General features: G+C 40.5%; 3 protein-coding genes and 1 non-coding gene across 4 annotated transcripts; 2 read left to right on the forward strand and 2 right to left on the reverse strand.

Moving 5' to 3' along the window:
• Nucleotides 1–13,585: 13,585 nt before the first annotated feature.
• Nucleotides 13,586–26,274, reverse strand: mboat1 (membrane bound O-acyltransferase domain containing 1). The gene is made up of 13 exons (XM_047599341.1): nucleotides 25,930–26,274; nucleotides 25,381–25,526; nucleotides 25,008–25,085; nucleotides 23,486–23,581; nucleotides 21,005–21,060; nucleotides 20,665–20,719; nucleotides 19,326–19,518; nucleotides 18,329–18,521; nucleotides 18,111–18,214; nucleotides 17,962–18,026; nucleotides 17,740–17,872; nucleotides 17,411–17,562; nucleotides 13,586–15,971 (listed from the first exon to the last, which is right to left on the reverse strand). The coding sequence occupies exons 1-13, from the start codon at nucleotides 26,017–26,019 to the stop codon at nucleotides 15,785–15,787; spliced, it is 1,548 nt and encodes a 515-aa protein (XP_047455297.1). The 5' UTR covers nucleotides 26,020–26,274; the 3' UTR covers nucleotides 13,586–15,784.
• Nucleotides 26,275–28,977: 2,703 nt separating this feature from the next.
• LOC125016968 (transcription factor E2F3-like) lies at nucleotides 28,978–41,129 on the forward strand. The gene is made up of 8 exons (XM_047599773.1): nucleotides 28,978–29,498; nucleotides 31,567–31,690; nucleotides 33,361–33,491; nucleotides 33,621–33,709; nucleotides 33,897–34,055; nucleotides 35,576–35,690; nucleotides 36,087–36,228; nucleotides 37,549–41,129. The coding sequence occupies exons 1-8, from the start codon at nucleotides 29,217–29,219 to the stop codon at nucleotides 37,842–37,844; spliced, it is 1,338 nt and encodes a 445-aa protein (XP_047455729.1). The 5' UTR covers nucleotides 28,978–29,216; the 3' UTR covers nucleotides 37,845–41,129.
• A 3,260-nt stretch (nucleotides 41,130–44,389) lies between these two features.
• cdkal1 (CDK5 regulatory subunit associated protein 1-like 1) lies at nucleotides 44,390–238,571 on the forward strand. Its single transcript, XM_047598519.1, has 15 exons — nucleotides 44,390–44,550; nucleotides 46,185–46,348; nucleotides 47,011–47,123; nucleotides 78,479–78,563; nucleotides 107,968–108,064; nucleotides 111,027–111,075; nucleotides 116,809–116,929; nucleotides 132,350–132,453; nucleotides 155,789–155,955; nucleotides 166,017–166,162; nucleotides 184,750–184,930; nucleotides 193,149–193,211; nucleotides 221,967–222,050; nucleotides 225,151–225,315; nucleotides 237,339–238,571. The coding sequence occupies exons 2-15, from the start codon at nucleotides 46,191–46,193 to the stop codon at nucleotides 237,489–237,491; spliced, it is 1,686 nt and encodes a 561-aa protein (XP_047454475.1). The 5' UTR covers nucleotides 44,390–44,550; nucleotides 46,185–46,190; the 3' UTR covers nucleotides 237,492–238,571.
• On the reverse strand, nucleotides 162,049–162,155 carry LOC125017113. The gene has a single exon (XR_007113815.1). It is a non-coding gene; the product is annotated as a U6 spliceosomal RNA (small nuclear RNA).
• Nucleotides 238,572–288,358: the final 49,787 nt, after the last annotated feature.

Here is a 288,358-nt window from a genome sequence, read left to right on the forward strand (position 1 = left end):
TATTTTCTCTCTTATCTGTGCTAGGTTGCTGTTATCCAGGATCAAAACACGACTCACGCATGCAGACACATGGAGCCACTTGGGAGAACATCATCGGAGGTTTAACAGCTTGAGAGAGATCTCGCCAAGCGAGATTTTCACTTGATGCTGGTAATTGATGCTAAAGAACGGCCCAGGTGACAAATACACGGTGAAATGTATGAGCAAATACAGCGAGACTGGGGAAGATGTGGATTATCCAATCAAATTAAGGACAATTGCACTCGACAATGATCCATACGAACTAGTACGGATTTGGAAAAGAGGATTAGCCTCAGTTTCAGTTAGTTTAAGGTCATTTCAGTTATGATAAATATAGCTAAATTTAAGATGCGAACACTAAAAGCTTTAGTAACGTTAGTCATACAATGTTGTGACATTAAAAGGATGACGATAACAAATATTCCATTTATTGTTTTATTGTTATTTATTGTTGGAACTGAAAACTTAAGAAGTAACTTAAGGTATAACTTCATCAAAAATTACAATATGCTTAAAGAGCGTGTCTTTGGAAGTGGGAGGAAACCGGAGTACCCGGGAAAACCCACACAGACACAGGGAGAGCTTTAGCAAGTTAGCTTTGCTATCCTTCAAGAAAAAAAAGAAAAAAAGAAAAATCAGAAGGAGGACTGGATGCACTTAACTTTGTGAATTACATCCTGGCAAATCAGCTGCAATACATCACTAAATGGAGAAACCCAGAGGCAGATTACAACTTGTCGCTTGAACTTGGCGGACTGCCACAACATATGCATCTCGGACCTGCCCTTCATTACAATCATCTTCAAGCGTCATATCTACTGCTATCTATCTAACAATATCTAAAAACCCCATTATTGCCTCCACCCTTTCTGCTTGGTGGAAAAGTCTAGAGCCTACAGGTTTCCAACTGGAAGCCTGTAGGCTCTCCCCAATCTGGCACAACCCTGACTTGGTAAATAACGTCCTCTTCATCTTAGCACTTGGGAGCGTAAAAGAATCACCCACCTCCATTCCCTCTTCCATGAAATCCTACTTATGAAACACATGGATTTATTTGAGACATTTGAAATAACAAATTGAAACTTCCTAACAAGCTAACCCAACAAGCATGTCTTTGGATGGTGGGAGCAAACCGGAGTACCCGGAGAAAACCCACACAGACACAGGAGAAACATGCAAACTCCACACTGAAAGACCCCGGTTGGCCAATGTGAGGCATCAGTGCTAACCACTACACCATTTGCTATTCACACTGCATATAAAAACCATTCTAATGCAGTGAAGTGACCCTTGACTGCTTATGAAGCCTTTCCAGTGACAACACAAGCTGAACCCAAAATTGCACAAACTGACCCTACTGTAACCCAGAACCACTTATTTGATACACATTGCTTCACACTATCCATGAATGTTCTGGGCTTTGGATGAAGCAGGTAAGTCCTGATAATCTTGACCATTTCCTTGTACTCTGCAGGGGAGTCAAGTATGAAATGAGCCAGTACCAAGTCCGAAGTGCCAATTTTTCGTGCCAGATCCTTCAAAAGAACTCCTTCCACATGAATAAACATGCCTGTTGAAATTTCAAAATCAATATCCTTTACCTCAGCCCACATTCTCTGGGTTCTTTTCTCCACTATTTCCTCTAGTTCCTGTAGTTGTGCTCTGGTAAACTTTCTACTACATTTAGCCACCATCACAGAAACCAACTTTTTAACTAGTACTTTGAAAGCAATGTGCCTTTTTCTTTCAGTGTCATCCATGGTTTCCTGAACTTGGCTAGCTGTTGCCACATTCGTCTCTAAACCATCCATTGTCTTGATAGAATTAAATGCTATGGAAATTAATAAAATGTAAATAAATCAGATGATCTGTTGATCCGTCCTGTCTATTCGTCTATGCTGCAAATCTTTCTCTAATTTGAAATATACCTGTTCAAAAACGAGTCGTGTTTGAGAGCATTTAGAGGTCTTTAAAGGCATTGATGACAGGATTTGCCTTTGAAGTTGTTGCTTAGCAACTGGGTCAACTTAGGCTCCACCCACAACAAGGAAAGGACATCAATCGGTTGCTAGGCAACGACTTCAAGAGTAGTCACGTGGTCAGAGAATTTTTCAGCGGCGTCTCCATGGTTACAACAACGGTAATTAAGCTAAACGTGGGAGACTTATTGGATGGTTATTTGTGTCCAGTTTCTCCTGAGTGACAGGAGCAGACACGCTGCACGCAAAATGAATTATCTCGTTATCACGAGAAAACGGAGGAAATAATATGTATGTATGACCCTTTAGGGCTTCCGTAGAAGTCATAACATACCTTAAGTTTCTTTTAAAATTAGGTTCTGTGGGGCTGTCCGATAAGTCTGTCGATGTTGTTGTTTTGGCATAGTTACGGTCGACAGTAACTATTTCAGTTCGAACAATAAAAAACAATAAAACAATAAACGGAATATTCGTGATCACTTTATTCACTTTATTAATATTCGTGTTAGCATCTTTTTAATTACATTTATCATAACTGAAATGACCTAAAACTAACTTTAACTGAAACTAAGGCTAATCCACTTTTCCAAAACCATACTAGTCCGTATTGATCTTATAATCCATTTTTTTCCCCAGGTCTTACCATATTTACTGGTCCATTTCACCATGTTTTGCTACTCAGGGAGACGTGGCCCCATGCGACAGTGATTATGATTCATGATTAATTATTACATACCGTCAGCAGTGTATGTGCAAATAGAATTTATTGAAATGTGAGCCATAACTTGTAGCAGTTGTTTAAGTAATTACATGAAACACTAAATGCTGACTATATTAAAAGACGTAATAATAATTTAATGTAAAAATAAACGTGTGGTCAAACAAGGCTTGTAACGTGAGGCAGGACAAGTAGCATCAAACCGGGAGCAGGCTACTCTGTGTCAGAGTTTACATACACAAAGTTGAGCATCTGATCATCACATTTATTCAGCTTTAATTCTGCATTTAATTCTGTCAGGGCAACAGCCTTTGTAGCTGTTATGCAGCCTGATTCAACTACGAGTGATGATCAAAAATATATCTACTAATATATCTACTACGGTGTCAGAATTGGGTCAAAAGAATTAATCAGCGATATGCAGGCTCAGCTCAATGAACAATGCACCAGTGATCTCAGACCAGGCAGGATATCTAGTGTACCAGCAGTACCTTGAATGAGGCAGATAATGACCAGCTGGTGACAGTGTAAAGTGTGCATGTTAATTGGGCTCATGTGTGTGTTTTGTGCTGCGGATGTTGATAACTCTCTAAATAATAGGGATATACAGTGGAATCACCTACCTTTTTATTTTCTCTTATCTGTGCTAGGTTGCTGTTATCCAGGATCAAAACACGACTCACGCATGCAGACACATGGAGCCACTTGGGAGAACATCATCGGAGGTTTAACAGCTTGAGAGAGATCTCGCCAAGCGAGATTTTCACTTGATGCTGGTAATTGATGCTAAAGAACGGCCCAGGTGACAAAAACACGGTGAAATGTATGAGCAAATACAGCGAGACTGGGGAAGATGTGGATTATCCAATCAAATTAAGGACAATTGCACTCGACAATGATCCATACGAACTAGTACGGATTTGGAAAAGAGGATTACCCTCAGTTTCAGTTAGTTTAAGGTCATTTCAGTTATGATAAATATAGCTAAATTCAAGATGCGAACACTAAAAGCTTTAGTAACGTTAGTCATACAATGTTGTGACATTAAAAGGATGACGATAACAAATATTCCATTTATTGTTTTATTGTTATTTATTGTTGGAACTGAAAACTTAAGAAGTAACTTAAGGTATAACTTCATCAAAAATTACAATATGCTTAAAGAGCGTGTCTTTGGAAGTGGGAGGAAACCGAGTACCCGGGGAAAACCCACACAGACACAGGGAGAGCTTTAGCAAGTTAGCTTTGCTATCCTTCAAGAAAAAAAAGAAAAAAAGAAAAATCAGAAGGAGGACTGGATGCACTTAACTTTGTGAATTACATCCTGGCAAATCAGCTGCAATACATCACTAAATGGAGAAACCCAGAGGCAGATTACAACTTGTCGCTTGAACTTGGCGGACTGCCACAACATATGCATCTCGGACCTGCCCTTCATTACAATCATCCTCAAGCGTCATATCTACTTCTATCTATCTAACAATATCTAAAAACCCCATTATTGCCTCCACCCTTTCTGCTTGGTGGAAAAGTCTAGAGCCTACAGGTTTCCAACTGGAACCCTGTAGGCTCTCCCTAATCTGGCACAACCCTGACTTGGTAAATAACGTCCTCTTCATCTTAGCACTTGGGAGCGTAAAAGAATCACCCACCTCCATTCCCTCTTCCATGAAATCCTACTTATGAAACACATGGATTTATTTGAGACATTTGAAATAACAAATTGAAACTTCCTAACAAGCTAACCCAACAAGCATGTCTTTGGATGGTGGGAGCAAACCGGAGTACCCGGAGAAAACCCACACAGACACAGGAGAAACATGCAAACTCCGCACTGAAAGACCCCGGTTGGCCAATGTGAGGCATCAGTGCTAACCACTACACCATTTGCTATTCACACTGCAATAAAAACCATTCTAATGCAGTGAAGTGACCCTTGACTGCTTATGAAGCCTTTCCAGTGACAACACAAGCTGAACCCAAAATTGCACAAACTGACCCTACTGTAACCCAGAACCACTTATTTGATACACATTGCTTCACACTATCCATGAATGTTCTGGGCTTTGGATGAAGCAGGTAAGTCCTGATAATCTTGACCGTTTCCTTGTACTCTGCAGGGGAGTCAAGTATGAAATGAGCCAGTACCAAGTCTGAAGTGCCAATTTTTCGTGCCAGATCCTTCAAAAGAACTCCTTCCACATGAATAAACATGCCTGTTGAAATTTCAAAATCAATATCCTTTACCTCAGCCCACATTCTCTGGGTTCTTTTCTCCACTATTTCCTCTAGTTCCTGTAGTTGTGCTCTGGTAAACTTTCTACTACATTTAGCCACCATCACAGAAACCAACTTTTTAACTAGTACTTTGAAAGCAATGTGCCTTTTTCTTTCAGTGTCATCCATGGTTTCCTGAACTTGGCTAGCTGTTGCCACATTCGTCTCTAAACCATCCATTGTCTTGATAGAATTAAATGCTATGGAAATTAATAAAATGTAAATAAATCAGATGATCTGTTGATCCGTCCTGTCTATTCGTCTATGCTGCAAATCTTTCTCTAATTTGAAATATACCTGTTCAAAAACGAGTCGTGTTTGAGAGCATTTAGAGGTCTTTAAAGGCATTGATGACAGGATTTGCCTTTGAAGTTGTTGCTTAGCAACTGGGTCAACTTAGGCTCCACCCACAACAAGGAAAGGACATCAATCGGTTGCTAGGCAACGACTTCAAGAGTAGTCACGTGGTCAGAGAATTTTTCAGCGGCGTCTCCATGGTTACAACAACGGTAATTAAGCTAAACGTGGGAGACTTATTGGATGGTTATTTGTGTCCAGTTTCTCCTGAGTGACAGGAGCAGACACGCTGCACGCAAAATGAATTATCTCGTTATCACGAGAAAACGGAGGAAATAATATGTATGTATGACCCTTTAGGGCTTCTGTAGAAGTCATAACATACCTTAAGTTTCTTTTAAAATTAGGTTCTGTGGGGCTGTCCGATAAGTCTGTCGATGTTGTTGTTTTGGCATAGTTACGGTCGACAGTAACTATTTCAGTTCGAACAATAAAAAACAATAAAACAATAAACGGAATATTCGTGATCACTTTATTCACTTTATTAATATTCGTGTTAGCATCTTTTTAATTACATTTATCATAACTGAAATGACCTAAAACTAACTTTAACTGAAACTAAGGCTAATCCACTTTTCCAAAACCATACTAGTCCGTATTGATCTTATAATCCATTTTTTCCCCAGGTCTTACTATATTTACTGGTCCATTTCACCATGTTTTGCTACTCAGGGAGACGTGGCCCCATGCGACAGTGATTATGATTCATGATTAATTATTACATACCGTCAGCAGTGTATGTGCAAATAGAATTTATTGAAATGTGAGCCATAACTTGTAGCAGTTGTTTAAGTAATTACATGAAACACTAAATGCTGACTATATTAAAAGACGTAATAATAATTTAATGTAAAAATAAACGTGTGGTCAAACAAGGCTTGTAACGTGAGGCAGGACAAGTAGCATCAAGCCGGGAGCAGGCTACTCTGTGTCAGAGTTTACATACACAAAGTTGAGCATCTGATCATCACATTTATTCAGCTTTAATTCTGCATTTAATTCTGTCAGGGCAACAGCCTTTGTAGCTGTTATGCAGCCTGATTCAACTACGAGTGATGATCAAAAATATATCTACTAATATATCTACTACGGTGTCAGAATTGGGTCAAAAGAATTAATCAGCGATATGCAGGCTCAGCTCAATGAACAATGCACCAGTGATCTCAGACCAGGCAGGATATCTAGTGTACCAGCAGTACCTTGAATGAGGCAGATAATGACCAGCTGGTGACAGTGTAAAGTGTGCATGTTAATTGGGCTCATGTGTGTGTTTTGTGCTGCGGATGTTGATAACTCTCTAAATAATAGGGATATACAGTGGAATCACCTACCTTTTTATTTTCTCTCTTATCTGTGCTAGGTTGCTGTTATCCAGGATCAAAACACGACTCACGCATGCAGACACATGGAGCCACTTGGGAGAACATCATCGGAGGTTTAACAGCTTGAGAGAGATCTCGCCAAGCGAGATTTTCACTTGATGCTGGTAATTGATGCTAAAGAACGGCCCAGGTGACAAATACACGGTGAAATGTATGAGCAAATACAGCGAGACTGGGGAAGATGTGGATTATCCAATCAAATTAAGGACAATTGCACTCGACAATGATCCATACGAACTAGTACGGATTTGGAAAAGAGGATTAGCCTCAGTTTCAGTTAGTTTAAGGTCATTTCAGTTATGATAAATATAGCTAAATTTAAGATGCGAACACTAAAAGCTTTAGTAACGTTAGTCATACAATGTTGTGACATTAAAAGGATGACGATAACAAATATTCCATTTATTGTTTTATTGTTATTTATTGTTGGAACTGAAAACTTAAGAAGTAACTTAAGGTATAACTTCATCAAAAATTACAATATGCTTAAAGAGCGTGTCTTTGGAAGTGGGAGGAAACCGGAGTACCCGGGGAAAACCCACACAGACACAGGGAGAGCTTTAGCAAGTTAGCTTTGCTATCCTTCAAGAAAAAAAAGAAAAAAAGAAAAATCAGAAGGAGGACTGGATGCACTTAACTTTGTGAATTACATCCTGGCAAATCAGCTGCAATACATCACTAAATGGAGAAACCCAGAGGCAGATTACAACTTGTCGCTTGAACTTGGCGGACTGCCACAACATATGCATCTCGGACCTGCCCTTCATTACAATCATCTTCAAGCGTCATATCTACTGCTATCTATCTAACAATATCTAAAAACCCCATTATTGCCTCCACCCTTTCTGCTTGGTGGAAAAGTCTAGAGCCTACAGGTTTCCAACTGGAAGCCTGTAGGCTCTCCCTAATCTGGCACAACCCTGACTTGGTAAATAACGTCCTCTTCATCTTAGCACTTGGGAGTGTAAAAGAATCACCCACCTCCATTCCCTCTTCCATGAAATCCTACTTATGAAACACACGGATTTATTTGAGACATTTGAAATAACAAATTGAAACTTCCTAACAAGCTAACCCAACAAGCATGTCTTTGGATGGTGGGAGCAAACCGGAGTACCCGGAGGAAACCCACACAGACACAGGAGAAACATGCAAACTCCGCACTGAAAGACCCCGGTTGGCCAATGTGAGGCATCAGTGCTAACCACTACACCATTTGCTATTCACACTGCAATAAAAACCATTCTAATGCAGTGAAGTGACCCTTGACTGGTTATGAAGCCTTTCCAGTGACAACACAAGCTGAATCCAAAATTGCACAAACTGACCCTACTGTAACCCAGAACCACTTATTTGATACACATTGCTTCACACTATCCATGAATGTTCTGGGCTTTGGATGAAGCAGGTAAGTCCTGATAATCTTGACCGTTTCCTTGTACTCAGCAGGGGAGTCAAGTATGAAATGAGCCAGTACCAAGTCCGAAGTGCCAATTTTTCGTGCCAGATCCTTCAAAAGAACTCCTTCCACATGAATAAACATGCCTGTTGAAATTTCAAAATCAATATCCTTTACCTCAGCCCACATTCTCTGGGTTCTTTTCTCCACTATTTCCTCTAGTTCCTGTAGTTGTGCTCTGGTAAACTTTCTACTACATTTAGCCACCATCACAGAAACCAACTTTTTAACTAGTACTTTGAAAGCAATGTGCCTTCTTCTTTCAGTGTCATCCATGGTTTCCTGAACTTGGCTAGCTGTTGCCACATTCGTCTCTAAACCATCCATTGTCTTGATAGAATTAAATGCTATGGCAATTAATAAAATGTAAATAAATCAGATGATCCGTTGATCCGTCCTGTCTATTCGTCTATGCTGCAAATCTTTCTCTAATTTGAAATATACCTGTTCAAAAACGAGTCGTGTTTGAGAGCGTTTAGAGGTCTTTAAAGGCATTGATGACAGGATTTGCCTTTGAAGTTGTTGCTTAGCAACTGGGTCAACTTAGGCTCCACCCACAACAAGGAAAGGACATCAATCGGTTGCTAGGCAACGACTTCAAGAGTAGTCACGTGGTCAGAGAATTTTTCAGCGGCGTCTCCATGGTTACAACAACGATAATTAAGCTAAACGTGGGAGACTTATAGGATGGTTATTTGTGTCCAGTTTCTCCTGAGTGACAGGAGCAGACACGCTGCACGCAAAATGAATTAACTCGTTATCACGAGAAAACGGAGGAAATAAAATGTATGTATGTATGTATGTATGACCCTTTAGGGCTTCCGTAGAAGTCATAACATACCTTAAGTTACTTTTAAAATTACGTTCTGTGGGGCTGTCCGATAAGTCTGTCGATGTTGTTGTTTTGGCATAGTTACGGTCGCAGTAACTATTTCAGTTCGAACAATAAATAACAATAAAACAATAAACGGAATATTCGTGATCACTTTATTCACTTTATTAATATTCGTGTTAGCATCTTTTTAATTACATTTATCATAACTGAAATGACCTAAAACTAACTTTAACTGAAACTAAGGCTAATCCACTTTTCCAAAACCATACTAGTCCGTATTGATCTTATAATCCATTTTTTCCCCAGGTCTTACTATATTTACTGGTCCATTTCACCATGTTTTGCTACTCAGGGAGGCGTGGCCCCATGCGACAGTGATTATGATTCATGATTAATTATTACATACCGTCAGCAGTGTATGTGCAAATAGAATTTATTGAAATGTGATTCATAACTTGTAGCAGTTGTTTAAGTAATTACATGAAACACTAAATGCTGACTATATTAAAAGACGTAATAATAATTTAATGTAAAAATAAACGTGTGGTCAAACAAGGCTTGTAACGTGAGGCAGGACAAGTAGCATCAAACCGGGAGCAGGCTACTCTGTGTCAGAGTTTACATACACAAAGTTGAGCAGCTGATCATCACATTTATTCAGCTTTAATTCAGCACTTTATTCTGTCAGGGCAACAGCCTTTGTAGCTGTTATGCAGCCTGATTCAACTACGAGTGATGATCAAAAATATATCTACTAATATATCTACTACGGTGTCAGAATTGGGTCAAAAGAATTAATCAGCGATATGCAGGCTCAGCTCAATGAACAATGCACCAATGATCTCAGACCAGGCAGGATATCTAGTATACCAGCAGTACCTTGAATGAGGCAGATAATGACCAGCTGGTGACAGTGTAAAGTGTGCATGTTAATTGGGCTCATGTGTGTGTTTTGTGCTGCGGATGTTGATAACTCTCTAAATAATAGGGATATACAGTGGAATCACCTACCTTTTTATTTTCTCTCTTATCTGTGCTAGGTTGCTGTTATCCAGGATCAAAACACGACTCACGCATGCAGACACATGGAGCCACTTGGGAGAACATCATCGGAGGTTTAACAGCTTGAGAGAGATCTCGCCAAGCGAGATTTTCACTTGATGCTGGTAATTGATGCTAAAGAACGGCCCAGGTGACAAATACACGGTGAAATGTATGAGTAAATACAGCGAGACTGGGGAAGATGTGGATTATCCAATCAAATTAAGGACAATTGCACTCGACAATGATCCATACGAACTAGTACGGATTTGGAAAAGAGGATTAGCCTCAGTTTCAGTTAGTTTAAGGTCATTTCAGTTATGATAAATATAGCTAAATTTAAGATGCGAACACTAAAAGCTTTAGTAACGTTAGTCATACAATGTTGTGACATTAAAAGGATGACGATAACAAATATTCCATTATTGTTTTATTGTTATTTATTGTTGGAACTGAAAACTTAAGAAGTAACTTAAGGTATAACTTCATCAAAAATTACAATATGCCTAAAGAGCGTGTCTTTGGAAGTGGAGGAAACCGGAGTACCCGGGGAAAACCCACACAGACACAGGGAGAGCTTTAGCAAGTTAGCTTTGCTATCCTTCAAGAAAAAAAAGAAAAAAAGAAAAATCAGAAGGAGGACTGGATGCACTTAACTTTGTGAATTACATCCTGGCAAATCAGCTGCAATACATCACTAAATGGAGAAACCCAGAGGCAGATTACAACTGTCGCTTGAACTTGGCGGACTGCCACAACATATGCATCTCGGACCTGCCCTTCATTACAATCATCCTCAAGCGTCATATCTACTTCTATCTATCTAACAATATCTAAAAACCCCATTATTGCCTCCACCCTTTCTGCTTGGTGGAAAAGTCTAGAGCCTACAGGTTTCCAACTGGAAGCCTGTAGGCTCTCCCCAATCTGGCACAACCCTGACTTGGTAAATAACGTCCTCTTCATCTTAGCACTTGGGAGCGTAAAAGAATCACCCACCTCCATTCCCTCTTCCATGAAATCCTACTTATGAAACACACGGATTTATTTGAGACATTTGAAATAACAAATTGAAACTTCCTAACAAGCTAACCCAACAAGCATGTCTTTGGATGGTGGGAGCAAACCGGAGTACCCGAGAGAAACCCACACAGACACAGGAGAAACATGCAAACTCCGCACTGAAAGACCCCGGTTGGCCAATGTGAGGCATCAGTGCTAACCACTACACCATTTGCTATTCACACTGCAATAAAAAACATTCTAATACAGTGAAGTGACCCTTGACTGGTTATGAAGCCTTTCCAGTGACAACACAAGCTGAACCCAAAATTGCACAAACTGACCCTACTGTAACCCAGAACCACTTATTTGATACACATTGCTTCACACTATCCATGAATGTTCTGGGCTTTGGATGAAGCAGGTAAGTCCTGATAATCTTGACCGTTTCCTTGTACTCTGCAGGGAGTCAAGTATGAAATGAGCCAGTACCAAGTCCGAAGTGCCAATTTTTCGTGCCAGATCCTTCAAAAGAACTCCTTCCACATGAATAAACATGCCTGTTGAAATTTCAAAATCAATATCCTTTACCTCAGCCCACATTCTCTGGGTTCTTTTCTCCACTATTTCCTCTAGTTCCTGTAGTTGTGCTCTGGTAAACTTTCTACTACATTTAGCCACCATCACAGAAACCAACTTTTTAACTAGTACTTTGAAAGCAATGCGCCTTCTTCTTTCAGTGTCATCCATGGTTTCCTGAACTTGGCTAGCTGTTGCCACATTCGTCTCTAAACCATCCATTGTCTTGATAGAATTAAATGCTATGGCAATTAATAAAATGTAAATAAATCAGATGATCTGTTGATCCGTCCTGTCTATTCGTCTATGCTGCAAATCTTTCTCTAATTTGAAATATACCTGTTCAAAAACGAGTCGTGTTTGAGAGCATTTAGAGGTCTTTAAAGGCATTGATGACAGGATTTGCCTTTGAAGTTGTTGCTTAGCAACTGGGTCAACTTAGGCTCCACCCACAACAAGGAAAGGACATCAATCGGTTGCTAGGCAACGACTTCAAGAGTAGTCACGTGGTCAGAGAATTTTTCAGCGGCGTCTCCATGGTTACAACAACGGTAATTAAGCTAAACGTGGGAGACTTATAGGATGGTTATTTGTGTCCAGTTTCTCCTGAGTGACAGGAGCAGACACGCTGCACGCAAAATGAATTATCTCGTTATCACGAGAAAACGGAGGAAATAATATGTATGTATGACCCTTTAGGGCTTCCGTAGAAGTCATAACATACCTTAAGTTTCTTTTAAAATTAGGTTCTGTGGGGCTGTCCGATAAGTCTGTCGATGTTGTTCTTTTGGCATAGTTACGGTCGACAGTAACTATTTCAGTTCGAACAAAAAAAAAACAATAAAACAATAACGATTATTCCTTTCACTTATTACTTTATTAGATTTTTTACATCTACATTAATCTAACTAATGTACTAAATGACTAAACTAACTTAAGAAACTAAGGCTAATCCACTTTTCCAAAACCATACTAGTCCGTATTGATCTTATAATCCATTTTTTTTCCCCAGGTCTTACTATATTTACTGGTCCATTTCACCATGTTTTGCTACTCAGGGAGACGTGGCCCCATGCGACAGTGATTATGATTCATGATTAATTATTACATACCGTCAGCAGTGTATGTGCAAATAGAATTTATTGAAATGTGAGCCATAACTTGTAGCAGTTGTTTAAGTAATTACATGAAACACTAAATGCTGACTATATTAAAAGACGTAATAATAATTTAATGTAAAAATAAACGTGCGGTCAAACAAGGCTTGTAACGTGAGGCAGGACAAGTAGCATCAAGCCGGGAGCAGGCTACTCTGTGTCAGAGTTTACATACACAAAGTTGAGCATCTGATCATCACATTTATTCAGCTTTAATTCTGCATTTAATTCTGTCGGGGCAACAGCCTTTGTAGCTGTTATGCAGCCTGATTCAACTACGAGTGATGATCAAAAATATATCTAGGCAGATAATGACCAGCTGGTGACAGCGTAAAGTGTGCATGTTAATTGGGCTCATGTGTGTGTTTTGTGCTGAAGATGTTGATAACTCTCTAAATAATATGGATATACAGTGGAATCACCTACCTTTTTATTTTCTCTTGTTTGTGCTAGGTTGTAATTAGTCAGCCTACCCTTCGTGAAGGATCAAAACACGGCTCACACATGCAGACATTGTGGTACCTGAGGGGAAAAGACGTGGCACGAGGGACGGAGATGGAGCCACTTGGGAGAACATCATCGGAGGTTTAACAGCTTGAGAGAGGTCTTGCCGAGGGCGGATTTGACTTAATGCTGAAGCTGAAGGTGAGAGTATGTTATGAACACGCAGAGACGAAAAACAAATATGACTTGTTGCATTATTAAAATGAATATTAGTTCTTACAACCGATTTCATATTTAAATCACCAGAATAAAAAAAACAACAGGCTTGTCTTCATAATGATGTACAATTAGTCTTTATTATTAATTATAAACTATAAAAAATGAACAAGCTTTTGCAAAAGTACATCTGACATATTGGTTTTACTTTTATTTGTAACTATATATACACACACACACACACGCCACTCACTCTTTCATCCACACATACACACACACACACACACACACACACACAATACTAAAATGGATCAATGGATGATATCCCTCGGGTACAAACCCATTCACACAGTCAGTTCATTAAGTCAACACGTACATTAGCAAAACACATAGAAAAATATCTTCATTATCAGTATTAGCTCATTCAAATAGCTGCTCATTCTGACCACACATTCATACTGCATATACGTGCCGTTTCCTGGTCTAAAGAACACATCGCCAACACAAAGTGAAACAGGGTACGACCAGTGACATTTCAATCAGGGAGGGTTTTGTTTCACAAATCCATTCCTACGTTTTAGAAAAGACATTCTTGGAAAGAGCATTCAGCCAGTTTCTGTCATGTTACCATGAACTCAGATCAAATACTTAGACATCAATCACTCCATTAGAGGTACTATTGTGAATTTAAACATAATCAATAAATATATTAAATGGTGGAAAGATTACTACAACTTGTATCAGAAAGAATTGTTCCAACGAGCAAACTGACAATATGTTAATTTATCACTTTCTAAGCTTGCAGATTGCACCATTAATATCCAAACCATGGTGCCATTATTAAAACTCCCAGTGCTACCAAAACAAATCATTAGTGCTAAATTCGTGGACAAAGAAATTTGGAATAATTAATATTCTAAAAGGTTTAATGTGTGTTTTTGCATTTGCTGTGATCAAAACATCAACTTCTAATTTAACTGTGCAAAAGTAAAAGCTAGAAAATGCTGCTCATGGTTGACGCAAAGTTTCGTTGGGAGTTGCTGAAAACTCTGCAATTTCAGCGCAGACCGCACAAATGGCCACCAGATGTCTCTGTTAAAACAACCTCTCAGTCCTACAATGAACCACAGAACAAACAAGGCACCACCGTGCTCCCGCTGAGACCAAAATACGTTTGACTTCAAAATTCTTTCTGTGTCATATTTTCCAGTCTTTGCTGTGTGAAACTTCATAAGTATTTCCGGTCAGTTTCACCACAGCTTTTTTGTTCAGTTACTCTGTATCACAATGGCAGGTATCCAGCACCGTGCACGTGGTAAGTCATAAAACATCAAAAACTATTTCCTTAGGTTTACACGGATACAGAGGGATCCCAGGATTAGTCATAGAAATAAAGTCCTAGAAAATGATCAAGCCTCCTCACCTGTAGGAGCTGCCATCTTGCCTAAAAACCTATAATAGCAATGAATAATAATAACAGTAATGGTTCGACTGGCCTAATGAGTGTTTCATGAGGTTTTCATAAGGCAGTTAATGGTGGAAGAAATACTGACAGTCTTTCATGGCAAAGTCCACATACACGGGGTCACTGATAGACAATGGTGGGATGTAACAGTGAGCAAATTATCACACACACAAACGCACATCACCATCATCCACTGGCACACACTTTTGTGGACTCACAAAGACGACCTTTGTGTTCCGTCAGCGTGTGACCGAGCGAGCATGTCTGAGAGAGAGTATGTGCATATTTGTTTCCTGGTGCATGTTTATGCACGGGTTTGTATGCGTCCCGGTATTTGTGACCCGTTTCTCTGCTGCTCTCCCCCACTGTGCTGACTAAGGTCCCAGCAGTGAGCAGGGCAGTGCAGATGGAGGAGAGGAAAGAAAGTGAGCCACATCTATCTCTTCACACTGCAGCATTGTTGTCGGAGCGGGCAGGACTGGTGCTGAGATGAGCACGGGGGGTGGGGGCGAAAATTGCGAGGATGGGGGTGCAGTTGGAGGGGAAAGTGGAGGGAGCCCAGCATTCAGATGGTAGTGGTACCAGAGACATTTCCTCAGCTTCTGTGTCTTTTGACAGTGTCTTCGCTGAGCTGATGTTTAATTTATTGTCTTGATCTCCCAACCTGGCAAACGGCTCTCTTCTTGTTGTACTGTACCATCAAAGTTTTCATCCCCCCCATCAGTTCACAAAAAAAATAAATAGTAAAACATTTTCCCATTTTAAGTTGGCCGAACGCCCTGTGGCGACACTTGTCTTTGAGAGAGTAACAAGTACTGAGAGCCTGGTAAAAGCACACGAAGAGGGGGATTTTCAGTCTATTTTGTCGTTGTTGTTGGAGTGAACAGGCTGGCACTGGGCAGAGCACGAAGCTGCGCAGGAGGTGGAGGAGAAGGCTGAAAAAGTTTTGGTGGTGGCAGAGGGTTTCCTGGGTTTGTGTTTCCAATGAAAGCCGATTGCAGCCAGAATGCTGATGATGTGCACATAGAAGAACATAGACCTTGAGGAAGGGGAAAAAGAGGAAAAAAAAAAGGAAGGTAAATATTCTAACACCAGTGTACCGTGAGCGGACAAGTTGATCGGCCGGAAAATGTGACAAGACAAATTAGAGCCGGCCACAAAATTACATATTAAAAACCCCAAAGTGGATTTTTTTAAGATGTCATAATGTGGCAAGTGGCAGGAGATTTGCTGATACAGTGGTTCTTTACATGCCATTTAGATAATTACTGTAAGGTATAATAATGGAACTATCTTGGTATGGTTTCTTGAAAAACAGCCCAAAGACTCTTCAAGGATCTTCACATGGTTTCAGTGACCGTCAAGTGGCATGATCTGGCCCTTTGAAGGTACTGTCAAACCATGGTTACCCAACCATGCAGAAACACACAGCTCTACAAGTTGTGGATTTTAAAACATGAGCTTCACCTCCTGACTCATACCAAAGGTCTCAAGGCCTTCTCAGAAAGTGAAGCCACTTCTGTAACCTGATCCTCCACATGGATCTTCCACACCAGCTTGTTATCCGTGCAGAGATACCTCTAGGAGACCACCTGTACTGTGGTATCGTCATGGATGACAACTGGTGAGTGGTCACCCACAAGCTTGGGGTCAAACCCCATCTCATCTATTTTTAATATGTTCATTATGAGATGCTGTTTGTCAGATGACTGTAGAAAGTTCTGATATGTAGATGTGTTCACCTGAACATCAGAGTCAGCAAACACAAGCTTCAAGATTTTCTATTATGGCTGGAGCTTTCATTAGTGCTGAGAGTGAACTGGGTGCGGTTGCTAGGGAATGATTGGCGGCACATAATAAATCGATTGACACTTAAATTATTCATTGTGTTAAGCAATATGTAGTACAATGTGAAAATAAAACCATCACCACTGTTTTTTTTATAGTTAATACTTAAACTCTAAAATTCTAAATATGACACTTTCAGAATTTATGGTGTGGCCCCTGAGAAATAATTCCTTAAACCAGAGGCTGCAGACAAATTGGTGCCAACAGACTATGTGCACTAACTCAATTACAAATTACTGTATATCACCGTTCCCAATCACTTCCCCGTTGTTATAATGCCACTTGACAGGTGACTGGAATATTTAGTACAGAGGAAATTTCACGACTGGACTTGTTGGACAGGTGGCATCCTATGACACTACCACGCTGGAATTCACTGAGCTCCTGAGAGCCACCCATTCTTTCACAAATGTTTGTAAAAAGCAATCTGCATGTCTAGGTGTTTCATGTTATACACCTGTGACCATGGAAATGATTAGAACACCTGAATTCAGTTATTTGGATGGGTGAGCGAATACGTTTGGCAGTATAGCGTACACGGCAAAATTTATACAACATGGACCACTGGATAAGGGAACCCCCATGTAACTTAAAGAGGATAAGAAATGTTTAAAGGGTAGTAGTCCGTACCTGTAATAAACCATAGTTTCGTCTACTGAAAGAAGTAGAAAGGGCATGACAGTGTAGCAGATGGCGAGCTGGGTGGCAGCCCACGTTAAGATGTCGTAGCCCAGTTTCAGGGCTATGGAGCCCAGGAAGAAGTGGCGGACAGACTTTCGTACCTGGTACAGAGAGAGAGCGGGATAAGTTATTGGTTATTTGGTTCCGATAAGTTATTCGGTTTTGGCAGAGAGACAACATTTTGAAAATGACAGCCTGAAGCTTCCCTCTGTTTTGCCTCCAGTTAATATCGTGACATCACAGTGTATAGTATTCATTTGTATTTACAGTATACTCACAGCTCGTGCTGCCATGGTGATTGGGATGGCGGTGATGAAAGTGAAATAGTAGCCTGGATAAACACCGTGCCACAAGGCAGACAGAATAAAGGTCAACGGCAGCCTGTGCTTTGGGGCTCGCTCATAACACACCCTGAATAGAGGAAGAAGAGACCAATTCAATTTAAATCAAATTCAAAGAAGTGAGAAAACAAAAATCTGAGGAATATTCCCAGCACTTACGTTTTCAGCCAAGTTCCTGTTTGAATATTCCAGTTGTCTATGAAGGTCTTGAAGCTTGTTGCTGTCTGAAAAAAAAAGACGAGCAACTACAGTCACAATGCGTTCTGGCGCTTAATTCACTGACAGTGCCGTATAGCTATGCTATGTACCTCAATCCCGATAATGTTGATGTTGCAGTTGAGGTCCCAGGACGGCTTTCCGTTCTTATCTATCCCCAGGAAACCATAACCTGCAGCGTTGTTGATTGCGTCAGCTGAAAAGACAGGGCAAAACCATCGTATGAATTCAGTGATAATAAAAATAAAAACCTCAATCATGCATAAGTTACAATTACATTAAAAAAAAAACACGCATGCAGAGGACTCACCAAGTGTCCAGGCAAAATAGAATTTGGGCCTGGCAGCTTGTATGGAGAAGAAAGCATAAGTGAGTCTGGTGAGGAAGGGGGCACGGCTGACGAAGTCCTGGTCAACGTTGTACTTTATCGGCAGGGACCGTGTCACTGTGAGGAAGAACAGCATACAGCCGCTGCAGACCACCAGCTTTCGACAGACAGCATTCTGCAGAGAGGAGGGATAAACTCCTGAGCACTGAGGGAAATGTACATTACAGATGCACAAAGACTGACTACTGAATGACCACTGGACAACCAAGTCCCAAGACCCATGCAATGTCATTTACTCAAGTTATACATATTAAAATATAATATTTATAATGTGGTTTCTTACACAGTGTATCCTCTATACACTTTATACTCGCCACCGCAGTCCATTGCTTGGCATCTGTGCCAGTACTCGTGTCTGCTTCCCCAAAACCGACCGGGTGCTGACCACCATCTGAATTACTATAGGAAAAACGCAGACTATGGAAAAGCGCCTCATACGACACCACTTCAAAGACCGTAGCCTCCCATTAAACTGGAGACTGTTACTATTGGCTTGGACAGATCTGAACCCTTAGTGCCCTGATTCTTTAAGACCCATTTAAATGAGCCACATGTCAGTGACCGATTAACTCCAGTTGTTAAGGGGACACTGACGAGACCTCTACTTTTCACGCATGGACAACTGTTACTTTGTGTGGATATGTAATTTGAAAAACTTCATCTTACACTAGACCTCCTGATAAGGGCTGCAACAACAACTTATTGAGCCATGTTAATTGGCTCATTGAAGCAGTATCCTGTTTAATCATGTTTAAATAAATTCAATTATTATTTTAATTAACTAAAAAAAGGGTTAGGATAGACAATGTTCATTGGAAGCTGGCCTACTCATACCCAACAAAAATCATCCCTGTGAATATAAAATTAAAAGTAAAAATGACTTCAAGAGCAGGGACCAGTCATGTACTGACGAACTTACCAATGGCGATGGGTCCGGTGATTTATCGTAGCCATTCTGCCCGTTACATGTCCCAGCGTGCTGCCTGAGCCTCCTGCTGATGTGTCTTCCTTCTATGAAGTCTATGTAGTCTTGAAAGTTATTGCACGGCCCCACCAACACACTCAGGAAGTTCAGGTTGTAACTCAGGTACTCGATGAGAGACGGCCTCACACTGCAGAGAGAACAGGAGAAACCGCTAAAAAACAAAACTGAGAAACCCCTTTTTTAGGCATTCAGTTGTAGCAACTGTGATCACCGCAGGTGAAATGCAACAGTGTTACTAGACATTTTCTTCTAACGTGGGTGGAAACATGAGAGAAGCATGCCATTTATCTCTGAACATGGAACTATCGAAAGCAGTCCTTTGAACAGTATATTAGTGCATGACCAGTGATTGCAGTGAAGGACGTATAGTACGTTATGGCATTTTCGAATTTAAATTGTTTTAGTGTTTGATTGAAGTCCTCTGACTCTCCGTGAGGTCAACAGTTGCTGCTGCTGGTTATGAACTGGCAAAAAGGACGAACCAGGGAGTCATCATTTGTGGTGCTTCACAGATTATTAGGTTGTGTGTGTGTATGGATGTGTGTCAGTGTTGGGGGAGGCGTCAGGGGTTTGCAGGGTTGGGGTGTCAGGCGTTACATTTTCTATGTGTGCTTTATAAAGACTGACCGACTGATCGATTGGTTGATAAAACAATCTGCTCTTCATCATGCTTACTTTTTGCCTAAAAGCAAAGTTATGACCAACAGAGCTTCTGTCTGTTTGACATAGAAATGGTGTGGCAAAAGATGTGAGTACTGGAGGATCAGGATCAGTAAAAATCACGTGGAAGAGGTAGCGCGGAGATTTACAACTGCAACATTGGCTCTTGGATACATTTTTGAATTTGTTTTAAAATTACATGCATAGCACGCTCATGAATGTGATTTAATCTATTTACATGCAAAAAAAAAAGAAAAAAAAGTAAGGTTTCCCATGCAAAATGATGCCTCGTTTCTAAGTTTTCAGCATGCTTTTTTTTTCCATGAACAAGCAATTCACCATGATTTCATCTCCTTGTCACTGTCCTTCGTGGCTAAAGGAAAAGAAAGAGGCATTTATTCTTTAAATAAGGTGTTAATTAAGAGGCATATGAGAATGTCTGTGACTTCATTCCTTTGCTATGAATAATACATACCACAACGGGTGAGCTTTTCAGTATAATGTTATATTCAGTTAGAGAGAAATGAAGAGGATGTCAAATCTCTTAAAGTCTAATTCATATACAATCACCACTGTACAAAAAACTGAAACTGGTTTCATAGTAAAAACTTACTTTATAGCCACTAGCTTCTGCTCCGATGTCAGGTGCTCAGCTTTCTTACACATACCTTAAAAAAAAGTTGAGAAGAAAGTGTGAATATGCTACGTTGACTTGAATTCCATTTATCTGGTTTCAGAGTCTGTGCAGCCTCAGTGTCGCTGCTTAATAACTTCAAACTCAAATTGAGAAGTAGTTAATTTTATTGACAAAATGTTTCCAGTTGAATCATCTGGAAAACTCTGCACCAGTTCTTCTTGGGCATTTTGTCTCATTTGTAAACGACTTTCCAACATATCTCGAGTCTGCATGTGTGTGTGTGTGTGTTTGTGTGTTTGCATGCATTCTGGCTCACCGTCGTGGAGCTGGAAAGCCAGTGTGGTGATCTTCTGGGTGACTATCATCAAAGGCCTGTACAAACAAAGCAGGACAATTATTTGATCTCATTGTGCATTTTCCATTGTAGAAGTTTGGAAACTGATTGAGCATAATACACAATAACAAAGACATTCCGGCGGTCGAAAGCTTTGTGATATTTTTAGCCTTGGTTCGACAGCAGGTGTGTTTTTGCAGAGGCAGTGGCTACATTTACGTGGACCTGATTCGACCTGACTGAAAATATTCTGATCAGCGATTCAATCTTGCCCCAAATGTTGAATCTGCAGGAAATAATATTTTTCCCCTCTAAATTAATTGGCAACACTGAATTTATTCAAGAGCAAAAGACGGCCCAAATGGATTTCGACAGATTTCAGCGATGCTTCTCACATTAATTCCGGCGTTGTTCGTTTTGCCGCCGCTGTGGTTCAGTCCCTTCAGCAGACTGAGCACACTGCCTGATGCTCACACCATGTGGGATGGAGAGAAGGCTCCACAGTGGAAAAAAGGAATTTTTATTCCCACTGTGCTACCATTCTGATTATTAGCGAAACACTAGTGTCGTCGCTCAGTTAAATGTTTGAATTTTAGCTCCGACTAAAACTGTAAATACATTTCCTCAACTTTATCACACATTGTGGTACCTCATTTGTTTATGGATACAGGCTTAACTCCCATCTATTTTAAACCCTTCTGTCATTTTAACATACTGCCAGGCATAAAAAAAAAAAAAAAAAAACTCAAAACAAAGTACTTCTCAAGCGAAATCCTCCTCAGCCTCTGTGTGAGGCAGCCTCATTTAGCCTGGTCATGGTCATTTATATTGCTTCTTTGTTCCAGTAGTGTAGAATCAAGTCACATTATTACTGTACTGAAAACCAGTACAACTTATCAAACTAGTTGTAAAAGCTTTGCTCGAAGATTTATTCCACTAAAAGAACTAAAAGAGCTAGTAGATAGTCCTGTGACTTTTCTTTTTTTCTCATTTAATTGAGCTTCTTATGTTGGCATTCAGAACAAACACACACACGAAACAATGTCCCTGTACAGTAAGATCCACACCCTCTTCTCTGCAGAAAGAACTCTCTTTTCCAAGAATGGGAATGTGCATGCACAAAGGGACATACACACTACATCTCCCATTCTCTCGCTCTTTTTTGTCACACACACACACAGATTCCTGCATGTGAGTGAGCCGCATTGTGTGCACAGCATGGAAAACTGAGGCCGAGAGGGGCCGGTCGAGCGGCTGGCAGTGCCAGCTGAAAGGGAGTTGGCAGTGGGCTTTAGAGAAACACTTTCAGTGTGCCAGGCGGTACGTGCAGCGCTCCAACACTGCCGCGTACAGACACTGTTTTTCCATGCAGCCCGCGGAGTAGACGTAACGCATTCGTTTTTGAGATAATTTCTGCTGCATAGATTTACGGGAATGCTCGCTAATACCAAATTAACTTTAGAGACAAGATCGAGATTAAGTGTGGCGTCTTTCTACCGGGACCAAAAAAAAGCAGAAAACTAGAAACCCGCCCACGTGAACATCAGCTGATACAACAGGAACAATCTCCGCTCAACTCGTTAAATCACAATACCCTCAGTAACTATTTTATGAGAGTCATTACTAATCTGGACAGATACGGCAACGTGCAACTACTCCGACGCGAAGGGTCACTAATCAGCGTATGGTATAACCGCACCAAACAGCTGACTCACAGACCTGGCCGGTCGCCCCCGACATCACATGACATAGAAAAGAGGCTGCCAAAAGAATCATCCACAATGGAAAGAGCCAAAGAAGCTGCTGATACAGGAACCAACAAAGTCAACTATCGGCTTTATAACGAGTAAACCCATAAACAAAAAGTGATTATCGGTCTTATCTGGTGGGGACGTTTCCAGTAAAAACACTGGAGCCGCCGTAGACATAGACTGGGCAAGGCACATGCACCGGGAGGCCTTGCTTTCAAATGATCTCCATATAATGAATGTAAATCTGTAAATACACGCGAGCAGAGTTTTTATTTCCAAATATTCATTTAGGAAGTAACGAGAAACGACACAACGGTCACCTCTGAGCCTTTACCCCCCCAGTTCTCCTGAAGTGTGACAGGCTAAATGTGACCATATCATGAAACTCTTCCAATAAAGAGAAACTCGCCAGCCTTCAGCCCTTTGTGAAGCAACCGCGCTTCCAACAGAATGACTGTTGCCAGGCGGTGATCTTGACTCCATCTGGCAGGGCAACATCAACTGTGAACAATCCTCGCAGCTGCTCTTTAATCAGCGCGGTTATATTTACACAAGGCTGTGGCAGAGACCACTGTGTAAGCAGGTACCACATAGTTTGGAGACGCTAACTGATAACCTAAGAGCTGCTATAAAGCTGCGAATGACTAATAAGCTGTCATCGGGAAGGTGTGGCAACGGCGCACAAAGGGAAAATGATTCAGTTTTTCCTCACCCAGAGAAGTCGGTGGAAAGAATTCCATAGTTGAAGATGAAGACACGGCTCACTTGGCACGCCGTCAGATAGCCCATAGCTATCACCATGGTATACCTGCGTGTGGAGGAATGAGCACAAGCAAAGTGAGCAGCGCCAAAAGGACGCCTGTGACAAAAAAATACACAATCGTGAAAAGAATGAGAAAATTCTTTTTGAAATATTAAGGCAGATAAATATTACTAATAATATGAAGATGGGAATAAAAATGGAATAAATAATAATCAATATTGAGAAATTAAGAAACAATTATATGTGTTTCATTTATTTTCACAGAAAACTGAGTAATATAAAAGCAAAAAGTTCATTAACATTTAAAAAACGCATCGTCAGAAATATATCCAGTCATTATAAATTATTCTGCGTTTTGTGATTGAGCACTTTGTTGTGTTGCGACTTCGTCCTGTTCCTTTCGGAGTCACCTCCTGTGACCCTGTTGCTACCTGTGATGGAGGGGTGTTTCCCATCGTACAGCGTGTAGGCTAATCCTGGGACACGTTCGCACCGTGTTGTGTTTCCAAACATACAAAACAATGGGCGCCGACCTTGCTCAACCTGCCGGTAACCCTCGCATGCACAAGTGAATACCACAGGAACCACAGACTACCACACTTCTGCTCCATTCACAAAACGAAAACAAGCACCACTTAAGTCATTCCATCTCAACACACACACACACACACAGGAAGAAAAATGTACGCACATTAACACGCTTCACGATTGAACTGTCAAAGTGGCAACAAAGAAAAAAAATGTAGCACATGTCAGTTATTATTGCAACAGGCTCGTCGGGGCTGGCGCGTCTGGCTGCCCTCCATCTGACGTCTTTTAGTTAGTCCCGTGTTTCTAACGACAGCACTTTGGCTCGAGCCACATTGTTGCAGCGCCATAATGGGGGTGGAGTGCGCCGCACTGAAGTCTTGTGGTGGAATGCGCGGGCGTGGGTGAATGAATGGGAAAGCTTGAGGGCGTGGCCCGGTGAAAATATTATTTTAAAGGATTTAAATAACCATGAAAAACCCTCATTACACCACATAAATTATCAGTGCGATTGCCGGTGATTAAAGTAAGACTTTGGACCACTCCACCAAACGCCCATCTATGATGTAAACAGTTTCTGGGCTGGGCCGAGGTAGTCTGACGAGTTTTACCTGGAAACAGCAGTAACCAGAATTGCGCCACTGCCTTGGATATTAGGTGGGTTGTGGCTGCTATGTCATCCACCTGTCAGTTGTGTGATGAGACGCAATGTTTTGAATGTGGAGCGCAACAGGAAAGGTGAGGGTTTCTTGGGTTTGTCGATAATCAGACAAAAGGAAATTGCCTACACACGGAAGACTGGGACGCATTTCCTCCCCAGTAATACTAGATGTGTTTGAGCAGCTCAAATAAAGGAAAGAAAAGAAATCCAACATCTGTTCTCCAGTACATATCCATCCTCCAGACTTTTTGGTGGCTCTCTATTTGAGGTACAAACACATACCTGTGTACATTGTCGATGTCGGCTTTGATGATGATCAGGTAGTTCACAGCCACCACGGTCAGGATATGAACCGCATACCTGCAGGTAAGAACAAACGCCTGTCAGATAACGTAACTCATTATAACCATTTGAATCATACAGTGGTGCTGATTAAAACTTGACACGACGTTGTGCAGTGTACAAATAAGTAAAAGGATGCATGTATCAATACAGTCTAGACATCCTCCTGTTAGATGTGTTTCAAATGCCGCATCTAATCTGTGCAGCTCATAATCATAGAAGAGCTCCGGACGTGTGTCAGAAAGGGAAGTCAGATGCCTCGCGCGGCCTCTCAAGAAAATGAACGGTGGAGTGGGACGCCGTCGTACGGTACCATCCAAAGCAGAAGATGAGGAAGGAAATGCCCAGGAGAGTGGCGACAGCGTGCCTGACCAGGGGGTTGGCATGGCCAGGGCCGAGGTACAGACGAAACCAGAAGGCAGCAGCCAAGGCAAAGAGCTGGCACGCCAGAAAATTCACCTGTGTGAGGGGAGACAGAAATGGTCACTGAAGCAAAACCCCTAACACCTGTATAAGAAAACATACAGACAGTTTAACATGAGTGGGCTGAACTTGCTTCATCATGCTTTATCAGTTTCAGTGATATAGAGTTGAATAGTCTTCCAGTGATTCAGCTACAGAACTTTATTTTTGTACTTTCCATATTCTGTTTGGGCTTTTTAATGTGAAGAATAACATAAACATAAAAAAAGCCCCTAATACCATCAGATGGCATATCTCTCTCTAACTGGTGACACCACGTTCACTGACTGACCGTCAATTAACGACACGGAGCGTCATTCACAAATAACGCGAGAAAACGCCGCTCAATTGTCCCCCAAATTCCTCCATTCAGTCGTCACTAATGCGCAGATAGTCGTACCTGATCAAGAGGGAAGCTAAAGTATTCGCTGACAGGCAGCAGCCACTTGGATCCAGTGGTTTTAAACGTAGAGTCCGCCGGTTCGCCCATCCCGGGTAGCTTCTCCTATCGCGATGACAGTCCTTCTGGTCTTTTAGCCTCTTATCTTTTTTTTTTTTTTTTTTTTTAAAGTTGACTGCAAGCTACTTTCTGGGGCCGGAGCACACAGTATTCCCGAGAGAGCGCATGACAAGTCAAACCAGTTCACAGATCAGATCAGAGCAGGATGATGAACCACCTCCTCTTCCACCACCGTCCTTCGTCTTCGGCTTCTCCTCCTCCGCCTCCTCTGGCTGGTCAAGGCTAACAGGCGCAGTATAAATAGCGTTTCCGGTTTCTCCCTACAACATAAAAGCCCCTCTACCAAGAATGCGATGTGAATAGTTAAATAAACCCCGAACGGAAAAAAATGCGATGCTTATAAGGAGGAAATGTATAGTCTGGATTTTAATCAGACATGCGAGGATTATTTAACTTATTAACTACACATTGAATAATAATTACAACACATTTGTTTTATTTTATTCAAGTTTATAGTGCATATTATTACTATATGTTTTGAAGACAAAAAAAAATCAACTAATAATATTTAGTGGTTTTAAGTCTAATTAAGATATATATAAAATTTATAAAAATTATAAATTTAACAATAATGTACTACTACTACTACTACTACTACTACTACTACTACTACTTCCGGTGGTGCTTAAGGTGCCTTTCAAACTTGACACAAAAATGAGAGAAGCAGTGGCTATGTCCCTCCCAGGTCTCCATGTAAGAAGAATGTTTTGTTGGATACTCTTAGTGACAATTCATTATCATAACGCAATACAAAAGGATATAAAGGGTTTGAATGAGTCATTCAGAGGCCGACTCTGCTGTGCCAAACTACATAATGTAAGGCAAACTTCTTCTTCAAAAAAATAAAGGAGTGAATTAGTATGCATGGTATGAAAGGTCATATCTGGAATGACTGGCCGCTATTTGCTGAGACACCAGTGGCTTGCACAGCTGAGTGACACGTGGGAGCACATTAATCATAACAGTGAATTACAGCTGATGCCTAAATGTCAGCGTTTTTCCCAGTGGCTGACCTTTAAAAAGCGTCAGGAGTTATGAATTCAGCTTCGAATGGTAGGTGTCCCTATTAATGAACACTAAACTTGGCATTTAATGTCTCCCTCCAGAGGGATATCCTTTCCTCTTTTCCACTGCAATAGTGAGAACGGAGGTCAGGGTCGTCTGCTGCCTGGGAGAGATTCAGTGTATGCAAGTTTTAATTTCAAGGTCCACAGTGGAGCTTTCTCCAGCTGAACATAAGTCACCTCAGCCTGTGTCAACTCCCAACACGATTTGGTGTGTTTACAAAACATTCTGACATATTAATCACATATGTCAGCAATGTGCAGTGCTATTCTACCTTTGAATCCAACAAATACACTGTACTTGATTTGAAAATATAAAATTATTCAAATGTACTACTGCACTGCTTTCACTACTTTTTTAAAGACATCATTTGGGGGCATTTGACTTGTATGAGATTGCATGGCGTTGTGCCATAAAATTACTCCACTGTCCACTGTAAAACACTGCAAATATGTTTCCTGTTCACAGTCCCATATCAGCACAGTCCAACCTCAAGATTTCATGGAGTGTTTGCGATGCTCCTGGTCCCGTTCATGGCAGGAAGTTTCACCACTCAACTTGAGTAGAGATCAAAGATTGAGATGTTAATATTCAACAGGCTTCTTTGTGTTTTTGTGGTAGTGTTGTCTTGCAGTTTTGTGCCATTATAAGAGCATTTGTTTGCCCAGTCTGAGCAGCCATAGAAATATATGCAGATACTCACTCTGCCAAGTCAGAAGTACCATCTTGATTTTGAATGCATAGTTGCTTTGCATAAATAGCTAACTGGGCCTCAGAGTCCTCTGTTCATTAAAATGCTGATGCGCACCTTTATGATCTTTCAGGTTCTGGTTTCTTGCAAGTTAAGGTCATTTCTTTCCACGTGGACCCACATTGCTTCAGACATCACACCGACGCAAACAGGGAAAGCTGTGGTGTTTGCAGATTCTTTCATAATTGTGTTCGTGTCGTTAGCTTTCATGGGAAATTAAGCGATTTGTTACTTTTATTGCAGCCCAACTATTTAGTTTGCTTTAAATAATTAATGAAATCCCAAATTAACCATCATAGAGTAACTGTGAGGTTTTCAATAACATAACACAAAAGTATTCTCTTTGTTGTTTATTAAAGTGATAAAACTGAACAAAAGAAGAAATAATAATGCAATAAAAGGCTTGTGAAAAAGATGTGCACAATATGAAACACACTTATAAATAATGCCTTGCAGTGTTAAAGATCTAATCAGTCCGTCGCTTGGTATGCACTTTGTATTTTATTTGACATTATGAGTTGTATTTTGAGAATTTTCATTACTTCCCACTCATTTACCAACTGGTTAAACACAATAGAGCAATCACACTGTACTGCAACCACAGCAACCTTTTATCCTGGAGGTTAGTATTTTGTGGTAACATAAGATCCTCTAAGAGAGCACAAAAAAAACAAGAAAATCTGTAATAAATTGTACAAGAAACTAAATATTATGAAACTCATTTCTGTATCAGTTGCAAAAAAACAAAAACAAAAAATGAATAACATATATTAAACAATTCATTATCAGTATTTTTGCAGGTATGTTGTTCTTCAGGCTGCTTTATTTACAGCTTCAGCCTTTTTTCAGCAGCACAGTGATTCACTTCCGCCACCTGGCGTCAAGTCCGCGAACACGCAAGGCGTGACTGATGACGCGCCCTGTTTACCACTGCCAATGAACACGTGGCGCACTGAATCTTGAGCTGCCATTGGTCCATAGGCCAGCAATGTGGGCGGGGACTGTTCTGTGAAGGACCAATAGTATATGGCATGTAAATTCCGTTTGAAATTTTCCCGGGAAATCTGAGTTTCGCGGGAGGGCTCTTGAGCGCGTAAACCGTATCCCTTCATTCATCAGGCCGTTTCCTGAAGCCATTTCTAGACGGGGCAAACGAGAGTTGCGCTACTTTTTAATCCGTTGCATCTGCCTAAATGCACGTTCACAAGGACAAATACTTTTCATTAGTCGATAATTCAGACATTTGTCTTTACTTTCGTCTGATTATTTTTGTGACTATCGCGGCGGATTAGCAGCCTTGTGGGCTCGAAAGTTCGGAGACGAGAAAAGGGGGTTGCCCTGTATACGCAAGATGAGAAGAGGGATCTCCTCGGCTCCGGACAAAGTGATTTTAGCGGGGGTTGGGGGCTCTCCTCTGGACAATAATATAATTTTAACAGCTCTATCGGATCGTTTAAACCCCGGTCAAGCCAATGCTACGTATATCCAAATAATAACCACACCGCCGCCTTGCAACGTTACACAGACATCAAGTGTGTGTTTATCCGAGCCTCAGATCAACAACATTTACACAACTCCACAACAAGCTGCAGCAAACGGAGCAGGACAGCGACCGGCTCTGGGAAGACCCCCGGTAATAATTTCTACAGCTCGTTGAAGCACATTTAGCACGATATAGCCGCTCATGTTAGCCTGCTAGGCTAGCCGAGCTTGTTGTTGGGGAAGCTAACGTTAGCCACTTAGCCGGAGGGTTCCTAGCGAGGTGGCTAACCAACTAACTACCGCTAGCAGAGTTGTCCAACTGATCCGGTTTAAGTGTTTTTGTTGACTCCGGGGAGGACAAATGCGACTTAAAACTATTTGTGCGACCAAAGATACGCGGAGCCGTCTCATAATAGCGTGCTAGCTAACTTCATGGTGCTTTTTGAGTGCGCTTCACCTTTTGCAGCCAGATGGAAATGTTGGTAAGAGATGAATAAGGTTAGCGACGGCCTAGTGGCTGCTGTTGGGTGTCTTAATTTGGGGGTTGGGGGTTGTTGGGCTGTCTAGTCCTTGGTTAGCTCATTTTTTAAGGCTCCTACCAAGACACGAGGGGCGAAACTTGCGAGGATGTGGGGTTAAACGTAGGTGTAGCTTCACTTCAATTTCGGAACTACTCGATAGATGTTCGCTCAAGTCGTCGCTGAAGATGCAAGCCAACTTGGACGAAGCTCGAAAGATACGTGTTGGCCTTCAAGGCCAGCAGCACTGTCGTTTATTAGAGGGCAACATAATGCGTTATCGGCCCTGACCCTTCATTATATGAGCGTTTCACGTCCTTGTTTTTGCAAATAAAGCAACGTTGTGGTGCCTTTGTGTGCCAGGCAAAGTGAAACTCGAGTTTGTTGCTTTAGTGCTGATTGTACGTTTCCTGTATTCTGCACATGCACAAACCACACAGACTAGTTTCAGCTGTATTCGGGGTGTAGGTTAGTCCTTGGCTATTCATCTTTTATGAACTAAACCAGTCTCTGTATCTCAGGCTGTAGCCATGACCAGGCATGAGGTGGGGGGTGAGGAGAGCAGCTTGCTGATATAAAATGGCTGACACTTTGCCTGTCAACAGAGGACATGTTATTTATTCTACCACAGACTTATGCCAGATCAAGGTAGATGTAGTATTAAAGGTTGGTTTAATGATTTTGTACGTTTTTTATTTCATAAGGCTACATTTTCTGTTTTGAGGAATTTGGAGGGAAATCCAGTAGACAAGCATACTGGCATTGGTGTGTTGCTGAAAGGCACTAAAACAGGGTGGACTCCTCCAGCGCGTTAGGCCATGATGACTAGAAGGTCAATTTAAATGGGGGACAAAGAAAATATTCAGTTTTCAAGGAGGTAAAATGGCAAAATGGTTCAGGATTGGTTCGCCACATCAACGGGCTTAAAGTTGGTATTAAACTGTACAGTTGAGTTAGAAAATGTTGTGATTGGTCAAATTAGAGGCAGGGAACAAATCTGACCATTATCGAGCTAAATTGGTAACTCGGTGGAAGCAAAATTTTCCTTTATTGTGCAAGATGAACGTCACCGCAGTGATCCAATAAGCTCACAATAGACCACAGCGGTTCTGTCTGGATTTCATTTGAATGTTTCAGTTTGTGTCTCGGTGTGTGTGAGCGCCAGTGATGTGGTCCTCTTGACCTGTGGTGTTTTTCGCCTACCGCCGTTCGTTTTCCTTGGCGGCGACTCTGCGGCACGTGAGCAAACCAACTTGTGTGACTCACAGTCAAGCTATTTGGGTTTGTCCTGGCCTATCGGTTTGGAGAAAGAGGAAATCAGACTCGCTGGGTTTTGTGACGCACGTGATCCTTGAACAAGTTGCCATTTTTCTGAAGAATCGGGACGGGAACATTTTTTAAGGAAATGAATGCTGTACTTATTTAAATATATCAGACTCCAGAGAACAATCTCTTTAAGACCAAATGAATAAAACGGAGCCCAACAATGGAATTGTACAGGTGCAGGTTAAACAATTAAAAAATTCTCAGTGGACCTTTATTTTATACATCGATGTTACGCTACATCATAGAGTCACTGAACAGAGAGTATTGTAGTCAATCAGGCACCAGGTTACTCCAGACATAACCAATGCCTCCTGTAAGATGACTGGATGGAAACAATAATTTCCGCTGTTAACAATCTCTTCTGTTCCCTCCCAGGCGAAAAGACGGTTAGCGCTAGATGATTCAGACCACCAGTACCAGTCAGAACCAGCCAGAACTCCAAGAGGTAGAGGAGGTGGAGCTGCAGCAGCCAATGGTGCCCGACTAAAGACGCCCAGAAGTAAGAAGCCCTCTGACATCCTGTGTGTGCGCATTCACTCGAGAGTTTTGTAACACATCCTGTGCAGAAGATCGTCCACACCAAGTCTTATATACAGGAGCTCATTTGTCATTTAATCTTCACACTGTAGAGTTAAATAATAACCTAATTTGTTTTTGTGTCAAGGTTTTAAAAATGGCACATACCATAAGTAAAATCCCACTTCTGATTATTCTTAGTGTCGTATAGCAGTATACAAAATACAGCGCTATAAAATGGTAAGTGTAAAAAGCTTGAATTCTATGTCGCCACACATTAACATGTTCAACAATATTCAGAAATCTCTGGTTATTTAAGGTGATACAATTTGGACTAAACAAAAAGTTTTCAGTTTTTTTTTTAGCTATACGTCCTATGCTATTTACAGGCATATACTTATAACTTAAGCAAAATCTGAAGAACAGATTCTTTCTGCCCAGAGACATTTATATTGAAGTACAAATTATAGCCCAGAACTTTATGAAGCCCTGGATCCTGAAGGCTAACCTCAACCCATTGTTTGACCTGTACTGTATCGCGCAAACTCGGCTGATTATAACCGATTAAGACGGTTTGCCTCCAACTTCTGTTTTCTATTCTGCTCTTCCTATGATTATAATGTCCTTCAGTGGTTAAACCTCAAGTACAAAAATGCCAGGCTAGTTTCTGGAATATCTTTGCGACACACTAACACAAAACTGAATGCAGCGTTCCTTACTTTAGTACTTCAGTTGGAACTGTACCGCTCTACCTACTGGATTCCTGATGCTTCTGGCAAACGTTGCTTTTTGTTATCTGGAGCTCTGTGACCTGGTTCACTCTCACCTGGCTTCTTGCACCTAAGGACAGATTATTACCAGGTATAAACATCCTTCAGCGTCTCAGCTGATTGGAACACACGTGTACTGTCGCCGTTCGTCCGGGCACATCACAAGCGTCTCGTATAGTTTAGGAAGCATCCTTAAATAAAATAATCATTCTATCAGGCTGTGAAATGGAAACCCCTCAGTGAAACTATTCAGTCTTGCTTCAGCACATCAGTCTTGAACATGGTAAGTAAGATAATTAGCGATACTGTGCTTCACAGCTTTCTTTAAGAGACACTCATGGATGCTGCCGTTATGTAGTACACACAGAAGAAAGATTTGACAACCAGACTGGTGTTTTACCTTCACAATTACAGAAATATTTCAACACACGGGCACACAAGTTTAAATACCAACACCAACGTATGCTCTGCGTAGATCTCTTGCAGGAGAATGAGCAATGTTTTAGTCAAATTTCGTCTCCAGACTCCAATCTGATACAGGTGTAAAGTTTCAAATGAAAGATAATGAGGCAGACCTGTTGAATAGAGGGTCCTTCAGTGGATACCAACACAGTCATGTTCACACTTTCTAGAGATTGTGGTCAAGTGCGGCCCAAACTACCTCGAGATGTGATCGGATCTGAATGCGTCTTTGGTCCGTTCGTGACTTCACGTCCAGCTGTCTTTCTTACGATAGGTTCACTCATGTTGATGCCAAGTGAAAACATGCTGCAATTGAAGCTGTGACCTGGAATGATTGAGTCTCAAGTTTTTTGCCAACTTTTACTGTTACTAAATTCCGTTTTATTTATTATTTATCTGCTCTTCTCATCGTCCGCCGTAGCGCCAAAGTCTCCAACAGAGAAGACGCGGTACGACACGTCCCTAGGCCTGTTGACAAAGAAGTTTGTGGACCTTCTTGCTCAGTCTTCTGATGGCGTTCTGGACCTCAACCTTGCTGCTGAAACCTTACAGGTGAATTCATCTCTAAGCTGAAGAATCGTGTAGCACTAAAGGGAATGACTTTGATTTAGAAATGGGTAATTTATACTTGGATCTACTATGAAATGTGCACTGAGCTCGACGATTGTTTTTCTCTTTCAGGTACAGAAAAGACGACTGTATGATATCACCAACGTACTAGAAGGTATTCATCTCATCAAGAAGAAATCAAAGAACAACATTCAGTGGATGTAAGTGATTTTTCCGTCTACATTGTCACGCAAAATATAGTTCTTGTTTCATACCGTCTCAAGTGTTGTAGTTGTAGAACTGACAGTTGCACAGAATCAACATTGCAAACATCCTTTTTTGTATCAGATATTTGAAACGGAGCGCGCTGCACTAAAATCTGTTCTAATTCACTGTGCTTCCTCACAGGGGCTGTAGTCTGTTGGAGGTAGAGGGGGCACTGAGCCAGAGACAAAGACTAACCGCCGAAGTTTCTGCACTGGCTGAAGAAGAGCAGAGGCTCGAACAACTCATCCAGAGATGCAGCCTGGACGTGCGAAACATGAGCGAGTTGACAAGCAACCAGAAATATCCTTTTGTTAGTTGATGTGTTATTTCGGAAACTGAAAAAGGCTGCTCCACCTTAATACGTTTTCAGAATTGAAAATTATTCAAAACACCTGTGGAGCTTCACATAAGTCCTGAAAGTAGACAGAGATGACCCAAACGTACTTGCACATTTATTTATTCAAGACAAAAATAAGTTGTATGCGAGTTGCAGTACTTGTTTTCAGTTTCTTGTCTGACTCCTTGCGCACCAACAAAAACAAAACATTTCCGGTAACTGTTGATCACTCGTCTACAGCAGCTTGGAAGAATTTTAGCTCATTCCTCAGATCACAAATGCTTCAGTTCTGAGATGTTGATGTGTTTCCTCACATGAGCCGCTCTTTTCAAGTCTTCCACAACATTTCTGTTGGACTAAGGTCCAGACTTGGCTGTTCCAAAACATTAATTTTGCACCTCATTAACTGCACTTTTGTAGGAATAGTTGTGCGTTTCTTGTCTTACTGCACGTTTCCATTTAAGATTGAGCTCACAGACAGAGGTTGTGACATTTTCTTTTGTATTGGTATAATTCAGAAGTTATTGGTCCATTCCCCAAGGATATTACCACCACCACGTTCCATAGACACCATGAGCTTTTTAAAGAGCCGGTTTTGTCTCCAAACTTGGCTCATTTAAACCAAACAACTTTACTTGGGTGTCATCCTTCCCCCCCAAAATAAAAAAAAAAAAAACATTTTCAGGGATTGTTGTCGTTCACAACTATACAGAAGCGTGAGATGGAACGAAATTATGCTCTCAAGTCCCGGATTGGTAACTGTAATATAAAGATACTAAGTAAACAGTATAGATGTAAATAAACATCATAAACAACATAAAGGTAAAGTGAAAATATAATGCAACATGAATTGTGCAAGTTTGTTGAAGGAAAATGTGTAAAACATTGAAATTGGTAAATGTACCGGGAGCTTGAGAAGCCGCTGCACTACTGCGCGCCGTCATCTTTGATTTTCCCAACAGTCTTCTGTCTTGTCCAGATGATGTTTAGCAAACTGCAGACAGGTAGAGATGTTCTTTATGGAGAGCAGCAGCTTTGTCCACGACAGACCAGCCAGGACAGCTAAATGCAGTTTGTCACCTAATGTTTACTCAGTGTGGGGCAAATGGGTGAAGAAATATTGTGTTCGTTCGATCCAAAAACAAATGATCAAATGTTGGCATGATTATGCACTCGCATAAAATCTCTCTCAATCTGTGTAAATTCCTTCCGACCCAGCTCGATCAGGCCGCTCTGTTTTAATTGATGCGAGTGTATTTTCTTCTGATTGTGCTGTAACTATTTTTCGGGGAATACGGGTGTCTATTTAAATGCAGCCACTGATTATAACGGCACACAGCCATTTTGATGGAAGGGTTTAACTCACTAAAATGTGATCAAACCTTTTGGTCTGTGGGACTGTTCGATGCAGAAATTTTCAGCATTCTGTTAACATGCACGCACTGATTTTAGACACGTTTTACTTCTTTAACACTGTTTCCACATATGCTTATGTAACATACCAAGACATGAAGCAGCTGGGGAACCTCAGAGACCAGACTGTTATTGTCGTCAAAGCGCCTTCTGACACCAAACTTGAAGTACCAGATCCTGATGAGGTTTGTGTACATGCACAAAGAAACAAACACACAGATGGGATCCTTGCCATCCTGATGAGACTTGTGCTACTTGCTCACCTGTTATCACACTTATGACTCCTACATCCTTTAAAGACTTCAGATCTAACCCTTTTACGTCAGCTGTTCTGGGACATATAATCATGTCTGAATACTATGTTTTATACGGCATCCAGTGTACATGTGTACCTGGCTACCTGTTTAACACTTTTCTAACTAAATCAAGGCACCAATTACTCAGCTGTTCTCATTCACACATGCAAAGTACATTTGGTGTTCAAATATACGTTGGCGGGCGCTGTTAGATTTCAGTAGAGTCCAGTTGAGCCCTGGCAGTTTTCTAATGTGTAATTTTATTTTCCACTTTCATCTCTCCAGTCTTTATCTATTCATCTGACCAGCACCAAGGGTCCTATAGAAGTCCTGCTCTGCCCGGATGAGGAGAATGACCCTAAGAGCCCAATAAAGAATGGCAACACAGACATCAATGGGAACTCACCCTTTGTCAAAGTCCTCCAAGGTTTGTTTCAGACAAATATCAATGTGCAGCATCATGTTCTGCACACAGCTTCCCCGTCAAAGTCAATATCTATATGTCAGGCAAGGTGGTGTTTCCTAAAGCATCATAGAGTAGGGAGTTACAAGGTTTCTTTTGAGTTCCCTGCTCAGAGATTAGGTCAGTTGTACGTCTCTAGAAGTACAGCTAAATCTAGTTTACGATGTACAGTACATTTCCAACACAATACACTGAAATTTACTCGATACTAGTGGTACTAGATAAAAACCTTTTGACTTTAGTTCGGCTTCAATTTCTTTACCAACTTTAATGAAGACTCTCTGTTGTCGTGAGTGTCTTGGATAGTGTGATTATTTTCCCTGTCTCCATTCCTATTTCCTCCTTTTCCCTCCCACCTATATCTTTAACATTCATACGTAACAAAGTGAATAAACACACACACTTGGTGTTTAATGGTATACACTATCTGTCAAAATCCTCCAATATTTGTCTTTTTTTTTGTGTCATTTTTACTTTGAAATGGAAGTGTAGACTAAATAAACAGCTGAAGTTAAAAAGAAATTATAATCAGGGAGTCAATGTATAACCCAAAATATATTCGAATCTTTCCACTCATCAAAGTAACTGTCCTTGGTGGATTTAACATGTGAACACACTTTCTAAAATGAAAATCAAATATTTTCCGGCGAGTTCTTCCCAATTTTCTTTTTAAAGAAGCTCACAAAAATGTGTGGCAGAGGTAGGGTGCATTACTTTCATTTCCATGTTTTTATTCTGTGGTAGCTCTGGTGTAGCTTGGGCCAAAGTTTTGGGTCATTTTCTTGTTGCTGGATGAAGCCCTGACCAACTGTACCAGAAGATGCTGCTAAAAATTTTGACCGGTAGTGTTCACAGCCAAATAACTCTAACCCAACTCTTCACCTAAAAATTAGCCAGTTAAAAAAAAAAAGGTCAATGCTCCTCATCAGCAAATCATTGGGTGACATCAAGGAGGTCTGGTCAGTGATATCAGTGTCTCGAGAGTCATCGTTATGATCCTCCTCCACTGCATTTATCTAAGGCATCATCACCCTCTCTCTAACCAAATGAAGTATTTCCAGTGTTGAGATCTCATCTGATACGGACAATCTCCTGATATGTGTGAAAACGGCCGACAAATTGCTGTGATTTCTTTTGCTTCCGGAGGTTTGGGACAAAGGACAGTGGAACAAACCAGTTATCCAAAGCCGTGTCCAGTGAACGGCTCGCTTTTTGTCCTTTCTACTTTGTGGTACCCAAGGCTACGTGGCGATAATAACTAGCATCATCGATTTCCTTTTACAGATCCCAGCTGCACAGCCACTTCTCCCAGCTCCTTCCTGGCTCCGCCGTCGTCTTCCTCAGCCGTCTCCGTCACAACGCTCTCCCCCATCTCGTCCCCTTACACCAGTCTCCTCCAGCAGACAGAAGACCAGATCCCTTCATCCTTGGGGCCTTTCTTAAACCTCGGGCCTCCTCTCCTGGACCAAGACGACTACTTGTTAGGTTTGGGAGATGATCAGGGAATTAGCGACTTGTTTGACAACTGTGACTTTGATAAAATGCCCCCACTTGTGCTGGATGATCTCCTGTGTAGCTAGCAGTTGCTAAAAGAAACGGATGGGGACGAAACACTGGGGGCTAAATACTATGATCTTCATTATGTGTGTGTGGTAAATGCCCTGGTCAGTGTGAAGCCTCTTCTGTCTTTTCTTTCTTTTCTTTTTTTTATTTTGGAAGTGGATGGTGAATTACATTTATGAACAGGAAGGAAGTAAGAGTATTCATCTCTATGTATGATGCAGTGTTACAGAGAGAACCGACAGGGACAGCCTAAAGGAACACGCCTGGGGTTAGCCTACATCCTGGGTAGTTGAGTTCAGCATAACCATAGGTAGACTCTTCAAGGGCCGTTGCTAAATCTCCACGGATCATATCTGTAAACGTGTTCTGGCAGGTACACGATGGGGCCGATTTTCTCGTCGGGTGCGCAGACTCTTCCGGGTAAACTTCAAGATTCGTCAACGCCGAGTGTAGAAGAGCGGAGTCTGGTTTCATCCTATTACTCCTGTTAATCTGAAGGCTCACACCGCCGGACCGTTAAATAGACGTGCGTTAGGTGCAACACTTCAAATCAAATCAGCTCTAAAGAGAGAACAGTTGGTGCACAGTGTTCACGACTGGAGTTCATAACTTGGGGTCGGACAGGTCGAGGCTTTGGTCGCCTCACATATTTGGCCTTCTGAATATTATCTAGTTAATACGAGGGTACAGTTAGTCACTATTCTCCATTGACAAGCTGCATGGACGACTCATTGTGGATTCTTCAGTAGCTCAATTTCAAATCTTAACTAGAACGTCAAAAAAAAAAACAATAGTGTCCATTTTAAATGTTCGTAAACAAGACCGGTGTGCATCAGTCCATCGTCTACTAATCAAGTGGGCAACTGCAGTTTATATGATATGGTAAAAATGTTCACCATATGAGAAGAAAAAGCCATCGTCTCCGCGTGATGCGGGCTTCGGCGAAACTCCTGAAACACAGATCGGGCCTGTTTGGATGCATGCTGTGTACACTTTCCGAATTCGTTCGTTCCTGTTTCCTCCATCCCACTTCCCCTAATGCCGCCTCGGTTTAGACTGTTCCTTCGCAACTATACTGTATACTGAGCTAATGAGACAAATTAGAGTTTTGAATCATTTGCCACTCAGTGCACTGTGAACCGAAGCAGTGAGCATTAGATTTTTTTTCTTTTTTTTTTTTTTTAGGTTCACTATCTTAAATTTTAATAGATTTTAATAGGCTAGAAATAACTAATGACTCCGTGGTCGCGTAAGCAACACATGACTACATAGCCACTAACTGAGACTTCAGCATGTAATGAAGGGCTTTTTTTTCCTGTTATTATTTAAAATAAATAAATAAAATAAAGGAAAAAATAAAAAAATAAAAAATACAACTGAATTTAGTGCAACCAAGCCTTAATGTCATGTTGTTTGGAGCCACTGAAGCTCTGAGTAGTGTTTCATCAAGAAAAGCTAAAGTGTGTGTGTGTGTGTGTGATGGATGTGTTTTATCTAACGGTATTAGGAACACAACGGCTTCTGATAGCTTGTGTTTTATTACATCCCTGATGTTAAAGGTAATACTGCTGCTGTTAAATTTTCCCCCCGATCTGATTGACACGTGCTCGGTTAATTGCGTGCGTTGGTCTCGTCAGATCGAAGCTCGCTCAAGAGCGAGCCGTACCGGGTGTAAATTCATGTACAGTTTTCTAATTTCTTTTTTTTTTTTCCTCTTCCAGTGCACAAGGTACCGTAGGCTACCTCTCACTTAAAGTCGGGCAGTAGCAGTAGGGCGTAGAGGTTAATGCCATAGCGTGTATGAATATTTGAATTCCCTTGTCAAGGACTTTATTACCCTTGTATTATTTAGCAGTGATGTCGCGTGTTACATCGCACTTTGGTTTTCCGATGCGTGGGAGGTTCCACTTATGCCCCAATATTATAAACATAACACATTTTGCTCAAACCGGTCACATGATAAATTTGAATAATGGGATGCACATTTGAAGAGTAGTTAACTTGAAAAATATATTGCAATATTTTATTTTATTTTGGTTGGTTCTTTGAATTCTTTTCTATAAGTTATTAAGTTCTTTTGTCATTTTTTTTTTTCCTTCCCTAAAATGCCGAGTGTCTCTCAGACTCCAAAACAAGAACGCATTCAATACCGCATGCAGTCATTCGGCCTATCTGCCACTTCACTGGTCGTTGTGAGGCGTTTCTGCGCCTGCAGACACCACTGAACCGGGATCAGCGATTTGGTGGTGCTCTGCTGAAGTGCGCATTTTTTGCTTTTGTGACACTGTGTGTCCGTTTTGTTGTAATGTTGTGAGGGAGTCTGATGTTCTTTTAAATATTTCTGCTTTTTTTTATTTTTTTTTTTTTTAACATTTCGTTAAAGCGGCAATCTCCAAGATCGTGGTTTCGTTTCCTTTTCTCCCCCTTTTAGACCTTCTGATAAGCGACGTTCGCGCCTGCAGTGTCCACTTACTGTCTCGTTGTCAAGCGTGAACCCTGCAGACTGCTTTGTAAGGCATCACTACTTGTGTGTGCAGCTTTGTCATTTTGGGTGATCTGAATATTGCACATGCAGGGTTTCTTTTTTTTTTCTCATATCATCTCATCAGTGGGCTACAGGCTCAGTCATCGCGTCGTTACGTCATCTGGTGACAGATCTTTGAGATTGCCGCTTTAAAACCGCTTGGCCGTTCAGTTGAGGAGGTGATTCAGTTTCTTAGTCAGCTTTACTTGAATTATACGTATTAAGAACTACAACCAGAGATGGATGACATTGGCCCTGATTCACAGAATACAAATTCCCTATAGGTATATTTATATCAACGTATTTACTAACCACAGTGCCACTCCTTACAGTTCCAACAGTTATATTTTTCCTCAATCTGTTCCGAGCAACCAGAATTAACTGGTTGGAATATTTTATCTCCTTTTACGTGATGGAAACATGATTGTACCTTTCCATAAGTTTCTAATGGAATGTCATTGATTTTAACGCACCGCTAAAGCTGCTGTCTGGTATAATTGGTGATTTAAATTTGCTGCTCCGTCATTTCCGATGTTTGATCCTGATGTGCTCACGGAAACATATCATTCGACATAGTGCGTTGTTAGCTACAGTCCTGATTATAACCACATTGTTTTTCTGTTTTTTTTTGTTGTTGTTTTTCCCCCTGCCGTTTTCTTATGGGTGTGCTTAAGCTGTTACCAAATACAATAAACTGATCCATAAAATATACTGTAATGGCTATTGCGAAAAGCGTTCGGGAGGAGAGGATTGACGGTAAGATTATGACATTGCTGCCTGTTTCCACTAACCACATAAAAGAGCTGTTTGCAATTTGAACGCATGGGTGAAAGTGCTATTGAATGTGTTGGTAAACTAATTTGATGTTTTTGGTGTGCGTTATTCACTTACCAGTTGTTTCTGTACATCTGTTAAAACAGGAATTTGAATTGAATTTGTGTGTGTGTTTTGGGGGGGGTGGGGGGGCGGAATAAATGGATTTGTTTTTGTACTCTGGGCATTTGTAATTGAAAATTTGAATAAAGGCAATATAAATAACGACATTTTGTTTTGTTTTTTGATTAGTTTGCACTATAAGTTAAAGAACCACTATAGGTTAAATAATACCGGTCAAAGACGGATATATATTGTCTGTTTTATTAAAATTATTTAAAAGATTTTGCTGTCCAAAAAAAAAAAAAAGCTTAAGCTACTTTGTTTTCTGACATGACCACTAACTAAAAGTGGAAGTGTTCTCATTAACAGGCTGCACATCTGGGACAAGGTTTGGGGTTTAAATCACGGCTGAACTGTGTGAAGAAGGGTTCAGTTAGAGGGTTTGGCAATTCACATGCTGTTCTTAAAGCTGCTCCCTCTGTAGAAAAACTGAATAGATATAGAACCATCTACCAAGATATCTGCAACAAAGCAGTATAAGGACAAAATAATGTATTAACAGCCCTCTGTAAATTTTAGTCTCTAAAGTGTTGTAAATGTTCACATTTTACGTGAAACGTGAAAATAGAGCTTGAACTAGGCTCTGAAACTCCCAGGGATACCCACTGACCCCACTGCTGACAATTAAAGCTTTTTAACCTCTGCGAGGAAGAACATTTACTTTGTTGGACATCTGGTAACTGCTCGCAGTTGGTCTTTCCTTTAGATCTTGTTCAACATGCAAGTTTGAATTGTTACATGCATAAGTGAGCCGGCCTATTATACTAACAGTGGTGTAGGTGGTGCTGGATGTATTCAGTTGAGGATCTGACATCACTGTAGACATCTGCAAATTCATCTGGAAATAGAAAGGCATGCTATGTAATGCTGAGGAGAACTCTTTATATTTTTTTATATATATTTTTTATGTTTAGATAATTCAACTTATCTTTGTTAGATAAAAATGAAAAAAAAGTCAACTTGTGCATGCTTTTGGTGTCAAACTGCTGCAGGAGATATATTATTTTCATAAAGGTTAAATTAGTAACTTCACGTCATTTATTTTCATTAATCTCCACAGACCCCGCGTTCTCATATGGGGACGTTTTGGGTTTGTTTATTCTGCCTCGTTTAAACTTTCATCTGCTTAACTAGATACTAGTTGGTGTAAAAACATGGTCGCGGTCATTTTAGTGGATTCATTCTACAGACAATCACGTAACAAAATTGGACAAGGTTCAAAACCATAATCAAATTTTGCAATTGCAACTTTGAAAGTTTATTTATGCTTATTAACTTTTCTAGTTCAACATGTCACTTCTCTAATTATCAAGTACTCGTTTGAGGACACTGGGACTTCATTATTTGCAATTCTGTTTTTGCACAGCAATATTCAGGCAAAAACTATTTTCTATTTTGTTACATACTGTTGACTATACCAGTATGTATATAAATATCCAAAAAAAACTTCCTATTCAAAGACGATACTTAGTATTCACTATTGAAGGAAATAATCCCTGTGTCCACACATGAGGACATAGTTCTTGGGTTCCACTAATCCCAAATAAAGACAAATGGTGAATTTAAAAATGCATACCAAACTAAAGCGCAGGTCTCAGGAGGTTAAATGTTGCCACATTTGTCCCGGACAAGCCCCCATTTTTCATGACCAAGACAAAAAGTGGAGAGACAAGTGTAAAGGTTAGGAAGGTGCTAAAATAAAGTAACCAGGCCGAAGCCAAAACAGAAACGTGATGCCAGGAGGGATCGAGGTTGAGGATCAGGGAAACTGCACAGGTGCTCGTAGTTACCAAAACTGAGACCTGCCCACTACGTACCTGCAGAAAACAAATGACAATGCAGGAGTTTTGAGCTCAGACCTTAATGAGCCTGTTAGGGCTGTGGCTTGTTCATGATCATCATTAGGAAAGGCCAGGTGACACATATTCCAAATCTTTATAAATACTCAGACTCCTCTAATCCTGTTACAACAGCAACAATGAGAAGCAGATAGACAGTTGTGTAGCGCTAAGAAAAAAAAAAAAAAAAAATCATATTTGTCCACAAAGCAGATATGAGAACTATGAATAACTAGTAAGTTCTTTACATGTAGATGTTTCTTCAGTGTTCTTAAGAAATGCCTGTCAACGGGAATGGTGGAGTTCAAGCTGTGGACCAGAAGATTGAACTATGTCAGAAAACTCCAAGGACTTCTACGACTCAAAATTCATCATTTGACGGTCAATAAGGAACATCTAACAGACTCTGGAGTGTTGGTGCTTGTGCAGATAAGACCATCAAGTAACAGTATTGGGAGGACAACATTTTCTTCTGGATTCGGCATCAAAACGTTTCAAATGAACAACTTAACAAGCTCGATACCACTTCAGAACGGTGAACGATCAAGCTAAACTCAACCTTTTTGTTTTGGTTGCAATGAGTCACGATATCTTTGAAGAGGAAAATGAACCCTGCACAATATCATGGAAAGACCACTTCTCCAGTTGTCGAGCACAGAATGGACTGATGTCCTTTGTGGCTGTGTTGCAGACAGTGGCACAAGGAACATTTCACTGGTCAAATGAGGAATTTATTCATTTAATGACCAGCAAATTCTGTTGGCGAACATCTCGCCATCTATAAAAAGAAAGTTGGATCATTAATGGACTACTCGTAAAGATGCAAGTTCAAGGTTTTTACATGGCCCTTACTATGGCTCATCAAAACCGTGTAGACCCTAAGAAAGAATTGAATGTTGAAATGTTAATGTCTGAAATAGAAGGTGCTAAGATATTTTAAGGAGTATTTCCTTTGTGTCTTTTTTTTTTTTATAAAAGTTGAACTACAAAGTTTAAACGTATCTTTCTTCCCTTTGGGAAATCGGGTCTTTTTTTTTTTTAAATGGCAACTAATAGTTTGACCACTAGGGGCGCGCAATCGCCGCTATTATTACTGTAAAAACTGTCTTTAGGTCACCTTTACGAACTGAAATGTTGTAAAACATATAAAATAAACCCACTGATATTAGTCATGTGCTCTGGTGTATGTATATCAATGTGATATTATGAGATGATTAAAGTGTTAAGCATTCAATCACCCCAATTTTGCAAAACGCGCATCTGTACAGTTTGTCCGTCTTCACCTTCCGTAACTACGCACAAGTATGGCTGTGTGAGACTTGTTTCTACTGTTTTGGTGGCGTAAATAATCATCTCCACCGCTCGGAAAGCATCCCTTTCTCGGAATTCGAGTTGATCCAAGCACGCATCTACATTTCGACTCGGGTAAGGTCCTCATGAAGAGTCTTGATGCGTTTGTCGCGCCGTGGCAGGAGGCACGTGGGTAGTAGGTAGCTAATGGGGCTAGCTCGCTCATGTTGATCTGATGTTGACCAGCTAAATGTTACTGTAGGTTGGTGATACATGTTTACAGGTGTTTCTCATTTGATATAAAAGATATAAATAGGTATTCCACTGTAAAGGAAAATTTGCAGGCATCGTTTGCCAGTTCATTAGGAACACGAGTGAACTAAACACCCCTTCATGACTGTCACGTTTAATGCAATGTACTAACCGCAGCCTCCAAAGTGAAGAGATAACTGAATCAACAACTCTTTGATATTGCAAACAAATCGTGAATACTGTAACCTTCATGGAGCTAAGGTATAGTAGCCTGAAGGCCACACCAACATCCTAACCTGTGCATTATTTGCGAGGAAATGTTGACCCCAAACCTGGTAATGCTCCTGCAAAGTGTGACTCGGTCATTCAGATCATCTGAACACTGTGGAGTTAAATCATTAACAACAAAACGGAGGTTAGTTGTAGGACTATCCAGCTAGGTGCAGAGTTATGTTTTATCTCATTATCGGGTGAAACGTGTCCCATAACGAAGTAAACATGGTGTGCTACAAGACTCATATTCTGATAAAAACTGAGTATGGCTACACCAGTGATTTACTGCAGGACTGTCATATTGGAATTCATTCTTTTTCACTAGTATAATTAATTAACCTTCAAGTCAGTGTAGTGTTATTGAAGACAAGCTCTATCTTGTGTAACATTCCACTTTTTTTTTTTTTTTAATAGTGATTTGAGAAATGAAATAGTTGTTAAAATTCATTAAATGAGTCCTGATTTGTCGTTACATAAACATTATATAAACTACATGTTCTGAAACTTACTCCTTTGGAAATTCGTAGAAATGTGGCCATCCGCGTTATTGTTAACTGTGTTGCGGCACCAGAAATGTGCACATCACTCTAAATAAAAGGGCAGTCGGTCAATGTAGGCAAATAGCCGGATGTGTGATTACAGTTGCACTAAACTAATTACCACAAAAAGCAGTTCCCCAATCATTAATAGAAACTGCTGTGGAGAATGAGTTTTACCGTGCAAGAGGCGAAGATACAAACTATTTACTTTCATCTAAAACGCTTGACAAAAAAATGAAAATAACAAGACAAAAGATTCATGATTCAAGTTCGCTTTATTGATCCCCGCAGGGAAATTGTTTTGTCCAAGAGTCTCAAGATAACAGAGAACATAAATGTGACCAGACATAGACATAAGATTACAAGTCAAGGAGAAAAAATAGAATAGACAAAAATAAAAAATCTTAAATAGTCTTAAAAGTCTTAAATCTTAAAAGCAGTGTAAGAAGATAGCTATGCTGCACCAGTGAAGTCGACTACAGAAGCCTAAAAAAAGAGCAAATGCAGTTGGTTAAAGAAATTAGGTGCAGCAGATAAAAAAACCCCAAAACTTTAAATGATGTTGGTAGTCCTCTGTGGGAATTAGTTTATTGTTCTAATTAATAAACATCATATCTCAGTATGAGGCTTCTACTTAGTGTGAAAAAAAATCCACCTTGTAATAATTTTGCAAAAGTCATTTTCTTTGTTTTCATTTTCTTTCAGATCATAATGCCGTCCGCCTGTGACTCTCTGATTGAAGACATTGAGGACATGGTGTCTTCTAGTGACCCCACGCCTCATGAAAGACTGTCTTCTAGAAAGAATATCATACCGAGGGCCAGGAGGAAAAAAGAACTTCTGAGCGATGAGGAGCTCCAGGCTGACAGGTAGGTCAAATATTTATGTTAAACTTTCATTACATATTTGGACAAGCATGAGCACGTGTGATCTTATTTAAAGCTTTGTCCACAGATAAGACTGATATAGCCTTTTAAATTGTTCAACTTAAATATTAATATGTCTACATTTTATGTGTCAAAACCTTTGGTCTCAAAATTTATATTAGTAATGCCCGATTTTAACGACTTCTTGCAGCTTTGCTAACAGTCTCTGACATTGGCTTACAGATTTTTTCAACGACCCTTTCATGCAAAATCCTTTAGTTGCAATATGGGGAGGAGAAAGGTTTTATGTATTTCATGTATTTCATGTACTGTCTGGTTAAAATTTCAAAACAAATCTTGGCTTTGATGAGGTGTTTCTTCAATCTGCTGTGAAATTCAGCAACTGGTTCTCTGTTGTTAAATTGCACTAAAAGATAAAACCCTCGAGACTGCTTGAAAGAAGCCTGAAAAACCTATTTTTCAAGAGGCCTCAATCTTGTTGCTTATATATACTGTATATATATATATGTAATATGTGTAGACATAGTCAAAGTACGTCTGTATTATATCCATTTAAATTTGGACTGCTTCTTATCTGCTCATTAATATGTATGTAATATTATGTTTAGATAAAGATTTCATCATTTCCGTATATCATTTTTCAGTTTGATCCCTGGGACACAAAAGATTTGGATGAAAACATGGGGCTGCAGTCACAACAACTCGGATGGAGAGTACATGGCCGGGCAGCTTGCTGCCAGCGGATACAAGATGACTGGTAAGAGACTGTCTTTAGTTGTGGTACTTTGTTTGACTGGAGGTTACTTAGCAAGCAACATACTACTAATAACAATACTAATAGAACAATACTAAGTTAGAGTTAAGATAAACAAACAACTGTAATGGTGCAATGTGTCATTTTATTATGTCAATATGATGATTAAACACAAGGGGGCGGTCTAACCTTGGAAGTAAGCTGCACATTGTGCATCACTCTGGTGGAAGACTTTAGTTTTTGATTCAGTTGAACTCCCCCAGGCCTCAACAAACTTGTCCAAGCAAATATATTGATAAAATACATGTTTAACATAGTAAATGGATGGGTTTTGTTTAGATGTTTATATTCTGACAGTCCTTGAACAACTTGACAGAATTTGTTCCTTCCTTTATCATGTAAGCTGTTTGTAAAATGCCATTGTTACATCAGTGGTTTTAAGTACGTTAGTCTATATAAATAGATGCTATATAAATATAATTGAATTGAATTGAATCTGACAGAGCAATACAACAGAAAACACAGGAGACCTCAAAAATGCCTGGTAAAAGGTTGTTAAAAGAACATGACTTTGCTGAATCCTATCTCTCATACTTAGATTTACACGTGTTTTACATGGACTCCAGATATATTGTTCTAGATTATCAGATACCATTTGTAAGGGATTCACTGTCAGTGTGTTTGTGTGCACAGACAAAAAGATAAAGATGATTATTTCAGAATGTTTGTGTTAGATTGTGTATGCTCCGATCAGCATATTTGCAGCCCATCACTGATGGCTGATCGTGGCCGACACTGACCAACGATCACAGCGTCTTGGACTGTTTTCATAGTTGATAGAAAGTAGAGGATTCTATCCATCTATCATGTGTCTGTCTATCCTGTGGAATAGAATAAATATTTTTATTATTAAAAAAAATGTGCACAGACCACCGAGGTTGAAATAAAATAGATTCCAATAGGCTAATAGAAAGAAAAGAGAGAGTCTTGATCAATTCTAATTGAAGAAACAAAAACCTTCTTCTCACGACTACAACACAGAGCCAGAACAGAAGAGCAGCTTTTTTTGCAATTAAAAACTGTCTGTCGGGTTGAGGGATGACTCTGATGGCTCTGATAGATGGGTGTTCATCTGTGATGATGCTTGGCTGCTGACGCCTGCATAGATGACTCGTTCCTGCTTCTTCCTCTGGTGCACAGAGCTGCAGCGTTGCACTGCTCTGGTCCAGAGGCCAGCGAAGCAGACCAGATATGTGGTCTAGGACTAGAGTGCACTTTAGGTGTGTGCTGCATTATTTCTGTCTGTCTGCCCATTACAAAGGACATCAACAAGCGATTATCCTAGAATATTGGCAAGTAATGATGCGTGGCGAATTGATCAGATCACTCTTAGGTTTGTAGTTGTCAATTAAATAAAATCTTCTGATCAGTTTTGTGTTCTGTGTGTGTGTCCGTGTGTATGACCTCATGGCCTTGTGACCACGCCTGATTAATTGTGCCCAAGGTATATGAATGCATTATAAGTATTTGTGTTGTACCATGTGTCTTTACACAGTAGCACGTATGTGTGTGTGTAGAGAGAGACCGACTGAGACAGAAGAAGAAGAAGTGAGTTAACCCCTCAGGCGTTTCTCTCTCCATGGGGTTTCCACAGCCAAAGAAGGACATTAATCACATACTTCAAAAATGCAGATGTACCCACTCAGTCAACAAACACACCCAAGACATAATTTGCTCCTGAGCAACTGTTTCCCCCCTCATCTGGTGGTTTAGACCCTTGATCTCTCCATCTTTTCCACCTTTCTTTGTTTGGGATTGTTCCTCTGTCCCATGAGCTCCTTTCCAGATACAACTGACTTTGTTGTCTCCCACGTGCATCAAGTCGGTAGCAGATTATATGACATGTTGTGTGCAAATAGTTTCTTTCTAGATCTGTTTTGACTCTTTGTCAAGTTTGTGGAATGGGTTCAATTACAAACGAGTGAAAACCTGCAAGAGTTTATATTCAGCGAGTTTGATTTTTGCACAAGAAACGTCTGTCTCTCTCAGAATCTGATTACAGCACACATCGCTCCTCTGCTTGTCTTAAGTTGCTCAGCAGATAAAGACAGAAGAGAGTGTAATGTAATATACTCTGAGGTAATAAGGTTAAAACTTGCAGTTATGGATATTGGATTTTTTTTTTTCTAATCTCTGGATTAGGTTTGTTTCCGTTTCCTCCTCTCCCTAAAAGCAGGCTGTGCAGTGACTGCACAAAAATAGTGATTCCAGAAAGTGTCACGGCTTTTTCTTGTTATTTGTTTTTGTGAATAGAATAGATTCCCTGAGTCAGCCTTTTTAAAATAAATACAAAAAAAAGGTAAACATTTTAAATAGCATCACAGAAAGAGGAATACATACTGAATACACACTATTATTACTAAAATATAAACACTTTGTGAAGTATAAATAAAATAATTGCATTTTGCTTCACTCCACGCGTCTGATCTTATAAAACAGACAGTTGTAAAGTTGGAAATGAAATTAAAAACACGTCGTTGTTTGCTGTATCCAGACATGCCGACATCGTTCATCAAGATCAGACACATCACCTGGTATGTGATGTAGATACTTGTCAAACCAAAGTTGTTTCAGTGTCTTTTGTGTTTCATTTGCACACTAGTTGGTTGCCTACATTCATTTTATTTGCTAGAGGGTGTATTCATGTTTCATGTCGAGATGTGTGTTTGTCTACCTCTGCACTGGCAGGTGTGTATATTTATCTTAACAACTCCAGGATTAGTATCTTCTCTTATTGATGCCACTGTGACGAGGAGCTTCTGCTTCATAACATTTTCTTAGAGCCTTTTCTGTCTAAATACAAGGTCTCTACATGATATTTTTTTTAAAGCCTGCTTTTTATAAATACACATGCATTCAATGAGAGCAGTGCTGAGACATTATGGACTCGGTTTTCAAAGAACCAGGTTATTAAACATGTTTTTAACAACATAACACGTTGACAATGATTTCAATTCTAGAAAAATGTACGAAGGTTTACTGTTCAGGTTCAGCTTTTGTTAATATTGTCTCTTGCAAATAATAGCACAGAAAAAGAGAAATCCTCTGTCCTTTGTGTGTCGTGGTATTTGCTCCATGATACAGACCAAATATGCTTTAATCTTTCACTGTTATAGCTTCTTAAATACTACCGCTGTCTGTCTCCTTCAGCCTTGTTGTTTTTCCTCTCATTCCCTTCTTAACAAAGTATTTTAAAGGTCACCGTCTCCCTCGCTAATGCTAAATGATTAGTTTGCTTTCTGTTGTCTACACCTCAGCTGTTTATATGTTTTCTCCATGTTTGCTTTCTTTAATCTTTTTTTCTGTCCCTGTCCTCCTCCTCCTCCTCCTCCTCCTCCTTCCCTGCGCCGTCTCCCTTTCCCTTTCTTTGACTTTACATCTTCATACAGTCTTTGTATTTACCCCGTAAGGTTGCTGAAAGGAGAAGTTGCCTGTCATGGCCGACATCTGAGGAGATTACACTGGGGTCCAGGTAGTGATTGTTTCGCGTGGTATCAGCGCGGTGCAGTTTTGTTGAATAGCGTGACATTTTACGTAGAAAGAGTCTATGGGAGACAGTGGAATCGTACCAGCACTGAAATGAGCTACCGAACGGTGCGAACATTGTCATTTGTGAGTCTGAATGTTCTGTTCTTTTCCAAACAAAATGATGTATATACCCGACTGCTGCCTCCGAAGGGGCTGTTGTTCAAATCCGCAGTGTCGTTCTGTAGAGTTTAATCAAAGAGTCCGGACAAAGACAGCTTCCACTGCTCTGAAAACATGACATCACCTTCTCTCCTTTCTCCCTCTCCCTCTCTCTCATCCTTCCTGCCTGCTGCCTCTTTCACACTCGATGCCCTCCCTTGTCGTTCTTTCATCCAGTTCTCTAACACTTTCTTTCTTTCTTTCTTAAACTATGACATCACCTGGTGTGAGTCGTAGTAGCAGTTCTCCTGTTGGCCCATAGATGGCAGCCTTGGCCCATGCAGGAGTTTTTTTTTTTTATTGAAATGAAGCACCTCTGCAGTATCAGGATGAGGTCATCCTCCTCAAAAATGCTCTGTTCCCATTCATAGTTTTAAAAGTTGTAACTTCCCCTCCTTTAAAGCTACACATGATGCTATATGAGATATAATTAGGTCAGCTCTCTGTTAATTCTGTTCGTTAGGACTAATGAAGGTGTCAGAGTGTGAGGAGATCAGCAGCTTTGTTTGGCTGGAGAGCATCTCGTTCCATACATTCACTTGCAAGTAATGGGCTTACTCACAAAGATAAATAATCAATGTGTGTGTCAATAGTAAAGATGTTTTAGCCTCTTGTTTTCAATATAAACAACCTGTGTTATTTCCCTCTGCTTTCATTGTCTCAACACTTGTTTTACTGCCTGTGCTCGTTCAGTGCGTCTTGTCCTTAGTCGTTGTTCCTGCGTACAACCAAAGAGGGCACTGTTTACCCACGATAGCAGACCGCACGAACCGCGGTTTAGCAGCAGAGCGACGCCAAATAGTGACTTCATAGAAAGGCATGTGCACTACCAGTCAAAAGTTTGGACACACTTTCTCATTGAATTGAATGAGAAGGTGTGTCCAAACTTTTGACTGGCGCTGTGTGCTCGCGCACACACACGCAAACTCACGCAGACACACAAGCACCCTTCATGGAAAGTCACACCAGGATATTTTGATTGTTTTTGGCCGGTCTCCTCCCCTCCCAATCTCTTCTCCCTGCCAGCCAGCCGCGCGCACAGCTCTTCAGTTATAATTTTACATACCGGTTAGGCAAAATTACTCCCAGGTACACAATGTCAGCCAAATGAGGCGTTCTTAGTTCCTGGTTTGGACACAGACGGTTGGAGGATATAGCTTTCAGAGAGAGGGCGTGTGCTGTTTTGATAAAATGATATGAGGACTTAATTGATCAGCAGGTTGGCGACAGAAAATGCTGGGGGCGTCGCATACAGTGTCGTCTGAGAGAAGGAGAAGGAGCTGCTTTTAAACTGTGATATTAAATGCATCATTGACTTGGAAAAACATCTTATTATATTCTAGGCATTGAATAGTGGTTGCATTACCAGATGCCTGTTTGAGCTGACACATATAATAATCAGTTTGTACTCAATGGCAGCTGAAGAAAATACTATATTTGTAAATACATATATTTTACTGATATAAAACGTAGGTAGTACTTCCTCACTTTTTCCAGTTTTACATTTTGAATTTGATGTTTGAGCTGAGAGACCTTCCTAATTGAACTCATACTGCATTCGCATTTCGAGCGCTTCTGCTGCTCTGTGTGATTGTATTACATCACTGTAGAGTATTCTCACTCTGAGTGAGTGTACCACGCATACATGCCGTCTCATTCATAAAACGGAGCGTGTGAGGGTCTTCTCATTCGCTGACTGTGTGCTACGCAACATTACACGCCGCAATATTATAGCCAATGAAAACTTACAATGTTGTGTCTGACTCCACCTCTCACATATACACACACACATTGGCACACGGAGCCGGCGCACACACACACGCACGCACACACGCATTTGCTCTTCTCACACTCAGTCGCAGACGTGGTGGGAATTGGTATTGTACAGGGAAACTGTGTGAGAGACGGTTCCGTTTTCGACAGTCATCATTCTGCAAGATTAGACGTATCGCCTAGTATCTGGGCACCCGAGAAAGACTCTGCATGATCGCTGCGCTTCCACTAGGTTGAAGCTGGGCATGTCACACAGCTTCGCAGATTTAGAAAGGGAGAATGTGGAGAAAAAAAAAAAGAAAAATGAAGGAGAGGGCAAAGTCAGGAGGACGAGAGGAAAAGGCAGCGGGGGAAGAGACGAGGGTGCCGAGATGAAGGGCACAAAATGCAAAATAAGCCGCAGTGATTAGAAACAGGAAGGTGCACAGGTGGGACGGTTCACTGCCAGAGCAGCAAACAAGAATCCTGCAAATCTTTAGAAATGGGGAACGATGAGATGGATAGTTGAAGGGTAAAGTGGGTGAAGCAACAAGGGATCTTAAAGGAAATGTGAGGAAAGACCAAAAAAGGAGGCTTAAATCCAATCTCATTTACTAATTTAATATTTTCCATGACTGAAGTGGAGCTGTTTTTATGTCATTTTTGTATCAAACTTATATGACATAAACAAAACTAGGGTAGTTGTCTCCTATTGCTTCCACACAAACGGTTTCCAAGGCTTGGAGCGAGTCTAATGTCCTCCAAAAAGACCCGAGCAGTCAGGTGTAACCATTGAGAGACCAGGAGATTAGATTGATCCTTGTGTGTGTGTGTCTGTGTGTGTGTGTGTGTGGTTTGGTGATCCTACAAGGTGACCCACATGTAGGCGGCACCCAGTAACCATTTAGAAGCCATGGGATTAAGGACCTCGGCCATTCCTGCTTTCCCTTGAGGGAACTTTGAGCAGGGGAGGAGAAGGGAAGCGACATCGGAAAGAGGGGGATCATGTGATGGCGTCACAAACTGACCTGATGATAATAACCATTGCATTGGAAAACTGTCATGGGAGTTGAAAACCACACTGTCAGTCCGGGAGATTTATGAAGCATTAGGTAATTTTAGCCAAGTTGCTAACTGAGTCTTAAACAAATGATTGAACTCTTTCTAAAGCCTGTTTTCCAAATGCCACAGTGGATATTTACTAGGGATATTAAGGAATTGCAAGAGGGAAACAAAAATTATTCTTCTCTGTTACTCATTTCTTTAAAGATACAGATTTCTTCCTTGTTATGTACCTGTTTGTAAAAAAAAAAAAAAAAAAAGGAGAGAATTCCAGTCGACTGAAGAGGAGTCTACTTCTTGCTCCTCTGAGAAATAACAAAAGACAGAACAAATTCATTCCCCAAGGGGCAGTGATATCTCATGCTTGTTTCTCAAACCTCAGAGGAAGGGGAGGAAGAAAAATGGAAGCAAGAATTCCCGCTCCAGTCTTCCCTCGGCCCAATCATTTGTTCACTTGCACTTTCATTTGTCTGATGAAGAGAGCAGGAGATAAATGATTGGAGAAGCTGGAAAGGAGTTTCCTTTGCTTCCTCCCCATAGAAGCGGGATGCGTATTCCCTATTCCCTTCAGACCCCAGCCAGCCAGTGAACCCCCCGTTATCCCAGGAATACCGCATTCAATCCGCAGGGATTGCGAATACCCTGAAGGGATATAATGGGAATATCATGGAGGGGATGTGAGTAATGGGATAAAGCAGGAGCCCAAAGGAAAGGCTTGGGGGTGGAGGGAGTAGACCCATGGAGGGACTGGGGGCAGAGCAAAGGAGATGATGAGGGGTGAAGCCAGGTTTTGCTCACATCCATAGTGTTGAGCCTTAAATCAAAGCAGGAAGATGATGCTTTCTGGCATCAAAGGTGGCCTTAATGGTATAAATAAAAGCTAATGGCCCGCATACTGACAGTTAAAAATCTCAGGCCACCAGACCACATAAGAAATTGAAGACTCCCCCCCTCGCCCCCCTCAACAAGTTGCATCAGGTGCCATTTAACAAGGCACTTTACCCCCCCTCCCCCTTTGTCTTGACTGGAGCTGTCTCCGTGGTGTACACAGCATGCCTGTAAATATGTTGGCCAACTCCCAGTTAGGTGTACGTAACCCGCTCTCTGTGCACGTGCCAGTTCATTACTTTAACATAGTCACATATAATTGCCACGAAGGTGTTCGCTCTGATGTTAAATGCGGTTTCTTATTTTTTTGTTATTTAAAATATGAGGCATAAACATAAATTGTGTGTTTTTTCTCTTCAATTAAAATATATTTAACTGATATTTGCTATCCCTTTATTCCACAAAATGTCTGTGTCTGCTGAGAAGTACAGGCAGGATATCAGCCTTCCACCAGAAGACCAGAAACATGTCTATTGCACAGCCATTTCGTTTTTTTTTCTTTTCTTTTTTCGTGTGCGTTATGGCTCGCATTCAGTTTGCTGAGAGGTGTCTGGATTTCTTTGAGCTGTGCCACATCTTTTCATTGCCTTCATGCCTTCATTGTTATATTTTTCCAGCTTCTGGGCTCCTGGAAAAAAAAAAAAAAAAAAAAAAACCCTCGTAAGCCACAAATCTTGTTGTTACTATGACAACCAGCAAACGTGAGCTATTGTAATTGTGGCAAATGCTAAACAGAATTTTTTTAACATGTTGATTTGTCTATTCATTGGATTTTCTTTGCCCATAACATACTTTAAGCAACAGTTTTAAGTTGATTGACTATTAAGTACAAATACATGACATGATTTTACTCATACAGATGCTATTTGCTCATATAACTTAGACCTTTTCTGGACAGAGTATCGTCCCAGATTTAACCAAATTGTTCCAGACAAATTGCTGATTAACCTCCCAAGACCCGGCATCCACATATGGGGACATTATGTTTTAGGTTTTTGGCAGTTTATTCTGCTACATTTAGACCTGTTGTCCTCATAAGACATGAAACACTTTTGTCTGGTGCACTTCTTTATGAATTAATTAACATTTTTAGTTTGATATGACATAAACATTTCACAAATTCACACGTACTCATTTGAGGACATTGGGATTTCATTGTTTCCATTTATACTTTTACATAAAAATAAACTGTTTTATGTTTAATTTAAATACACATTGGTGACAGTGAAATAATCCCTGTGACCACATATTTTTATTTCTTCAAAAACTGCTTCCAGTTCAAAGATGATGCCTTTCTTTAAACTTCTTATGTCCTAAAGATCTTAATCTTATCTGATGCATTCCAAACAAATACTTGGGTCTCAGGAGGTTAAAGGTCATGAAAGTTGTTGACAGTTGACAGAAATAAACCCAAAATACAGACAAATGACCTTATGGTGGAAACTGTTCAACTGATTCCTCAATTCCTAAGTAGCATTTTTAATCAGTTCTTCTTGGAATCACCTCAATAACCTCTAAACATTGATAGTTAAAACTTAAACTGAGCAACTTTTGTGTCCTTGGCCGGAGAGCTAAGATGGCCGAAGTGAAACGATCCATATGCTTGTCCACTCATTGCTGCTTTGTCTGTAGTTGAATAATTAGATTGTCTAATGTTTTACGAGCTGAAAGACACTTCTTAGTTTCTCACTTCTCATTTGTCCTTCCCCTCTTTGTTTTCGCTGTCATCTTGACTCAGCTAGGAAAACAAATGTAATTTCCCTCACGAACGGGAAGTGAAATCTTGAAAGACACTTGTAATTAATGTTCCATGCCTGGCTGTTGTTGGTGTGGCTGGACAAAAAGCAAAGAAACTGAGAGTTAGACATTCAAGGACGTGCAGTAAATGTCTTTTCAAGGCCTTCTTTGAGGGGGTTCTCCGCCGCCCCCCCCCCCCCACCCACCCCTCTTGGCTTTGGCCCCTCTGTGTTGTTTTGGAAGATAACCCCCACTTTCTGTCTGAGCGTCGAATGCTCAGCCATCAGCGCTATTACTCACTGACCACCTGCTGAAATGGAAAGCAGGGGTGACCTGCTCCGTTGTGTGTGGATGTTCGTATGAGGCCACCTGCTGAAATGAAAGCATTGGCTACCTGTGAGTGAAGAGCAAACACTGTGTTTGTGTGTCCGTTGAATTTGTGAGCTTTGTGAGGTCCCGTTAGCGTTTGGATCCAGTGAACGAGGGACTAGCTCGTTAGGTTAACGGAGTCAGATGTCCTCTCAAGTATTTTAAAGCTGCAGCACATCAAATGTGAGCACGCTTGGAAGTGTGCGCGCTCCCATCCTCGGTAACGCATTAATTCTACATGTGTCTCCATCTGATCTGCTCTTCATACATATAAATGAATCATCTCTGCGCTAGATTTCCAAGTGAGAGCACAGATATTAGATAAAGGGGATTTAAAAGCTGCGGATGATTTGAGCAACGGGTTTAATTTGAATCATCATTGGATAAAGTAACCTTGATCGCCATGCAGAAAAGATGACTTGACTGGGAGCATCAGCGGGACCTTGCTTGACCAGACAGAAACTGTGAATGAAATAAGTAAGTGTGTGTGTGTGTGTGTGTGTGGCCATCCACAGGTTATAAGTCTAATCGCTCGTCTGCCGTCCACTCTGCAAGGCAGAGCGTAGACAAATAATAATTGAGCTTGTTTCAAACGATTTGACTCCACTTCTTTGTGCTTCCTTTTCTTGGAGACTTGCAAGAAGTTTACACACCAAGCCCGTATTTATTGTCTGAAGCTGTTGCACATTAAAAAACAAGCACAACCTTTTTGTTGTTCCTCATATTATATTTATACATGACTCAGAAAATGTTGCATGACGTTAAAGGCTCTGGAACAGGATTGATGTTCTGTGTTTTTTCATTTTTGTTTTCTTGCTTCCGTCTTAAACATATATGAATATATTCTCATTTGAAAGGGGTTCTGATAAACTTTGTACATGTTGCTAGCTGCACCGAACTTCAGGACGAGTTGGGGAAGTTGGTTGCCTTGTTATTAATGTGTAGTTGCTTATAACATATGAAACTAGATCACTGACATCCTTAAGAAAACCCTGAAATAACTGGGATAACTTTGCAGCATGTTTATCGACTGGTGAAACTCTCCTTGCTCCCGAGGTTCTTCTTAATATTGGATGGACCCGATATTTAGTCTTATTTGTCCAAAGTTTCGCGGACTTTCTTTTGATTTTCTCGTGTACCAACTTTGATGGGATAACATATTAGATAAACTTGATTAGAAACTCAAAATCATTAAATGCAGACTTGATATCCAGATGCCTCCTCTTCAACCTTGCTGCCTCTTCTGTCTCATCTTGTGGTTATGTTAGTAATATAGATCTGTGTGTGGTGAAGTTAGCAGAGTAAATACAAGTACTGTTTAACCAGGAAAGAGATCGACCGGTATTGATTAAGCATCAAGTGGGACCGCAAGTAATTTCCTGGTCATCTGTGTGTGACTGTTTGTGTGCAAAGGCGAATGATTGTTTTTGCTCCCAAATGGGGGTTAGTTGGTTGTTTTTTTTTTTTTTTTTTGGGAATATACAAAAAAAATTACCAACCAACACTTTCATACTGTGTCAACGAGTACTGACATAGCACGAAAGTATCTTTTACTTTAAATGTACCATCTTTAAAGGCAGCTAAAAGGCATTAAAAAAATATTAGGTCAAGCAGAGGAAAAGTGTTATTTTTATCATTACTGGTGAATTATTTATTCTGGGCGTACAAGCTTACAAGCAAAGGGATGCATGCACACACAGAGGTGTGGGAAGTTTATTGATGATCCGATGCTTTCCACATGGCAGACAGATGTCTCTTCTAATCTTTCACACAGACACTGCCTTTTGAGATCTGATGATTGCGTGCGTCTGTGCGCGGTTGAACTCAATAAATCTGCCCTCGGAAGGCGTTGTTTGTGCGTTTGTGTGAGGCCTCTCAGACTTTTGTTGTTTAACTTATTTTGTTGTGGTTTGAATGTGCGTGTGCACATGTCATTATCCTTGGTAGCAGTTAGATGATTGACCTGGAAAACGATTATGACAGGTCTGTATAAGTCATGCATTGATACCATACGTTCATAAATAAGTATTCTGAATATTTTTTGATGTTTTCTTGGACTGTGTACATCAGAACGTGTCATTTCCATTTGGAAAGAAACTGGGTGGTTTTAAACTAGGTCAACCTCAAGATGTTACATGTGATTGGGGAGTTATTATCCCGGCACACATTTAATCTAATTTTTAGTTTTAACTAATATATTTGTATATAGCTGAAAGAACAATATAGGAGTCTACTGTGTATTAATCTGTCTCTGCTCAGAGTGGATCTGTATTATGTCGTATGTATTATGGAAACATGAAAACGAGAGGGAAAAATGACTAAAAATCCACAGGACCTTTCTGACCTAATAAGTTCACCACTTACAGTTCAATCAATCAATCAATCAAACTTTATTTATAGAGCACTTTCATACAAGATGCTGCCCAAAGTGCTTTGCATTAAACAAACCAAAAAAAACAAATTATAAACAAATGTTATTTTTTCATTCTTTGCCCTCAGCAAAGTTCATAAAAATAAACATTAAAAACCATCAATCAAGCTTTTGGTAGTGAGAGTTTTCTGGTTCTGCAGCAGCCTGTAAAGGTGGCCGCGTTCTACAATCTGCCAATCCGATCACTTCGCTTCACTTTGAAACAGATTTCCTTTGAAGCCTGATTCTTGAATTAAAAACATAAGCATTAAGCATCAATGGTAGCTACACGGAGCACAGGAGCCGAACGGAAACTGAAAACAACAGCACTCCTGCTGTGACAGTGTTGTTTGAGTGACAGAAAGACGACGGGCAAATGATAAATAAGTGACTGCTGTGGAAGTTTTTCAGGTGTGCTGCATCTATATGAGAGAATAAGAGCAGCAGAATGCATTCATCCCTTAAAGTGTTAAAGGCAGCATCACCTGTTTTCCCATCTATTTTAGCCCCGCACTTTGTCTGGTGACATTAAGTGCATTGATACATTGGTATGTGACTGTGTGTCTGAGTGCACTGTAAGACAGTAGCAGTGCCGATTGTCTCAGCTTGATTTAGTCTCTCTGACCTGATATCTGATGAAAGCGACTCAGATGTGTGTAGGAGCTGGATTAGCATATAAAAAGACGTTGACAGGACATCAGATAATTCTGATGCCATCTGTTTTCTGTGGAATCTGTTAAGAGGGAGAGGAAATATCTGTGTGTGTGTGTGTGTGTGTGTGTGTGCCGCCCCCACAGCCCCACTCTCTATCATGTCCTCACTATGGGTTTTTAGGCTTGTTATTTATATTTATACAGCAGCTTTTCCTCCTTTTCGCCCTATTATTTCCTTTTATTTATTTTATTTTTGTCCCAGTGAAGAGCAGGCTCCTTATTAAAGCAGCCTATGAACAAAAACGTAAATTATTTACAATGGAAAATTCCTTAAATTGTTCTATTTTGTCATGTTTTATTAATTAGGAGGCATATTCTCTGGGATTTGCCGTTATATCCGCCCTACCTATCTAATGTGTTTGTTCATGGGTGCAGGGAGGCACACATGAAGCGCAATCTGTAGCCGAACAAATACGCACACACGAACCTCATAGGCAGCTTTGTGGTATTAAAACGGTTCCAGTTGTTCCATAGGATTATCCATAGAGATGTCTGTTGTAATTTCTTATCAGATCAGATTTGTTTGAATGTTGCAATTGTATTGTTAAAATAAAAAGCAGTGAGATTGGATTTAACTGAGGCTTATATTAATATAATGCTATATTTTGCTTGTGAGAATGGGGTTGGGGTAATATTAGAACCAGTAAAACCAGAATAAATAACAATTAGTTGTAGTTGTGTTGTAGATTTTTATTTTATTCACATGTTTTGACACTTTGCATCCAGGTAAACTATTGCCTTATCCCTCTCTGCACCATGGGTTCCGCACACGCAACAAATTATCTGTATTAAGATCAACAAAATACAAGATGTTTTACATGCAGAATCCTGCTCAGTTAGCGCATATGTAAATACACTCAGAGCCTGTAAGCTAGACTCGCAGTATATATTAGCATGTGTGTAAAATGTTTTGGTGCATGTACTTTCAACAAACAGACCCGTCTAATAACCAGTCTACCTGCCAACATCCACAATCCTCTCACTGTTCAGTGTTAAGCACATCAGGAACAAGCCTGTGTGTGCGAACCGGAGGAGAGAAGCTGTGATTAAGAGCTTTGCACTATTCATTTTGAATGTGGTCGCATTGCAGGTAAGAGAGATCAGGTGATGTGTTCAGGGCAACACTGGGTTTCAATTAAGAGCATTATAGTGATTATGGAGCGGCTAGTGGAGACATAGCTGTGTGTGTATGTGTGTGTGTCAGTGATGCATGTAATTTGAGGAGACATTGCCAATTGAACAAGGTGGTCCACTAAGCTTATCATGTGTTTTACGTGCACACTGTGTTTCCTCCAGATTAATTTACTACACTCAGCACCCTCCCCCTTTGTATATACAAGCTCCATCAGCAAACTGTGTGTTGCTCTCAGTTTTGCTATATCGTTTATATTCTTATATCTTCTCCTGTCTCTTGTGTCTCTCTCTGGCCCTTTTCTATTATGTGTCTCTGTCAGTCTAATTATAATAATAATCATCATTATAATAATGCTTGTATCTGCCTCACAGTTCTCTCACTTCTTCCATCTCGGTTGCTGTTGTATCGTTATTTTGTATCTCTCTTTCTTTCATCATGTCCAACCTCTCTTTCTTTCCACTGACTTGTTTCTCTCTCAGATCCTAAGTCTCCCAGTCTGTGTTTTTTTTATTTATTTCCCCTCTGCACTTATTTTCACACTGATCCTCTAATCAGCTGACAACACTGTCTGGGGTTTAGTTTTGAAATTATATGCTTTTCTTCCCATTCTACTTGTCTCCCTGTCTTAGCCTTTCATTTTCCGCCTCTCGTATAATGTCTTGCTTTCTTTCTTTCCACTTTCTATCATCACCACCTCTTCTTTTATGTATGATAGCTGTAGAGCGACTAGAAAGTACAAGTGTCAGGGGGAGGCAACACGAGTTGGCTTCAAACCTACAACATCACAGGGGTATGTTATGTGCCTGTGCCATCTAAGGCACCAGGACACCCCACATGTTCTCTGTATCAGAAAAATAAAAGCTTTCCGCATCTGGACTATTTGCATACCATTTGCATATGATCCCCAAATGGCTGTTTTTGGAATGCCAAGAGGCTAAATTCAGTATTTATTACCGGGGCCGATAACTAGTTTTCACTTTTTTCGTGGCATTTGCATCTGATTTGCATGTCCCTTAACTTGGATCTGGGAATAAGGGGCCAGATGACCTAAATTGTTTCAATTTCACCCAGAAATAAAAAAAAAAAAAAAAAAAAGCAGAAGAAGGTCTAATTATTAGTATTAATCAAACTGGGACACTTTACATGCGGTGCGTAAATATGTGGAAGGGTTATTACTTGCGAATGTGAGCTGATGCAACCATTTGCTTAATACAAATGGTAGTAATAGTCCCCAAAAAATATTCTGTTATTGGACTGAATCCATTTCCACATCATTTTGGACCACCATCACCACTGGTGTGTTGAAAACCAACAGATGTTGTGTTGTTGTTTAAACCTCAATTCTCTAATCCACCGATTCACATTTGACAATGTAACAGTGTCTAGTCATAAAACTTCTGCTTGGTCTGTTGTTGGACAGGTCAGTGGGTAGAGCCACTAGCTGACTAGGTTTCTAATTTATTTATTTTTTTGCCTGTATATTTTTAGACGTCTGACTGATTTTACCTTTATAAGTAAATGTATCATGAGACTTATTTCTTTATTTATTATTTAATTGTCCTAATGCCAGCATAATACTTCACTGGAGCCTTTGTATGCAAATTAAACATGGCTAACTAATCATGGTTAGGTACGATTAATGGTGCGTTCCATTTATGTCAGAGGGTGGAATTTGGTCCTGGGAATGACGTCACACCTGAGTTATCGGCGTTTCAGTTACATCGGAAAGCTAGACGACTGTATCCATGAAAGCGCTAGCCTCATCCGAATATGACTTGGTGTGTTCAGAATTCTTGATATTATTGCTGTAATGTTCATAAATTCATAAATTCAGGCTATTTAAGCTACACAAATTGTAAATCGAACCGATAACTTGAACTAACTCATGAGTTTTTTTTACTAGGATTATTTACGATTATTATTAAAATTTTTAATGGTTCGATGTAAATGTAGAAAAAAATACACAATTAATCACGGTTTGCCACGATGGTGTTTCTTACTGTTTTGGTTTTACCACTGAGATATTATTATTGTTTTTAGCAGTTGTTAGCGTGACCTGGGCTTGTGGCTCCACCATAACACATGAAAAGCTTAAATTACACTGTAACAGCATTTCAGCATAAGTATGTCCAAAAATACTGTCTGTACGACCAATTTAATGCGACAAAAACTAATCAGAAGTGCCAATAAATTGAATATTACAGGAGCTTCTAATTACTGTTTACACACGGGGCGGCCATCTTGGTAACTAATCCTGGGAGTAGTGAGGATTCTACGACTTTCTGAGTAGAAAATCCGACTTCGTAGTTGAAAGTTCCAACTCGGAACTCGGAAAGTCCGACTTCTGAGTACAAACGGAACGCACCACGACTCCCAAACTACCCACAATGCACCACTCTCTGTGGAACACTATCTTCTTGAACACTTGTAATCTGTCTCTTCCAAAAGGACATCTGAACATGTAATTGTCCTGTCCCCAAATATAACACAGTCCTCAGTTATATTGAATCTTAAACTACATCCTTTCTATACACATGTACAAGTATTAGTATTTCAGGGAAAACCCCTGGATGAACAGACTGGTCTCATGACTCTGTCTTCAGTCTGTAAAGTCATTTACTTCAATAGTTTCCTGTTTGTTCTGTGTTTTATATATTCAAATGAGCAAACTGTTACATCCTTATCTCCCTGTTAAACACTTACAAAGTTGCACAGAAACTGGCCTTTCTTTCAGTTTCATTTAAACCGAGTTGAACGGGGTGTACATGGTGAAGCCAAAGTCATGTACAACTAAAATAGTGAAAATAATTTGGTTGTAGTTTAGTCTATAGGTTTGGGAATACTTAACATTTAATAAAATTCAGATTTAAAAATAAATATTGGGAGAATTTTTTTTTCTTTGCCTAAGTCTGAATAAGTGATTAAGAGCAAGCAGCCATCTGAGATATCTCAAGTATTCATTCCTTCACAGGGTATATTTGAACTCTGACCTGACCTGTGGGCAGGATAGGATATGATTGGTTATTGTGTATATGCGTGTACATGCGTGAATAGTGAACTGAACAACTAACACTGCTGCTTTGGTATTGTCCCTTTATTGACCACATCCCCTCTTCGCTTGCCTCTACTTTTATTAAGGCTCAGGCTCCATCTGCCACAGTTCACATTCATCTGTCTGTTTTTAAAAGGACAGGTGAGTTTTTACATACAGGTGGCTGTTACTTTTTTCTTTTTTTTTTCCCCTTTACCTTTCTGCCTGTGTCTTTGTCTCTCTTCCAGGTGACAAGCGGGAGAAACAGAATAAAAGCACACATGTACACACACGCGCGCACACACACACACACACACACGTTCCTGAATCCCTCACAGTCTTTCTAAAACATTCTTTTGTGTACAGAGCAAATTGACGTGTGTTCTTCCCATGGTCCTATTTTTTTTTTCACTTAAAATTTAACATGCACACACCCAGTCCCACACACACACGCAGGGGTACACACCCCATTGAATTTTAACTGCCATCTCCTAGGGCAAACAGCAAATATAATCACATTTGTAATGTCAGAGAAATGGCGTGTCAATATTTGCCTGGTCTGTTATTGTTGTGAAATGGGGAACTGACTGTGGTTACCATGGTGTGCATGATTTTGACAGTTGGCTCTGAGGTTCAGAAAATATCTTTCTTTCTTTCACTCTCTCCACAGACACACACATTAATACACACTATAGCATCAAAGGAAGGCTTACACTGGCTATTTTAATGTTTGAGCTATTCAGTAAAAAAAAAAAAGAGAAATCTCTGACATAGTTTAAATGTTATTTAATTCAATTATTGTGTGATTTGTCTAAGAGCAGACTTGGCTCGTGAGGGTTAAAATCAAACACAAAGTGAGTCCGTCCCCATAGACACCCACAGCTGTCCCAACTTTACCTGTCCCCAGTCATTACAATGGCTTTTATCAAGCTCCTTTGGTCAAATTATATCAAGGCTTAAAGTACTGCCAATAAGGGCACGGCCGCTCCGGGTGCCTGGCTGGCTTTCTACAAGTGTCACCAAGCTCAACCACTTTTTTGTTCACTTTTCAATTAGCCTGGAGTTACACAGATTCATGTACTGCCAAGATGAACAGTTAGGATTTTTCTGTTGTGGTGTTGTGAGTGTATTTCTACAGCGAGGGTGTTCGTGATGCAGGTCCTACAACAAGTGCAAAGATTTAATCAAGCTAACCGCTTAAGACGAATTGGTTACGGTTCATGTGATGAATCAAACACAGGAAAAGTTGAGTCAGCGAACGACTTGTGTATTGTTGTGTAAACAGTGGCCGATACGCATACACGGCAACTGTTTGCACCAGCCACAGTTTAACCTGCTGCAACGCACGATGGCTGTGATAGCCAACTTTCACTGGTATTTAGTTTGAACTTAAAATGGCCTTTGTGCATGTGTTTTAATAACGTACACAGCACATACATACTGAGAAGGTCCAAATGCAAGGCGCAGTCTCCAGACTTCCAGAATCAATACTGGATTATTCTTTCACTCGCCTCCATCTGGAAAGTGTGTTTTACTCTGAGGTGTGTGGAGTGAACCATTACTCTGTCAGTCACTAACCTTCCTGGCTCCTCTTTCTCCCAGACACACTGACTTTTGTGCCCTTGACTCTAATAATCCCTCTCTCGCTGTGCGAAATATAGTTTCATGTCTGCGCTGATGATCATAATGGTTTTCCGTCTGAGCTGCAGACTGGTGATTGGCCCCAATTACTGCATGAACCTGAGGCTTCAAATCATCCTATCTATGCAAGGTGAGAAGTGTAATGTCAAAAATCTATTTAGGACTGCGCTCCATCCCCGGCCTGCGCGCTGCTCGATAAATCACACTTATTGCACATTTAAAAATCACACGATATCGACCAGCAGGTGTTTATCGTTACTCTCTTCTCTTCTCCTCACTTTCCATATACAACCTATATTTTGACCCTTTAACTGTGCTTGCTTTGAAACTTAATCGCTCCAAATGTATTTATTCCTCCAGTCCAAATGGAAAATTGGCCTTGAAGTTGCTAAGTGTAGGCAGGCATGTGGCTGCTTCTGTGCTTTGCCAGTTTGCTGGTTTTAGTGCAGAGAGACGCCCTTGTCTGGACCCAGGTGCACCCACCGTGGCTCTGTGATCGCATGTAAGAGAGACAGATTGACTCCAGCCTCTTGCCCCGTAGAAGCAAACTTCTGCCATCCAAATTAGCGGTTGGCTTGTCTCGCAGCATTCATCATTCCTGCTCCACTTTCAGCCGTGCTCGCCTGCTATTTTTCACTGCGATACCTCACTTAATCTTCTAATGCTTCGTCTCTCCTTTGCTCATCCTTGTTATTTTGTTCTCTTTGTGTCCGTTCTCTTCACCTTTTAAAACGATTTTCTAGAGTTTTTCCTTTTTGTCTCTTAGTCTTTCTCCGTATTTCCTAACTTCTCGCTCTTGAGTTTTTTTTTTCGGCTCCCTCCCTCGCTCCCAGCCCTCCGTCCTTCTTGTTTCTGTCTCCCTGCTTATATCCGTCAAAGCCGACTCGCTCTTTCCAACAGTTATGTACTCAGAGTCGTTAAGTACAGGATAGGAATCCCGAGTGAATAGATTTTTCTAAGATGTTGTCAAACCGTTGATGTGAGTGCTATCATGGGCTCCTGCTGTGCCAACTTGGCGTACTCTCCCGACATCTTAATACACACAGACACGGAGACACTCACGCACATCCATATCTGTCTCTCGAGAAGAGACAGCAGATTATTCTCATACTACAACAACCATTGCTGTGAATTTCTGCCACATAACAAAGCCTATGTGGACAGTTAGTCTGGTATATTTGATGTGTGAGGATGGTTTAAAGAGAGAGACGGGGCAGGATCTGTTAAAAAAAAAAAAAAGGACAGCTTAGATGATGTCCTCGCTAATACGTTTGGATATATTTGAAAACACTTTCCTGTTTTGGGCTTATACTCGTATTAAGTTGGCGTTTCCAATTCTGAAAACTAAGCTTCCCAAAGTGAGCGAATTTGAATCCCTTGAAATGTAAAGAGTGCTTTTCATATGTCTTGGTGATCTCTTACTTTGTATGAGTGTTACCCAGTGCAGGTGTCGACTAACTCTATGTATATGTCTATTTTAAATAGAAATGGGATCATACATGTTAATTAATTGGAACACTTTCATTGTTGTTGCACGTGTTTCAAGTGCTATGAACATGTGTGAATGCAAGGAAAAAAAGCACTTTACATGATGGCAACCTAACAACTTCTCCTTCTACATATTATTCTTCTTCTCTTCTCTATCCTCTTGATCTCCAGTTGACTTTTATTGCTGTCTGCCTTCATGCCCAAACTCACTGTACATTTTATTGGATTTATTAATCCAAACTTGCTTTGACTGCTCCATTTTTATGTAATATTTAAATGTGTCTTAAAGGTCCTAGACTTTTTTTTCTCCGTGCTTTTTATGAACAGACACCAGTGTTGCATCATTAGCAAGCTGCATATTTACTGCAGCATATCTGACAGTTTTTTTCCCCCGGTGGCTTAAAAGACCTAAAACCCCGGCAGCAGACTACGTTCGCTGTAGGTAGTTCAACTTAACATGACAAAATGCTGTTGAACCCACAGCTAAACATCTTCCCTTTAGTGAAAAGTTGAGAAGACATTTGACAAATCTCTTCCTGTTGCTGCACCTGGATATTACTTGTAGCTTCTTACATTTTAAACCCTCACTTTTCGCCTTTAACATTTGGGTTGAAAACTGTGAAAGAGGATCTTTTAATATAAACAAAGTGAAACCTCCTGCATTCAGCCAGTCTGATGTTAATTATGCTCTCAATAACGTGATCAGAAATAGACAAATGGAGTAAAAACAGCTTTAAGGCACAAATAGGACAGAGAATTGTTGTCCCAAAGCTGTAGTAACGCTGAGGCTTTCAGACTGTACTCTGTGCTGGTGTTGCTCTGTTGTTGCATCAGAAGATTAACTACCGATGAGGATGGAAGACGTGATTGTGCTTATGTGTTTTTCCGTCTGTGTGTGGTGTTTTGTCTATTCATATGGAAAGATTTTATATATTATGTATATCTTCCTTGTTTTGTTACTGGATTTCCATTTCAAAATGTATTTTTCTGCTTTTGTTTATTTATTGTTGAAAATATGAAATCTGAAAATATTGCAAAAAAGAAAAATGTATCCATCACCTCTTCAAGTCTAAGCTACCCGTCTTGAAATGTCAAGTGTTATTTGATTTGTTATGGTCGAAAACCTTAAGAAAACGGGATAAGTACGAGGGAGAAGCTGCAGGCATAGTAAAAAATGATTCATCATTTCATAACATTGTTGTTTCTCACCACCCACATAATATGACAAACTGGTAGCCTGTGTAAACAAATATCCTTACTGCAGTTTTTTTTTTTAACTTGTGACAGGTGTCAGTGCACTGCGAGCGTACTCCGTGTATGCGTGTGTGTGTGTGCATGCACACATGTGTGCAGTAGCCAGTCAGCATCCCTCTAATGGCAGTTGATTGCATTATCATCCACGGCTGAGTGGTTGCTCACCCTGCTCGATGGATAGACCAACTGCCAAACCCCAAGGCCCCTCTGTGTGCGTCTTAGAGAATGTGACTGTGTGTGCAAGTGCTCACTTGTAAAATGTGATTGGAGGCAAAACGCGTGAGTCCTCTAAGACCCACTCAGATTTTGACACGTCAGTAAGGCAAAGGCGCACACACGCACACACACCACTAGACCTTCTCTAAGGAAATGGAACCTTTTAGGCAGAAATGTCAGCTGGGAATTAAGCATGTTGTCCCAACCAGACATGCTCACATTATCTCTCCTCACGCATATGCTTTGGCAATATGTGTGTATATGTGACAGCACCACATTTTGGCCAGTTCCTCAGTGCCCTGCGTGACTTGTCATAATAGAGACCAGGGGAAGTGGTTAATTTTCAGTTTGTAGACCTTTTACCTACACGTTTGCGAGTGCATCATTTCTAACAGTGATGATTGCATTTGACTGGTTTGAGATATATATCGCACCGGGGAGTGGGTCACTGCCCCACCCTGGCCTCCAGTCCACCTGTCCTCCCAGCTAGTTGGCCTGGCATCCAGCTGTCCAGTCAGCCTATCAGCCAGTAAGGCCATACAGGCCTTGTTAGCTCAGTCAAGTGTGGCCGTTCGCCCCAAAGCCACCCCTTGCCCCAGCATGGTTACCCTTATAAACCACCACTGCGCTGTATCCCAAGGTCAGCATGTCCTGTGTTGTGTGTGTGTGTGTGTGTGAGATGAGAGACAGGGGTTGGGGAGGGGGTGATGTGTTTGAGACGGAGGGTGGAATGGATGGAGGGTAGAAGACAGAAATAACAAGGGAGGGAAGTGTGTGATGGGGTAGAAAGTAGGTCATGGTGTGGCTTATATGTGAAGCACCAGGAGCATATCGCACTGACCTCTAGGGCTCCTATCTGCCTCTTCGCTCTCACTCAAACACACTCCCTCACCCAAATGTCTTGCCCATAACCCTCATATATCATCTACCAGGTCTGAAGACCAGAGGGGGATCAGGCACACCATAGATCTGTTTCTTTGGTCTGGAATATCTGCACATCTCAATCGCTGACATACTTTTAGTTCAAGTTGGAGCGACCTTTGCATTCAGCCATACTTTCAAGATATACAACTTTGATTTTGTACATATAGCTGTGAGGGACACTCCGAAAGTTCAGCAAATTACGTCTGTATTGAGTGGAAAATATTACTGTAGGGAAAGTTGGGCTATATGATCTATATCAAGGGAGAATAAATGAGACTATGAAAGGTTTATGTTGCTTGGAAAGCAGAGAGTCTCCTGAGCACCTATTCCTACATAAATATACACAGACTGGACTGAACCTTTATGAACTGCCTGAAAACACAGGATACTTTAATCAGTGAGAACTAAAAATGCCAAGTTTGCACCTGGCAACCACAAAACAAATCTATTTGCACAGTAATCATGGACGCTATAGCGCTTGCATGCATCAAAATTACCATTTTAGATGGCAGTCAAAATAAAAGCCTAAGCATTTATCCCACAATACTTGTAATCAAAAAGGAATGTTTTATTTTAAGGCTTTATAATTTAACTCAAATTCTTCAACATACTTTATCCCCATTCTTCTGCCCCGTCCATGTTACTCTGTTCACACCGGTTACATACCATTTGAACTAGATTTTGTGCAAGAAATAAATTCACCCACATGGGTACAACTTTAAACTGAAGCCCCAGCCAACTAATCTCACTAATGCATCTCAACACTAGTCTTCAGATATTAGTGGTAGACACTAATGCCACCAGAGCCAAAAGGCTACCAGACACTAGAAACCTTATGGAAACTGGAAGCAAGGCATCGTCTTTGCCCACATTTTCAGCCGCACTAAAGTGAACAGCATGTTAATCTCTGAAATCAGCCAGTTCAACCTACAAAATGGAGGCCTTCCAGACAAGCTGAAACGTGACTATACTCACCCAGAAGGCTTGCATGCTCACCCTCAAACAAATGAGTTCACAAAGCAAACAATGGAGACAAATTAATCTTTTCCATCACCTGTAAATCCAATAATCACTGTAAACAAGTCAAAATCCTACATGGCACCTCCAAAAATCCCCAAATCAATTTAAAGCTATACTGCAGCAACTCAGTGCATCAGTTGCTAAATATAAACTATTCTGGTCATGAACAATGCCTCCATATGGCGCACTAAGGTCACCTTTAACCTTACCAAACTGGTTTAATTATCTTGGAAGAGGACCCATTCACCAACGGACTCAAAGACGGCAAGTGAAGGGAGTCCGCTAAAAAGACAGATTTAAAACAAATTAAAGCTATTCAAACTAAACAAACAATGATGCGTGGAAATCTGCAATATTGGCAAGTAGTGCATGGATGTGTGGCATTTGTGCTGAAAATGCATTGAATACAAATACCACAGATGACTGATGGATGAGAGAAACAGAGTGAAGACATGTGGCAGCTTTTATAGCCCGGAAAGCTCAGGTGAGCTGCATTACCTGACGACCAGCCCGTGTCAGCCAGTTGGACGCCAGTTAAACGAGGTCCGCCTCCCAGACAAGGGGGAGGGCATCACATGTCTTTTTGGCTATTGGTTGAATGTTCATAGGTCAATGTTGGTGTGAAGTGGAACTTTCTTTCTTTCCGGTTTCCACTTATTTTTTTTTCATCCCATCTATCCTCACCCCTGACACACTCCCAAGATCCATCAACCTTTCATCTTTAGCTGCCACCACCTTATATTTGTGGTCTCCCTTGTGCCTCCAAAGCATTTGTGACTCATCAGAAAATGGACATGGGTCTTCTGAGGGTGTCCTGTGGTGTCTGGTAGCAGTGTGTTGCTAGTGGGGGGGCTTTGGGTCCTGTGGATTGAGGGGAGGGGCTTCTGTGGATCATCCCAAAGATAATTGATCAGTTTGGGATCTAGTGAACGTGTGTTTGTCTCTGTCAGGCTGCATCCTGCTGGGGATGGCTGCTGCCATCAAGGAGAATCATTGCTATGGGATCCGATAATGATTGTTTTAATTAGGGATGTCTCAACCATTTTTTTCCCCCTGTGATCCCAATTCAAACCTAAATAAACAAAATATCATGAGATTCATAAAGGCTTTTCTTATCTTACTTGTATTCTCCCAGATAATGTGTCCACTGTGCAACTGCATTAAGTCCATTAACAGAGCTTAATTAACGTAGTGTCGAGAGCAGCTCATTCCTTGTACCTAGAAACTGCAACAAACAGAGAAAACCTATGCTCTCTACTGAAATGGGGAGGTCATCCAATGCCATAATCTCTGTAACCATCTCCTTTTTGCTTCATGTTGTGTTGAGGAAACTTTCCTCTTCTTGTAAATGAAGCGTGCAGTGTTTGTTGTTGTTGTTTGAGTGCAGCCTTTGCCTGAGTGTCTTACACGTATTCCGTTTTGAATAGAAAGAAAGAATACAGCAAAATCTAAATTTTCCAGTTTCAGTTTTGTTAAAGTAACAAGGACAAACTCAATTATTCAACTCTAAAGCTAATTCCTTGTATATTACTTGACCTGGGTCCTTCATGCTTATCAGTTCTTGGAGTCATGGGTTGAAACCTTTGTACATTATTGAATTTGACTCAGATTAAAAAACAAGCAGTCAAACTGCAGACCTCTTAATGCGTTAAAGTACAGGCAATTCAAATAAAAAAACCCACAAAGATTATTATTAAAGGCAGAACATTTAATATCCATTCAAAAAATTAAATTGTGCAATTATTACAACTATGATCCACTTTGTGGTGTGAAGGAATATTTCACCTAGTAAGAAGGTATCGTGTTTTAACCGCGCCGTCTCACTTAAGTGAGAAAAGCAGCTGTTTGTCTGTTTACAGTAAGCTACTGAGCTGAATTTTCTGTTTACAGTTTTCAGTTGTGAATTGACACATCTGCATACAGTACATCCACAGGAGTTCAGGGAAATGGGCTTATTCCCATTCTGCCTGTTATTGTTTGTTTTCTCTGCTTCCTGACCCTGCAGCTGAGCCTCTTCTCTTTTTCTCTGCGGGATCCCTCACACACCTGTAGGCCGATCGACAAGAGTAACAGAAATCTGCGGAAACAATGCAGCGCATGGAGTATTTTCTAGGGTTTCTGAAACCAAGTGTTTGTGTAGTTATTCGCAACGGTAAAAACACACAACATTAGCTGCACGAAAACATACGATCTGTGTTAGGGAATTTTTATAAAACAAATATTTTGTTGGCAAACAGCAACCAGGTAATGGATGAATGCTATAACTTGGGAAAAGGAGTAACGGTAAAGAACACTGCTGTAAACTAACCCCGTTGTACCACCCTGGGACTCCCTCATTTCATGCACTCATCTTATCACTTGGCTTTTTGTTTATGAGTGGGTGTGTGCATATGAATGCAGCTGCACACCACATGTGCCATCACTACCTACTGATAATATTATTTTCACAAGACCCTTTGTTATAATACTACACTGAAACTGGATTACTGACCACTGTCATAATACACAGGCATTACATTCAACTCTTGCATATTATTATAGATATTACTGTGATCTTTACAGTAATCATAGTCTCCAGTGTTAGTGTTTTTAACATTCCAGTCCACGAAATCCTCCTCCCTTATTCATACGTTAATTCCTCATTTGCTTACATGTACTTTCCTCCAAACCCAGAACACGCCCACTTCACACAGCGCAGCCTTAGACACACCTCTCACCACCTCCTGTCTTAGTAGGTGTCCTGTAGCAGAAATGTTGTCCCTGACACTTTCTTGTTCCTGCCTTGTAAAAAAGAAAACAGACAAAACATTATTTGACTAATAAGTGGAGGTCTCTTTAAAAAGAGGCGATAAACAACCACAGATGAACCCGATAAATACGAGAACATTCACCTCAAAATTACCAATTCCTTATTTTTATAAATGCTTTAGAAACTTTTCATCCATTAATATTTACTTGTACGTCCAGATTTTAGATCAGTTAAATAAAAACAACAAATCTTACTAATTACTCTCTGTGATAAAATAATTAGTTGTGATGTCAGGTTTCACACAATTCATTCTCTTTTTTTTAAGCGCATCTCATTTCCTAGTCACAAAGCCGTTTATTCGCATAGGTTTTATTTATTTTTTTTGCTCATGTTTTCCATTTCATATGAATAAGTTTGGGTACTTGACCACTAAAACATCTCTTAGTGTCAGTCCGTGCTCTTCCATGTCTGCCCGTCCTAGCCCCTTCCTTCTTTACCTTTTTTCTTTTCCTTTTATGTCTAGTAGCAGCCATCTGGTCCTTGTGCTCAGTCTTGCTGTCTTTTGTCCGTCCATGCTTATTTGGTGAATGCACCTGCTCCCATAACTCTTTTCCCTCATCTCCATAGGGAATAGTGTGATTGAAATGTGTTATGTATGACCCTGTGTATATGTCCACACACACACACACACTCACACACTGACCACAGGTGCTGCATTTCCAATATCCCTGTCTCCCTCGTATGATTTGGTTGTGGGGTGAATTTAGGGTGAATATCACATAAACACACAGGTACACAACAGAGGTGCACACAGAAATAACCTCATGGATTAGATTTAGTCATTTGGGTCAGTCAGCGGGGAGGTTTTTAAAGGAATGAGCTAAGGTTCATCTCCGCACCTAAAATACCTCCATGCGCACACACACACACACACACACACACACACACACACACACACACACACACAGATGAGCGCGGTTGCAGAGGCCAATTTCTTTTTGTATATTGTGGGGTCAACCGTTTGACATTGGTGGAGTTTCCTTACATGAATCAGTTGTGGTCAAATAGAATATATGTTTTTTTTATACTGGTTAAAATATAAAGAGGTTTTTTATATAAGGGCTGAAAAGTAGTAGAGATAGTGTCATTACAACACTAAGTGTGTACGTGGCTGCTTGTGTTTGAGAGAGATGTGTAGGTGTAAAAGTATCTCAGCTTTCCTACTACTAAAAAAAAAATAGAATAAACTAACATATGAATGTTATTAAATAGTTTTAGGGATGTGCAGTTGTCATTTTTTGGGAGCTGTTCCACGCACATGCGCGTTCATTCACAAAAAAAAAAGAACGATGTTTGTCTGATACTGATGCCAAGGTTGTAATTGCGTCAATAAACCGTTGCTAGTTAGATATTGAAAGGAGTGTTACCATTTCATGCACACTATCTGCTGATAAGTTCCCCAGTGTTAGTATGTTAGTGTTTCACACAGGCGTAGTAAAAGGCTCACTTTACAGCACACACCCATCCACGTGCACACACCAGGATGCACGTCTTTCCCCCAGGGTCTTTTCTTCATCAGATAAAAGATAAGTCAACAGTTTTTAGGAACATTCTGTTCAAATAAATTCTCACCCATTCACCCGATGGCCGCGACAGGCAAAAACTAAACAAATGACTCTGCTGCCATTGGCTGCTCCTCCGCGCCTATGCAAATCTAATGCAAATAAGAGATTCCAGAGATTTTCCAATAGGAACGGTTCTTTATCTGGTGGGAATTTATGGGCACTTGAATGCTGAGTCACTGAGGGCTGCTTCAGGCTTCAGTGGAAAAAAAACAAAAAACGTATAAATAAATGAATAACACAGTTCTGACCAAACTCATTCAGTGTTATTTGTGAGATAATGTTCAGTCCGCGAGGAGTTTTCTTTAACTACAAGAATTTGTGCTTCTCTCTTGTTTGTGTTTTTGAAATCATTTCGGTTTAACTCCTTTAAGCCACATATGTTTGCACCACATATCATCATAACCACTGCAGGGCTGAAATGAATTTACTGCTTGTGCCGCGGCCGACAGCAGTTACGTATTGATAAGTTTCCAGTTAGTTAAAAGGAAGCAGAAGCAACCGTCACTGCAAATGTGACAGAGATTGCCAGTCCTGCACTAATACGCTGCTGCTTCTGTTCCTCCTCTGTCGACAGTTTGTTAGATATGGCTGCGTTTGTAGCGCAACAAACAGGTTTTCACTTCATTAAACGCCTTAGAAGAGTCTGCAGTGCATTAAAGGCGGTGAAAACACGGTGCTATGCTATGCTATCATCAAGTGTAGTTTCTTTTTTTGCAATTTTCAGCGATCTACAAAACCATCACAATATAATTTTACTTGATGCCTTCATCTATAAATAATATTCAGTTCCTGTAAAAATATGATCAGGCAAACAGCAGCTTTAAAACTAATACATCCAAACACTGCAACTCCAGCATATTTGTCTCCCAGCATTACTTTTCCGTGTAGTTTTTTTTTTCTTGCTAGAAAGTTGTGCTGAGTCTGTAGATAGAATTGTTTTGCAGATGTTTCTGTCTTGTGTGTGTGTGTGTGTTTGTGCGCGCATGTGTGTATGCATGTGTGTTAAATTGATGGAGAGCTTGTTATTGTTGGTCTGGAAAGCCTCCCTTGAGGCTGAGAGGAGAGAGCAGCCACACAGCTGAGACCACTCCCTCCACAGTCCTTTTTGCAGCTTTAGGATTACTCAGTATTTTTATATATATATATATATATATTATTATTTTTTTTTTTTCGGTCTTTCAATTTAGAGCTTTCTCCCAAAAAAAATGATCATCCCCCACATCACACGACGCCCAAACAAATAAACAAACCCAAAACATACACATGATTCACATCCTACCGGAGTGACTCATTTTGTTTTCGTTCTTCTTCGAGACGCGCAGCTGTACTTCTGTTTTTATGAGACATCATTAAGCCTTGCTCACTGTCTGATCCGGTCAGCTAACACACCTCAATCCCCAAACCGCCGTGTACTTTGAGGTTTGAGTTGTTTCCGAATTAAAAGCCGTGTTATAGATTTGCTGTCATATCGGATTTTTCCTCATCGGGCACATTTCACACATTTGGAAAGAAAATTGCCAAAACACACGTTTTAAATTGAACACATCGGCAGTTGAAGACCTTAAAATATTGATCGTTCAACCACAATATTTTCTTTATTAGTTTCTTACTATAAATATGTGTAAATACTTGGGTGTTCCCTTGTAGTTGGCCCTTAATCTGATAACAGTTTGCGTGTTCTTATTGTAAGTGATAGATTAAAAGCGTAGAGACATTTTTTTTTTATATTTTTGTCTGTGGGTTCTTTAGAGAAATGGACCATGGTTGAATATCAGATTAACTAATACAGGAACTGCAGTACTGTGTGTGTGTGTGTGTGTGTGTGTGTGTGTGTGTGTGTGTGTGTGTGTGTGTGTGTGTGTGTGTGTGTGTGTGTGTGTGTCTGCTTGACTGCAGCATGGAAGTGGATTCTAAGTGAAATATCTGGTTCAATGTGGCGTACAGGAGGCGGCTTCCGACTCCCCACGACCGCTGTGCAGTAACTCCTGGAGTACGCGCGTCTTTGTGTGTGACAGCTCTCCTGGCAGTGCCATGCTAAGCCTGCCACCGTCGTCTTGAGCAGCAGCCAAGCTTAACATCACATGTGAGGGCGTGTACGCGCTCATGCTAACTAAGCATACGTTTCAGTGATCTTCAAAGTTTGAGCAACCCGTAATGTCTTTAAGCCTTTTCTTCAAATATCCAGATTTAGTTTGACTTATAATTAATTTAATTTCTGCCCGGGTTTGTCATACGTGAAGCCTATTTAAAATGTTGTGTAGTGTACCTTTGGACAATCATAAGTGCATTTCAGAGCTCAGAAAAAGCTTTTAACTGAACCAGTATCAAAGATCGTTCAAGGTCCAAAAAGAGCTCCCATACAAATAGTTGTACAACTCTGTTGGATCATGTTGAAGCCAACACAAAATGAGTGGGAGTGTAATGGAAAATCCATTTTTTATCCATTATTTTAACCGTGACCAACTGCGTGTATAGACTGTAATCTGCTATGCCAGGTGCAAAGCTACTAAATTTTATAATCCAGCAAATGACCTTATTCTGTCATCGAAGGGCCAGAAGCTGGATGGGATCATTTCTGTGTAACTCTACCTTCACCGGTTTATTCACAAGGCACATTAAAAACAGCTGCCATTACGACATTGTTGTACATTTCCCGTATAAAAACAAAACATGTCAGGTTACAGTTAAAACCTTCTAGGAAGATGAAATCTTCAAAACAACCTCTACTCAGTGTAACCCAGTAAAATGAGGCCAGTACAAATGAACCAAGCATCCTCTTTTTTTTTTTGGGCACACAACTTCAGCATTCTTGGTAAGTTGTAGGCGCGGTGTAAAACTGCTTCTGTTTGGCTTTTAGTGTGAACCAAACAGTTACTATCAGGAGTTTTCTACAGGTACTCCAGTTTCCTACCATCTCTCATACTTGTTAGACTGATTGTTGACTCTAAATTGAGAATTGTTTGTCTATGTGTTGACCCTGCGACGGGCTGGCGACCTGTACGGCCTGTGCCCCGCCTCTCGCCCGGTGACAGCTGGGATAGGCTCCAGCAACCCCCGCGACCCTAGTGGGGATTAAGCGGTAGTAGAAGATGAGATGAGTTTGTCGATGTCCACATACAATATGGGAATAGTACAGTTCCATCTGGAGAGGTGTTTGACCACCAGTCACAACATGCTTTCAGGATTAATCAGAGATTCATCTCAGTTCCATAGAAAACTGAATGTATCTGTGACTCATATGTATTTTTGAAACTGATATTTCAGTTTCAGATGGTTTAAATGTTTAATTATAAATGAGTTGCCCTTGTTTCATTTTCATTTTGACATGAGAGTAAATGTTGTTCTGTTACTGGCAGCATTGGAGTGACTTAACTGTTCTGGTACCAGTTATGTCCATTTCAACATTACATATTGGAAGTTAATAAACTGGATCTTGCCTAAAGGGTCTTTCAGGTGTGACGTTTTGAGACCCTGCTGTTCAGGACCCGTGACAGTGAAACAGTGAACTCTGCATCATTGTCTTGCCGTGTGCTTCTAGTTTACAAAGTCGCGCTTGTATTTTTATTCTACAAAACTAAACTTTCTCTCTTTCTATAGATGACCCGACAGAAGCGGACGTGTGGTTGCTCAACAGCTGCACCGTGAAAAACCCAGCAGAGGACCACTTCAGGAACTCAATCAAGTACTGAAAAACACACACACGCGCGCGCGCACACACACACACACACACACACACACACACACACACACACACACACACACACACACACACACACACACACACACACGACACAAATGTACCTACGTCTTTTGTATCGTCTACCGTCAGCTAGATTTAAAATGCGAGACTTTGGTCTAGTTCCTGGAATGTATTTTTTAGTCATTTGAAAACCGAGTTTCCCTACTTCTGCAAAGCCAGATAGCAATTACGGAGCTTTTTTTTTTTTTTTTGGCAAATGCATTTTTTAAATAAATGCACAAAGTGTGTGTGTGTGAGGCATCTTTTCAGTTTGTTGCCCCATGTTAGATACGCACATAAACATAAAGAGAGAGAGAGGGAGAAACACGCACATATTTGCATAAACACGGAGAATTTAAGGTGGAAAGTGTTTCGCATTTTGATTCATTTATTTCCACCAGGGGCACACATACCTGGCACACGTGAGCTTTTGTTTGAGAACGAGTTTCTTTTTTGTGTACTGTATGTAATCAGGACTATGTTAGTAAATGCAGTAGTGCCAAGTCGTAAATATTAACATATTGCCTGTTAATATATTGAGAATTAGGAATTAGTAGATGCAGATTTAATCTGTGTGATGAGAGGAAGTGGATTTAATTTTCATTGCTTATCATCAGGATGACGTAAAATTCAGATAATCCAGTTTAGTGGCACCCTGATCCACTTCCACACCGACTACTGCTGTTTGAGTCCGACAGAGTGTCACAGAGTTAAATGTTATTGCTCATCACAGCAGTTAAAGATATTATGAGGGATGCACCAAAAATGATGTGGTGCTCATTTACTTTTGTTTGTAAAACAGCTCTGATACAGCTTTATGGTAACGTACTATCCTTATATTCACAGAATTTGGGGCTTGAATTATATTAACACCCTCGACTGTGCAGTTTAACTCCAGTTGACTGGCTGTTACTGTGTGTTTGGTTTAGACAGTTATAACTGATACACTGGCCAGTGGAGGAGCAGAGGGACATAACTAAAAGAAAACCACTCTACTACTTTGTAAATGTTCACCAGCAGAATTATATACAGCACATACGATATTATTCATACTAGAAAAAAAGAAGAAAGAACTGAAGCTACCGTACGTCTGTGCCCTCATCAGTCGACAAAACCAACTTTTTAGTTGTTGCACTCTTTGAGTTGATTTGCATTTGAGGCTACATGAAAAAGTGGCAATTTATCATTTGTCACTTCATCATAAGGCAATATTACAGTTTCAAGGGTGAACAGTTTCACATGGGCAACTTGATCAGTGCAATCTTCCTGTCTCTCTGCTTCAGCCGGCTCCTGATGCCACTTTTCTTTTTCTTTCACTCTTTCTGTCATGGCTTTTTTTATGCAAAGAATTTGTCAATTGAAATGCACAAAATAATAACACTCTTCAAGACTTGAGAATGTTGATGCCAGAGTTTTCTTTGACGGCAAATCACACAGCTGTAATGCTAATGTAATTAATGCTCTATTCACTAGGAAGGACCCCCCCCACCACACACACACACACACACACACACATGCACCACAGTGAGAATAAAAGTTTTCTTCCTTCATTACTTGCTGCTCAGACACTAAATGAGGGGGTACGGGATGTGCAGGGAAAATCCAAATGCCCACTTGTCATTTCTCCCATTTATTTCCATGCTTTCTTTTTTTTTGTCTTTGGCCTCTCTTCATTTGATCGACAGAGAGAAAAAAATCAGAGAGGGATGCAGGCGCACGGTCTGCCTCGTGCTCAGTCACACACTGGCCGTTCTGCCTGCACCGCCTGGTACCACAAAATCACACTAAGAATTTGCACACACTTTTGCACTCGGTGCTGCATCATGTTAGTGTTTAATAGGATCCATTTTAATTTTGATTGCCATCTCTGAATGCGTCTTGGTGACACGCTCCTACTGCTCCATCTGTTAGGACCCAGAAGCTAGCGAGAGGTCTTAACAAAAACTCAACCACAAGAGGCAGCGAGGACGGCGAAAATCAGTGCAGTTTTGGAGAAACGGTTGCAACTACAGACAAAGAAAAGCTGGTGCCCAAGTGTCTGTATCGTCTACCGTCAGATCAGCAGATAGCGATGCAACAACCACCTTGGTTCCCTCTATCGTTGTCATTGTTTCAGTGAGCTTTGGAATGATTGTTGACTTAATTGTTTAAAAGAATCCCCATTAGTGACGAGCCAGTCTTCCTAGGGTCTACACAAAAAGTCAACATGCAACACAAATCAACAATACATGAGATACATATGACACAATTCACTTAATATGATAATAAGGTCTTCAGCAGGGGGTCCGTGGAGGTACTGCAGGGGGGTAGCAAAATCAAATCAATTAAATCAACCTGGTTGATTTAATTTTCCTTCACAAGTTCAAATTTCATACACATGTTAACATGAATCCAACATATTTTAGTAAATGGAGAAATGGAGGCAGAAGACATTATCTTTTAGTCAACACTTCACTCATTCAGAGATACAGGAGCTGCCCCAACAGTCACCATTTCACACATAACGCCACACTAGCCTTGACCTGTCAATCTAAACCTCCTCTACACACTAGGCTCCGCCCCTATCGCTGCTGAGCCAATCACGAGGCCACATATTACATACTGACTGTCAGCTGCAATATTAGAAGAGAAGCTAATAGTACATTATATATATAGGTATGTTTATGTTTACAGAACTTTTACTGTTGCACGTGTTTGAAATAAAAAAAGTAATACCTGTGTATGATTTGAATAGTTTAATTGGGTGGAAAATGATAATACTAATACTACTATGTGTATTTATGAATAGCATTAGGCCGAGTTTAATATAGAACATATATAGTAGGTAGGGGGGTCCCTACTTAATCTCTCCATCAGTTTGGATGTCTTTGGCCTGAAAACATTGAAGACCCCTGATCTAAAACATTGTAGACATCATTATAAACATCAGATATTTTCAGAAAAAGTTATTACATTCATTGTTACAAATCCAATCTCATTTGAGCTTATTTAACTTATTAATAAGAGTATTAAAACATAGTTGTGAAATAAATTCCTAGAAAGGTGAATGTGAAAATTAATGGCGATAAAGCAGTGCACAGTACACAACAGTGCAAAATAATAAATTGTACCCCACAGGGGATATTCTGTACAACCGCACATAAACATATGCATCGTCACCTAATTAAAAGTGCAATAATGAGTTGAGGGCTTTAGAATACAATCCCCGGGTGCTTTCAGCAGTCTTCTGTCATGGTTTGGAGGAACTCGGTGAAAAGAAGGTTTATTACCTCTGGAGAACAGGGGCATGGCTGGCATTCATGCTGAGTGTCTGGCATATGGAGTTAAATTTGTGAGGGTTGTCAGGTGGATGGATGCCCAGGCAGTGTAGGAATGTTGTGTGAGATGTTTTCCTGTGAGAGAATGCTATCGGATGTGCACAAGGTTTCTTTGTTTGTGCGTGGGTGGCTGTGTATGTGTCCGTGCATATGTGGGTGCCTGTGTATGTGTCCGTGCATATGTGGGTGCAGTTTTTCATTATGTAAACACCCGGCAATAAGCGCACACACACATAAATCCATTTAGGTTAATTCTATAGCGAGCTCGGATATTAATTTGAGTTGCTCTGGGGGAGATTTAAGATTCATTTTGTGTTGCTGTCATGTGGGATTATTAGGATGATATCAAAGTCTGCTTCTGTAGTTGTTTATTTAATTACTTTCTGCAGTGTTGTGCCGCTGAAAACTGTTGCGCCTGTATCGTTTTGGTAGGCATGCAGGGGTTAGCTGACATGTGAAGCCGTTCTCAGTTTTTCTATTACATCAGGAACTCATTCAGTAGCGTAAACTGCTAATAGAGCAGATTCTGAATGCTAAAAAGTCAATTAGTATGGATGTTTGGGTATGCGTGTGTGTGCGTGTGCGTTTGAAATGCCAAAATCTATAGTGCGATTCGGTGTCAGAGACCTTTCAAATCAATGAATGTTGAATGCATTAAAGAAACAGTTGCTCAACAGCATGTGATTAAACCGCTCTCTGTTTATGTGTACGTGCGTTGGATTTCTCCACTTGGCCGTTCCTCCTAATTTGTATGATCAAGGGAATCTATGCTTAGCGAATTAGAACCCAACTCGGAGTTTTGTTCTCATGTTTTCCAAATACACCAATTCCCACATTATATTTAAATTCATTTCAGTATGATTTTAATATTCATGAAGCTGCCATGAGAATTAAAGAAAACCCATTAATGTTAATTGAAAAGGGACACACGCGCTCAGAATGAACTCTTGGAAGATGTCCAAGGTGTATGTACTGTGCTTATACTTCATATTTATAACAGATGTGTAGGCTGGGTGGTAAATATGTATTATACCCTCTAGCTACGAGACAATCTACCTCTGTGGAAGAAGTTTCTTTACAAATTTAAGGGCCATCGATTGTCGACCATATGCTGCCTGAAGTGTGTTAGAACACAAAAACAAAAAAATAAATAAATAAAATAGCTGCTTTACGGCTGTAGTATTGAAGAAACTGGAGCAGAAAAATAAGAAACTGTGTCTTACTTTTTCTTTGTTGTAAATTCGTAGATTGAAAATATCCATTTTTTAAATATTTTTTTATGATCTATTAATGAATGGAAAGAAAACCGATCAGGAAAATGATTCCTTGTTTTTGTGAGTACCAAATCGAATGAGGAGAACCTCAGGTTTAAAATATTTAATTTTAAATACATTAAACATTTCTTCACCAATCAGTGAAGGCTGAACATAGTATACACAGTGTATGGCTAAAATTAACACAATAATATTCACTTTAGCTCATGGGTGCATCTGTTGGTTAGCATGATATCCTTTGCCATTGGCCACATGATGTTAAGTTATTGTCTTCTGACCACATTTTTACCAGAGGCCAAATGTCACCTTTGCTAAATATAATATTACATGCGCAGATCAGCCGCAACATTAAAACCAGTGACAGGTGAAGTAAATAACATGGACCATCTTGTGACAATTCACATGTTCTGCTGGGAAACGTTTGATGGATGTTACTTAGCATGTAGCAACCACACCTAGATCAGACCAGACACCCCCACCCCACAGCAGTGATACTCCGTTATGACAGCAACCATCCCCACAGGATGCAGCCTGACGCACACACAAACACAATTTAGGAACAACTCAAAGAAACATGAAGAACAGCACAAGGTGTTGACCTGGCCTCCAGATTCACTAGATCCCAAACTAATCAAGTATCTGTGGGATGTAGCGGAACAAGCCTGAGCCACACAGTCCCCTCCCCTCAACCAAAAGGACCCAAAGGCCCCCACTAACAACATTATGTTGCCCCACACCACACCCTCAAAATGGACACCCTCAAAAGGCCTGTGTCCATTCTTCAGTCACAACTATTTTGGAGGCGCAAGGGAGACCTACACAATATCAGGAAGGTGGTCATAATGCTATGCCGGATCGGCGTACGTTGTTATTCAGCCACATTTTGAAAACCTTGAGACCTGACAGGTGGTAGTCTTCCATAAATCTTTCAAATGACAAAACCTGACCTATTGCATCAGTGAAGGATTAGAGGGAGACCGACGGGAAACCGTGGACGCCGCCCACTCACATAAACATCTGTTCATAAACATCAGTCAAAACTGACTTGACGTTGCCGTGTGGTCAAGTGAAGTGTACATTGCTTATAATATATGGAGGTGCCTTTAAGGCCTTATAGCATGCTGCTTTAAATGAACTGAAGGAAGTCATGGAAGTGACTGACATTAAGGCCAGAAATGTTTCCCTTTTATCGGGACATGACAACGAGGTAAAAACAATCTGAAATCTGCAGTGACCTTTAGAGTTGTTTACTGAGGGCAGTTGTTTTATGTCTGTGTTGAGCAGTACGGCGGACACACAGGCATAGATTTGTATTTGGCTGGACACACACACACACACACACACACACACACACACACACACACACACACACACACACACACCCATGCATACAACACATACACACACAAACAGGCAGAGACACACACACACAGAGCTTGATGCCTGGGGCTGGTTTTGGTACAACCCAGGGATTGGCATTTAATCTGTCAGTTCTACAGGGCATTAGCCTACATTTTCGGGTACACACAGACACAAAAATAGTGAGAGACAGGGAAATACAGACAAACAGACAGAGGGCCTAAAGCATAGACAAGGAGGGGAGATGTGGGGTGTGTAGCTGAGTTCAGGTGTCCTGTCTTCATCAGTTCAGAGCTCGAGAGTTTGAGAATCACAACCAGGCTGCGTACAGCATGCACAGAAATAAAGATTTTCATGTTCAAGTTGCTTCTGTTGTTGTCCTGTGCTGTCTCTTATTTTTACCCTTTACTCTATAGTGACAGTGTGAGGTGCCTTAAGGTCACTTGTGATTCAATATGAAGTGAATGGTCATAACACTGCACTGTTGTCCACTGTTGTCACATAAAGGCCTCCTGTCTACATTTCACGTCTCAGTCTACATTTGACATTTTATAGTTTACTCTTAGTGTTGTGGTAAACGGTTGCTATGTTGCATCATTTTATTTAATTCCCTCTCTTCATCCCAGCTCTACTACAACATGAACCTGTTAACTGGACTTCAAGCAATAATCAGATCATTGTCTATCGTGCCAGCCTGTACAGGCTTACCGTTTTACAAAGTAAAGTAATTACATGCTGTCTCGCTTGATTTTGGTGCTTATGTCTCAGCTCAACCTGAAACATTCAACCTCAACAACACACAGACTCAATTAAATGCAAGGAATTCTGAAAGTGAAGTAAAAAGCCTTACTTTTTTAAGCTTATTTATCAGATAAGGCGATAGACAACTTAGACATCCGAAGGAATGACTGTAATGTGATGAAAGGCTAATGATGTTAAATGTCTATTCCTAACAGACTTGACTTTCTATCAGCTTTAAAAGGCCAGGTACTATGTCTTCTCATTTCCACAGCCAGTGAAAAGTATACAGCTACTAATTGAATGTCAAATCAGAGGTCTTTCTGCTATCTGGTCAACACTGGACCATTACTGTTAATATGGACGCTGTGTATACAACAGTACTGCTTTCATTGGGAAGGATGATATTTAAAAAGCATAGAGGAAAATTAATATATGCATAACATTAGGGCTGGGCAGTATGACCAAAAATGTAAATCACAGTATTTTTTAAAATTCTGACAGTATTTATTTTTTTTCATGCATAATCACACGTTCACAACCTTTTCTACTGGTTGAGAGAGGAATCAGTGCAGTAGATTGACTAAGGATGGTCTGTTTTACTGTGATGATGAGTAAATATTGTAGAATAATATAACCACACTGGTAGTATACCCGGTTTGCACGATCTAACTGAGAGATTAAAAAAATATTATCAATTTAATGTTCTCAAGATAAATGAAGAAACAGGGACAATTGCATTTATTCAATTTAATGTTCTTCAATTAAATGAGAAGAAACAGGGACAATTGCATTTATTCATATATTAATTTTTAAACTATTAAACTAAATTAAACTTTAAACTAAAATTGGGGACAGCTTTAGCCGGGGGACAGGTTATCCAAAACGGGGACTGTCCAACTGACATGACACCTTTCTTGTATTGCTGCTTCATTTTTTCCATCTTCACCACGCCTCGCAGTGACGCAGTCGCACCATGAGTATTTAGTGTCTCGGGGTGGTATGCCAGTTTATTAAAAATTTATATCATGTCGAAAAAAAATACCGGTATTCGGTATAAACCGGTATACCGCCCAGCCCTGCATAGGATAAACATGTACAGTAAACCAGTGACATGTTGGGTTTGCTCTGACTGAATATGACTGGAGTTGAGGAGCAGTGTTAAAACAACAAATCCCTCCAGTGTAGTGCAGATGTGCTTTTGTGCGATCGTGTCAACTGTAAGTGACACACAAAATAAACAAATAAATAATATAATCGGGCATCCCATTAGTTAAGTGTAATTGCCGGACTCCACACTATTTTTAAATATGCCTGGAAGAAGTGTGCACATGTGCAAACAGGACATTTGTTGCCTTTAGATGAAGACACAGGGAGATTATTAGAGGAACAGCAAAGACCTGTGGCGATGATATTAGACAGTTTCAGCATCCAGGCCTGTCTCAGAGCAACTTTGGGCTTCTTCCGTTTATATATGTACTCATTTGCTGGATATTATTCTGTGTAATCTTGATAAACATAGTTGAGACTGTGTTTGTGTGTGTTGCTGAATTCAACTCACAAACAACCTGTCACATCTGCTCTACAAAGTGGTTTTGAATGCCAGGCTCAACTCAGTGTGGGGCTTTGGTATCTAGGCATGAGTGTGTGTGGTGTATGTGGCTACAATGCAGAGCAGCTCACAGTGTGGTGCTAGAGGCTTGAGCCAACAACCTCTCTCGCCATCCAACCGGATCTGTTAAACATGACTTTATTTTGGCTTCTGCCTTGATTCTGTGTTTGTGTGCTCTCTGTGCACGTACATGAAACTAAATTAGCTCTTGAGAATTAGGGACTTTATGGTGCTAATGCATTTCACTTATTAAGGCCTTGCTAATAATTAGTGTGTTAAATATTAGGAATTTGCATGGTAGATGTTTAGAAAATGATAAATACATTTGCTGAAGTTCAGCACTGCAGAGCGTCTTATGTGTTCTTCCCAGACCGAGCTAAAGCTGTTGGAAGTCTGTTGGAAACCTGACTGCCACTCTCCATTTTTTTGAGTTTTGTTTTGCAGCTCTAGGGATGTGTGTGTGTGCATGAGTGATCCCTTAAGTAAATTGCTGCATAATCACAGCCTGTCACATTGTTGCGGTCCTTATAAGGCCTTCCTGAACAGCACTCACAAACAACCGCCGATTTTCATCTGTTCCGATGGCTGAGCTCTTAAGGCTCCCCACTGGGCTCCTGCCTTTTTGCTGAGCCCCGATTGCAGATTTAAGCCATAAGAGGCCAAGTTAATATAGGGTTGAAGATAAAGGGACCTTTCACCCTAGTATGTTGCAAGAAACTGGGTTTCCTTAGAGGAATCCAACATTAAATTCTACATTTTGTAAAGGGATTGAGTTAGTTTGGTTGAGAGGCTTTAAATAATCTCTTATCCATATTGAGGGACTCTGCTATCATGTCAGCCATTTAAACGTCTATAGGAGTGTCACAAAGATAAGGCTGAAAAGTAGGAAATAATATATGGATAGCAATACTGGCAAAGCTGGGTCATCTCCTTTTGAAATGCACTGCAATGGTGGCTCTACTGTAGTTACTTACGAGCAAGGGCAGTGTCATGACACAACCTAGTCGATCAGATTAAAATTAAAGCTAAACCATAGGCCCATATGTTTTCTACCATGGTGTCTCATACTGCAGTATTAGATCAAGGCTTTAAACATTTGGAAGAGGATGAGTGTGCAAATGGGACCAGCCATCTGAAAGTTATAGAGGGGGGGAAATGTCCCGGATTTTTCTCACAGAAAGAAGTTTTTAAATCATTAATTCAATTCAGAGGCTATGTTGTTGCAGATCTTTTTTATTATTTTTTATTAAATTATATTCTTTGAATTGAAAGTCTTAATTTTATTGAGCAAATCTTAATGGTTCCTATTAAAAAATATTTTTAAAAATGCAAATCTTAGTTATAAACTTAATTATTTTTATTTGTTGCACATTAATTATCTTTTTTTTATTGTTACTCTTTTCTTTGGTACATCCTTTGAAAACCATTGACTAATCAGTTATAAAATGCACAAAGAACAAAATGTATGTAATATTCATGGGCTGTGTCTTTGTCATACCACATATAAGTATGTACCACAGAGTGATATTATTCCGACACTAACAGTGAAAAAAGACTGTCAAATATTTGTGTGCATTAACTCACTATGATGCGACAGGATTGCCAGCGGTTTCTGTTAACAGTTTTCTCTTCCTCTGGTGTTGGTGTCCGTGTGGTGTGAGATTTAACAGAATGAAGGGATACTAAATCCCTCTCCAGGGGTGTGGATGGACTTGTCATGCAATTCTTACACTTGTCAGGTAACACTGGGGTCTTATTAAGAGATACGGATGTCACTCAGTGTGTTTACATGCACAGCTTAATCGAGCTATGCTCAACATTCAACTTTCTGAATGTGGTCTTGTCCCAGTTTACATGTAACAGAGAAAATCGAATAACTGACGAACACATGTACTCCTCCTCCACACTAGGTGGCGATATCCCAGATCCCAGTTGACCTATCACGTCATATAATAAAAAAGAGTTGTTCATGCGGCAGACCGGCATTTCAAACAACAACCAGATGGATAATAGTACAGCTTTTTTAATTTCATATGTAATGTGTGCTCTACTTACAGTGCAAATAAGATGATGCTGTCTCTCAGCTGGTTCTTCTATCGGCTCTGTTTACTATCATCTTTTGCGACCAACTTTCTTGGATGTTTTTGTTCCAGGGTCATAGCCGGAGCAGCGGTTGTTGGGCATGTGCTGTTAAAGTTGTCCTGTTAAAGTCCAGTTAAGCATATACATGCTGGAGAAAAACTATTTGAAAATTGCATTATCTGTGTGTCTTAATCGGATAAGTAACGTGTTTACATGCACTTAAGTTGTCCAGTTAAAGTCCTATTAAGGCAATAATTTGTGGGTTTTTTTTTGTTTTGTTTTTGTTTGTTTTTTCCACGTGCATGTAAATATACTGTCTGACTGTCTGAATTTCACATCTGAGGCAGGTTGGAGGAGCTTTTACATTTCAAAAGACAATACACTATATAAAGGTTACTTCAATAATGAATCTAATTTTTTTCTTTTTACATTAACTTATGTTTGTGTAAACTGCAGTCTTATGAGTCTGCATATACATTTACAGTATTATGACATTGAAATTGATGTTCCTTACTCTGGAGTAAATTCAGGGAGTTGACACCACAGCTTACAGCCATATTCCTTAGTTGGGTTCAACATTAGTTTGTTCCCACTGGTTTTGATTCTCAGAAATTATAGTATGAGGAAATATTATATCAGTAGGACTTTAATCTCTAAATCGACAAAACAAATGGCTTCAGCCACAATATTCAGGCTGTTAATTAAAGCAGATGTCAATAGTTGTGTCGGAGCTGGGAGTGAGGCTGAGTTGCAAAGATTTGTGTTGCACCAGCAAAGTGTCTCAAGTAACAGCAACGCAATATTCCCACAGGCAGCTGGATCGCACCGCCATTTTTATACGAGGCATCAGCGACTGACTTGGACTGTCTGTGTGTGGTACACTATGTGACAAAGGATAAGGGTGGGGAATTGAAGACAAAGGTAAAAGGAAAGGATGAGGGAAGCAGCAGGGCTGAAGTGCAAGATGGAGAGACGATGTCAACTGTCAGCTGTAATAAGAAAATGGTGAAATATGTTGAGATGGGAGGTCTCGGCAGGAGGCTGACAAGGCGTTGTTATTTTTATATGGCCTGTATCTTATGTTTTCCTGTGAGAGAGCCAGCATTAGTGAGTGATGGTGGTTGTAATGCTCATTATGTTGTTTGATAAATCTGCAGTGACCCTTGGATAAGGCCATGTTGAAGAGGTCGGAGGTCCCTGAAAAGGGTTTGGAGGTCACGCCGTCCTCAGCTAGTGATGAATCACCTGGATGTGTCTGTGCGGCTTTGCACATACCATGTATACACGTATTGTGTGTGTGTGTGTGCAGTCTAGGTAATCATTGATCAGGGAGACTTAGTGTATGGTCTATATGTCATCATCCGTGTTAAAAGTCATTAGAGTGCTCAAATTGGGCTTCCCTCTTGTTTGGTTGTGTTGTGTATCTCTGGTTGATTTATTGTAATTGCTAGATTTGCTTTTGCAGTTTTTTTTTATTGCAGGTAGTTTTATCACAATAATGTCACAGTAATGCACTTAGAGGAAAACATAAATCATCTTTTTAGACAAGTTTGTTTAGAGGCAGGCTAGCATCATCTCGTAAAGTGGTATTTCCCTTCTCTCAGCTCCTTTTTTTTTTGGTGTGATACGAATCATTCAAAGCTGCATTTTACAGATTTAGCAGGTTCACAATGCCCTCATAATATAAGCTGGAGAAAAGGGGCGGTCCTGATCAATAACAAAACAAGCTTTTTGGCATGGAGCTATTTCCCTTGATAACTCCTTGGATGTGTGCCTGTTCGCCTGTGTTCAGTGTGTTTTCCCCCTCGAGCACGTTGTAGGCCAGACCTTATTCTCCCAGGACACGTCTCGCTGCTATTGTGACGGGAGTGAAATGAAGACAGATACGCACAAATGGACACACACATATGCGCACTTGATTAAATTCAGAAACCCCCCACCCACCACCCCACTGCTTTAACACCTGCTTCACTTTTTCCTTTATCATGATGATCAACTCAGGAGCTCAGCAAACTCTGAGATTTTTTCCTCTTTTATTGCACTTTTCACAGCAAATGATTGCAGAATTATGAGAAATGGGTGTTTCTGCTGGACTTACATGATAGACTCTTGGCTGGGCTCCTGGTTTTTACTACTGCATAGTTTTTGCATTAAACAGAAGCATCTAAGATCATAGACTGTATAAATGTGGACAATGTCTCGCCACTGGCTAAACTGACGCAGATATGAGCGGCGCCATCTTGTGACTTTGGAGCCAGAGTCTGAGAGTGGAACCTCACAGACCTGCAATATCACTCATGTTTCATTTATTTAATACTACACTCTCCTCTACCTCCACCACTTACAAACAAACTTTGAATTGCACATACACAGTACTTCCTGTGGGACCACTTTATGAGGCGGTTGGCATGACAACTGATGGTCACCATTATGTCACTTCCTGTTTAAAATTAAACTCATCCAAAAATTGACCGTTGCACATACAGCAACATTATATTAACTCCTTCAGTACAACAACAAAAAAATTGACGTGTATTTTAGTATTTCAGTTTGGCCCGCCTGCTAACATGGAGGGGGTGGAGCTTATGACCTATACTACAGCCAGTCACCAGGGGGAGCTCTACTTTCTTTGGCTTCACTGTAGAGCAGCTCAGCATCCAGTCTATGTATGAGGTGTATGTGTCTGGAAAAAAAAAACAGAAAAACAAGAAAGGACCAACCACCTCCGCCTACCCTACATGTTCTCAAACTTTTCAGCTTGAATTTGACTCGATGTGTAACTGAGGCTGAGCTAAACGTCGCTGTAACTGGCTGGTTTGAATAAACCCCTTGACTTCGCTTGTTGGTCTTTGCTCCCACAGCTTAATTTCCTAAACAGGGCAGAATAAACACTGATCATTGATTGGCTCGCTCACACACAGTTCAATCACAGCACTTTTCAAAATTCAGCAATTAATGTTAGCTCAGTAGCTCACTCGTTAGCTTACTTCAAAAGTGCCTTATGTTGTAATAAAAAGTCAAACATACTCATTGTCAGTATTGATATTAGTATATTTGTGTACTGTGCTGTGCTCTGCAACCTACCGAAGACACTGCCCTCAAGAACTGGCAACGTAAAACGACTCTTATTTCCAGAGGGGGGCGCTACTGAGCCAATCTACACTATAAATGAGCTGCCACATGCAAGTGGGATCTTATCCACTGTAAACACTGTTATGCGTGTATATTGCAGCATACTCTCTTTAATGCAAAACTGCTGACCTTGGCGACAGTTCTGAGATTTTCAGTAATATGGTGCTTTTAATTGAATTTGCAGCTAGAAATGATAACATGAGATGAAGACAAATTACAGCAGAGGAAGGGGTGGAAGAACTGAAGATGGATGAAATCTAGGAGTAAATGAGAGTGAGGTTACTTTGCTCCCAATTAATGGAAGCAGAGGACCCACCAGAGTCATCTCTATTCCATTTTAATTGAGTTTAGTTATTTCAAGCAAGTAAGATATTCGTCATTTGGGAGTAGTTAAAGAGGTAGTGAAGAAGCTATAGGGTAGAGAGACCTCTCTCGAATGCTGGCGCGTTGTGTACTTTGGGGATATCTCCTGCAGGTAATTTTTTTTTTCTTCCCAGCAGGTGATGACAAGCTTTCACAAGGTCACACCATTACCTCTGTCTGCCCATCATTCGTTCTCCACTTATCTTTTCTCAGCTTTTGCTCCCTCATGAGCTCTCTAGGTGACTCTGGTTTTCCCATCTTTCAACTTAATTTTTCCGTCTTTTGCCATGTCATTTCTCTCTTTTGTGTCATTGGTTTCAGAGTTCGCATTCCTGGCACAATGAGATATTGTTTTAATGCTGTTGGCGTATGTCTCCTCAAGTATACAGGCCCAGTCTCCAAGCCCACCCGTGTCTCATGTCCAGGTTGTCTAGAACACATTAATCAGTGTCACGTTGGACATTTGCGTCATATAGTCACATGTACTGTCCCTTTTGTTTTCACACGGGGGAAAAAAAAAGGATTTTAATATTTTTGATACACATGCCTGTACAACAAAACTACACAGTCACTGTGACACGAGGCCGTCATGTTGCTACATGGCTCACTCTAGTAATTTTAAAGTAGTGACTTAAAGGCTTTATACATAATTCACTGTAATCTCATTCAGAAGAGGACTCAGAATCTCATTAGTGCCTCATTAGGACTTGCACTGCAAGAGAGAGAGAGAGAAAAAAGAATGATGGAGAGGGCAAGAAAAAGACACAGGGTTGAGGGAGTCAGTCTCAGGTCAGGGCTGAATTGATGGATTTCTATCTTAAATGAGCTCATGTTGGATGAATGACTAGAATGTTTTGAATGATCAACATAGCGCTCTCTGATATGCCTTGACACTTTATTTTGTCTATGTTCTAGTCGGTAGAAAAGAAAACAAATCCTTTAAATTCCTTGTCGTTACATTGAGTTTCTCAACAAAGGCCAAAGGATGTTATGTTCTCTTTACTTTTATTCACACAAAATGATTAAAAACCATTTCAGCTCTTTTTTATTTTAAGAAAATACAGAGAGCAGCTGAACAAAAGCAACGCCGCGCTGGTAAGATGTGCCTACTGCGGGAAATACCACAAATCTCAGAAACCAATTAAAACTGAAATATCTCCAAATCAATAGAATAGCATCGGGGACTTTTGGTTTGAAACTATTCAGGCGATCGACACTTTTAACTTTTAAGTGCCAGTGTTTATTTTTAGTGGGAGTCAGTCAATTTAAATGTGCCCCATTGCTCACACTTCTTAAACGTGTCCTTTAGAGAATTCTGTGTTTCTCTAAAATTTGCCAAACACACAGTTTGACAAATTGCAAATATGAATCCGAATTAATGTCTGTGAATTACGGCATTTTTGGGAAATGACTCCCTTTCTGAAGCTGAATGAATCCAACAAAACTGAAATATCTTTTCTGACTCCACCTTCCTAAACGTTACGAGAATTCAATCCAAGGCCACCTTTGAACTTTCGAAATGTTTCGCGATTTTTCTTTTCAGCATTTCAACGTTTTAACAGGGACTTCAGAAGCAACATTAAAGCTTCAAAAGTTGGAGCTCTTGAAGAATGTTATTTCAGATTTAAAGCGTATATTCCATCTATACACAAAGAGGTAAAGTCAGCTTCCATATGTATGTATTTGTATATACCTGTATATGTGTAGATATCCGTGCGCGGTTTGTGGGTTTGACATTGTTACTGAATGCAGGGAAATGTCAGTGCAAGATGTGGCTCGTCTGACAGATGGCATATGGAGAGTAGCGCACTGACCCTCTGTTCACCTGCGCTGACACAAACACACACACACACACACATGCACGCACAGCACCTGCTGCTCCACCCCTCCTTCACCGCGTGTCTCTTCTGATTTTACTCAAACTGCCTCGGCGACGTGAACATTAATGTTAGAATATCTGTTTTTCTCTGGTTGTAGGTATTTTGTGTTTGAACTAGTGTGAGATACTTTTCCTTTGGAAAAAAAAAAAAAAAGAGGCCATAATGTCGTCTCATTGACTGTGTGTGTTCGGATGAAGGTGAGAAGGTCTGAGAGGCTGACTTACTCAGGTGGCGGCTGTGTGTGTGTGTTTTGTGTGTGTAGCAGCCAGCATAGCAGCTGCTGTGTTCCTATCAAGTATCTTTAGTTACACACAGAGGGTTCTGACACTGGACCAAAACCTGTGACACTGAAACATGATCAGCCTCCGTCTATTCACCCACAGACAAACGCACTGCGGACTCAGCAAACCGTGGCTTCAAAAATGCATCAGTGTATATTCATTATGTACTTGTGCACTTTCAGTTTGACCCACGCACAGTAGAGAGCCTTTAACGTCCTTGTCTACACGCCCTTTTCATATGCCTAATCATTTATTAATAATTCCCAACTGTATGAGAGAAAGGAGCAACGGCAGACGCGGGTGCTCTCTTTCTGTGCTCTCCCGAGGAGCACCTGTAAACTTATGAACTGTTGAACCGAGTTCTTCGTTTCTTTTTTTAGCTGACGGTTCCAGAGGCCTTTTTTGCTGGTGTTGGCAAAACGAGCGCTGACCTGGAAATTACTGAGCTACTGAGATACTTTATACTTGCTGTAAGTTATAAAAGATGACATTATTCCCCCCCCTATAAGCGAGTGCTCATTCTCCGTGCACCTTCGGGGTGATGAGTGACAGCGGAATTATTTGAGAGACTCTTCGGTGAAGCTCGCGCACTGATGAAGATACAGACACTCACTCTCTCGAGGGATGTCAAATCCAGATTCGATATGTTAAAGTATAGAGACGTGCTTGATATACATTAAGTCATGCAAGATGACAGTAAGATCTTTGACCTTTGCGTGCCTTATGCTTAAACCCCGGGGGCAAATTTTAAGAACGATGCACCCAGTGGAAGAGAAAAGATGAGAGCAGAAAGCGGACGATGGCATGAAGTGGAGGCTTTGACAGAGATGTAGAAGAAAGAGGAGGTAATAAAGAGGTCACATTTCAGATAGTTATTAAATTATATAGAAGATGAATTTTACAATTCCGTGAACCTAATGTAAAATGATGGCTGCACATCTGAGTTACCATTAGTATTGGTCCATGTGTAGCTTCATTTACGTGTCGTATATTGTATATACTGTATCTTGGTGGGTACTTACATTAAATACGTGCCTTGAAGAAGCTGTCATCAAACCGTCTTATACTTCGTTTAGGAGGGCTTGATTGTAATTTCATGTATCCAGAAGATGGACAGTGGCATACTAGCCAAGAAGCAATTTCACCACACAATATTTGGAGTGACACAAGCCCAAGGCATTCAGCTTCGCCATAGGTACGTGTGCAAAGAATGATGGATCCACGCAAATGTACACAGCTAGATGCCAACGTCTGTGAGGCACAGGGTCGGTGGGTCGGTGCCTTTGTGCGCCCGTGGCAGTCCTTAACCTCTGAGGTGCTGTAAACAGACAGATAGCTGGATATGGAAGGAAGGAATTTCGCTGTGGGGAATAAGGGCCACATGTGGAATATAGGCTGCAGTGCGTTCCCCGGTTGCTGGAATACCACCGGGGGTTTATGTAACTTCAGATTAAATTGTCATAGGTGTATGTACTGTAAGCTTAGCTCTGTGTTTGTGTCAGATAAGATACCACGTTACATCTTCACTGCGCCATTTGGGCACAGCTGGTGTAAACACTGTTGCGTAGTAAAGTTTTCTCCTGTTTATTCAGGCAACACAACTGACTGCTTTACAGCTCCGGGAGAACTTGCCTTCCACATCTTTGAGAATTTCACTAGTGCACCTACAAAGTGACAATGATAAAAATGGAAATAATGATCATTTGCACGAATTGTTTGTATGCTTTTAGTTGTTGTGTTGTGAAGACGGTAGAAAGGTGATTTTTGTTAATTACATACACATTAATAAATACTAAAATCTGTATAATAATAGTAATAAAATATTAATATGTTGCATTTCATATATGTATAACAATCAGTCTTAAAGTCAGTTGTATAAATGTGTTTGATTTCTACTGTTTTAAATGGTTATTTCACTAAATTTTCAAATGAGGAGTCAGGTCATTATAGTGACTTATACTCAAATATAATGAATCATGAAAACCACAGAACATTGCTCTTTGTTCAACAAGGTCTTTACTTACTGGACATGTGAGAAGGACAAGATGTAACAAATGTGGTTCAACAAAAGAGGTAGAGGAAGGCGCTCTATTCATCACCAACTAGAGAAATATTCACTGTCCCTCTAACAAGCCAAATGTATTTTAAAAATCACCTCTTCATACTGTAAAGCTTTTTTTCCCCTTCTTCCAACAATTCCCCTTTTCTGTTTCTTTTCTAATCTAATGAACCATGCCTCGAATCTTTCTTTTAATTGGTGTCGACTCAGATGAGAAGAGGGAAGAAGAAAAAAATGTCCATAAATTAATTTTTTTAACCAAATAAGGGGGTCCTACATAGCAGTTTAATCAGACAGTTGGCTTTGTGCACGCTGCATCCTTGGCTTTTAAAGGAATGTTATTTAGAATAAATACAGCACTGTGGTTAAATGAGGGGGTCTTTTAGAGGGACTGATGAGCCACGGTGGAGCCACTTCAGCCTGTGTGGGGGGAAAAAGGCTTCAGCCAGGGAAATTAACAGGCTGAATAGAAGCTTAGACTTTGTAGCACCATAATGAGCCTCCCACAGTCGGCATAGCCTCAGTCTCTCTGCACATGTAGCCATCCATCTGCTTTTCCATGCAAGCTCTTCTTGATTCAATAACGAGGTACCGACTCACGTTAACGTAGCTAGTTAGTTAGATATTTAACTGGACGGTCTACACACACACTCGCGCACACTCACAAAGGTATTTGGTATTTATTTTTTGGGAATCACATATTTATTTATCATTTTATCATCTTTGTCTATTTAATTATATCTTCATATGTTAAGTTTATTACCGTTTCGATCTCAAAGGAGAGTGGATTATATAACTGAAGATGCAGTCTGTTACATGAGGGGAAAAAAAAACATATTGGTGTGAAGCTAAGCTCCATACTGTGATGATTCCCACATGGTAGAGGAGCTATAAAACAAGATGATGAAAATACCAAGTCGTTCTTCATCTGCTCTGCAGTTCATTGACCACACACACACACACACACACACACACACACACACACACACACACCTATCAGGCCAGGGATTCAACCTTAACAACATACAGTAGCTTAGTGAAGTGTGCAGGCTGTCAAAGATTTGCGCTGCTCTGAGACAGAGCCATAGCATCACCATCGCCAGTGATGGTGTCTCTTATTGTGAACACACAGTGGAAATGGAGGCCAGCATGGCGACGTGTGGAGCCGTAGAACTGTACAGAATTGTAATTATACAGTTGTCAGTACCTAGAGTCTCCTGTGCATGTGTGCTCTCACATTTCTCCATAGAATCTCACACTTTCTCACTTCAGCTGCCATGTATAGTGTGATATTGCTCAGTGTTATCTTGAGCTGCACTCCAAGACACTATGCAGTAACTAGAAATGCATATCCCAGCAATAATTCTGCCTGCATTAATTCATATTATGGCTGTTAATCGATAAAAGTAGTGAATAGCGATTAATTCATGATTTCTACCTGTGATTAACACAAATTGATTGCACTTTAAGAAAAAAAAAGCAGCTACGTTAAAGCAATATTTTGAGACTATGAGATTGTTATTGATAGCAATATGCAAATATCTGTCATTATTATCGCAACAGTCCAACACAATGACAAATACCGTCTGAATTATTTTCCAGAATAACATCCAATACACTACATGTTCAAATTATATCCTGCGTCTCCTTTGCACTTATCAAGCCTGGTCTGCTTTTGGCAAAGCCTACGAGGGCCCTCCGTTCTCAGCTGTGTGCTTACCCAGCAAGCTTTGAGTTGAACTTGCCATTCAAAAGACCCATTATTTTATCCATTTATGCTTGTTAGCCTCTGCTTGCTTTTTTCTTCTTCTTGTATTGTCTGGTATTTTGTAGGGCGCATTACTGCCCTCCACAAGGTAAACTTATTTACTACAGCTGCACTTTAGATTGTGCTTGCTTTCCATAGCACCGCTGCTGCTTTGATCCTGTATTCCCTAACTACAGTGCAAGCTAATAACAAAACATGCGCAGGTTAATCACATGCAAAATTAGTAGTGTTATTAATGCATTAACTTAGACAACCTTTATTTATTTTTCACATGGAACTGTTTACCTTAGCCTTACAATTGCTGTTTTCCTTTATGGCGGGTAGGAATTATCAAAGGTTATTGTTACTGCTGTGTGTTATTGTTGTGTGAATGGTTGTATGGCTAGATGATGGACTGTAGAAACTGAATTGCCCTTTGGGGATTAATAAAGCTTTCTGTATCTGTATAACACAAGAGTTTCTGGGACAGATTAACGATGTTACGGGTTTATTTGTTACCGCTTTGAAATTGTTGCTTGTTAGAATGCTGTAATTATTGTCTATCTTTGTTAGCTGCTGGAAACAAGAATAAGAAAAAAAAATGCTGGTTTGCAAAGATTGTTGATGCGTTCTAGGTCACTGAGCATGTGCCATTCCACTTTTCCAAACCCTTGCTTGTAATAATTTATGACCTTGAAACCAATCATAATTGTTTATGCTTGGACTAATTTTCTGTGGATTCATTCATCCAAGAATGTCCTTTCACCTGTGTCATCCTAGCAATGAGTCTCCCATCATGTTCCCTTTCAAAATAATTGCACAGAAACACACAAACAAACAGACAGGCGGTACACACACACACACATACACACACACCTTCACATGTACATGCCAGTATACACACTCATAGAGAAACTCAGATGCTTATATGCCTGCACCCACATATATGTATATTTTACCCTTTAAGGATGAGACAAGAACTGCTTTGCAAACATGTCTGCCACTGTGTGACAAAGCTCAAAAATCTTCAAAAAATCTTGCTTACAACAAAGAATTTTATGGGTTGGGGGAACTTTAGGTTTGGTCTGAGGCTATTTGAGTCATGCTACTTTTAAGCCAGTAACTCTCTGGTTCCGATATATGCATGTGTTTATTTTCCCTTTCAAATGTATTAACTTGACAGTGGTCTCTCTGGATTCGGCAGGTTTGCTGCCATATTAATGGCCCATAACAGCCTCTCCTATGGAATTTTGCATAAGATAAGGGACTAATGTGGCTCTTCACGACACCCAGCTTCTGGATTCCCTTCTTCGTGATTTAGTCAAGTGCCCATCTCTAATCCAGTTACGTGCCCATTTGTTGTTTGAATGTTTGTGTGGGCCTTTCCCATTGCCCTAGCTTTTTTTTTTATTAGCATTTTCTCTATTATGAACCATTCAAGCGGTGAATACAACTCATTTACAGTAATGCAATATTTATCACACATCCAACTGATTTTTACAAGACAGATGTCGTCCATTTCACAGCACTAGGCTGTTGTGTCAGGCATTTTTTTTTTTAAAAGGCCATAATCTGAAAGCCTTGCATTTCCTCTGACTAGTCTTTACTGGACCCATGTTGACAATTGGACTGCTTCCTATCTCTGATATACCCGAAGGCCATGCGAGCTAGTCATAAACTAGCCATGTTATAGGTGTGTATTGATTGGTCAACAGATTGCCTGTATCCTGTAAAACGCAGCTTAAATGTGAATGCCTTTATAAAGCACACTGGTAATAAATGTGCAAATCTGAAAACAAGTCAATTTTTTTGTTCTGTATGGCAGGTTTAGGTGTGATGATGGTTGTTGTGGTAATGCAGATCGATCTCAATCTTTCTGATACTGTTAAAATCTTTAAAAATCAAGATTGGGGCTTCAAGAAAGGCAATGGCGCATTTGCAACTTTCCTTTGGTGCTTAGGCTGTCCAAATTTATATAGCCTCTAACATCAATTACCACAACTCATGTTTATAGTCCTGCTTTCATGTAATTATCTTTTATTGATTAAAGCAGCCATCCTTTCGCCACTTCCTGCTTTGTTTCCAGTTTCCTTAATTTCAGTTTTTCTCTCATTCATTGCCTCTTTGTGGGGATCAGTCAAGAGTTTCTGTTTGTCTGCACGTATCCGCATCTGTGTCATGGAAAAGAGGGATATCCCAGGGGATTCAGTGGTTACACCTATCAACCCTGTCTCATCCCTCAATCACAATCCTTCTTTGCAGCCCCTGACCTCTCATCCTCCATCTCCATTTCTATTTGAGTCCTGCTTCTTCTCCATCTTCCCACATCACTCCCTTGGTTCTCCTTCTCGTCTACAAAATCAAGCTTCCCCTCTCTATTTAGATATTTAAATCAAAGATGCAATGTCCATTCCTGCGTTTTACCTGGTTTCTGCTAGAATGTGCAGAAATAGGTGATGTTCTTACTTTGTCTATTATTTTAGTTGTGTTGGTTTTAATGTGCAGCCAAAAGATAATTTCTGTTCGTGGTTCCATGTAAATTAACAGTTAGAAAGGGCGGTATATATTGAGGACATAAAAGGTGACCTGATTTTAATAACCACTGAAACTGTTTTTGTTCTTTGGTATCCCATTGGGTTGGATTAGCAAAAAAAATATCAAGGACATTTTTTTTTTTACTAAGGGCATTTGTTAGTCTAATCAAAGTGTTTTCCCAATTCACCCCCTAAACTAGTGATTGCATCCTCCGTTTCTCTCAAAAGGTAGTTAACATGGGAAATTGTCCTTTGACTGAATCAAGGAAGGTTGTTGATATGCAGTGCTACTTTTTATAGAGAAATCTGAATTGCTCTGCTCATACAATTATTACTGTACTGCCTGTATGTAACAGGACGTATTGCTTGCAAGTAAGCTGCCCACCTTGTGGGGATGGGCATTTAAAACCCAGTGCACTGCTCCTTCTTTGTACATAAAGTCGTGAATGTCTTGAAATAAAACTGCTGCACTGTTCACCTACTTACTTCGTTAACTAAACATAGTGTTTTCTGCCAAAAACAACAGTTCTCACTCATCGGGCCCTGTCCTCGTGGTAACACTTAAAACATTGGCTTAGCATCTACAACGATGACAAGATCATCTATAACAGACATCACTTCATAGTTGTTATTAATTTCATGTTTCCTTTATAGCCATAGCTCCTCACTGAATAAGGAACACAGACCACGGCCACCTACTGGTATGGACAAATATTTGTTTTAGACAAGTGTGTGGGCTAATAGGTTGTTGCCTGTAGTCTTTGCGGTGTGTTCAAGTACAATGTTTGTGTCCAGACTCTGGCCACATGAACCAAAATCACAGTCAGCCTTTGGTGCCAGTATTTCTTCAGTGTGTCTGGGCTTTTAGTCAAACACACACACACAAGGTATTTGCTCTTGGCAGCTCAGTTTCTGAATGGTCCCCAGCAGCTTTTTTTCTGCATGGCTAATGCAGCTGCAGCCTTGACTTCTTTCTGTTACAGAAAATAAATACATTACCTGTATTTCCAAGTTAGCCAGTCCGCTGTAAAAAAGTAACTTCTTCCATAATGTTCTCTGCACTCACATTTAAAGATGCTCTTTCTACTGTTGGTAATGTTATGCTGAGTCCTAGAGACAAAGACAAAACAATCCTGTTGTACACACTGTTGTCTGTAATTCAGATTACTCATTAGACACTGGCTACTAAAACAACTTGCATCTTGAAATGCGTGACATGGCTCGCTCTCCCTCCTCTAATGTCCACTATTTCCTGTTAGACACTCATTGATGCCTCTCTTGTTTTTTCTCTTGTTTACGAAGATGTTCTTTTGACAGTTTCCTGTCAATCACTCTTTGCTTCTCTCTAAGCTACGTCTCCGAGAGGTCTTTGTTCTGCTGCACTAACAACTTTCATTTTGTTTAGTTTGTCTGCAGTCAGGACCCATAGGTCCAGAGTTAGCTGCTGTTTTATTTATACAGTTTGTATTTTGACACTTGTTTTTGGTAAAGTTTGCCTGTATTCACGCAGGAAAGGCTACTTTCTTTATCAGAGCAACAAAGTGTGTTTTTTTCCCCAGTCTGCCTGTGTTGTCAGTCAGAGGGGATGCATTTTCTGCAGCTCCTTAAAAACATTCAGACGGAAATAAATATAACACAGTAAATAAAACATTAAAATAAAAGAATAAAAAACACACACACACTGTAGTCCTCCCAGGTATGATGGGGTGGTGTAATAACCACTGGAATTAAAAGTAGGACAGTGACCAACCCAAACGGTGAATTATTGTATAAGCTAAAAGTTTATGGAACTGGAAATTGTATGAAGTGGAAGATTAAATGCATTTGGCCTCTCTCTCTCTCTTACTACTTATCCACATTGACACTCACTCATGCACACACCAGCTCACATCTTAATTACTGAGGCTTGATGGGTACTTAACCTTGCCCCTTGCTGCTTATGCTAATGCAGAGAGGTCAGGAGTGTGCTGAGTGGCTGGCTCGCTGTCAAATCAGCCAGAAACAACTGTCGGTGTGCAGATGAGAGACAGAGGAGCAAGGACAAGCCAAGTGTAAGAAAGAGAAGGAAGAGCAAAGAAAAGGAGAGAGAAGAAGGAGATGTAATAAATCACTTAAATGGAAAAAATTACTTTCAAACACTGAGTTTGTTTTTAAGAATTTTTCCAAACCGACTACTTCATGGGCCACTGTGTTAAGCAGCACGAAGAGTTAATTGGAATACAGATACGCGCATCGCAGTGTCACACAATTGCTTGCTACTCTTAACAGTATGACCTCATCCTTTTAAGCAACATGTTTGTTAGGGAGCATATGGCTGGCCCTGTGTGTATAATGAGCTCATCCTCTCCCCCACGATGTAACTATCTGTGTAGGGCTGAGGATGTTAAGCAGCAGGACGAGTCACTGAGAGGACACACACTCACAGCCACACACACACACACACACGGACCGCTCACTGCTGCTAACTTGTTTTGGATGTTTATGCTCCTGACACATAATTTTCATTAATGAGATTCTTGGTATTGGTGCATACGATATTTGTGGAGGTTTGAGTCTTGACAACTTCAAATGACTTATAAGATGCTTCTAAATAATAACCATAAATTCTTCCTTTAATGCTTTAACCTTTAATTTAAACATTAATAAATAAATGGTTTACACTGTATTGATCCTATATTGGAGAAATTCTTTCTCTGCATTCGTCACATCCATTTGTCCGCACAGTAGTGTGTACACTAGACGTGGTGGACTGCCACTTGTGTAGCACGCCCAGGGAGGAACTTGACCCTTTGGTTCTAATTGCTTCTCTAACCACTACTCCACAGCTTCCTAAAGGCCAATGCCCAATCAGGGACTTTAACCCTAGGATTAAAAGTCTGATGTTCTACCAACAGAGCTGTCTGGGCTTAGATTGTCATTTGTTTTGACATGAAAAAGTTGAAACCATTTCAGAAACCACCATAACAAAATTTAAATTAGCAATTTCTACATTTTGCTATTAAATGAAGTATTTTACTTATTTGAATTGGAAGGGCATCTGTATTATTTATGTGCAAAAAGGTTGCTAACACCAACTGAAAGCACAATGATAAATATTAGTCTATAATGTTCAGTTTAAAAGGTGTATATGTGCAGAAACAAGCTTCTAAATACACTGGAAAGCAGTGTTGACGCGCTCACCACTAGCATCTGCTCCAGGAAGATAAGGACACACTTTCAGGCGCTGGCCGCCAGCCGAGAATCAGGAAACGCTCACTAGAGTCCAAATACCGCCGCTGTTGTCCTGTTGTTATGAGGTCAGAAACTCCCAGGATGTACTTCGTTTAGGTGCTTGCGATGCCATTTCATTTTTAGGTGTCAATTTACCAATGCCTGCCAGTGGGAGTTTGCCATAATTGTCAATGAACGTAAACATTGCAATGCATAAATGCCTTCCAGACAAATCAACTTTCTTACACAACAACATAATTAATTGCATTTGTGGGTTGTTGAAGCCCTATGGAAGTCAGTGGACAACATTATCACTGTGTCAAAACTTATCATGACATTTGCTCGTATTAGACACCACGTGCTATTTGATACCTTATGGCAAATATTTAAGGAATGAGATAAGTCTAAATACTTCTACGGACTTGCACATTTGTTATATTTCTAAATGTTGACATAGACAAAATATTTCAGATGGGAGACCATGGTGACAGTTATGAAAACATCAGCATAGCAGCTCAGTGTATGTGATGATGTCACTACGTTTCAGCTGCACTCATATAAATGGTACGGTAGAGGATTGCAATAATCCAGAAGGGAAGATCCTCTCTTTCACTTCAGGTTTTCTTGTGAGAAAGTTGAAGAGGACCTTATATAGGTCACGCACTCTGGTCCATCTAATGCCTAGAGTTATTTTAATGTCATATTCATAGCTACGGACTTCTCCAAGTCAACCTGATCAATGCAGTTGGACATTTAGTCTGGTCTAATTTGACTGATTCCCTGTGTCCACTCAGCTGTTAAAAACCAGTATGTACAGCACAGGACGAACCTACATACATTGCACTGAGGTCATACATGTATGCATAGACTTTTGTACACTGTTGCTTTCGCCAGACGTGACCATTAGCACGTGTATGTACATTATATTCAGGGCATATGGGGCGTCTGGACCCTAGGTGAGTGCGTGCGTGTGGTCTTGAGGCTGTGGAGAGCGGTAACAAAGAGTTAACAGAGGGTCTTAGAGATTTAGGGCGAGGCGCCAAGGAAGTCAAGGAGAAACGTGTGTGCAGGCTCACACACACACACACACACACACACACACACACACATTGTCGTCTGATCTTGGGGGACATCTGCTCAGGTCCGGGTCACTGGCAACGAGCGCTCGGTTGGGCTCAAAAGTATCACCACGGCAACTGCATCTCATAATCCCATTCCATCTCATCCCACCCAAAGATCTGTGCGCGACGTGATTGGCCTGCTCCCCCTGGGGCGCTGAGGCGACGACTCAGCCGCTGTCTGCTGACTCGCTGTGTCAGTTATGGCTCCGAGTCTGTGGGCAAGGAGCGAGTAGCACATTAAAAGAACGTTTGGCGCATTTTGGCAGGAGACTGTGTGAATTATGCAGACACACCCCTACTGTGTGTGTTTGTGTGTGTGTGTGTGCAGTGATGCCAATGTGAGTTCTTCCTGACTATAAATGTGGCTACTCTAAGCAAAAACAAGCTACTTTCCTTTGTCCTGACTTCCTTGTCAAGTTTGTCTAGTCATTTACATAAATTTACTGTAGCATGGATATTATTCTTTATGATAATTTTTAAAGACAATGAATCACCTATTTCAGAAAATCAGTAGATGAATGAGGCATCATTTCTGAGATTACTGTAGTTGGCCACAAATCTCAAGATATTTTTGCACAAATCTTAACAGTTGAATAACAACGCACCTTTTTTATTTTATTATTTCCACATCACTGATGATAACTACTGACTTGTGGCTGGCTCCATGCCCTTCGCACTTCTGTGGTCGTACAAGTTATGTTGGCTTTACAGGTGTTACAAATTGAGCTGTTGTCTTGTTCACTCTGGGTGAATAACTTTCATGCTGGGAACATGTTGGCGTGCGTGTGTTTTTGGCTCTGACACCACCAACTTTGTCACTGTGCGTAGGACGTAAACCACTTACACACTCAACCACATTTTATGTAAATTTGACTGGCACAGAATCTGACATATCTGAGTGTATCCGTCAGTCACCAGTCATCGCTGTTAAATACCGTTTAAAGTTGTTGTTAAATAAATATGTACAAAACTATCAATTTCCATGTATATGCCAAGTTGCTTGGTCAATACAGCAGTAACGTTACCACCTTCATCTCTGTCCACCGCCCCTTCCTAACTTCAGCCTTCATGTTTCCCTCCATTCCTCAGCTGCCTTTGAATTGAGTCGTCTACCTTCACACTGATCTCATTCGGCCTCCTCTCTATCTCAATCACCATCTCTCTTTGTTTTGCTGAAGAATACAAACACAGTCTGAATTAAAAGCACAACTGACAGTTTGCATCCAGTCTCCCTGCTCCTCCTCTGTCCCCCCTCCCACAGTTCCCTCCCTGCCTCCCTGCCTCCCTCCCTCCCTGCCTCCCTCCATCCCTCGCTCCCTCTCTCACTCCAGCTGTCAGGAGGCTTCATTATTAAAGATTCATGGCGTAGTCTGGGCAGCTCCAAAAGCTTTTGTCAGACAGACCGAGTGTCTCAAATCCCACTGCCACTAACTGGAGGTGACAAGAAGAATTGCACCGATCCGCATGCACAGGCTCAGACAAGCGCGGGGAAAATCCTCGCGCTTTGTTCCAGTATTTTACTATTTTTCCCGGCTCTTTCTACGTCACATCATGTCGCCAAATGAGATTTGTGATTCCTATGTTCACTTGTAATAATAAGTAATTCTAAAAATACCAAGGGCAGGCACTTGTCTCTGACCTCTTCATGCTGTATGTGTCGTGAATGTTGTAAACGCTAAAAGTTTTATTTTGTTTGATACCAATAAGTATGCAACGTAAAAGTTCACCATTACAGAATTAATGGTCCAACTTTTAGACAAATTCTTATTTTTCTTTGATAATCAAAACTATTTATTTAGTAACTATTTATCTAACACAAATACAAACTGAGTAATTTGCTGTGGGTGAGCTCAGCACACATCAGAGCATTAGTTTAGTGTTTATTTTTCATCTTCCTATAGATCATAACAAATCTAGTCAGCCCCTCTTCATTAATTTATCTGTGTAAGTGTTTTTAGGGTTTGAGTTTAAAGAATGAGGATGCAAATTTTCGCAGGCAATGAATTTGTATCATTAATAGTTTGTGAGTGTGTGTGTGCATTTGAGCTCCATCAAGCCAGTATATTTGCATAATTTGCTTAGGAAAGCCAATTCATTGAATATTTTTATTGGTACAAAGTCAGAACTTTAGAATGTCGTTTTTTGTGGTGTCGCCACTTTCCATGCTCACAAATGCTGGTATTTGTGTTGCACGACCACAAACAAAGCAGCAACAACGGTCTGCTGTGCATCCAGACATGGGGGATGTGATGTACACTGTGAGATGTATGAGCTGTTCATCTATTTTGCTCACCAAAAGCACACTTTTCTAGTTATTTGTAAATCTGGTTTAGTTTTATTTGTTAGTTAAAAGTTATAGGAACAACATACTGTATTACTATTGGATGACAAACTTCTGAAAGAATACAAGGGGCCAAGGCCTCCTTCAGATGTGGTCCGAGTGATCCAATCTCACTGTGTTCACAGCTGTACTTAACCTGACCACTCGGGACGTCAATAGATGTTAATAGCAGGTCTGGACACGGCCATAAAATCCAGAAACATCCCAATTTGTTGACCTAAGCAGTAAAAAACTGCACTTGTGTCATATACTAATGTTAACACACTCATAAGGTTTCCTTTGTGTTTGCTTGTACAGAAAAGCCCAGGATCAGGAGAAAAAGGTCGTCGTAGCAGGTTGTGTTCCCCAGGCCCAGCCCCGCATGGACTACCTCAAGGGTCTCAGCATTATCGGGGTATGTATATTTATTTGGTATGTGTACATTCACAGATTCAGCTCCTCATTCATCAGGCTGCCATCGTGTTGTGTCTGGTTGTCTTGCATTTATCTAAACTACTACATATTTGTTTGTAAATGTCTGTCTCTAACTCTACATGGATGTTCTCAGTGTGGTGAAAGAAAGATTATCACCAAACCCCTAAGTTCTTTCGAGGTCTGATGTAAATACAGAGCCTGATTGACCCTCCAGCACCAACATGTTTAAAGCTTAAAAGCAAAATTCAGTTAACACACAAAGTCGTAACTCTGCAGATAAATATGTACATGCACGGACAGGAAGGAACCAAATATCCTTTTATGTAGATTTCCTCACTGTGTCTATATTGTCTTCTCAAACAAGAGAGTTTGGCCCGTGGTTTTGTTAACCTAAGCTGTCGTGTTTTCACTACAGCACAGCTCTTTGATTTTCTTCGTTTCACCTGACAGGAGAGACTTTAAAGATATCTGTCAGTGTTTGTATATGTAAATACGCGTTCTCATCGAATAATGAATGAATTGTATGTTATTTGAGTTTAATTTCCTGTCTGTTGCCACTACCCGGTGACTTAACAGTCCTCAGCCTTATAGCTCTGTGCCGTATATGACAATGAAAGTATTTAAATCATATTTGGAGGAGCTAGTTGCTATCAAAGTAGAAACCTGTGATTTTAATTTCACATAATGCTAAATTTATTTACTTGTATAAAAAAAAGCAAAAAAAACACACACTTCTGCCACTGTCTTATAAGTAATGGGTCAGGGACCGCTCACATGTTACATTAAATATTCTTTACCATAAATAATGTTATTCCATTTAAGCAAACATGCCGCTGTGTAATATAATTACATTCAAATAAAGTGGCATGTATGTATAATATAATTACATTCAGATAAACAGGCTTGTACATGTAATAGCCTTCAGGGTGAGGCAGAAACAGCTGGGAAGTTTACCACTGCCGGTCCTTTCATTGTGATGAGTCGATTGGATTATGCATTGATACACACATGCGTGCACACACAGTAATGGATGCATGCATGAACAGGCTCACATAGTAACAAACACAGACAGAAGCGTATAAGCATGCACATACTCCCCTTGTGTATCCTTGGTAGTTACAATCAACCACGTAATGACAGTGGCAGTTGGCGGGTTATGCAAATTAGATGCAAATAACAAGAATTTGTGTATAGTGATTGCAATAACGGCTAGATAAAGGGTGTAGTTAAAAGAGTGCTTCCTGTTCAAGTCATTCTTTTTAATTGACCCACGTGTGTGCGTCCTCTTTTATGCGCGCCATTGTGTTTTTGTTGTGATTTCCAGCGTGGCGCTGCAATGAATGGCAGTGTGTTATGTATAAGGTACACACAAACCTGCTGTGCTTTGCCTCTCTGAGCCAGACTTGTCGCGTCTTGTGTCTGACGCACATCGTACACACGCACACGTTGTTGTAATCAGAGGATCACATGAGATGCTGCACATCACTGTTCTCCAGACGTGGCGTGTTTGCTTTTGATTGCGTGAACTAGGTTTTATGTACTTTTTTAAAAGTTTAGCCCAATAACTCAAAATTACAGTAAGTGCACCTCACAGCGCTGCTTGTAGTAAGTTTATATTATTTGAAATACAAACTGGAAACTTATTAAAAAAAAAAAGGATATTGAGTTTTGCATTCTCTTTTATGTAATCTGTTTTTAATTGTTCATTCATAAAGCCTGAAATCTCTCTCACAGTCTAATCTTAGTTTATTTGCAACAGCCCATCCTGGTGAAACATTCCTTACTAGAAGAGCATCTTAGTTTGTAAATGATGTGTGTACTTACGCTCGCAGGAGACAATCTTACTTTAATAAAGCAAGACGGAATTTGTTTATTAAGGAATCGTCTTTTACGTATTTATGAAACCTCATTTCTGGCTAAAACAGTATAACAGTATCCCGTGAATGCAACGCAGCGTTCAACAACAGCCCGGCATCAAAAATCTAAGCTAATAGCTAAAATGTAAACGACACCGGGCCCTCACTGTAAGTAGGTAGGGACACCCGCTGCTGCTCTGAATAGAGCCAGATTGCTTGGCCATCGCGGAGAAATAGGTTTTATTTCATTGTGTAACATGCATGTAACTACTGCCTGCAAAGCACAGTGTGCCTCCGTGTGAGTGGGTTTAAAAGAAGAGTTACTTACAAGGAGTAATGGGCACTGAGAGCCGGAGCCAAGGGCTCAGAGCACAGACCTCTCACAATGGAGAAAGTGAGAGAATTAAAGGTGGAAAGGATGCTGGGAGGAATGAAAGGAGGAATAATGGCACCAGAAATTACTGGTCTGACAGGAGAGATTATAAATGTCTTCCCCCACTTCTTCGCTTCTCTATCCATGCTGCTCCGTCCCCTTTCTTCTTCACGTTATTTCCATAGGATGGTAGATTAGTAAAATCAGTTTTGTTCCCGTCTATATATTATAGCTCTTTTAATATCGGCCTCGTAATATCCAGGCTCTCGCTGAGCTGCTGCCGTCGGGGCCTAGCGTATTTTCTTTACATGAATAGGCGGTGTCTCAGAATAACTCTCTGTAGGAGTCAGTGAGGAGAATAACTCTCCTTTAACGCTGCCTGACCATAACACAATTCTGACTGTCTCTGTCAGTACATTATACACACCATGTTACACCTACACACACCCTCAGTGGCATTTAGGAAATCCATATGACTTAATCCTGACTGGAGAGGGCTCAGTGTGATTGAATCTTTTTGCACTTGTTTGTTTGTGGGCTTATTGCATATTGCCTTTGTGTATATTTACATGCCTGCCTTGTTTAAAAGTGGATCAGTGCGTGCGTGCGTGTGTGTGTCTGCGGGTTGTCGATATCTGGCTTCTGTCTGACTGCGTGGACTTGGTCTGTCAGCATCAATAAACGTTTCCCATGTGTGTCTGCCTGTATTTCAGGTCCAGCAGATTGATCGAGTGGTGGAAGTAGTGGACGAGGCTGTTAAAGGTATTTTAACGCACAAAGACACACTCACACACACACACACACACACAGAAGAACAAAGCACTTTTATGAGTGAGTGAGCATTGATCAAGTAATGAATGATTGTCCTTGTCTTTGTTAGAAGAGGGAGTCAAGTTTTTGAGCTGCAGAATTGTTTTTACTAAAGAAGTGTGTCACAGAGTTTATTCTTTTCATCTTTTTAATATTATTTTGTCATCTTTTGTGTTTTCTTATTATCTATTTGGACCTATCAGGCATAACATTATGACCACCCTCAACAGTTGACCCACTCATCAGAAAATGGACCCTTCTGAGGGTTTCCTGTGGTAGAGTGTTGTTAATGGGGGTCTTTGGGTCCTGTGGGTTGAGGGGAGGGGTCTCTGTGGATCAGGCTTGTTCCGGTGCATCCTACAAATACTTGATCCATTTGGGATCTAGTGAATTTGGAGGCCAGGTCAACACCTTGTGCTGTGTTTCAGGTTTTTTGAGTTGTTGCATCCTGCTGGGGATGACTGCTGCTGTCAATGAGTGTCATTCCTGTGGGGTGGGGGTGCCTGGTCTGGTCTAGGTGGGTGGTACATGTCTAACTAACATCCACACAAATGCCAGGTCCAAAAGTTTCCCAGCAGAACATTTAATTGTCACAAGATGGCCGATGTTATTTAAGTTTTTGTGGCCGACCAGTGTATCTTGTAATTATTTGAACTCGTCTTGATATAAATCATTATATTCTTGTTCTTTCGTAAGAGCTTGAGGCTTTTTTTTTGGTAGTCTTGCTGACCTTGCAGCATAATTTTCAAAAACAAATAGCTCTGACATTTTCAGAGTCTTGCTAATATGTGGAGTTGAACCCAAGTGCAGGTCTGCTGCTATGGAGTGGACGTGGTGCAGTATATGGATTTTGGTTCATTGCACAACGCTGACCGAATTCTCAGCAAACAGCAGAGGCGAAATCCATCAAACCACCTCTATTGTTGCCCTGCAAGAAGTTGTCGTGCGAACATATTTTAAACGTCACACAATCAAAGTTATTTCAAAGGCAAATATTTATTAATTCGTCTTATTTCCCACCACTCTGTCGGGTAAAGTCTTTCGTAAACTCCAAGTCAAGGCCTAAGAACAACTTGTAGTGTGAAATAAGAGCCAGTATATATATATCACATTCCTTAAGTACTAAGTCCACCATGTTACCTTAGGATCCTTCTTTGTCTTGCTGTCCGAGTTTCTCGTCACATGGTCTCGTCTGTCCGAAAGGCTCACTGACAGCCTCACATGGCAGTGATTAGATCATCCATTCAAACTGCTAGTGAACTGCTGCACTAAACTGTTTAATGAAGGTCAGAGAGAGTTTACAGTGTGAGAGTGTCCAGTCAAGCTGTCATACACCCCCAGCTGTTCTCTAATAAAGAACAGATTGAGTTTACAGTGTGTGTGTGTGCGTGTGTGTGTGACTCATTTGCACTGCAGGCCTCACTCTAATGAAGGACAGCTGAATTGAGGCTTAATTTTACAATGTGTCATCAACCCTAAATCGTCTGGCTACATACATGCACACGTTCACACATACACACTGTGACTTTTATCCCTCCTTTCTTCTCTGTGATTTGCTCATTCTTTCCTTTTATTCCATTTCCTGCTTCCACCCTTTCCTCCGCATCTTTTGATCTCTTTCCCTCCTTTTTTTTCCCTCCTGCCTTTGCTTTCTCACTGCTCTGATCTGGCCCTTCAGCCCTCCCTACCTTCTTTTTTTTTTTTCCCCCTTCCACCATCACCCCCTCCTTAGAAACTAATTTCCCCGGTATCATTACAGTTCTTTATGACCTCGTATAAACTGAGAGCTGTTATTTCGTCTCGGAGGCCTGGGCATAAACCTTTAAGCTAGGGGATTTGACTTTCGTTATGGCTACTAAAATACTTACTTCAATGAACTACTAATAGATGCAGGTCTTTGCTTTCCCAAAATTGCTTGCAGGTTTTTCTTTTTCTTTCTGTGGACGGCATAGTGGGGTGGCGGTTAGCGTTGATGCCTCACCAGGTTCTAGTCCAACTGGGGCGTTCTCTGTGGAGTTCGTATGTTTTCCCTGCGTCTGCATCGGTTTTCTCCGGGTACTCCAGCTTCCTCCCACCGTCCAAAGACGTGCTCGTTAGGCTAATTGTTGATTCTAAACTGGCCGTAGGTGTGAGTGTGAATGGTTGTCTGTCTCTGTCTGCGTTGGCCCTGCTTTAAAGCGCTTTTCCATTTGGACCCCGGCTTAAAAACAACTTACCGTCAGATACCTCGCTACGGTAAAACTGCTTTTAATCACGACGAGTCAATGTGACATGAAGCTCGAGTTACAGCCTGCTGTAAAAGACACGCCGTGTTTTTATCCTTTCGTGTTATCTCACGTTAGCCCAGCGAGTCTTAATTTGTAGACACTGCAGTCTTGTGTCACTTGCCTTTGTGCAGCGTCAGTGATTTGCTGGTGGTGTTGTAACCGTCCTCATCTAATTATTTCGCTGTGCCAGATGTTTATTTTCAATATCAATCACACATTTGAGTTTATCTTGGCAGATCCATAAAAATGATTAATAACACCCATAGATACACATTTTTAGGGGAGCACCTATACACATCTTAGTGTTGCTCATGACAATAAGTACTTCTTTCTTTCTTACGGGGCTTGTTTCTTTATTTGTCTCTGAATATTCACCATCTCTTACTTAAAAGACAGTCTCGGATGAAATCACCTGATATTCTTCTGTTGCTCAAACAGTTTAGACAGTTCAGATTCGTGGTATGCGTATGACATGGAACCCAGGCTGAAAAAGGTTAGAAAAGCTAATAGTCTTTATGGCATCGGCATAACCCCGTGATCCTTATTTCAGCAGTACACACAAACTGTTTGCCTGCATCAGCGCCAAAAGATTGAAGCTGAAATAAAAAGACGTGAGGCGGAACTTGAGGAAGAGGCTATGAAGAGCAGGTACCAGGAGAGAAGTTAACACATTCATGTATATTTTAATTCATCTGAAGACATTCTGAGTGTGTTTCTTAGCGTTGTGTGAGTGAGCCTCTCTGGAAGTGACAAAAAACAACCCTCAGCCTTTTTCGAGCATCAAAGTCTCACGCACGACTTTTTAAGGGAAGTGTTCTTTTGAAACATTTACATCAAGGCACATCCAGACTGATCCCACTGACATTTTTAAAGATAAATAAACTGCGTTTTCAAAGTCTGTTGTACGTATGCATTAGGCAGTTATATTGAAAGGATAAAACTTCAATATAAAGACAAACACTTTTGTCCCCTTCGTCTGCCACCTCTGTCCCGTTTCCACTGCCCCCCCAATCCCGCCTGCTGCTTTACAATCAAACCAGAGAGCACAACAACACCCACCACTTATGAGACATCACACACAGGTCAATGGGTCATCCATTTAGCTTTCTACCCTTCTACCCCAGCCATCCATCTGACTATCCTATACATCTTTCATCTGTGATGTGTTTTTTTTTTCCTATCATCATCCCATCATCCATCTACCTTTCCATCCATCCGTCCCTGCCGTCCGTCCCTTCTTTCCTCTAGCGGGTTTTAATGGGTTGTTATGAGTGGATGGAAGGATTTATGTCTGCTTTTATTTATGAAGGAGCGAAAAGAACAAAGACAGCGAAAGTGCGCGAGGGAAAGGAGGAGGACAGTCAGTGACAAGAAATCGTGGTACAGGATGATATGTGTCTTTGTGTTTATACATGGTTGCCCGTCGCAGCAGTCGGCTGCTCTAAACTCTGTAATTGAGATGACAAATGGGGAAGCATTCTTTGGTTTTCTTCAGCGACTCGTTTTATCTCTCGCTTCCTATTCATGGTCCCCTAGTCCCTGAAATTGAATTTGACTTGGTCTACATTCCTGGAGTGAGTCCATGCTGGCAGTGAGTGAGAGCGTCTTTTTTTTTTTTTTTTTAGCATTGGGTGGCAGTCACATCGAAAGGGGTCCTGCGCGGCTTTAGAGGGAAAAGAAAACGAGAGAATGACAATTTCCAAGTCTTATTAGAATGGACAGGCTCATAATTTGGAAAAACATCTGGAAATCCAACACCACGCTGGTAATTGCTTTCTCCTGACAAGTCTGCCGATGCAATTATGTATTGGACACTTTTCCCACCGTGCATAAATGAATGTACAATGTGAACTGGAAAAATATGAAAATTTTAAAAACAGGTTTTACCACAAACCTGCTTCAATTGACCTAAGAACAAAATTGCTGCCTTTTTTTTCAGCCATTGAAGTTGTATATCTCCCAAATGTTTCAAGGTCCATTGCTCAACGACAATATGGAAGCAATTATGGTTAGCCTCATTGTGCACAGAAAAGAAATTGGTAAAAAAAAAAAAAAAAAAAGATCTAGATCACTTTATTTTATTTAAACAAAAGGTAAATCATTACTATTTAACTTCTAATACTTTAAATCTGGCATGAGGTTTGATGGGGTTTCTCTTAATATCGTAAAGTGTTGCACTAGACTTTTTCAACTTGTTTAGCCCACATTGTTAAATGAACTTGTGATAAAAATGTTTACGGCAACAACGGAGGAGAAAAGTGGATCAGGGTCAATGCATAGATGAATTCATCAAGTCAATCAACAGATGAAACTGTAGTTACACAGCGTTGAATCCTTGTTTCATGACCGAAGACAGACGCACTGATCTCGAGGAAATTATGGCCAAACGTGCTCAAAGTCCCAGCTGTTTTCCACGAGGGAAGTTTTCTCATTTCCTTGGTTGTACTTGGATATTACGACCAGTCACGCCTCACCGATTGGCTCTTTGTCCTCCTCTGGGGCAGAGTGTCATTTTTATCTACCAATTGATAACCACGCATCCTGCCCTGAGCCCGCCCTCCCCGGAGACCCTCGTAAAGCGGATGAAAACAGGAAGACAATTCCATCCCTCAGCGCCCCCATCTCGCAGACCTCTAGCTGGTAGCCTATTAGATGGGTGGAGAGTACAGACTACTGCATTTCATTTCCACACACCAAAGGCCGGACATTAATAGCTATTAGCCGTTAGACTCAGCTGTGGGTTTTCATTTGCTTCTGTGACACTGATATCCAGTAATACTTTTACAGTTATTACTGTGTGCTTTTGATCGAATTCAATTCCATGTGGTTTTTATACTGTTGATAACAATTTTAAATGGTCTTAAATGGACAGTTTGCGGAACTGAGACCTGAAACTTTTATTTGGAAGATTTTCCTATTATTAGCCAGAACTGTTTCCTTTCACCACCTTTACACCTTTACAGCAGTTGCTCTGCATTTCCTTGTGTCATGTTTACACCAACATACTGAAGTGTTGAGAGATGGACTGATTTACTGGGCTAGTGAGAGGTGGATGTTGCACAGTGGAAATCAGGATTTCAATTTGTGTTTGCATGTGGAAGTGAATGCATATTACTGGGACTGTGTATTGTGTGTTTGGTTATGTGTTATGAAGAGTGAGAATGTGATCCAACTATAGTAAACTATTCTTTTAAAATGCCTCTCCTGCTGTTCATTCTGTTGAGCCGAGGAATTGAGGTTCAACCATTGAAACAAATATATTTAAGTTAATATTTTGACATAGAAAGTCCCAAATGTGCATAAATATATGTAGCTTGTGCAAAAAGTAAACAGCAGAGACACTCGTGGTCAGTGTTATAGTCAGTGTAATTTGACGAGTCATGTGGGGAGGTAATGTTTGTGTTTTGCTGTTTTACAGGCCACTCAGTTCGTCTTTTGAGTCAGAAGAAAGATGGAGGCCGGAGGCTCGGAGGAGCCAGGCTGGACCTGCCTAAGATCAGGAAGAACCCGCTCATTGAAATCATCTCCATCAACACTGGGTAAGACACACGTGTGTGTACACAAACAGAGAAAACGACTCATGAAATATTCAGCTCAAACTGAATTCAGTTTCACTGCTTCCCTTCCCTGCTGAGTTGGTTTATTGTGCGCGTGTGTGTGTGTGTGTGTGTGTGTGTGTGTGTGTGTGTACTTTCTCTCTCTCTCTTTGCTCGACCACTTAAACAGAGCCCCTCTGTGTTTCTAATTTTATCAGTTCACATGGTGTGCTTTGGATGTGTGTGTGTGTATATGGTCCGACTGTGTGTATATAGCTGTTTTACATTATACAAATAATGTAAATGTAACAGAGACCCAACAGGTGTCTGTCCTTTCTTCTTAGCTTCCATTTGACTTCTATTATAAAAGATTTTCCCATTATAGCTGCAAAATGCTGCACTATCCTGCAACTATTTTCCTTACCATCACCCTAACACCTACTTCTGTTGCGTGAGGTTATATTTTAACACAACAGTAATGCCAGTAGAGCAGATTACATAGCATAGGTGGAAGGAAAGAACGGGCAGACTTGGCTATTTTTATGTGTTCAGAGGTGTGAACACAGACACACGTGTTTTTATGAGCTAATTTCACGTTGTTTTTCAGATGTGCGGGTCTCCTCTAACCTATGTGCCGTATTCTCAGCGGGCTAGTTAAAAAGGATTACGACAGACTAATTCCACTGCGCTGGACATCCACTGATAATAATCCATCAATCATCCTATTGCATGTCTTATATGTCTCTGCATTAATGGCTTGACTCACAAAGGAAAGGAAGTAAATAGCTTGTGGGCAAAAGCACTGGTCTTCTACAAGAGCTCTTTCTTGATTTAAGCAAATATTCATTTGTTCTCTTACAAACGTGCTCTGGTTCTTCTGCTTTTTTTATCTTCCTGTCAAGAAAACAAACTCGAGCTTCAGTGGAATTTCTGTCCATGTCCTTGAACCTGCTGTAACATCGAGGCCAACGCTATGACTTGTTTTTTGGTCGTGACTTATCATTTATTGCTGTCATATAACCAGAGTAGGCGTTTTCATGATTATTTTGGGTTTTCATTATATATATTGTGATGCTTTGTGGTGAGATCACCACCATACTTTACACTGTGGCAGTAAAACGCCTCCATTTACATCTTACTTATTACTTATTAGACAGGGACCTTTGTCTTTTATGACGTACATGTGTTAACAAGGGTTCAATACATCCCCATACTTTTTATTACTAGTAGTTTTTTGCATATATGTTTAAAAAACACTGTTGCAGCCTCGTGTAAACTGTAACCACGTCTGTTTCATTCACTCGGCTCAGTGTGCAATGTATATTACCAGCAGCATCACGGTTGTTGTGGGGATGTGTGAGTATATGCAGCTCAGCGTTAGACTGAGGAGATGAGAGGCGCAAATATCACGACTTACCTCAATCATGTGGGCTCAAAACATGCACTGTGTGATTTTATTTGATACAAACTCCTTTCTTCCTTCCCTCTCACTGGGAGGTTGCAATGTCCATGTTAAAGACATTCCTCCCACCTATATTTTTTTTAAAAAAAGCATCAATTGAAAAGCCCACTGCTTTCCTAAAGAGTTGACTGTGCCTTAGATGCTTGCAGTCTGCAGAGCTTAGTGGTCTTTATTCCAGACGAAAGCTTCTTAGACTACATTTGATCTAATACGACTGGGAAAGCTGTAAATCCACGCGGATCAGCCACAGTTTTTCCAGATAAATTGGCACTTGTGGTCAGCACCAAATTACACATGTTTAAAAATTTTAAGACGTTTGTTACCAAGTGGAAATGCAGCGTTTCACGCCAGCTGTCACCATATGTGCAGGTGGGCCTTTCTGCACTTACCTGTCATCACCATTGTTGTATTGTTGGTGTGTCTCTGCTTCTACTCTTCTGAATACCTACAGATGTAGACACACACACTGTGTTTGGTCCTTTCACTACCTTGTGTGGCTTTTTGTTGATGGATTAGTAGTTCTTGCTTTCTCTGTTTGTTTACCTACGGTATTTAACCATTTGTATTCTGTGGGCATTCATTAGCCTTCAAGCCTCCAGGCATTTTTGCATGAGTTGTTTTGTGTTGTTGTACGTGTTTCCAGATGTCAGTCCCTTGCCAGCCTCCATCCAGCAGGGGGTCTGTGTCTGATCCAGATGAACTTGCCGTTGCTTTTGAAAAGGGTCAGACTGGCTTTCAATAAATCCCCTTGTTTATACTATGCTAAACTCTTTTAGTGGAACACATACTGCACATATGACTGGGCGGGTCAACAGCTGAACGGATCTTTCCCGAATAAACCTTCTGTTACTGAAAATCCAAGTTAAACCAGTGTGCGCTTTTGCGAGCTGCTCAGTGATTAATTTAACATGGTCTTCTTAATGGTTGTGTGTCTGTGCGGTTGTGTCCTTTATGTGTTCTGTTTTTAGATGATCTGTTTTCATTATGGCCCTCTGAGGTCGTGGTGACATCATTGGTGACATTTGTCAACTGATGAAACAGAGAGACCCTTGTGTGACACACAGTCACATGCACAACATGATTTGCTGTAGTTTTTTTTTTTTTTTTAAACCAGTCTGCTTCTACGTCAAAAACATTTGAAACTTGATGCATGTCCTCCAGTTACAATTTGCTTGTGCAAACACTTTGGTCACGGGATGCTTCTGTCTTTTCTTACTAAATGTCAGGTTGATTTAGTCTTGTAGGGTAGAGGGCTTCCACAAGACAACTGCAGATCGAATCTACCTTTTCTCCAGACAATATGACAAATTTTGTCTTTGTCATAGACATGTTACTGATTTCAGTGATACAAAACTGCTTATGGCAGAGGACATCAGTTAAGTAGTCAGTAATGGTCAATTTGATGCCTGCAAATATATGCAGAGATCATCCCAGGTACCTCAGAGTGCATTTTTATATAGAACAACATTCAAACCTTCACGCTCAGTTTGGCTGTAGATAGGGAAAGATAAAAGCTATTTCTCCTATCATTCCTTTCCGTGGAGTATTAGTGGGAATCTATTGTACCATCCCCTCACAACGCCGTGGTATGTCTCACCTGGGATTATCTATAAAAATTTAATTTTGCATTCAAATTGATTCACAATATTAGTTTCATTAAGTTGCATATTAATTTAATTTCTGCCTATTAAATCCAAATTAGATTGGCTTTTTTCCCATGAAGTTAATTTAATCCCCATCAGAAAATATATTCAATATAGTCCGGCAAGGCCTTAAACAGCCTCTGGCTTTATATTAAAAAGGAGAATTGTGATATTTCTCCTGAGCCACTAGCACAGTTATTTGGGGGTTAACTTTACTTGATAGCTGAACAAAAGCCTAGAGTATTGCTTTAAAGCAGCATGTTACAATAATGTTACTTTTTACATGTCACAAATAGAAACCAATAAAAACAACTACTCGAGCCAGATATGATTTACAGTATTTAAGTAAGTGAACAACAAATGAAGGTTTTAAAATGTGGGGGAGGTGGGGCTGTGGGGTTTTACCAAACAAAAACTTAGTGTTTTCTATGTAGAAGAGAATAGAAAACAAAATTCCAGTCTAACTTCTCTACAAAAGTGATTGAACAAAACTTGCAGAGGTGCAGAATGTAAAGGGTTCCCCAGCCTTACGTCAGCTCTGCTACCCCACCACAAACCTTCCTAGTATGTTGAGCAAGAGAGGAGGCAAACAAGCAGCTAGAGATGGTTTCCTCCATCTCTGATTGGCTAACTGGCCAGAATGTGAGCCAATGCTCTTCTGGGGCTCACAGGTGGCAGCCAATCCTGTAATTGAAAAGATGAAGAGACACACACACACACATAAACATTCCACTCACATTTTGTTTTAGGGTTTCAGTTGATTCATTCAAGGGGGCGCTGTTGTGCCTGAACCACTTTCCCTATGTATGTTGCCCTCATGAAGCCATTGTCAGTCGGAGCCTCGGGGCATCGTCTTAATCAGCTTCATGAGGCAGGCACCTGGAATGGTTTTCCAACAGTCTTGAAGGAGTTCCTAGAAGGACTCGTTTGCAGCTTTGCCTTCACTCCGAGGTCCAACTCATCCCAAATTTTCTCAAGCTAGGTTTACACTGTGTGATTGTGGAGACCAGGTCATCTTACATAGCACTCCACAACTCTCATTATTGGCCACGTAGACTTTACACAACATGGAGTTGTGTTTGGTTTCCAAGCAACTCTGTTCCTCCTACTCTTTCTCAGCAGTGGTTTCTTTGTAGCACAGTGGCAGTCGCATCTCAGCATCAACTGATGTTTAGCTCCTCTAAACAGTTGATGTTGGGATGTGTCTGCCATTTGAACTATGTGAAACATTTACGTGGGCTCTAATCTGACTGACTGGTAATTTCCAGTTTGTGAGCATGGTAACTAACGAACCCATCCTCTGCAACAGAAGTAACTCTGGTCTTTCTTTCCTCATGGGAGTAATTCGCTCTTGACAAGGCATCCTTGTTAATGGAAAACTATTTCAGATGACTGCTTCATGAATAGCCAGACTCAAATCTTATCAGAATACAAATCTTGTAACACGCCATTTGGATTTCATTATGGAACATGTTTCAGTCTGAGAAAGCGTACCTCTCCGTGCAATTGTATATTCCTACAACCAATCAGGGACATTTTGCTATAAACAAATTCAACTCAACAGAGTTGAGATGATGTGGATGACCTCCAAACTTTGAAATAATATCAACAGAACTGAAAGCTTTTTCACAGTGTGTTCATGTACATATTGAGTGGTCAGTGTGACTGATGTGACGCAGTGGACAGGAATGAGAACAATAAAAGAGAGAATCATTGGAAACATACACACTGCAGTTGGTGTTTTTGACTTGGGATCAGATAAGACGTGGTTGCTTTGAACACTGACCTACTCTTTCTTCTGATGTTGACTCCAGCAGCTCATGTTAGACTCGTGCTCTTTAATTGGCTTACGCCCTGGTCTGCAGCGTTTAGTTTCGGATTGTTTCTCATATTATTTCTTCCATACCCTCTTTATGCAAACAGACGAGCCTGAGGGCAGAGTTCATTTGTCATTCTGCCTCAGACTGGAAAAAGACTTACTAGTCTTTGTATTGCTTTGTTTGGAGTCCCAGTTTTAGCGCGGCTGATACCATTAAGAATGCTGGTGCTTGCTTGTGTGTGTGTTTTGCCTCAGGCTGTACTAACCGTCTATTCTTGCTCTGTGTGTGTGCGCGTGTTAGTGACAGTAAAAGCCCTTTTGTGTGCAAGTTCAGTTGTGATGCTTCAGCGTCATAAACAAAAAAATTTACAGCCACTCAGTCAGAATGGGCCATTAAACTCGTGTGTATTTTGTTGTTGTGTCTGTTTGTGTGAACCTTTACCATTAGACGAAAAGAAAGCCCTTTGTTCCACTGTTACAGCTCATTACATTTCATTAGCTGTCTCTTCCCTGTTCTCTATTTAGTTGCATTTTTGGGAGTCATAATCTCTGTCATTGTTATTGTGCTGTGCTAAAGTCAGATGTTAATGATCCTCTGCTCGAACCCCAGACCAATAACCAACTTCATCATTTGTATCCTCTGGCCAGGCAGGTAGAAAGCAGCATAAACGTGAGTGAAGAATTGCTGGCAGGCTGACTTTAACCTTGATGTTTGGAGTCAGCAGCTCATACTTTGCAACAAATAGTTGGACGTTGAATTATTGTTCATACGGAGGGCAGCACCTTTGTCGAAACCCGGTGTGAAAATTCTCTGAAATGAAAATCATTTGTAGTATCTGCAGTGAGGCTCAGTGCAAATATTTTCATTTATTGATCCCTATGCCCTTTGAATAGGATTTTTTTCTAAGGCATTATATGACGCTTCATAAAAGATTCTGCTACTTTTGGTTTGATGGGTTCTTCAGTTACCTCTGCACATCATTGTCCTTCAAATGCTTGCTGGGTTGAGCTTACAATAGGTTGACAAATAGAGATGCTGACATGTGTTGAATGGAGGCGAACATCGAAGAATTTAATAGACGATACATTTCAATAATCTTGGTTTTTGTTACAGAAGAGTGGAAATTTCTTATTCCCTAAGCTACTGGTCTAACCAATCTACACCGTATAATAAATAACCTTGGAGCCAACACAGCATTTTATCCTCTTCCCTTTGTTCAGCTCCTTCTATTCAGGTCCCCCCTATTTTCTTTTTTCACCTTCTGACACTAATAATAACATTAATCTACTTAACAGAACGCTAATTTAATCTGGCCATTAAGCTATATTGAATATAGCACAATTCCATTGTAAGGGGTTTGAATGGATATTTAATACCTATTTAATGTGAATGTTTTGGACGTCTTACAAATGCTGCGTAGAATCCATCTTGAATTTATTGTTTCCTCTGTTGTTTCGTGTTCATTTCTGTGGTTGTCTACACTTATAAATGATTTGAACGGACGTACCTTTATCCTTGCTTATCAGTGTCACAAACTACACGTATTCACACTCAGGCGCTGCATAAACAAAGCCAGTAAGAGAATGAAATGTGCCTCTGTGCCTGTATGTATGTTAACGTGCATTGTGAATGTATTTGTGTTAGCTCAGGCCCGGGCCTCCCCCAGTGTGTTTGCTGTTGTGTTAGCTTCCTGTGATTTTCATCTGGCTGCGACAACTTCTCCATCCACTCTTCAGGCCGACACAGTGCGATAATGGGTCTTATCAACAGCACTGCTGACCTTTGAGTCGATTTATGTTAACCATTGTGACCAGCTAAGAGAGTAGTAAATGTGTATTTACCAGTGTCAGGCCAGGGTGAGGACCTGACTGTCAAGCTTTGTCCATATCAAAACTAAACTAACTTTCTTACTGTTAAAAAAAACAAAACAAAAAAATCATTGGATTTTATAACTCTTGTCGATGACCCAATATGTCCCTTGGTGAATTCAGTGAGTGAATGACCAAAATAAATTCTGACGGAAAATACAGGGAGACGAGTTACTTTCTCTTCCAGCTTTTAGTAACAGTGCTCTTAGGTAGGTGTTCCCACCTTTATGTGGAATAAGCCTTATACAGACATTACAGCTGGCACTTCTCTCACATTTATTTCAGATTCAGATTCAGACAACTTTATTAATCCCACCAGGGGCAACTTGCATATATTAAACAATACACGTACGATAGGAACAGATAAAAGACATGAACAGAATGGAGCAACTTAAATGGCAAGAAACACAATGGAATCAATGGTCAACAAATGGAATAAATAGATAAAACTTAACTAAACTAACTAGAAAATCCCCCACATAAAAGATTATATAGAATTTAAGAGACGAACAGCAGAGGGAATAGAAGATTTTGTCAAATGAAGTCATGATTTGGACAGTATATTCCTTCCAGACTGCAGACCCATGAGTTTGATCACAACTGCAATGCATAACTGTCAAAAACACATCCATTAATCTTCATACAAATTTCCTGCTACCCTACATACCTTACTGGCTCAGCTTAATCCATTACAGACAAATCGCAGTCATGATTACAGGATAGAGACGCTTTGCTCTCTCTGTCTCAGAGCTTCCTCCACTGTTGGATTCTTTTCTTGGCCCTCTTCACATGAATTCGAGGGCCAAGTCAGCACATTGTATTTTTAAGACCGCGGGTCTCGACACAGCCGCGTTAAAAAAAAGACAAAGCACAGCTCATTGGTCTTACATTTTATATTAATAAAGATTAAAACTGAAGAAAAGTGTCACAGGCAGAAGAGAGGAACTGTGTTTTTGAAGATTAAAGTCTCTGCTTCAAAGGCAAACGGGGTCATAGTACAGAGGTGGTGAGATGGGAAGTCATGAAGCAAATTGAATCACGTCCGCGTAAAGATTTATAATTTCAGTTTCTCTGGCAACAATGTTGAGTAAGGTGAAACGCCACAGAGATAAACAGCGATCTTTTTTTCTCTCTTTCTCATTTACACACAGTTCTAACAGTCTTAACTTTAGACTCCCGTTAAGGAATATCCAGCTGGGGCATTGCACGATATTCACTTCAAATAATTGGCCCGTACCTCTTTCCATCTTACAAACAACACGTAAGCCACCTTGGACTGCTCTGCTTGTCTGCTGATTCATTTTGTTCGCTGGTCGTTGGTCAAATATCTCATCTTTTCTTTTATGTTGTTTTTCTCTCCAAAGAGCAGAAGTGAAAGTGCATCGCATCAAAACAGCAGCAAAAGAAAAGAAGACAAAAAAAAAAACATGCTGATGTGCTTCACAAAGGCGGAATTATAGTCGAGTGATGTTTACATAACAGTTTCTGATCACGTACATATTTGCGTACAGTCGTGAGAATGCATGGCTGCCCAGCACACACACACACACACAAGTCTCCTTTGATTTTGCACTTTAGCACACGGACAACACATAGAAACACAAACAGCTCCACAAAGGAATTCCCATTTTCTTTTTCTGTTTCATTCCCAGCACACACATGATAATATGCAGACACGCTCCCACACACACACACACACACATACACACACACACACACACATGATCACACGCACGCATGCCCCCACCTCTTCTAGCTATGTACCATGGTGGCCTTTCCTGCTGTTTATCAAACCAATGTATGGGTAGTTTTCAGCTCCAGTGATCTGAACATTTTATTCCATTTCCCTCTTCCCCACTGCTTAACACACAAACACACAAATATATGCCTGAGACTCACACACACACACACATACACACACACACGCCATCCACTGTTCACCACACTCACTCACCAGGAGAGACTCTGCTCCCCACAGTAAATCCAAAAGATTGATGTGTCTCCTTGGACAAAATGAGATTGTGTGTCATTACAAGGTATTACGCTACAGAACCCCTGAGTAACTGAATTAGCTTCAGTGTGTCACAGGCAAACACACACACACACATGTGCGCGCACACAGACAAAGACAACTAACTATCTCACAGACAAAGTGGTAAATGGTTGACAGTCGTCAGACACAGACATCAACCCAAGAGTTAGCTACTGGACGTTAATGGACATCGTTGTCTTTATGGGTGTGTGCACACATATGTTGTCTAGTTAGATTTCACACAATTACACTTTTTTTTCTGGTTGGGCTGGCTGCAGTGCACTGGATTTTTAAGTTGTTGTTGTTGATGGTTGCATCAAAGACCTTCTGGACTTTAATAAGATATTGATTACATGTAGGACAAATTAAGTTTGTTGGAATTGTAACTCCTTTCATAGATACTCCCCCAGTTCTAGGAGACAAAGTCAATAAGGCCACACCATCAGCTAAAGAATCCCTCTGGACATGCATGAGCTGTTTTTTTAACCTATTGAGAGAACAAATCTTGGCAGTGGATCTTTGCTGTTTGCAGACACTCACTCGTGATGTAGTGTATGGATACTTTTTGAACAGACAGTATGTTCAGTAAACCTTGTGAAGCAGGTATTCAGTCAATTTACAACCAACCAGGGCTAACAGATATTTTAAGTATTTGTAAATTTAAAAATCATTCATAGTAACACTTCATTCATTCATTCTTGTTCTGTTACTCTTCTTCTGGAAGGTCGCAGGGGGACTAGAGCCTATCCCACCTATCATTGGGTGGGGTACACCCCGGTTGCCAGTGGCCTAACCAGACTCACACCTACGACCAATGTAGGATCATCAATGAACCTAATGAACATGTCTTTAGACGGTGGGAAGAAGCTGGAGTACGCGGAGAGAACCAATCCAGACAAAACTTGAGAACTCCACACAGAAAGGCCCCAGTCACATCGACAGTTGTGACGTTTTGAAGAATGTGTTTTACTGAGCTCTCTTCAATACCGACCTGGTTAAGTTAATACTAAAAGAGAGCTTAATAAGGCCTTGTATATTTAACTTAGACAGAAACAGGCCGTCACTGGAAGAGGGAACTTTAGTCACCTGTTTACTTCCCACAACTCAGTGATGTGTGTGATGTCTTGTTCTTTTTGCTTATGAGGTCAGCTTTGGACCAGTGACCAGTTTACAGTGGAATCTTATGTCAGCCACATTTTAAAAGCATTGAATCAGAATTGAGCACAACGTGTTGCACTGCAGACGAACAGTCCGATAGTTTCTAATCAGTAAGCCACCGTTTGAATGCATGAACTTGAGTGTACTTGAAATTCAGACAGACTGAGGATGCTTAGTGATTTCATCTGTCAGTCAGTTGTGCTCTTAAGTGTTCGGTAAGTCAGGCAGAAGGCAGGTGAGATGATTAGCCGGCCCAGGAGTGAATCAACGTCCCCTGAAGTCTAAGTTCAGTTCATGTGGACTGACTTTATCAGTAAAGCCTGCAAGTTCAAAAATAAACAAACATCATACCATTCTTGTCCGGTAACAATGGGCTGATTGATCTAGTCCAAACACTGTCTCGAGGTCTGTCTACAGACAAAACAAGAAGTTGGGAAAACACTCACAGTTCCTATGCAGACATGGGGTTGTGGTTTCACACACAAATGCCCAAGCCCTCACACACATACACGTGCTGCCTTTTTCAAGTCAAAACAACAATCCAAGCTGCTGTAGGAGCTGCAGAAAACTCAGCAAGGCATGTGACACATTTTCTAAAACGCACACACACTGAGCTCTTTCAGTTTATAGCACGGAGAACATGAGACTCAATAACAGAATTGAAGAGGGCAGACACAAAGACTGGATTGAACTCTGAGAGAAACAGGCCCCAGCTGCGTTAGCGCACACACACACACGCACGCACACGCTGGTAGATGAAAAGAATCACACGCTCACAAATATGCAAGAGCACCCCTAATGTGAAACATTTTTTCCTAATGTGACCCAGACCTTTAGAGTCTTAACCAACCCTTTCCTGGACTGTGGACCCGCACTAAATAATGTTGTGTTCTCAAACAATTTTAAATGATAAAAAAAATCTCAGCATGAGTTCTGTCATTTGATTTACTGTCGGTGGTCTGCAGCCTCGCACTCTTGCATCGCTTTCAGTCCGCACACAGTATTTCATGGCTTGGAAAAGTGAGCCAAGATACTCAAGCTCCATAACAGTTTCTGTTTAATCCCAATCCGTGTTCATGGTTCAAAATCAGCGCTCTTGATTTACTTTTAGATTGTATATTGTAAGTGTTGCCTTGAGTCAAACAAGATCATTGGTGCACGTGCAAACTTCCCATGTAACTTGAAGTGGCTTTAAGTGCAAGTGCTTTTTTCAGAATTACTAATTGTCCTCTATTCATTGGTCTTAATAGGTCTTTACTCCATAGTGTCAGCATTCTTTGTTCCTTGACTTTATATTATTTCGCCAGTTCCACTTTGACTTTGAGATGACACTAAAAGCAAACTTACAGGCTCAAGGCATTGTCTGGCCATATAATAGCACTTTTAAGATTTTGTTTGCTCATATACCCACATTGCCCGTCTCCCAATATCGACAATAAGCACAATGAATAATCTCGCTTCGCAATTTGCAAAAGCACTCAGACTTCCCATCACAGCTCAAGCTTTGTTTTCATAATTACATTTTGAAGCTAGCACAAAACAAACCCCCATGAATGCACGTACGGCCTCACGTAAATGCCCCACTGGCCCAATTTGTTTATGCGTAGAGCAGTTTTCTAATTAATGTGTAGATCCTAAATGCTTATCATTGAGAAAACCTGTCCCTGCTCAGCTCTCTCCCAGTCTATGTCTTTAAGATGCCGCACAGGGGAGCCTCTCCAAAGGGAACTATACTGTGTGTGTGCGTGTGTGTGCATGTGTGCTGTGAGAGGTTTACAAATGTATAGAAGAACCTCGGGGCTTTCCTTTCTTTGTTACCTTTTCAAGACAGAAGCCACACAATACTCGTTCTGTCTTAGACACACACACACACACACACACTGGGGAGGTAGCCTTTCTCATTGTAACACATTGATGAACTACACTGTTGTCAGGTACACCAGCTACCTCTGTGGTTTAATTAACTGGAATGAAACAGAAGGGGGAGAGGACATATACAAAGTAGGGAAAGGTTGGAGGCTGATAAGGAGGAGAATTATCAGGTTTCACTTCTTTAAGAACTTCTCCTCTTGGTCACCTGAGTGCTGAAGACGTGGCGTGGTTCATTTCCATGAATGCTGAACGTAATATTAAATCTCTGCATCATTTTAGGTTCTCCCTGAAAGACTAAAATAAAGTGAACAGTCGCTGTAATCTTCTCCTCATCCAATGCAAGCAGGACACGAAGCAAACGTCTGTCAGAAGTAGTAATACTGCTCCTCTCCTTGAGTTAGTTTAAGGGTGCTGACTAGTTGTTGCAGTGTGCTTAGGCTAATGGAGAAGTCGAAACTGCTAATGCGTTGTTGTGATACCGGACAAATGTTCAGGAGCGGCACACTCACACAAGGCACATGAGCACACATGCACAGAATTGATGCAAATACACACACACACACACACACACACACACATATGCACTGAGGCAGGCCACTGACTGTCTCTTGAGATTAATGTTGGTGTGATCCACTCAGCTGGGCCTGATCACATTAAGATGGATGGACCCCCTGGTGGTGGTTGCATGTGTGTTGGGGTGTGTGTGTGTGTGTGTGTGTGTGTGTGTGTGTGTGTGTGTGTGTGTGTGTGTGTGTGTGTGTTGGGGTGTGTGTGTGTTGGGTGTGGGGGTGTGTGTGTGTGTGTGTGTGTGTGGTGTTGGTGTTGGTGTGTGTGTGTGTGTGTGTGTGTGTGTGTGTGTGTGTGTGTGTGTGTGTGTGTGTGTGTGTGTGGGTGGGTGTGTGTGTGCGCACATGCACTCTGGGTCCCATCTGTCCATGTTTTCTCCACAGCTAGGTCCTGTGACCTAGCTGCAATCTTCAGTGCCCTCAGCTAGGATAAGCAATACCCTGAGAAAACGAGCTGGACAGATAGATAGATAGATAGATAGATAGATAGATAGATAGATAGATAGATAGATAGATAGATAGATAGATAGATAGATAGATAGATAGATAGATAGATAGATAGATAGATAACTAGTGCTTGTACTTCAAACTGCAAATTTTAAAGATATTGTTGTGCACAGTGGACAGTCCAATAAACGCTGCGTACAAAGTTTGTTATTTATCTTAATATTTCATAAATGACTCAATCTTTATTAATGCCTAATTTGAGGAACACGTAGTGAACACATTTTCCCACAGAGATAAACATTTTTTATGATCTGAGAACTATTACGTGTTTGCACATCCATGGTAATTCAGTAAGCGAGTCATTTTCTCCCATGTGTCTTTCTTAGTTTGACTTGTAATGTCTCACTCTTTTCTTCCCGCAGCTACTTCAAGGCCTTTGCACACTGGGTGTTATATAAATATTATAGATGTGCTCCTTGTCTCTCCACTGCCTAGCAAGATCCGTTCATGTGACCGACATCAGGCTACAACTAGTAGCTGGGAAACACGGCCGTTCATTAGCGAAGCGCTCCTCTAGGAGATGCAGGAGTTCTGCACTGTTGGCCTGTTTGTGTCAAGTTTCTGGGAGTCCTTGTTATTTCTCTCGGTCGCAGACAGGAACAGGGTTCACGCTTGTTATCTACGACAGTCTGATTTCATAGTTTTTGATGGTTATTAAACTATAGTAAGATGTTTTTGTCGTGCCACTCGAGTGTATAAATCCCACGGCAAACCACTTTTAACTTTGTGACAATTGCGTTTAAGTGGAACTTCTTTTTTCTTTCGTGTAGTGCTTCCATTAGTCGTGCAGTGTGAAATGTGGTTTTCTTTATGAGTGGCTGGTCTTTCGTTGGTTTGGGTCTTTCGTGTAAACACCACTTGACATGCAGTATTCTGCTTATGGAATACCACAGTGATTAACTCACGCTGACCCCACAGCGTGTTCCTCTAACTCACAAGAGTTGTTGTAAGAAATTTAAACCAAATTTGAAGAAGTATATGAAAAGAAACTACTGTGGTAATAAGAGTGTGTTTTTTTTTTTTCATCCAAGTATGATGAATTGGAGGTCAGAAATGAATCCCACACTCAGTGAAGTATTTAATAGTGGCTTTTCTTCTACTGTTCATTAGTGATTTACTGGCAGTGTTGAAAGAAAAGTCGCCTTCATTGCAAACAAAGACCCCTCCACAATTTATAACCTCCCACACTTTTTGATCTGGTCGGTGTGAGTATTCTTCCTTTTTTCTCTATTTGGTTGTTTCTTTCTTTGTCTTTTGTTTGCTTGTCTTACTCCCTTCCTCCTGCGATCAATTTGAATTCAGTTTTTTTTTTTGTAAAACAAAACAGTGTATTGGGTCCAATCTTTCCTCAGTTTGCTTCAGTCTGAAAGACATCTGCCCGTGGTCATATTGGAATTAGCTGAAGTTCTTACAGACGATTTCAGAAAAAAATGCACTTTTGACTTACAGTGCCTCTGCTCTATTGACAACCTATTCATCAGTAATATTCTGAATGCACTTCTATTCATTTTTTCACATTCTTGCTCATTTATGGTTCAGTTTATGATCTATTTTGACATTTTATATTATAATTGATGTGTTTTGAATACCAAGCTAACGGAAGCTAATGAATGCAATTTAATACATACATCACTCAAATGAACACCTGTCAGTATAATGTGATACATTGTAACAGTATTACAAACTACAGGCTGATAAGACTGAATCCACACATCTTTGAAACTGTTTGCATTATACGGCCTAATGAAGTCAAGATTTTTTTGCAGGACTGTTAGTTCGTTGCAGCTGGTGTTGCTAAAACTGGGCGTGTAATGTGAAACATTTAGTGGTTTTATCCAGATTATGAGGGACTGTTTAAAAATAAATTCAGATTTTCTAAAAGCGGATGTTTGTGTGGAACACAGTGAAAAGATGAACACGATGTTTCAAAACAGAACAGGTTCTTCATGTTTTTTAATGCTTGCTGTAATATTAGTTCCTGACTTAGTTCCTAAAATGTCCTTTGCTTTATACTGTGGTTGGTGATGTCTGAGGAGCACTGTGATCTTCTTAGTAGCTCAGGAGGTAGAGCAGTCGCCCGGTAACCAGAAGGTTGGTGGTTTGATTCCTGCCTGTCCCCAGTCTGTCCGCTGTGTTGCTTGGGCAAGACACTTAACCCACCTTGCTCCCAGTGTGTACCCCACTGGTCTATGATTGCGAGTGAGTGATGTTTCGTGGTGGTCGGAGAGGCCGTAGATTGGCAACCACGTTTCCGTCAGTCTGCCTCAGGGCAGCTGTGACTACTGAGGTAGTTTACCACCATCAGGGTGTGACGGCGTGAGGAAATGAATAATGCATACAATTGTAAGCGCTTTGAGCATCTATTGAGCCATCTAATGGAAAAGTGCTATATAAAACCATTATCATTATTATTATTCTTTATGCCAAAAGTGACAATACTTGTTATTTTTCTTTCTCTTGAACTCTTCCCATTGTCTTTTTTTTTGTCACTCCAGGTGTCTGAACGCATGTACCTACTGCAAAACAAAGCATGCTAGAGGAGACCTGGCCAGTTATCCCATTGAGGAGCTGGTGGAGAGGGCCAGGCAGTCTTTCCTAGGTGAGTACATCATTTTTCCCATACTTACATGCAATCACAACTCAGCTTTCAGTCATGGTGCTTTATATGTGTACACATGATGGAAATATCTCACAAGGGCTATTTAAGTGGGAAAGGCCTGACACACACTTATTAATTTACTTTATTAATTTGCTGTGGAATTGTTAGTGCTAATATAGAGGCCTAGGCTTCTGGTGCGATGTGTTTAAACTGTTCTTATCGCTGTGGCCCTTGGTGTTGCTATCAGTTGATTCACTGCATTAATGTGTGTAGCCTCAGCTTAGTGTGGGTCTTATTAAGAGGGGGAGGTTTTAGTAACACATGTTGATGTTTTTGTTCTTGGGTAGAGGGTCCAGCCAGTTGGCTCTAGTTTGATGCCAGAGGAACAGCTGTTGTGCCCTGGCATCTGTTCCTTAAGTGCACACTCCCAGAATCCCCAACTGCACAGCAGGCCATGCCTCGATTAGAGCCTTGGGCGGGTCAGTCAAGGGCAAGTCTACACATCGATAACACAAATGGCCAGCTATTTTACAGAAGAGCTATCATCCGTTTTAGGGCTTTTGTGGACATGATATTTTCAAATACTCTGTATTTACTTTCCTAAAATATGTGTGCCTAATCTTTATAAGCAGTTTAAGGTCTCTTGTCTTGTCTCACACCATTTAAATACTGGTAAAGCTAAAGATTTTACCATGAACTTTTTAGAGGATGGTGGATGAGGTGCCCTAATTGTTATTTTTTTACTTCAATATACTTAACTTTAGACTAGATACTGAAATAATATTTAGTACATTGCGTCTCTATGTGCCTTCTGAAGAGCTCTTACATTCTGGTGATTCCAGCCTCTTAGCTACAGGCTATTGAATGCACTGGTTCTCAGTCTTTACACAGATGTCTTTCAAAACCGTACTTTAAAACATTACAGGTTCAAGTGGACTATTTTTACTCCCACCTTACTTGTACATATCTAACAGCTGTCAACCTGAGGCTTTAGGAACCTGCTACTTAAAGAAAGAAAATGCAGCTGTAAACGAGTCTGTCTGATAGAAAATGTCGACTTCTTTATGGGAGACAATGCAGTGGCCTCAGTGACTAAATATGACTAAAGAGAGTGAACTTTTTCTCTGGTATGACACTAGACAGGATCTCAGTTTATATTGGCATAATATTAAAAAAAAAAAGAAAGACAGAAAATACCCTTGACAAGGACACGGCTTTCTAAATCCCACCCAGAACCCTCTAAAACAGCTGCATCCAAGCCACTGCCACGGGCTGAGCAGTCAAGGGCAAACTCACCAGCTGCTTGAACCTTGGGGCGTGTTTGTATGTTTTTGCATGTGTGACATGGGTGAAGCAGGGTGAAACGCACCTGCCCTTTATACTCGTTTCAGAGAATTTAGAAATGCACGGCTTACTGATATTTTAAGTGAGACCCGAATGTGACTCACACATATGTAAACAAATACAAATCCAAAAGCAAGACAACTCAGTTACACAGCAGGCAATATATATAAGATACAAACGGAGAAATGAATGCCTCAGCCACTAGTTACTGGAACAAAATGCACCAGAAGAGACGCTCTGTGGTGTGTGTGTGTGTGTGTGTGCGTGTTTTGAGAAGGGTAATCCGTTACAACGCAGGAAACATGAGTGTCAGAGACAGTTAGTTGTTGTTGTCAAAACAGAGAAGAGGAAGCTGGAGGTTAACGCCTGTTACACTTTACAGACAGTTGGAATAAGACAGAGGTGTGCAACGAGACAGGAGAAATGAGGTTTCACTATCTGCCCAGCGTTCTTTATCACTGTCACACTCAAACCTTTAAACGTTATTTAAACCGAGCAAACCTTAAAAATACTTTGTTCTTGTTGAGGCACACTTCATACCCTAGTTTCCTGATTCTCGTTGACCAGGTTTACTTACTTGATGTGATAAGCAAGTTTCATCTCAAGAAGGATTTAGCATCCACATCAGCCGTCCAATGTATGTATTGGCTGTCACATGTAATATATTTCTCTTTTCTGGAACAAATGGAATCATCTACCACATTTATGAATGAAATGCACAATGTTTACTCCATCAAGTGTTTTCGTTGGCTTTAGAATCACATTATAGAAGTGCAGCAAAGCCCCATTTCTCTCTCACTCTCACTCTATTAGCCACCTTTTGCTTATCTCAAACAAATTGAGCCTTACAAATAGACCCAGCAATTTGATTTACCATTCAATGTATTTTGAATAAAAATAGGCTGCAAGTATGAATGCTAATTTTTATTGGCCGGTCAGCCGGCGGTGGGGATAGTTGATTGGTTTATCTCGGGGAACTTTGAAAGAATTTATGGGATTTATTCAAATGTGATTTGAGGTAAATAGCTTTCATTCCGTCTGCAAAAAGGAGAGAGTGTGAGTACACAGCTTTTAAAATAATCTGAATTATTCAAATGTATGAATGTATAATTTTTAACATCAGAGAGGTTAGTTAATGCATGCAGGTAATGGAGGCTGAGGATGTCATAGGAAATGACAAGGTTGTGGGTGTATATGACTGTATATGAAGTAGTTTGTTGTGTAAGTGAAGGAAACTATAAATGAGTGGGTTTTTTTGTGTGTTAATATGAAAGTATTTGTCTTTAGATTTGTATGTAAACAAACAACAAATCCAAAGTAGAGATTTATACGGAAGTATAAGTCCTTTGAAGATGGTAAATCTCCACGAGAAGCATCATGGTCAACAACCCCCTGGTTTGCCTTCAAGCTTAATTTACAGAGCGGCGTCACGTTGACGGCGTATTTACGGCGTAGGCGGTTACGCTGTCGAAAGCATTTATACATGTGTGCGTCCTGGTGTGTCTGTATTGTTATGTAATTACGCCACTGAAACACTGCTGTGAGTTTCACTCTGTGTTTCACCCAATGCCGAGTGTAGCTGAGCGGCTAATGTTGGAGTTGAAGGTAATAAATGTAGTTCAAAAGTTAGTTTAAACGAAAATCGCTGTAGCGCAGAACAGGGAGAAGACATCTAAGTAAACGGTTCATATGAACCTGAACAAATACAACTTTCTGTGCTTATCCGGCCACTGAGTTACACAAACAAGGAAATGCGTTTTGGGCCAGTCACAGCGGTTAAAGTCTGTGTCATTTGTGGGGAGGTGTCATGTCAGGCTATAGTGTAGAGTCCAGATCTAGGATGAAGTTGTGCTGTCAACGCGTTACGGTTCTATAAATTCCATCCTCTAATCGTCAACAGTTTCCGTCACATCCTGTCTTGAAAGGCAGGGTTTCTAACTTAGACCTTAAACATAGATGAGAGAAACGTGACCTAAATACCACCCTGGTTGCCAAACGCACCTTTGCATACCTAGAAACCCCTCCCCTCTCATTTTCAAATAGCAGCAGTTGTTTTCGCTCCTCAGGAGTTAAAGCTGCTGAAAGAAAAGCTCCTGACTCACCTGAACTCTACGATGTATGCAGCCGACAGAACTAAAGCAAACAGCAATGAATACTTCCCCCTTTAACCATTTATTGCTTAACAAGCTTTGAAACTTGTTGTCTTGCTCAACTATTGAAAAGTTCTTCAGATGGGGATTAGGTAACATCAGGGCAGCAATAATCGCTCAGGGGCAGTACATATTAGAATATTGCCACAAACGACTTGCCCAGAAATGTGTTGACCCTCCTTGTCTTCATGCAGAGACTTGCAGAGAAGTTGAAACGATCTGAACATAGAACTGCAGTACACAAATCCAGGGATGTGCCCCTGAAACCACACCACTACCAAGATTTTATGAATGAACTCCAAAAAATGTTACTTTATCAATACTTATAAAGCTGTTACACAAAACGGTGTATAGTCCTACAACTTCCTGTCTGCCACCAAGGCTGCACAAATCATCTAGGCAACGCAAGGGATCACACGGTTTTAGGTAAAAATACACATTACATAAAGTTGGCTATATTTTGTCGTGTTCTGCAATGCTCATTAATGTAAAAAAAAGCATGTTAAAAGAAGGATTGCAAAACCACTTTAAATGGCGTTAAGCTCTGAAAGCTGCAGATACGCTGTCCTGTAAACACAGCAGCTGCCCCTGAGAAGTGCGATGGGAGACAGGGAGCGAGGCAGAACGAGGTGCAAGAGAAGTGAAGAGAGAGAGAGAGAGAGAAAACTCTATTTTTGTTGTGGTCTCAAACCCCCACTGAGGCTGACGCCTTGTCATTTCAAACTGTCAGTAGGGTGTTTTTGAAATGGCCCTGTCTAAAACAGGATGTGACGCTTCATAGATACAGACACACTGCACTCATTCCCACATGACACACTACATTAGTGTGTGACACGCGTCCCCGCAATCACAACACAGCTTGAATTTGGGGCTCCAGCGTGTGTTGCTGTAATGAAAACACAAAACTGGAACCTCTGATCACCCGTAAAGCTCTTTTAGGAACTGACAGACAGTTTGAAGCGCTAGATTTTAAGTAGCACGTGAAGGTGCAAAGTAATACCGGTTTGTCATCATGCTGCATGAGCTACCTTTTCCTCATCAACTGACAATGTAAGCAAGCTTTCAAGTTTGACGTCAAGTAACTTTGTTAACTTTGACATTGCGAGTTCCCCTTTGATGATAACGTTATAGCCTGGAAGCAAATACATCCAGTGAGATACTCAGATATCATCTGCTTTTTGTCTCATTTCCACATGACTACTGGCATCAGTGTTAAACACAGATATTAGCAGAAATGACACCGCTTGGTTTCTCGGCTCCAGCTGGATGACATATGACAGATAGCCACAGATAGACAGACAGATATGTGGGCGAGCTTTCTGGCTTGCTCCAACATCTGTGACAGGTGTCAGCTTTTGTTTACCTCTGCTGCTCTAGCTACGTGACACATGGACAGACGAGGCTGCCAGAGTTTGCCAGGAATGATATTCTATGGGTGAATGCTTCATCCAGGTTGGGTGGTAAAGTTTAGTCTGTGCATCTGTATGAAAATTAGATTTTATTAAAGGGAAACGAATCGTACGGCTGGTCTTCCCAGCAGCAAAGAAAATGCTGTGGAATATGGGGAGTGCGATAGTACAGGAAACCGAGGGAACAGTGTCATCTGACAGATGTACAAGATCAAGACAGATGTGACAGTGTGTACGCTCAGTAGCTGTTCACATTTTCACGCATTTTCTTTGCCAGAAAAGGAAATATGCAAATGGTTAAACTCAAATTCATTAGGTGAACTAGATGGAGGTAATAAGATTAAAAGAAAACTCAATCTAGAGGCAGATGAGCTGAAATATTGATAGGAGAACATTGATCATAGTTGAGTCACCAAAGTGCTTTGTATTGGAAAGCTGGGAAACTGCTGAGCAGGCAAGCGCTAGCACAAATTTCCTGTGTGGAGGCAGTCAAATTCATTATCCTCTGGGAAAGCTCTCATGGAGAAGCTAAAAATGGATTTTTTTGAATCGCTTCCAGGCCGATAACTTGCTGATATTTTTCACACAGACAGGTTTTTCCATGTGTGCAGACTCAGACTCCAGCAGCAGTTCTTTATTATCTGGCTGTCGTACAGCCCGTAAACTCAAAACAGAATTGGTGGCACATGCCCCAGAGTTCAGCAAGATGTTTCCACGACCAAAGCTTCAAGAAAGGATTGGTCTCCAGTTGTTTTAAGCCGTTGTCAGTTATTGCTGTGCAGCTTTTATTCACGACCTTAGCTTGACGGTAACAGTGCGATAGATGCATGATTCTGTGGATGAAGCTGAAGGGAGCCTTGTAAAACACACATTTTTATGAGAAGCATAAAGCTCATTTAATTAATCGTCTAAATTAACTCCCTTAGCTTTTCTGTGGAAGTGGCATATACTTCCTTTTATGCGCATTAAGCAAAGTGAGACCCTGTGAATCGTTAGGTTTACCTCTACACAGGTGCACTATCTCTTCTTCAACACATCACATTTGTTTGGCACGCTTTGAGCGTTCTTAAAGCTCGTCTCTATTGTTTGTGATCACACCTTACATCCAAGTGAAAATTGGAAGTCTTAAGTTTTCAAGTTTTCCTCCACTACACATAAACACGTCTGCATTAAATTTAGATGTTCCAGTTTCAGGGTCCTGTGTTGTGCACACTGGCTCAGTAGCAGAGCTATCACAAAAAAAAACAAACATAGAAATAATGAGCCATTGTTAATGTTGTTAGTTCTGCCTGTTCTTTGTTGCTAAGGAACCTAACAGCAGTAGATATGAGAATTTATTTGATTACCTGGATAAGACACCGAAGAGCCAATAAGATCACGGCTTTATCTGATGTTTACACACTCGCACCGACACTCCCTCAGTCATGCAAAGTTCGAGCAGCCCAGCTGCCGTCTCACCTCTGCTACTGCTCATTATGCAGGGACATTTGTGTGCGCACTGGAGTGCGTCGACGAGCTGAAATGCGCCGGACCACTAAAGAAGAGGGGGGGAACATCTATTTTCTACTTTTCCTTGTCGTCCTTTGCTCTCAAAGTTCATCTGAACCGCCGTTGTCCTTCATTTGCGTCTCTGCCTCTGCATTCTTGTTTGACCTCTTTAATGCTCTCCCCAGGCTGGACAAAAAGACAACGCAGGGCGGTGTGCGTGCGCGCATGTGTGTTTGCGTATGTGTGCGCGCGTGTACCGTCTTGTCCTGTGATTTAGTGCCAAGCTGGCAGCAGAGAGCAGTGAATAGGGGGCCCCTTTCACACAAAGAGAGCTCATGCACACAAACACACACGCACAGCTCACAGTCAATGCCAGACTGCAGGCCACCAACCGCACACCTGGCATGCTGCTATTATGTCACCAGTGTGTTGTGTGTCCGTGTGCACTTGTCTATGTGTGATTGTGTAAGTCCAGCAGACACCATCTGCTCTGTCCTCTGTGAACTTGTCTCCTCTCCCTGTTCACTTCACTATCAGATACTTTTACTTTTTATAGTCCTGCTACATTTCCACTAAATTGCGTTTTGCCCTGTGATGCTAAATGTTCTATATAACGTTTAAAACCTACAATACACTCCACCTAAAGTTGGAAAAATCCCTTTTCTGCTTTTTATTGGCGTAGAAGCTGTTGTCTGGGTTGCTGTATGTATAAAAACCCCTTAGTAAATGTGTAACTTTATGTGCAGTCTTAGCCACGGTTACAGTGTAAACTCTAGATCGTATTTCAGCGTGAAACATACTTTGCACTCGTGCGACTAACAGTTATACATTTCTTTCTCACATTACTTAAATACATGTGGAAAGTTCATTCTGAGAAAGGATTGGCATGACGGCACACGACTGAAGTTATTCACACAGCTGCAGATGAGCTGAAATGTTGCTCTGAGCAACAGATGTGGATGTTGCATATTTTTGAAGTTGTTGTTGTTTGGGGTGCTGAGAGAAAGACATTTTGGAGTTTAGTTCCTCTCTCTGAAACATATTTCTTTTCCTTTTCCTTGCTTCTTTCCTTTCATGACATGTCTTCTGTTCCCCGTTCCTCCTCTGCTCCATCTGTTATTTCCCTTTCTCTCACCTTAGGGCTGTGTGTACTACTGTATGCTGCTGCAGCACAGCTCTGGGTGGGGGAGGGGAGACAATTACCACAACCAATCAATAGGTGGCAGTAGGACACTTGGATTAAGACTGGGACCATGTGCTCGGCTCAGTGGTCTTGTTATTGTCTGCATGGCTCTAGCACACACGGTCGCACACTCTCTGAGAGAGTCAGCTTGTGACTGTTAAAATGTTTAACTGCTGTAAGTCCTCTGACTCACATTTGGCTTTTAGTTCTTCCTCCCAAAATATGTATCTGCGTGAGTGTGTGTGTCTGTGTGTGTGTGTGTGTGTGTTCCCCTTCCCAAGCTGTTCAACACGCTCTTGCTTTGTTGTTTACATACAAACTTTCTCCTTGTTGGTCCATGCGGCACACAAAAGATTAAAATAAAAAATACACTCGTCTCTTTGTTATTTTAACCTTGTAAATATTTGTTATGATTTTTCCATTTAAAGAAATAGTTCTTTCTTTAAGCGAGAATAGTGACATCATGTAAGCCTCCACCTCAACCACCCATCCTTCCTTTCCGGCAGTTAAAAATATTTAATTTATTTCACCTGAACTAAGAATGAAAAACCTATGAAAACCATAAACTACACATTTGTCAGAATGGTTCGTACACACACCAGTGCCAAAAAAAAAAAAAAAAAACTACAAGTGGTTCAAGTCCTCAAGTGCTTTAAACCTTAGGAGGCTGCATGGAGAAGGTGAAATTAATCAGGCTTTTTAATCTGTACAGTTTTGTGTTGGAACGCTTTCAGCTTCTTCACAGTGCCAGAAAACAAAGGCCCTTTAGTGATCCAAACCCGGGAATTTAAGTCTCTGCCATGTGGCATACCCAAGTTGTGTGGATTTCCGAGCGAGATGACTGTTTTAGATGAGTGGAAAGTGGATAGTTAAAAGTTATAACAACTAACCTATATCTGGAATTCACAATTCCTGTTAAATGTATTAAATCTGCATTAAGTAGTAGTAATACTGTTTGGGAATTCGGGCTCAGTGGAACAATATTGACATATTATCACTTTATAAACATATTCTATAGAGACTAAAGATTTACAAGAGAGGTTTCAACATGTTTTCCAGAAACAATTGGCTTTATGGATTCATTGTCTTTAAGTCACAGTTGAATGCATTTATCCTCACCATTAGTTTAAAGACAATTCATTTCAAGCACACACACTTCACATGTACACCCACTAAACGCTTAATTGGTTAGCTTACCTGTAATTAACTCGACCTCACATCAGTGTTGTGAGAAACACAACTCATTACCTTTAAAGGAAAGAAAAAGAGGAAGTCTAATGAAAGCCTGACAGGCGTGACTGAACATTGGTTGGAAGAAAATGAGAAGGAAGAAGAAGAAGAAGAAGTTTTACATTGATAAAATATACCTCAGTTCTTAAATTTTGGTCATCTTATTGAGCACGCCTTTTCTTTTTCATTTTGTATGTGAGAAAAGCCCCCTGGGAAGTGTTAAGATAGTTGAACACAGACAAAAAAAGTAAAGTCTAGATAACAGATACTGAGATTAAACCATCCTACAGCAGCCCTGTTTATGCTCCTATGATGGTTTTATGTGTCTTCTCCTTTCTCTTTACCCACTCTGCTCCTTCTCATTCTCCCATTACAGCTTCTTTTTCATTCACCTTCCCCCATTTTAATCAGTTCCTCACATTCCAATCTTTCCATTTTGGTTCAGTTTCTTTTCCTGCCTTCATTAACTTTTTTAGGGTGCCTCTCTAACTTTACATTGTTGTTTTTATCAGCGTCCTCTTAGTCTTCGCTAACATTTTCCTCATGTGACTACTCGTATCTTTCTTACAATCGCACGCCTGTGAATAACTCCTCTGTCATTTCCCCTTCTCTCGCAGAGTTTACTCTCTGATGATGAACCACTGCTGGCTCATCTGCACTCACATTGATAAATAATATCACAGCTTATGAAACAGTTCATTCCACAAGGCACATATCATGAGAAACTCATTTATTTCCCATTTAGCTGAAGGAATACGGAAAGCCAGCAGCAAAATGTTAGCCCTGAAGTTATTTGCATCTGCATTTATTTATTATTAGTTTGAGAATTAATTTCAAATGATCCATAGTATGGTGATGTAACGATTATTTATTAACTATGATTTTTACAGTTTTAATGCTGTGACGCTGTGTGACAGTTTGAAGGCACAGATGGGGAGATAAATATTTATTAATTAACTTACTTGTTATGTTTATGTATCAAGAGTGGACTCTTGTTTGGAGGTATTTCTGGAGGTGTTGTGGATTGTGAAACAAGTTCGATGTTGAATAAGTTGTGTTCCATATTGCAGAGGGATCCAACAGAAAAAAATGTCTTTATTTGCCTTCATTACGTCCTTGTTTGTCTCTAGGAAAGAACGCCCACATTCTCTGAGTATAACTTGCAGTAATGTGTAGTGTCTATGTCTGTGTGTGTGTGTGTGTGTTTGTGTGTGTGTGTGTGTGTGTGTGTGTGTGTGTGTGTGTGTGTGTGTGTGTGTCTCTCTCAGTGGTATATATTTTGATACCATCAGGGGGTCTCTTCACACCCCCTGCAGGAAGCAGTTCTCACATTGTGGACCACCCCCTGGTGTTGGGTGACATGAAAGGGCTACAGGGCAGACAGCTGATGCACACGCACATACTTACACAAACATACACAAAAACACACACACAGTCGCTTCCTTAGAGAAATGTTTTGCAAATGCTGGAAACTATTGTGCATGTCCTCTAGTAAATGTTCCCTCTAACTCTTCTAAGTCAAACTGTTTCGTTCCGCTTAAGGTCGCCCATGACATTGGCTCCTGATAAACAACCTTTGTTTTATCCAAACACAGTCTAAAATAATTCTCCATCGCATTAACTGTTCAGCACAAAGCTTTCAGCAGCTTTGTTTAGCAACAAACAAACAGACAATTCGTTGGTATTATTCTGCTGTCAAAGCCTTTATTTTCTGTCTTTCAAAAACAGTTCAAGTGCTTATGTGCATGATCATTTTACCATGATCATTTTATTTTGATAGCGTTCATTTTGCCCCATTATTGTCTAATGAAAAGCCAACAACACTGCTACTAAGAACGGCAGCAGCTCCATGCATTCATGAGCCCCGAGGAAAGACTGATAAAATGTTCTGCACTATGGTAAAATAATAAGGGGGACACTGTCCATCACTTTCTGAAGAAAGTCAAGATCCATACCTGACAATAGATGCAACTTGTTTAGTAAACGACATTATACAGTTTAGAAGTCAGAGTAGCTCAGACTCTTATGTTAATTGCAGCAATTGAAAACTTATTTTTTTTCAAACTGTATGCTAGTTTAAAAGTTTTATTGTCAGAGGTTGCATCTCATGACTTGTGATATTTGAATATTGTCTGATCTGCACCAAATAATGAGTCCGTGCCTACTCATTGTGTATGTTGGCAGTGTAATCAGATGGCATGTTCATGCACAGTATGCAAATCGAATGCGTGGGGAGCTGGCACTGTCAACCAAACCAAGCAGGTGTGCGGTTACTACGTATGCTACTTTACAGCCTGGATTCAGTTTTCTGTTGATGGATGTGAGAATTGTTTTCTAAAGTGAATGTAAGTGGCATTCTGTTGAATGTTGAAAGAGTCACTAAAGAGCTATATAGAAAGAGTAGTTTATGATATAAATGACCTGGTTCAGGTTAAAATATGAAGGGTTTACCAAAAAAAAAAAGACTTCTTGATACATAAATATTTTCCCCCAGCTTATCGGTTCTAAATTAAAGGCATGAGTTACCTATACATGTATATTGGTTTTAAACATTTTTTCTAGAAAAACCTAGAAAAATAACTACAAATTACGAGAAATATTTAATGTGCTTACATTCCACAGTGTAGCTCAAAATAAACAATGTGATACAGCTTTGTTCATCATAAAATATGTATTGGAGAAGTGAAGATAACAATAATTTATCTCAACTTTCATATGAAATGACCTGGGTAATTGCAACAGTAGTGCAGGGCCAAACAATTTGTGAGAACCACTGATCTTTTTCTCAGACCACAGATTTCACATTGGGTGTCTAAAAGCTAGTACTTTCAGCATTGGTCTTTGGGTACATCCAAATCTGTGGGTCAGCACATGTTGACTGCGCACTTCTCATCTATGTTTTAAATTTGAGGTCAAGTTTCAATATTTGAGAATATTCGTTTATTGTACCGTGAAGAGTCTGCTGGGTCATCTGGACAGAATTCGGAATTAGCTGTGTTATAGATCATCAGGAATTTAAGTGGTCTTTGTAGCAGTACGTGGACAGCTTGTGCAATAGCTACTAACACTTTGCAGAATGGGCAAAGGACGTCAATATTCAACTGGAAAATCCAGTGCCTGAGAAGAGATAGTAAATTGTGGTATAAGATGATAGAAAGATGAAAGTAGAGAAGGGAATTCAGAAAAGTTTAACACCAAGACGACAAATGACTCAGTTGGAGGTCAGTAACAACGAAGATAATAAGAGAAAGTTTGAAAAAAAAACAACATGTTTTTTCTCTTTACTTATGTACCAGTTAGCAGTGTTGTCAATATTTGGATCATGGGAAAGGGACACTATCATGGACTGTGGTTCTAAACAGGGGGAATAGTTTCCATTGGCCAGGAAGAGAAGAGTAGAGAATCCTGGAGTAGGGCACACAAACTTCCACAGCTGGGTAGTATCCATACGTATTAGGACTTGTTAGGACATGTCTTCAACATCTGTTTTCCTCTTTCTGTCAGCCTCTTGCTGCAATGCAGTAATTCCTGTTCTGTGAGATTTTTTTCTGTCACAGAATATAATTATAAAATTTAAGACACAGCTGTTTTGTTGTCAAGGGAAACATTATTCACCAAGGGGGCACAGCTTTATGCTATTTAGCAACTTGTGTTTGTTGTAATGAAGAATTTAATCAATTACATACAATTTTCAGTTTAATTTTCAGGGTCTGTAATAAAACAGACTCAGAGGCACAAAACAGAAGGGAGCCAGTTAAAAGAGAGTTTGTACTGTGGTGAAAATTTATTGGATGGATTTTCACAGAACGAGGAAGATGAATGTCTTGACTCTGATCATCAAGTAACAGTTAGTAATTAATAATAATTTTCCTTTGTGTGTTTGAGAGAGGAACAGAGAGATACTGTCTTGACATGTTTTTCCAACCGCAATAATTGTCACACCAGCTCTAAAGAGGTGTTTCTGTCTGCACTGGACGGAGTGTCTCCACATCTGTCTCTGCAGAAAACCCTATGCCTGATTCCCTTTGGCCCCCAATGCATATTTAAGGCTCCATTAGTGTGTTGAGGCACAACTCAGATATATTCCCTCGCCCAGTTGCTAGAACTGTGTGTTGAGGTAAATGCATCAAGCACCACTAGCATGGAGCAGCATCTAGCCCAATACAGAACGATTGCATGCACCTTGTCGGAGACATCCCTGGAGTCTCCTCAGGGGTACGACTGGTCAGCTAATCAGAGGTACATATCAACTAGTTGGTCAGTGTGACAAATACACAGCACCTGTTGAACTGCTCCAGCACTGTATCAGAGGTACCAGAGGAGATTACAGAGTACCACCTGAGGCGGTACTCTGCAATCAACAACAACATACATGCCTGTGCCCATTAAGCCACTGTGGCTTGAGGTGACCATGAATGAGATCTGTGGGAGAATGATAGTATCCATTTAGATATCTGATAATGTCAAATCACCTCCATGCACCTTGGTAGCAAGTGAAACCATGCCAGATATACAATGTTTAACTACAAATATTAGGTTTTTCAACAAAAATGTGCATTATAATAGACATTATGCCAATATGATGTCTTTTAGTACAAGTTAGCTCTTCTAGACAGTTCACAGTTTGTCTGATTGTTCACCAGTCACTGACGTTGGCTTGTAGGACGTTTTGAAAAACTCTTTCATTCAAAACTCCTGCAGTTGCAAAATGTTTGAGGGTTTTCATTATCTTATAGGAAGGTCAACTTAAACTCTTGGACAGATGAGCTCAAATTATCTTCATGTACTCTTTGTTATGATGCTCAACTCGTCAATCACTCCTCAGTCACTGAGGCAGCAAAGCTAAACCATACGCAGTTTGTGTTAGATACTTACCCTTAAAGGTTTTCTTTGGTTCTCCCAAATATGTCTACTGCTACTTTGACCAAACCAGTCCGTCTGGTCTTTTTAAAGATGGCAGGACCTAAATAATATAAAAAACAACTATATTTCTATGTTTTTTATATGCAGGACTGCTATTTTGGGCTATACAGTGACTAAAAAGCAACCAAACTATTACCATAGAGTGCTCCATGTACAACATGTTGAATCACTTGGCGATGATGTCTAAATTGGAACCTATATCCTTGTGTATGGCATACTCGCTCCTTAGCCTTTTTACTTCATAAACAGAACAGTCACTGTCCCAAAGCTTTAATATAAAAACTGAACCTAAATGTTTGCACAGAAAGATAATATGTGTTAAGTCAACACACACACAAACACACAAATTTGTAGATATCCAAACAGCTACAAACACATTCAATATACACTGCGTGGCCAAAACAAAGTCACCACCAAAACAAAAATGTTACACACTCTAATATTTCGTTGGACCACCTTTAACTTTGAGTACAGCACACAAACACTGTGGTATTATTTAAATGAGCTTCTGCGATTTCCATCCAAGTCTGCATCATTATATTGATGATGTGAGAGTCTGACCATGGCGCAAAGCCTTCTGCAGTACATCCCAAAGATTCTCAATGGGGTTAATGTCTGGACTCTGTGGTGGCCAATCCATGTGTGAAAATGATGTCTCATGTTCCCTGGACAACTCTTTCGCAATTAGTCTGATTAATCCTGGCATTGTCATCCTGGAATATGCCAGTGTCATCAGGGAAGGAAAATTTCACTGGAACAGCCTGGTCATTCAGTATATCCGGGAAGTCAGCTGACCTCATTCTTTGTGCATGATGTTGCTGGACCTAGACCTGAGCAACTGCAGTAACCCCAGATCATAGCGCTGCCCCCACAGGCTTGTACAGTAGGGACTGGACATGATGGGTACATCACTTGATCTGATCTCTTCTTACCCTCACGTGCCATCACTCTGGAACAGGGTAAATCTCGACTCATTAGATCACATGACTTTCTTCCATTGCTCCACAGTCCAATATTTATGCTCCCTAGCAAACTGAAGCCTTTTTTTCCGGTTAGCCTCACGTATTAGTGGTTTCAGTGTTAAGTCCGAATCCCTGAGTTCCCTTCACATTGTACGTGTGGAAATCCTCTTACTTTCTCTATTAAACATAGCCCGAGTTCTGCTGGTGTTTTTCTTAGATTTGAACCTTTAAGTGATGGCTAATCACGATCATTCAGGATTTTTTTCCTCAAGACGATGGTTCCCCTGGTGTTGGACTGTTCTTAACCCAATTTCACTAGTTTCTGTTTAGATCTCCTTAGATGTTTTCTGTGCTTGATGCATGCCAATGATTTGACCCTAACATCTATTTCATGACCAGGGGTGACCATGTGTCTTTTGACATTGTTGTTTCAGAAATGAGAAGGTACTCATCGCATTCATTGCATCAGTTGGGGTTGAATAACTTGTTGCCAGATGAAAGATATTCGCCCATGCATTAATTATTCAATAGGCGGTTCGTACCTATTTGCTTAGTTAAATCCACGTGGTGACTTTTTTTGGCCAGGCACAGAATTATTTAGTCACTAACTTAATTAACACACATACACAGGCAGGGTCCACTTTGGCTGAGTACAGTAACTAAATCAACACACGCACATGCACACACACACACACGCACTGTAAGCGAATTAACAAATACAAACACGATGCCTGCTGGTGGGTCATGAATATATTAGCATAAATACTGACCAGACATATTATTATTTATCAAATTAGTGTCTGCACAAACGCACCCACAGACTCCCTGCAAAGAAATTAGGTCAACAACCTTGAATTGAAAGGAGTTAAACCTTATTATGTCTGATTAATAAGTCAAGTGCAGTACTGTATGTCTATGTCTGCGCATGTATGTGGGAATAAGCATGATTATGTGTGTGTGTCTGTGTGTGTGTGTGTTTGTGTCCACTGCCTTGACTTTTTGACAGCTGATATTAACCATTACCACCTCAGTGACTTTTTAATAGGACTCCATTTCCATATGTAATCTTAATGTTGAGACATACGTGTGTGTGTGTGTGTGTGTCAGTGTGTCTTTCTGTCTGCAGCCCTTAGCACTTTGTAATTCCTGGGACCTCTGAAGCATACCGAAATGAGATCAGCCTCACACTCTCTGTGTCTCCGACTCCCGGTCCTCTAATCCACATGACCCATCAGCCATTCAGCCTCCTCCTCGTCCCAGCCTTAACTTCTGAGTTATTTATAACATGCAGTTCAAGTTCATTATCTTGATAAAGTGACATTGGGTCCAATCTGGAGACAGATAATCCCTGTTTATTACGCTGGCAGTAACCTGCAAAGCTTTTACTGACAAAACCTTAAGAAAATGGATGAATTCTTTGAAGGCCTGCTCTTTTCTGTAGAGCATTTTGTCAGTAGACATCGGTGAACAATCAGTTACCATCTCCACTTCCATCTCTTCTCTGGCTGTTAGTTGACTGTAACTCATCAGAGTTTAGACCATGCAGCGTTGATGTGCACTACGAGCAGCCACCGGCCTGTTTTTCGTTCCCACGGATCCCCCTTGTTCTTGTACACAGCAGTCCATCTAGTTTGAAAGCTTCACTAGAGGCTTCCTCTGAGACAACACACGCACACAGAAAAGATGAAAGAGGGACTATAACTTCCCTATGTATTTATATAAATACTCACTGTACATGGAGCCCCCTTGCCAATTACTTTTGATATATCCATAGAATATGTCTGACCCATATATGCCAAGCCATGTTTCTTTCTATGCCACATACATTGCTCATATGTACACACATAAAAGCTTTGATGTATTCAGACAATCTATCTCACACAGGCGTGTGCAGAAGGTCATGCCTGTAGTTCAGAAACTATGTGAAAGTAGGTTAAAGCTGATGTGTTGTTGTTTAAAGGATTGTGTAGGCTGTTCATTAAAGCCACACACGTGTGCATGTGCACACACACATGCCCGTGCATCGTGTACACATGCATAAACATCCCTGAGAGAGAATATTTGCATCAGTGTGTGTTGGGTTAATCTGCGATGATGATGCTACCTGCCAAGACACCCACGCGCCACATCAACAGTTGTTGCTCTAAATTAAGCTGCTTAATTACCGCAATTAAACTCTGTGTGTGGTGTACGAGCACGAGTTGTGCGTGTGCGCATGCGGTGTGGACCGAAGGGAATCTTGTGAATGTGTGTGTCTGCTGCTTCTACGTGTGAAAATATTTATTAGTGAAGTTTATACATTTGGGTGCGAGTTGTTTTACACGCGCCTAAAAAACTTGTTTTGGAGAGGTATCAAATGAATTAAATGAAGTGGTGAAATTACATGTGTTTACTTGTTATGTCGGGAAGCAGGACGGTTTAAACCAATTAAAAGAAGATAATATAGTTTGATAGTGTTTGAAGTTTTAAACGTGTTCAATGTGAAAATTTAGAGAGGGCCAGTTCAGTTAACAGTCTTGTTTCATGCTGAAGACGGCGCCAAATGTTTCAATCCTGCTTAAGAAATTTACCACTTATTCCAACAGCAGGCAATATTTATTCATCCATCTTCTTTCAGCCGTCTTTGCTCCACTAAATTTAACCTCACCACTCACTTTTTTTTTCTCTCTCCCTCCAAATTCATCATCTAATATCTCAAGTTACCGTTGCTGACATCTGCCCTAGAATTTCTTACTGTCTAGTGGTGAGCGGGGAGGTTTACAGTAGAGGGAGACAGCCAGGGGGAAGCGGTTGATGGGGGAGGATAAGGGAGGGACTAATGTGATTGAAGGTCAGACGGGCCTTCCAGTCAGTGGCATGGCACAAAAGCGATGCGTGGCTATGCAGTGTGTGCGTGTGTGTGTATCGTTCATGTGACAAAGAAGTGAATCATTTCTTGAAAAGTCTACTACTGTATGCGCTGTGTGATGCGAGGCCAAATACACATCCCTTCAGGACAACTTGTAATTTGTTGTATGATACATATTAATGTTGAAGAAATGAATTAATAGCTCCAAGCAGCGAGCTAATATATGTTTTTATGTCTCCGATTAAGCATGTCAGAGGGGTCTGTGTTAACATGTGGGAAGTTGTGTTTTCTAGCTCGAAATTGGGGAGCATACAGACTGAATGTACTTTAGAAGGAAGATGTATCGACCCATGTGCAGTCTGTGCTGACACTCAGCGCTCTTTGCAGGAATTGGATGTGTGTTTGTGCATATTTATATTCTGTCTAATTATTGGTCTCCATGTTAACCAGCAAAAGAAGAGAGACGAAACAGTTCAAGGGTACAGACAAACATTGATTTGTGTAATTTCCTTCCTCTTAGCTGATGTTTTGTATCATCATATTCTGTATTTTTACAGTTGCAGATGTGCAGGGTCATTCACATCTAGGATGGTGAATAGATTTCAAAACTATATGCGCATGAAAATAATCCTTTTATACTCTGTTAAATCCATATTTCCATGACACAAAGCACCACACAGCTAAGCATGTTGTGTACATTAAGCCACCATGACGCTCAAGCGGGCGTTTGTGTGTGCTAAAATTTCAAGGTACAGTATGTCTGGACATACATTCACATCATTAAACTATCTCATTAAAATCCGAGAAATGATTATCAGGTGTATGAAAACGTCAGAAACTTTCAGTGTGATTTTGAAATTCCAAACATGCGTGATTTCCATCTTCACGCTCCCTTTCTCCTGTAACAAGCTTAGCTATGTGTTGACTTGTGTTTTACAGGGAATTCAGTTTTAGTACAGTTTAATAGGATCATCTATATGTGCACCTCATCTGTAATCTGTTGAACATTATAGCCTGTGGCAGCCAATCAAAATATATATCATGCCAAAGAGATTAAGATAAGGGGAAGGGGGGATACTTAACCCATATACAATGTATACTGTTGTGATAACTTGTGTATGTGTTGAGTGATGTACACAACTCCAGTACAGACTTATACACAAGCACAAACATCTGAGACCACTAGTGCAGGAAACTAATCTTTACAAAAAAAACATGACATAAATTTGAGAATATATATCATATATGTTTGCAACCCATGTTATCAGGTAAACCAGCAGGATTTGACAACGACGGCCTCTTGTGATGTCAGGAATGCGTTGTCTCCAGATGTTTCAGTTGCACCTATAAATGTCGTTTAGGGGTGAGTTCAGGTTACTGCGGAGCGCTGTCTATAACAGTCAGCACTGCTTTGTCTTCTTTGGTCTTGGAGTAGTTCTTCCAAAACTTTAGAGTTTCTCGAGATCATGGTCACGCTGCAGTGTTTATCGTTCTCCACAAAGATTCAAACAGCAGCATGGTTTCTGAATAGCGGTGTCACTTCTCCTTTGTCAGGATGGAGTATGTTTGGTCCAGAATAGCAAAATAACCTCAGATTTTATATTTCACCACAGCGTGTTTCACTGTGAGAGCGATACACTGCGGTATTATCACCGTCCTGTTGGTCTCCTTACATGCACCCTTCTGTTATTATCTCATATCTTTACAGTCGTATTAACCATCGTGCACTGTGAAACGCTGGTATGTCCCCAAGACATGTTGCCTCATTCCCCCCCAGTTCAGAGACAAAACTTGTCTTCTGAGGATACTATTAGACAACCTTCTTTTTACAAGACATGTGCTTTTATTTAGGCAATTATGGCTTTCATTCAGTTGCATTTCTTTCTTTCTACGGAGCTTGATGTATTGTGTTTCTGGTGTCTTTTTTTTTTTTTTTTCTAAACCGTGCTTTAGATACAACTAATCCAATTTTCCACAAAGTGTTTTAACACTTTTACCCCAGAAGCTTTCAGTTTAGCCGTGATTTTAGACAAGCACTCTTTGTTTCAAATAACAACTTAACGTCTGAAGTTATATTCATCCCACTCGTCTGTTAGGAAGTGTATATACATGCATGTGCAGCAATCAACAGCAAGCATGTCATGAGAATGTGTGGTCATGTTGCATTGATCAATTCAGACCCTTTTAGTGTTTCAACAGTGCCTTTTACTGAAGCTCCTAATCACCTGAATCAATTTGTTCTGTCATGCTTCAAAATAACCACTTCAAAGCTCTCGTCTGTTTCCTCCTCCTACTCTTCCCATCCTTGTATCCAGAGGCAGAGTGGGGACTGTGGGCCCCAACAAATTATGCACGTAAACAACACAATGATATATTGTAGTCTCTTGGAGCATCAGACAATCCTGTTTGTGATGAAATAATAGGCTTCAATGGTATTTTTTATGTTTACATTAGTGAGGGTTTGGTTTGAGCTTCCTGTATGATGTAATACAGATTTCTGTAATGAAACCAGTGAGCTATAAAGTAATACTTTGCATGTCATTTCTTTCTAAGTGATTTTTTCAATCCTGAATAAATCTGTCAGAAATACACCAATTGACACAACCAGTACAGACCAAACCCATTATATTTCTTTAACTCGTGTCACAAGAATAAATATATATTAGGCAGGAGATAGTCTCGCTCTTTCCTTCACCATTGACCGTTGCACCATATATAAATATACACACAAATATACAATTTTAATCGCTTCAATTCACTTAAAACTGACTTATATTTTTTCATGAAGATATTTTGACGTGCTACACTTTCAGCAGCACCTTTGAAGGTGCGGGGCTTGATTAAAATGTCCTCACTGCGATAGTCTCACCCTAAAATAAACACAGCAAACAAGTATTTGGCAGAGAACTGCAGTGATGATTGTTTAATGCGCGTGGCATTTGTCAGACATGCTGATGATGTTATTCTTGGACAGGGACAAATGTAACTTTCACTTACAGCTGTTTCCTTTTCATGCATGTGCTGCGTCTTCTCTCTCTGTCTGTCGAGCTGCAGTTCTAACCCTGAAAGCCAAACCCACTATTGCTGTTATTTTTTTTTCCCTTTAATAACTTTAGTTGTCTGCTGTTTTTGTACCACTGCGTCTACGTTGAGGGAATGTTAATAGCTTTCAGGAAAACTGTCCTGCTGCCCACCCTTGTTTTTAAGTGTTGTGACATCAAACTGCATAATAAAGTAACATGGAAAGAATGCCTTAGGTGAAAGGTTTGTAATGTGAACACACACAGGTCAATGCTGAGTGGAATTTGTCTCTCCCACTTTCAGCCAATATCAGGCTGATATTGTAACTCTTAATTAGTTTTGATGTTTTTATGTCCATGGCAAAATGTCGTTGTGCTGCTGTGGTGGTAGGAACTTGCTTTGAAGTCAGCTCTGAGTAATTTGGCATCTGGGATAAGTGAAGGCAGAGTTTGAAGGTGGATAGGGCTTGGTGCTCTCAGTAATCACGGAGTGGAATATCAACATCCTGAGAGGCTGTGCTGCTTGCACGATTGAATCAGTAAAGTTGTGTTCAGCTGCGATACAGCACCTCTTAAACTGGTGCAGTTTTAGTGTCTTACCTGTCATTCCTTTCCTCAAACTATTCTATATAATACTACTAATAAATACACATTTTAATTACAGAAAATCCATTAATCATAAATTAATGAGTACTACACTTTATAGATTTCTCCCACCTAAGGTGTTTTTGGAAATAATCTTAACAAACCTGAGACCAATTTCTGACCTACACCACTCACTGCCTCACTCTCGTCTGCACATAAATCCAAACCAGGGGAAGCAGCTGTTCTGTTTGTATCAGAGCAAGCAGACCTTTCCTGATAGATAGTTTTTCTGCATCTCTGGCCAACAATAACACCACCGGCCCAGCGAACACATAGAAAAAAAAAAGGGCCGCATGCCAAAGGGGAGAAGCACTGAGCATGTTATACAGTTTACCTAAAGGTCTATGTATAATTGTGGCCCTTAGTAAACTTTCCCAAGCATCACCCTGCTGAAAACTTAATCAAGACAGGAATCGCAAGGGGTATTTGATACAATACAATCTGCATGGTCACTGTGTGACTGAATTAATGCAGGGTTGGCCTCACATTAACTGACCACTTGGCCATTATTGTTCTGGGACAGAGCTGTTATGTTGAAAATAACTCCGCTGGAACGCGATAAATGGCCTTGACTTGTCTGAGAGATGGCGTCATTTAGATGAGCTGCCCTGGGAATATTCTGTCACCATCTTCCTCAAAGGATTGCATGGAATGTAAAAATTTGACAAATGACACGATAACCAAAGCGCTTAACAATAGTATCACTCTTTCCTCACAGACCAGCAGATAATAGCATCTTCCTGCACTGAGCTTGAGCTCCAGTTCATTGAGTGGACAGCACAGTACACGAAGTGATTGAGTTACAAAATAATAAAGAATTTACTGAACAAAGGTTTTATTGAATATTAAATCAAGCTGAAGCCTTAAATTAAGTGCATACTAAAGCAAATAGACATGATGATCTGAAAACATTCTTGTTTTGTGTGTTTGTTGTGATCTGAGTTCTTAACTTGGCTGACTCTAGAAAGCATTAGTGGACCTTAATGTCAACAATGATGATCTCCCCCCACCTCCCCACCCCCCGTCCAATTAGCCAAACCTAATTTTTGATATCCAAACGGTCACATGCATCTTTCTGTCCGTCTCTGCACAGCTAATGATAATGACGAGGATGACTCTTTTTTTTTGGTGTGTGCATCTGTGCACGTGCACACAGACACAGGCCCTGCGAGTGCAAACGTATTTCTGTGTGTCTGCATGATGTAGTATGTCTTAACACATAGCTTAAGCAGACACTCAACCGTTTCCAGACCTATAGCCAAATGACAGTTAGATCATTAAGCTCGACTGCTGAGCGTTGCTCTAATTTAGCATGAAGCCAGTAGATCACCCCTATGATGCATGTGACCTTCTCACTCCTGCCATGCATGTTTGCAAGACGGGTATTTTTAATACTTGCCAGGGATGGTATATATATATAATTTGCTTAGGAGTGTTCTGATATATAGCAAAATTTGGGTGAACTTTTTTTTTTATAAGAAAAGTATGTTTATTTTGGGAGAAATGTTGCACTGGTACAAAATAAACACAAACAAACAAGGCTGAAATTCTTGATTTAATTTAAAAACCGGTCTGAGTCACATATTTCCCCCAGGTTTCAGCCTACAGGTTTTGCATTCAGTACCTACAATAGGTGAGGTTATTTTTAATTCAATTAACGTTGCGTAAACGTGAGATTCCCTTAAGTGTAACAATAGCTATAGTCACAGCAAAGAATGCCCTGATGGGATCTATTACTCAGGGAAATACTAGAGAGTTTATTTTTGAAAAGTAAATATGTATGTAATTGAAGGGTCAGGGCTATTTATGGAGAACTTCTCACAGACAGCAGCAGTCTGTGAGTGCTTCTCTGTCAAATAAATAAAACATATATAAATATAACACATATACAAACCATATACAAGTGAAACACATAAAATATCATGTTCTGTCTAAAAGCCTTTCTGAAAAGATGATTTTTATAACGAAACAATAAAGACGTCAGATTCAGTGGGCACGTTTTATGAAAGATCTTAAACTCGTGGTGGCAACAAAGTGAAATGTCACGTAAAAGCATGATGCAAAATGCGTTTAAAACTAAAAAAAAAAGGGCCTTTTTTAATTCCTTTTGTCCTGGTGTGTATCTCTTTCCAGAGGGAGTGTGTGAGATCTGGTTGACCAGTGAGGACACAGGAGCTTATGGCAGAGACATAGGAACAGACCTACCCACACTGCTATGGAGATTGGTAGAGGAAATTCCAGAAGGGGCCATGCTGAGGCTGGGTATGACAAACCCACCATATATCCTGGAACACCTAGAGGTATGTGCAATACATATCTGACCTATGCTCACCTTAGACAATAAAGTTGATATCTTGCTCTCTCTTTTTCTTTTCTCTCTCTGTCTCTCTCTTTTTGTCTTAAACACACACACCATTTTTTAACCCTTAACCCCTTCATAGATGTGGGGCATAGAAAGTCCTAGCCTAGCCCCTAACCATCTCAACTAAGTGTCTTTAATCTTAAATCAAGTCTTAATAGTTTTTACCATCACAGCCTTGTGGGGCCCAGAAAAATGCTCCGACAAGGATGACATATTCCCACAATGTTAGTATTTCGCCAAAGTTTCCACAATTTAATAAAAGCAATAACACACACGTTCATCCCTTGTAGACATTACTTGACTGACATATATTTTCTGGAGAACATAACCATAACCAGTAATTGCCTAATAACATTTTAGGTAAGTCTTCTTACCAAAATTAATGAGGATTTTCTGACTCATTAAGAGATATGAGTTCCCACAGTAATGGAGTAATGGTTTTATGTACACGTGACATGAATAATACATGAGTAACATGCACACAGAAGCCAGTCATTTCACTTAGGAGTACTATCAAAGTGATGAATAAGAATAAAATAATGAATCACTCCAGACCTTTCAGTTTTTCCATTTTGTTTTTATACTGGTCGTCTCTTGTGCTGTGGACAAACCTTATTACTTTGCCCAGATTTGAATGACCAAATGCCTCTCTGTTTTTTTGCTTACTTAGCAGCTTAACTGCAGCACCCATTCTCCACTTAATAGCGCATTCTCTTCTTTCCGTAATGAGTCAATTAAGGGCCATTGTGTGCTCTTTAGCAGCCCAAATTTATCAGTCATTATTGTCTTCTGTAATGGAACAATGGATGTTGTTCTTCCCTATTTTTCTCTCTCTCTTCTCCTCTTTGTGTTTTTTTTCATATCTGTTAAGTATTTTGAATTGTTTAAATCAGTTTTTACCATTCCCCTCACTGCTTTTAAATTAAATTTTCTGGACACAAACATATCGTCAGCATTTTTCACCATCTATTGACAATAGGTATTGTCCATGTAAGCAATGGAAGGTTGTCCAGGACTGAGGTCAGGTTTCTTGAAGTTTGTTGAAGACATTTGCCACTCATCCAACTTTTCTAACTTTTTAGTTCTAAAAGACTGGTGGGGAGTTGACATTCAAATAGGAACGTCTGTTGGTGTAGCCCACCCGAAACATGTTTGACTATTGTCTGTTAACGACCAGATACTTACACTAGTGTCTGTTAATGGCTAGATACTCACATGTCATTAGGGGGGCAGGGGTCCATCCCTGTCCCAATCACCAGGTGTGTCCATAAGTCCATATTTATTTTATTTAGTGAATATATTATATATTGTAGTCAGCGTTCCTTGGTCTCCTTTGGTTTTCAAATGGCCATTGTTTTAGGTGTTAGGCTCATTATCCTGCATGGCTCTGAACAAGGTTTAGTCCGTTTGCTACATGCAGTCGACCCAAAAGTATGCAGAAATACCCCAAGCTTAATTATTCCCACCACCATCTTTTACAGTTGGTTTGATATACTGTTGCATAATTCTCTCTCTGGTTGGTCTCTTTAAATAAGTGCCTCATCAGTTAATGGGACTGGTACATTTTGCTCAAACCAAGTCTTGTATCTACTTCTGAGAAGTAGTTTTGAGACCTCTCAAACCACTAGCACCTTCAGAGAGCCTTCTTTTGACTGCACTTTTGATGATTTGTTCTTATTTAGTAAATTCAATATCTGTGGTGAAGTTCCCTTCCGAATCTTGATGTATTATTTTGTGATGGTGTGGTTATTTTTGGTCTACTTAGTTGCAAAAGTTTTTGAATGCACTGCCCACTTACAAGATATCAGTGTAGCCATGATTTCATGCTGAAGAAACCTGTTGTTAGAAAGCTAAGATAGCGATGCCACAATATGTTCACAATATGTTTCACAATAATGTTTGATTGGTCAATGTTCTTTTGGAAAGTAAGTAAGTGTTTGTTTGAGTAAAGGACATACAGTACACAGTACACATTTGTATCCCTTTTTGTGTTTTATTATTCCCAATCTGACAATGTTTGGAGAAAGTGCAAGAGAACAATATTAATGAAGAACGCAAGGACATTTAGGGCAGAAATATGGTGATGGTAACCTAGAAAAATGAAATGAAACTACGGCTTCTGTGCTTAATAAAATCTGATTAAGTTCACAACTGATCATTTTGAATCAGACAATCAAAGATGACTGAGATTGAAGATAGATAAAATGAGGGCAGATCAATTTAAAAAGTAAAAAAAAAAAAAGGAGGGGGTAAAGGCTTGGGGATAGAGACGAGGGGTACGAATGACTGGGAAAAGTGCTGTGGGAAGCAGCAATAGAGGATGTAATTAACCAGGGGTTAATGGAGGTGGCTAATTGTCCCCACATGTATAGGTAGGCTTTCTGCTTGGCTACATTACAATTAAAAAACCACCCTCCTAATGATAGGGAATAACAATTAACTGATAATTAGAAATATACTAGAAAGACACACTAGCTTGGTCTGTGTGTGAGAATGTTAAGAATAATTTCATATGTTACCAGCCCTTTTATTGTTAATCTCCATGCATTGAATTAAATTATATCTTTTTGGCTTTAATTCCTCAGTCAATTAACCTACATAAAGAAAGATAAGCATGGTCTTCTTCAACTTACATCATCTATTGTTGCTCTTGTCCCCTATTTACCCTTTCTGATTCCCCCTTCTCTCCCCTCCCTGCCTTCCCCTCTTTACTGCCCTTTTCACTCCTGCCCCACACTTTGCCTGTTCTTTTTTCTTGTCCTGCTTTTACTGTATCAATATATCTATATTAATAATTAGCCCAAGACGTGGTCTACTTGCTAGAAAGTAATGGGTTATTTTAAAAAGCTGTTGAAAGTTTTCTTTTTACTTTTCAGTGATATTGTCTTGTGTCCTCTTTGGTTCAACTTCTCTCCCACTTTTCTTTAATTCTTCATATACTTCTTGCATTCTTACAGTCTTTGTACAGTTTTTTCTTTAAAAATCTCTCCCTACCTTTAAATTCTTCCTTTTCTTTTCCTAGTTACTCATCCACCACCATTTCTTTTGCCTCTTTTCTTGAAATTTCCTTATGATGATAATCACGGTGAAACAATTTGTGATGATGAAGACCAAATCTCCAAAGTATATTTATCGTCCATCTTAAGTAAAGGCCAAATGATATCCAGCTGTCTTTTTTTCCTGATAAACACCAGCACTTATATAACAGCATCCCCCTGAATAGCTGTGATTGAAGCTGAAAAGGCCAAGCAACTTCTTCACTACCCCGTTAAAGATCACCCTCTCTCACACATACTCACAGACCAACGCTTTTGCACTGTCTCTTTCTGTCACACAAGAGCACACAATTTCTTCCTACGTTCAGCCGTTTTTTTTTTTTTTTTCTTGACAGATGTAGACAGCCTCATAGCACCAATTGCTGATTGGAGCAGTTAAAGGTCCAATCGCCTCTCATGGGCCACTTCTCTCTGACATTTTTGTTGATTGCATTGTGCTGTCAGTGGTTCCTTTTTGAGTAGTTGCAGGTAAAATGTGTCTAACAATGCTAGTTTTTTTGTTTTTCATTTAATGTTTTTCTCTCTTCATGCTTTAGTCTTAGCTCAGCATTCCCATCTTTCTGTCCATTCACAATAAAGACGTGTCTAATCATATAAGGTGAGAATGTCTGCACATTCAGATAACGGTGCATGTGCCTTTGCAAAACTGTGTGTGTGTGATTGAAACTATCATGCTAGAAGAAACAGTAAATGAGGTGTGAAAGTAGCCTCTTTGTATATAGTAATCAGTGAGGCTAAGATAAATGAAATAGCTGTTGTCCATTAAACACCTAGCCCAAAGCTCATCCTATTTTGATGCATCAGATATGTCATTCACATTCACTCTCCAGTTTGTTCTTTGTGTTCAATGAGTCCACAACATTGCAAGCAAATAATAATTTGACTTGACATTTGCTCATCGTTGTCACTGCAAACAAAATTCCCCCAAATTTTGTCCTGAAAATGAATCCACCAGAAAATAAATGTTTGGTCTGTTTTATTATGTCTCTGACTGTGTAATTATCTGAGTAATTAAGATAAGATAATCCTTTAATTTATGCCACAGTGGGGAAAATTTGCAGTGCAAAACAAATATTAAGGACAGTGCACATGGGACAAGGAAAGTTAGACATTAAATAAATATAAAAACCAACAAATTGAATAAAACGGTAGTTGTACAATAGCAGAGGTGGACATTATCTGCAGCTGTCTAAATATTTTATCTATTTGCTTGTTTTTCACTCTTTCAATTTCTTATCAGAAATGATGTGCCTGTTGTCTTTTTCTCTGATCTTTGACAGGCCTTGAAAGGGCGACTGAACTACCAAATACCTGTGATTCTCTGCATTTCTCGGCTACACACGTATATTCAGTACACACACAAAAACATACACAGACACAGCCAATGTACAGGGAAACAAACCTTTTGTTTTAACGTTGCCTTTGCAAAGTTTTTCACTTTTGAGGTCAAATGTAGCCTTGTGTGAAGTAAAAAACAGACAGAAATGACAATGTGTCAATGGATTTAGAGTATCCCACAAATGAAATGTAACGTCCAACTGTGAAACCCACATTTATTTACATTACATTTCATGGGTTATGATTTTGTTTTAATTGGTGTTAACTTGTTGCACTTCTCGAGAGAAAGATTTTTTAAACTTATCTCATCAGTTTATCTCAAGCAGTCACATGATGTTACAGCACAGTAGAGTGTGACATTAAAATTGCACATATGCACCCGGCAGGTATGTGGTTCATGCAGTATGTTTTTGCAGTATTTTACATGGAAATATATACTTTGTATGTGGGCATCAAATATTAATATTTAAAACTTGGTACTACAATAATAATAGTGAGTGCCAGCTGATGATGACAAAACTGATTTGAATCGGCGGTAAGAAGAACCGAAACAAACAATCAACTAAAAAAGAGCAACAGCAATACCTTGGCAGCATCCTTGACAATTTCATGGTGATTGCAATTATCATACAAAATATGAACGCGTATGTCCTGACAAAGGAATGAAAGTAGCCATTGTTGTGTTGTGGTGGTGGCTGCGTTCTTTGACCGTGGTGGCTGCGTTCTTTGACCATGCGTGTCTGCTAGCCAGCAGGGGGATCCAGATTCAGCTCAGAGATCTTCTCTGTATCGATTCCAATTTATCATATGTGCTGCCAGAGCAAACACATCTGCTGCAAGACGGCTCGCGGCCTTTTGTACCTGGCCAGCGGAACGGACACCTTGCGGCGGTGCAACCTTGATGGTCACCATTCTTGCTGGTTAGCATAGATAATCGTCAAAGGACTGAATGAAAAATGCTTGTTTTTTCTTCTCACTGTCTTAGAGCAACATATCCACAGTGGCAATACAGTGCCAGGGAATTCTTGTGAAATGACTGAAAAGTTTACGCCACAGATTGCCTTTGATGGAGAGGGCTGGGAGGTACCCAGTTCCTGTTTTAGAGGACCAAGGTGGGTGGAGCTCACATCCTCGCTCGGATCAGAGGCTAAACTTGTGCCCTCAACCAGACGAAGCTTTGGCTAGATCCTTGACACTGTCTTGATGTTTGCCATCATCAGGTGTCTCCTGAGTGAGATTTGGGAGGAGCCACTGTTTCATGCCTGTCAAATCTCTCTAGTGAGCCATACAGTGGTGGTGTAATTTGCGCTCACACACAGAATAGTGGTGGGGCGGTTAGCACTGGTTCACCAAAGCAAGAAGGGCCCTAGTTTGAAACCGTTGGTGGACTGAAACATTTTTTTGTGGCGCCCCCTTCGTCAGTCAAATCAAATCTTTTGTGAACAGTTGGCAAATGGCTGCATTTTCCGCCCTGCGTGTCTGCTAGCCAGCAGGGGGATCCAGATTCAGCTCTCTCGGAGTAATAGAATTTGACTACATATGTCGTGCTGACCTCGTTAGAAGAATTTAACAGTGCCTTTGACTAAGTGAACTTGCAAACAGTTGAGTAAGAAACGCCCTAGAAAAGGTGGCTTGTCAAAATGTGGAAACGCTTCACGAGTTTGCGTGTCATCCTTTCGCAGGGGCCATGCTAATCTTCTCTGTATCGATTCCAATTTATCATATGTGCTGCCAGAGCAAACACATCTGCTGCAAGACGGCTCGCGGCCTTTTGTACCTGGCCAGCGGAACGGACACCTTGCGGCGGTGCAACCTTGATGGTCGCCATTCTTGCTGGTTAGCATAGATAATCGTCAAAGGACTGAATGAAAAATGCTTGTTTTTTCTTCTCACTGTCTTAGAGCAACATATCCACAGTGGCAATACAGTGCCAGGGAATTCTTGTGAAATGACAGAAAAGTTTACGCCACAGATTGCCTTTGATGGAGAGGGCTGGAAGGTACTCAGTTCCTGTTTTAGAGGACCAAGGTGGGTGGAGCTCACATCCTCGCTTGGATCAGAGGCTAAACCTGTCTCTAAACTAGTCAAAGGACTGAATGAACTATTGAGCCATACAGTGGTGGTGTGATTCAAACACGATTGTGTATGGAAAATCAAGTCCCATACAAGTATGAACTAACAAATAACACAATTACATCATATATTATTATCCATTAGTCATTCACTGTTTCATTTAACCCTCATATAATGAACCGTTTTTTGAATCAAGTGTCAGAGCTTCAATTAGTGATTCTCCTGACACCTGAGACTCCAACCCCTGCATGGCATCTCATGAAGAAATTGTATGGAAGCAGTGTCTTGGTGCTTTAGTCACATGAACTGTGACCACCAAGTGATTTGTATGAATCAACTGAATCACTAGGGTGAGTTTGACGTATTTGAACTGCTTCAAATGTCACTAGTCATGTGACCGGACCACCCTTCGATACAATTGCCAGAGCCTCGGATGTGTGAGGAACGTCACTAATGACCACTTATTTAGTGGTTCATTCAGTATCAAAACCCTGGTGCTGATTTGGTTGTCTTGTCTCTTGAGAACAGTTTTGAATTCATTAACAATATTATTCTATAACACAACTAAACCAATACTAAGAGCAAATGAAAATACTTGAACTGAGTGTATAAGTGTGTAAATTAGCAAAGGTTCATAGAGTGTAGCACTGATGTAAATTTAAAAGATTCAACAACAAGGTGGTAGGGTGTGCAGGGCTAGTGGTACAACGTAAATGTGGGGATCTTGCGTTAATGGAGCAAGGATCTGTTTCCCGATGGTGACTGTTATATAAATACGATTTATTTATAATATTTAAACCACATATCCATGTCTTATAGTTAAACAGGAATGTGTCTGGCAAATCAAGTCCCTTGTTCTTCTAGTAATGGACATGTTTTCAAATCACGTGTCAAGGCTTCAACTAAGCCTCAATTGGCCGTCATCTGGCAGGTTTACTGTATGTTGGGACAACAGCTCTTCTTCCTAGTGTAACCATTTTACGTCATCACTCCTAGAGTGCACTGCACACGTAAAGTAATGGCGGCATTTGTAGGTAAAAATATGCAGTAAATACAAGATTTTATTGATACTGATGCCATTATTGCTTATCGATCCAATTCTTTATCAGTTATCTTATCAATTTGTCCTGTGAAATTTTGATTTACAAAAAGTAGGCATTCATGGTTTTGTGTAAACAACAGAAATTTTACTGAGTTTCTGAACAAGAGATGAGAACTTATGTAATTTAACAAATAACAAATTGGTCACTGGATTTTCACTGCCACTGCTCTGCTGAGACAGAGCAATAGCTGCACTTACTGACTGGAGATTGTCGAACACATGGCACTCTCTGTATTTAATGCAGTGCGTCGTCAACAAATACTACTTTGGTGGTGTTGTCGCCCTTGGTGCTGCATAAGTTGCATGTTGCGCTGTCACAGTGCCTTCTGGTGAAGTGAAACCGCTCTTTAGACCGTGTCAGTCTCTCCACCATCGTGTCTTCCTTGTCATCACGTGAACGCCATGTGATTTGAATGACATGCTTCAACGTAAAGATACTTCATCCTTTTTTCTTCTTTCGTTTTATGGCGGCTGGCAAACAACTTTCATTACCGCCACCTGGACTGAGACGTAAAGATTCGTCATGAAAACAGTCATAAGGGGAATCGATAAGCATAAAGGCTAATGATATCAGTGAATTGAACCAGGTGGAACCAGTTATTTTAAAGAACCAGTTCTTCATGTCCATCCCGAGCAACCGGTGACATATGCAGAATAAGACTATGACCTGTTCTGTTAAAACTACGCAGAGCACATTATATCTAGTTAATTTTGTTCGCTTCATTGCAGTTGTATAGTTTCAGACTCACAAAGACTTTACACCAGAAAATTAAAGTATATCCGAAAATGCTTATATACATAGAAAAGCAGTGCATAGTTCATTTGGTGCTAGGCTATTCATTCACCTCAAAATATTTAAAAACATAATAAAATACATGTTACGTTTCAAGCGTTCCCTTCACTCTTTCTCTCTCCCATACACACAAGCAGCAACTTGATTTCTGTCACCAATCAGGCTCCATTTTCCAACCAAATTAAATTTTTCTAATTTCTTCGCTTCCAGCGGTCAACCCCCTGTGGTGCTGCAACTGAGATGTGTGTGTGTGTGTGTGTGTGTGTTCACACACGCACGCTTTAATGTCTGCATATGAAAGGGAGAACATTCTACAATAGATCTTAATTGGGAAGACGGACTGCAATCAGCAAATTCTTGTAGGAAATCATTAAATCATTTCTTCCTCCCCTCTCTTTTTCTTTCTCTCCTTCTTGAGGTGATTAGCATGGTAATGATAGCATCCTGATTATGTCCATCAGAAAAATCTAACATCTGTGGTCTTTCCAGGTCTTTTGCTGAGGAAATTAAAGCAAAAAGGAAAGAAAAAAAACTTGCCAACTCCCCCAATTAAAGCACTGTGTGAACATGCCGTGTTCTTGCTAAGAAAAAATTAGAAACCGTTATCCGTTAATGGTTATAATTTTGGATGGAAATAAATATCTTGACTAAATTGTTAATAGTCTACAATCTGAAGAACAGAACACTTTAAAGTGGTTTTCGATATTGTAGAAACTCCTGAACATGATGTATCTTTAAAGATTTGTATACGTTTTTTGGTGAAAACACAAAGGAGCCTGGTGACCATAAACCTTACTGAGTTAATTACAGACTTCATTTGTTCTTGTTTTTTCCCCCCTTACCATTTTGAAATGCTTGCTTCAGTAATAGCTCTTGACTTCACAGTCATAAAGGGCCCCTGCTGGAGCAACCTTGATTCTTTGGTCTTTAGACCTAGTGGGTACACAATGAATTCTCTGAGTTGCTTTTATTTTCCCAATATAAAAGGAGAAATCAAATAAAAAAGAGAAAGATATAGTTTGCAGAAGGTCTGGAGTTAAAATAGTATAAAAAGGTTGGAATGTTACTGAAATCTTCATTTTATTCATTACTAGGGTCTATCATTCCCTAGAGCCAGTGACTCTTTACCCCTTACCGCCTTAGTGTGCTTCAGTTGACGAAAACCTAAATTCATGTAAATAAAAACACGATATACTTTGAAATTCCAGCTTTCTTTTTTTAATTGTCTTTTTTTTTCGTTAGATCGAAATATTTGAGCGAAACAAACAAACATTGCATTTACCTAAAATAGTGTAAACATCTGTACTGAACCAGGATGCTCTACAAGCTCCACACAGAAGACATGAAAATTATTTGCTTTATCGTCTCTACGCAATATCTTCATCAATGTTCTCTCCAAAATAGTGAGACCTTAAATCATTGCCTAATGGACATCATTTGTTAGTAATATCTAATGTATTATCGTAGGTTTGTCCACCGCCACAGCCCGTTCCTGTATTTTCACCAGTTTTTCATTTCCACACAAACCCCAATAAGATATGTGCAGATTTGTGAGCACTAGTTTGAACTCAGTGACATATAGATGTTTTACCTTTATATTTTTTCTCACCATGCACTTTCCATCTGTGTCTAACTAGGAGATGGCAAAGATTTTGAATCATCCACGGGTCTACGCCTTCCTTCATGTTCCTGTACAGTCGGCCTCAGACAGTGTGCTCATGGACATGAAGAGAGAGTATTGCATTGATGACTTCAGAAGGGTGGTAGACTTCCTGAAAGAGAGGTAAGACATTATATCAGCTCCTAACGGACCGGTGCTGCTGTTTTATTTTAAATTTAAATGTTATGTGTTATTGTCTGGATTACACAGAATGGTCTTTAGTGTCTCCTTGTGAGTGTACATGCATGTGCGTTACATTATAAACGTTCCTCATTCACGTGGACACATTGTTGAATGATTTCCTTTCTCGCTTGACTCAAATGAATAAAACAGTCACACATTAACAGTATGGGTCCAACTCACTGCATCAGTTGCTGTTGCCATCATCACGATACACTGGTTTGGAAAAGATCTCTTGTGTCAAATGTGTGCTACATGTGCTCTGCCTGTGTGGATGCTCATGTGTTGGAATTCGACAAAATATGGCAGCTCATAGGTATTTAGGGACGTCTGTGTTAATTTGACATCCTTGAAACATTTTACTAAACACAGCAAAGGGTGACTAAATTTGAATTAAGCTTCATTAAAATGCAACCTTCTCAGAAGCATCATTGATATATTTTTTTCTCTCTGGCTTTAGCTACTATTTACCTCTTTTTTTTGTCAGTTCTCATTCATCAGGACATCATTTTACAAGGTAAAACATTTCAAGCATAGAGTTAAGAGATGAATGGAATATATTTATGTTTAAGTAAATGTTCCTCCGGGATACACATAGTAATCTACATACACAGATGTAAAGCCTAAACATGTAAATTCCTGATATGGATTAAATATAGCCACATGATGCACAGATCTGACCTCTGACTTTGCCAGGAAATGCAAACATAATCTTTTACTGTTAGGGGGATAATCAGTCATACAGTTTGAGTATGATTAATTGTGGCATGACAGACTGGTGAATAAATACAGAAATGATACTATCATAAGACGCTGTGAAGGGTTTCATATGAAAATGAGTTTGTGTTATATTTCTGAATTGAATCTCTGGGCATTATTGTACGATTAAGAAGAAATATATATTTATACATGCAGTGGTGGATTTAAGCCTGTCACTGGTGTTGGCAGATGATAACCTCCTGTTTTTTTTTCTGTAATTACATGGCACCATATGTTTTTCTAAGATGAGTACAATATAAGGTGTTCCTGCTATATTTAATTATATAATGTAGGTAATGGACTTGCAGAGACTGTTAGTAAGCACGTATTTTAGAAGCAAAGTCAAATTCCTGAATGGACGTAGGTTCACACATTGTAATAGTTGCTAAATGCAGCAACAGTAATGGATGTTAAATTATGTTGACTTGGTTCCTATATACACTATAAATCCTAGTCTTAATTTCTATATGTTCATATATGTTGAGTTTGATCTAAGCGGATGAGATCTTTGTACTTCAACATTCCATAGAATTTGTATAAGTCCTTTTTTTGTAGGTCACATTCGAACAGGCTTAAATATAAATTATAAATCTGACATTGACATTTATTCACTATAGACCAGTTGAACTTTCAGAACATTTTTCATTTCCTTTCAATCAGTAACTATAATAATAATAATAATAAATCACTTTGGTGGCTTAGATATGGCTTAACTCTGGACCCTATGCCGTAACCCGACGTCCACCTCCTCAGAAATGCAACTAGATGCCATGGCAACGGGACCATAATGGCTGCGATTGGGCTAAAATGCATTTCTTTAAAAATACAGAAAGGTCTACCTTGTTCAAGCTCCTATAAACCATCTACTCAGATGTCCTCTCTGTGTCCTGTGCTGCAATGATTTCAGTGAAAGTAACTGTTGATCCACATTTATAACCTTAAACTGCACCATGAGCCGCTCAGTTCCTCTTGCCATTGAGTGAAGGACAATAAACCAATCTTTACCGCATCTTTACTGCATCCCAACAATGCAGTAATGGGTTCAAGTATGAAATCAGTGAAAAAAAATATGGAAAAATAGACATAAACTTAAATAAACCATTACAATGCAGTGTCAGCTTTTACAATTAGTATTAATGCTATCTTAAAATCTCACCTTTTGTCAACATAAACAGAACCAAATTAATTTATCAAATTAGTTTTTTTAACATTACAAAAAATGTTTGCATCGTAGAATACAGACTAGCAACAGACACAGAAAGAGAAGCTTTTTCAGGAAGTTAATAATCAAATCAAAAAGTTATATCTATGCTGCTTGTACATCTGCAGACTTAGTTACTTATTTGTCCATGTGTGTATATGCAACATTGCCGACAGTAGTGGTCTCTATGATTCTGTTACCATCTCCTTGTTTGTTTCTCTTTTTTTGTTGTTTTTTTTTTTCCTTTCAGTAGTAATTCTAACATAGTAACACTGATCTGGTACTCAATTATTCCTCATACATGGCATAAACTGCCTTCAGTGTGTCTTGTGTGTGTGCTTGATTGCTCCATTTCTGGCTTTCTGGCATAAACATACATTTAAACACAAATGGATGATGTCAGTTGTGTGAAATCAACATCTTGTGGTTTGACCCATTTGGCTGCAGTAGTAATGCCTGGGGTACAGTTCAGGGTCTGGGAGAGGTGCCAGGGCTTCAGAAAAGCCAAAAAACGGACCCTGTGCATGCGTGCGTGTTTGTGTGTGTGTTTTTATCAAAACGTTATCTTGCAGACAAACCTAGCATAGAGAGAGACGAATAGAAGGGGGTATCAAAACAAAAGGTATCTCAAATGTGTGTTTGGTGCTGTAGTAGCTGTTAGATGCAAGACTGTCTACTGTAACAATATTAAAATCCACATTTTGTCAAACAGAACAATTTGTATATGCAAAAGTGACAGTAACAACAAAATGTTTAATTGAAAACAACATGCCACACACCATGTATTTACTAAGAAGTAAGAGGGTCACAAATGCATGTTGTGACTTTCTGCATATACACTTCACTTGAAAGACTGTGGCAGGCTTATCTGAGTGACAGACAGAGCAGGAAATAAATGTATTTGTCTTAAACAGCTTAATTCCATAAACACCGCACAGGGTCACACCCCTCTGACCTTCTTTAAGAAGGTCCTGAAGATCTGGAACTCGGTTATGAAATGATTTGTGTTGTTTTTCTTAAAACTAGGTGACAGGTGGCTCTTTTGTTTTGTTTAAGGAGATTTTAGTGTATTGTTTCTTTTCTGCGTGAGGCTTTTGAATGATTCTGTGCAAACAGGCACCATCACCAACCGAGTAACATTGTCATCAGTTGACAGCAAGCAAAATGTTTCACACTTTACCGTTCATCATGTTGAGTTTGTTCCACACTGCAAATGATGTTGAGTGTGTAGGGCTCTCAAAGGTTTAATATCAAAATACTTTCCACTGGACTCTTTTTCACACTTATTCGAGCTAATAACAAACCCACACATGGATGCGTTGGTCAAAGAAAATGAATCATGTGTTTTTTAAGATGGTGTGAAAAATGATTCGATTTCTGGATGTTCCTGAGAACCACCAAAACTGATCTTGAAATACTGATGTACTGTATGGCCAGTGCATTCAATTAAGTATTTTATTATTTTAATACTTGTCCATATTAAAGTTGCAGTTGCAGAAAGTTGTTAATTTTCCAAACCCATGATCATTATATTATTTTAATTTTATGCCTAATCCGACTGTTCTGTCCATTAATGTTTAGCCTAATTCACACAGTTTTTTGTGCATAGAACAATTCACTGAACTCCTCCGCTTCCACAGAGAAATACGTTAAACACACCTCCCTTTGGATAACATAATTATACCTATGTTGTATTCTCCCACTTTCTTTCAACAATCAGTGCAATAATTATTTCGAATAAATGGTTGATTTGTTATAATTAACAATTATAATTGTATGTTCGCTTTTCTCTCCTTCTATCAATTAAAATCATTCTCTATGCAGTTATGAGTAGAGAAAATCCTGTTATGGTGGAATAAATCTATTACAAAGTGAGTTAACATGGTCAGAGGATTTTCCACCATTGTTTTGTAGTTTCCTGTAATGTTTTGGCTGATTTTCCCTGAACTACTCAAGGATTAATTGCGTGTGAACCACAAGGGCCAAAGATGAAACGGCAGAAGAGAATAGTAATGCGCCTCTGAGTTGGGGGTGGTTGGGCGTGTGGGCAGAGCAGAATCTGCCCTGGATTAATGTTAAATTCTAGGGTGAGTTGAGTGAAAGAAAAAGGGTAGGGTGAGGTGAATCTTCATGCTACCAGACAGGTATTAATGACAGGGTACAGCTGGGCAGTGAGCGGCCCTTAGACCTTCTAGGGTTTCCTTCTGGTTGATAGGTTAGGTTCCCTGGTGGTTATGTGTTCCTGACCTCTGAAAACCCTTTCAGTGTCAGGGCATAAGGCCTTTTCCCAAGGAGACACACTCACTCCCATGCCTGTCAGCTCCTGTCATTCTGCATTTAAAGCATTTAAACCTACTTTCCGTTTTGAAGACGAAAATAAGAGGCGATGCAACAATAATCCTGAAACTCCGAAATGGAAATGCAAAACAGTACTTTATTATTCAGAATATTAAAATTTGTATCTCTAGCTGTGGAATTTGTACTGTTGTTTTCCCAAAGGAATTGGACAATTTAACAGGTGATCGAGCTGTGTGATCCCAGCAGCCGACTTATACAATGACTGTTGACCTTTAACATGACCTATAGGAACCTAGCTATGTAACTCACTATGCAGTTGAGCTTTTAGTTACCAATCTGTCCCACTGCAATCATTGCTTCAGTGGTTTCATTATGACTTATCATGTCTTGCTAATGTATTGGCGCTGGCCTTTATTATAACTCTGTTCATATGGCTGCAAAGTAATACATCCCTCTGCGCCTAAAGTATACACCAGAACGAGTACAGAGACAGACTTTTAAGGACTCCGTATTAGTAAAGTTTTAAATACAGTGTTGCCTATAAACTGCCATCATTAAACATAAAACAGTTTCTAAAACAATTTCTCTCTCTTCTAGCTAGCACTACATTAAATAGTTACCAGTAACTACAGTGATAATTATGTGTCTCTCAAATGCAACATCTAGTTAAATGGAACCTGTGACCCTTCAGTCTCCATGATCTGACACCAAAAGATGACAGCAATACACCATAATCATGGCATGTTCTAATGTAAAGAGTGCCACCAAGTAGGGATTTCCCAATTAGAACCACCACACCTCCGTAGCATCAAAACGTCTTCTTCCTCTCTATTAATGGTGGTTGGCTAGCATCATAGCTGCTAAAAGTTGAAGAATATGAACCAAACTCATGTAAATAAACATGATTTGCCACCACCAAAAAGCAAAAATTAAATATGCAGCGTGCACTCAAGCAAATGCTGCACAGAAACAACCACCAACACTGAATGTTGAGTCAAGGTGAAAAATGTTACAGAGAGGGTTACAGAGTTTATGGCGTTGCATGACCAGCCCATTTCTGTAGTAGAGAACTCAGGTTTTTACCGTCTGATGGAGCTTCTGGAGCCAAGGTACAAGCCACCCCTTTAGACACATTAACTTTGACAGCCCTTTTTATTGGACTTAATATAGTTGCACGGTGCACACTTGTGCTAGAAGAATACAAGTACAATAAGAAAAGAGTTTATTCATTTCCATGGGAGGAAATTTTGTTTATTCAAGATCAGGTCGGAACTCTATTCGACTGATACTGAACATCAAAAGATCTGCCAAAGAACTTCATCAGGACATCACTAACACTAGCAGAACATTTATTCTATGTGCTCCTACTCAGGAAGAACTAAGATTTCCATTTGGAATTTGTCTGCCATTGTCTTGCTTAATGTGACTTGACCAGAGACTTGATTCTGGGAAAGTAATAATGGACTTTTCAAATCTCTTCTTACCACAAAGTGCTTTGCTTAGACTTCCTGGTATCACGGGCACCTTTTACGTATTTGTAGTGTGTTGCAATTTGCCGCCACAGTGACGCTGGGACTGTTGATATAATGTGTTGATGATAAACTCTGTGTGTGTCCCAGTGTCTTGAGTGTGGCAACTGTTTCTCGCCAAACAAACGGCTCCAAGAGAGTTCTGTTTGCTCCCCGTCTGTCTGTGTACCTGTTAGTCATCTCTATTAGTCACGAAGAGTAACAAGGATACATCAGACCTGACTGGGTTACGGCAGGACACGTGCATCAGTAGCATGACTACACTGTGGTGTGTGCGTGCGTGCTTGTGTGTGTGTGTGAGCAGACTGTCTCCGGCTCTGTTTGTTGTTGCAGATACCTTTATTAGTTTACACACATGCACGCACACACTTAAGGGTTTAAGGTATCGGCCGGGGCTAATGTTTCACTGGAATTGTGCGTGGAAGGAGCGGTAGCTACCTGCAGGCAATGGAAAGAAACAAAAAGAGAAAAAAAAACCCAGATGAGACTTCTAGCGAGGGATAAAAGAGAGGGAACAAAGGGAGGGTGAAAGAGGCGGGAAAAGGACAGTGAGTGAGATAAGCCAGCCGCGATAACTTGACACACTGGCGGGACTTGTCAACATGCCCCCCTACCACTCCCACCCCCCCATCCTCCTCCGTCCCTCCATTCTCCTCTCCTTTCCCTCCAGCTGATGATTTTGCAAGTAAAGTCAATGAAGCGTTGTGTTTGTGTGTGTGTGTGTGTGTGTGCGCGCGCCAATCTTTTGTTTAAAACCCATATTTAACCGCGGCAAAACATGTGCAGCAAACAGCGTTAGTCATTGTGGGCACTGAGAGTTTCTGTCACACATACACGCAAACCTGGTGGTTTAAACTTGCCAGTCAGCAGCTCCACTCTAGTGCCCAAGGCTTCACAAACATATTTTCCACAACTGCTGGGCACCTTTTCCTCATAAGCATCTGCAGATATTCTTTAGTTCGACCTAATAAAAGGCACCGAACTAAAAAATAAACTATAGTCATTCAGTAATTTTGATTGGACTATATTATACATAATAATATTATTATATATATATATATTATATTGCTCAATATCATGTAGTTTTGTAGTATATATTGCTCAATATCAGGTCGATTATATCACTCAACTCATTAAAATAGTCCTTCTATTCATGCAGTTTATTTATGTTGCCTGTTGGTTTGTGCATAGAAATCATTTAATTCAGTAATGATTGAAAAACCGGGGAGCTTTCCTGTCTATTTACCTGTCTGTGTATGTGTGTGTGTGTGTCTGTGAATCTAGCGTTGTGGATTGGCTCATTTTCAATAACAGGGAACAAGCGGAGATGACTCATTAACTTCAGAACAGCTGAAACTGAGTTGTGTAACTGTGTGGGCATGTGTGTTCGTGTGCACTTGACAGGAAAAAAACAGCTTTTGGATAATGACTCAAGGCAATTCCTAACACGTTGTTGTCTTGTTGACACTTCCTCTGGATTAAATCTCCCTCCCTTGCCTTAAACTGCTCATATACACTCACATATTAAAACATTAACGTAGAAAAACATCTGCACACGCACGTATCACATCACACCGCACAACATTCACAGCTTCACACTCACTGATTCACTATAATCACAAGTTTTCCTTTATGTTGTGGTAAGTTGTCATATAGTCTCACACACCACATTGCCATCTTTTTTGTCTTTAGAAAGAAGATAACATGCACACTCATATGTATGTGGTCAGTCAAAATTTTCAGTAACTGAAATGACTGTAATTTATCATATTTATCAACGACGTGCTTTTATGTGGGTTTTACTCATGAACATCAAGGTTATCTGTGTTCTGAAAGGACTGAGGTTATGTTTGAGTTACCACACTCTCCTCAGTTCTTACACATATTCTCTGTTTGTCCAAGAGATGGAGTGGTATTTGTTTTTCTTTCTCATTCAAACAAATGCATTTGCACACCAGTATGGGAAAGTACTGGTTTCCCACCTACAGTTTCAGTGCAAACTAAATCAAACAGAGATCAAATTAACCTGAAGACAAACTATTTGTTCCTATGTTAGTCACTATGGTAATTCTCTCCACATACAGACACACATACATGCAGGCACATGTTTGTAAGGATTTTATATGATTTGTGTTGCAGTACCTATACTACTTGTCACCTAGAGTCCAATATTTGGCCCAACCATCAAAAAGTATTTTTTGGTGAGTTTGTCATTTCCTGAAAAACGGAAAAGCAATTAACTCACCAACTGATACTGTGACTCATCCTGGACTTGGTGATGTAAACATATCTTTATGTCCCTCCCTCCCCCTTCGTCTCTTCTTTGCTAGCACCACTGTTGACATGAGATCTAGGTTTTGAAAGTGTTCTCCATCTTGCATGTGCCCAGACACAGTTTTAAACTTTGAATGCACAAAAAGACAGTGTGTGCTTCCTGAATATGAGGAACTTCAGACTAAATCACTATGGGAATGTTCCCAAACAACCAAGAACTAAATTTTCCACATGCTGACATTATTAACAGGATGACAGTAACATGCTTCTTAAATGTCCTGTGTTTAGAGGAAACAAGTAACCAGGAATGAAAAAACAGAGAAGCTAAATAGAAGTCCAGTGGTGTTATTTGGTGTCTTGCACAAAAGGCGACCCCACCCCCCAGTCTACAAATAAATACAAGAACAGAATGCCCCAATGGCTAATAGTAATGTACTCAGATGCACTCAATGTACTGGGGAAAGGCAGTACCTGAAAGTACACAGGAGAAAAAAGACTGAAATGACTGAATAATTTAATAAACCATGAGTAATTTATAATAAGAAATGTTTTTACTTTGTACTTATATAAAATTTTAGTAATTTCAATCAATTAACACGTTTTCTATCAGGGAGCTCAGCCCTTTATGGGGCAAGGAACCATATATGGTCACTTCGGCACAATATTTTTGCCCAGAGAGGTCAAGGAATCATTCTCAGGTCAAATCAGGGTCAAATGTGGTCTCCCAGGTCCACCTCTGCATGAATACTGAGCATAACTACTTTATTAGGTACCAGGAAGAGGTGGCCTAATGTTGTCTAATGTAATAATGTGGATGTTAGCAAGTGCCTGAATCAGCACCTATGTTCTAATGGTCTAACATTTGTTTACCACTTAAGGACAGGGAACCATTAATGAATGTTAATTTCATTAATCTTGATTTTTTTTGACATCCTGTGAAAACACTCTAGGGTTGAGATTTAGAATTTCCAAGCGTTTCAATGAGCGCCCTGTAAAGGGTTAAATAGAGCACCGGCATGTTCACAACACCACAGTGACTTCTGACCTCAGATTGGCAAAAGTGACTCAAAAGGTCGCGCCACCATTTGTCCACAGCAGACACAGTGTCAAGGCTTCCTGCTGATGTGTCTGCTGTTGAACTGTGTGCATGCATCAGCAAGAGCAGATTATCTCAAAATGGCATTAGTCTGCAAGAAGTATCGGCCCCACTGATTGATTAGTTGACCACTATTCTGAGGTGCTTGTCAGTTGCTCAGATAGCTTTGGAAAGATTTCCTTCCTTCACATTTCTGACTCTGGAGTAGGGTGTTCTGTGTGTGTACTGTTTTTTTTTTTTTTTCATTTGTTAGTCAACTATTTGTGGCCCTTTGAATGTTTTCCGCAGGAAAATGTTTGTGGCCATTCAGATCAGGTACAAACACTATCGATTTGACTCGGAGAGCAAGGCACAGCGAGTTCTGAGAGATCTTAGATTGCTAATACCCACATCTTCGCATATACACATGACTGAGAGCAAGGAAGCGTGCAGTACAGTGTGTTCATGTAAACAGTCTCTCAGAAACGTAATGGAATGTCAAGTGATGGGACAGGAAAGTGTTAACTCTGCACTTGCTTGCACTCGCCCACTGCACACACACTCAAAAGATATCAGCTGATATTTGGCCTCATCTCGGAGCCTTCGTCGTATTAGGATTAGCTATGAGTCATGTTTCACTGTCGCACTCACTTTTCATTCTCTCCGTCTCTGTCATATCATGTATCATATTTTTCTTGCCTAGTGTTTGAGTCATCCTACCTTTTTTTTTTCTTTTTTTTTTCCAACAACAGTTTCGCTCACAGTTGATGGACTGCAATCTGTTTGTGTGAGTGTCACTCTGTTTTCAAATGTACCATAGTCGAGCCTCCAGTGGGTTATCACTGGCGGGAGGTTGTGCTCCGCTGCCACTGCTGAGTTTGTGTGTGATATTGAATTTCTCTACAGTGTTGTTTACGAGGAGGGGAATTTTCAGCCAAAAATGGTAATGTGTGGCAGCCTTAATCAGTTAAACCCAGAGGAATGTGCTCCATGTCATTTCAGTTCATCTACTGTCGTGTCCTTCAGCTTCTGTAAAAAGCTCTGCCACTTACGTCACTTTAGGCTGCTGGATGGATACTTACACTAACATATGATGTGTATAGCTCAGTACCATTCATTCATGTACTAAATACTTGTTTTTGTGTACAGCAATATTTTCAGTTCAGTTTGTAACAAAAACACCTAAATGTCGAGTGTGTGTGCACAAACTCAAGGAATATTAGTGACATTTAAAAGAAGGGGAAAGAATGTATTGGGATGATACATGGTTGCATTTTCAGTTTTGCTTCAGTTCAGTGTTTCAGTCTTTACGTACAGTTACTTTTGTTAATCTGAGATTATCATTTTTATTTGTGTTTATTTTGTAACGAAGCAGAAATGAACAGTTTTCATGTTGTTTTGTAGTGAAGTCTCAATTGATAATTGTCATTCGCTTGGCAATGTACAGTATCTGTATACAGTATTGAAGTGATTACCCTGCCGCTGACTCCGTCAAAATCTTTGTGACGTATCTCATTTTATTGACCAAAGCTAATTGATTTTTTTCCTGACAGGTTCTTCCTCACTCTGAAAAGAAACCCCCACATGGTGCTGTTCTTAGACTCTAGTGCCTATCAGCTTAATGGCTCATAACGTTATTAGTTAGTTAGAAATAATTACACAGTAGCATCGCTAAGGCCTCTTCTGGATACTCGTTCACACTTGTTTTCTGTTAATACTCCTTTCAGAGTCAGCAGATGTTGATCAGTGATTTGTTTTTGGAGTGAATGTGTGGAGATTTACTGATAGCAGAACGCAGTGACACAATGCTGCATCACCTTGTGTGTCATGAAGACTTTAGAATACATAGATAGTGTTGTAGTATCATCAGTAAGCAGCATTTTTTTTTCTTAGCACACAATGGATATGGCTGTACATGGCAACATTATTTTAGAAAAGTGAATGTGTTATTGGCATTTGTTCTTGTCATTGAACGACCGCGTCCTCAGAGTTTTGTCCCGTTCGGTTTGCTCAGCGTCCACGTGGCTCCACACACAACAGTCAATGAGAGTTCTGCATTTCATAATCTCACACTCGGCTGTTTGCAGCAGGTAGAATATTGTGGATGTGGAGGATACTTCACAAATGTACGTGAACACTTGTGATCACAAGTGGTCACTCTGATCGCATGTGGAGATCTGCTCTGATGCCAGGTGTGAATAGAGATACTTGAAGCTCAGCCAGGTGTGAACACCTTCAAGCCTCGCTGTCATTCTTTCGCAAGTAAATAGGTCTGCTCTTAGTGGTGAACTAACAAGCACCATCCTAAAATAGCCTTGGTAGCTCTTCTTCCTTAACTTGTATTAACCCATTCATACAGAATTAACCTCACTTTTAAAGCATCAATTCTAATTATTGGTCTTTTCAGCATCTGCTCATATCTCTTCCTGAACAAAAAGACGAGATAAATGGACGCTGTTACTTGCCCGTCATTGACAGTGTTCAAACTTGCTGATGCTGAGCTGCTTGATAAAGAGAGCACAATAGCCTACGCGTAATGCATGTCCACCATTCATTTGATTCAGATAAGCCTTTTATGTCCAGCGTTTATCCGCTGCCTTGATGTTATCCGTGTCTGTGCAGGTCAGGTCATCGCGGTGGGATGGAATGATGAATCACATTGTACTGGTATGCCAATGAAGGTTGGATTAAATTGAAATAAAGTGCAAAGGGACAGTCCATTTAACGCCTGGCTAGACAGTCGCGAGTGTCGTGCCTTTGCCCAGCCGCCCTCCTTAAACCTTAATACGCGTGTGTGCGTGCGCGTGCGCGCCTGTGTGTAGATGAGTGTGAAACAACTGTGCCCGCATGTGTGTGAATGGATGGATTCGTGGCGTCTGTGCGTTCTGTTACGCCTCCCTCAGACTAATGGAATGTGTACGTGTGTGTTCTCATTATCCTTCTCCGAGGCTAATGAAGTATGCGTGTGCCAGCATGTGTAAGTGTGTGTGTTAAATTGAACTGCAGTTCTGCTCTGCTGTGTTCAGGCTGTTTCATTAAATGATAAAGTTTACTGATGACTCCAGTGGTATCATTATTTACTTGGCTCTCCATTCATTCCTTAGCAGCCACCTCGATCTTTATAAATGACCTGCTGCATGGTAAGACTGAGGTTATTCTGCACCGCAGGTTCAAAGACAAATGACTCGGTGTGAGTAGACCACTGCTACATCCAACCTGTTTAGACATTCATAGATGATATCAGGTGTTTACCTATTTTGAATGTGTTAGTTTATTGCTCTTTTTAGCCTAAACATTATTTCTTTAATAAAAACCAGCACGTTATCTTTCTCCACAGAAATGACCGATCTTATATGACAATTAAGTCAAGTGTGTGGGAGTGAGAAAAGCTGCTATTAACCCAAGGACACTGTCATAGCTCAGGGTTTTCACTTGAGTATAAGTGGGGAAAAAAAAGTAATTCCACACTCCGCTGTCTAAACCCACACATTAGACGGAGAGAAAGCAGGGATTTGAAGTAAGAATGAGCGTAAGATACAAGCTAAGAAAGTCTTTCTGACAGTTTGACAGCTCCTCTCGGCCTAACTGTGAAGCCATCATGTGCCACACTCTCGCTACACCTATCATTTGTCTGTCACCTCTCTACTCTCAGGCGCGCTGCAGTTTTCTTTAACCTCTTTTTAATCCTTCAGTTTTTGAATTACATAACAGCAAATTAAAAGAATGCGAGGACCCACTTGACTCACATAGTAATTAATTGTTATCATCTATCTTAGCTGCCGCGACATTGTCTCTATTTTAGTCTAATTGGGATTTAGGTCACGGGAGTTGTTACTTTTAAACTTATTTTGTAGACATTAAAGTTTGTACCAGGCCAGAAGTGTAACCTTGTTTGCTTGTGCAGCTTTAATCTCTCTCTAAGTATTCTGTTATCTAGTCAGTCACCTGGCATCTCCTCAGCTAGTGCTGACAGTACCCCCCTTCATCCCTGATGGTGTCAGTGTGTGAGGAAATTGAGTGATAACCAAGTAGTCTCTCTCTCTCTCTCTCTCCCTCCCTCTCGTCCCCTGTAAATTGAGCTGCTACATGACAGTACCATTACCTCCAGCTGCCACAGGTAAATCAAACGTTTAAGTGTCTGAGTGGTTACGTGCACTCTTCACAAATGTCCCAACTCTTCCCCCTTTCTAAGGTCCCTTTTTGTCTCCACTTTTAGAGAGAAACTGTTTTCTGTTGTCTGTATACTGTGTGGTACTGTTTAGATGGTTTTCATTTGGGTAGTTAGTGTAATAATTAAGTGTGTGCAACCAGCTTTCAGTGGAGAAAAAGTGAGGAAAGTGCACTTTTTCTTTTTTTAAAAATCTAATATCAGACCTGGAGACCACAATGCAAATAACAACTGTGTGTTGAACCTCTCTCCATGAACACCATTTCAGGCCGTAGCAGCGATAAGGGTTAAGCTTATTGTCCGTGTTCATACTCATTTCTCCTGGAGATGTTTAATCTTAGTACAAGTAAATCACCGCAAATAAAAAATTACCTTTACAAGCTTACAAAATGGTGGTGTTATAAAGTCTGTATGTTGAAGAGGATTTTGGTAAATGATGAAGATATTCATTTTTTAAGAATACTTCAAGTTTATGTTATAAGAATATCACACATATGAATTGAATGGCTTCAACCCAGAAGACCAAATGCAATATATGTGTGTCTGCCTTTAAGGCTGAGTGTGATGTTATGCTTCTTCTCTCTTTAGAGATGCAACATTAGTAAGATTTAAAGGCTTTTGCCTAAATGCTTAGGCAGTTGTTTTCCACGCTCTTAACAGGTCAAACCTGAATTTTGTCTTAAATGTGACCTAGTAATAACAGAAGCTCCCTGACAAACTGGCAACCATTAGAAGAAATACATTGTAACCATTGCAGACACCATGCCGTGTTCTTGAATAATTCAAAGAGGGACTTTTAGAGGGATTTTTACCATTAAAAAAGAAAAGAAATGTAGACAGTCAGTCTTAAGGTGACAGTGGAAAAAAAAAAACAGCAGTGGTGAAGATTAAAGAATATTGAGGTGGACAGATGGCTAAAAAAACAACACACAGCTCTCCCTCACATAAACACTGATTACGTCAGACTTGAACTTAATTTTCCCACAATGCGTTCGGGTTCCTTAATCTTCAAACTTCAATCCTTGTAGAATTAGTTTTCACTGTCACTCCAGCTGCTGCCGTCTCTTCCTCACAAACAGTTACACGTCGAGTAAATCTGTCAGATTACACGTTAATAAGATTTTATTTAGGACTTGAGGTTTTCTTCAAGACAACAGCTTTCCAAACTTTTTTTTTTTTTTTTTTTTTTTTTTTACATCTTACCACCAGCCCTTCTCATTACCATTTGCATTACTCCCTCCTCCTCATTGCCTCATCGTCTCTTTCCCTTCGCCGTCCGACTCCTACACCACAGCAGCCCCAGTGTGCCACATATTACCATATCAGAGAGCAGGCGTATCACACACATACACTGCAGCACAGATAGGTAGCATGAGCTCTTTTTTAGACATATGAATAGATAAATATTTACCTTCCCAGATTGTCTTTCTTCCACTCTTATCCTTCCACCCCTCCACCCATCGCCTTCCTCTCTACACCTCCATGTCACTCTCACTTTTTCCCTTGTTGTCACTTTCAGGGTTCTTATGTCCCAGTGGTCTCGCCTTCATCTTATCACGGGGGCCGCTCTCAGGCATCTGTTGTGCAAACAAACTTGTGTACACATGCACATATTTTGAATATATGATGAAGAGGGAGGGGGGGGAGCAGAGCGTATGAATGGAAGCTCATACACACACGTGCACGGATTGTGAGAGAACCTCAGCACACAAAGAGTTGATAATAATAATAATAACACAGACAATGGTGTGTTTTATGGAGCTTCATTCCACCCATCGAGGCAGATGGGAGTATGACTGTGTGCTTATCTGGCGTTTTAATTAAGATAATTTAGTCTTCTATGAACACATTTTTTCCCTGTGCAAATCCTATCTCATCCTGGTGGCGCACCATGTCTAATGGCTACTGTCTTCAGGGATGCGGTCTTGTTGCCTCCACGAAGCAGAAGGAGAAATGACAAACACCAACCTGTTTTCCTAACCCATTATGTCTTTTGAATTATGGTCTTCAGGTGCCTTTTATTATGAAGCAGCTGCGGTAATCTCGGCATTAGTCATTAGTTTTGGCAAGTGACTCCAAGCGCAGGGAGATTTTTTTTTTTTCCTCCTCTTTCTTCCTCTTTTCAGATGTTCTCTTAATATATTCACAAGGTATTAGTTTACTTTCCATTAAAACAAAGATCATTCATAGTCTCAGACACTGCCAAGCAGAGAACTAATTAAATGTCGGTCCTACAAACACACATATGGGATGTAAAGATGACATTTAGAGAGGCAATAAGGGTGATGTACTTTGGAGAATTTATATTTAAATGCTGCCTGGTGTGAAATGTTGAGCTTCATTGTGTCTTGCATCCCTGCAGCATTAATCTCATATTGCTTTTCTGTTGTTTTTTCATCTTGGTGAATTTGGATGAACTGTATTTTCCTTTTTGTGTTGTGTGTTTTATAGCAAATACTTTTCGGTGACATTTTCTGTAATCAATAGCAAACATTAACTCTTTCCCTGTCCCCGGCCGTATCAGATAACGTCTCTTTTATAGATCCTGGTCCCCATGTCTGTTTATCTCCTTTCTACACAACAAAGAGGCCCATCTTGCTCTGTCAGGGTTTTTGGTTAGTCTAATCTAGATCTTTCTATATTAGGTTTAGGCAAGTCATTTATCTTTCAAAAACATGTATTGTCGCATGCTTGTGTAATGTGACAATACCCCACACAATGTTGCTCCGCTCTATTTACAGTGAACAGAAAGGTGTAGCAAAGGTTACAGTTAAAACTCTATTCTACTTAACATTGAATCATAACAGTGAACACGTCTTGACCTGTAAACACCGATATGATTCAAAACTGGATGAACATAAAACGGACAGGCTTGTTTGGAGAGGTCACAAACCTCGTCCCCTGCCCTCAGTCACGTCCAGTACTTTGCGACAACAGTTCATTCCAGGTTTGACAAAGAAATCCGTTTTTCAGTCTTGTTCGTAAAAAGTTGGTAAAAAAAAAATATCCCCCTTCTGCGTCAGTTTAATTGAAAGCAAGCCGAGCTGAAATGTAATCTCTCGTCTTTCTTTTTCTCCCTTTCTGTCTCTGCATCTTTGGCTCTCTCACACTCTTGTTTTTGAAAGGTGAACAATAACAAGATACCTTTCTCCGCTCTCATTTTAACAAGGAGGGTATCAGTATACTTGTTCATTAGTATCACACATCACACCTCTATCACCCTTAGATCTGTGAGAGGCAGAGGTGTCAAAATGACACCGCGTGTTTAGTTTTTCTAACATTTTTTTTTTACTCTCTCAGCCTACACCTTATGAAAATCTACAAAAGACAATTCACACTACCTTTCTTCCTGCTCGTTTTCTCTGTCCTCTTTCTTCCTGTGTAATTTCGCAGCCGATGCATGAATTGTATTTTTTTTTTTTTTTTTTTTTTAAATCCCTGCAATGGTGTTCATTTTTTAGTGCTACTACAAGAATGAAAAGGACACACTGGCTGCCTATACCTCCTAGGCACCACTACCACCTAAAGGCAATAACAAATTAGATATACAAGCCCTGTGGAGATGCAGGAGACGGCTATCTATTGATGCCACAGGAAAAAGAAAAAAAAAGTGTGTGTTTGTTCATATATGTAATTTTATTTACCTTCCCTCCTACTGCCGTTGATAAAACAGCTCAGGGGAGTGTATTACAGGCAATAGCAGTAAATAATTACAGTTTATGCAGACTTTCTTAAATGCCTAGAAGAGAACAGCACTAAGTTTTACATTAGATACCATGTGCTGCACAGCATGTTGCATCCAGACAAAATATACATACCAGTAAGTTTTGTTCTGATCACACTAATGGGAGTACACACACACACGCACACAAATGAACTATATCTTCCTGTTTTCAGGACACTCGATTACTGTAGAAGCCTACAGGCTGCAAATTGTCCTTTGTTTACTTAATGAGATAAAGGATTAAAACATGCATTTTGTGTTAAATACTCAGGGGGCTTAGAACCTCTGCTTGAGGGGGTCCGAGGTAATTTTAATGATAAATAGTGAATTATTCATTTATTTAGCCATTTGACTACGCTAGGCACATAGTTTTTTAATTTATGTAGTTTTCCTTTTCCATAGGGTGGTTGTCAGGCAGATCTGAGAGGTCAAGGAGGCCTGTGCCTGCAGGCCATTGGTTAATATTAATGACCATCAGCCAATTGGAACCCATCAATAGGTCAGAGGTTATCACGGGGTTGCAGATGCAGGAAGTTAATGTAATTAAAGATGCATCGTGCTGTCGATTGCAGAGAAAATCTCTTTTCCACTCCTTTCTTAATGTCTTTGTTGAGTTCTCTTTCCCTTGTGAGTCTTGAAATCTTCGTGTTTGTGTTTTCTTGTTGTCTTAAATTTCTCAAAGAGCCGATAAAATATTTTTACTGCAGTTCTTGTTTTGTGTGGCTCTCCTGCAGTGAAGTTCTACTTTATAAGATCAAGGAGGCATTGGATGAATTCATAAAAATAGAATTAATAGACAGATTGTCAAATTATTGATGAGCTGTCGGTTAATAGTGCTGTACTAATACTACTGGTCCTGGCATGTCTATTAAGATGCTCCAGTGTGCCTCCTATTCCACTGAATGTAGAGCTTTGATAGTAATTGACAGTTACTTAAGGAACCACAGATGATATAAATGCCTTTAAGATTAAAGCCTTATCATTGAAATGCTAGAGCAACATGTCCAAATTGTGTTCATTTTAATGGGAGTGTCAAGTGTTTCCTCTAGAGCTATATTGTTTTCTGACTGACAGTGATGACTTAGCCTTGGAGTTCTTTTACAAGCCATCCAACTGCTGTCAATACAAACCAAATACATGGAACCAATCAATGCATTCATTCCCATACCAAACGACGGACCACAATTAATCCAGTAAGCCAGCTAGTCAATAATCAATCACTAACGATTGGCAACAGAGCTTGCTAATCAGGTTTTGATTGGCTGAATGAGTCCATGGGGAAAGTTCTTGACATATGAAAAACCAAAGTGGAAATATTTTCCATGCAGCTAGTTACACCGCAATACAAATACCAATATCATTAAGTTTTATTTAGAGAAATCATTTTCATGGCTGCATGAGAAGTGAAGCAGAAACTAAGTTGCTTTTAAAATGATTTTTACAACCGAGGCATAAAAAAAACATTGATTTGTGCGGTGAAAGTGTCTCTGTTTCTCCCTTAGAGTCCCTGGTGTGACCATTGCTACAGATATTATCTGCGGTTTTCCTGGTGAGACTGAGGAGGACTTCCAGGAGACAGTAGACCTGGTGAAATGCTATCGATTCCCCAGCCTCTTCATCAACCAGTTCTACCCCAGACCTGGTACACCTGCTGCCAAGATGGAGCAAGTACCAGCACATGTGGTGAGTGTGATCTAGAAAACATTGACCTAACTGCTTCTTTACTAAATTCTGCTTCTCATGTGTGAAAATAAATCAACAGAAATGAGGCTGTTGAGGTGTGAGGTGTAATTTCAGTTGTCAGAATATCAGAATATCATATCATCAAATGAAGTGTTATTGCAATATTAAACCAACTCACTGTTCGATGAGTCTCCCTTTGAGTAATGGAAGAACTGTAACATTTAAAGTGAGTCATCTTATCTTGATTTGACAATCGCTGTGGCGAAAACGGTCAACTTACTTTGATTGATGAATCACTTAGAAGGTACAATCATGCCCAAGCGTATTTTACATTTCCATTGAACGAGAATCAGTGTGAGGAAACAACTTATTTAAAAAAACAAATCATTCTGAAAAGTTCTTTTTGGTTGGTTTAATTTGTTTTGCGCAACCACAGTACACTTGATCAGTTCAAACATTGTGTTTTCTCAATATGAATTCATGTGAGTAAAGAGACTCTACACCAACATAGTTGTGTATGATCTAACAAAAATGTTGCTGGTGCCACAACATATTGAGTAACGTTTGTGTTAGTCGTGTTGTCTGTCGTGCACAGACTGGAGCTGCACACACACATCTGTGTATGTGTGAATTAAGGAAACATCCGATCTCCTAAAAAAAAAAAAAAAAGGGAAATGCCAAATCCTGTTCCAGTTCTGTCATGAATTCTGCATGAATTTTAATTTCACTAATCCTGAGAGCCATCAGAAATGTGTCTGTATGAGAGTTAACATGCTTCACTACCCTTCTTAGGCACACAGACTTTCATATTTATATACAGTATGCACAAAACACAGTGTATAAACAAAATGCCTTAACCCTGCATGAGATGAAGACATCAGTGACCAGAAAATCCTAATTTGTAGAAAGTCAATCAAACCAAAATGTTAAGTTTAAAACAACTTGATAAAGAATTCTTTACATTTCCCATTGACTTCCCTTCAGATCTAAGAACCGTTAGCTGAGTATCTTGAGGCCCTAACAGGCTGTTTAATGGTGGCAACTGTTTAACCTGATGCTCTACATTGTTCTCTGTAAAACCATCTAAGTTGTGGCAGATACCCACTCTGGCTTCCTCTCAATCTGTTGCCAAATGAAACAATTAACAGCTAATGAGCCAACAGACAGTAAAGGTGTGAATGAGAAAAAGCGAATGAGAAGACAACACACTGAACACATTACCATCAGCAGCACCAACGTTTCCTTGACATTTTGCCGTACAGGTTGCCCAGATACATTACTGTTTGGCAGTCCTGATAAAACTGTGATACACTGATTCACTCTATGGTTAACTTTCATTATGTTCTTTATGCTCCCATTTGACTGTTTTTCTACCTTTTGATGTTGGATTAGTGCATACTGTTCATATTTTGGTTAGATTACCTCTGGTGCTTGTGTATTTATTTAATCAGAGCCGTAATTAGTTGAAGGAATTATGCTTTTTTTTTAGGATTAACTTGAGTTGGTGCTTTCCTCTCAGCCAATCAACTTAAAGCAGAAACATATGTTGTTGTTTGCCCACATCTGTACATGTTTGATCCAGTTGTAGTATATCTTTGACCCCGTCCTTCAAAGATGCTGAACATTACATGCAACAAAATGCCCCACATCTCACAGTATTAAAGCATTACTACGACACACAGGCTTTTTGCATTTGTGCCTGAAAAGTTTGACCTCCTACATTCGTTGAACCCGATACATTATATATCTCCTTGTGCCCCCCCGAACCCCCTTTGCCTTTTCTGATCAAAGTGTGGACACATCTCTTTCAAGTGTCTTCATAAGTCATTCTCTTTTTCCAACCTCTCCTCTTCTGCTCATTCTCAGAGGGGAAGCCGAGTGTGTCTTAGAGGGATCAATCCCCAGACAAGCACATTGCTGCTTTTCTTCCTTGCTTTTCTCCTTCTTTTTTTTTCTTCCCCCCCCATCTGTCTCTTCTGACTTTTAATGTCAGCGTTTGGATGTCAACACAAATGTATTCAAGACTTTGCTCCACGTGCAGTTCATTGAGTGAAGGACTAAGCCACTAAATGAGCCAATGAACATAGCAAATGATCTGAAATTTACATGTGGCAAAGACATGATTTGTCTGACATAAAACTACCTACTTTATATTTGTTAAGTACTCAGAATAAGATTACCTTGATCACATTGTCTTTCCTGCATTTCTAGCAATCAGAATGGTTATTACGTACAGAATTTCAGATATTGAAATATGAATTAACTGAGTACTGTTGTGCCCAACAGAGAATAGTAAAAGGTGAGAGGGAAAAATAAGTTTAGGACGTTGCAACCAGCGCACCTGCTTCAGTGGCTAAAGCTGCACACAACACCACTTCTTCAGTCAGCATGCACCTGGTTTTACACACACACACACATACAGACGCATGAACACTCAGCGAGTGGTGGCAGCTAGGCGACGTCTGAGCCATGTAGGGTCAGTCATTAATAAAGTGCACCAGATGGTTTGTCTGGAACACAAGTGTGTTGAATAGCCACAGGAGGGATGGATGGAGAGCTAGATTGAGTGGGAAGGGAGGCCTGAGATAGATAGATGGATAGAGAGAGAGAAGTTAAGGAAGAAGGAAGTCTGGGAGGAAAAGCTGAAAGGGAGACAGATGGAGAAAATGATGAGACACGTAATGAAACATATTGGGACATGCCCATTGTGGTTGATGTGGGGCTGCCCCGCGACCTATTAAATGTGGCAATTGATAGGTTTTAGGGTTTTCTGTTAAACAATGCGGTGGAGAGACAGTGACAGTTTGCCATTCTGTTTCTCCACGTATAGTGTTAACTAAGAGATTCAGAACATTTTTAAAATGTCATCCCCTGAGTTTTATTGACCACTAGTCACTGGAAAACACACAAAGGGGAAAGAGAGTTTTAATTTGTTTTGCAAGAATTTAACCAATATTATTGGCTGTTCTTTGTATATTAAGATCAGATAATCCAACAGTAATACATACAATACTACATGTATTTCTCTATACACACACACACACACACGCACGCACACACGCACACACACACACACACACACACACACACACACATAAAAACACATGGATCAAAGAACAATCATTACAAAAACAAAACAACACATATATTACAGGATGAAGAACAGATGTAATGTTGAAATATAGAAAACACCTTACTATATGTAAATCTTACTATATTATTTCTTTTATTGTCTCGTAAAGTTTTTCCCTTTGCATTTAGATTTGTAGATATCACAAAGCAAGTATTTGTTTGGGAAAACACACACAGTCACTCAGCCAGAGAGCAAAGCGGTGAATACATGTAGGGCTAAAGAGTGCCCGACTGCAATAAGGTCCAGGTGTTCGGTGGTATCTGTAGGTCTAACTTATTACCTGCTATAATAAATGATCTATGAGAGAAGACTGGGTGGAGAGCAGAGTAAAGGCAGATGGAAAGAATAGAAGACCACAGGGATGGAGGGAGAAGGAAGCACGTTGAGAATAAGAAGATGTGAGTGTTATTAGCTTGGATCTCCATAATCATCCCCAGGTGACTAAAACTTAGCCTTGATAAATGGACTTGGTGAATGGATGGTGTGTGTATGTGTGCACTCGGATTTCTGTGTTGAGGACAAGTTGAGAATGAGCAGCTGCGGGAGAGAACAAGAGGAGGGGAAAAAAAGTGATAGAGGAGGAGATTAGCCGTTCTAGTGGGACAGTGTTTTTAATTTCCCCAGGTTGTAATTGGTTAAGAACTCCATTACCCACGAGGCACCAGTGCAGCAGCTGTCAAAGTGAAACAGCTGGCCTAGCCACTAGTAGCTCCATCTTCGGGCTTCGCTATCATTTATCTACGCCTGGACACACAAACACATGCGTGGACACACGCACACAGACAAATACACGCGCGCAAAAGACAAGACTCTCTCACCCACATATCAGGGGAGATAATAACACTCGGTTAAGAACAATCTAACAGGTATTAAGGTTGAGTTAATGGTTAAGCTGCTGTCTGGAACAAGCTAGGCCTGCACTTGATTAATGAGCAGCTAGTTCACTAATAATGAAAGAGATAGCACATTGCGTTTTAATGATTACAGTTTATGCTTACCTCATTCAAATGAATATTCTTACCTGTATAGGTCACGAGCACGCTGTTCATTGTAAGGTTTTAACAAGCTGAAGGATCTGATTGTAACAGGGTGTGGAAAAATAATGATCTCGAGTAAGACTTTGCTCAGCAGTGGTGTTAATTCCAAGGAGCTAGATTTACACTCCTGCGCCAGATCTGTGTTGCAAGTACACACCATAAGTTTGAACCCTGTAGCCCGACACGCACCTCCCTAAAAATGTAGCTGCACATTGCAGCGATTCCCAGTGCAGCAGCTGTGATAAGTTTAAATTTAAAAAGATGTTTTAAATAACACTTCTGTCAGATTCATGTGAAATAGACAGCTGCAATAAATCTACACAGTTATAAAAGGACTGTGCTCATTGTACAGAGCATGTCTTAATTACACAATGAAAACACATTGTCAAAGAGCAGCTTTAATCATATCACAGTGGCTGAGCTTGATTAGGTAAAACAAATTTATGGTTATGTCTCAATCTGCAGACTTTTGTACTTGTTGGAACATATCTGAAACAAGTCGGCATTGTTGCGATACGTGCCCTGCGTAGAGAAAGAAGGGTCACAACCACCACTGTGACCACTCCATTGTGATGCTTTAGGAGGTGTTGATCCTTCACAGACATGACCACACACAGATTAGGCCTGAGGTTCTTCTACTGTGGATAACAGTCAGGCTCATAGCTCTAACATCTGTCTGTCATTAGGGAAAGACAAACTGGTACACACTGTTAAGCCAGAAGCACACACAGCGCAGTCAAGATCACTGTTACCTTGCCCCACGACACGTTCACACTTGGGCATACTGACATAAATGTAATTCATACAGGCACACGCACACTTTTTAACTACATTGTGTCTGGAAGTCATACATTGGGTCATATCACAATCGTTAATCCAAGAGCTGGACATACTGACATGAACAAAAGTGATAACAAACCTAGAGCATGCCAACACAACATGCACACTCAACCGCCTCATCACAAACCAACAACATCAGTTATTTGAGTTATTTCTTTACCTCAATTATGAGACTTTTTTTATGCAGTGTCATCAATTTCCACCAGATCGTAGCTTAGTCATGGTAATTGCTTCTCACCATCGTGCAGATGTTCCTGTAGCACATTTTAAAAGCTGCGCGAGCACTTTGCATGGAGTGCCTGCTTCTGTTTTCACTGCTCCCATATTGGAATTTGTATGAGTACAAGTGTCTGCATCCATGTAATGTCACTTCCGCTTAGAGGAAGCATCCGTCTCTGGCGACAACAACAGATGGACGTCATGATAACAACCATTGTTCATCATCACCGCAGTGACAGGTCCACAAGCACACACACACACATACAGTGGCTTTGCATTGCTGGGTTGTCACAAGCACAACCTCGACAGCATGCAAGATTAACTTCTCTTGTTGATAGACCGTGTACACACACACACAATTGTACATTATAATGTGCAGCTTTTGCACACCAATACAGCTCCTTGTATTAGAGATGCATTTACTGTAACCGGATATGTATAGTCTGCAAATGCTGCATTGTTTTGTTTTTTTTACTACATATCATGATTTATTTCACAAGCAAGTTTTGTGTTTCAATTATGTAACACTTTTATAGGAATAGTATAAGAAAAGAAATACAGATTGGAGCCAGCACAATGACGGCTGAAGCTGAGTTTGATGAAGTCTGCCTGTGAAGACCTTTAGTCGTCAAGGCTACAGGTTTAGATCACAAATAAATGGTTTACGTGAAGGTTCAAAATATATACAGTATAGTCGTGCAGATCAAACTTCAGATCGTGCTTCTGTTTGCCAATGTGTCTCAACCTGCTTAGTGCAGTCTGACAGTGTAGTTCTGGCTCAAGGGCACAGTGAGAGTAACTGGGATAACGAGGGCATTTCTCATTCACTTTAGTCACCTCATCCACACTAGTCAGTTTATTCAAATGAAGTATCTTACTATCACAAATGTGCACATCCCACTGGAGCAGGTAAACTGTCTTAAGAAAGCTGCGTGGCTTTAGGTTTACAAGAGCTGAGGTTCCCCCTCGTCATTGTTGCAGTGTAGGAAACTTAGATTAGATCTCTCCGTCTGTCAGTATAATATATCTCTTCAAGATACACCCTGTCTCAGTTTTTCTTTTTCATTTGGCTCAGGTTTGTCTCTTTTCGTGTTACTTTTCATGTTATTTTTAGTTCACCTCTCCTTTTCGTGTAAGTCAGTCAGTGCGTGTGTTGGCGTAATTGTCTTGGTGTGTGTGCTGTTGAATTGGGGAAGAAATCCTTACCTGCGCTTACATCTGTCTTACACTCGTGTGAACGTACGCGCGCGCTCACGCGGCGTTGAGCATCACCCGAGTACTGAGTGATGGTGAAAGTGATAGCGCGAGGAGAGAGGCGTTGAGAAGCAATGATGAGAGCACTGCACTCACCTAAGATGCTCCAGGCAAAGAGAGACTCAGAGAGATTGTGGTGGGGCAGACTTATAAGGTGGAGGATGGGTGAGAGAGCGGAGACTGAATGATTAGTATGAGTTTTCTCCCACTGGAGAAAACACAGGGATCGAGGGGGAAGGCTGAGCACTGGGGGATATGTGGAAAGGTAAAGAAAATGGGGGGGAGAGAGGATTTGGAGATTCTGGAGAGCCCTTTGGCAGAGGAAAGGAGAAGGAATCAGGTGGAAGCATAAATGAGAGGAAGGTTGAGGGACAGGGCCAATGATTACAGGATTGTGCGCATCAGAACAGCCTTGAGTGAGAGATGGGTAGAAGTGTTCCGTAGGGATTTAAAAGAAGTGAAGTGAACCACAGATGGAAGGAACAGAGGTTAGAGAAGGCTCTGCAAGGTGTGGCGTTGAAGGATGTTGCCTCGATAGATGCAGAATGACAGAAAAAGTTCCAGGAATTTCTACCCTGATACCTTTATTCACCCTGAGACCTTTCTTTACACATCTTTGCTGTTTACTCTTATTTAGTTGTCTCTTTTCATACATGAGGCTTTCCATTTTTTTATTTTTTTCCATCTAAGTACATTGACTTGGAAACATGGCCCATCTTTGACCTGGGAACCATACACATATTATACATTTTAATAAATGTTCACCCATCCCTGCATTCAAGCGTCAAGAATCTTCATCTGTCAAGCTATAATGATGCCTGTGTCTGAAGGCAGATAGGCTTAGGTTGTTCAACATGTACAGATTCAGCCTGAGGACATTGAATTCAGACCCTTACATGCTAACACTGAAAAAGACAGGGAGAAGAGGACGGAGAATAGCAATGAATGCATACTCCCTTTAGCTACAATAGCATATACATATATCCTTCCCCTTTAGCCAGACATGGCCTAATCAGCGCGCTAATTAGCGCTCTCTGTAACTGCATCAGCCTCGTATAACTGATTGCATTAACAACTGCCACACATCAAACAGTCATGTCTCACGCTTGTGCATCTCATTACACATTAAGGACATGCAAGGTTAAGGCCAGACTTTGACTGGGAATAAAAATGAGAAAATATTTTCTGCCGCAGCTGGTGAACAAATGTATTCCTTCTGTTCATTCTGTCGACTTAATGAATTACTGTGGGCGTCCCCGTTTCTCCCAAGTTCTCCCAAGTTATTATGACTGAAACTGTACTGTATGCTCGTATTTATACCATATGTGGTGATATTTTACATCGCAAATAAAAATGTAATATTGTGCTCAACGGGGGAACTGTTTGACAAATAGAAGGAGAACAAAACTATTCGGAGAATGTTGCATTCAGCGTGTCATGTAGGCAAGTTGTCTCAGAGCAGCTTAGCTGGGACAAAAGTGGATATTTCTTATATGTTCCTTGTGTTAATCATGAATGTAATGCCTGGATACAACTATGTAATTGTGTAATTAGCGTAATTATCATTAACTATATACTCTGTCTACAATTAAATCCAAATAACTGTGTGTAGACATATACATACGTTTGTGTGTGTATATATGTCATCATTTGCAACAGTATATTTATTTTATGAGTGTATTTAAAACTTAAAATTTCTTTATAACTTTATATATCTTGTTTTAATTATCCACAGAAGAAACAAAGGACTAAAGAACTCTCCCAGCTCTTCCACTCGTACAACCCTTACGACCACAAGGTAAGCGATTGTTATTTTTCCATTCTTTCCCGTGTTTCTAGAAATGAGTCCACCTGCTCTTTCCCTGTCTATCTCTTAATGAGTAGAGCTCTGAGTATTCCACATCATTCACCTTTAGACCACAAGCCTTCACTTGACATCGAGAGTAGCTGAGAGTAGAGTAGGTCACCGTCACCGCTTCGTATTTATGTCTATGATGAGTTTGTTGTCTCCTCGAGATGGACACCTCTCGTCAGCAGTCGGGTGGATGAGGACAGCTCAAGTGTTCGTTCTTGATTACATTGTGCGTGAGAGATTGAATCCTGAAGTCGGAGATAAATCTAATCAGCTGCGCCCGTGTGTGTGTGTGTCTGTGCCTGTGTGTGGGTCTGTACATTATCAGGTTAACATCTGACAGCAGACTGAACCTGCCACACTTCAGGCATGCTTATGATGATGAGACCCTTGTGACTGCGGTCTGTGTGTAAGAGACTATTTGAGTGATGACTTCTTATATAAAGATGTCCTTCTGAAAGTGGCACCCGCATGTCAACAGCCACATTTTTCTCCCATTATGAAAAAAAAAAAGATAAATTACATTTTCACATTACTGCGAGTTCTTGTGTGTGGCGAGATCAAGATGGATATTGAGTATCGCTCACTTTTTCCTTGTTATAATGGATAGTAATGGTCAGACATTTGCGTCCAGTCTCGGAGTCGTCTAATTATCATGAACGCAGTCTTGCCGCAATTTGATAAAAGGTGAAATAGAAAGCGAGGAAGCTGCTGCAAGTTGAAGCCTTGGCTTGGTTTCTTGCAGGCTACCCTCCTGCAGCCTGCGATGCATTTGTTGTGTTACACGCTAATTAAAAGGATGTGAGTGAGATCACGTTTCAGCTATAGCAGACATGCATCTCTGCCTCCCACTCACAGAAAGACGCAAACACACACACGTGCAAAGTCGCACTAATAATAATAATACACACATTCACATAAGTGAGTGGAATATAGTGTGGCTCACACAAAGGGGATGTGAACCAAACAAAGTTAGCAGTGAACATCTTTATAATACATTAACACTTTTGCATCTAAATTAGATACTTGGTATTTGTGATCATGCTCTCTCAAGCACGAATCTCTGAGCAATTGAGAAACCAACTGTGTGACAGTATGCCATACTGAGCCTACTGTGTCGGGTTCCTCCATCTCACAAATATCACTGAACTCTTTGTTCTATTGCACCTTTTTTTTTTTTTTTCTTGCACACTTGTCTGTGAAATACCATAAAGACAAAGCCAAGGTCCACTCTGAACAGACCCCTGAAAGACACTCGCAAAGTGGCAAAAGAAACGGGAGTTTCATAACAAGTACACAAAGAATAACAGTTTCTTAAATTACTCCTACAACAAAACACACATCTAAATAGCTGTGCGCGTGTTCATTTTTATACTAGCTGTATATTTAGTCTTTTTCTCTTTGTGAAAGTGCAGAGCAAACAGGGTTCCATTCTCAAAAGATAGATTTTGTGTGAAGTACCGCGTCAAAGACACAGTATTGTCTCAAAAGTTCTCAGACCACTTAATTCGTTTTGAGTGTGCAGGCAGCATGAGACCCTTGGGGAGGAAGCCCGTGTCCATTCCAAAGTTAAGGCTAAAGATGAAACATGGGTGCAGTCAAAGCGCCAGAACTTCTGAAACGCTTTCTTTTCGAAGACAACCGATAAAATCTGTTGAATTGCAATCTGACTTTGATGCCATGAAGCGCATTATTACAACTGTTATTACAACTACTGCTCAAAAACTAAACTAAATACGATCTGATAAAACAATTAACTCTGATGTGTCCCCTTTCTGTTTAATATCATTGTATATCTGTGTGAAATACTATTTTTTTTATATCACATGCTGCTATCTCATCCCACATACATAAATATTTTTAGCTTGTCAAGTTTCTTATAAATCTGCCAAGCAGCTCAACTACTTACAGCCACGCTACCCTAGGTCTTATTTTATTTTTTACCACAGTTTGTGCAGACGTGCAAATAAATCCCCTCACATTACAAACCCAGATAGCCGTGAGATATGATTTAATGATAACAAATCTAATGTCAAGCATGCTTTCTCCCAGATCAACCACGGTCTGCCTTGTCCTTGCCCATGTCCACACACCGTGGAAATGTAAAAAGTGAATCAGCTTGTATTAAGCCCGTATAGCCGTTAGATAGAAATAAACGAAGTCTGATAATGTCCCTCGTTTTACATGAAATTCCCTTGGGTGTCTGGCCTTTCAGCTCGCTGTTTATGTAAGGATATAATCTGTTTACTAACGCACCCATGTATGTGAGTGATAAAGAGAGAGTGTATGCATGGATTCAGAAAGAGGGGAAGTCTTTGTTTCCACAGCCATTATTGTTAATATGCATCCTCCTATAGGTATGAAAGGGTCATTAATAAAGAGTGCGTGGGGGAAAAGGGTGGGGGTGGGGGGTGGGGAGGGGGGGGGGGGGGGTAGTTAGTGAGGCTTTATTGTAGCTTCAGGCTACCAACCAAATGAAACAATGTTTTAAATGAACTAATTGTTGTTTTTGTACTGCGCTTTGTTTCGTAATCTCCCATGACTAACTCTGAATTACAAAAGAGGAAAAATGGCTAGCTGAACCGCAAAAAGGGAATACTTATTTTCATTCATTTCTTTTTATTCTAATTTTTTCTTCTTTGCCTTTTTTTTAAATTTTTTTCCCCCCGTTTCTCTCTCTTTGCCTCTGCGTATTAAACGGTGCTATAACATCACATGCAGACAATTGCATTTGTTTGGCGTGTGTATGTTTTAAGAATCAGAAAGTGTGTATTACTGTGTGTGTTTGTGATGATTAATGCGAGGTATCCTTTAGCCAGATGGTGCTGAACAAGGCCCATCCATCAGCAATGAAAAGACCAGTGGGCAGAAAGCTGGCAGAGCACTTTGTCTAGGGCCAGTGCCCCCACCGGACACACACACACACACACACACACACACACTACACACACACAGAAACTCTTTCAGGCTTTGACTATGTAACCCACTGAGCCATGCTAGAGCCTTGCACTTTGTTTTGGAATACCAGCTCTTGCTTATTTTTTTTTTGTTGTTTTTTTTTTTTTTTGCTGCCTCTGTCCCACATGAGTGGTAGTGCATCACCCTTGAAAACAAGTCTGGTATGGTCTTGACACATACAGGTCTTCAACCCATTAGAGTCCCGAGACTGAGTTTAAGGGTCAAAGAGTTGCATTTCAACAATCCTAGTGCACGGCGTGTGTGTGTTTATGAATGTTTCAGTGAGGGAATACAAACTGTTCTATGAACGAGTAAAACCCTGTGAAGACAATTTAACAGAGTAAACAGCCTTATGAGGATCCTGTCTGTTTTCCTGTTCCAGCTTTCCTCACTTGTAGTTAGGCACATCTATAAATGGGCTCATCTAGCACGGGCGCTATTTTCAACCTTTGGCCACAGCTGAGTTTTAAGTATTTTCTAGAGACCTGTTTAATTGGGGGATTTTATGTCGACAACTTCACACGCCGCAGCCTGCTGCAAGCTTGCCTTTTGCTCTTAATTATTCCTATTTTAATCCATTAAAGATATACGCTAGTGCACTCAGTGGTGTTGCACAGTTACACCATCGTGCTTTCCTTGCTATTGTTTGCCGAGAATCACCACGTTTTATTCCCCCGGTGCATAAGTGTGCACACGTGTAGTTAAAAACACACACGCAGACTTTCCCTGCCTTTGCTGCATCACTGTGTCATCTGGCGCAAAGTTTCTGCTCCCTGGAGGCTGCGCCCTTCCAGGTTGAGGTTGTGAAGCTCCCATCATGCTGAAGTCATTGTCAGCAATGTGTGCGACTGTCCACACATTTCAGCCGCTCCTGGCAGAGTTAACAGAGCACCTCTCCCTTCTCGCCGCACGCTGTCACAGTCTCCCGAGAGCACGCACACACAGACACACTCATACATTCTCCATGCTGTGTTCATGGGCCTGAATGACAGGGGTGACAGTTTCCCCTGCGGCAAGAGAGGAGGGACAAGCTGTCAACACGGCCCATTGCACCTGCCCAGCCACACACAAGACACACTCAGACTGAGCAAGACAGAAAAAAAAAAAAAGAGGGAAGATGGTAATAGAAAGGGGAGGTAAAGGTTGCTAAATGAAAGGCTGACAATGAAAGACTAACAAGGGAAAGAAGGCATTGGGAGAAAATAAAACACTTAATTACACTCAGCAAACTTCCCCCCTTCAGTTATTCTGAACTCCCAGTTTGCCTCATGGAAGTTGACATAATTATCTATCATTTGAAGAAAGAGAAAAAATGTAATTAGTCTAACAATTCTGCCTCTACCCAACAGATCTTCTTCTTTTTTTTTTTCATAAAATCATTATTTTTCTGCATGTTGCTAAACTAAACAATTAGTATTCTTCTTTTTTTCCCTTTTGGCGTTTTTAATTACTTTTATTTTTCAGAATGAGTTTTAAAGCTGCTGTTTTGCACTGTTGTGAAAAGCTAACCTCTGTCTTTGTCAAACTTGACATTTGCTTGCCATGCTTTTTTTCCCTCTTCTTTCCTGTTAATTAACTGACTATTCAGGGTGAAAGAAGGGGGGGTGGGGCGGGGGTACAGAAATATTGGTCATGGTGATTTATTTTCTTGCCGTGCTTTCTTAACTTTTCTTTCCTTCCATCTTTATTCTATTATGTGAGAGTTGTTTTTTTTCTTGTCAGTCTGACGTGAGGTCCTCTGTGGCTCTTTAGAAAGTTAAGAAATGCTGTTGATTATGTCAATTTAAAGGCTTTAAAGGTATTTAAAATTTATCTATTGTTGTCACCGCACAAAGACATCTTTTTTTCCTCCCCACACTTATTTTCATGCTGATAACTGCAACATTTGTGCCATCTCTGATTAACTAATGATGGACTCATTACAATGAAATGACAGTGCAACTGTTATTGTAATCTAGGTGGTTCATGAAGGACACGTTCTGGAAGAAAGATAGTAACTGCATTCACTGCCCTCATTGTGTACATACAGTATGTGTAATATGTGATGTGATGTTCAACTGTAGTGTTCTTGTGCCGCATAGAACGTGAAAGGGAATGGAAGCAGACGCATAATGTTTGTGGGGTAAAATGTCTTTTCAGTATTGTTGAGTATCTGATCTAGCAGATGTGCCTACCTTGGAAATGGCATACGGGGGGTGGGGGTGGGGGGGGGCACACAAACAGCCTCCCTGGCACTTATGTTTGCACTCCAGCCCCACTGAGGAGTCTCCCTTGTTGCCGCTCTATGTGTGTGCCCCTGAAAACCCCTGGCTCTCTCTGTTGTTATCTGTAGGGGGGCTGCACATACAGGTAGCCTCCATGTCGGTCTTACCGCCTTCTCTGAATGGCATGTTGGCAGCATTAGCAGCAAGGCTACCGCTATATATGTTAAAGCTGGTTTCACCATATTGCCGCACACTTTTGCTGGAGCTCCAGAGGTTTTGCCCGTTCACCACCTTGTGGTTATCCGTGAATATTGAGAAGACGGTTCTCTGACAGTCTGACAGACAAAAGAAAGAACTGCTTGGCTAACAGATTCTTCCTGGCTTACCTAGGCCAAGATGTCTTTAGTATCACATTGTATTACTTACACCCCCTGTTTAATGAAAACGAGCAGAAATGGAACGACATCTCCGTGCCTGTATACATGCATCTGTGCGCACTGGTATTCCACCCACATTGCAGTGCTGCTTGCCAGTTTACAGTACGGTAGAGCACTATGGGGACGTATACATGCTCTCAATCTGTCAAGCTTATATAACCGGGACCTGGGCGCCACATACGCAAACACATTTGTGAACTTCCGTGATTACATTTGGTGCCAAATAGAGATTTGCCTTTAAAGGATTACAGGTTATGTATTTTTAAGAATCACGCAGCACCACGTAACTTTTGGGTGTTTGTTCAACTCTATCCAAGCATTGCAATGTGTAATACTTGTTTTTGCTTAGCTGGATACCACTCAAGCTGAGGCAAACGTAACCACGCATAGTGACACTGTGCAACAGCAACACGAATAATACTGTAGAAGTAACAATGGAAACAACTTATTGATAGAACAGGAGTTACTTGGCTGCTCCGAACAAAACACTCCCTGAGGGAAACTACCCACTCAGGAGCTCCCCCGAGAACTACATACCTCCAAGGACTTTTTTTTCTGTTTGCATATGCATCACCAATAGGAACACTGAAGTGAAGGAGCAGACAACTGGTGGTTGGTATAGCAACATCATTTAGTTGAATGCAGCATAAAGTGTTTTTTTAAAAAAAGTGCTGCATATTATTATAAAGTCTCGTCTGGAGTATTGGCCCACTTCTCAGTTTTTCCTTCTATTATTTAAAGTTGCTAAGAAAAGCTGATAAGTAGGATTTACCGATGCTTGTACAGGTTATTTTAAAATGTTGGCTGCGGTTCTAAGAAGGTCAACAGTTATATGACGCTTAGTAATCTGAAATATGCATGATAGCATTTCATTTAAAAACATTGGCTGTATTAATATTCTTCTACATACACAGGATAAGTGGAAGTCAACAGTTTCTAAGAAGTTTTCTAAAGTAATTTTTGAATGCAAATGGTTTGAATGCAAAACAAATGCTGACCCTCAGGTTATCAAGGCCAGAAGCTGCTATTATGGTTCCCACTGGAAAATAGTTACTGTAAAATGTACAGTAACTTACTGGCAACAATTATCCAGCAGGTTACGGTCAATATGTTTTACAGTAGATATAGTGTAGTCAGTGTATAATTAAAAAAGAAAACAATAACATACTGTAATTTCAGTAGTTTTTACAGTATGGAGTGTTTAACTGTAAAGTAAATACCAATTAAAACTGTGATTTAAGTTGTTTCTGCAGTGTAGGTTTATTAACTGTACAAATAAAAACAGTTCAGCACTGTTGTTTTGTAATGTTATTGTATATGGGAACACAGTGCTGTTAGTTAACAGTAGGTAACAGTTGATCACTGCAAATTCACATTCTCACTATTCAATTCTAACGCTGTTTCACTGTGTTTTAATATTACCCATCAATAAGAGAATGACCCATGTTCCAAAAATATTTCAAATCAAAAAAAAAAAAAAAAGAACAAGGAAATTGTTGACGCAATTATTTATTTAAGACATTTGGGGAACACGAACAAAGTCAGTTTGTCAGTTAAAGTCATTGAAAGTCATCTGAAGTCTTCTACTTCACCACTCTCCCGTCTTCCAACTCATTCGCTCATTCGCTCATGAAAAAAAATCAAAAGTCGAAATTATGAGATAATAAAGTAAAAATACAGTAGATAACTTTACTACTTACAGTACTGTTCTGGTTACTGTGATTTACTTCACAGTAACCCTTTGTCTACTGTGATTTTTACAGTAATATTCAAACTATTGTGATTTTGTCTGGACAAGGTTTTACTATGAAATTTAAAGAATTCTATTGTAAAAGACAAACATAGTGACGTTACTGTGTTTACTACAGTACATAACTGTAGATTTCACAGCCATTGGTTCTAGTGCAGGTAAATAAGGAAATAAGTTCACTGTAGTTTATGTTGTATAGTGTTGCATTTGTTTATCTATCTTTTGTGTTTTGGTTTGTTGTTTCCAACAAATGGAAACTAAAGCTTATTTTACAGTGGCACCAAATCCTATTTGTCCAAATTACACTCATGAATATTCTACTGGAAACATTTGGAATTGGTTGAACAAACCTATTATCTCTAAATACTCCTGACAGAAGAAAGAAAACATATATATTTTAAGATTATTTTTTTCTTTATTTCTTTTAAGAAATACAAATAGCTCTGTTGCTCAATGTTTCTCCTTGAAAAATAAAATCCCAGGAAAATATTTGCTCTTTCTCTCCTTTTCTTTCTCATCCCTCCCTTTCTTTTCCCTTTCTGCCCTCCTCAACACCTCCACTCTGATCTCAAAGTGACAAAGCGTGTCTTGCAGTGGCTTGTTGATTGCTTCCATTTGTTGGGCTAAAGGCAGGTGTGTTACTCACACACATCAGCGCAGATAGGTGCACACATACACGCACACTGTACACCCCCCTGCACCCATATCAGCGGGCCAAGCGAAACTATGGGTTTGCAGCTACTTGAGCATGCTATGTGACTGGCATGTGAATGGAGTGGTGGTCGAAGAGTGTGTGTGTGGGGAGGGAGGGGAGAGGAACGTGCAGACAAATAAATGAAGGAGTGCTGTTAGAGCTTTTGTTGCTAAATGGTTTCTAGACAGGAGTGTGAATGCTTTCTGATTCTGTCAATAGGCCTCCCGTTCAGCCAGGCTCATTGGGAAAGCTACGTTTTATTATGTACGTGTGTAATTCGCCCTCTTTTCCTTCCATCCTGCTTTTTGTCTTGAAATGTGGCTCTCTTCTTTAAAATAAATCCATCTTACCTTAAGGTTATCTAGGAAACTCCCATTTCTTTCTATCTATCTATCTATCTATCTATCTATCTATCTATCTATCTATCTATCTATCTATCTATCTATCTATCTATCTATCTATCTATCTATCTATCTATCTATCTATCTATCTGTTGCATTAGCAGAAAGCGTTGGGTTAGAATATTCTATTTCCTTTGCAGTTGTATGTAATCAGCATTTTATGATGACCAATAACTTGACTTGATGAAAAAAGAAGACCTGATTTTTCTTACATCTACTTGTGCAAACTTATCAGCACTGATTATTGCAGCGATTATTACTGAGTACAATTTGTTCCCCTGTTGTGTTTGATAACTAGAGTTCATCCTTAATGATGACCATCCTATAGTGGATGGAGTCTCACTTCACCATCGCAGCTGATTATACAGAATGTATATGTGTCTCTCGGCATACGTCTGTACAGTAAGTTTGTTTTCGGTCCATGTTAATATATACGTATGTATATATTTCATATGTACTGTATACCACATCTATGAGAGTTGTTCAAAGTTTGGAATGTTGCTATAGTTTTCATCTGACTGCACAGTTAGATGGTAGATGTATGTTTTTATGCATGTATGCAGGCTTCACAGTGGGAGTAATTGTATTGTCTGTGCTTGATTGCTTAACATAGCCTGTCATTAGAAATATTTGCAGCTTGATTCGAATAAACCCACCGCAATCTATATGGAAATTCAAATGCATGTTTTCAGGAAAAAAAAAAAGAAAAAAATCATGGTCGGACTTGTCTTTCTCCTCTTTCTTGGCAGCTTTTTAAGGACCTCCGCTTAACTTTGTTTCCTTCCATGGTCAGTCTAATCTACTCAGTCCTGTTATCTAAAGCAGAGATGGCCGCACATTTTCACATAAACAAAACACACAACGACAAAGTGGAAGAGATCTAGCATTAGAAATGCATCCCTGGACTTTATTTAGTGTGTGGAGGTTATGTGTCTTTTAAGATCAGTTGTTTAATTTACTCCTTCCACTTAAATCCCAGCTTATCACAGTATTACACATTCAAAGTCGCACACACTTTGTCAAGACAGAGGACTAGCTCAGCCAATCTCTGTATAATTAATGTGCCTTTACACAGGAAATACAAACTGCACAAGTTCCTTTGTTTGATACTTTATCTTCTCATTTCACAGGCAGCGGAGAGCTTATCTTTCATTGTAAATTACGTGTTAACATCATTTAAAATCTTGCATTTAGGTATCGATTGTCCTTGGTGGCTGTAGCGCTTTTACCCTGACTATTAAATGTTTACAGGTTATCCACTTGTCTGGCAGAACTTAAAAATGCCCTTCCACTTTTATGGTGGTCACTGTTTCACAGCTTTTTTTTTTTTTTTTTATCTTAAATGTTTTGTCGTGTTATACATTACATATGTTTTCTTTTGCATAATTATAAACGCATTTGAAGCATGTCAGTAAATCAGGGTTATTCCTTATTGCTATCATCCTTTTATATAAAAAATAATAGCAATAGTTTCAGTCTTGTACTCAGTCAGCATTTACAAAACTGAAGCCAAAACTGAAAAAAAAAAAAAAAACGTAAAATACTGCTGACATTTTATATTTTGTTAAGTAGTCTATGTTTTGCGGACTGATCTCTCTTTTCATCAGTGTGGAAGACCACCACAGGCTAATAGCATCAGTCTGACTTTTATCACATAATAACAAATAACGTATAGTATGCTTACATTATGTCCCCCAAAATTACACTATACAAATATGATGATCCCAGAGATTCTGAATCTAAAACTTGAGATATTGTAATTTATGTGTTTTTTTTTTATTATTATTATTATTATTATTATTCATCTAAATCAGTAGACTAGTGACTTATCTTTTTCTGTTGCTCCTCTTACCTGATTTCTTAAGCATAGTTAATATTTTATGTAGGCACGCTACTTGATTCCCTGCCTATTTCTGGTTTCTTATGTGCACGTAAACATAGTGCAAGACTTGGCACTTAGGACACACACACACACACACACACACACACACACACACACACACACACACACACACACACGTGTTGAGAAAGAACAAAGGCACTCTGCGCACATGTCCCTGCAAATGAGCTGTGTGCATAATCCCACTGGTAGGCGCACTACTGGAAAGGCCTTATTCTCATAACTGAGTTACAAAAAGTGGGGCACAGCAGGGGGGATAAGTGATACATTAACTGACTGCAGGCAGTGTGTGTGTGTGCGTGTGTATTGTGAATTCAAGTTTAAATGAAGGCAGTTTAAAATAGTGACACCAAGTGTGTTTTTTTCTTACGTTCTTTGTATGTGTTGTTGTGACAGTGATTATTCCCAAATTGTCACATTTATTTTTATCCTTAAATAGTTCACTTTTTACTGTCTCACATTGTTGTTTTCAGACATATTCTGTACGTTTGAAGAGATCAAACATTTCTGGGTGTTTTGTGGTTCATCATAATGTCATGACAGGGCAGAGGCTGCTGCTCTAGGATAACTTTCAACCATTTGCTATAATGATGTAACAGTGAGCTCTCTTCCTGTCACACTGTTTTTGTTTTTGTTTTTTTAAAACAAAGCATCACTGGCAGAAGTTTTCAGTGATCTGGATACACCACCACTGCAGAACTGTACATTTGCCGCAAACATCTAATCAATAATCAAGTTTTATGTCTATACTACAGGCATTTGGCTACAGTCATAACACTGCAGTGTTATACTGGAAATGAAAATAACCAATCAGTCAGTTAGAAGTTTATTGGCGGTTTAGTTTATGAGGAGTTCAGGCTTATTACAAGAACAAAGGAGTTATGTTTAAGGGAGCGATGACGAATATTATAACCATACATACATTTAAGAAATGTTCCATTTCTTAACCTTGAAACTGTGTTTGGTGAGTGGCTTCTAGACACTACATAGTTTCACAATTTTACTTAATTTTTTTATTACAATGGTGCATGCTCTCTATAGCAACAGATAAATACCGCATGGCAGCATTCATCTATGTATTTTCACCACGGTGTGTATGGCCTTTGTTTTGCCACTGTTGGACTCTACTGAGTGATATGGTCAGACCAACATCATTACTCAATGCTCTGTCAAAACATCCTGGGCAGCTTCGGACAATGAAGGAGAGAATCATTTCAAGATAAAGGAATAAAAACGGCAAGCGCTTTCACATATCGAAGAGGAGAAAGTGAGACAAAAGAACAAAAACAAACACATTAGGAGAGAGAATAAGCTGAATATTTATGGGTTTGAACAGGAGAACGGAAGACAAAGCCCATTTTCACTAGCTTTGACACCTATTCTATTTGTGGTCCTCGTTTTAATTTTTCTTCATAATATTTGGTGGAGTTGTCTCTCAATGTGTGGTGTGTAGATTAGTGTGTTTGCTTGTTGTGCTGAAGGCCTGTTAATTGGGTGTTTGGGGCTAATAAATTGCTGTAATTAGCAGGCAAGGGTGAGGTGGAGATGCATAAGCTGTGTCAAAGCTGCTACAGCAAAATAATGAACTACAGCATGGCTATGGTCCCTTGGAACGTCTGTCCATTGGGGCACTAAGATTAAATGTGTAAGGTAAACCTGATTGAAACCAACAAGGAACTTGTTCCTTGGTGCACACTCAAAATAATAGTGTGAATAACATAACATGCCGACCACTAGTCATACAAATGTCTGTGACTCAAACCTCCTCAGTTAACCTGTCCAATTCTTTATTGATCCAAAACAATGAATTCAAAAATGGTGGAGATGGAGGCCCTGTTCACACAGAGACGGGTTTAGGAGTATATGCCAAAGTTTTTTATCTTATGGTTGTTTCGTCCACACGGAATCGGTGTTTCGGGAGCCTGTATACACTATAATTTTTTTAAACCAACCCCCAGAGTAGATAAATCTCTCAACGCCACCCTGGCGTCTTCACATCGATGGTAAATGCAAATAAATTTGCTATGTAATCATCAGTATTTGCATTTTTTGACAGTCCTACTCCTGAAATAGTTTTTGTTTAAACTATTGATTCTCATGGTTGACTGGATGGTCGTTAATGGTCTGATGGCTTCTTTATATCCTTTTGGTTACTTAGAATTGCGTCAGAGTTATAGTGTAGAATTCCATCTTTGTTCTGTTGTACAAAGAGCCGGTTTTGGCCAACTGTTAATATAGAAGGTGTTGAAGATGTGGAAACAGTGTGTGCAGTGACTGTGAAAAGGAGACAATGGAAGCAAGTTCTATAAAGCAGATACATGTGTCGTTTCCCCTCATCCTCTTACATTTCGTCTCTTTTCACCTTTAGTTTTTACTTTTTTGATGTTTAAGTGAAACGTTTATTGTGTCATCTGATTGAGTGCCTCGGTATCCCCTCTCCACTGCTGCCTGTCTCCTTTACCAGTTTAACATGTGATATTATTTAAGCTTTCGCTCATGGTCGTCATTTTTTCTTACTTTCTTTGTCCTTGACTGCTACTCATCTGAGTGTATGTTGATATATGAGAGCTAGGACTTGTTGGAGCGAGCTATAGTTGTTTGAAGTCTTGCCAGAGAAAAAGTGGACTTTAAGCTCTTTAAACAGTAAAAAAGCAACACGGATTTTCTCTTTCTTTTGACTGCAGCTTCTTTCATCTATGGTACTATTTCATGCATGGGCAAAAGGCAAATAAAAAAGTGAATGGGCACAGGTGAGGCTCAAACCTCTTTCATTTCATTTATTTGGATCTCCATTAGCTTGGGCTTAGGCCATCACTGTTCTTCCTGGAGTCCACACCCAACACAATTATCTTTTCACTGCAGTACACAATTACCCAAAACAGTCCACACAACAAAACAACAAATTTCTTGGTAATTTTGTTTCTTTACTCAACATTTCTCAACCTTAAATTACTCTCTCTTAACCCTCTTAGTGTAGTTATTTAACATACATTTGCACGATTTGTGTGGGTCAGAAAGCACAGCACAGCCACTTACCAGTTTTAAATTGAAATGATCTGGACTTTTGGTTTCTCTCTGTGTCCTCTCTCTATCTCACTCTCTTTTTCTCTGCAATCTGTCTGAGTCACATGTGTTTCTCGCGTATTGTTAAAATAGGTCTATCTATGAAAGGAAGGAGCGGTACCCTGAGGGATCGTCAGCCAATTTGATGACATGATGCTTTTGTGGAAAGAAGGAAGGGAAGATCAAATGCTGTATGGCCACTGGTCCATGTACACCTGTGCGTGTTTTGTTTAATGAGACACACTCTTATTTGAAGTATTTTCGGGCGGTGGATTGCATGTTAAATTTCCACCACATCTGTAACTGTATGTATTCTTATAATGGCATTTTAAACATGAAATTTACAAATGAAAAAAATAATTTTTCAAACTGTAACCATTCATCTCAAAAGTTAGGATTTATTCTATTAAATACTATAGTTAGCATTGAGAACCATTGGTTTAACCTCAATGGCTAGCTCTAATTATTGATCTGCAGAGTCTTGCTTAAATCAGTTAAAGTAATGGTAAATGGTCTGCGCTCACATTGCGTGTTTCTGCCGTAGTGCTACGGAAAGAGCTTCACTTTGTCTGTCATCCTCCCATTCACACAAACCAGTGGCCATGGAGCTGTCGTGCAAGGTGCTTGCCTGCCATCAGGAGCAGTTAAATAAAGGAAATCGCAATTGGTATGAACAGATTTCTTGCAAATGCACCATTCAGTAAAACATATTCTCAAGAGATTTGTTGATGATCTGTCTGAAACGTGACAGAGAATGACCCAACGTCAATTATCAGACCAAACTCAGTGTAATAGTCCAAGTAGTTTCACTGTTTTCTTGTATTTTGGGGTCACAGCGCCCCAGGAGGTTTTCTCTAGTGATGCTGTGATGCTGTGGACGCCCGCCAATCAGTTTAACCTCCAGTTTCTGTTGGATGAACGTCAACGTACTAACTGCTTTTGTGGTAGATAAACACCTGCGTAAGAAGCTCATGGATGGAAAATCACAAGGACTAAAAACAAAAAGAGGAGACAGAAACATGAAGGGAGAAGCAAACGAGTCCTAGTCATCTCCTTTCTTGCAGAAGTGATGTGGTGCCTTGAGCGCAATCCTTTCTAGGAACTGCAAATTAAGTCGAACGTGTCCCTACAGCTCTTTGTGTGTGCAGATCTGGAGAAATATTTGCATCTTTGAGTGTGTTCTTGGGTTTGTATCTTTTCAAACCTTCTTTCGTTTGGTTTTGTGTGTGAGAGACTGTTGTTTACTGTGTGTGTATTACCGTATCGCTGATAGAAAGGCATGCCTTTTGCCCGTGTGCCTGTGCGTGAGTACTTAGTGCGTTCTGACTGCTGTACTCTGAGGCAGTGTGTGTACAAGTCACTGCAAGGCCACATTGTAATTACATTGTTTGGGGATTTTTTTTTTTTTTTCATCAGGACAACACATGTAGTGACAATAAGTCCTCAAGCTAAAGCTGAATTAAGACACAAGCAGTGCACTTCACTACCCATCGGCAATGACAGTATAGACTATAGGATTACTCTATGCCCTGTGATTTTACACAGTATTAAAGAAAGAAGCTATTTTTTACCGACTGTGGGGTAAATTGTCAATTCTGTTAAGCGTTTATTATTTGATAATGTAAATTAATTGCATTACTTCTGGAAGTATTAGATGTGCTTTGGAGGTTTTATTGACCTCAGACCTTGTGTCCAGTGTAGCAAACATAGAATAGTGTATTGATAACCTGTGCTTTATGGTTTCATTGACTCACTTTTTTATGTCTGTTATATGTGACGGTACTTAAAGTGCAATAGTTACTGCATTGTCATTGAAAGGCTATTACATTTATGGCAGACTTTGTGCACTGTTTGTATACGGTTGAAGTTGGTTTGCAAACTACCGTTGTCTTTTTGTTTACATTAGTGTGTGGTTTTCTATGTTAATAGCAACAGTTTAACAGTGTTGTCAAGGAGTTTATACATTTACTATATTATTTCTGTTCTTTCTCTCTAAACTAAAATTCCCTTGCTTTTGCTCAAGGCTCCTACAGAGTATATACTGCATTTTGTGTGTTTTTTTTTCTTCATATTTTTTGTTTATTTGTTTGCAGGCCTCAAAAAAAAAAAGTCAAAAGTCATTCAGTGACTGCACTGGCTGGCTTGAAAACTATATAATATGATAGCCTATTTCAGGAGTAAATAATACTTCCGAGAGTGGTTCATGAAATGCCCCAGGCCTTTATTGAGGACGCAAGTTGTTTATGTGTCTACGGCGCCATATATGAGCGAATAACCTCTGCTGGAAAGTATGGATTGAACTGAGAATTGTGTGGAGGACTTATGGAGGACACAGGCTAGTTTATTAATCTAATTTAGTATGGAGTCTTTTTCACTTGCTTTGACCTGTTTCTGGGTAAATGCCCGCTGACATTAGGGCTTGACAGTGTATGCCCTTAAGCGGGGCGGTATATGGTGTTGACTGCCATAGGATTTTATTGGGTCCATAGGCTTGTTTGTATATCAGCTCCACCACAGGCCAGTGTGCCAGTTGGTGTGTTTTGTCCAGTGGCCATTACCACATGGAATTAATGACAAAAAGAGATTTGTTCAGACAATCAAGGTCAAGGTATGTGAAGTGTTTTTTTTTTTATTTGCTGGTGATATGTGCTAGTAAAAGTTAGTCATGCATAGTTTTTATGTATATTTTACCCGAATCTCTCTTTTCCCGGTGGGGTTTCTTTTATCATCACGTCCTGGTTTTCATATGTCCGTATTTGTCAGAATTATGGCTTATTACCTCTACTTAGTGTCCACTAAGTAGCCCGGGGCTTTCATGCACAAACACATAGTAGCTATAAATTTATAGAATATCTGTCCCCATTTTTTTTACCATACCCAAAAAGATATTTTTTCTTTAGAACATATAAAATCATGATGGTTACACTGAGCACATGCATTTATTATTTTTAAACAGTCACCAAAAAAAAAAAAAAATGCACAAAAAAATTTTGTTTTTTTCATTAAGAAAGCCTTTCCAGTTTGAAGTGGTTTTTGGCATATCTGTTGCTGTTGGTGCCAAATATATTTCAATATTTAGTATAAACGATCATACGCTGTTTTATATGTATTCACAAAAAGTATAACATTCATTTCCATTTTCCTGAGTTGGTGACGTAGAGACTATGATTTTGGACAAACATGTAAATCCCACTCAGTCAAGAGTCATGTTGCTTGTCACATTCATGAACTCATGAAAAACACACACAGCACCGGCCGTATAATTGCCGTGCTAATCCCTGTTTTTTATGTTGCATAAAAATATATTTGCATATGTGTTCACATGTTCTTCTAAGGAGTCCTTTACCTGCCAACTGAATACCTCACTACCAGTATTTAAACAGCACACCTGGAAGAATCCTTGAATGGACCCGACATGTTGGTCGTTATAACCCTATTTGTTCAGACATCAGACCTGGGCTCACTGTATGCAAAATCAGCCTCTCAAAATGTACACACGCATTCAAGGAGGCAAATCCGTCGGCCGCATCATTGCACGTAAAGTCAAACGGAACACTTTCGTGAATACAAAATTGCACAGACACTGGCTGCTGCTATGTGTATTCAAATGATTAAAAGCTACTAAGATCACTCGGTTATTTGCATCTGTGTCATTAGCCCACAGTCGGAGATGGCTCAGCGTGCCATCATGCCGCCTGCATCTTCACTCATCTTGCTCTTAGAAGCATGACATCTGCTCAGGTTTCTTCACTGACTGCTGTCTGCACATCTATATATCTCAGTCTTGGTCATAAAGGCTTCAGGCTATTGATTTTTTTATAAACTATATCAATACATACACATGCCGTTTTAGCAATTTTATACTGCTGGTCCGTGCATCTTAGTGACCGTTAAAAGACTGAGCTCACAAAAACACTCGGGCTGCAGTCATAAATAGTCACATTGCAACATGCCGGCGAGCTCATTTAAAGTGGTTTAATAGGAACTGTAAATAAGAGTGCTCTTATTGAGTGCATCCTGGATGTTAGCTACATGTTTATTTTACTGGTCTTGCATGAATACTGAGGGATTGGGCTTTTTGTCTGTCTTGTCTGCTTCTGACGACTGTTGGTTTGAATGGCACAGCTGTGTGCGAGCAGACTCGCCTCTTAAAGCTCTGTCTGATTACTACTTGCTCCCTTTGATTAATGCTCATTACATCTGAGCGTGCGTGAATGTGTGTGTGAGTGTGTGTGTGTGTGTGTGTGTGTGAGTGTGTGTGTGTGTGTGCTCTCGGAGTCGGTTCAACCTGACCCACCCACCCTGCCCATAAATCAATCAACGGCATTGAAGTGCTAACATTGCGCTCTTTGTGAGCCATTTTCGTATTCAAGTCTCATCTTGCCAACGCCAATCTAACTTTTACTCTCCAAGATTATGACTTGTATGTTTTGATTATTTTTTTAAATTGTTAAATAATTGATCGACAGGAAATTAGTTGGCAACCATTTGGAAAAAGCATTAAAAAGCCCAAATTTGCTGATTCCACTTCTCAAATGTGAGGACTGTGGTGAAAGATGTTTTTCTTAAATGCCAATAAAGTGAATGTCTTGGGGTTCTGCGCTGTTGGTCGGGTAAACCAACACATTGGCTATGGAAAACTTCAAGTGACATTTTTTGCATTTTATAGGCAAACTTGATTAGCCATTGCAGAACGTGGTGTTCCTGTATGGTCACTACTGGGGATTAAGTGTTTAAACTGAATGAAATGCACAAAATGTACATTGTTTGTATTTCTTCACTTTCTAGAGAACACGTTTTCTAAACCTTTTCAAGTAAGGCAATCTGCAAAATGATATGAAAGAAAAAGCCTATTTTAAAAAAAATCACGAGTGTCTGGTTTGATATTTTAAAACTCAAGTTAATTAAGTTAGAATCTGCCAGGCAGCCCTGTGTGTGTGCCAGTTCCGTTTGATCTTTACAGCATCTCGCTGCCTTTCTTTCTGTGTGGATTAGAGCATTAGGAGACACGATGTGTTAATTTAGTCTCCCAAACTGTCTGAACCCATTCATTGTCTCTGTGACATGTCTTTACATTCCTTTGAAAGGCTGCATATCATGCTATAGTCTGCATATTGTCCATACTTTGGCCAGTAAGCACGTATGCATCATTGTGGGTTTGCGTCAGCTCTCATGGAGCCTGTGGCCAGCAAACAGCCATGATACATTAAACTCCTCTCAACCTAGAAAAAGCTGGGTGCTAGTAATAATAAATTACGTAATCATGAGACCAGGACATTCTTTCTAGTCTGTGTTAGGGATTTTTTTGCCGCTGAAGAGCTTCCTTTGGGGGTAGTCGCTTCCTAGTCTGCACATTGTTTGCAAGTGCTCCATGTTTTCCTGCAATTCACTATTTTTTTTTTTGTCTTAAGTGACACAAAAATGGATTCATACTGCAGCCATCACGTTACTGAATTCTCCCACATTGCACATACATCAGAGGTGGGTTTTCAGCATTTTTTAAACAAAAATGTATTAGTGCAGTTGTAACCACAGTGCAGGAAAGAGTAAGAAGGAATGCGGGATGTTTCTTTAATGGCAAGTGTTTGATCAATATGTTTGCTTTCAAGTCCCTTTTAATACATCAGTATGCAATTTAACAATGGCCGAAACCATTTTCAGTTCACCGTAATTTCTTTTTCTATTTATGATTTTTAACTACGCCAGACTTAATAAGAGGGATGTATCTTTTGAAAGCGTTGTGCGAAATAGCGACAGACAGTGAAAATCTAAATAGAACCGTATTTGAAGTAGTGAGACGTTTAATGAAAAGAGAAAATATGGTTTCAACTCTGAGGGATCATGAGAAATGGGACGGAATAAAGCAGATTATTTAGTAGTGAATTCAGCGTGCATTATATCTCAAGCTATAGGGAGCTGTATTCTTTGGGCTCCACTCTTCTCCTGTGGGAGGTTAACATTTCATTGTTACACCTTTCTGTCAAGTTCTCCTGTCAGCATTTTCTCGTTCTGTCTCCTCTTTTCATCCTTTTTAGTTTCACCAGTGGCCGTGCGCACTGGTTGCTAGGGTGTATTTCTGCTGCTTTTCCTGCTTTTTCAAACCTTTTTACATTGAGGAGAAGTGGCTTTAACTAGATCTTAGTTTACGCTGTGTGTTGTTTTGGTGTATTTTTTGTTTGTCTAATAAAGAACACATAAAGAAAATATAACCTTCACTCTCACTTTATGCTTTATGCCTTCAGTTCATCTGTTATTGTCTTGTCCTTGGCTACCAGAGTGAGATGTTGAGAGAGAAAAACCAGCGCCAGTACTTAACAGTCCATCACTGCACCACTTCAGAATGTGCCATCAATTGGACAGATGATGAGGACACAGGTATAATGAACCATATAGGCGCACACAAATACATGGTGACGCTGAATCGTTAGCCCATGAAGAGAATCAAAGTGTTGAGTGTCCAAGAGCAAGAAACTCTTCAGTGCAGAGTGCTTCAGCCCCCTGTCAGTAATCTCTGCACACAAGAGAGACAATAGGGGAGTCGCACATCACAATTGTGCGAAAACCTTGTAGGTGCTATTCAAACGTAGTTAAGGCTTCGTTGACATTTCTTGATGTGGAAGATGAAAATGCAACAAACGCAAACCACTTTAGAAAGAAATATTTTTAGACGTGTACTCATTTACTAGATTGTTGAGTATTTCTTCTTTTTAAAATTGCTTTTTTACCCCAAACTGATGGAAAGATTAAGTAGGGACCCCCTACCTACTGTATGTGTTCTGTATTAAACTCAGCCTAGTGCTATTTATAAATATGCATTATTATCATTTTGCATTCAACATTAAGCTATTCAAATAATACAGAGGTCAAATACCAAACATACCTTACGTCTACTGCCTCCATTTATCCCTTTACCAAAGTATGTTGGATTCATGTTAACGTGTTTTTAAATAAATTTCAATTTGTGGGGGGAGACTGTGGAGGAAAATTAAAAAAATATATATATAAAAATGTCTAATCAACCAACACTAAACATGATATAGATTCATTCACCTCGTCTCAGGATCCCACATAATTCTCTGGGTGTTATCAGTTTTGCAACAAATCATCACCTTTTTTAATTTTTATTTGGATTACCACATCATTTAGAATTTGAAGAAACAGAAAAGAAGCGGAGAGACCCAGATAAGACATGCACCAAAGGTCATGATTCGGCTTTTAACCCAATCAGGTATTAGGAGCACATGATCCTTGCCTCATCCCACAGAGCTGGTCCTGTAGCTCATGTTTTTTCCCCCTTATCGCGACTCATACTTTCTCTCATTCTATTATGACGACCAGAGGGCTAGCCTTGAACAGCAATCAGGCGCGTTTGCTAGATAGGCCTTCCTATGCATGTATGATTTGTTGTGTCTTCAGGTGTGGCCTCCAGTGATAATCATAATCATACTGCCGTTGCCAAGGCATTAGTTGCAGCTGCAATTATAGATTAATGTGGATGTATGGATGTGTGCATTACACATGCACTTCCCTTCGCTTTCTCTGTATCTTACACATACACACATGAGTAACACACACTAAGGGCTCAAGGCCCACAGGGACACAACGGACAATCAGCCTGACAATCACAGCTGAGCTCTGATTGATGCTACAGTTGCATACACACACAATTTGTGTCACATAAATGTTGTAATGCCAACGGCATGGTCCCCCACACCCAATGCTCACACACACACATGCACTTATACTCTGTCAAAAGGCCCCATATTAGATGATTTAATGAAGGAGTATGGGATGTTCCAATCACCGTGGCTTTGTGACATATGATTTTACGTTTCTAACAGAGAAAAAGACACAATCTCTGCTTAACAAAATGAAGCCTGGTATCAAAATGATTGGTCTGGACCCGAAGGGCATTTGTTACATATTCTTGTCAGGGGGTGAGCTCTGCAATATCTCCGGGCGGGCGTCTTGTGATAATGGTCTATGTGTTGCAGGGAATGTAACATTGTAAATATTTTGTCCGGGTGGTGATTTTTATAATTTAATAGCTATTGATGTAAAAGGATTTAAAATATGAAAAAGGCAAGTTACAACCAAAACCTAGGGGAGACTCACCAACAGACATGCTGCAGCTCAGGCATAGTCCTCGACTTTTGCAAGACTAGGTAGGTGTTGTTGTTTTTTTTGTTGTTGTTTGTCTGTCGTCTGCCTTGTCTGATGCCATGTATTTTAGTAACTGATGTTTCAGAGGCTTTCATTCTGTATTTTCCGCCACGTCTCTGTTTTGATATAATTCATTACAGCGTTTGAGACACTAAACAGCCTACGGGCTGCTGTCACAGGCCTGTGTACGTGTTTGTGTGTGAGAGAGAGACAGCTATCTGTCTCTCGTCTGGCAAACTAGATTTGTCACACTGGTGGCGGACCCGACTGTCTTTTCTGTGGGATGGCTGAAATTGATGAGCAATCAAGTGATTTTGTATGTGAGAGTTTTCAGTCTAATTTTGCTACGATGCTATGCAGAATGTTTTGTGTACATGCAAGAGGCAGCATGTAGGAGCAGGATATACTGTCATATACGATTATCATAATGATCTTCAAACCCATGTTGCAAAAATAGAAATGCAAACATCAGCTTTATGTGACAAATCATCACATACGAGAACTTGTTTCATTCTAATCACATGGTCTTCTCTTCCCAGCTGTAATACATCAATGGTCCTATACAGCACATTAGAGACTGACTGATATATTTTTTTTACTGGTGTTGGTATCAGCCGATACGCGGGTGCGTTCACTGATACATATACATATGCATACATATACATATGCATACATATGCCAGTACATATGTTTTCCCAAGCAAGATTTACAGACAGGCGCATCCACAGGCAGCCCTGTGCTGCTGGAGATGCTGCGGACCTGTGCAGCCCATATATTGCCCCTCCCATTTGTTATCACATTTATTATCATTGTGTCATTTTCATCATGTAAATGGAGGGAGAAAAAGAACTATCGACTCCAAATATCGGCAGCACGTATCGGCCATTGGCCAATTCTGATGCAAACAAAATCGGTATCGGCCGTAACAAATCCATATCGGTCGATCTCTACGGTATATCTGTAATGTTTCACATCTGTCCCCACCACAGTATCTAAAATGAAACCATCACTTTGAGCATGCGGCTCTGCTGATTCAAATTTTTATCCTAACAGACTTCATGTTTGTATGATAAATTTGAGATTAGACAATAGCTCAAATCCTAAGTACAGTACACAAAGACAGTTGTGTGTCCTATATTTGTTGACATCTGGCATGGTTTTATAAATAGTCTCTTTTGCAAGAGCTACCTGAGAGCAAATTACACATAAACAAACCCACAACAGTGAAAATCATTTCCTCCCAACAACTGTCAAACACACATATTTGCCTCTTTACTATGTCACAATTAAGGTGGAAAAGTACTTTTTTTTTCTTCTTTCTCATTCTTGTGATTTACTGTTTCACTTCTGACTCTTGGAGCTCACAGCAGCCCTACCTTTGTTTAAGTGTAACCATTTATATGTTTCATGTGTGCGTGTGTGTAAAAGGCAGAGTGAGAGAGGCATGGGCTGGTGAGCTTTGGGAATGCTTGAGAGGACCTGGAGCGAGGTTGTAGATTTGAAGCAGGTGCACAGCATTCTGTCTGGGCAAAAAAAAAAAAAAAAAAAACTCTCACACTTCCCCAGCTCTGTTCAGAGAGAGGGTGGGGGAGGCTACAAGAGCCAAGAACATATTAGAGGTCTGGTTTAAAGCCTCAAGGCACACACACACACACACACACACACACACACACACACACAAAACTCAAAACTAACCTACAGATACGCTTTGTTGCCACCATACCTACAGTCTTAGTGTTTGTGTGCACGCATGCATTTGTGTGTGTGGTCCTGTCTTTTTAAAATAGTTAAAAAAAATTTTTTGGTCTAATATCTTATCCCTAATATTTTTCCTTCTTGGTCAAAATGTCCTCAATATGATTTGTTCAAATAAAATATCTTTAAAAAATGAAAGTCATTTTATGTGTGGCTGAATTAGATCTTTGTTTCAAGATAAGAGATGATACTTTATTGATCCCGTTTGGGGCAAGACAAGGCAACTATACAGGTTAGATACCAAATAGAATAAGGTAAGAGAAGAAAAAATATATAATAAGATTAAATATACAAAGATAGAAAGACTAAGGTACAAGAAATATTTCTAAACTGCATCAAGTAACTAACTAACTAACTTACTTACTAATACTAATAATTATTATACCTAATGGTTGGTGAAAACCCAACCAAAGTTAAAGTCATTCGTGTGTCTTCTATCAGTTTATTGTTATGCTTCTCCTTTATGTTCTTCATATATATCATAGAAGAGTCAGTACTCTGCTGTTTCCCACTGCTCTTCTGTGTATTTCAAGTTATTCCCAATTTCATATACTGTTGTTTTAATATTTTACGGTCATGGTGGCTGGCTATTTGCTTCATTGCCATTCTAAACTTCCGTGTTCCCTGAACTAGAAACTCAGCAAGAAATTACGTTTTCTTGGAACTTCGATTCTCTATAAAATCACACCAGATGACTTACTGAAACATCCTTGGAAAAGTTCGATACACAACTATGACTGAACTTGTGTGAGGTCACAGATCTCATCGAGTCTTCTTTTTGTTTTATTTTCATCACTTTACCTATCCCTTCTGTCATCCATGTACGTACTCGCTTTGTGTTCTTTCTTACATTGTTATGATTTCACTCTGTCTAAACTACTTATGTTCAGCCCCTTGTTTAAGACAATTCATTTGTTTTACTTTGATCTGTGTTGGTTCTACATTTGTCCTTCCAAACATCTAACAAAAACCACCAGTAATCCTCTCAGCTTTCGTGACCAGCACTGACATATTTTACTTTGAGTTTGACTTTGAGGCTAAAACTAAATACCCAAGCCAACAAGTGTGTGCTTTTCCTTCATCTTTCAAGACGCTTATTCAAAGAGGACCTCCAAAAGATCAGAGCATCTCTCTTTAGCCCTGTTAAATCACTCCTCACAGCAATTGTTTTGCAGGCAACACTGTGTCTCAGTGTGTGTTTGCGCCAGTTTGTGTGAAACATTTGATCTTTGAGAGAGTGTGTGTGTGACTGCGTGTTTGATAATTGCCCAGGTTTGTGAGAAATACTGCATATCATATTCCACCATTTCTCATATGTTTGTTTGGGTTTGTGTCTAAACCATAGGGGTGGATAATGAGTTCAAGAGATAGATGGAAAAGTAAAAAATAAGTGTAAATAAATGTGTAAGAGAGATGTATACATTTGAAATGAGTGCAATAACTGGATTCAGCTTTCTTTTGTAAACAGCTGCAAACGACTACTCAACAGTTTAATGGTTTTGGGGACGTGACATTTGAAAAAATGACAATAAAAGTCACAAAAACTGCAAAAAAACACAAGCTTAACTATTCCATCAGGCCAGTGTTTGGGACATTTCTGACTTTTTTAACTTGAGGACAGAATTTCAGACACGTGGAGCTGGTTAAGTACTAACTGACTGACGCTGATTTATTAAGAACAATGTCTTAAAACCTTTGGTCCTTTATTTTTCTAACAAGAGAAAAGCAAAATCAAATGAGAGAGTTTGCTTAAGGAAGAAGTAGATAAGTTGATATGGGTGGCTGCTTTTATTGATGCCACATTGTATGCCTGTTGCATTACTGGCTCGTGTGGAGCCAGTTTATAACAGTGAACCAGTGAAACAGATATAGTAAAAGAATTAAAATTTTCTCATTACTTGTCGAGGAAGGTTATTATGTGGAATATCCTTGTCTTATTTGATACTAGCATGAAAATGTAGGGAGTGAGCATGAAATCCAGTGCAGTGCCCTGTTCACACCATCCAATGATCTTAAAGTGGACAGCTCTCAGTATATCTGTCGACACCTGGCTTTAGAATTTGCTTCCACAAGCGTCTCAAGTGACTGCCACTTATGATAAGATCTCAGTTAGATGCTTCGTGTAAAAAAAAAGATCTAAGTAAACAGATCTGACTTTAACTGAGAGTAGTCTAAGATATGAAATGAAAATATAGCAACTTCACCCGACTCATCTCATTAAATGGCTAATTGGCAAACCACGTCTACCTATCCAATTCCAGTGATTCAATTAGTTTATATTCTTCATTCCCATTTATTTCACTTTGTTCGGTTACTTAACAGCAACAAGGACAAAATACATTCAAAAACTCTCCCTTCTAATTAAAAACACTTAGGGTACTTTTGCCTTTTCTGGCGATGCATCACCTTGAATGTGGTTTTATTTCAGGGGTCTCAGCAGAGTGTACACGCCGTCTTTTTCACAAAAACGAAGTACACTGCAACATGTGTTGTGAAAACATAGAAGCTGTAGTGAAATGAAATGTAATGAGGAAATATTCGGCTCATACTGAGGATGTTAGTCAAGTACACCCGTTAAATATTTATGTTCACACTGCTGGAAATGTTCAATCATATGGAAACCGCCTCAAAATGCCATCGGAGCTATCTGTGCTGGTTGTGATAACACATGTACTTATCAGATCACCCAGGACGCATTTCAACGCCGGCTGCAAACAAGGCCCAAGCACATTTTGACGCGGCTGCCCTTGCGTGGAGGACATTTAACGTACATGCAACTTTTCAGTAAATTGTGTAGCACCGCTGCTCTCTTGCCTGCCTAGTACTGTTACGGCAACACTAGAGCATGTGTTTTCTGCTTTTCACACCGATTACAAACCTAATCCAGTTTCATACTAAAAGGGCCACAGATGCAGCGAAATAGTTTGGATGATGTTTGGATGAATTGCTCCTTTATTTATGGCACAGATGAAAATGTTGATTAGAATTCAAAGCCTCAGTTCTCTCATTATCCTTGTTATGATGTGGATTAATTATCAATTAAACTCATGATCCCACAAATCTGTAGTGGATCTGCTCTGTATCATGGGATGTTATTCTTTGGATGGGGGAGTAAATACAGATCTCACTGTGCAAAGACATACTTGCCGTGTTTGGTATGCTGTGCCATTTTTCAACAGACGGAGCAAATACAAATCTAAATGCAGACTCTCATAGCCACACAAACCAACCATATTTTAAGCATTTTTAAAGAGAAGCTTCAACATTTAAAGCATTGTGGAAATAGTCATTTTTTTGATAAGGCTTTCAGCAGACATCTACCTTCAGTTCAAAGGAACAAATAAAGGTTCGAACTCAAATGCTTGCCATCCAGTAACAGCGTTGAAAGCGCACGTTTCCTCCCACTTTTCCTGAAAATTAAACAAGTGATTTATTTGATCTCCTCTTAAGTCTGTCAGTATGCCAGTGCAGGTGCTCTCTACTTTGGAGCACACACGTGTACTTTAATCAGAGACACAGAGAGGAGAAAGGGAATAGAGGTGTGAAGAACAAAGAGAACGCCCAGAGATAGTAGCGAGGGATGGGAGCAAAGGGATAAAAATGGGAAAGAGGGAAGAAAAGAGTGTTAGTGTCTGCAAAAAAAAAAAAAAATGGAAACACCCTGGGCAACGTGTCAGAGCCATGACTTCTAAGACTTTGACATTTTGCTAAGGAACTGATCAGTCAGCACAGTTTTTTTTAGTACGGGGCTCAACATTGAGAGAGTTAAAATGCAAACACTGGCCTCTAAGGCTGTAGAACACCCTGTTCCCAACATTGTCAAATATAGTATCTGCTGTTGTTGTTTAAAACCCGGATGGTCTTACTTTGCTGCAGTGTTTCCTAAAGTGCTGGATCCAAACTCTGCATGGTTGTTCTTTGCATGAACCCATGCCATGAGCGCTGCTTTGAGCCCACAATAATGTGCTTAGAACAGTTTCTACTGTAATGAGGTAGAGGTGTAAATGTACCCAAGACAAACACTTCAGGAGATATGTCACGCCAGACTTAGCAGGAGAGTATTGGCTGTTTATATCCACAGTGGTGTCATATGGAATTAACATGGATTCAGTGGTGAAACACAGTCAAATACTTGTCAGAAATGGATTTTTATAATGGATCGATACTCATCCATGGGGAGAAAGTGTCAAAAAGATGTCTCGCTCTCTGTCTAAATCAATCCCGCGGTGGTTTTATTCACACCTGCGCTGCTTTCAATAAAGTTCTTCGACTCTTCTCTTCTTTCTCCATCTGAGTCAACAACATTCTTCGTCCAAAAAATTACTTTCTTTCATTTTGTCCAATTCTAAATTTCTCGTTTGAGGGGCCTCATATTATTAGAGTTTCTGATGTCTTCAATAGATGTTTTCTGTGCACGTTTGAAAGGTACCTCGTACGGGCTTTATTTTTCCGTTTTCTTTTTTTTTTTGTATGGAGCTGAGCTGAATTGTGCTCACTCTCATCTCGGCAAAGCGCTAAAACTGAAGTGGCTCAGAGACCTTGACATTGTAATTAAAAGGGGAACTGCACCAACATAAAACAGGGGAAAAAAATGAAAGAGCATAGCTTTCATTGAATTTGAGAATGAATAGAAACATGACATCTAAGGAAGCTTGTCTGTGCGGATTCTAAACTGAATAAGATACACATAAAGTACCCTTATACATACCCTGTATAACAAAAGCTGTAAACCTATTGTCAAAGGCTTACATCCTGTATGCATGCTAGAAATCCATATACTAATTCAGTGTACATGTTTAAGTAACAGCTGTACCTTACCATAAAAAACAGCAGCAATGGTTGATTGTCAAAGGGGTTTAAAATTGCAGACAATTGTGTTGGTGACTGTTTGCTGCTAAAATTTCTTGCCAGGGAGGGAATAGCTAAATATAATAATAATAATAAAAAAGCAAACTTCTTGCAAATGGAAGAACATTGCCTTGTAATGTGTTACTGTTGTAGTTTTGGTGTCTGCTCTGAACAAAGCAGCATTTATTAAAAAAACAGCAAACTAGTGAACTATATGAAAAGACAATGGTCCAACGTGGGACACAAATCTCAGTCCTCGAGTTGGACGTTCTTGATTCATGCCACCATCACACACTCCACTCAGACATGTAGCCTGGCCTCACTCGAATAACTAATTTGGTGATATAACCAGAATGCTTCAGAGATGGAAAAGGCTGATGAGCACACATACAGATGTGTACGTTTGCAGAGGGAAGCACATTCCAAACGGTTGCGTAGAAAGATGTTTCGTCAATAAACCAGATCGTTTTTGTCTGAGCAAAGGCAGCGTCTTAACTGTTCATTCTGTCCGTCTCGTTCTTTACGTAGGTAGGGGAGAGGCAACATGTGCTGGTGACAGAGGAGTCGTTTGATGCCCAATATTATGTGGCTCACAACAAGTTCTACGAACAGGTAAGATGATGGTTTGATACGTAAAATGACTGATGCACAATTTCCATGTGTTGTGTGTTTTATCTCTGTGCATTAATTCACTTTTGATAAATGTTAAAAGCTTACCACATGTACTTAATGTGTTGCCTAAATATGCAACTTTCTGCCGCACACCTCGACAGGTTATTGTGTCCACTTAAAGCTATTTTAATTTTTGATATACAGTATAAAACACAGAGGGTTAATCACTGGTATTTAATGCATTATTATCCTACATTTAGCGATGACCCTTATCGTGAAGCTGCACTGACTTGTATAAATGTCAGTAAGTGCTGGAGGACGATTCAGCAACGGGACGGTTTGTTTACACTGTCGCAATGGATGAATACTAAAATAGTTAAGCTTCTCTCCCCCGTCTAAAACCTACAGTGAAAAAGCTGTAAATTAATCTGCATTTGATGAATATTTTTCATACGTGAAGCAAATCCAACTCTTCCTCATTTTCACACTTAGCAAATCAGATCAGAAGGTTCGCTTTGCATGTCGTGTCGCGTACTCACAGCAGGTGTCAGAAGCTTAAGCTCACGTTGACTAAAGTAGGTTAGCTATAATATCAAACATACTCACAAATATACACACACACCCTGCGGTGGTCATGAGAGCATTTGGCTGCTGATAGCAGCAGCACTTTTAGCTTCTTCTTCTTCTTTCTTTTTTTTTTTTTTTTTTTTTTTTACTGTACTAACATTAAGGTCAGCCCTAAAGACATGAACATTCCACACACACACATCGACAGCTGCTCTCTCTCACACACCTCCACATGGCTTCAAAGACCCTCTCTCAACCTGTGAAAAATTCACTTTAAAACATCTTCAAATAAATCAATTTCCTCCTGCTTTAACCATCATCAGAAACATGTTTGAAGTTATGCTTTTTATTAGCAGTGAGGCCAGGGGACAGTAATAATTTTTCCTCCCTTCCACTTTCCTCTCCTCCCCTCTTCTCCGCCTTTGCACCTCCTTCTGCAGGCTATAAACTTAAGTTACAAGTGTCACTCGGTTCATGTGGGTGTCATATGCGTGCGCGCTTCTTCTACATTTTGTGTCATGTCATTTCGTGCGTGTGTGTGTGTTTTAAGTATTTGGTATGTACCCTTAAATCACTAGTGGAAACCCTATGTACCAACCTGCACCCTATAGGGATACACCTATAGCTGGCGGACACTCAGCCACTTGCAGTACTTCACATGAAGTGTATTTCCAGAACAGAGGCCTAACTTACCTCTTGTCCTCCGCACAGTGTTGACTTCACCACTTACCCAAATTATTATTTTTTATGCAATTACATTCATATTTACATTTTTCAAACTCATACGTCATTGTCTGTCTCTAAGGACGAGGACTTTTGGGAGATAAGCAAAGAACCGAAGGGGGTTGAGAGTGGAGGTTGTACGGGTTGAGGAAAATTGGGAAGGTAGCGAGAGGTGTGAGTGTGAACAGTGTGTGTTACACATTTGCACCATCAGTGAGATATATATCCTGACAGTTATAATAGGTACCCAGCCCACCTTTTGTGTGTGTGTGTGTGTGTGTGTGTGTGTGTGTGTGTGTGTGTGTGTGTGTGTGTGTGTGTGTGTGTGTGTGTGTGTGTGTGTGTGGCTGAGTGAGTAAGTAGGAAGGGGTGGGGGGATTTCCAGCGAAATCAGACAAGCTCTTTCATCATGTAATCACCATGTAATGGGTCTCGAATGGCCATCACCTACGCACACACACACACGCACCCCTCGGACATGCTGTCCTGCCTCTCTACTCCCAGTCTGGTTGCCGGCTACTTACACCCACACACTCTCCCTCGCAGTGGTCGAAGTGTTGAGCAGCAGGTGTGTTGATTGGGCAGGTGTGATGCTGGCTGCGTGTCTGTGTTGGCCTGTTCTCTGCGTCCTATCATATTCCACCAGCTGGATAAAGGCTGACAGATTAACACTAAGGCAGGCATGCTCCTGCCATCACAGCAGTAACAATCTCTGTAGCAGTTGAAATGCTAGTCCCTGCCCTGTCAGTGACTTAGCCCTGCAGAGTCGTGTAATGGTTAGACAGACCACCGGATGATCTGAGTCAGCACGGAACCGCCCCGCTGAAGCGGACGTATGCAAGACACTGAATTTCCCAGCACGTCTAAAGCTGCTGATCCTCTCCTTGAGTCTGTCCTTGGGAAGTGGCACCACAAAAAAAGGGGGGGGATTTACCGGCATTATCGTTATTATTTAAATATTACGTGTTTTCTTTGAAATTTTATAATCTTTCAAAACTCTTTGTAAATGAACATTGACATGACATTACCTGGAAAGCCAAATAAGCAAATGTCTACAAAGAAAACTCATCCTTTACGTTTGATTATAATTTACACAAGCTCTTATATAGCTGAAGTTTTAAATCCTGCCAATAATCACAGCACAATTCATCCGCTAAGAAGTGTTTACTGAAGAGATCGACTCTGAAGACAAGAGCTTGTGAAAAGGAGCAAATCAGTACTATAATTGAACTGCATACATCAGGGTCAGTCGGGGAACTTTATCGTAGTTTGAAAATTGTTTTGAAAGAAAAATAATTTGCATGCCGTCTTCAGTGACTTGGTAAGTCAGTAAGAACAAATTCCACTTCACACAAAGCTGTAATTATAACTCTTTGTTTTCGCTTCCTTCCTGCTGTGATCAGCTGTGATTTAAAGTTGCCATGGTGAAATGATAAGACACACCAACAAATCCCTGCGGTGTACCTCAAAGCTGTTGCTGTACTTTTTGTACCCTGAGAGCTCTAATAAATGGAACTGAAAACATTCAGACCTGTGTTTTTAAGCAGCCAAGGACTAAGTAAGCAACAAGGCCCATTGCACAAACCTGTTTTGAGAAGCAGTTAATTAAAAGTGTAACCGACAGATGTGACACAACATGCAACAGGTAAGACACAGTATAGCTCTTTTTTGGTAACCGATACAGGAAAGTGCTTTATTTACCCCAAAGTCAGTCACTAAATGACCCATTACTAACTATCGTCCAATCTGTTTTGTGACGGGGCTTTTAAAATTTGCAGTGATTCAAGTTATGATGTCTCCTCAATTGCAGGTGCTGGTGCCTAAAAGGGCTGAGTTCAAAGGAAAGATGATTGAGGTGGACATCTACGAGGCAGGAAAGCATTTCTTGAAAGGCAAACCAGTAGAGGACAGCAAGCCATTTACTCCCTCCATTGCTGCACCCTTCCAGAAAGGAGAAGTGTCTGGTCTGATGCAGGTAAACACACACACACATATACACTCCCTCATACATACAACTGTAATTAATTGCACGCCTAAAAATGCACTTGATATGGCATTGTAAATCAATGTGACATAAAAATTAACAATTTAAATTACAGTTTATATTAAAGATAGCTAGATATAAACTAGTGTGTGTATATCTGTGAGCCAAAATATTCCATAAAGTGAATCGTTTTGATTACCTGGTAACACAGCACATGAAGGTGAGTAAACAGTCGATTCTCATTTTGCCGGATGCTGTAAACATGTCCAAGTGTTAAGATCTGAGCAACAGGCCAGGTTCAAATCATTACACATTGATAGACAACTTGGAAGTGTTTCAGGACAAACTAAATCGTGGTAAATACCCACAAACAGTAATGTTTTTAGTGTCGACACTCTATAGTGTGACACTGTGAATTTAAGTGACATCCCATTCTTAATCCATAGAGTTCAATATGACGTGGGTCCACCCTTTGCAGCTATAACAGCTTCAACTGTTCTGGGAAGGCTTTGCGCAAGTTTTAGGAGTGTGTTTATGGGAATTTTTGACCATTCCTCCAGAAGTGCATTTGTGAGGTCAGACACTGATGTTGGACGAGAAGGCCTGGCTTCTCTCTAACTCGTTTCAAACATGTTTTATCGGGTTGAGGTGCAGGCCAGTCAAGTTCTTCCACTCCAAACTCACTCATCATGTCTTTATGAGCCTTGATTTGTGAACTGGTGCACAGTCATTTTGGAACACTAAAAGGCCATCCCCAAACTGAAGCTGAAGCATATGAAGCATAATTCGTCACTCGAAGAGAACGTCTCCACCGCTCCAGAGTCCAGTGGTGACGTGCTTTACACCTCTGCATCCGACACTTTGCATTGCACTTGGGGATGTATGGCTTGGATGCAGGTGCTTGGCTATGAAAACCCATCACATGAAGCTCACTGCACACTGTTCTTGAGCTAATCTGAAGGTCACATGAAGTTTGGAGGTTCATAGTGATTGACTCTGCAGAAAGTTGCTGGCCTCTGTGCACAGTACTCCACTCTGTCATTTTACGTGGCCTGATACCTTGTGGCTGAATTACTGCCATTCCCAATCACTTCCACTTTGTTATAAAACCGGTGACAGTCAACTGTGGAATATTTAGTACCCAATAAATTTTACCCCTGGACTTGTTGCACAGGTGGTATCCTATCACAGTACCATGCTGGAATTCACAGAGCTCCTGAGGGCGACCCATTCGCTCACAAATGTTTGTAGAAGCAGTCTGAAGCCTAGGTATTTGATGTTATACAACAGTGGCCATGGAAGCGATTGGAACAGCTGAATTCAGTTATTTGGATGGGTAAGCGTTTGGCAATGTAGTGTAGATGTGTGTACCAGTGAATATATCAATCTATAAGATATACACATAATTTGAACCAATGCATAACAACATCTTTCAAGCTCTCGCTGTGCGTTATTACCTTATGTAAAGTAGTAGGATATTCAACTTTTGTGCACTTAGCAAATAATAAGAACTGTATATGTGTGTCCATATTTTTAATCCATGCTGTATTTTGGCAATAAGCACCAGTGTGTCATCCGTGAGATAAGTAATTTTAGATAAGCTGTGGCTGGCTAAACTGTGTTCTGTCTTCGTTTACACACACACACACACACACACACACACACACACACACACACACACACACACAAACACACACACAAACACACACCACACACACAGACACACACTACCGTGTTAATGTATCTGTTTCACTGCATGTTATTTTTCACTCTGACTAGCTATAGCTTATATCTCAGGACATGGAGCCACAGAGCAGAATATGATACACTTTCTAATTTCACACTCCATCAGCCTTTACTACCAGACAGAGAGGGAGGGGAAGAAAGGAACAGAGACATGAGAGAGGGGGGTATGGATGAAGAGGAAAGCAAGCAGAGAGAGAAATGGATAGCAGAGAATGAAATAAAAAGATTGAAGGAGGAATGCTTCACAGCAAACCAAGCAATACTGCACTCAGCAATGAAAAGTTCAGCAATGGAGACCAGACATTATAAATCTAGTGACTTGTAAAGTCTGCTGCTCATCTAACTCATGTGGTCAGTGCTGTTTTATCTCCAAACATGAGCCACTCGTTTAAGCCAAATAAGTCTACTTTGGTGTCATCTGTCCACAAAACACTTCTCCAGTGGTCTTCTGGCTTGTCCACATGATGACGTTCACACTGCAGATGACCAGACTTGTTCTTTTTGGAGAGAAATGCCTTTGTCCCTGCTACTCTGCCATACACACCATGTTGGACTCAACACTGCCGATGTGAGAGAGGCCTTTAGTTGCTTTAATTGCTTTGAAGTTAACCTCACTTTATGACCTCTCAGACTGTTATGCGCCAATCTGTTGATTGAACACTCCTATAATGGTCCACTCCAAAAGCAAGACGCATAATAGAGATTTAAGATGGCTGTTACCTTCAATGTGAGTCCTATTGAAGGTAACAGCCATCTTAAAACTCTGAGATTCTCAGACAGCTTCTTTGTCCATGCCATCATACGCTTCCACAAGCATGTGTTGTGAGGATCAGACTGTGACAAGTCCCTGATTTTTTTAAACAGAACATGACACTGAATTTGTTTCACTGGGTTCTCTTTGTGTACTGTATATGTTGTATATGTGTGCAAAGAGGCTCAGAGGGAAAACTGAGTCACATTGTGAGACTGACAATAGCTGAAAAGAGAAGTGGCTTGTGCAAAGTCATACAAAATAGCAACCAAAGAAACTGTAACTATGTGTGCGCAATCTAATAGATAAATAGAGGCAGAAGGAATGTGAAGCCATTTTAAGCCAACAGACAAGTAGAGAGATGGACATAGAGGTTTGCTGGTAGATTAGTGTAACGTTGTAATTTAGCGGTCCATACGAACTTCCTGAAAAATAAATGATTGCTTTTCTCTGTTGTCCACATCATATTGACAATTAACACTGTGTTATATTAAGTGATCTCCAGTGACTCTGTTCATGATCTGTAATCCATGATACTTATGACCTGCATTGTCGGCTGTTAATGGCACTTGAGCACAGTGCGATAACTGGCCTAATGGCTTGGAAACACAGCAGTGTCTGCAAGCTGCACACACACACACACAAACACGCTTATTCTAAAGTCGTTTGGTATATATGGTGCCCTTGGCAGCTGTATCTATATTCATATTATTATGGTGAACAGAATAATGAATAGATTAATCAACCTTATTGTCTCTATACTTTCTAAGCCAACCAACCCAGTTTCACTCATATTGATAAGGAAGACAGCTTACCCTAAACACACTGGGGCTGCCTTACACAGTAATTTTAAATTAAAAAATATATTGTCTACAAGCAAGTTAGTCACTGTCAGCATGAACTTGCAATCAAAAAGCTTTTCTAAAAGTGTCCTTGCAAGTATTAAATGTCTCTCGGGATGTAAATCCCTGAATTTGACTTTAATACAAATTTATTTTAACTTTTCTTTAAATGAATAGTTTAATTTTATGCTCAGGTGTATTTAAGAAAATATATTATATAAATATAATAATATATTTGCCCATGTACATAGGGATATAGACTTGGGCTTGACTGGTGCATGACTGAAGACTATGAATTTTTCCATTAAACTCTGTGTGAGTCCACAACACACTGAACTAAATTTATATGTGTGAGATAAATGGACAACTATGAAAAGGCAAATCCTCATCTCTGCCCCTTGCAATAAGGACTGTTTTAATGATGCACAAGGGAAATTGCTTTGTTATCGTAGCTTAGTTTTAAAAAAAAAAAAAAAGATGAACTGTTATGCAGCTGGATAGAGTAAGGAATAAAAGAAGTTCTGTAGCGTTCGCTATGACAGAAGAGCTGAATCTACTACTAGAGAATGAGCTCCTCTACAGCTTTAATGTTGGGTCTAGTGGATGGGATGACTTGTGCTGATGGACAGCAGGTTATCCAGTGTCCTCATGTCCCTCACTGAGAAGACTCCCTACCAATCACATGTTCAGCCTTTAGGATCAATTTGTTGATCCTACTGATGTTTTTTTTTTGCTGGTAGTACTCCCCCAATAAACCAGAGCAAAGTACAGGACAGTAACTCCAACAGAGTGGTAGAAGGACTCTAGTAACTTGCTACACACATGAAAGACCTGATCTTCCTCAGAAAGTAATGTCCACTCAGGCCTTTTTGTCCACAGTATCACTGTTGGCCCTCCAGTCCAGCCTGTTGTTCATTTTGACTTCCATGTACTTGTAGTCATCCCCTACTTCCATCTCCAGGCCACCTCCAGGTGGTGATGGACTCCACTGGTGTCCTCTTCCTCCTGAAGTCAATGACCAGCTCCTTGGTCTTGTCCACATTCAGAAGTAGGTGGTTTGCCTGCTAACACAGAAAAAAAGTCTGCGATCAGTGTCCTATACTCCACCTCCTGTACATCTCGAATACAGCCTACCACTGCAGAGTCATCAGAGAACTTCTGCAGGTGGCAGGACCCAGAGCTGTATTGGAAATCAGAGGTGTAAAGAGTGAACAGAAATGGAGTCAGAACAGTCCCCTGTGGTGCCCCCACATTACTAACAACAGTATCTGACAGGAAGCCCCCCAGCTGCACAAACTGAGAGTGAGAGAAAAACAGAAGAATGAAGGACCAGGATATTGTGTGATGAGGTACATGATAGCTGAGTATGTCCTAGTGAGTAGAATGGAGTCTGATGGAGTCTGAGCTTTTAAGCTTCATTTAAGATGCAGGGGAACAATGTAAGAGGAAGTGGGGAAAGTAAAGAGTGGTAGATAAGTGGGTGATTGGATGGCCATGGGAACTGAGTGAGGTCTGTAATGTCCATTTGTCAAAAGAGGAACAAAGAGAGAGATCTATCGCGTCAGAAATAGCGAGAGAGCAGGAGAGAGAGATGATTACACACCAACCAGCATCTATAATGATGTGTCTGCGATGGGACTGATGTGTCTGAGAATGAAGCAATGTGGCCAGATGGTGGATAGATGGATGGATTCAAGGCTGTGGATGGCTGTGAATGGATGGACCTGGAAGCAAACGGATAGATATGGATGCATGAATATGAAACATGATGGCTCAGATGCACACAACTGATGGATGAGCGGATGAATACATGCATGGACGTGTAAATATATGGACAGGTATAGCAATTACAGATGGATTTAAGAGAAGTTAGGATATATTCACAGTGATCTAATGGGACATTTGTCCGTGTGTAGCATAGCATAGCAATGCTTACAGGGGATATGTGTCCTCAATGAAACAGAAGTTTGGTGTCCAGTGTCCACAGTTTTGGTTTATTTGTCTTGTGGAATTTGTATTCTACTTACTTTCTTGTTATTGATGAGATAAGATACAAAGCATTACTTCTGATTGACTGATTTCATGGCTGAAATCATGTTTTCTGTGTAGATAATATTTATCTAGTATGTAGATTCTTATTGAGCCTCAGGTATTCATAAGCTGTGTATATACTCTGTGGTTACTGCGGTCATCCTGTAAATAACTTAAATCTTGTCCATAAATATGCCCTGATGGTAACATAATGCCATTTCATTCCAGGAAAGAATAGGATGTTTTCAAGAGAGAGAGATTTGCTTTTATTGACATGTGCGACATTTTCTCCCTCTGTTCTCTTTACTTACACTCCGCCTGCCGGCCCTTCATTCACAGAAACAGCGCTTTCAGCAGAAGGGAAAGGACAGTAATGAGTCTTTTAGATGGGACACAATAGCAGAGAGAGCACTCAACAACATGGTGAAGGAAAGAAAAGGAGAACATATCTTCACCAGTCCTTATCCTCAGATGAAATTAAATGATAGAAGAGAAGAGGCTGTGTGAGAGCGATGCCAAAAAAAAAAAATGAGACAAGAATGATGGAGAGAGTGAGTGAGGAAAATGGAGAGTTTAGGAGAAAGAGAAGCAGCTTGCAGTGCCATCTAATAATCAGCGCTTTTCACAGCATATTTCCTCAACTAGACCAAGAGAATAGGACATGGAGAAGAAAACTGTTCTTTCCACAAGAGAACAAATTGACCGTTAGTATGAAAGACAGTACGGTGAAGAGAGAAAGTTCGAGGAGAGAGGAATATGAGCAGTGAACAGTGTCTCTCCATAACCACAAAAAGAGTAACGAAAATGCAGGTGAATGGACAAATTTCAGCTGCAGAGTTTTTTCTAGCCTTTTGTTATTCCTTTCTCTGGGGTTGGTGTTCTTAGCTTTCCAAGCTGCACGTTATAGGGACAAGGTCAGTTTATCATTTTCTAGGAGAGTGAGTGGGTGGGATTGCTTGTACTTTGCATCATAATCCTTAATACTACCTAAGCACAGGGACACACAAACATACCACACTAGTTCATGGGTAGAACAAAGCTTGTACTGCTTGAACATGCTCATTTCTATAGTACACATATACTCTGATGCTGCCCCCCCCCGCTGGTGTGCCTGGCAGACTCGGGCTGGCCGCAGGCTGTATGATACACGTTCTGAACACACACGATCATCGCGCAGACAAAACACAAGCGCAAGCATGCCTGACGCACACACAAAGCCACAAAGCTTGAAGAAAAATCTGTATTTCTCTGCTATTTATTCCTTGATGTGCAACTGTTATGGACTGTTGCTTTGATGTTGCGTTATACTCACACATTGTGATCTGTATTGTCGGGAAAAGGGGGAGAAAAAAAATCAAAGATTAGGCTGTCTTTTCTGGTCAGGATACAGTTAATCCTTTCAAATCCATTTTTAAACTTTTTATTTAAAATGTCAAAAGGTTTTTGCCTGACCTTTGCTTGACTTTGTTTACTCTAGTAGCAAATAATTTGTTTTTGCTTCAAAACAGCAGCCGTAGCTATTTTAAGCATTTCACTTAGCATGTCAAATTGTATTACATGGCCTGCACTTAAGAACCAAAGTAGAGTAACAAAGGAATAAATGTTAAACTGCCAAAACATCACTCAGGTCTATTTTCAGTATTCCCACTGAACATGTCAAGTGGCATCAGAAAACCCTGACTCTGTTTTGTTCATTTCAAATGTCAGAGGGCTTTCAATGCCCGCTGCACTGAGCTTTCTTTGTAAACCAGAGATAGAAGTTGTAAATAACAAAGTGCTTAGCCAAAAACTGTTACCGGGGAAAAAAAGATATGTTTATTAAATACTTGTTTATCCCTTTCTTCCGTGGTATCACAAAAATAGCCATTCTGTAGTGGAGCCCTGGTAAACAACCTCCTCTGAGACTTTCTTCAGCTTGAGATTTATTTTGTTTTAGACAGCACCGTCTTCTCAAGCTCAACATGCTGTGCTGTGACTAGCACTGACTATTGCAGTTTAGTTTCAACAAGGAGACATCATTCAGATAGAAGGAGCAGAATCCAAGTGTTGCAGCACGTAGACTCTGGTGCAAAGCAGCGTCATAAAGCGAAGTCCGAGATGAAGGTAGGAGGCAGAGATAGGACCCCCAGAGTGTAGACACACAGACAAGAAGGAGGAGGGCTGTATGACAGATGACTTGAAAGATAGAGAGACAGAATTACTAACATTGGACAAGACTGGCAATGTTGAAATAACCAGCAGAGCACATCTGAATCAGACAAGAAACATAAGCAATGGACGCTACACCACTGGAAATGTGTTCCACACCATAATTCCACAGCACAACAGCAATGTTTCCATAAACATCTTTTGAGGTGAAGAAAAGTTAGAAAAGTTTGTGTTGAAGCGTTTTTCATGGAAACCTCTAAATTTAATTCGAACCTTCTCTGTTTAAGTTCTCACTCCACCATGTCCCATGTGTTCATTCACATTCTTGCATGTGTGTTTCTGCATGTATGTGCATCTGCTTCACACCAACACACACTGTGTTCTTCTGTATTTAGTTACTGTAACTGTAGACCTGAACAACGCGGTGAACATATTTATATGTGTGTGTGTTTGTGAAAGACTGTAAAGGATGACTGCCCAGTCTGACTTACAGACTTAGCCCAGTCTGTAGAAAAGTGCAGTGTATTCTGCTTTAGTGTCTAATGTCTAATCTTCTACAATATTTTTGAGAATAGTTTCTGTTAAATACAGTAAAACACCAAAGTATTCATTTCTTTTACCACAAGAACTTATTTTTAATTTTCTCATCATTTTCTGTTTAATAATTTTCCCTCTTCATGACTCGAGTTCCCTTCTGAGCCTCGATTCCTCTTTTTGTTTGTTAGTATGCCGTCTTGCTATCTTTCTACTGCAACTACTACTCAAAGTTGTATCATTAGGTAGCTATATTAAAACTTTTATTTTTGTGTTTTTTTTCTCGATGCTGGCTCTTTTCTGTTATAAATACAGCAGCAGCACACTGTGATTGCCACTATGGCTTTGTTGAATCACCCGTGACTAAGGAGCCTGTTATACTATCTGTTTACACACACACACACACACACACACACACACACACACACACACACAGCTTCCATGTCTGTGTGTGTGTGTGTGTGTGTGTGTGTGTGTGTGTGTGTGTGTGTGTGTGTGTGTGTGTGTGAAGAGTGACACTGACAGCTGGTGAGGATCATGTGAGAAATGTGACCGCTGTGCTTTGTGTTTTCTGGCTCTCGTGACGCATTGTGTGTGTCACAGTGTGTGTTTTAGTGTTACTACGTCGGTGTATTGGCAAAGGCTGCACCAGACGCCCAGGCAGATTTTGTTTTTAAAAAAAGGTGCATATGCGGCGTTGGAGTTTTTTTTTTTTTTTTTAAGAGACGGGGAGACGTTTAAGAGGCTTAGACCTTGAGGGAAAAGTATCTAGCTGTGCTGGTCAGTGTGTACCCCTGGCGTACTGTTAGATGATTTTCAGGGGGATTATTTTGCTCTGTTTTACTGTTGTTAGCAGAGACACGGGCATTATCTGCCGCAGGTCTACACATGTACACACACACACACACACACACACAAATACCAGCTCTCTTTCTCGCAGACATATGCACAGACTCAGCATGCCAGCTAGCAGGTGGTGAACTATCACTGAAAGCCACATCTCTCATCTTTTCCCTGCTCCTTTTCTTCCTCTTCTCCCTCTCCTCATTTCTTCTCGGTTCTTCACTTCTCTCCTCTCTGCTCCTCTCCCACCACCTCCCGCTGTGCTGACATGCACCTACTGGCACTTGGATTTTCACTTATCCTCCCTACTAGTAATAGATTTTAGACAGTGCTATTCAGTTTTCTGGCACCCTGTTGTTAAAAGACACCTGCAGAGAGACAGATAAATAGAAGCGTGGAGAAGAAGGCACTATACTTGGCCTGTCAGCACAGAGAAAGATAATGGTTCTGGTGCTCAACTTCTTTTTTTCTTTGTCATTATTCCTTTGCTCTTAGACCACCCCTCCTTTTGACACAGTTTCTATTAAATATTCACCTGGGTTCCTTCTTGAACAGAGAGAAGTAAGAAAAAAAATATGAGCTATTACTTTCTATCATTCATTCGAGTTACAATAATAGCTTCCTTTTATCCTTAAAAGAATTTAAAACCTGCCGACAGGTGGACCACATACCTTCCCCGAAGAAAGCAATTACGTTCGTACTGATGAGTTTGATTAATTATTCAAACCCAAATGAGGTTTATTTGTTACATCAGTTCAGTAAGCTGCGACTTGCCTTGCATGCCACTGAGCAATACATCCAACTAGAGGGAACTTCTGGTTTTCAAAGCATCCTTTACAACAAAGCATCATATCACTTTTGCCATTAGGGAGTCCAGTCACGATCCCGTCATTAAGCAAATGTGAATGTGTCAGCCAGACCCCTTTTACCAACTCTCCTTCCACCTATTGTCTGAAGTTACCCTAAGTGTCTCGTGGATGTGTCATGTAGGCGTTGACGGTCATAGTATCCATCCTGCATTGTGTGCGGCAACAGAGGAAACCATTCATAACAATGCGCTGAGAGCGAAGAGTGGGTGGCAAGGTAGCGTTCACAACCATCAGAGAGCCGTGTGGAGGATAGAGCGGCAGGAGGACAGGCGCTGCGCAGCTGCTCACACACACACACACACAGCTACGTGTGTGCAACATGTGTAGGTGTGCGCTGGCATTGAATACATTACATATGAATACATACCGTACATACAGGTATGGGGTCTGCATGTCATAGAGACTGTCACTCTTTTACGTGGTTGTATATTGCACATTGTTCCGAAGTTTTTCAACTTTAAGATTGGGTGGTATCTGTCATTACTTTCGTTGGCTTACCTTAAAAGACTCACCGTTGTGTATCCGTTAAGAGACAGAAGACTTTCAAACAAAATAGAGAAACTTGAGTGGGAGCGTAAGGGAGGGAAGAGGGAAAGACAGATTGAGCCAGTATACCTGTGGTAAATATCAAAGCCGAACCTCCTACATTTATCCCAGTGGGGAACTTGGTTAAAGGTTATTCATGGCATTCTGATCAATTGTGCTTCATAATTTACCTCCATGACGATGAGGCATGTTACCACCTGTCATGCAGGAGGAGACGTACAGGATCCACCGCAAGGTCATCCAGATCAATTACCACTCGGCTCTGACGAGTGTTTTCTGTATTGTATCCAATTTGTCTGAGGCTCAAATTAAAAGAAGCACATCTTGCACGGGATCTTTTATTTATTCGTCCATCAGTTGGCTCGGCTTCAAATCTCACCTCCACTCTCATCCATTACGATGAAATTAAATGAATGTGCAATCAAACAGAATGATGATCGGCGATGGAGGCCAGGGAGAAATTGGGCTTGTGATCAATATTTAGCGTTACCAACTGAATTATATTAACACTTGCAGAGACTGAAAATGCCAGTAAATTTTTCTGGCTTTTTGTTCACTCATCACTTGGTGTTGTTTGAGTACACAGCATCATATGCTCATTTAAATTTGCATTTTTGACTATTAACAGCTCAGCACTTCAAACTCTGAATTGTGTTCTCAGGAAGCAGGTTTATAGGAAGTTTTATTTTATATAAAAACACTGAAGCGACTGTAACGCAGTCTTTCTACTACATTCTGGCTTTGGCTGTAAGACATTTCCTCTCCAAGCTTCCTAAGTGATATCATAGTGCACCTTCTCAACTTCAGCTTGATTCAATAGACAGCACTCTGCAGTAATTGGATCACTACAAAACTGCATTAACGGCTTAGAGATAATAACATCACTCATTTGCATAAGTAAATGGCTGGTTTCATGAATGCTTTCATCCAAAAAATATGGAAACCAGCTCTGCATTTAAAATTCAGTTTATTATTTTCTTCCAAATGAAACTGAGTTCCACAGGAGAAGCAGATGGAGGGAGACAGAAGGTGAGAATACGAGGAAGAGGCAGCAGCGAGCAAGTGGAGGATGACATAAATCCCCATGATCCCCCTTCTTAAATGATTGTTTTATTTTTTATTTTTTAAATTTTGTTGTCTTAAATTATCAATACATATATGACTTGTGGCGTCAGAAGATTTATTTGGCTTTTAACCTAACAGCATTAGGGTTCGGTCCTTCCTCTGCCTCACGTTGCCCTCCTGCTCCGGCGCTATCAGCATTACTGTTTCTCATCTCTCACTGTCACCTCTCTTCAGTGGTGGATGTCTTTTTAATGGTCCAACACATTAAGACTAAACGGAGCTCTCTGATTATAGACCTCTGATGTGTTGGATCACTGACCACTCTGCTGTCAAACCTTGCTGTTTGATTTGTGGCCGTGGCCGGTTGATTTAATCATGGGATGATTCCGTAATTGCGAAGCACGGAGGCGACGTGTGGGAGAAGTTTGCGCCAGTTTATTTGCACTTAACAGACGAATAGTCGCATAATATCACACAAGGTGTAAAAATTAATTTTGTAAAAAATTGACCGGAGTACTTTTCCAATGCGAAGCTATTCGCATTCAATTCTATTCTATCAATGTTAGCAGAATGATAGTAGCTAATTTATGCATCAAAACTCTTGAATGTGATGTAATGTGTGTATGTTTCTCCCTGCAGGATCAAAACGATGGCGTCCAGACTTCTATGTCTTCCTCTGGCCCGTTCTTGATTGGCTCTCACAGTATGGACAGAGAAGTGCTGAAGAAGCTGGGGATCGGGCTCGCACTGGCAGCAGTCATCCTGGCCTTTATTGTAGAAAAACTGTACTGAATGTGTACCACTGTGCAATCATTTCACTTTGTTGACGCCAAATAAAGTGATTCCTTCTTCTGCCTGCAAGGAAAGAATGGTCAATGACAAGTCACCAGTCGCCACAGAACACTTTTTATACGAGCCTTTTTGGTACTAATTATATCCAAGTACACATTATTTGTGTTTGATTTTGCGAGGTGAATAGTTTCTCAGTCAACTTTCTTGGGGAGCATTTTTCAAAAAAAAAAAAAAAAAGGGCAATTTGTCTTTTGTTTGCTGATTACTACAGCATGACATCGTCCACGAGCTGGTAACATGTGTTTTTGTCCTTGTGGCTGAATCACAGATAAACTCAGCACAACTCCACATTAGTTAATATTTGAAGGACAACGTGGTCACCTGTGTCATGAGAGGCTCGGGATGATTGAACTCACTCTGCAGCTAGCTTAGCAGGAGAGAGATGGCGTTTAGTTGATGTTACTATGTGGAAATGAGAGGTGATCTGTAGAATACTCTGAATAAAGTTAATGTGTAAACTTAATTTCAAAGTATTTATTTTTGGAAAGGAGACATATATAGCATATATTTAGAGAGCTGCATAGTACTTTTCATTTCTGCTGGTTTGACGTGTTGTTTAATTGGTTGTTCAAATATGTATTATTTAATGTGTTTTGCCTGATACATGAAAGTGAACCTGAAATCATTTGCATCTCCTCTTTGCTTGATAACGTACCTGGCACATGTCTCGGTGGTCATTGTTGCCTCTCATTTCGTCACCACAACACACACTCGTTTGGTTCATTTGTGCGTAACAACCTGTTCCAACATAAAGGGCTGTTTCATGTTTTCCCGTTCACCCTTTAGCAAAGCCTCAATCTAATTTTAAAAAAAACAACAGCATACTTTCTCATGGTAATTCTCCCAATTACCATGAGCAAAATGTTGATGTTTGTACTGAGGTAGCAGCAGACTTGTAATAGGACCTTTCTGTTGGTATGTGGACTACCTTTGACATATGAATAGTTAGCAGTTTATTTTTCACTGTTGGAACCTCCTGAATACTTCAATAAAGGACAATTTGTCATGAGTGTTACTGCACACATGTTGATTGATTGAATTATTGATTTCTGAAGTTGTTGTCATGCATTACGTCCGCCTTTGTCGCTCTCTCGTGTCTTTCTGCTTTGAGGTTGTCCCAACAGGATCCCTGAACTCTCAGACAGTTAATAATGCATGTCCCACTTTATGTCTCACTGCACTGGCACATGTGTCTCTCTCAGCATGTCTGCGTCTTTGCATGCATGCGTACAGCAGATGCCCATGACATATATATATATATATATATATATATATATATATATATATATTCCAATCACAAGTATTGTTTTATACGTGTGTGTGTGAGCTTGTTTCTTTGTCAAAAGTTGTGCATTTGCGTGTGTACACATGCCTGGGTCGGCCCTCGATGTTGTGTCTGCAGATTCTGCAAAGCTTAATTTAGCAGAAAGGTATTGTTCAGGATAGACGGGATTCATCACTGTCACACTCAGAGCCCTCTCTTGTTAGGTATACCACTGTTTTTAGCCTACACACACACTAGCTTTGTATTATCTAAGTAAATGATGCATGCCGTACATTTTGTAGTAGACGCACAGATAAATTTTTTTTTTACCTAGCTGACGCATGTCACAGGGTACTTCCGCTTTGTAGTATATGGCCAAATGATGCATGTCGAGCAAACTTGTGCACAAACACAGGCGCCAACGCTTAACATTTCCCGATCAAATGATGCATGTCGTACGCGCACAGACACACACACACTAGCTTTGTATTATGTGATCAAATGATGCATGTAGCTGTGACGCTTGTTACATCCATCCAGCAGTGCCCTATATTCTGCAGCCATCCATACTGTGCGACAGTTCTTTTGATGCTTTGTAAGCACATTTCCACCCTGTGTATGCCAGTTACACTGCATTGTTCTCCAATGAAATATGGATGCAAAGGCGCCCTTTATGTTTGGGAGATCATCACTTACTATGAAATATTGAGGCGGGAGCCATCGAGAGAAGATCGTTATTCACTTTGCATCATTCACTTCAGTTGTTTCTAATAAAAGCAAGAGTTTCTGAGTGCTCGTCTCAGCCGCAGCTGCTGTCAATTTGTCATCTGTGGGGTGACGTTCTTTTTGATTCAGAGCGCAGAAACTTTGGGCTCAACACAAATCCAAGGGAGACCGAACATTAATGCACTTCCCTGTTTCATCTCTCATCTGACGTGTCATTTCGTTTCGTTAATTTGGGCCTTTTTTTTTTTTTTTTTTTTGTTCCAAGCGGTTTAGCTTGCATAAGAACATACAGTAGGAATGCAGAAAGGAGGCCGCTGACATGCCGCATCGCTGTGGAATTCGCTGGAGTATAAGCAAATCTGGATTTTCATTTGTAAAATTACATGTTGCAGTCCGTCGGATGTCAGATCAAAGCGAGATCTCGCTAAACTTAATTAACCAAAGGTGTTTTAGACAGGATGTAAAACTGTATACAGTGTACTCACAGCTGAAGAGTGAAAAGGCGGAAGTGGGCCCTTTTCCTCGTGGCAGACTGACAGAGTCTGGAAAAAAGTGTGCTCACGCAGAAGAATGTTGCAAAATTAAGGCCGCTGTTGTTCAAGGCTGGACTGGAGATCATTATGTAAGCATTATTTCTCTTAACAAAACAAAGTAGTTTAAAGATGTTTGTGCAAGGCTTTTAACTGGAACCAACCGAAGAGCGCTGTTACGACTTGTCTCTGGGGTGCAACGTAAGGTGACCAGACACCAGAGTTTAAAAAAATAAAAGTTTTATAATTAAACAAACTGTGTTATGTTTCACAATTAGGACTCTTAATCCGCGGCTCCACCCAAAGACGTGCTCCGACACCGGCAGGGCCCCGTGCTGGTGCAGAGGGGTGTAACACCTCGCATTACTCCACTTCTATCATCTCGTCATTGGCTTCGCTGTCCGTTTCAGAATCATTTATTTCAAAGTCTTGGTTCTTGCTTGCTTACTTACTTCTGGGACTCTGCATGGACAAGATCCCTGGCATATTTCAGACCTGTTGAAGCTGACTGCGGAGGGACGGCTGGTTACTCCGCTCGCCACGTTTCAAATCTAGGGCATTCGATCTCTTTAAACCGCGGCGCTTTGGCTGTGGAGAGCACCTCCCTCGTTGTTACACTGAATTAACTCTCTTGAAAAGCCGCTGAGAACCTGTTGCACTCAGACATTCTTTTAGTTGGAGTCAGGCTCTTATGGCTTTTTTCTCGTGTCTGGTTTATTGTATTTAATTGCAAGGCACTTTGTAATCTTTAGCTGGGATTTGGGATCTGGTATTTATTACAACAGTTAACATGCAGGGTAAGATGCCACTCGGTGTAGTGTAAGATATCACTGTTTTTTGGGTTGTTTTTTTTTTGTTTTGTTTTTTTAACTGCACAAGTAATTCATTATAATTTGGTCATTAGCCGTCATACCAATCAGGTATCATTTTAGGTTAAACTTCAGAATATTCAGATGTACATTGAATATACACTGAAGCGAAGTGGCGCCAGTTTCTCACCAACACAGAGGATCTTGACTTAAGCAACAGCCTGACAGAGATTCTCATTAGTCGGTGACCTTTTCATTTCTGCCTGACGTAGAAAATTCCTCTCCGTCCTCTGCATCCACCGCTGGGTTGATTTTCCTGTAGCCAGTGTGGTGCGAATATAAATCCCTCATTCGGCTCAATTAGGAAATTAGGCAGACCTTCGGTAAGCAAAAACTAAATGTAGACAACAGGTTCTTTGAGGCTTCAGCTCATGCCCCTCTAGTTAAGTGAGCAATCCTGAATTAGCTCCGGTCAGTTTCTCTTGCTGTCGGCCTGAACGCTTTCATTATGAACATACAGTAGATGTTTTTTCTTCTGTCTTTGCGCGTGTTAGAATACATTTCTAAACATCTATCCATGCGCCAGTCAAAGCTGCAGTGGTGATATTTTACGGAGACTGTTTACACAGTAAAATAACTGACATTCATTTTAGTGCTGGTTCGTATTGCGACAGGATGCATCAGGTAAAAGTCCCTGAAAAATATGAAAATTCTGTAACTCGTGTGTGTGTGGGGGAGGGGGGGTCTGTAGGAGAGGTCTACTTAGCCTGAGGCCAGACACACACCATAGCTGTGACTGACACTATCTTACAACTGAGGCTTTCCTCAAACAATGTCTGTTAATAATGTGTGCGTGTGTGCGTACGTATGTGTGTGTTTGTGTGTCACTGCCCTAATTTGCAGCTGCCACCCTGACCCTACTCCAGTTTTCCGTCTTCGTATAGAAACAGGGACAGAAACCCTTTCTTTCCCTCATCTCCTCCCGCCACCACAGTTAGAATTTGTCCTTGTCTCTGACATTACCCCAGAGCAGGAATGCCGCGCCACGTAATTTCTGTGTATAAACAGCGCAGCGCTCCACATGTGTCTCTGGCCTCACGCAGTAAACACGCGTCCTAATGAAGACCGCGGAAGCGATAGCAGTGAAACCGCCGTTCCTTCCTATTGAACTCGATGCTAATTTAGCCGCCAGTAAACACACGCTCCTTTAAAAGTCCGGAGTCTGCGTGCAATAAATTGAGGACGGAGGGGCATTTTGATCATCATGACTGGAAATATTTGCACTGATGTATCTTTCACCTAAAACTGTTGAACATGTGCTCCTGATTTCCTGGAGCTATAGGCCCAGGAGCAATTGTCGGATGCAAATGCAAGCCCACATGGGTGTGACCAATTAATTTTTGCAATTTTGGTGACCAGCACGCTTTGTTGCTCTCTGTCTCTACCTCCCACTCTCCTCCCTCTCTTTCTGTCACACTCGTTTTTTTCCCCATTTATATAGGCTGAGGTCTGTTCGCTGTGTGCTAAGCACCTCAGCGCCTTCTGGAACAGAGGGGAAACTGTCTTGGCAACCATATCCATTCCTAATCATATGAGCTGCGTGCGTACACGAGTCTCCGTGCCAGCTTCGTCCAAGCATTTAGTTTGGTGGCCCTTGTGCCTGCACTCGGCGATTGCTGCGTTTTTATCTGCTCGCACTCACAAACGCAGACTCACACACACCCCATTGTCGCTGCAAAGCAAACTGGGAATTCACAGCCTGCCGTGTGAGGGAGAGATTGGCTCTATTGAGTGTCTTGGTGGCTTGCCAGCTCTGTTTTAGTGCATTTCTTTGTGCGTCCGCGGTTTTGTGTCTTTGCGTGTGTGTGTTTGATGGACCTACTGTACATACATCTTTGACTTTGAACGGTTAAGCGTGTTTGTAATCACCAGTGGGATGGGAGACCAAAGTCAATATATTCGCTCTACAGCAGCATTGTTCTTGAAGGCACTTTAATAAGCACACAGAAACATGGCAGCACTGCAGTGTTACTTAGTGTTAAAGGCTGTTATCAGTTTGAAGAGAGTTTTAATGTCTCTCGACGCATCATTTGTGCAGATTTTGTATTGTTTACATAAGTTCATCTGTTTGAAAATTAAGATATGATGGTGCTTTGGTTCAGTAATCCTGATCTGATGTGTTTCGCTTGTAGATCCAAATAAAAAAAAAAAAAAAACTTTCTCTGAAGAACACACAATAGACAAAATAACTTAAGGTTTATTGGTTTTTCTCAAGAGTTTTTCCAATGCCCATGTGTCTATCATTTATGGATGGTAGATGATCTCCGGCTCATGGCCATTTTATGAAAAGCTTTTTTGGAAAATTTTTTGAACTGCTGAAAGTCGTGCTTTCCTTTTCAGCGGGCCAGCATTTCAGACAGCCGCATGTGTCGATCAAAAGTAACAAAGTAAACTTCGGTCATTATCACAACGTTAAATGACATTTAACACATTTTTCATCAGAAGGCAGGAATGTGCAAAGCCTTTTTTTTTTTTAAGCAAGAGTCACACACACACACACACACACACACACACGTACATCACTCTTTTTTTCATCTTGCTAATGTTTGATTAGAGCAAATCACCCAAGAAATCCAACAAACTTTTAATGATGTTGTCATGGTAATAACTGTACATTGCCTGAGACTCTGGAGGTCTGGTTTGTTGCCATGGCGAAGTGTTCCTGTGGTGTTGTCCACACATGAAACAATGCTCATTTACATAATTGTTAACATTCACTGGCAACCTCTTATGATGTATGAATGGAGAGTACTGTAGACGGTTTTAACAGATGATCAGTAACAATGATGTATGATGACAATAATAAAGTAGGAATCCTGTTGGCTCATATCTGGAAAAGTAAAACAAAATCTTGTATATGTCCATTAGGAGGTAATCAGTGACACATGTACACATGCACACATGTGTTGTTATTGCTATCTTTTTAGGGACATTCGTTGACACAGTATCTGTAGCTCCTTTTCCTAAACAACAACCTAAACTAAGGACCTCTAGCCTTAGCCAAATCCTTAGCCTTAGCCATAGCCCTAGCCCTTGCCTTAGCACTACTAGCCTTAGCCCAAGCCCTTACCATAACTCTAACGCTAACCCTAGTACTAAGCGTTTAACACCTTGCACCTCAAACAACTCTTGAAAGGGTTTGAAGAAGTTAGAACCAGTCAAAATGTCCTCATTCCAAACATATCAAACTCAAAATAGTTCTCGGAAAAATAGCTATGCAATTACACGCGCACATACCAAAGAGCGGGCTGTATTTTATTCCTCAAGCCAGGAACATTTTGTATGCCCTTTTACAGTTTTTCAACCCGCCAAACAAGATGGGGAGACTTCTCTTAGTCAGCTTCTTACAGTACATTTTCTACTGTGTCCTTATTAGAAGGGCACAGTAGAAAATGAAAAGTAAGAGAGGTGAATGATTTTGTAGAAATAGCCGTGACTGCACATTCAAGAGAGAGGGCAACTGGCAGTTTCCATCAAAGCCTTATAATCGTGGCAGCCAGCACTAATTAAAGACACATCAGACAGTTTGAACCTAAGTACAAATCACTGTGTTTCAGATTTGACTTCAAGAGCATCTCAAAGATTTCTACCCAACATGGAAAGGTCTACGCTGAGGGACCTTTGGATAAGATTGTTCTTCTGAAAGGTATAGAGTATATTTCTAAAGCAGAATCAAAGTTCAGTATGCTGTGACTCACCTGCTGACACTCTTGAACACTTTACGTTCTGTTCTACTGTTCAGACTTATTTAAATGGTTACCTTTTAGTTAGCTTAAAAACAGGGCTCAAGTTGTATGTCTGGTCTAAAGATTAACAGCTAAGAGCTTGGACGGCAGAGCAGAGGAAAGAATTGTCTGTCTTGCAGCCTACTTGACATGATGTCCCCTTCCAGAAAATTTACCAGCAATTCTTACTTAGAGCGATCATTACTTAGAAAAACAATGGTAGTGATTGATAAAATCTTACAAAATGTTTTCCCAAAGGGACACGATTCATCCACAATCTTGACTTCTACCACCAAATTCACTACATTGATAGCAGGTCAACCAGTCTTTGATCGTCACATGGTCATTTTTTGTTTTCAGTGTGTCAGGAGAGCAAGGATTTATTGTGTCTTCCACTGTGAAGATGCTCTGAGGGATCTTGAACATTTGACATTTAGCTGTAAGTAGCTCTACAGAACGCTGTCATTCTCCACCATTTATTTCCTCTTCCAGGAGATCATTCCTCTTCCAGTGTTGGCACGTCCTCATATGCCTTTATCTCCACATTCCTCAATATGTCAGTCAAGAGTTGGGGCAGCTTACCTTCTCCCCGATGAAGAGCCAGACAGCGCACTTACAACACAAGAATTCACACGCACACAAATATTCATATACCTAAAGTACTTTTAAGCCCTGATAAGAGGGAGCTGTTATTTAATAGGAACCTCTTCACCTCATACAGTGTGTGTGTGTGTGTGTGTGTGTGTGTGTGTGTGTGTGAGTAGCGCAGTGACAGGTTAGAAATGACTTAATATCACAACTAATTACATACAAATGCAAGTCTTTGTAGCCTGCTTTGCCTTCTGCTTTGGGACTTTTTGCTGACAGTTTGCAAGGCAGGCAGGCGGTCGGTCTCCCCGACACATTGGAAAACAACAATCACACGTAGCGAGTCGAGAAGTCATTCACAGGGCATCCTCGCAGCGAGACGAGTCAGAAATAAAAAATGAACAAAAGAAGAAAAATAATAACGGCATCCAAATGCCCCGAAGACATTTTCATCACATTTCTGTGTCATGGGGGTTTTACACCCAGTGCTGTTTTTCTCTCTTTTACCACTCCTCCCTCTGCCTTCTTCATTTCCTCTCCACTTTCTTCCTCTTTTCCCTGCTCTTTCTTTTATCTCTTCCTCTCCTGGCCGCCCTCCTTCTGTCGTTGACAGCTCCAGTTAATTTAATGTCAGCTCTGCCAGCTCGCCCCATCACCGTGAGACAAACAGATCTGAGTGCGGGAGAGGGTGAGAGAGTGAGGGGAAAGACAGGAGCAAAGGGAAAACGGGAAGGAAAGCGCGAGAGAGAGAGAGAGAGAGAGAGATAAAAATGGAAAACAACAACAACAACAACAACAACAAAAAAAGTAAATTAACCAATTAATGAATAATAAAACTATAATAAAGACTAGTGGAGCCGATACGCGTGAGTTTGCACCCAGCCTTCCCACAATCCTTTGCCACTTACAGGAGAGGCAATTACAATTTCACAGGTTGAAATTAAAATTCCCTGTGGTACGTGTGTGTGTATTTGTGTGTGTGTGTGTATTCCATGAGATAGAGCAGGCTGTCAAAGTGATTTCAAGCTGTTTATAGCCTAAGCTCACAAAATGGATCCTTATGCAGCAAAGGGAGGAAAAGAATCTAAATCCCCCTACCCTCCCCTTTTTTTTTTTCCCAAAAAAAAAAAAAAAACTAATTCCTTGAATATTAATTGCCTGGCTAGGTCTTGACGATCGGCTTATTTGTTTGTGATGAGGCTGCAAAAGAAAAGTATCCATAATCCCTGTCTCTCTCCCTCTTCCTCTCTCTAATGCCATCTACTGCCTGCATTAATCTCCCTTTCTGCCCCTTCCTTTGCTCTCTTTAAATCTTTTTCCCCCTCTCTTTCTATCTTCCTCTTTCTTGGAACATGTTGGTGATTTGTATTTTTTTTATTTTTTTACCTCCTTGGGTAAAGAGAGGAGCACTTTTGAGATGGTGTAGCAGTGTCATCTGATAGCAAAGTTCTAATATCTAATTTCTGGTCCTTCTTTATTCACATCCCCAAAGATTTATGGCCCACGTCAGGTTTCATTTTCAAGCCCCACAGTGGAGCCTGATTTATTCCCGTTATAATAGTATCTCCACTTTCCAGTCCTTCTCCCCGATTCCTCCCGGCGCACTGTGTAGGCTACATGCGCTATATAATCTCTGTGAGTGTTCGTATCAGTCATCAGCGTTTATGGGGTATCAACCGTTATTCATCCAGAGAAAGTCAACTGAGCACTCTTCCTTTTATTACGGCGACACTCTGGCGCGCATTCGCAAATTGGCAACTGCACCGAGTGAAATCCTTCTGTTCACTCGGCTACGGCACCTGAAGACCGAACCCTGTGCTCAAGGGCACTTAAACAGTGTCCGGTAAAAGAGACATATATTATTTGACATGAATGTAACTGTACCTGAAGTTTAACCTGCTTTACTTTAGACCAGGGGTCTTCAACGTTTTTCAGGCCAAGGACCCCCAAACTGTTAAGAGATTAAGCAGGGACCCCCTACCTACTGTACGTCTTCTGTATTAAACTCGGCCTAGTGCTGTTTATAAATATACATTAGTATAATCATTTTGCATTCAGTATTAATGTTTAAAAATGTTTAAATGTGCAATAGTAGGGTAGCGGTGCAACTGCCTTAAACATACCTGACACAAACATACATATATCTGTGTGTGTATAAGAAACTAAAGGACAAAGAAAATGAAAAAAAGCGATCCACTCATGTTAATGTGCATTTAAAGAAATTTAAATTTATGGGGGAAAATAAAAAATGTATAAAAATGTCAAATCAACCAACGATTTTGCGACCCCCCCTGCAGTACCTCCACGGACCCCCTGTTAAAGACCTGTGCTTTAGACATTAAATTATTTGCTCTGACTGAATGCGGATAGAAGCTTTCATTATTAAAAGTCAGTGACACTGACATCAATTTCAGTTCAAGACGTACGGCTGTGATCCCTACAGAGTAGATGGAGCACTAGTTTCCACTAGTTTTTGCTCTGCCAACATGAATGTTTCTGTTGCTTTCCGTAGTCTGCCTCTGAAACACATAAGGCAGTTCAAACACACCATTCAATTGTGACAGTTTTCTTCTCTCATCCTTCTGCTTTTTGCCTCTGTCTCTTCATACATACGTGGAGTGGAGCGCAAACTTTTCACCCAAACGTTTTCAGCTTCAGCAGATGTGCCCGTGCCCCCTGACGCAAATCTACATTTTCGCTCGACTTTGCGCGCGCTGAACTCACCTCTGTTTCACTTCGCATCGCGTCTGAATGCAAAGAGCGCACTCTTGCAGCCCAAAGTTCAACTGTAGGTCAGCGTTCACACTTTGTTGCAGTTGCGGTGATAAGACGAGCTGAACCTGTTTAGAGCCCTGTTTAGAGCCCTGTTACGGGGCTCTCTCTCTCTCTCTCTCTCTCTCTCTCTCTCTCTGCACCGGCAGATAGAAATCCCAGAGCAGCTGGGAGCAGGGCGATTACAGACTGCTCCGAGCAGCGAGCGGAAATAACTGCAGCTCCTCACCACTCACATGCTCTCTCCTCTTTACTCAGACTTGGGATTTGCGCAAGGTTGACTAGGTCACACCTCTGGCAGAGCCCCCACTCTTTCACTTTAATCTTAGTGTTTTCTTCTGAATGTAAACCAGTTTAAGGCCTCTCCTCTGAGTCTTCAGTGGAGTGGATGTCACACAGATGAAGTCAGGAAAGTCCTCTTGAAGTATATTCTGTCTGCCTAATCCACAATTAAGGTAGACAGTTATTTTCAGAACCCAGTTTTCGACAAAGTTTAGTGCCAGCAGAGAAAGTGTGGAGATTTTAATTCATATTTTTCTTTTGGGAAACGGGTGTTTGGGTGATTAAGGTTTATCTTATCTCATGTTATTTACTCCTGTTTGTGTTGTGTGCTGGATTGGCTGTGGCATTTTACTGACGGATATACATTCGCAAGTGTGGAATTTGCCTGATTGCTCACTTATTTTAATTTTCACCCTCAGCTACACAACGCTCTGGTCAGCCGGTCTGAGTGTAAAATCCCCGCGGAATAATAACGCCGGAAACATTTTCAGGACGCGCGCTAGTTTCCAGAGAAATTCTGAACCAAACCAAGTGATATAACACGTTGACTAATGTTACGACAAGTGGCAAAGCGGCGCTTGAGGTAGATGAGATTTTTCAGGGGTGTAAATGTATAAACCCAGCTGAGCAGGTCTCTCGCTCTGGAGAGGAGAGGCTTATTGAAAACATATTTTACTCAGTGTGGGATGGTGTAAAACAAGTTTTATCCCCCCACCCACCCCCCATTGAGAAACACTGTTAAATATTAATCTAATATTAGATCCTGCTCGATTAGTAACACCACATCTTGCTGACCTGTGCTTTCTGCTTTCTGCACTACATGTCTGTGTGTGTGTGTGTGTGTGTGTTTGCGTGAGCGTGTGTCTATGCTCAGTAGCGATAAAGGCATTAAAGTGTGAAAACGTTTCTAAATTGCTCTTAAATTGCTCTAGGGATGGGTTAGGTGAATATATGTGCCACGGGGCTAATGGAAGAAGCATCACTCTTCCATGGAGGAAACTGCAGGCATAGGTACAAAACACATTTTATGTAGAGATATGCACAAATCCGAAAGGCAAACATGCATGCTCGACTTTCACCGCGGAGTCGCAGCCAGACTGATCAGTCTCCTCTGATCCCCTAACCCCTTTATGCCCTCCTCCTTTTCCTTGCCTATTTCTTTTTAATACTCATAACTTCATTCTCCGTCTCTCTTTCTCTCATCCGCATGAAAGAGTGGAACTTGATTTTTTCCCACTCGCGCTCCCTCTCTTTCCTCACCCCCACCCTTTTTTTTTTTTTTTTTTTCTCAAATCTGTCTCTCTACCCAGTCAGGTTTAATCCTGTTAGTCACGGTAGATATATGGGGTCCTGCTCACTCTGTTTGACTCTTTTCCACAGAGACATTCCCCAGAGCGACCGTATGTATTCAGTTACACACGCACAGTGTGCACGTAGTTACAATGCATTTATGCACAGATGGATATGCCCACTTTTATCACAGCGAATGAATAGAGTTGATAAAATACAGGAGAATCTGGTAGATCGTGTAGTTTAAACATACTTTTTATATGTCTTTAATGGCACCCATCAAAGGGACCACAAACACACGATGTCCTGATATGAGTCCATTTTCAGTTCCTTTTTACTGATTATTTTCCCCAATTCTTTCAAAAGAAATGAACCCACAAAAAGTATAATTCACCACAAAATAGTCTACATTTAAAACAACTTTTGCATGCGTGCTTTCGACTAGACTGAGTTCCAGCACTGCAGAGCCAACTCATGGGGCTTTAGTTTAACTTTGTCAACTCATGATGCTGACAAGCATTCAGAAACCTCGCCCACTGAGTCTGCGGCAGTTCCTTTTCCTCTTCGGCGCAGTATTGTGTCACAGATTCTGTGTTTGTTTACCACTGTGCTCACAGAATGACTTTCATTAGTTTTCAATATCCTTTCAATATCCTGAGACTGACCACCTCTCTAATCTGTTTCTCTGAGGTCAGTGGTTTGTTCCACCAGACATTGTCACCTGCATTTACATTTACACAGTCTTAATTTCTGCTGTGAGATGTTCCAAATATCTGGAGGTACAGTCCACTCTTTTCTACAGACTTTATGTACAAGTGAAGGAATGATCAGTGCCAATATTCTGAAACTGTTGCAGCATTCGTTTTTCTATGGTGAGATACTCGACAATAACAGCGTTGTGTGGAAGTGAAGCGGCGTTAGTGCCCAAACAACAAACAATCACAGAGTCGTGTATGAGGAAGTTTTACAATTTCGTTGGATGATCAGGGGAAAAAAAAAAAGTTTTAGACAAACCAAAAGCCAGACAATATATATTGCATCATAAAGCAAAGCAAAACAAAACAAAAATCACCTCAAACCTTTCTAAGCACCTCAAAGACCGGGATTCATGGAGTGAGTTTCAGTTCTCGTTTGCAAATTGCGACAGCTGCATCTGTTGTATCAATGTTCCACGCGCAGTGTCGACAAAGGCTAAACGACATGTTGTTTGGAATAACAATAGCTCATAATGTGGGCTGGAAGCTGCTCATGATGTTAGTCTGCTACTGTCATTACCATCAAGTCTGTCATCATATGACGTTGTGCATGCATGTCTGGAAATCTCGCATTTTTACATTTTATGTTTAAGTTTCTGCGCCGCAGGCCTCTGAGGAAGGAAATCTTAATCTTGTGTATGTGTTGCACATGTGTGAGTTGACAATAAAGCTGATTTTGACTTGATGTGTGATCGTGGCCGTGCTGTGTCTGCAGCACCGTTTGAATTAAGTCAGCGCTAAAGAATTTGCACCTGTATGTTGAATATGTTATTTAGAACTGTGAAAATGCATCCATCCGTCATTAGTTTTATTAATGCTCTCGAGCGACACTGGCTGAGATGCAGGGTGCACCCTGGACAGACAATTCAATTAAATTCAGTTTTATTTATATATTGTCAATAACAACACAACAAAGTGTCTCGAGACCCTTTACAAAGACTGGCCTGAAACTCCCTTTTAACAGGAAGAAACCTTGAGCAGGACCCAGATCATATGGAGGGACCCATCTGCTGAAGGCCAGCCGGGTAGAAACAGAGAAGATAGAGAGAAAAGAAGAACAGGAGAAACAAGATAAACAAACTTTTGTTATAGATGCATACATCAGGCTGAAGGAAACACAAGGAATCTAATAATTAGTTTGAGAGTATAAGAGGAATCACGGGCAGGCTGGAGAATTGTTCATCCAGGTCGGAGTGGGCAACTGCAGGAGCCCATGAAGACTGGGTAAACACAGAAAGACAAACAACAATCCATACTTAAATGCACAGTTAGAATCACCAGTCAACCCTGCCTAACACCACAAGCATATCTTTGGCACCAGGAGAAAAAATACACACAAGCACAAATGCAAACTCCACACAGATAGGCCCCAGCTGGGAGGTGGGGTAGAACCCAGGTTTTTCTTAATGTGAGACATCAGTGCCAGACACTACACAGTGTGACACTGTTTGTCAAAAACGACCAGTTTTCCCCTGCACCTAACATCATAGTTTGATCCAAATTTCCATATATCTAAGCTACAGAAGCTACTGAAGTCTCGCGTAAGTGTTTCTAAAGTCCCGTCGTCTTTCCCACCTAGCTGCCTCTCTGTTTTGTTTTCTGTCCCAGGGACGAACAGCAGAGGTCTCTGCACGTACGTGCGTGTGTACGTATGCGCACACGGCCCCCTATTCCGAGCGACGCCTCGTCTGTGGCCCCCCTCTCATTTTAATTAAAGAGCAGATGCACTGCCCTTGTCCCGTCTGCCGTCCTCTTTTGTGTGTGTGCGTGTGTGTGTGTGCGTCTTTCTTCTTTCGACCCAGCTTGCCCCCACCATGTGCCAGTTTGAAGCCATATTGCACCCAGGACTGTTAGTGTCATCCATATGGAAGATAAATTAGTAGGGCGACAAATGCAGTTGTTCAGATAAATTAAAAACTGCATTTTATTATTTATTTATTTATTTATTTGTTTGCCTCAAGTGCTGCGATTAAATTACATTCTTATGAGATAGGAAAACACAAGAAATCGCACACAACAAATTTGTAGCAAACGGCATGTTTGTATCTGGATATAGATTTAAAAGTACCTGCATGGTGACCTGGGAGGACTTAAAATACAGATTAAGTTGTTTACCATATCATAACAATTTCTTGTAGGAAGTCTTCTAGTTGTTCACTTGGAGCACCAAATGAATTCCCCAGGGCTAAAACTGTAGCTAAAAGCTGAATGTGTGTGAGCATATATGTGTGTGTGTATGTGTGTGTGTGTGTGTGTGTGCAGGGGGAAAGCTTGTGTGAAAGAGAGAGTGGAGGAAAGCGAGCAGGCTGTGGGAGAGCTTATTCTCAGCAGTTGCCTCCTATTGCATCAGTTGGCAGTCAACAGATGGAATCAGCTAAAGACCAACTAATGACTTTGTTAAACAATGTGTTGGACGCAAACATGCAAAACAGATGTTTACCGGAGGCTAAAATAAATAAATAAAAAAAAGTTTTGAGGATATTATATCCTTCACTTCTTGTCTTACTAGTTTGATATGTCATATGTTGCCGACAATTTTTAAGATAAGCGCATATTGACACGACTTCAATGAGAATTTCTCCAGCGTTGTCGATGAATGGGCAGACAAACTGAAGCCCGAGTACCTGTGATAATGGCTTACAAATTATGTTTACATAGTGACAACTGTGTTACATGTTGTTTTTTAATGTCTTTTCAAAAACAGACGTTTTTCTCAGTCAATCCGTCCTTCTTATACAAAAAAAAAATGTTATCAGTTAAGTATCACTACCAGAACCCGTTGACAACTTCTAAGCGTAACTGTATAAATGCGCTATGAGTGCTTATTTGCGAGTTTACACTCTTAATGGCTTTATAGCCTTGAATGAGACCATAGAACAACATTGCATAACCCTTGTTTACCTCCTTTCCCCAGTAATTATAAGTTCCAGTGTCTGTGCTTGTTGTGGGCTTTGTCACTGAAATGTGAATGAGAAAAAAAATAAATAAAAAAATCCCGGTGTTTTATTAAATACTAGATATTTGCACTGTGATGAATGCGGTGCCTTACAAACTCTCTTAATGGAGCGCCGTGGCACACACAAAATAACTTTATTACTGAAGTCTGGAGCTGGCTCCCTGCGAGCGCGTCGAGTCAAGGTTGCCTCTACTTGCCTGCTCCTATTCATACCGCCTTTCAATGTGTTATTTATCTGTCGGCCGAGGACATTATAGTGAACATTTTAATTTGCGCTTTGTGCCACAAACAGAGGATGAATGGCATAAATGGCGGTGGTTTTCGTAAACGTGCGCGTGCGTGTGAGAGTGCATGCGGTTGAGGGACAGAGCAGGATGGTAATTGACGTGTTGTTTTGGTACGTGAAGCCCTTTTAAAAATGTGCTGCATTATGCCTACGGTCTTCTCTCTCTCTCTCTCTCTCTCTCTCTCTCTCTCTCTCTCTCTCTCTCTCTCTCTCTCTCTCTCTCTCTCTCTCTCTCTCTCTCACTCTCTCTCTCTCTCTCTCTCAGACACACACACAAATACACAATATTTCAGGCACGGGGCCCGTGTTGCTATCCAGAGATTTGGCAAGTCAGTCAACTCAGGATTTATGTGTATGTGTATGTTGCTGGGGCATTACACCATCTCTAATTCCCCCAGCCAATAAAATCACGGTAATGAATGTTGCCCTACTTGTTAGTAGTGTTTTTTTGTTTGCTTTTTTCACATACTACTTTTCACAAAGAAGTAGCGATTTTTTGTAAACAACACGGGTCGGTAATCTTAGAAGACGGGGGAAACGTTCGCCTCCAGTGTTTTATGCTATGGAAAGCCTGCATTTGGAGATGTGCTGCTATGTAAAGAAAATCAATTTTCCAACAAAAATATTACTTTATGAAAATTTTATGAAAGCTGTGATCTCTTTCTCACACTCAATCACACTCTTTCTCTCACACACACACACACATGTGCTCTGCACCCTCTCTGCTCCTTTCTGCTCTTTCTCCTATGGATCTTTTGATGTCTCCCATGCTGTGGATCAATGAACTGACTTTCTTCCCCATTGGATTGTGCCCAGATCTGATGTCGGAACAGGGCGCACGCACACACACACACACACGCACACAAACAGAAGATGCTGACTGGAAACTACACTGTGATATATTGATAAGATAGGATTCTGCTGAAAGAACCCTGACCTCATAACGGGCAGACTGACCCGAGGGGACGTGATCTGATTGGCAGATTCAATTGGAATTCTGATTTATTGACATCCTGACTTTGGGATCCATTCTGTGTGTGTATATAATGTCGTCAGAATAACGTACATAAAATGTGTGTAAGAAGTGATTATCATAACAATTTAAATACAGGATATCTTTTAGGCTCATTTGCAGCCGCTTGTACCTGCTGTATGTATAGTTTGCATTAGTTCCTTCAGATTTTTATTTTTTTTTTGTCACCGATGAACGAATTCTTCACCTGATGACAACTGAGAACATGTGACGCATACTGGGATCTGCGCATAAGTAATGTGCTGGCTGCAACTCAACACCATCATTTAATAGTACTCCACGGCGTGTTGAAAGATGAGATAGCGTGGCCGGGTTAAAATGCAGTATTTCCCTAAAGCCTTCTCCGCGCGCTGCAGCTGAAGGTCCAATAACTCTGACGGTGAAATTCACCAGCAAACTGTTGACTTGCAGCCACCTCTTCTCTGTTACCACAGGACGTTTGGTGAAGTCATTAACTGACCGCTGTCGAGAGGAGTTGGACCGGTCCTCTGTTAGCGTCAACGGATGAATGTGCATCGCAGGGTTAGGGTGCATTAGTTACTTTCATATTTTGCATGTCACGGTCGAATAGGCTTCATCTGTGGCGAAATATTTCCACACACTTGATGGACCGCTGCTAGTTTGCTGCAATGAACCGCTGGGCTCCTCACCTGTCTTCTCAGAGGCATCTGTGTTTTCATGATGTCATGACGCTTAAAGTCGACAAAGCGACTACGCCGATGTTATTCAGGCTTTTTTAGTCACGTGTCCACTCTCTTTTGAGCCCCTGACATTAGAAAACTGTGCCAAATGGGTCAAATTATACTGTCACTGCTTGAGGCCTATACTCATTATATACCTGTAGCTTCAGTAAGTTTTTAGCTAACAGCCTAAAACAACAAAAAACGGTGTCAGTGTCCAAATATATATTTATATATAGCTAACTGTACACTAAACCCCCACTGTAAAGTATAACCGTCTCCTTTCCAGCCTTCCCTGCGCATTACAGGACTCGCTGTGAAGTCCAACTATCTGTTTTATTTATTAAAGTCCATAGCTAATTTCACGGCATGACACCTTTGGTAGATAATTACAATTTTAACAGGATTTAGCAAAGTAGCTGGAGGAAAGAGCTATTTTAGATAACCTCGTATCCATCCGCACACTCGCACACAACACCCACATACAATCAAAAAATCCAATTAGATTCATATTACGTTTTAAGGATGCTGCTGAGGGTAAGTATCAGTGATTAGAGTAAGTATTAATGCTCGGGCCTCATTAAGAGAAAACGGCGTGAGTTAATACATTGTGCCCTGTTCCTCATTTAATTGTTCATATCAGTGTGTGCTATTTAACCTGCAGTGTTCCCACTTAACATCATATGTGGAGAGATTCTGCTGCATGCACCGACAGGAGGTGGGATGAGAACGCAGATAAAGACAACATTTATCTCGAGATGTACAAGATATGCAATTCTCATTTGTGAGGCCAGCTCTAGATAATAACGTTCCATCCTCTGTGTAAACACTGTTGTTGCCTTGGCAGTAAAATTGACCATTGTGCTTTGTATTAGTTGTCTGTATTTCGGAGGTTGCATAACAAATTGTTTCAACAGCTATGCAGAGATTACAGGAACCCCTGCCTTGGGTGTCCTGCCTGCAGGCCCCCAGACTGCGCAACCCAAGGAAATTGCATGCAAAATGTGCTTTTGGACCCCCTAACCACATTACTGAGTTGAATCACAGACATCGAGGCCGCCTCTGATATTCACAGAAGTGTGTTTGACAATATTGTTACAGAGCTTGTTATTCAGCCAAGCGAATAATGGAGCTGCTTTTGGGTACGCTGTCATCTGAAAACTGAGGCAGTTTGGTCTTTGGCAGAGGAAGGCATTCATTACTGCACCGCTGGCAGTCAGTCACACCTTGGATATGAATGCTTTTTCTTTTGGTTCCCCTGATACACACATTGCATTAGATGTCAAAAGAGATGCAATGGAGAAACAATATTGCCCAAGAAAGGCAGCAAGAGCAGTCATGGGATGCAATATTTGTAAATATTACAGAGAACAAATTGAACACATAATGTTCATTACAGCAAATGCTCTTAGCCTTATTTCATGGTCTGATTTGTTTGGCAGAAATGGCAGGCCCTTTTATTCTTAATTGTTTTTGCTTTGGCTGACATTATTGAGAGGACATCCTCTAACTAAACTGGCTCATGTTGTTCCTCCTAAAACAAATCGACCTGCTAAAAGGTTTTTCTTTAATTATTGTGGATAATGTGCACCAGGTGACTCTTAATCCTTGACTGCATGGTGCTGCTGTATGGCAACAATTACTTTATCTGCATCTTGCAGATTGCAGTTTTCACGTTTTCGTTTAATTTTACTTTTTAACTACAAATATTTGATGACGTCACATATCCGGGAGATGTTGCCCACTGCTCTTCACGTGGACACTCGGAGCTTCCTGGAGCCTCTGGATTTCACCCGGGGACTGAATAGGCTCTCGGCCAATTACAGGGCTCCTGACAGAGTCCGTGTGTAATATACAGCCTTGTGATTGGCGAAAGAGGCGGATTGACAGATTGACAGGTCTCTAGGGTGGAGCTCTGCATCATTGAGACAGCTCCTGTATCGCTGAATGAGTGAAGTATTGATATCATCTTCTGTCTCCATTTATCCCTTTACTAAAATATGTGGGATTCATGATTCATTCATGTGTTTTTAAATAAATTTAAATTTAAAAAAAAATATATACAAATGTCCAAAATCCAAAAGTCCAATCCAAAAGACTTTTGTATGTATGTTTGACACCCCTGCTCTAGAGGACAAGTGATTAAAGAAGATGAGAATTCAATATTTAGAGACAATTCTTTAAAAAATGAGGTGTTATCTGGAGTAAGTTAACTTGGCAACTATATGCAAACATGGAAGTGAGCCTCGTCCATGGATTTTAACTTTAGTTAAATAGCTTTGGTCTGTTCTGAGGCAATGTTCACAAGCATTTGTCATATTTATAATGGAAAAAACATTCCGTTTTTTTTTATATATATATTTTGTCATTTCAGACAAATTTCAGACAGCAGACAATGTCTAAGGTCCTGCGTTTGAATCTGCCGGCTGTCTGGGGCCTATCTGTGTGTGGTTTACATGTTCCCCTATTCCGTATGTGTGTGCTCAGCTGTTTGTCTTTCTGTGTTAGCCCTGTGATAGACTGGACGGCTCATACAGACACATACAGAGTAATTACAATGTTAGTTTTGGCATACATTACAAACTCCCATAGCAAAAATGTCCTCTAGTCATTATTTTGTCTTATTTTCAACAAAAGCCACTACTGTAGTTTAATGCACTATTCCATGCATTGTTGCAGACTCTTTAATCTTCCAATTTAAAAAAAAAAGGGAAATATTTCCATGACTCAAAAATGTTAGAGTACTGAAAACACAGAAAACACTGAAAACATTAGCTCGTATAGCAGAGATGAATGTTTGGTTGTGGAGATGATATGTTTGGTAAGCGTATGTACAGTGGGTTTACTCACCAAAATCAGCATTCAGAGCCACACTGATGAGATCATTTGAATTAGAAAACATCAGGGGAGTGGAAGTGAGAGATAAGCTTCTCCATATTTGAAGATCCACTTGTTTATTTGACTCCTGCATGGTAGATTGCACACAACACAGTTTGCATGATTGACTACCAGTTGGCAAACAACACAGCAGCTTCTGTCCTGGTATTCTTTATCATAGAAGTGATTGAGGGAGTTTCAGGCTGGGTTATACTTGTACCCCTTTTTTTAAAAAAAAAAAAATTGCATGCATTAATGTAAATGTAACTAAGATATAATCTTTTATATCCTGTTATTTCACGTGTCTTCAAATCGGCATTCGTCATATGGCAGTAACCACGTTAAAGTGCAGATAACGCCGCAGAACATTTTGTCTCTGTTTTATCCTTCCGCAGCCAAAGATTTTTATCAAGTTAACACGTTTGGAAAAAAAAAAAAAAATGTCAAATGCCGCCTGTAAGGTGCTTCAAATAGGCACCTCTGCCTTAACCGTAACAATCTCTCTGCAAATACAGAAAACCTTGATGTGATCTTAAATGTCAAGAGTTGACATTATTCAGCTGCAAGCAATCAATAGGGGATGTTTGTCTAAATGCATAACTTTGAGTGCACTCTGTGAACTACCCTTTAGCTTAATGTATAAATTCACTACGGTGAAGAGGATTTTATTCAAAAGATCTTTTAGAGTCTTATTTCAACATTACTTCCCATTCTCCGCTCTTGTGCCTCGTTTTTCTTTAAAGGAAAACAAACCATTATCTGCAGAGAAGATGAAAAAAAAAGACAATATGTACAATGTGCCGCATTGGATTCCATTTTATTCATCAGATTCAGGGTGAGCTTTAAAGCTATGCCTCTCAAACGCTGACATTCAGCACTTTACCTGCACTGACATGTTTTTGTTCTTTGTGTTTCACTACTCGTTTATTCGCATTACAGTTTTGTGACAAATTTAATTTCACCACTTCTTTTTCTGAGATAACGGGGACATTCAGTCAGGAAAGCTCTAAAGCGCAGCTTCATAATGTAATAAAAAAAAACCATTGACGGAGAAGAATTATTTCACAGGAGCAGAAATGAGAACTGGAACCTTTCACAATAATTCCTTCAGCTGCGGGATGTAAATGAATCTATGCAGTCTGACCGCTGACTGTCAAAACCTCAAAAGGCGTTTTACTTGATTAAAGCGAGTAAACGAGGGAAAAAAACAACAACTTCAAAGTGCTTCGGACGTCAAATTTGTTAAAGACTTGAAAGCCCTGCGTGTGAAAGATTTTGTGTCTTGCTAATGCTGAGAACGCTGGTGCGTTTGCACCGGGGTAGGTGATCAAATTTGATCCCGCGTCTGAGAAACCTCAAAGCAGCTGTTGTGCAAAATGATATTCGCGAAAGGCAGTGGAAAAACAGAGTTGCACTTGATCAGAGTAATAATGACCCTGCAGGCAGAGCGGAGCAATTAAAGGAGAGTCCAAGGGAGAGATGAGAACTATTAACAGCCACAGAGGACCTTCTCTCTCCCCATTTCGCTCTCACTCTCTCTCAGCCAAGGGTAGCAAAGCCATACACTGATGAAAACATTTGCTGGAAATACTGAAAAAGCACTAATTACAGAGAGGAGGGGGCGGCGGGGGGAGGCGAGGAGGGGGGGGGAAGACATGAAGATCCCCTGTGTTCCAGAAGCATTTCCTGTCCAATTTAATATGTTGCATCAGTTATTTTTGTTCTGCCGCTTCTTGCATAAAATTGTACATTCCACAGGGCTTGATGCCTGACCCCCGTCCAAGTCGCATAAACTACAGCGAAATGGGAAACTTGCCAGAGACATGGCTGCGTAGGATGTTCTCCAAATACCTCATTGTCACTGACATAATGATCACAGACGCCATATTGTGTAAGCCAGTGTCTTATTGTTAATAATTAGTGGATATATCGCTGCTGAGAATGTACTAATTGTTAATTTATGAGGCATTATTTTGTCTAAGAGAGAGCGTATTAGGGCCTTTTATAAGGATTTTATATTGGACGATCTTTTTTGGGGACGCTTGAATTTCAGAACCACTTTGAAAATGTGCACTAATTATATAAAACATGAAGGATACTGTCCTCATAAATTGCACATTATGTATCATTACTATAGGAAATATGGAAAACTTTTTTTTTTTAACAAAATATGGACATGAAAAACATTTGAGTATGCTGGCCTTGAGTCTGCGCTCCCTATGCTGCGGTATTTCAATTTCAAACCACTGCAGCGTTTGTGTGCTTTTCCTCCTCTTCTCCTTCTACCAGCACGTAGCTTCGTAAACATGATTTTTTACTTTTCATCAGCGTTGCACCAGTCGCGCTACGTACTTGCTCTGTGCCAAGAAATATTCCAATAAAATCCACTTTTGTCCACTTTTTTCCATTTAACTTTTTCAAATGTCCCGATATGACTGAGCGTTAAAACAAAAACAGCATGTATTGTTAGTGTTACCAGCAAGGAAAACACTTCACTGTAGCTCGTCCCATTTGAGTTTGCATTGGAAGCTGTAGCCAGCTGGAGAGTGACCCTTCCTTCAAACACACAAAGATCCTACACGTATTCCACAGGTCAGGCCAGTTAGTTCAGAAGGCTACTGAGAATCACTCCAAACCACGTGGGTGAGAAAGGTTACCTCAACAGGGTCAAGCATCAGCATTATTTAAAATGTCACTGATGCGATGAGGACACATTCGGAGAGAGTGTGTGTGTGTGTTTGTGCGCTGGCTCGTGAGCGACCGTGGCAGTAGTAGAGAGGAGCTATCATGGCCTGGCCTTAAAGTCACATTTAATTGGTGTATTCCCTCAAGTAAATAAAAAGGTGACATTTTCTCTTTGGTGCCTGGACTGGAATGCTAAAAACCGATGGGCCGAGGTCCCCGAAATGTCAAGGAGGAATAATTTCCATCAGCTTTTGTACCTTGCCCCGGCTCTGCTTTGGGAGACCCGGAAAGGTCACCCGCGCGTTTGACTTATTTTATGTCAACATTTGGCCGAGAATCAATGACAGCTTTTCGTGATTGAAGATAAGTAGGCCACTGCAAAATTTTTTTGTCCTGTGTCTGGCACGGACTACTTCTCCGTTTGATACAGACGATCCATTAAGGCTTAGATGTTGAATTTCTATCTCCCTTTTGCATCATCCATGGTAAGGTGGTTCGCTAACACACACACACACACACTCGAAAGAACACACACTTGCACAAACGTACACACAGAATGAAAGCCCCCCACCCCCCATCCCCCCACCCCCCTGGCACAGTAAACAACTTTAAGCACCCTGGAAAACAAACAGATAAAAGCACGCCTTTGACATGAAAACATGACAATTTCCCTCTAAGAACCTCTCAGAAAAATAAAATCCTGAGAGAGAGAAAAAGGCTTTACTGACAAGAACAGACACTATTGACTAAATCCATGTTATTTATCATCTGGCGTAGCTCTGTGGCCGGCTTTAGGCCAGTGCGCCATGAATTACCTGCTGCAACATCAAAACACTCTCATGTAACCATTCAGCCGTTCTAGGCATTCTAACAGAAGAAGCACATTTGTGCATTGGCTCACAATGAAATGATTTCAGAAACCAAGACTGCAAATCTTTAAACTATTCCCTCTTCCTCCCTCCGTTCCTCTCTTGTTCCTCCTCTGTCTGCATGAGTTTAATGGCATATTAGGTAATGCTAATCAAATCCAGAGTGATCAGGTCTGATGCATTCATTGACAAGGATTTGTCAGCATTGTTTGCTCTCTTAAAAAGGACTTAACAGTCATAATAGAGTAGAAACACCTCTCCCCCTAAACCCTTCCTTGTTTTAGGATTTATGACTTATGGTTATGTAGGCTGAACTATAAAGTGGAGGTTTTCTCAACCTTTGATGTCAGCGCTGTGGAGGCTGATAATCTACGTGGGTAGCAGTATACCCTGGTAATAGTGCGCGCGTGAAGTGCGCTCAATCCCCTCACAGAATGCAGGAGGTGTGTGAATAGCCACGATGTGATAGACTCATCAAAGCAATTTGGACTTCGTATTTTAAAGCCACATCACAATGAGATACAGGAAGTGGGATTAGAATGTTGCTGAAATGTAGGAAACACGAGGGGGAATAAACAAGAGATTAAGGATAAAACAGCGAACGAGAGCGATCCTGACATTCACAAATAGAATTGCCTCGCTGTAAGCCTCAAGTTCAAATGTTCATTTTTGTCCTGAACGCAGCCGAGCTCTGAGAATTTGCACAAAACGTTTGCGGGGGATTTTTTAGGAGGCTGATTATAACACGCAACTAACTCGTGACTGAGTGAAACTCCATCAGTGCTGCGTAGCAATGCAAATAAACTAATTAGAGAAGTCTTCACAGCAGTGCCTGATATTTAAAAGCAATAAACAGTCAGCCAGACAGACAGCCCCCAAAATTAGACACACACACTAGAGGTCTATTATCTCATCTACCATTTAACAAGCAAGTACTTGATTAACAAACAAGGAGCTTAACGAGCTCTGATTGTTTAACGATGGGTTGCATTAGGGAGATGATTTTCAGATGGGTGATTTATTCCAAAATGAAGGCGATGATCTGGGTGCTGTCAACATGCCACTGTCACATTTGTGTTGTGGTGTTATTCTCGTTCTTCAACAAGAAGCGTCAGAGGATTTGGATCAAAAATTTATTGATCAGACTAATGTACCAGGAAAATCTATTTTCATATTACCAGTTCATTATGTATCAGTACTTTAGGAAATATGAAAAGCTTTTTTTTTTTTTTTAATAATAACTGAAATATGCACATGAAAAACATTTAAGTATGCTGGCCTTGGGTTTCCACTGCCTACACAGTGGTATTTAAATTTCAAATTATTCCAGAATTTGCGTACTTTCCCTCTTCTTCTTCTTCCTCTTTCTACTAGCATGTAGCTTCATACAGCAATCAGCCACAACATTATGACCGCTGGCAGGAAAAGTAAAAACATTGACCACTTTCTGATAATTCAATGCTCTTCTGGGTAGAGGTACCTCACCCCATAGCAATGACACTCCTTGATGGCAGCAGCCATCCTCAGCGGGATGCTGCCTGACACAGACACGCACACAAACAGTTTAGGAACAACTAAAAAAAACATGAAAAACCGCACAAGGTGTTGACCTGTCCTCCAGATTCTCTAGATCCCAAACTGATCAAGTATCTCACAAGGTTCATGGAGTTCAAACAATATTAGGAATAATGAGGAATATAATTAGGATAATGTTATGCCTGATCACTGTATTTAATGAGTCACACTATTTTAATTACACTACCGGCCAAAAGTTTGATCTCACTTTCTCATTCAATTCAACGTGAAGGTGTGTCCAAACTTTTGAGTAGTGTACATGCTCTTATTTCTTGGTCTTGGAGATATAATCTTAACTGATTTTGAAAACTTTAGCTTGCTGCACGTAGATCTTGCAGTGCAAATAGCATTCAACATTTCTAATTCTATGATCAAAGCTGTGGGAAAAAAAATTGAGAGGATGACAATTATTTGCAATGCGTTAACATTTGGCTGATGAGATCATCAGCTGTCATCTCACACACAGTAAACCTAAAGTTTTAAAGTATTTTGTATTTTCTCCACATGCCCGAGCTTTGAATGTACCATAAATGGAGTACGTTAGGGTGGGGTGTGGTACAGCAACAGCACACTTTCATCCATACACATACACACTTATACTGTCTGATCACAATGAAGTGTGTTCTCTTCAGAGAGCTAAGTGTTGCAGCTGACATAAACCGAGTATAAAGACTGCAGTCATTGGAGGAGCTTGCATTGAAGTGAAGCTTCTGAAGCCCCTCCATGTTCTTTTCTTCTTTTGTTCTACCATTTACCATCAAACAGACCAGTGACCAGTGGGATGAGATAGATCGGGGTGCCTTGAGGCGTTTCAGCCGCTCTCATCTCCTTTATGAATGTCGGACATTTGGAAATAGCCAAGATAAACACTGTACGTGATTTAACCAACCAGGAGACAACCCAAGCATTTGTTATTTCCCCCAAAACATTAAACCAATTAGCAGACTGATGCTAGACGCGGATCTTTACCTGTATTTATGTTGACATAATAATTATAAAAGGACCATTTTCAGCTCATGTAATCTTGACAGGCTTCTGTGTTGACACATAATTGATTTATGGTGTGAATCACCTGTTTCTCCAATAATAAGACAAGTCAAGTGTTCCCCGTGTCTTCAAGATGTCCCGTCCTTTTAAATCTGCTCATTTGCACATGTAGCTGTCACTGGAGTGACAGGTACTGCACATATATTCGCTGCCCTACAACGGTGACGCTGAACCACTCCGAGAGAAAACGGAAATTCTTGATTTGCACGTCTTTCCGACAGCTAGAGGAAAACATTGTGTGCACCCGTATTAATATATGGCATTCCTGCAATAATTTAATCATAATGAGTGTTTTTGTTTCTCTGCCAATAAAAAAGTGACGGCATCATCATAACCCAGACAAATCAGAGAAGAGGAAAGAGACATAAGTTGTAGGAGTTACGCCTCACTGCTCCGCTGCTATAAATTCATCATGTTTGTGACAAGGGGAGGATGATGTTTTTAATTGCTACAACCTGCAGTGGCGCCGAAGCCCGGCCTTGAGGGACCGGGCAGAGCACGCCTGTATATGTGAGAATATGTACTTCAAGTGAATGTGTGCATGCATATATGTGTTCTCTGCAGCAGGCTCAGAATATTTGCAGGAGTGCTTCTTAGCAAAGGCGGGATGTTGCGCTGCGTAATTAGGTGCTGCGGATTGGCCTCCTCTCACAAGCCTGTGAGAGAAGCTGCCTGCTCAGACCTCACGTAATGCAAAACGTCACACCACGACTTTCATTTGGTTTGAGGAAGTTCAGAAAACATTTAGGGCTCAAATTAAGTTCATTATCAAAGGTAATTTTTAAGGCGGGGAACGGAAGAAACACACTGCCTCCAAAACACATCAACATCTATACCTAGTACATTTACAGGCCTCTGCTTTACCGCACAGCGTCACTTTGCACACGCTAATGAAAGCCATCTCTCTCTCTGTCTCTCTAACACACACTCTTACACATATCCTTACACACATGCCTCGCCCCCTTTACTAATGAACCAACCGCAAACGCATTTGCATCTTTCTAAATTAGCTTGATTATTTCAAGCTCATTTACATAAGCGTATGGAAATTAAATTGCCTATAGTGGCGTGGTGGCTTCAAGGTGTTTTTCCATATGATGTGTGGGTAATGGGCTGCATTCGATCATGTCTTACAAGATATGTCTTCAGATCGCCCCACCAAAAAAAGGTAAAATGGCTTTAGTCATTTTGTTGAATCAGTATTATTTAAATGACAAACCAGTTAATAGAGTTTACTGACTGAAGAGCTGGGGATTCAGTTTTATTTTTGACTGGTCAAGACAATTTGGCTTGTAGGTCCAAGGGAAACAAAAGCTGTGCTAAATTATCACCATCTGTTCCAGGCAGACACAATGAATAGTTTTAGCCAAAAGTCCATTAGCTCATATTCGACACTTTGAGTCACCAAATACGAAACAAATTACTAATTTGAGTTTAGAGAAGTGTGTGTCCTCTTCCTTCATCCTCACCCATCGTACCCTCTGGTTGTGCTCGTCTACATTAATAGCGGCCTGAAATCCCTCATACACTAATAACCCGGCCATGGATTATTAATTAATATGTTCAAAGTGCTCTCTCTGATTCTAACCCCCTGACCACCACCACAGCTAATGTGAACCCTGTGAACTTCTATTCTCTAATATTCACAAAAGGTAATGAGTGATGAAAGGGGTGAGATATTGTCCTCAAGTTTGGAGTACTGTAAATTTAAGAATTTAGAGTGCTCACTGGCCACGTTAAATGGCCATGTAATTAGAAGTGTGTTTTTGTACTTGTTTTAACAGGGTGATGGAAATTTAATTTAGATAATGGTGCCATCCCAGAGGTAGGGCATTCCATGTCTTGCTCAAGGACACATAAACAAGGTTCATGGCTGATGTCTGCGACTAAGAGTTGGAACCATAAATTTGACAGTTTTTATTACAAAAGATGTCTTTGTACCTGAATGACAAAACTGGTTAGTTGGCCATACGTACCAAAAACAATGCTCTGTGGTCTGCCAACTTCAAACTTTAGGCTCCAACTATGGGAGTTAGAAAATGAAGTATCCTGGCTATATTTAAATTGGACAGGATACTTCATAGGTACTTAAAGAAACCCCATAGATATTCTTCTCTTTGATCTCAAACTTACGCACACACAACATGATTCGAAAATAATAGCGCAATACACACTACAGGATATAATGTACATGAATCAGATCAGTGGGCAGTGAATGCACCATTCCAGAGTGTGTGAGTGGGGGAAGATGTGGTCAGTACAGGTTCTGTATTCTTCAGAGAGAACTGGAGGTGAGATTTTTACTGCCAGTTAATATTTCCCAGCAGTAGCATGTTAGCTAATGTTAGCCTCAGGGGCAGTTTATAACTGGTGACTGTAGCTGCTCTTTGTGCTTGTAGTATTTCGCTCATTGGTTAATGTGAAACTGGTGCTGGTGCTGTACTGGTGCTATTTTCAAGAGTTTGAATTCTAAATATTGAACATGCTACTAAAGTTCAAGATAATTAAGTCTGAATCTTGATATGGAGCAGGATCCCCCACCAGATTTCTTGTCACAGGGTAACTCTGAAGTTAAATTGGCCCCAAAATTGATTAGTGTGAGCCCAGATTCAGACAGACTGGTTAAGAATCAGAGAAGATTTACTTCATTGGAACAAATGGTAACCAAAAGAACAAAACATGCTTTCCAAAATTAGTGTTTTCTTAACATTTTGTGTCTTCTTGAAGATGTTTACCTCTCATCCAAGAGATTTCTTCTGATCTTAATGACTGGTGGTAACTGGTTTTATTTTTGGGACCAAAAAATCAGTTTAACCCCAGTTACATCTTTTTTACCTGACTGACAATTCAGTAACAGCCCATTAACAGTCACAAACTTGCAGTTTGAATCTGAAGACGACCTGGATGACTAAGAAACTTCACAGACATACTTTCTTTTATATAACTTGACTCATTGGAAGAATGCCTCAAACATTAGGTGTGCCCTCCAAAATGCTAAAAACAATATTATATAATAATACACTTAGTATGTGGTGCTGTAATTTGTTGTAAATAGCTGAGTAGTAAAAACTAAACATTGAATGTTGGTAGGATGAAGGATCAAACCAGTCCATCTTCCTCTTTTTGTGATATAATTAATGAGAAAGTGTGTCCAAACTTTTGACTGGTAGTGTACAGTGATACATATATACATGTATGTGTTGTCAACGTAGAGTCATGTGGTGGTATTTATTTAATTATATATATATATGAAAATAATTTAATGACACACGAGTGAAGCGACACACTGACACGGATGTCGTTATGAATAAGTGGTCAAGAAGGTGCGAAAGCCCTGGGACACCAGGGAGTATGATTTTCCGCTCACATTAACAAAGAAAAATCTACACGATTTACCCTTGGGAAGGTATACATTTACAGTAAAATATACATGAGAATAGCCTCATTCATGGCTCATTGATTTGCAGCTCTCTCTCACTCTCACACACACAAAGCACATGTCTGCACACCGATGCCACGGATATATCATACCATCCAGCGCTATACAATGAGGGTAATGATAACATTTATGAGCATGATGTGTTTTCACAGAGGAGCTGTGCAGGTTATAGATGGGTCTCAGTGTGTACCATTACTTATGAATGAAAAGAAGGGGAAAGGGAGACAGAGATGAGAAGAAGGTATGGATGTTATATCAGAATCCCTTGAACTATATTTCATCAAAGCTCGTGGCTGGAGTATCCAGTTGTCATAGACGAGACTCAGAGGGATTACCGAATACAAGTTATGCTCTAGCTTGATGGTTGCCTTCTTGAGCTTTTTTGTTAATATGATAGTGGGGAGCCAAAACAGTGAAAGAAGCTGGTATGTGAGTACGTTTGAAATTGTATGGATCAACACTGCCAAATGTATTATTTAATATAATACAATGACAGAAATTTCAAAGACTGATATTACTGTGGCCATAAAAATGACTTTCACCTGGTGGGAATTCGCAGTGGTGGCACCATTGCACTTGTTAACACAATGCGTACATTTAAAATCTTTTTTTTTTTTTTTTTTCTCAAAACAGTTCTGCCGTTTCATCTCAAAGCTTTGGAAAATCGCTGCTGGATAGGAGTGGAATTTATATATCTACACTCAGAAGTCTCGTGCTATCTCACTTTTGAACCAAGAGAAATGTAATTAACCACAGCAAAGTCACAGTTAATTGGAAAAAAAAAAGTGTGAATTATTTTTATGTATTCAATGTCAGTATGGCTGCATATTACATCTGAAGTTAATCAGAACATCTGCTTGTTAATTCACTTTGATGAAAGAGCGAGGGGGGTGGGGTGGCGTGGGGTGGGGGGGGTAGTCAGGGAGACATGCAGTAGGGTATATGGACATGATAGTCAAAGAGGAGGCATCCAGAAGCAAGAGGATAAAAGAAGAAAGAAGGGAACAAGTAAAATGGAGATAAGTGTTTATTCACACACACAAAAAAAAATATATATAGTATATAGCACTCGTGAACAAAATAAAAGTGAACTCAGAACTCAGACTTTTTAACCGATGATACATCTCTGACTGATTCAGAGTAGTGCAACATAGTCACTGCACAGTGAAACCACACTGTAAATGTGAGTGTGTTAATCAGCAAGTGATTAAATATAATGGCTCACTGCTGCTTAAAATAATAGCAGACCTACTGTGTGTGATGGTGGTGATTTTCAGTTTAAGTTCCTGCGAAATCAAATTTGATGTTTAATTGCTGTTACTATATATACACTTTGTACAATACTGTACACAAGCTACACACTGGACTGGATACATGTTTGTATGTGAGATTCAGGTGGTAGGTACCATGTCTGGCAGCCACATGATTGAATGAACCATCTACATATGATTTCCACCACGGTCTGTCTTCTACCATCCAATAAATGAACCATATGATGTGGCTGTGTGCCAAACGGGAAACACAAAAATTAACAGTTTGAGCAGCTGTGACAGCTAGCCAGCTTTACCTTGTTAGCAAGTCATTGGACGATTCTTGCTGCCTTTGTAAAGAGTCGTTGCATATTTGCACATTTCTGAATGTAAATCTGAATAAAAGACACTCTTATGAGAGAATGTTTGTATGCTTCTGCGCAGGGCCACGAAAGGGCCTGATGCACGGACCTGACATCGCTGTGAGACGTTCACACATGTGCACATGTCAGAATGGCTCACTCTATAGCAACTCCATCCAAACGCTAGACAGCGCTATCTCTTTTTTACCAGTTCCCTTTCAACAATGGCAGCTGAATCTTTCGCCAAAATTTTGACCAAATTCCACCAAAATTTCAGCGAACACGAGTTATGCAAATGTCCGTCTCTACAGACCTTCTCAGTTAACCTTATCGATTCTTTATTGATCCAATTCAAACTATTTGAAATCATGGAGATGGAGAGGAAGTCGGAAATACTAAAGCAGAAACACGTGCTTATCAAGCGGACCAATCACAGCTCTTGTGCTCTGTGTCACCGCAGCAAGTAGTTATATTTCTGGGGAGGTGCATGTCAGCGACGTCGCAAGGTCAACGCACTGTCAGCGAAGGTGTCTGCGTTAACGCTGGAGCCTCTGCAGCACTTTAGCGCAGAAGGCCGCCTTTACACAAATTAGATTTTTGGGTGAATCCACACAGGTCTTGCATGGTTCTATCAATGACAGATCCAGGTCCTGTGACTGGAACCGCACCCTTTTGAATCCAGGTCCCAGGGTGAAAAAGAAAAAGACAGAGCCTGTGCGATTCTTTTTTTTCATTCGTGTGACCAGCCTCATACAAACACAATGATGTCATCGCCCCCACTCTCGTACCTCGCCCTCTGACCCCCTAGCCCCTGACGTATATAACAACAACATCAATGGCGGATTACAGGCTTGTGATCAGATATTGACTCTTGTCGGGTGGCTAGGTTCAATATATATCGTTGCTTTGCCACTACGACGACCAAAATAGGATTACGGACTGTAATCCAGACTGTATGTCTGTATACAGTGGGCAAGGTTGATGCTCATGAGGTCTCTAACAGAAACATAGGCCACACATAAGCCTGGGATGCGTACTACAGCCTTTCTACAACTAGATGGGGTTTCGCAATGGATCGACATTTACAGAGAAATACGACACCAAGGAAAACCGGAAAGATTTGGTACATATGGACATGGCCTAAATTACGCTTAAGATGAGCCCGTTGTTGCCAGAGGTTGCTGACAGAACACTGATTGCTGTGCTCCACTGAGGATGAGTCAAAAGCACGTTGCTAAAAGCCAAGTAAAACAGAGTGTCATGCAACTTCACCAACCTTGCGGGAATCCAACTAACGCACCACTTACTGACCCAAAAAAAACAACAGTTTTGTAGGTATTCCTAATTGTTTGCCATTTCTTGGAAAATGATTCGAAAACATTGATGTGTCATCCTAGTCTGGAAGGCATCGCAAACTTCCCCTGCCCACAAAATTTTATTGGGGGGAAGTTGCTCCGTTGGGGACTGATTATGCCTTGGATAAGATCTGCCAGGCCAGTCAAACTGTTGACTGGGCTGATTTTATGTGGCAATGGACAATAGAGTAATAGTGACACATCATGCACATTATTTCAGCACTGGGGTGTTGAATTAGTTTAAAACTAAATGGCTCAGAACAGTTGTGTGACTGTTGCTCTGTTGAAACAAGCCCTATAATAAAATCCCAGAGGGTTGTTACCAAACACATATTGTGATAAGAACTGTGTCTGGCTGCACCAGGCTGCACTCACCCAGCACACGTACACATTTAGTAATTTTGCAACCAGTAAAATATTTTCTCTAATTTTCATGGCCCACCTTCCCCTGTGTCTCTCATTCTTTGTCTCCTAATTTTCAATTCAGCCGAACCAACAGAAAAGACCGGGATTTTCAGGAGGGGTGTAGTCTCCCTAGCTCCATGTCTTTTTGAACATGGTGCGCCACATACTCCCCTATTACTCTGACATTCGCAAATAAATCAGTGTAAGAACACTTCACAAAAGGTTAGGCATTCAAGTAAGAACGTGCTCACGTAACCTTCAGCCTCATGTTTGTAATAGACATGTGAAGGCCCTGCTGAGCACTCGCAACACCTCGAATAAGTGAGAAGAAAACTACTTTACATATTAATATGTAAAGTACAAAAATGACAAAAGAAATCAGGCAGGCATGAAGCAGCGGGGACTTCTCATTAACCGTAACAAACCCAGTAATGTCTGCATCTGAAATGATAAAACTCATAGCCATAAAAGACGGTGTTTTTGACGAGTGTCCGACAAAATTTTGTGAAATTTCACAACTCGGAACACAAGACAAACAAGTGAGTAGTGACTGAAGAATGAGTGTGGGGTGACTCTGAAGCACCCTGAATAATGAACTGTGAACGAGTAGCACCTGAATAACTCCGATTTAGAAAACAGACCGGGAGATATTAAATGAATGAATCATTAGGGGATTAGTACATTAATATGGAGCTTAATAATGATCAGTTCCTTCAGAAGTGACTCCCGATGAAGCAGACGCACTAGTGACCACTCAGTTATTACTAATTACTTAACCATCTCTTAACCATTATGCTCTCTCTCTCTCTCTCAGATTTGTTATTAATGGACTCGTTGCATATTTCCCAGTATAATCTCAGGATATACTTTTTTTCCCCAGTAAAGCTTATTTACGGCTGTTGTGCATATTTGACACTTTAATTAGACTAAATAATGGTTCCTAGTTAGAATTACTTAGCCACGGGTAAATCAGGAGCAGCTAAGAAAGAAGGTGATAATTAATTCATTATATTATATGATAAATAATAATCGTTATCTGTGAATTGCTTCTTGAGTTATTCCGGAATTTCCTGTTTTTATTTATTACTCAAATTTGTGGACAGTTTTTTTTTTTTTTTTTAGACAAAAGGAGTTCATGTGCTGCATATTTTTGCAATGTCTTAATGTGCTGGTATGTGCTGTGCCTAGATGTAAGAAAGGGGCTTATTGTAGCTTCCACATTCTCCAGAATCTGCTTTCCTTTCAAGTAATGTTGATTCTATCTCTTCCTCGTTTTTTCTTCAGCTGCACCACCTCACTGAGTGTGGCTTCATCACAGATATCACTCATGCCGCTGCACCTCATGAAGAAAGTCAATTAATTCCCTCCTTTGAATACTTGATATATTTATTAATTTTTCTTTCTCTCTTTTTTTTTATTTTATTTATATAGACGCATACTCTTCCATCCGGAGGCTTTTAACTTCAAGGAAACCTCTCAATGCAAAATGCGGTGGAATGTGAAATAGCGAGTTTGTTCATTTTTACACAAACATTCAAAAGAATGCGGCTTCTGCTTAGCAGGCAGACTTCCTGTTATTTGTTTGCTCTATAATAAGCAAAGGAGAAACATTAACAACTTCTGGTAAAGTCACGCTTCTGCTTCCATTAAGTAAAAGCCCCACTGGTAAATTAAGAGAATCTTTTATAAGCCTAATTTAAAATATCACAAAGCTCTTTTTGGTCTGCACGTAGTGGTCCCCAAATCTTCCATTTGCAACAGAGAGCCTTACCAGCTATGTTCTAGCTAGTTAAGGCCTCCAAATATAGACTTCAAACTGCACGCCTGGTTTCAAAAGTTCGAAAATATGAAAGGAGAAAAAAAAAATAAAATAAGCCCTCTTAGCCTAATTGCTCTCAGTGGGAAGTAAACAGTTATTAACGTATGGCAAGCAGCACACAGGGATATGAAACTGGGAGGGAGGTGGGAGGAGGAAGCTGGAGATAGAGGGAGGAACATGTCAGGAGAAGATGAGAGAGACAAAAGGTAAAAGAAATGGGAAATGGGAGAAAAACACAGAGCAGAAAGAGAGAGAGAGAGAGGGAGAGCGGGGGAAACCAGCCCTTAGTGACAAAGCCGTTCGCATTTTAGGATTCTCAGCTCCAAAACAATTCTTTCACCCCCCCTCCTTGCTATTTATCTGTCTCTCCCATCCTATGCATCTCCTCCCCATTGGAAGAGTTGCTCGCATTCCCCTCATCTCAGTTTCTCCCTCTTTTTCTCTTTCCTTTAATTTTTTTTTTCTTTGAATAATTTACTGCAGCGGGGAAAAGTGGAAGTGCGTTTATTTTGAGTGTGTTTGCGCTTTAAACAGAATGCTTAATGATTGCCGATGGGAGAGAGACTGCATTAATCCCATTTATGTGAGACCTTTTAGATGTACTGACACCCATGGCAGACAACCAGGGCCTAGGCAGAGTGTGTGTGTGTGTGTGTGTGTGTGTGTGTGTGAGTGTGTGTTTGCGTGTGTGTGTATGGGGCATGGGGGCTCACCACATCCACACAAATGATCTCCATCACATCTGTAGGAAAAACCCCCACATCATTCTGACTGTTTGTGTGTGTGTGTGTGTGTGTGTGTGTGTGTGTGTGAGAGAGAGAGAGAGAGAGAGAGGGGGAGAGAGAGACAGAGAGAGGATCAAAATGCCAGCTCTGTGCATATACCTCCACTCTGGATCAAGGCGAGGCCTTTGGGGCATCCCCCTACTCCGTCAGTTGATTTGAAATATCCTCTTATGAAATTCACATTTTTCAAAGTATATGTATTTCATACTGTTTCTGCATTTCCAGAAATATGGGGGGAAAAAAGCTTTGAAAACTCTTGCATTTACATTTGTCCAAAGGAGGCCGCTGTCATTGAATATAACAGCATCTGTTTTTAAATTGTTTTTCTCAGGGTGGCGTTTTGCTTCAGGGTCAAGGCAAAAGAAAGAAGTCAAAGATGGCTCAGAAGCATCAACAATAGTTAAATTCCAGACTATGGTTGTCCCAGGCTATTACATATCCCATATATGCACACAGGACTGAAAGAGAATCTTCCAAAAGACTTAAAGACAATAAATGAATGAATAAAAAGATTCCTAGGACAGGTTGAGAATATTGGTTACGAATGCAGTAAAAAAATAAAAAATAAAAAACGACACCCACTGAAAGCACCACTAACCAATAAAGTCAATTTCTAAATCTAATTTACTCACTTATTTGAAAGTCTTGCTCTTTTTCTAAATTCGTATATTGTATTGTATGTATTCACCTTGACAATTACATACCAGGCCATACTCAAAGTTAACCACACTCATTATTTCGCTTCTGCTAATTGCAGCGCTTTACAAAAAAATAAAATAAAAAAAACTATTTCACAGCTCCCCAGCCTTGCTCACCAGCACTTCTGGTGTAGCGCTGAGGTCTCCGACAGTGTTCTTTGAATTTATTTACAGCAATATTAAACTCGTTCGGCACTTGCCCCCGGTATCACTCGACGAATTTCTGAACATATGGCGCATTCCTCTGCAGGTCAGCATATGGCAGCACAGAATTTAGATTCAGTGTAGATTCTAAAACACCCTCGGTTCTCTTCTCCACTCTCCCATCCTTTTCCTCCTTCCCCCCTCCTCTCCATCCATCTGTTGTTTCCTGTAGATACCAGGAAAAAAAAAATAAGTGAAACATCTGATGGCACTTGCCACAGTCTGCTGGAGCTGATAGTCTTGCGGGGTGGCAGCTTTAAGTGGACGATGTGCACATCTGCACGCCTCTGTTGATGCGAGCCTGTGTGTTTTGCGTATTCTTACACATGTATGAGAGTGAACATAATTAATGGCCTTGCGGTTTAGGCGTCGGAGAAGCTTCAGTGTTGGTCTTCTTCCTGCTTTTAACATAATGTTTGATGTATCATTCTTCACCACCGACTGTTATGCTGAGACTTTAATGCGACTTCAGTTCCTTATTATGACCTACGTTCATCTCCAGTAAAATATGTGTATACGTTAAGATCCTGAAGTCAGAAGTAAAGAACGTTGACCATCTTCTGATGTTCTGATGTTCCGCTGAGAAATTTTTGGACCTGGCATTCATTCACGTGGATGTTACTTAGTCATGTACCACCCACCTAGACCAGACCAGGAACACCCACCCCATAGGAATGACACTCCTTGATGACAGCATACGTCCCCAGAAGGATGCAGCCTGACAGAAACACACAAAAAATGGTTTAGGAACTCAAGGTGCACAAGGTGTTGACCTGGCCTCTAAATTCACTAGATCCCAAACTCATCAAGTATCTGTGTGATGCACTGGAACAAGCCTGATCCACAGAGGCCCCTCCCCTCAACCCAACCCACAGGACCCAAAGACCCCCAATAACAATTAACAATATTCTGCGAGTGTCTTGCCAGACACCACAGGACACCCTCAGAAGGCCCACATCCATCATGGAGCCCATGGAGTCACAAGGGAGACCTACACAATATTAGGAAGGTGGTCCCAATAAACAAATAAGTGGTCTTTATAGTCAGTTAAGTGTATCTACACTTCTCAGTAGGCACCGATGGATGGTATACTTTGATAAGAAAAGATTTTTAGTTTTATTTGTCACATGCACGGTTATACATAGTACAATGGATAGTGAAATGTATTGTTGTACTTGCAGCCAGTAGTAAAAAAAATAAAATAATAAAAAATAAAACTGGATAAATTAATATGGAACTTGTATTTTATTATGACCACTGTATTAACGCACAGTAACTCTGTTTAAAACTTACATGCTGCATTGAAAGTAAACATCTATGGGTTCTTCTACTCTGAACCAAGATAACATATTTGGGGATACTTCCTTGCAGCTGTCATTGCCTGGATTTGGGTTTTATGTTTTTGCCTTCAAGTAGGATGCAAACATATCACTGTGTGTTTTTATTCTAATCCAATAATGTCACCACTTCTGGCCTCAAACCTCTTTTTCAGGAAAATTGCAAATTGCTTTAATATTGCAGGTACGCAGATTAAGTGAGGCTCATAATGCCGTGATTGCACTCATTGCGTTTACGTACACATGCTATATGTTCTTTTCTTTTTAGAGCCCGTCACCCTGTGCTGATTGCTCCCAGAGTCTGAGGCGTGATTATTTTAAATAGCCCAGATGCGTCTGTGTGTACGTGCTTTGAAATCAGCTTTATGCTAATCCTGTTCCACGCCTTGACAGTCTTACTGAGGGGAGACATTAACATAACTAGCTAGTGCCGCGAACAGCGGGGGGTCTGTGTGGTTCACGCACTGGGTGTAGGTGTGCGCGTGTCTCGCTCCGTTTCAGGGAAGATCTTTAAAGAGGCAAAATGTCAGTCTTCTACCTTGTTTGCTCTTTTTTACCTCGTCTTAGAGGGACGCCTCTGCTTGCTGCCCGAGTCTCATTTACACCTACAGAGGTGTGGGCTCGAAAGAGATTGACACACACACACGTTCACACTTAAAAAGCTTTTCTCAACCATAAAGCATGCAGCTGAAAGAAGATCCTTGACTCTGACTTGACCTGACATTGAGTTACGAAGGGTTCATCCCTCATTATATCTAACCCATCCTTTGTATTTCTAGCAGTTGATGCAGTAAACCATAGCATGCTCGATATATAACTATATGCCCTGTACCTTATTATGAATAACTGATATCATACAAATACCCATTCAAGATTTCCTAGTATGCAGAGGTCTCAAAACAAAGATAGACCAATATATGTTGGTCTATTGATGTGTAAAAAAAAATATATATATGGATTTATTTCCATTTATCTCAGTGTCCATGCATCCCGTTCCATTTCTTCTGGCTTGTTTGTCTATAACACTGAGTCTAACTCCCAGCAGGACACTTGAGGCGGGCAGAGCTGACACACACATACGCACGCACCAAACCCCGAAGCTGCTGCTGGCACCACGCCATCCTGTCTGGGGCCGTCTATGTGTCGGGGGCGAGCTGTCTGCCCTCATCAGTGCCAACATGTCGCCTATATGTACACTGCTCCGGGGGGACCTGTGTGTACGCGCGTGTTCTCATCCGCTCAGCCCTTCGCTGATACCCGGTGACCATGTGGGGACAACAAAGCTCATTACGCTGGTGACCCCGATCTCGTTTGATATGTGCGTCCGCGTTTAATGGGAATGCCACGCGGATAAACACGTACCGCACGCGGGAAGGCGGTTTTATGCACACGCAGGGGCCCACAAGAATGCACAGATACACCAATATTCAGCGGACGTCAGTGTTTAAGAGTGCTTACGCTCGCGTTCATGTAAACTTGTTTTATGAACTGTGCATTTGCGGTGGTGTGCCTCATTTAAATCTGTCCAAAGGCTATGCACGTGCTCCTTTGTTTATGCTGAGAAGAAAACATTAATAAACAAAATATCACATACCATAACGAGCCCAAAAGCATTTAACTCATTGATCTGAGGTGTTTCAAACAGAATGATATATTTTCCCGGTACATGCCTGGGAGGGATGCATACGGTCATAAATAAACTATGCAAACAGTGCTCTCTAAAGGTAAACATTATGATTCAACTTAAATAAAGCTGTATTTATAGCCATTATAGCAGCTCTCCCCGCGGGTCCCTCACAAGGTTTTCTTTTAGTTTGTTTTGTGCGCACAGTATTTGCACAATTCCACCTGCTTAATAGCCGCCATTCATTAGACATTTTAAGCTCTTTCACGAGTAAAAACAGCGACCTCTGACTCGATGTTTGGTTTTTTACATTGAAATCAAACCCGACAGAAGACTCCCATTGGAAAGAGATTTGCATTGGTGGAAAGATAAAAATCAAAGGTCCAGTCATATTTTCCACCGGGGACATTTGATCTCAAGGATTTCCAAATGAAAGCAAACCTTTCATATGAAGCTGGATATTTTGTGGAAACAGTCAATGAAAAGCTTTTTGAGAATTTAATATAAATTACATATAGATATAGATGCTTTACTTATATTTGCTATTATAGCTCTAGCAGCCCTCTTTTCTCTTTCTTTCTCAGGGCAGCAGCTGAAGTCACTTCAAATCCGCACTCTTCTGTGAATGATAATAATGTAGAGGAAAACTCTATTGAAGAGAATTACATATGGCACTAACGTACAGACGAGTGACCCTGAAACTGGCAGAGAGCCAGCTAGAATATTATTTTGCTAAGAGGTGGCATCAGTATCACTCGCATCTTGATCTGGTTTGAAAGTATGTTTTGGAAGATTCTTGGTTAAATGAATTCAACGAATGTCTCTTTTTATGTCTTTAAATCTTTTTAATTAGCTTTTTTTTCCCTCTCTCTCTCTATCAAAGCTGTCAGAAGCCCTAAACTGGTAATTGCCTTTCTAACTTATCATGACTGGCATTTGCACATACCACTGACACATTGGTTCTTGCTGGCATTTGCCGATGAGGCAGAAGGGCAGCGTCCTTGACGCCCATTCACCCGCGCACACACGGACACGCACGCGCTTGTGTGTACACCGAAGTGTGTGCACCGTTCAGATGCAGGTGCGCGAACAAAGGTGGATTTTTAACATGTGCACTGTATGCACTGTACAAAAATAGTTTTATTTTTGTAACACTCTTTGCGGATTCTGTCTGTTTGTGTGTGAGCATTGAGCGAAAGAGTCTTCTGGTCCCTGAGGCAGCAGTGTCAGGAAGTATCGGAGTCGACAGAGAGCGCGCTCAGTAGGCTGCCTGGGCCATGGAACACTGATCTTTATGTCAGCTCAGAGAAATGGAGTCACCCTTTTCTCTGTCAGCTAGCGTGTGTGTGCGTGTGTGTGTGCGTGTGTGTGTGTGTGTGTTTCTGTGTGTCAGTGTGTCTGTGTGTGTGTGCGCGCGTGAAAAAAGCAATGAGAAGACAAGAGGACTCGGCCTTGCTTTGAACTCTGTCGCTTTGTTATAAGTCACTACTTTATGCTGTCTGTATTCTCTCCCCATCTGAGCTCTTGCCAGCTCTTCTTCACGTGGCAGTTTTCCCTTTAACTGCTTCTCTGGTTTCCTCCAACAGTCTTCCACCTCCATCCATAGAGGCCCCGCTTCTCACAGTGTTGCGATGGAACCGCGCGTCAAAAGGTGCACTTAAGAATATGTAATCATGGCAGCAGGCAGCAGGTGTCCATGCAGACATGCATATCTGTCCCCTGAGGCCTGTTCATGTGGTCTAGTTACAACTTGAAAAAAAATCTAATCACCATTAAATCTTATTTGATCTCAAAACACATGGGAAGCATTGATGTTCCTTCCACTTCTCAGGCATGGGATCCTTATTACCCTGATCATAGTAGAGGCTTCGCTGCTGTCAATTAACTATCATCAAAAGAATGTAGAAATGACAAAATATCTATCTATCTATCTATCTATCTATCTATCTATCTATCTATCTATCTATCTATCTATCTATCTATCTATCTATCTATCTATCTATCTATCTATCTATCTATCTATCTATCTATCTATCTATCTATCTATTTATCTATCCTTACATCCATCTATCAATCCTACTTACTCACCAAATAATGGGAGTATTTCCCTTTCCACACACAATTACCCTTTGGTCGTTTAGTGGGAACTGTTTAGTTCTCCTCCAGTGATTACAGTGACAGTTCTCTTTCATTATTCAGCAAAGCGTGCTCTCTTGTCACCAAAGCGTGAACTCTGACGACCGCGCGGACCTGACCTTAAACCCACCAGCCCCACAACATGTGGCCGACGTAAGCGTCATCAATACTCGGCCTACACTGGGACGGTCAATAATCAACATTTAACCCCGAACGGAACAATTTAAACCCAGATTGGGAAAAATGGGGAGGGCTGATGAGCAATCTTACTGGGATCAATCTCAATTTCCTTTGACGTCGGCGAGTCATTTTTAGCCTACTATAGTGTGGAGGGGGGGAACGCAGTGTTTTTCTTTTGTTTCGGCCATGTATGCTGGTTTTCTTCAAAGCTTTATTGCTTTGCATGTGTTTCGCTGTTGCTGGTTTTTATAGTCGCTTCCATTTCCTGTTTTCCTTCTCTTTCCTTCTCTTATATTCAGTAAGACAGCACGTCTCCACAGTAATCAATAACATTTGACCTCATGTCATGTTGAAGTTTCAAAATGTTGAAAATGAAACACTCTTAAAATTATGGATGAAGGGATTTATTTCTGTTAGCTGTATTTATTATACACTGATAACAAATTAAACTACTCAATGTCTGTGGTGGATATATTTACAGATTAGAAGACAATTCTGATTGCACATAATCTTTCCTTGATTTTTTTTTTTTTTTCTATAACAAAACTCTTCCATTGTTAACTCTCCACAAGAATAAAAGTGACTCTGTCCTTTCCAACACATCCAGAAATGTCAATTAAAGCACGGCCCTTCATTTGAATATTCCTGATTATTATGCGGCTCCTTCTCTTACATATTCAAAACGGGGTTCTCAATCCAATTAAATGGGCAATGTGCTGTAAAGGCGTGGGCAAACATGATTGAAGGCAGAGCTTAGGATGACAAACAAGAGCAATCTGAGGGAGATGGAAAACCGCTTGCTGTGAAGTTAATGGAAGACTCTGTGATGATCACTGATGGAGCAATGGGTGGAGGTGTGTGTGTGTCTGTGTGTGTTTGTGCGCCAGAGAGAGACACAGGGCGATAAAGAGACTAAAAGGGAAGTGTGAACAGGGGAATAAGAAGGCAATATGGAATTCTGGGTATAAGTAGAAAGGAGAAAACAAGTCTGAAATCATGTTTGTGCAGGTGCATGTGCTTGCAGAAGCTCATCCATGTGCTTCTTTGTGTGTGTGTGTGTGTGTGTGTGTGTGTGTGTGTGTGTGTGTGTGTGTGTGTGTGTGTGTGTGTCAGTCAATGGCCCTTTGCTTGTGTAAGATTTGATGCCACTGCGCTGTGTGTGGGTGAGACACTCATATTTAAATGGAAATTAAGATTGTCCAACTACAAACAGTGCAGTAATTAAACTAATAAAGATTTCATTTAGAACACACTTAATGAACAATTTAAAATCAAGCACTAAAGGCAATTGGTGTAACTGCAACGGACAACATGTTGTGCTGTCCAGAGAGAATGATGTTTGGAGTCAGTTTGCCTTTCACAAACAAAATATTATGTATATATCATGCATATACCGTAAGTACCGTAAGTATCCGGAAGAAATAGAGCACGTGCAACACTCTACTTGCATGTAAAGTTTAAGGCCTTCATCTGCCCTTGGTTCAGGACCCAATCAGTGTCTATAAAAGCCACACTCAAAAGCGGCCTGATGCAGTTCTGTCAGACTCCTGTCTGATGAATGCGTCGACGTCCCACCGGCTTGCTAAATATGCGCAGTGAAATGAGCTGAAACATGGGCCTTAATTAAAAAGTGGAGACCCACGAAGATGTGATTAAAGCAGCGCTCAGCGGATTATAGTGACTAAAGCGTCTCCAAAGGCGCACAGAAAGAGAAAGGGAGAAGGGGAGCGAAAGACAGGGATGAGCGAGTGATTAAGGCACCACTCTGTCCTTTTCCCTTTCATATTTTCCGTTCCTCTGCACCTCGTGCAGAACCACTGCGAGTGTTTGACTGATGCTCCCAATTATGGCTTCAGGGCTCGCGTAAAGCAGCTTTCTACTGAAACTGTATGTGATGTTGAACCTCTTTCCGTCTTCCGTTAATGTTATCTGAATGTGGTGGAAATGCTGATGTTAGCAACGAACACAGGTGTGTTGACATAGACATTAAATTCTCGAAAGTTTAGGTTTATGCTTTACCGTCAGGAATACACTACAACTACAGGCTGGACCTGCTGAAAGAACATTTCTGCTATAGTGAAAGCAGTAATGTAGGGTGATTAACAGCATACTATATCCTTTTCATGAACACCAGCACTCAGACAGTAATAACCAGAGCCTTTTTATAGACGCTGCATTGTTAAGTAGCCGTAATGATGCTCTTATCAATAATGTAAGGTTTGTTGTGGACACATCTTCCCTTCTCTGCTCTTGTTGTATCATTATCCCTACACATATACATAAGAGAAATACACATTAAAAGGGGAAGTTTTGAGAGCAACATTTTTTACTATCTCAGATTACCACTCTGCTTATATTTTTCAACTCAACCTGTTTCTTTCCTCCCACCAAGATCTTCCTCCTTCTGCCAGGATGACCTACAGTATGTATGCAAATACCCTCTGTTTGTTCACATATCTTAGTGTATAGATGTCAGTTCCTGTATTAATCAAATCCTTCTGCGTGGCATCAGCATGCAAAGTGGGGTAGATAACACAAAGATAGATAGACACTGCTTATACACTGCTTTCTGTGGATAATCTCTTTAGCATCAGTGTGATGAAAGGCTGCATCTAATATCCATTTGATCTGTGATCCAGAATCCCTTTTACCAAATCTCTGGTGAATGAGATGCACGTAGGAGGAAAAGTAGGTGGAAAAGGTTGTGGTAGGCTAAGAGGTAGCAAGGCAGTGGATGTGTTCCGGTGGAAGGACATGAGCGAAAGGGGACAGTGGAGTAAGATGGAGTAAGCAAGGGTCAGAATGTAGAGAAAGGCAGACATGGAGACAGAGGAAACTGGCTGGCAGAAAATGTGAAGGCAGGAAGGAGAAAAAACTATAGGAAAGGAGTGGATAAATGGAAGCTGGAAAAAGATATGACGAAGAAAGTAAGAGTGGTAAAGTTCAGGGACTAAATAAAGTATGGGATAGAAAAAGGAATCATAAATGCTCGGACTGAAGAAGAAAGTGGGCTACATCTGATACATTTTTCTGCTTTTAACAGCGTGAAGAGCACAAATTACATGGGATCTGATCTTTTTTTAATTCAGCCCCCTTCCACATGTGGTTCTAAAACAGATAGCGATCATGTTATGCAACGTGAACTAGGTCTGACCCGTTACACGCTCACAGGGAAGCCATGCAGCAAGACTCACTGTCACTAACTATCTCCAGTGTGGAGATAGTTATCTGGACAGTTAGCATTTGGGGGTGACAGTTTTGTTCAAGAAAAACCTGTATGAATAAATGAGTCTGGTCTGTGTTTGTAGGAACTGTGAAACAAATAATGTGGCTGCAGTGTCAGAAAAAAAGGTCATAAGCCTTAAAGCTAAGTTTAAGGTCTCAAACCAACAGAGAGGTCACACTCAGATGACCTACTTGTTTTGTAGTGAGCTGCTCTGTGTTTTGGGTGATAAACTCAACTGTCAGCTGTGTTCCTTGTTACATTGTGTTCTTTTGTGCACTCAGGTAGAGAACCAGTTCATGTAACCTGACACTACCACATTTAATAAAAGCTGTATCTGCAAATTGTGCACTAGGCCTTGCAGTATGAATTTAGCCGCCAACAACAACAACAACAAAAAAACACTCGTGTAATGAATGTGCTCATCCAATAATCAAGTTAAATAATATCTGTTAAGGCTATTTGTGCAAGTCAGTTTCAGTTTGGTCAGAGGCTGAAGAAGGCCAGTCAAGAGAAAGTTCTTTATTATTTAAATAAAGTACACCGTGATGATGCAGCGCAGCCTCATGATAACCTCCAGCACTCACAGAAAGACAGTTTTGGTACCTTCATATATTGTCTTTTTGCAGAGTCCCTACCCTTCGCGCCCTCATCACTGATGTGTCACATGTGCTCATTACCTGCTTCCCAACCCCCATATCTCCCACTGACACTGACTGATTAACAGCCTCTGCAGGCCTTCCACCCTCACCACTCTTAAGCCCCTCCACCCTGTTACCCTACATCCTGTCCATCTCTCTTCTAACACACATTCATATTGCTTGTCCAATGTCTCACACTTAAAGAGACATTATGCAGTGGATGACGGCAGGGAAAGTGGCACTAAGAATAGACGAGGTGGCATGTATTGCTTACGTGGAAGATGCTTTAACGCACGGGGCAAACTCCAGGTGTGATGGATCCGGTTGCACCAAATGACAAGCACAAAAGGATTGTGCCATCGGAGGATTAAGGACCTTAACTCTGGGACGTCTAAGAAGTCTAGAGGTCATGAATCAAATGATCACAAAGCAATTGCCACACTGACTACACCGAGAGAGGAGGAAACTAGCAGTCGAGAAAATTGTTCCCTCTCAGTTTGGCTTTACTTGTTCCTCCTCATTCTCAGAGTGTGACCCACTAGTAAGCTGCAGGAAAATATTTTCCATGGCAGGTGTGAAATGAACAATTCCATTTTCAGTAATTATTACCATCCATCTCTTTCAAAAAATAGATTCATTTAATTTAATTGTGAAATATATTCGGTTTCAATTTTTATTCAGTCATCACCTCTAAGACATCGCTCCTGTTTGCCTCAGCTCAGATTTCCCCCAAAACCACAGAACAGATGTTATGAATTTTGATGAAACGTTCAGTAAGAGGCCCAGGGCTTCAAAAACGCATATTTAGGAAAATACAATTGTGTTGCTTCTCCTGATTCTATTAAAAATGTTCCTCCTCATTGGAACTCAAACCAGTCTTGTAAAAACATGTCAGCATTTAAACTATTGGCAGAAGTCAGTGTAGAAATAACGGTAGAGACATCTAACCGTCACCATTGCTTTACTGTTTTCTTATAGCCTCTGTGTTTTCTTATAGTCTCATGAACATAGCTGTGTCTTAAAAACTGCCGTGATCGGCGCATAAGTTGTCCAGTCAGGCTGGTTTGGGTAACAAAGTGTCGGGTTTGCGCGTACCTCTTCAGGTGACGGAGGAAATTAACGTGCACCGACTGCACTGTGCTCAAGCTCCTGTAGCAATACTGTATAATTTGAGGTGAAACTTACAATGGCTCTGATTGAGGTGTATTGTGAGAAACACGAGAAAACCCTGCATGAATAATCTGCAAAGAATGCCAGTCGTACGCTTTTGACTCATTGCTTTAATACAGAGTAATAAAAAGGAAAGCACAGAAGGGAAAAGACAGGAAGTTAACTGGACAAAATGGACTTGCGCGACTTGACACTGTACAGTTACGGACAAGGTGTCTTGCAACACGGGGCTCGAGTGGTTGTTTGAGGATGTTTTGGTGGGGTCGGGTATAGTAATTCAGCTATGCTTCTTTTAAACACAACTGTTGCTGAAAAGATTTCCACAAAGGTCACGTTCGAGCCATTCAAGTCATTCGAGATAGCAAACTAAATTTTCAGACCCAAATTTCTGTGGCTTTGGCAAAAGAAGGTATTCCTTACACAGTAACACAGTAACACAGTATATCCTATATACAGTTTAAGCTTTTTACAGGGAAGGGCTTAGTGACTGTAATGTAACAACTCAACACCATCACGTCTCCACATGTTCTATCCGCAGTGTGACTCACTCTAATAAAGCATTAATTAGCTCCGCCGTTCATCGTACTCTGCTGCGTGTCCAAATTGTCATCTGCCACCTGCACTGCTGTGAGAACATCCTTTGTTGAAAAGGTCACGGTGTCAGAGCTACTGAGGAAGTGAGAGTTTGCAGCTATAACGTGCAGACATAAATGACGCAGTGTCCCGGTAGCTGTCAATGTGACACGCTCTCAGCACTTATTTTCTGCGCTGTCTTCGCCGCAGATCTGATAGGAGACAGTGATTCATTCCGCGACTTGATAAAGGATTAGGCCGTGCAACTTGGCAGACGGCTGATACCGCCGATGCGACTGTCTGTCAGTTTTATACACCCCCACCCCTCCTTGTGGTGGCGCACTCTTCATTGATTTTTATTGTCTATTTACTTCACTTCAGATCTGTATAACCCTGCTCTCTGCCCCGTCACGTTTACGGGAAAGTGTTAGAAGTTTGCCAGACGACAGTGCCGGCGTCAAATGTATAATCTTGACTCCAGTGCAAATACAATGTTTGATGAAAAGCTGCGCATCAGAAACTCAGACGTGTCTGCTTTTCAGGAGGTCAGAAAAAAAAAAACATCTGCATTTCACATCCAGAGTCCCACAGTCCCAGTTTAATAAAGCTTTCTCTGCACAAGGAAAACCGCTAGAATTTTTTAAGCAGCACACGGGGCAATAAGCTTGATTCTCGCTCTGGGTAAAGGGTTGCTATGTTATATCTCTTCTCACTTGCGGTACATATATTGAGCGCGTAATCTCTGGCTCAGCTCTGTCCCCTTGCTAATTAGCTCTGTAGTCAACCTGCAGAAGGAAGAATAATGTTGATAAAAAATGTCACCACATATTTGCTGGCGACACGCTGAAAGAAAGCGTGCATGACTTTCCATTTGGCGAACTGTTTTTTCAGTGGTTGAACCAAAAAATGCGAAAGAAAGAGACAATTAATATCGATCTGATCCGATTAGGAGGCCAGAGGGTTGGAGAGGTAAAATAAGTGCTGTTTTCTGTAAGTTTCCCGTGTGTGAGCGTAAGATCGAGACAATGGAGGCGAGACAGCACTAAAAATACACGGAGGCAGGAAGTTAGCAGGGCTGCCAGTGCAGACGAAACCACAGCTAGGTGAAACCACCTGTAGAGGTGTCTGACTCCTACACACATCTACAGCTGTGTGACGTGATGTCAGTGACTTTCTTTCTCATAAAGGAGGCCCGTTTCCTCCCTTCCCGATACTGTGACCTTGTTAAGATGCAGCAGAGCAAAGGAGATGAGATTGTTCTTCTTCACATGTTGCAAAAAAGCATGAGGGCATGTCAGCGTTTCAACATGAAAGAATGTGAACGTCTGCGTATTGTAAACAAGACCGCAATAAAAATAAAAGTGTCATATTATGCAGACGTGGAAAGATAATACTGTAGGTGCCTATGGAATACTATGTGTGTGTTTTGATCCCTCCTTGGGATTCCTCTCATGGGTTTTTCTGCCTCCTGTTATTTACAGTTCATGTTTATATCAATTAGAACGCGAAGGTTGATTTATGTGCAAAATGCCATAAAGCTAAGTACGTTACATAACTTAGCATGAAAGTTAATTTGCCATTTGTGGGCTGCGAGCTCCCTTCACGGAAATCCCATTTACATTTTCGTGATTAATTGCAGATAAGCGCAGGATCTGCAGCAAATCATTAAGCAATTAATGAGTGCCTGGGAAAAAAAAAATATGACAAGTTTTTACATATTTGCAGGAAACCTAATTTTTAATATTATTGATTTAAACAGCTGAGATCCAAGGATGGTTATAAATTATCCCTCTTGCACAAATAGACCCAGCGCATCCTGGTGTAAAAAGGATGGTACGACATAATCTCCAAATAGATTCAACCCCCCAGACACAAAGTCAAATATTGCTGGCGTAACATTATGACCACCCTCCTAATATTGTGTAGGTCTCCTTTGCGCCTCCAAAAAAGTTGTGACTCATCAGAGAATGGACATGGGACTTCTCAGGGTGTCCTGTGCCGTGGGGCAACATAATGTTGTTAGTGGGGGCCTTTGGGTCCTGTGGGTTGAGGGGAGGGGCCTCTGTGGATCATCACACAGATACTTGATCAGTTTGGGATCTAGTAAATTTGGAAGCCAGGTCAACACCTTGTTCTGTTTTTCGTGTTTTCTAAACTGTTGTGTGCGCCTGTGTCAGGCTGCGTCGCCATCAAGGAGTGTCATTGCTGTGGGGTGGGGGTGCCTCATCTGGTCTAGGTGGGTGTGACATGTCTAAGTAACGGCCACACGAATGCCAGGACCAAAAGTTTCCCAGCAGAGCCTTGCGTTGTCACAAGACGGTCAATGTCATTTGCTTCTCCTGTCAGTGGTTATAATGTTATGGCTGATCATGGATCTCATTCTCCATCTCTGCATCTATGTTATTTCCCTCCACCCCATGTCCCCTACTCTCCTTCGTCCCTATCTCCCTGACTGCCTGGCTGGCAGTGCTATAAATAAACTGAGCTAAATGTATGATCAAAACTGAATTTATCTCCTTGACGCGCTCCCTGTGACGATTTCCAGGGCAATATGTAACTGTTTGAAGTCTGAGGTGCTGCGAGGTGGTGGCTAACACAATCTTATCAAACCAGAGAGGGCTGGCTAGAAAATCTAAGCAGGCCTCTCCAGTCTGTTGGATATTATTCACTCTGATGGCTTCAAGCGCTTTATCGGTGTGCCAGAAATACTAAGTAACTGAGTAAAGCCTGATTCGATATTTTGCAGCCTTTACACACACAGACGTTATTACACCGAAGCTCATAAATACACATGTTT

The sequence above is a fragment of the Mugil cephalus genome, chromosome 11, assembly GCF_022458985.1.
Source record: "Mugil cephalus isolate CIBA_MC_2020 chromosome 11, CIBA_Mcephalus_1.1, whole genome shotgun sequence".
Classification (NCBI taxonomy): Eukaryota; Metazoa; Chordata; class Actinopteri; order Mugiliformes; family Mugilidae; genus Mugil; species Mugil cephalus.

Excerpts from the sequence above, each read along its gene's own strand:
- mboat1 (XM_047599341.1), bottom strand. The coding sequence starts at position 26,019 with ATGGGCGAACCGGCGGACTCTACGTTTAAAACCACTGGATCCAAGTGG. Across the intron at positions 18,027-18,110 it reads TCAACATTATCGGGATTGAG|ACAGCAACAAGCTTCAAGAC; the intron begins GTACATAGCATA and ends TTTTTTTTTCAG. Across the intron at positions 17,563-17,739 it reads TCACCATGGCAGCACGAGCT|GTACGAAAGTCTGTCCGCCA; the intron begins GTGAGTATACTG and ends TCTCTGTACCAG.
- cdkal1 (XM_047598519.1), top strand. The coding sequence starts at position 46,191 with ATGCCGTCCGCCTGTGACTCTCTGATTGAAGACATTGAGGACATGGTG. Across the intron at positions 46,349-47,010 it reads GAGGAGCTCCAGGCTGACAG|TTTGATCCCTGGGACACAAA; the intron begins GTAGGTCAAATA and ends ATCATTTTTCAG. Across the intron at positions 116,930-132,349 it reads ATCATCTCCATCAACACTGG|GTGTCTGAACGCATGTACCT; the intron begins GTAAGACACACG and ends TTGTCACTCCAG.
- LOC125016968 (XM_047599773.1), top strand. The coding sequence starts at position 29,217 with ATGAGAAGAGGGATCTCCTCGGCTCCGGACAAAGTGATTTTAGCGGGG. Across the intron at positions 35,691-36,086 it reads AAGTACCAGATCCTGATGAG|TCTTTATCTATTCATCTGAC; the intron begins GTTTGTGTACAT and ends TCATCTCTCCAG. Across the intron at positions 36,229-37,548 it reads CTTTGTCAAAGTCCTCCAAG|ATCCCAGCTGCACAGCCACT; the intron begins GTTTGTTTCAGA and ends TTCCTTTTACAG.